Source organism: Coenobita brevimanus, chromosome 5 (genome assembly GCF_032717465.1).
Source record: "Coenobita brevimanus isolate Jiangsu-jjx chromosome 5, ASM3271746v2, whole genome shotgun sequence".
In the NCBI taxonomy this organism is placed as follows: domain Eukaryota; kingdom Metazoa; phylum Arthropoda; class Malacostraca; order Decapoda; family Coenobitidae; genus Coenobita; species Coenobita brevimanus.
In genome coordinates, this window is record NC_136958.1 from 40047083 (window position 1) to 40289582 (window position 242500).

The 242500-nt window shown below is 41.2% G+C and overlaps 10 protein-coding genes and 1 pseudogene across 15 annotated transcripts in view; 6 read left to right on the forward strand and 5 right to left on the reverse strand.

The window, feature by feature from the left end:
- The first annotated feature begins 7648 nt into the window (after positions 1-7648).
- On the forward strand, positions 7649-13109 carry LOC145398912 (uncharacterized). The gene is made up of 2 exons (XM_080271643.1): positions 7649-7831; positions 12492-13109. The coding sequence occupies exons 1-2, from the start codon at positions 7649-7651 to the stop codon at positions 13107-13109; spliced, it is 801 nt and encodes a 266-aa protein (XP_080127769.1).
- Positions 13110-24072: 10963 nt separating this feature from the next.
- LOC145398920 (kielin/chordin-like protein) lies at positions 24073-65372 on the forward strand. The gene is made up of 40 exons (XM_080271656.1): positions 24073-24092; positions 26318-26365; positions 26607-26681; positions 27119-27316; positions 27396-27581; positions 28198-28392; positions 28479-28670; positions 29482-29676; positions 29755-29943; positions 31117-31311; positions 33220-33414; positions 33501-33692; positions 34470-34664; positions 34771-34959; positions 36166-36360; positions 36445-36630; positions 37430-37624; positions 37711-37896; positions 40694-40909; positions 41667-41797; positions 48519-48599; positions 50175-50327; positions 51042-51261; positions 51492-51689; positions 52179-52376; positions 52713-52895; positions 53969-54163; positions 54264-54449; positions 55376-55570; positions 55655-55840; positions 57148-57342; positions 58528-58722; positions 59480-59665; positions 60730-60924; positions 61011-61196; positions 62176-62361; positions 62607-62813; positions 62951-63136; positions 64556-64695; positions 65215-65372. The coding sequence occupies exons 1-40, from the start codon at positions 24073-24075 to the stop codon at positions 65370-65372; spliced, it is 7002 nt and encodes a 2333-aa protein (XP_080127782.1).
- A 6762-nt stretch (positions 65373-72134) lies between these two features.
- LOC145398928 (uncharacterized) lies at positions 72135-90160 on the forward strand. Its single transcript, XM_080271668.1, has 8 exons — positions 72135-72187; positions 77110-77514; positions 78535-79080; positions 81680-82108; positions 85007-85194; positions 89412-89517; positions 89826-89848; positions 90101-90160. The coding sequence occupies exons 2-8, from the start codon at positions 77112-77114 to the stop codon at positions 90158-90160; spliced, it is 1755 nt and encodes a 584-aa protein (XP_080127794.1). The 5' UTR covers positions 72135-72187; positions 77110-77111.
- Positions 90161-96840: 6680 nt separating this feature from the next.
- Positions 96841-119458, reverse strand: LOC145397437 (gamma-tubulin complex component 2-like). 2 transcript variants are annotated; one of them, XM_080270500.1, is made up of 18 exons: positions 119384-119458; positions 117584-117651; positions 117227-117391; positions 115671-115863; positions 114391-114589; positions 113823-113966; positions 110076-110230; positions 109509-109637; positions 108982-109158; positions 108060-108246; positions 107103-107253; positions 106095-106325; positions 105196-105390; positions 104749-104923; positions 104243-104386; positions 103264-103335; positions 98851-99017; positions 96841-97674 (listed from the first exon to the last, which is right to left on the reverse strand). In XM_080270500.1, the coding sequence occupies exons 2-18, from the start codon at positions 117634-117636 to the stop codon at positions 97554-97556; spliced, it is 2658 nt and encodes an 885-aa protein (XP_080126626.1). In that variant the 5' UTR covers positions 117637-117651; positions 119384-119458; the 3' UTR covers positions 96841-97553. The 2 variants fall into 2 exon arrangements, with proteins under 2 accessions (XP_080126626.1, XP_080126633.1); XM_080270507.1 differs by lacking the exon at positions 103264-103335.
- A 1449-nt stretch (positions 119459-120907) lies between these two features.
- On the forward strand, positions 120908-150372 carry vtd (RAD21 cohesin complex component verthandi). Of its 2 annotated transcripts, XM_080271080.1 has the most exons (10): positions 120908-121023; positions 130799-130950; positions 131425-132687; positions 133648-133749; positions 133999-134220; positions 134489-134593; positions 145063-145131; positions 147892-148047; positions 148460-148609; positions 150062-150372. In XM_080271080.1, exons 2-10 carry the CDS (start codon positions 130807-130809, stop codon positions 150185-150187), a joined length of 2337 nt encoding a protein of 778 aa, XP_080127206.1. In that variant the 5' UTR covers positions 120908-121023; positions 130799-130806; the 3' UTR covers positions 150188-150372. The 2 variants fall into 2 exon arrangements, with proteins under 2 accessions (XP_080127206.1, XP_080127213.1); XM_080271087.1 differs by lacking the exon at positions 145063-145131.
- LOC145399466 (5S ribosomal RNA) lies at positions 149256-149372 on the reverse strand (annotated as a pseudogene).
- A 13818-nt stretch (positions 150373-164190) lies between the features above and the next one.
- Positions 164191-167979, reverse strand: LOC145398148 (protein LZIC-like). Its single transcript, XM_080271100.1, has 6 exons — positions 167905-167979; positions 166518-166637; positions 166205-166340; positions 165626-165781; positions 164506-164626; positions 164191-164314 (listed from the first exon to the last, which is right to left on the reverse strand). Exons 2-6 carry the CDS (start codon positions 166616-166618, stop codon positions 164268-164270), a joined length of 561 nt encoding a protein of 186 aa, XP_080127226.1. The 5' UTR covers positions 166619-166637; positions 167905-167979; the 3' UTR covers positions 164191-164267.
- An 11064-nt stretch (positions 167980-179043) lies between these two features.
- Ald1 (fructose-bisphosphate aldolase) lies at positions 179044-195275 on the forward strand. Of its 2 annotated transcripts, none has more exons than XM_080270489.1 (7): positions 179044-179106; positions 183802-184012; positions 187374-187493; positions 188353-188598; positions 189828-190010; positions 193200-193448; positions 194092-195275. In XM_080270489.1, exons 2-7 carry the CDS (start codon positions 183809-183811, stop codon positions 194185-194187), a joined length of 1098 nt encoding a protein of 365 aa, XP_080126615.1. In that variant the 5' UTR covers positions 179044-179106; positions 183802-183808; the 3' UTR covers positions 194188-195275. The 2 variants fall into 2 exon arrangements, with proteins under 2 accessions (XP_080126615.1, XP_080126616.1); XM_080270490.1 differs by lacking the exon at positions 179044-179106 and adding an exon at positions 179462-179597.
- A 6366-nt stretch (positions 195276-201641) lies between these two features.
- LOC145397427 (fructose-bisphosphate aldolase-like) lies at positions 201642-212868 on the reverse strand. The gene is made up of 6 exons (XM_080270493.1): positions 212745-212868; positions 206496-206706; positions 204900-205019; positions 204468-204713; positions 203176-203358; positions 201642-202539 (listed from the first exon to the last, which is right to left on the reverse strand). Exons 2-6 carry the CDS (start codon positions 206697-206699, stop codon positions 202201-202203), a joined length of 1092 nt encoding a protein of 363 aa, XP_080126619.1. The 5' UTR covers positions 206700-206706; positions 212745-212868; the 3' UTR covers positions 201642-202200.
- Positions 212869-220040: 7172 nt separating this feature from the next.
- Positions 220041-227520, forward strand: LOC145398938 (superoxide dismutase [Cu-Zn] 4-like). Its single transcript, XM_080271679.1, has 4 exons — positions 220041-220130; positions 221470-221593; positions 223172-223356; positions 227359-227520. The coding sequence occupies exons 1-4, from the start codon at positions 220041-220043 to the stop codon at positions 227518-227520; spliced, it is 561 nt and encodes a 186-aa protein (XP_080127805.1).
- A 4310-nt stretch (positions 227521-231830) lies between these two features.
- Positions 231831-242500, reverse strand: part of LOC145398159 (superoxide dismutase [Cu-Zn] 5-like) — a 30027-nt gene continuing 19357 nt past the window's right edge. For all 3 annotated transcript variants that reach the window (XM_080271118.1, XM_080271111.1, XM_080271124.1), the window contains exons 4-5: positions 240599-240789; positions 231831-233575 (exon numbers count right to left, since the gene is read on the reverse strand). In XM_080271118.1, coding sequence (XP_080127244.1) covers positions 233399-233575; positions 240599-240789 — 368 coding nt within the window. In that variant the 3' untranslated portion in view covers positions 231831-233398. The remainder of the gene's footprint in view (positions 233576-240598; positions 240790-242500) is intronic.

Below are 242500 nucleotides of genomic sequence, written 5' to 3' on the forward strand. Positions count from 1 at the left end.
CTATCCTAAACTATACTCTTTTCATCCTAACTTGGTCCTGATGTTTGTCCTTCTTTGTGAGGTGGAAGAGGAAGGAAGTGGAAGTGATAAGGCTTTACTTCATAGCCATCATCCACATCGATTTTATTAACATTAAGCTCATGGTATCAACACTGAGGCTCTATGATGCTAAGCTATTTTCCATTCATACTGAGTTCTTACCATACCAAGCTAAATACTATCAACACCGAAATGATATCATACTAAGCTGGTTATCATACATGCTGAGTTTGTCATGCTAAGTTGCCTTTGACGTCGCGTTCATGTCATACTGGCCTATATAGACACAGATTTTGTCACACTAACTTCCTCTGAGGCTGTCACACTAACCTACCCATTACGCGAGTTCAAATCATACTTAACCTGTCACCAAAGATTAATTTCATGCTCCGATAAATAAAAAGTTGCGGATCTTGTTAAAAGCGTTTGGATTCGTGGCTGTCTCGTCTTTATTTCCACACCACCGATAAAAACTAAACATTGCGCTACAGTCTGTTTACCCTCACTTGACAGGAAGCTACTACCACTCCATATCGAATGCTGAAGCGCCATAGGACGTGGGTATGGTAGAAAATTTTTGCTAGTTATGAAGAAATGTTAAATAAATAATGGATGGGTTTAGGATTAGATTAGTCTGCCATCAAATAATAGGAAAATGGCTGAAAGGAGATGCACATATAGGCCGGGTGTGATCAAGCTTGCTATGGTGAAAGCTGTAGTGGTCACGTACAGTCGCGGACAAAAGTAATGACCCACTCCATTACGACAAATAGAATAGTGAGCAGTGACTTCCTAAACCCAATAATGCTTTTTTTCGGAACCAACATCCTTTTCAGTGCATTACGTAAGAGTTCCAGATTTGTTCTGCTAAATAGGGGAAGTTTAGTATTGTTCATAGGGAGGTTAGGGTGTTTATATGGCTGTGTATTTCTTGTCTGTGGGTGGAAATGAGTAACCTTTCCTGAAACATTACCAAATCATCCGACCCCTGACCCACGTCTTGAGTAAATACGCCAGACTGGGTTGGGTTGGGTTGGGCTGTGTTGCGTTGCTTTATATTCTCTTGTGCTGTGTAGTTTTGTGTTGTGTTGCTTTGTATTCTCTTGTGCTATGCTGTGTTGTGTTGTGTTGTTTTGCATTGTGTTACGTTCTGTTATACGAGTATTCTGTTCTGCAGCATTGTATTGTGTTCCCGTTTGTTGTGTTATGTTATGCTGTGTTGCGTTGTTCTGTATTGTGTTGTGTTATGTTGGTTTGTGTTGTGTTGTGTTGTGCTGTGTTATGTAGTGCTGTGTTGCCTTGTGCTACGAACTGGCTCTCTACTTCATTTATGGTAGTGTTTCCTAAGTGTTTTTTTTACATGCAGACTGAATTCATGTGTTTCTTGTGCCCTTATATTCGTCAGGTAAGGAGGCTCCCTAGCACCTTTTCCTTGGCGATTTATTTTTGGATATGACCGGTTAATATCTTTTTATACATTATTTAGGCTGAGTACGGCAATGTTGGAAGGATTTACATATAACGCAGAATAGGACAGTAAGGTGTAATAAGCAAAATAAATCGCTTAGGAAAGTGTTAGGGAGCTTCCTCAACCGAAGAAATACGGACTTTGATCTAAAATTGCCATCTCTCCACCTTGAACACTGAATTGTAGCGATAGATTAACACTAGAACTTGACACTAATCACGAAGAAGTGCTATGGAAAGGACGTAGAGCCGTAGCATTTTCTCTTTCTGCCAGTGAGCTACGTGAAATAAGCTGCATGGAAGACGAAAATCTGGGCCAGGTTAAGGTGAAAGGAGTATAGTTAGTGTGATATTCTTTGGCTTTGCTATTAGGTGACGCTTGAGGGAATATATCAAGTTATCTTTGTGTGTGTGTGTGTGTGTGAGAGAGAGAGAGAGCGAGAGCGTGGGTGTATGGGTGTGTATGTATGTGTAGGTGTGTCTGTCTGTCTGTCTGTCTGTCTTTGCAAATATCCTGTACTGCAGATCCTATTGTTCTTATAATTCTTTGGATCAGGAAATCTTGCATGACGTTACGAAAATTATGTGGTTGCCACTGATGTTGCAGTGTCAAGTATCTCCCCAACATATGTTGCAAAACGCTCCTGAATTAGCAACTACAGTACCTTGCAATGCTGTGTAGTTTGTATTCCTAAGCGATACAGAATACAGTAGCATGTACAAATGTTTAGAATTATCAAAGGACCTAACATAGCACCGTCTGTCTATCTATCTGTCTATAGCCCGACGCCCTAATCCAGCAATGGGTGGCCGCAGACAGAACCCCTCCAAGTCGCTCTGTCGCCCGCCATTTGACGCCCTCCCCCCAGCTCACTCCCCCCTCCCTCATATACCTCTCAACGCCATCCCTCCACCTCATCCTCGGTCTCCCCCTCCCTCTCCCTCCCTCCACGTCACCTACATACACCCTCTTAGTCACCATCTAGCTTCAAATAATTTCATATCCCTTTTAGATCCTGTGGCTTCTGTACAGGAAAAAAAACAAGTGCTTAAGCCCTTATTTTCGTGGGCTGAAGAAGCTCCCTAACGCCTTTTCCTGAGCGATTTAGTTTGTTTGTTACACCTTACTGTCTTCCTCTGTGTTAAATAAATCCTTCTCATATCGCCATATCTTAACGTCCTCTTCAGTGTTACGTAAATCCTTCCATGATCACCTTACTCATCTTCTTGTCTTCTTTCGTGTCACATAAATCCATCCAATATCGCCATACTCTACATAAATAACGTACAAAAGGATATTAACCCGTCATATCCAAAAATAAATCGCCAAGGAAGAGGTGTTACGGGCGAGAATACAGGCCTTGATCGCAGACAGAATAATATACAAAACCAGAAGGTGAAAATTACGTATGTCTAGATTATATCATTTAAATTTAATTGTTCTTATGCATCTCTTTTCTGTCCAACTCTCCAATGCAAGAGTTAACCGCTACTACCAGCCCTTCATTTACGCAACAGGTCAACTCTGAAACTGTCACCCTCCGTCTGTATTTCCTGCTGGCTATGATCTCTAGTCTTTCAAACGCAGCGTGTCCAGGCATCTCGAAATGATCGGATCTTGAATTTGGCTCTCTCTTGTATTTTGTTTTTCTCTAGAAAGGAACAGTTATTGCTGGCTCGTGGCCTTTGGTTCCTTCTTCCAAGCATAAAAAAAAAAAAAAAAAACTGAATAACATGCCAAGTCGCGATTATTATAAAGGACGAAGGTTGCACAAAATTCCCCGTATGCAACATTGCTAAACAACATTATGCAACACACACACACCGTACGCGTCAGCCATTTACCCCACAGTATTCAAAATATTCAGCCACATTCACCGTTGCACCGTAGACCTCCGTAAGCAAAATATCTCTTAAGCCTGAAGGAGAAAAAGATATATATGAAAATTATGTGTAGAGTTTCATAAAAGAAGGTGAAGCAGAGGATATGAGGAGGAGTTGTGAGGCAGCGACATGGCAGCGTGCGAGGCGAGGATGTGTAAGCTAGGGAGAATATCGGTGTTGTCAGCAAGGGAGAATATCGGTGTTGTCAGCAAGGGAGAATATCGGTGTTGTCAGCAAGGGAGAATATCGGTGTTGTCAGCAAGGGAGAATATCGGTGTTGTCAGTCAGGGAGAATATCGGTGTTGTCAGCCAGGGAGAATATCGGTGTAGTGAAAATGGTAAAAGGTTGAGAGGTTATTTATGAGTAAGGAGCTGACAGGCAGTTGCTAAGACCCCCCTTTCATTACGGGCGCCGCCGGAAACCACGGGCCCTTTTCGTGCTCTGGGGGCAGTCAGATGTGTGGAGCCAGGTGTGTGTGGTGTCAGATGTGTGTGTGTGTGGAGTCAGGTGTGTGTGTGGGGTGTGTGTGTGTGTGTGTGTGGAGTTAGATGTGTGTGGGGGGGGATGGAGTCAACTGTGTGTGGGGGGGAAGTCATTTGTGTGGAGCCAGGTGTGTGTGGTGAGCAGTCAGGTGTGTGAAGTCAGGTGTGTGAAGTCAGGTGTGTGTGTGGGGAGGAGTGTGTGTGTGGAGTCAGGTGTCTGGTGGTGGTGGATTTTGTTGGTTTGTGTTGGGGATGGTGTGTGGTGGGGTCAGTGTGTGGTGGGGATATGTGTGGTGGAACTATGGGTGTGGTGGACTCATATGTGTGGTGGACTCATATGTGTGGTGGATTAATATGTGTGGTGGAGTTATTGGTGTGGTGGAGTCAGCTGTGTAGTGTACTTTATACCACACTCCCACTTCCACCCCCAACTCCCACCCCCATCCCACTCAAACCTATAGCATTCCTCCTCCCACACAAACTCCCACTCCTAGTCCAATTCTCACCCCTGTTCCCACTCAGACCTTGAATATTCCTTCTCCCACTGGCAAATATTCTCCCCCTGCTCTCCCCACTCCCACTCAGACCTTGAATATTCCCCCTCCCACTGGCAAATATTCTCCCCTTGCTCTCCCCACTCCCACTCAGACCTTGAATATTCCTCCTCCCACTGGCAAATATTCTCCCCTTGCTCTCCCCACTCCCACTCAGACCTTGAATATTCCCCCTCCCACTGGCAAATATTCTCCCCTTGCTCTCCCCACTCCCACTCAGACCTTGAATATTCCTTCTCCCACTGGCAAATATTCTCCCCTGCTCTCCCCACTCCCACTCCAACCCATAACACTCCCTCAACTGCCAAATATTCTCCCTTAAGCAGACGTAATGAGATGCAGGGAGGAGATATTCTAAACGACCTCTTGGCGCCACCGCTGCTCACGTTACAACCCTTACCCTCAACCTTCACCCTTCTCCAGCCCTTTCTCTCCACCACAATTCCACCACATCTCCACCACACCCGAACCAAACCTCCATCATTCACATCACACCATCGTCATCATGCCTCCCTCAAAATTTACAATCCACACCCTCACGCCTCACCCCTGCCCATCCCTTTCTCTCCACCACACCTCCACACCTCCACCACACCTCAAGCACACCTCACACCGTCTCCATCGTACCCCCTTCACACACTATCTTCATCACATCACCCCATCGTCATCACATCACCTCCAAGTGACACACCTTACCCTCACTCCTGTCCACCTCCCTCTCCACCACATCGCCACCTTCACCACCACATCTCCAACACACCTCACAGAATCTCCAACAAACCTTATTTCTGTCTCTCCCTCTTTCTCTCTCTCACCACCCTCATTTTACAATCCCAACTCTCACCCTTCACCCTCCCTCTCTCTCCACCAAATCTCCAACTCACCTCACACCCCCTCCACCACACTTAATACCATCTCCTTCACACCTCATTCCACCTCCAGCACCTCTCCATCAAAGCTCACTCACTCTCTCCTTCAAAGTTAACTCCAATCCCTCCTCCTCCACCACCACACCCCCTCCAAACCTCACACCACCACCACAACCACACACACTCTCCTCCACATCACCTCCACCACACCTCTCAACTCTCCGTTACATCTCATTCCAGTCCCCTCTTTTTCTCCAACACACTCTCTTTCCACATCTCACGAGCTCTCCTCCACACCACTGCCACATCACCACACCTCACACTTCCTTTTCCTCCACACTTCACATCATTACTTCCACACCATAAACCACCACCACACACCACCTCCACCACACACCACACACTACCTCCACATCACACACCACCTCCACACCACACACCACCTCCACACACACCACCACCACACACCACCACCACACCACCTCCACACCACCTCCACACCACACACCACCTCCACACACACCACCACCACACACCACCACCACACCACCTCCGCACCACACACCACCTCCACACCACCACAACACCACCTCCACACCACACACCACCTTCTCACCACACACCACCTCCACTCGTAACACTACCTCTTTCACGCCTGCTCTTGCCACATCGCCCGCAATTTCCCACATAATGACTAAATGATGAAAAAAAAAAATAAAAATGCAATACTTTGGTGAGCGTGGAAGGAAGCAGTAATCACAACATCTTATTTTAAAACTTCGGGGAAATATATATGTATACGTTGGTTGTACTCTCCATCCGTTGGCACTTTCAAACATTTAAATTCAAACGGATCTTAAATTCTGCTATCTGTTATTTTTGTTTTTTCTTGGAGGGAACCATCTTGCTGGCATCTGGCCTTTGGTTCCTTCTTCCTTGCATAAAGAAAAAGATATGGTAAATTTTTCCTGATTAACGTTGGGGGAGAAATTATACTCCTTTTACTCTAACCTGGCCTAAAATTGCCATCTCTCCATCTTGAATACTGAGTTGTAAAAGTAGAGGTGCACTAGAATATGATGCTAGTCACGAAGAAGTGCCATGGAAACGATTAGAGCCGTAGCATTATCTTATTCTGCCACTCAGCTACCGTACGTGAAATTGGATGCAAAAAGGCGAACACTAGAATTTGGCTCGAGTCACGAAGAAGTGCTAGGGAAAGGATGCAGAGCCGTAGCATTATTTTAATCCGGGCTACGTGAAATAAGCCGAAAAAGGACGAAAATCTGGACCAAGTTAAGATGAAAAGAGTATATCACCGTAAAATCTAACGAGCAAGATAGAATGCTTTTTAACTTTTCATCCTCTCGTCATTCAAATTTCATTCCAGGTATTGCCAAAATATATATATATATGTTTGGCTCTTACTTTTTTTTAATATTTTGTAATGTAGGCTCGTGATGTACTTGTGTAACGTGCTGCTGTAACGAAAACGCTGTACATATTGTGCTACGGGTGTGGGTGGTGGTAGTGTTGTTGGCTGACGTGGTGTCCCATGCCTCAGGTCTCCTTAACTATCTATTTGTCTGTTTATCTATCTATCTAGCTGTCTGTCTGTCTATCTATCTGTTCACTTATCTGTCTTTTATCTGTCTATCTGTCCGTCTTTCTATCTATCTATCTATCTGTCTGCCTATCTGTCTGTTTATCTATCTATCTATCTGTCTGTCTATCTGTTTTTCTGCCTATGTGTCTGTTTATCTATCTATCTAGCTGTCTGTCTATCTATCTATTTGCCTCTCTGTCTGTTTGTCTACCTGTCTGTTTGTTTACCTGTCTGTCTCCGTCTGTCTATCCACTGCAACTCGGGGTGGTGGTGGTATCAGCGTCAGTGTTGTCCATCTGTCTATCTGTCTGTCTACCTATCTATCCATCCATCCATCCACCCACCCACCTATCTGTTTATCCATCCATCCACCCACCTATCTGTTTACCCATCCATCCATTCACCTATCTATCTATCTATCTTTCTACCTATCCATCATTCATCCATCCATCCATCCATCCATCTGTCTATCAGTCTATTTATCTAGCCACCAATCCATTCATCCACCTATCTATCTGTCTATCCATCCATCCATCAATCCATTCATCCATCCATCCATCTGTCTATCAGTCAATTTATCTACCCACTCATCCATCCACCCATCCATCCATCCATCCACCTATCTGTCTGTCTATCCATCCATCCATCCATCAATCCATTCATCCTTCCATCCACCCATCCATCCATCTATCTATCTATCTATCTATCTAAAATATCTATCTCCATTTCAGGTGTGGGTGACAGTGATGGTGTTGGCTGCAGTGATATCCCACAGCGAGACTCAGTTTTCCTTCCCACGCCTTCCCACGCCTCCCAACATCATCTTTGGGGCCTTTAGACCTCTCATACCCCCTTTCCTACGCCCACGCCCACGCCCACGACCCCGCCCACGACCGCCCATCCTTCGCCCGGCATCCCCCCAGCAGCAGGTGTGTGTGTGTGTGTGTGTGTGTGTGTGTGTGTGTGTGGTGAGGGTGTATGATGTTGGTTTGGAGGTAAATGATGTGCTGTCGGTGTATGGTGCTGGGGTATGGTGAATAATATGGTGATTGTATGTATAGTAGGTGTGTGAGTGAGGGCTATGTGATGAAAATGTGTGGTGAAAATATAGTGAATGGTGCAAAAATAATGTGTGGTAATGGTGGTGGTGGTGGTGTGTGGTAGGGTAGGTAGGCTATGTGGTGGTGGTGTAGGAGTATATGGTAGTCTAGGTGTGTGGTGATGCACGTGTGTGGTGATGTTGGTGTGTGGTGGTGTAGTAATGTGGTGGAGTAGGCTGTGTGGTGGTGTAGGAGTGTGTGGTAGTTATGGTGTGTGGTGGTGGTGAAGGTGTGGTGGTGCAAATGTGTGGCGAAGTAGGTTTATGATAGAGTACTCGTGTGATATTGTAGGCTAAGCTATGTGGTGCTGTAGGATGTGTAGTAGTCTAGGTGTGATGGTGGTGTGTGGTGGTGCAGCTGTGTGTTCATCAAGGTGTGTGGTGCTGGACAGGTATGATGATTTACGTGAGTGATGGTGAAAATATAGACTGATATAAATGTAAACACAAATCTAAACACAACTGATTTAAGTAGACAACTGCTCGTGAGTCATAGTAAAAGACCCGTTATATCTTTACTCCATCAAAATTAAAGACTATGGAGCACATCTTTATTTATTCATTATTCATATCAAGTAGTTCAAAAGCTTCAGGCAGGAGTGAATGGAGGAATCATCTTTTTATTTTTTCTGAGCATTCTGAAGATAGTAATAAAATTGGTAACACTGCTAACTTACTAACGCAACTCCTTTCACCATCTTTATTTATTCAATACACCTTTAAGATGACACAGTAATTCACTCTGATAAACATATTTGATTCATAATTGTAATATTTGTAAAAGAGTTCCAGAATAATGCTAATGATTGATTGCCAGTTTTAATTAATGTTTATTGAGCAAGAACAAAGATTAACAATGACTATTGATGGAAACACCATAATTTTAACCTCATTTTTTAAACCATAATACTAAAATGATATTAAATTCAGAGCTGCGGACTTCCTCTCGATGTAGTACGTCCTTATGCTCCTCTTCCTGCATACAAGATGGAACTTGTCTAGAAAAATATAAAGTCATTCTCTTTCCTTCATCTCTTTTCGGTGCAGAGAGAGAATGAGAATTGGAATTTATTGTGTTCTTGATTATTTTACACACACACACACACACACACACACACACACACACACACACACACACACACACACACACACAAGGAACTTAAATCAGACAGTGAGTGACCAGCATTATTCCCCACAGGCATTTGTCGTCTGCTTCCAGAGAAACAGGCCGTTGCCACGATGTCAGTTCTTTAGGCCCGAGGTTGGAATACGCATTAATTTGTGTGTCTGGCTTACAACTAACTCGATGTTGTGTCTTTATCTTGTAGACTAATATAAGTTGCTCTCAAAACACTCCGTAGACTCTCCCGTAGCACCTTCACCTCAGTATATTCTTTGGGTGTCCGTGTTTACATCTGAAGCGAAATTTGTCTCGGTTCGGCCAATAGTTTAATCGAAAAACACGTAATTAAAACATTTTAGCATTTTTTCAGTGACACGGATACTTCTGCCATGTTTTTTTAAGGCTTCAGTAGACAGATGAGCTGGTGAAGGGCATTGTTTACATCGCTGCACCTCTCAAAGCCATTTTCTCTTTGCCATGGATGTGGCCTTGGCACTTCTTCCTACGAGATCTATTCTGTTTAACCTTTTTGCTATTTTGTATATCCCTTTAACTATCTTGCACATCCTTTTTACTATCTTGTATACTATTTACACATAATATCGATGCACAGAACTTGACATTAACAATATTTAGGACGATATTCGTGGTATAAGACGCAGACTAAATTGCTGAAGAAGAAGTGTAGCAAAATCTCCAAACCCAAAGACCTATATTCTTGTCAGTTAAGGATGCTCTCTAACACCTCTTCCTTAGCGATTCAGTTTGGATATGGATGGCTATTATCCTTTTGTATATTGTCTATGCAGAGTCTGGTGATTTTTGAATGATTTATTTAACACAGAATAGGACAGTAAGGTGTAGTAAGCAAAATAAAGCGACTAGGAAAAGTGTTAGGAAGCTTCCATACCTGATAAGAATGCAGGCCTTGGTGAATCAGTCCCATTTTCCTATAGCACTGTCACCTTAACTTGGCCAGGATTTTTGTCCGCTTTGAGCTTACTTCACGTAGTTTAGTGGCAGAATGAGACAATACTATGGCTCTACATCCTTTCCATAGCACATCTCCATGACTAGCACCATATTTTACCGTCAATCTATTGCTCGAACTCAGTTTTTAAGATGGAGAGATGGTAATTTTAGGCCAAGTAAAAACGGTATAGGAACTTAGCGATAACCCAGTCCATTTTCTTTGGTTTACTGGGGATGAAGGCTGCACTTTAGTAAAATTGGGAGACAACCTAACATCGTGTCGGAGGAAAATTACTGTAGGGATGGAGAGTGTAGGAAGGAAAATGACCGTAGGGAAGGAGAATGCAGAAGGGAAAATTATCGTAGGGAAGGAAGGCGTAGAAAGGAAAATATCGTAAGGAAAAAAGTGTACAACCTTTTCATGCATCTAGTTCTTGCGGAAAAAAAAAAAATGAAAAAGAAAAAAGAAAAAAAGAATATACGACACACAATCCATTGTAATTGCGTTTCGAAATCCCACCCTGGTTTTCGTACGATTTTTTCAGCCTCGATCCTACATCATTTATTCATTTCCTACTCCAAACGCCCCAACCGCGCCCACACCAGCAGACACACACAATTCTGCCAGGTAAGTATTCAGTGGAGCGCTGTTTCCGAATCCCCGTCTTTCGCACAGCCAGTCTATGTCACCTGTTGCTGTCTTCGCTAGTGTAGTTCTTCAGTGGCGTGTATATTCCGTTTCTCATAGTTTAGATATCGTAGTCATAGGCTGCAGTATGTCTCAAACAGCTATAAGACTACCAGTGTAATAGGTCTGTGTTTTTCTTTTTCATGTCTACATCTTCTACATGACCTTGAAGACACTTAGCGAAATTAAAGAATGGTTTAAGCAAATCAGGGGATGGAGAGGGTCGCCTTCACGTGGTGGCACAGATATAGCTGGGCGACTCCACTGCCCGATTATACAAACGTCCCTCAGTACCCTCCCTATCCCCCGAAAGACGAATGGTGGACTGCATGAGGAGGGGAACTTCAGCCTGCAGTCCACTGGGTTAACGTTTCAGATTACTGCTACAACTTCTACTACTACTACTACTACTACTACTACTACTAATCTCTACTTCCTTTAGCAGAACCAACGGCCGCCTCCAGTCATCCTGCCTTCCCCCCCGGTGACCAGACCGCCCCCACCCCCTCCCCCTCCCTCACCCCCCCGCCAGCCCGTCAGAGCGCCCCCACCACCACCACCACCCCAACAGAGACCGGTAAAGGTGGGGGAGAGGAGGGGAGGGGATCGGGAAGTTAGGGACGGAGAAATGGGGAAGCGATGGGGTTAGAGACAGAAAAATGGGGAAGTGAAGGAAGTTAAGGACACAAGAAATGGGGAAGTGACGGAAGTTAGGGACAGAAGAAATGGGGAAGAGATGGGAGTTAGGGACAGAAGAAATGGGGAAGTGAAGGAAGTTAGGGACACAAGAAATGGGGAAGGGATGGGAGTTAGAGACACAAGAGATGGGGAAGGGATGGTAGTTAGGAACACAAGACATGGGGAAATGATGGGCGTTAGGAAGAAAAGAAATGGGGAAGGGATGGGAGTTAGGGACAAGAAATGGGGACGTGATGGGAGTCAGGGAGAGATAGAAATGGGGAAGTGATGGGAGTCAGGGAGAGATAGAAATGGGGAAGAGATGGGAGTTAGGGACAGAAGAAATGGGGAAGTGAAGGAAGTTAGGGACAGAAGAAATGGGGAAGAGATGGGAGTTAGGGACACAAGAAATGGGGAAGTGATGGTAGTCAGGGAGAGAAGAAATAGGGAAACGAAGACATTACACTTGTCCAAAAATACAGGTGTTTCAGAAAAGCATTTGGTCCACTGGAGGACGAAATCTTTGAACAAATCACTCACAATGTCTCTATGATAAAATGTCAGATTCCTTTCACTCTCATCATTACGAAAGAGTTGAGGAAGTTGCAATCAAGTCTACAAATTTTCCCCGACAGGCACCATAGAAAGATTTGGAAATAAAAATCTACGGCCCTAACACTCCAGCTTTACCTCAACAACCTGAGCTTCCCTACTCTTGCTGTGTAATTATGAGGGGAGTGGCATTTTATCATTTAGACATTGAGACGTACTGTGCAATTATTAAAGGGATTTATCTTCTAGAGGCAATATACTCTGCAGAAACACCTTTTATGTAAGTTATTAATCCACAGAGCCTCGAGATACTTTTTTTTCCTATTATTTCTTGATTTAATTCACCTTGGGATAGGCTCAGTAAACCTTTCATACCAGAGTCCTTTCCTGAATCAATGTAGTCTCAAGGTAACAGCAATCATCTCAAAATTACGTCAGTCATTTTTCAAGGTTTAATGTCCTACCTTGTGCTTTCAGGCTCCCCAGTTTTCTCAACCTCTACCCCAGCCCCAGCCGCAGAGACCCCCGCCTGACCTCACGGGATTCGGCGCACCTCGACCCGACACTGTCATCGGTCCGTCCCAGCCACCACAGAGACCACAACCACGGCCGCAGAGACCTCAACCACAGCCACAGAGACCTCCACCACAGCCACAGAGACCTCCACCACAGCAGAGACCACAAACGTTCGCCTCGTCGCAGCCCTTCCCAGCACCTTTGCCAGACCCGAGTGACAATAATATAATCGGAATGACGCCTCCACCTCCACCACCTCCTCCACCCAGACCAGCCACTCCCAGGCCTCCTCCACCCAGACCAGCCACTCCCAGGCCTCCTCCACCCAGACCAGCCACTCCCAGGCCTCCTCCACCCAGACCAGCCACTCCCAGGCCTCCTCCACCCACCACGCCAGCCCCCCAGCCCACTTTCCTGGCCACGGCACGCCCAGCCCCGCCCATAACGCCCATCACATCGAATTCCATTGATGATTTGCTGGTTAACCCCGTGCCCTCCGTCAACGCTGGGGTCCTGCCGCTGGCCAACGAACAGCCCGCACAACCACAGCTCTTCCCCCCATTCACTAACTTCACCTAGAGTAACTAACACCTCTAACTTCACCTGGAATAACTAACACCTCTAACTGCACCTGGAATAACTAACAGGCCTAATTTCACGCACAATAACCAACAGACCTTCCCGCCATTCACTAAATTCACCAAGAATAACTAACACTTTTTTCCGTCATTCACTACTTTCACCGATCATAACTAACAGGTCTCCCAGTCATTCACTACCTTCACCATTCATTAACTTCTAAAAAACTCACATCTCGTCCTGCCATTTACTAACTTCATCTGTAAAACCCACAATTCTCTCCGCCAATCACGTAAATCGCCTAGAATCTAACACCTCTCCCTGCCTATATTTTTCTAGTGTTCAAATGTTCAAAATCCACGTCAAATTCAAATCTAATTCTATCTAACATCACCTCCTCATCTTCTATAATCATCTTCTGCTGTTCAAATGTTCAAAATTCACATCTAATTCAAATCTAACTCTAGCTAACATCACCTCCTCATCTTCTATAATATTTTTCTAGTGTTCAGATGTTCAAAATCCACTTCTATTTCAAATCCAACTCTATCTAACACGTCCTTATCTTCTGCAATATTTTTCAAGTGTTCAAATGTTCAAAATCCTCTTCTAATTCAAATCTAATTCTATCTAACACCATCTTCTATAATTCTCAACTCATTCTTAGCAACCCCTGGCTGTTCAATCATCCATATATCAAGTATTGTTAAGCTATAATTGAAGGTGTCATATTCTTTTTATCTATCTATATCCTGTAAGGGGTGGCCACAAACAAATCGCTTCCATGTCATATTCACTGGGGGGTAAATTATGAGCCGTATTCTCAACTTAGTGGGTTCCCTAGCACCTCTTCCTTACCGATTTATTTTGCATGTAACGTCATATTTCTCTGTGTTATATTCCAACATTATATTACTATCCTTGTCTTATTTTTTATATAGACAGACATGCAAAAAAATAAATCGCCCAGAAATACGAGTCACCTTATAATTCTTGTCACTTCCAGATCATTATTTTAAGTTTTAACGGAAACGTCATTTATTTAAGGAGGTAAAAGTAACTATAGCAAACTCTTTCAGTTTTAAAAATGCCTAAAAAAAATGGATCCCTGGAAGTAGTAAAAAAAAAAAAAAGAAGAAGAAGCAGTTGTCTCACATGAAAAAAAGAAAGAAGAAATAAAAAATAAGAAAAGGAAGAAAAAATAAGAAAGAAAAAATAAGAAAAGAAAGAAAGAAAAAATAAGAAAAGAAAGAAGAAAGAAAAAATAAGAAAAGAAAAATAAGAAAAGAAAGAAAAAATAAGAAAAAAAGAAAAGAAAAGAAAAGAAAGAAAAAATAAAATAAAAGAAAAAATAAGAAAAGAAAGAAAAATAAGAAAAGAAAGAAAAAATAAGAAAAGAAAGAAAAAATAAGAAAAAGAAAAGAAAGAAGAAAGAAAAATAACAAAAAGAAAAAATAAGAAAAGAAAGAAGGAAGATGGAGAAAAGAAAGAAGAAAAAAAAAGAAAGAAGGAAAACAGTAGAAAAGAAAGACGAAAGAGAGAAAGGAATGAGAAGAAAGAAAAATAATATAAGGAAGAGGTGCTACGTGCCCTCCTTAACGGGGAAGAATTAAAGCCTTTTCGTGGTGCATTTTGGGTGAGGTGCTTCGTCATTGGTTTACCGCCTGTGGTCTGTCTCTGTGTGTATAGATATCATAGTCACTAGAGGCGGTATACCCACGAGAAATATAGCCTCTTATCAGCCTATAGTTTGAGGTGAAGAGGTAGGGAGGTGAGGGGAGGTGAAGGGAGGGGAGGTGAAGGGAGAGTAACCTGGGAGCGACTGCATATCACAAACCCAGACCCTCCTCCTTTCAATAAAAACTGCTACTTAATGCATTTGTGATAGCCACTTGCCACATTGTGCCTTTATTAGTATTATTACCCAACCGAGGACGACGAGGACAGCGTTCGGGGGGTGGGACGACGACGAGGACAGAGCTCCGGGGGGTGTGGGACGCGAGACAAATGGTCACACGCGTAAACACAGAACCGCGAAATGGAATGCAAAACCACATTATTTCCTTGTAATTTTCGGAGCACGTTTGGCTATTAGATGTAGTTAGCCTGCATCCCAGATTTTTTTTAGTGCAGTTAGCATTGACACAGGAAGGCTAAGAATATTCTACCTTCACTTGCTTCAGATATCTTAAAAAAATGAAAAATAGGGAGTTTACTTTCCACTTATACTTAATTCTGAGATCGAGATGTGGAAAGCAAACCCCAAAAATATTTACGATATATGAAGCTTGTGGTTAAGGTGAAACGCTTCTGACCTTCGTATCTCATTGCTGACTGCGTTCTACTGGATGGGATGCAGGCTAATCATACGTAATAACCCCAGGCGCTTTTGAAATGACCGCCAAAAATCAAAGCCTTCCATTCCACACCTCGATATGAAATTTTAAGCATGCGACCCTAAAAATCAATCCCTTAGACCCTTAAACCAGATGACGTGATGTCTTTTCTGTTTTGATTTAGCAATTTTTAGATATTTTTTAGTATATGAGAAATATTTTTCGAGCTGGGGGTGGTTGGGGAGAGATGGATACTGCCTTCATCAACCTCTTGCATACGAGAGGCCTTTCCTGAGCTGAAAAAAATCGTCTGGAAGTAGCGAGAGAGAGAGAGAGAGAGGCCCAATCCCAGGCTAAGGAAAATCGCTTGAAGGTGGCCAGAAAAAGATACAGAAAAAAGTACAGAATATAATACAAAAATACAAAATAAAAGCTACCAAAATACAGAGAATCCGTCATCGTGGTGAAAGGGTTAAGGGGGACTGCCTTAAATCCCTTCACACTGGACTAAAAAAATAAAATAAAATCGCTTAAGATGGCTCCCTTTCCACGAGAAAAAAAATAAAAAAAAGGGCTATGATAAAAGAAAAAATAGCCATAATAAAGCAAAGAGTAGCCATGTTAAATAGAAAGGAGTTATCTAAGGGTTTTATGCGTATACTGACCGTGAAGGGAAATTCGTGGACCAATATTTCGTGACCTGACAAGACATTAGTTCTAAGGATGAGAGGACGCGCAGGACTGAAGCACTTAAGCCATCTCTCTAGCCATCACCCTCGACAATTTTGGCAGGGAAACGAGAGGATAACCATCTCTATAGCCATCTTCGGTGACAATTTTGGCGGGAAACGAGAGGGCAGCCATCTCTATAGCCATCAACCGCGACAATTTTGGCGAGAAACGGGAGGGAGGACGGGAGGAAGAAGGACACTGTTGCTTTCATTTCCTTTTCAATATTCTCTGTCTGAGTGGAATAAGGATCGATCCCTTATATTTTCAGGAGTAAATGAAGTTCTTAAACCCCCTTATAAATTCAGGTTTTGACATTTTAAAAAGAAGAATACCGTTGAAAATCCCCCCCAGCGAGGATAAAGACTGTCTTTTTCGCCACTGAAACGTACGTCACTCGAGATGGTGCTCCCTGGGCCAAACTCAACACTGGGATTTTTTACACTGATCCTTCTTGCACTCAGGCGAAAAAACAGTCAAATAAAATTCTTGTAGTAGTGTAATAAAGGAATGGGACGATGGAAGGACGAATTCTGCATGTTATATAGATCAATTTTGAATACTGTGATTACGAAGGCAAGAATTATTGAATGTATGTAGACGACGTATTATATTTTATCGATTGTATGCATTATAAAACAGAGTATATAAGATTTAATTCAAATATATTGCCCCTTGTTTTCGTCCATCATTCTGTCAGGGATCGTCGACTACTTAAAACAATGTACAGTCACTCATAAAAGAAAAGACCCCCCTGCCTTAGAAGCAATATAACTCGGGGTATTCAGTATTGGTAACAGTGTATTTGACGTCAGCCATATGGGGGGATGAGGAGGGGTATTTGAGAGGAGGGCGGAGTTAATCTGCACGAAATACTGTTCAATCCACATTTCGAGTCAAACATACTTTATATCTGACTTGTTATGTTGTCCTTCACACAAAATTCACTTTATGCTACAAGATCAAAGAACTTTCAGGTGATAACACAATCCCATACCCGAACATTTATGCATTAATGCCGCACATGATGCAAATGAAACCCCCGGGCTCAAGGGTTAAATGAATGGGCTCGACACACTTAGAATGAACTTTGAATGAACTTCCCCCAAACGCAGCTTCACACCCACACACCTGACGTCATTTACAGTGTTACCAGGACCGATATCATATTGGTTGAAAGGTGTCTTGGCCGGGGGGGTCGTTTCTTTTATGAGTGACTGTACTATCACTTTTTTTTTTTTTTTCAATTTCTCTTTCAATACTGCTTACCCTCATCCTTGATTTTCTGTTTTTGGAGAGGGACGCCTTCACATGGTGGCACAGATATAACCAAGCGGATCAACTGCCGGGTTATACAAAGGTCCCTATCCCCCGAAAGGAAGATGGTGGACTGCAGGAGAAAATTCAGATGAGCCTAGGGTTACTACTACTGCTACTACTACTACTACTACTACTACCACTACTACTACTACTACTACTGCTACTACTGCCACCACCACCACCACTACTACTACTGCTGCTACTGCTACTACTACTACTGCTACTACTACTACTACTGCTGCTACTACTACTGCTACTACTACTACCATTACTACTACCACTACTACTACTACTACTACTACTACCACTACTACCACCACCACCACCACTACTACTACTATTACTACTACTACTACTACTACTGCTACTACTACTACTACCAGATTCCCTTTCGTGTTCCGGCCGCCATGGGGTTGAGAGGGGCGAGGTGCTTCAAGGTCTTTATGATCTATGTAACCATGTATATTGTTGCACTGTGTATGTATCGATGTGTGTATATTTATTGTGCTGTGTACGCGCTGTCATCACTACTCCAAATAAACGAAGAGATGAATATTTGGTGTTTTATTGTGATCATACATACACACACACACAAACATACACACACATACACATACATACATATCACACACACACACACACACACACACACATACACACACACACACACACACACACACACACACACACACACACAAAACCATTCCCTTATCATTTCTTATCTATAGTGGAGAGAGAGAAATATACGTGAGTGGTGTTGAGGCTTTCTATAACGCTTCCTTCATTATTTCAGTAAAATCATGTATGTGTGTGTGTGTGTGTGTGTGTTTGTGTGTGTGCGGAGACGTGTGTGTGGCAGTGACTATATTTTGTGAGATATTTTTACATAAACCATTTTTAAAAACGTATAGTCTCGACACAAACAGGACAAAATAGGGTAAAAGCCTCCTATTTCCTTACTGAAGAGGCGTCCATCGTCTATAAATCAACATAATTAATCAATCTATTTATCTTTCTATAGCCAGACGCCCTAATCCTGTAAGGGGTGGCCACAAACAAATCGCCTTCATGTCGCCTTGTCCCCTGCCATTTCGCACAATGATATTGTATTTAATTTTCCACTGATGATACATGCCCATTCTTCCACATAAACACGACCAGTACTCCACAATACTTCCAATTTCTCATCCACCACTCCCACAGACACTCCTCCCATTCGTACCTCGCCAGCTTGGGAAGGTTTTCATTTTGGCTGTCACTCTCCCTCCGATAAATACCTTCGGCCCAGCAATGATCCTAACATGGACTGATTAAGATACTGAACTGGGCTAAAATACACGATTTGGTTGATATAAGAAAGACCTAAAGTGCAATCGGTTAAAAAAGAGAAAAAAAAGAAAAAACAATACATTATAACTTGATAGACTCTCTCTCTCTCTCTCTCTCTCTCTCTCTCTCTCTCCTGGGCAAATTTTTACAGTATATTTGTACTGTTTCAAACAATACTCCTTTTTCTTTAACTTGGCCTAAAATTTTCATCTTTACTTCTTGCATGCTCACAACCAACAACAGATCAACAGATTAACACTAGAACATGATGCTAGTCACGATGAAGTGCTATGGAATGAAAGTAGGGTCGTAGCGTTATCTTCCTCTGCCACTAAGCTACGTGAAATAAGCGGCTGGACGAAAATCTAGGCCAAGCTGAGGTGAAAAGACTATAGTACAGACGCCTTGGTTGAGCTTAGAGATGTTGTGTATATCAAAGGGTTGCTGAACATAACTCTTGCTTACCTTTCTTTTTCTAAGCAAGATGGGGAAGTTGTTTATCCAGTCCCACAAACAGGAGATGGGGAAGTTGTTTATCCAGTCCCACAAACAGGAGATGGGGAAGCTGTTTATCCGGTCCCACACACAGGAGATGGGAAGCTGTTTGTCCGGTCCCACACACAGGAGATGGGGAGCTGTTTATCCAGTCCCACAAACAAGAGATGGGGATGCTGTTTGTCCAGTCCCACAAACAGATGAGGAAGCTGTTTATCCACTATTTCACAAACAGGAGATGAGGAAGCGTTTTTTTCTGTACCACACACAGAAAACATCCAACACTTCCCTCTCTGCGGCTGCGTGCGCTCCCACTTGAGGCTGGAGGGTGACTGACGTGATTCGGAGCTTCTAGGGTTCGCTTGGGTCCAGCATGAAGCAAAAGACTGTTCTTATGATGCTGAGTAATAATTAGGCGTTTTTTGTAGCACCTCGGAAAGTCAAAAGGGTTTGGGTTTCCACTGTTGGAGTTTACAGAACGCTAAGCAATAGCACAGCCAGACGAACGAGCACTGTGGGCCCTGGAAGAACTGTCGTACATAGCCAGTCTCCAAGGAAATGAGATGACAACTTTTTCACAATGACATTTTATGCTCCTAAGATAAACGTAGGAGCATTACTTACAATTTTCGTTCCATTCCGAAGCAGAAATTAAGGCCAGTAGAAACCATTTACTCTCCTACTCTTTTCAAGTAAGCCCAACCTCGCGGTGGATTTGTAAACTTGTTTCAATGGCTGCAGTTCCTGCGGTAAGACGTATGATAAACTGGAAAATTTTGGGATCCAAGCACATTTCACGTTTTGGAAATGCATCTATATCCCTCAAAAAACACATAACATGAAAATACTTATGACTGACAGAGACGTTACGTAAGAATTTTGTAATCTTGTACTTTCGTTGAAACGAAGCCAAAACCACAGTCAATTCATTGGACGCGTCGGCCATTTTGGAGCTGGAGGTGCGAGCTGGTGCGAGACGGAACATTTAAATTGATTGATTTTCGTAATAAAGTACATTGTTAGAATTCCTTATTATCATATAGTCATTAACATGATTATTTGTTTTGCATTATAATATAAAAAATGAATAGTTATCTTCTGATATTGCGAATTAAACACCATGCTAAACTCCCTAACTGGCTATACTCCGCTACACAACACGCTGATTGGTAGTTTGGGTATGCACCACTGCAGAGGCAAACTCCTCGGTGAGGAGTTTGACTTTCCAACAGCGGAATCTCAAACCCCTTTGACTTTCCGAGGTGCTACAAAAAACGCCTTTTGTCTTTAAATCTTGTCCTTACTTTTTGTACCTTAACTTGGTACATATTTTCATCTTATTGAAGCTTATTTCACTTAATGAAAGAATAAAGACAATGTCATGACTCCACAGAACATACTTTCAATAGCACTTCTTCGTGACGAGCATCATATTCTAGTGTCAGTTGTCTGTCACTACGCAACTCTAAAATCGAAGAGATGGAAATTTTAGGACAAGTTAAAATTAAAAATGCATAATTCTATCAACTTCATCTTCACCATGAATAACTTCCGAATATTTCAGCTTCGTAAACATCTTCAGGTGATTCATTTCTTTCGCTGCTTCATCCGGTTCAATTCAGAATTCAAAAGACTTCAATACTCAAATATTTTCTTGTAGGGAGGGTGTTGTGGGATGCCTTCACGCGGTGGCACAGATATAGATTTGCAACTCCACTCTTGGTTTTATATTTAACAATTTTCTAGAGCATAAGGGTGTATTCTAAATAGCTGTGGAGAATCCGTAACTCCTCTTCTTTAGCGATTTACTCTGCACATTGCACCTCAACATCACTTTGCATTATGCTATAGGTGTAAAATGGATGGATAATAACGCGAAATAAAAGCACAGAAGAGAATGTTAAGGTGTATTATGCAAAATAAATCTCTCAGGAAAAAGTTTTACGAAGCCTCCTGTGCCAATTAGAATACGTCCTGAGTAGCAGTAGTAGTAGTAGTAGTAGCAGCAGCAGCAGCAGCAGTAGTAATAGTAGTAGTAGTAGTAGTAGTAGTAGTAGTAGCAGCAGCAGCAGTAGTAGTAATAGGGATAATAGTAGTAGTAGTAGTCGTAGTGGTAGTACTGTAGTTGCAAACCCAGGCTCATGTGAATGTGAACTCAGTGGACTGCAGGCTGAAATCACTCTTCTCCTGTCGTCCACCATCCTGATTTTGGGGGATAGGGAGGGAGTTGAGGGACGTTTGTATAACCAGGCAAATGAACCACCCTATTAGTGCCACCACGTGAAGGCATCCTCTGAAGCACCAAATCCTGAACAAAATAAACCACACGCCATAGGACTGAAAGGCGTTAAGATCCATGCTAAACACGAACCCAGGACGGCTCTAAAATACTGCCTATTAATTTTCCAGTCACAATTTTCCCCTAGAATACCACACCCAACAATCTGATATTCCATCCAGGTCCCGAATTGAAGGCCAGGACGTACGGGAAACAAACTTTGTCCCACAGTCTGACCGGGCCGAAAATCGACCTCGAGTTTGTCTAGTTGTGGGTTGGATGTGCTAACCATTACACCACTGGCTACCCCAATTTAGCCTTTCAGTCTGGGGGCGCATTTTTAAATAATTCTCTCTCTCTCTCTCTCTCTCTCTCTCTCTCTCTCTCTCTCTCTCTCTCTCTCTCTCTCTCTCTCTCTCTCTCTGTAGCTTAACGATAGGTTTTTCAACATGGAAGAGTATAGCATTACAGGAGAGAGAGAGAGAGAGAGAGAGAGAGAGACCTCCTAAGTTGATAATTTTGTGGCAGCAGCAATAAATTAAATAAATAAACATAAGTATATAAAAGAATAAATAAAGGGATAAATACCCGGGTTCCAAGGGGTTCAAGTGATAATGAAGCGGTAGAGGTGGTTCGAGACGCGGTTCACTGGGGGGTCGAAGCAGGGGGCGAGGTTAAGTGTGGTGGACGGGGGTGCTCTCTCACTGGCCTCTGCACCACCTTACCGTCCACCACGCTACCCTCTGCTCCTTCCACTGTTCTGGGTTGTGTATCTCTGTTTGTTTTTGATTTATATGATTATATATTTTTGCGTTACTGATTTACAGATTATATTATTAGTTATGCAGGACTTTTTCATTTCGATTTTTTTTTTTTTTCCATTTTGCCCATTGGTTAGTTTTAATGTATCTATTTTTTTTTTTTTTTCAAACTTTCTATTTCGAGTTCGTCACTTTGGGGAATGCTGGGATGCTTTTAGTAATTTTCGATATTTAAAGATTACTAAAGTATGTTAGTGTTTTGTGGAAAACTTGTGGACTTAAAATTCATAGGTCTTTCAAAAAAAATATATATATATATATTTGTAGGCGCTTCATCTTTGCAGACTATTTAAACACTTTTGGTATTTCCAGAGTGAATTTTCGGGGCCTTCTGGTACAACATGGCAGTCTTTGGGGCTGTCCTGTTGTGGCTGTGCCTGAACACGCTGGTACAAGGTAGGAATTAAAACTATAGGGTGTCGGAAGATACCCCCTTAATATAACTTTCTCTCCAGTATTTTTGTCTTTGTCTGACATTATTTTGAAGAGTACTTAAGCTGTACATATCTCCCAGTTCTGGAAATCTAATCTAAACTTCAATCCCCGGACTGAATACACAGGTGTTAAAACAAAATCAGAAGGGATAGTCATTCAGAAACAAGTATCCGGTACGAAACCTCAATCCATATTTTTGATGTGATTTTGTACTATTATCCCTGACAGTTCTAGTCTTCCCAAACTCCCCTCTTCCTCTCCCGTCTTCCCCCCCCCCCAAAGCTTCAGGTAACTTAAGATTTCCTAACCCAGTAAATTTGGGGATAGTAAGAGCAAAAACAAAGCTCATGTATTCTCTTTCCGGCTCGTGTACTCCCTCAAGATGAAAGTCTTTCCCCCCAGCAAGTTAGTATCGACTCCCTTTCCCTCGTCTCCCTTTCCCTCCAGGCATCACCACAACGATGACCATTTTACATTTTTGCTGTTATTAGACTTGGCTTCCTTTGGACCTGGTGGGATTAAATTTTCACTTCATAATAAACCACATTATTTATAAATGCTATCTTTATCACAAATTGCCATATGTCTTCAAAGTAGTAACAAGACTCTCTACTGTAAGGTTAGTTATGAAAGTGCTATGGATAGGACGCAGAGCAGTAGTAATCATATTGTCATAGAACTGTGATGCTGCAAAAGACATACCTTGGCCAGGTTAAGGTATTAGAACTGTAACTAAAATGTAACTCCTTCGATCCAGTGACTCGGCTTAGTCAGACCATTTTAACTTTCATTCTGCTTTTGGTTATTTTTAAATTGGATGGGATAAATGACTAACATTTCATCACTACTGTTTGCCTAACTTCACTTAACACAGCAATTTAATCTTCATTGCTCAGGTGTAACAATTTGATGCTAAGCACTCAACAGTGTGAAAGCTGAAAAAAAAAAAAAAAAAAAAACACTAAGCAAAGTTAGGTTGGAGAGTATGGAACCATATAGCAAATGGCGTCACGGTTCAGTTCGGAATAAGAATCTAAAGTTATTCTCCCCTCTCTACCTTCCAAGCCCACACCACCACCGCGCCTCCATCCCTTGAACTCGAATCATTCAACACTCCGGCCCATATACTCGTAAATTGCTATGCCCTGTTCACTGATAACCTGGCGTAAAAGTGCCATCTCTCCTTCCTGTGATATAAGTAACAAAAGTATGGGCTTTTGATGAAAATTTATGCAGAGCCGTAGTACTGTCTGCAGTTTCAGAAAATGGGCTGCAAAAAGTACTTAATATTTCACCTAGTTAAAGGTTATAATTCTCCTGGCGTTTCTGTAATAAATCATTTCTTGATCATGAGAAGGTTTACAGACAAGGAGTCTTACGAAAATTAGGTGGAAATATAGCTGAACTGGACTGTCTCGAAAGCCTCATAATTTGTGCGCGCGCCAAATCTTCGGAATGGTATTAATTCCTTGACTGAGTATAAACTCCTTCAGTACGGTGATTTACTTTTTGCTATTCAAGTATTTATTAAATTTTAAGTTCCATAGGGCTAATGAAGTTCGGGAGAGAAGAAGAAGAAAAAAAAAAGGCCCCTTCAGCTTAGTAAAAGTTTGGAGATAAAATTATTCATCTGAAGGTTAAAATGTCTGCTATTATGACTCGAAGCTGCATCAAGTCTGGCACTGGTTATACTTTGAGGGTTTAAATTTCAATGAGTTTAAATTTCGGTGGTGTATCACCAGATGAGTTTATGCAGCTTTGGGACTCTATTAAATAAACGATTAATGCTGTAAAAAAAAAAAACCACTTCTCGCTCCGAAGCTAAGTCTGACTATATTTAATCATTATGGTTTTACAAATTACTCCCCAGCCGCCACCATCCCACCCACCACCATCCCAGCCACCGCCATCCCACCCACCATCGACAGAGACTGTGATGACGCCCACGAGTGCTGTCTCTACCCCTTCCTCTCCCCCACCTTCAACGATTGCTGTCTTCGGCACGGGTGTTGCCCTCGGAACTGCACTGATGTTATAAAGGATTCGGGTAAACTGAAAGCCGCATTCTCGTTAGCTTTGGCCTTTGAAAATTCTCATCTTTTAATTTGGCCTTCATTTTGCACCTTAATTGGTTTACTGAATGGTTTATAGAGCCATTGATAACCCAGATAGCTTTAGATATCAATTAAGCTGACGAGAATACATGGGCCTTAGTAAGAGACTCAAAATTTATGGTAAAAATATAATGTATGAAGAAGTCGTTCGGTGTTTTAAATCCTTGACTAAAAATTTCTGAATTAGTGAGTGTACAATGTGAAGCTCGACAGCCATACTTCAATTACTTATGCAGTTTCGGTATTTAAAGTAAGAATTAATACAAAATCTAACTTTACAGGTTGCTCTTACAACGGTGTGGAGTGGCCCCATGGCAGTGTGTTGGATATACTACCAGAGTGTTGCGTGAAGCTGATGTGTGGCGTGATGCTGTCCAAAACACCACCGCTAATCACACACACCATCGTTAAAGTACACTCCGAAACACCAGGTCCTCTCCTATTACCTTTAGTGTACTATCCTTACCACACTTCATGCCATCACCACACTTCATCACATTTCATATCGTGCTCACCACCGACATATGTCGAAACAGGTGCCCTTCAATTACCTTAAGTATACTATCCTTCTCACCACATTTCATCAGTCACCACCTCCACAACTCGTTTCATCAAACTATGCTCACCATCCACACACACACCTTACCAGGTACTCCTACAGCCCTAGAGTATATCCACTTTTAACCACGCCTAAGATCACTGTTAATTACACTTGAGAGCCACATACTTCTATCTGCCGTCCACTTTATTTGTAAATAAAATTGACAATCCAACTTCCATGCTGAACTGTAACAAGATATCAATAGAATGTCATGAACTATGGGCAGTATTCTTATGCCAATGACCTAAAGAACAGTCAGAAGTGACTTAAGATGTACGAACTGTGCTAAAGTCTGATTGGCCTGTCATTCTATCTCTTGAATCAATTCTGAACTATGGTTGGTGTTAGATGGGAATATCACTACTTGCTCCACGCTAACTTAGTCCCCGATTTTCCTTTTTGGAGAATTTTTTTAACGTATCTGTGACAGGAACAGAAAATGCTGCAGCTATACATACCTCCCATAGTATTTGTTCGTGACAAGCACTATATATGTGTTAATCTGTTACAACTTGGATTGAACAAATACTTCAATTTTAGATTAAAGTCATAACCTGTTTAATCTTCCCCAGGTGAAGATTGTGATGCTCCCCAAATTGGTTTCTGCGTGGATGATAAAGGAATCGTCCGCAGCGAGGGATCAACGTGGCTCGATAACGTGTGCCGCGAGTGTAGGTGTGAAGGCGCAGTGGTCACGTGCTCATACTTCCATTTCCTTTGCCTAGACGCACCACACCCACACTGCACAAGGCTGCCTGGTGAATGCTGTCCAACGTGGGATTGCAGTAACACGACCAGGTAACAATGTCTCGGGAATGCTGGCTTCCTTATTAGTAAACTTTATTATAAACTAGGCCAGTAACATTACACCCCAATAGCTATAGGCTGTATGACCTTAAATTTATACACAACTACGGTGAACATACTGAGTTGACTGATAAAGCGGTTTAGTGAAGCACTCTAGAACTCTTTAACATCTTGGAATATTCATTTCGTCTAGACATTAAGACTTAAAATATTACTCTCCGCAATTACACAGGGTGTGTGTAGACAAGGAGGGTAACAAACACGACCTGGGTGAGAACTGGCCTGACCCTGCCGACCCCTGCCTGGTGTGGGTGTGCACGAAACACGGACCAATCTCTCTGCCCCGTGTCCGTTGTCTGCCCCTCCCACCTCAGCCACACTGCAGCTGCAAGAAAGTCGTTGTCGATTGTTGTCCAGTCTGGAATTGCTCGTTCGTATGCCTGTAATAGTTTCATGAAATGTACTTGCAAAAGCTTTTCGATGAATTCTATCTAAAGCCGTCACAGTTGTGGTAGTGGTGTTAACGGTTTGGGATGAATTATATGTAAAGCGGTCAAACGGAATTGTGGTGGTAGTGGTGTTAATGAGCCTAACTGAACCCATGCGTAATTGAAAATCCATACCATGATCACTACTGGGTGCTGGTATGTCCTTCGTGGGTTAGGGTTTCGCTCTTTGAAGATAATTCATTTGTCAAAATCTGTTAGTCCTTGGTAGGAGCTTAGGTGGAACTTTATATTCCAGAAAAGGGTGTCTGGATGAAAGTGACCAGCGTCGTGCTGTGGGTGAGGTATGGCCAGACCCTGCAGACCCCTGCTACAAATTTACCTGCACCCTGACCGGCAAAGAAAGGTCCCGCGTCCACTGCCCGCCCCTGCCACCGCCACCACACGCACAGTGCAACATCGAGCAGGATGGCTGCTGCTTCGCCTGGGCCTGCACGTGAGTAATGTATTATTTCGTTAATAAGTCTGTTAAAATTCACTTTGGAATCGGAGTTTGACTACTGTTTTTGCCACAGCGGGTGTGTGGACGATGCTGGTGTTCACCGCGAGGAGGGAGAGACCTGGACGGACGGGTGCACATTCCACATGTGCACCTCTAGTGGCATAATCAGCAACAACGTCACGTGTCTGCCACTCCCGCCAAGGCCGCACGCCAGCTGCACCAAAGCAATCGTAGACTGCTGCCCACAGTGGAAATGCCCGTAAGAAAGTCATTTCTAATAATATTTAGAGAACTACAATATTAGAGAAAATATTGGCTCCGTACACGTACTGTCCTATGCAGACTTAGGTAAGGGTACGCTAGGCCTCGACAAAACTCTTCCAGTTAAACGTATGGCTATCTACCAATCCAGCTGGAAAACGTTCATTCTGGCCTGTATTAATTAAAACTGATTTAGTGTGGGAGCATAGTGGCGATGTTATTCAGTGTCATACAAGAGAATCTTAACGGCCGTCATATAAACACTACAGAAATTACCGTTTTCAGAATCTCTCGTGTAGCACGGCGAAGACACCCTGGGAATATACTAATTTAACAGCAGGTGAAACCACTTATTTTAAGTGGTAACACTCTATTAGACAGTGAAGTTGGCGAGGATTTGCTTCGAGACATTACTTAACTACTATGGCTCTAACGAGAATTAGTAGAGGCAGAAGTCAATTAGACTAAAGAAACTTAGTTAATTGTTCGCTACAATATAAAGCCTCTCCTTTGTTGCAAAGTTTTTGGTTAAAAATTTAAATATTGTAAATTATCCATCGATGACCTTTTGTAAAAACTTAAAGAACATCTCTTTGAAACGGACTTTAACTCAGTGGATGTGTCGACGAGTCTGGTAGACCTCGTGAAGTGGGAGAAGTGTGGCCAGACCCTACCGACCCTTGCCTAGTATCCACCTGCACTGAGACTGGCATAGTGAAGTCCCGCGTCCTCTGCCCGCCCCTGCCCCCGCCACCACACTCTCACTGCAGGGTCGAGGAGAGGGACTGCTGCTACGTCTGGGTCTGCGTGTGAGTATGACATCGGCAAAGAATGATGCTGAATAAACAAAAATATTCAATATTTGTAAGTATTCATAACTACAATTTTTCTCCAGTGGCTGCGTGGACGATTCTGGGGTTCAACGTGAGGTTGGGGAGACCTGGATAGACACAAACCAGTGTGCTGTCTTTACGTGCACCTCCAGTGGCATCATCAGCCGCAACATACCGTGCCCGCCACTCCCGCCCAGGCCCCACGCCAGCTGCTCTAGAGTCACCGTAAAATGCTGCCCAGAGTGGAACTGCTCGTAAGATATTAACTTTTCTATAATTCAAGCTTTACAGTAACATACGCCATGGAAATATACCATGCGATAGTAAGTGCCACGTACCTTCAGTTCAGTATATGTAACTAGAACACCGAGGAAATGGGCTGCCTCTAGAAATCCATAGTGCAAAGTCTCACGCCCGTACGTTAATATAGGTGCTGGCAGTAAATGCAGTCTTGCAGCCTCTTTCTTATGTAGACAAACTCGAAAATTTCTATCGTTGCCCTTTCCCATGCGCATGCCGTTTTTCACTGCATGAAGAATACTCTACAATTTTGCTGCATGTGTCCTTTGTAATAATTACTAGACTTGAGTAATTTTGTCACGTTGGTTTGTATTTTTGTCAAGATCCCGTACAGAGCTTAAACGTTTGTAAAATATTGAGAATTAGTTTTAAGAGGCACTGCTACTCATTTTCATGCTCATTGCAGTGTTTTTTTTGGGGGGGATTATAGAATGTACGCTTAAAAGGGGCCATTTCGTGCCATCCTAGACAAAACTGAGACTTGTTACTTGTAGAACTCCTTTGGAAAACTTAAGGGAATGCTTTGTATGGTCCTTTGGAAAACTTAAGGGAATGCTTTGTATGGAAAGTCAAATATTGTGGTTAAAAAGTCAAACTAGTCCATACTGGCCTTGAAAAATTTTAACAAACCCTTCTCAAAGGTTATTAGCCATTAATGTAGTCTGTGAATACTTAATAGAAACAATACCTGCTGGTATTTAGATCGTAATTCCCTCTGTCTGCAGTAACATTACTTATTCTCAAAATTATAAAATTTTACTACAGTGGGTGTGTGGAAAAGTCTGGTCGGCATCGTGTTTTGGGTGAGGTGTGGCCAGACCCTGCTGACCCCTGCCACAAATTCAACTGCACCCTGACTGGCATTGAAAGGTCACGCGTCCACTGCCCGCCTCTGCCACCCCAGCCACACCCCTTCTGCACCATTGATGAGAGGGATTGCTGTTTCTTCTGGATCTGCTCGTGAGTGATTGTACGGTGGAATATTTTTTTTTTTCCCAGGCTGTAATCCCATCCCGACTTAACATAATTCTTCCTCAGCGGGTGTGTGGACGACGATGGTGTTCACCACAAGGAGAATGAGACCTGGACGGACGGGTGCACAGTCCACACGTGCACCTCGAGTAGTATAATCAGCAGCAGGAACGTGACCTGTCCCCCACTTACCCTGAGGCCGCACGCTGGCTGCACCAAAGTCACCGTAGACTGCTGCCCACAGTGGAAATGCTCGTAAGAATGTCTCTTAAGTGCTGTATGGTGCCAATACCTATCTTGTTTTGATTTGGTTTTCTAATATGTGCAAAGGAAGTATGGAAGCTGCATGAGTACTTTAAGAACACCATTGTGGGTGTGAAGTTACTGAATAAGAATGGAAAGACTGACCAATGAAAATAAGAACTTTAAAGCCAGCAGTGAGTATAGAACAGAAATAGTAAGAAAGAGAAATTGATATCTGGGTAGGAATGCTTAGATGAGATGGTCATAAGGAATGAATGGGTGTAAGGTGGTGAAAAGGACATTGGAGACGTGGCTGACAAATATGAACTGATATGGTAATTGAGAAATTGGATTTATGAACGGAAAACATGAGAAGGTATAATATCCTTTAGTCAACGGTTCAACCTGATGTGGCAGGTAATGTGACGAGTATTTTAGTAAACCCCCCCCCCAAAAAAAAAAAAAAAATTGAAAAGCCGGCGGAGTTGGTTCGAATAGTGCATATAATCAGATGTAAAGCACTGCAGCCGTGCAGCCACAAATAAAATTAGTCCGTCCATACTGCTAAATATTCATGTTTTTTCTGGGACTGTCCCATTGTCCTCTGATGCCTTGATTAGCAAATCGTGCTGCTCATTCTGGGTCTGGATCACTGAAGGATCACAAACTACCCACTGGATCAAATTCTCACAACTTAGGGTAGTTGTAAGACTGGAGCATGGCAGTTTTTGTTCTCGCACAAAGCTAATGGTTACTGGCCTTGCCCCACCCCCCAACACTCCCAGCCACCTGCTAAATCACTGGCGTTAGCGGACCAGCGATAACATGACTGATCTGGGTTCACTTATTATGAATTTAAGTGTGGTAATGTCCTAAAGTATTTTAACCTGTTAGGTCGCGTAGACCTTAGGCGATGCTGCTTTCGTAAAGACATTCATGGGCCCTTAACAATGGTACAACAACTGGAAATTAAACCATTAGCTGTCTCTTCTGAATGACTAGCCTTTACCCACTAGACCACGAGGCGTCAGTATTATATGCCAGAGGAAAAAATGTTTCTCTCAGTGCAGAAGAGACTAAAATGGCAGGATGCATGAAATGTATAACTTGTACTAACCTGGAAAGGTTTATTGATGCACAGGAATAGTGATGTATAGTTTCCTAGTCAAGAGATTTCGTCCGCAGTGGATGTGTGGACTCAACTGGTGGCGTTCGTGAAGTAGGCGATGTGTGGCCTGACCCTGCCGACCCCTGCTTCACCTTCACCTGCACCCCGACCGGCATAGAGAGGTCCCTCAACCCCTGCCCACTCCTGCCCCCGCCTCCACACACCTCCTGCACCATAGAGAAAAGGGGCTGCTGCTTTGTATGGGTCTGCACGTGAGTAATGTCTGACTCATTTATTTGGTTTAAATGTTAAATTTTGCTTTCAAAACCTGAGCTTAACTACATTGTCATCACCATAGCGGGTGTGTGGACGATGCCGGCGTTCACCACAAGGAGGGAGAGACCTGGACGGACGGGTGCACAATAAACATGTGTACTTCGAGTGTCATAGTAAGCCACAATGTGACGTGTCTCCCACTCCCGCCAAGGCCGCACGCCGGCTGCACAGAAGTGACCGTAGACTGCTGCCCACAGTGGAACTGCTCTTAAGAATTTTCATTTTATAACTAGCTGTAGCTGTTCCAAAGTTTTAGGCATAATCTTTGATATTAGTTTCCTACTACCATTAGAAAGTTGGCAGACAATACTCTCCCGGTTTTGTGCCATTCCTATTTCTCGGTTTCTTCCAGACGACAGCATGTAATTCTACTAAGCCTTTGTGAGCTTCCTATTGCTATCGTACAAAAGTAATTTCAATAATAAGTTGACTGAAATGCCGGTAAAATTTTACTCCTGGCTGCACCTATTCTAAGACTTGCTGAAATAGTCTAAATTATCAACAACTGTGAATATGCAATAAGGAAAGATATCTCCTTAAATATGATGCACGTCATAAGAAACAAGACAAAGAAGTTCCGAAAGCTGTGGTTAGACGCGAATAGATTATTAAAACTGAAGAGCATCTACTGCAACAAAAAACATTAGCTCAAGGAAGAGTTTAGTCTGCAACATAACTATGGCGGTAGAAGACTATTGATTGGTTGGTTTAATCCATAGAAATTAAATATTCAATGCAGTATTTTTTAAAAGCTTGGAACTGTATTCCACATAACTGAAACAGTATTAATTCGTGCACAGGAGTTAAGATGCCAATCTAACATAGTGAATGGGAAAATCTATGTATATTTTAAGTAACTTTTACATCTATGTACTGGAAAGTACTATAATCCAATTGCCCAGTCGGCAATGTAGGGGTTTGGAACTAAGCTCTTCTAACCTTAATCAGAGCACGACTGATTATTTAAGAGTGGCATTTAGGAGAGCGATAAACCCCTACAATTCCTGGGACGTAAACCCTCACGGGCTCGATCAGGCTTAGTGCTTTAAAGACCACCAGGCATAAATTGGTTACCATTTGACCTAGTAAATGACATCCTGGGTTACAGGAAACTATTTGGAATGTTTAGTGCAATTTCATGGAAAAGTAACTAGAGTTGCTGTCCCTCCCCACTACCCCTCCCCACTACCCCTCCCCACTACCCCTCCCCACTACCCCTCCCCACTACCCCTCCCCACTACCCCTCCCCACTACCCCTCCCCACTACCCCTCCCCACTACCCCTCCCCACTACCCCTCCCCACTACCCCTCCCCACTACCCCTCCCCACTACCCCTCCCCACTACCCCTCCCCACTACCCCTCCCCACTACCCCTCCCCACTACCCCTCCCCACTACCCCTCCCCACTACCCCTCCCCACTACCACAAATGAATGGTGAAACTTGGCCTTAAAAGCTTACGAATAGTTTAAAACCACGCGACAGCTAATTAATTTTTTATTTTATATCTTTAAAAATAAAAGCTTCATAGCTTTAAGATTTTTCAAATCTGCGTCGGAGGACTAATACTGAACTTTAGTCTACTTGGTATGGAATTTGTAAAACATATTAAGTTTACATAGTAAAACTTTCCTGTGGCAAAAAGTTTATTTGACTCCGTAATTGTCTTTACTTATTACTGTAGTGGATGTGTGGAAGACTTTGGTCGACCTCGTGAGGTGGGAGAGGTGTGGGAAACTGTTTGTTCCCTTATGGAGATTTTTAGCTGTGGAGGCTTAATAACTTTTAAAAATCTAAACGGTAACTTTAAAGATTTTTATTTTTTTTAAACTGACTTCCACGCAGTGGATGTGTGGACGAGTCTGGTAGACCTCGTGAAGTGGGGGAAGTATGGCCAGACCCTACCGACCCTTGCCTAGTATCCACCTGCACTGAGACTGGCATAGTGAAGTCCCGCGTCCTCTGCCCGCCCCTGCCCCCGCCACCACACTCGCACTGCAGGATCGAGGAGAGGGACTGCTGCTACGTCTGGGTCTGCGTGTGAGTATGACATCGGCAAAGAATCATGCTGAATAAACAAAAATATTCAATATTCGTAAGTATTCATAACTACAATTTTTCTCCAGTGGCTGCGTGGACGATTCTGGGGTTCAACGTGAGGTTGGGGAGACCTGGATAGACACAAACCAGTGTGCTGTCTTTACGTGCACCTCCAGTGGCATCATCAGCCGCAACATACCGTGCCCGCCACTCCCGCCCAGGCCCCACGCCAGCTGCTCTAGAGTCACAGTAAAATGCTGCCCAGAGTGGAACTGCTCGTAAGATATTAACTTTTCTATAATTCAAGCTTTACAGTAACCTACGCCATGGAAATATACCATGCGATAGTAAGTGCCCCGTACCTTCAGTTCAGTATATGTAACTAGAACACCGAGGAAATGGGTTGCCTTTAGAAATCCATAGTGCAAAGTCTCGCGCCCGTACGTTAATATAGGTGCTGGCAGTAAATGCAGTCTTGCAGCCTCTTTCTTATGTAGACCAACTAGAAAATTTGTCGTTGCCCTTTCCCATGCGCATGCCGTTTTTCACTGCATGAAGAATACTCTACAATTTTGCATGTGTCCTTTGTAATAATTACTAGACTTAAGTAATTTTGTCACGTTGGTTTGTATTTTTGTCAAGATCCCGTACAGAGCTTAAACGTTTGTAAAATATTGAGAATTGGGTTTGAGGCACTGCTACTCATTTTCATGCTCACTGCAGTGTTTTTTTTTTTTGGGGGGGGGGATTATAGAATGTACGCTTAAAAGGGGCCATTTCGTGCCATCCTAGACAAAACTTTGACTTGTTACTTGTAGAACTCCTTTGGAAAACTTGAGGGAATGCTTTGTATGGAAAGTCAAATATTGTGGTTAAAAAGTCAAACTAGTCCATACTGGCCTTGAAAAATTTTAACAAACCCTTCTCAAAGGTTATTAGCCATTAATGTAGTCTGTGAATACTTAATCAAAACAACACCTGCTGGTATTTAGATCGTAATTCCCTCTGTCTGCAGTAACATTACTTATTCTCAAAATTATAAAATTTTACTACAGTGGGTGTGTGGAAAAGTCTGGTCGGCATCGTGTTTTGGGTGAGGTGTGGCCAGACCCTGCTGACCCCTGCCACAAATTCAACTGCACCCTGACTGGCATTGAAAGGTCACGCGTCCACTGCCCGCCTCTGCCACCCCAGCCACACTCCTTCTGCACCATTGATGAGAAGGATTGCTGTTTCTTCTGGATCTGCTCGTGAGTGATTGTATGGTGGAATATCTTTTTTTTTTTTTTTTTTTTTTTTTTTTTTTTTTCCCCCCAGGCTGTAATCCCATCCCGACTTAACATAATTCTTCCTCAGCGGGTGTGTGGACGACGATGGTGTTCACCACAAGGAGGATGAGACCTGGACGGACGGGTGCACAGTCCACACGTGCACCTCGAGTGGTATAATCAGCAGCAGGAACATGACCTGTCCCCCACTTACCCCGAGGCCGCACGCTGGCTGCACCAAAGTCACCGTAGGCTGCTGCCCACAGTGGAAATGCTCGTAAGAATGTCTCTAAATGCTGTACGGTGGCAGTACCTATCTTGTTTTGATTTAGTTTTCTAATAAGATGTGCAAAGGAAGTATGGAAGCTGCATGAGTACTTCAAGCACACCATTGTGGGTGTGAAGTTATTGAATAAGAATGGAAAGAAGTTACTGAATAAGAATGGAAAAACTGACCAATGAAAATAAGAAATTTAAAGCAAGGAGTGAGTATAGAACGAAATAGTAAGAATGGGGAGAAATTGATATCTGGGTAGGAATGCTTAGATGAGATGGTCATAAGGAATGAATGGGTGTAAGGTGGTGACAAGGACATTGGAGACGTGGCTGACAAAGATGAACTGATATGGTAATTGAGAAATTGGATTTATGAACGGAAAACATATGAAGGTATAATATCCTTTAGTCAACGGTTCAACCTGATATGGCAGGAAATGTGACAAGTATTTTAGTAAATCCCCCCCCCCAAAAAAAAAAAAATGGAATTGTAAAACTGGTAGAGTTGGTTCGAAGAATGCATATCATCAGATGTAAAGCACTGCAGCGGTGCAGCCACAAATAACAATACACCGTCCATACTGCTAAATATTCATGTTGTTTCAGGGACCGTCCCATTGTCCTCTGATGCCTTGATCAGCAAATCTTGCTGCTCATTCTGGGTCTGTATCACTGAAGGGTCACAAACTACCCACTGGATCAAATTCTCACAACTGAGGGCAGTTGTAAGACTGGAGCATGGCAGTTTTTATTCTCGCAAAGCTAATGGTTATTGGCCTTCCCCCACCCCCCCAACACTCCCAGCCACCTGCAAAATCACTGGCGTTAGCGGACCAGCGATGATAACGTGACTGATCTGGGTTCACTTTTCTGATTTTAGGTATGGTAATGTCCTAAAGTATTTTAACCTGTTAGGTCGGCTAGACCTTAGGCGATGCTGCTTTCGTAAAGACATTCATGGGCCCTTAACATTGGTACAACAACAATTGGAAATTAAACCATTAGCTGTCTCTTCTGAATGACGAGCCTTTACCCACTAGACCACGAGGCGTCAGTATTATATGCTAGAGGAAAAAATGTTACTCTCGGTGCAGGGGACTAAAATGGCAGGTTGCATAAAATGTATAACTTGTACTAACCTGGAAAGGTTTATTGATGCACAGGAATAGTGATGCATAGTTTCCTAGTCAAGAGATTTCGTCCGCAGTGGATGTGTGGACTCCACTGGTGGCGTTCGTGAAGTAGGCGATGTGTGGCCTGACCCTGCCGACCCCTGCTTCACCTTCACCTGCACCCCGACCGGCATAGAGAGGTCCCTCAACCCCTGCCCACCCCTGCCCCCGCCTCCACACACCTCCTGCACCATCGAGAAAAGGGGCTGCTGCTTCGTCTGGGTCTGCACGTGAGTAATATCTGACTAGTGTATTTGGTAAACGTAAAAATTTGCTTTCAAAATCAGAGATTAACTACACTATCCTCGCCACAGCGGGTGTGTGGACGATGCCGGTGTTCACCACAAGGAGGGAGAGACCTGGACGGACGGGTGCACAATCCACATGTGCACCTCTAGTGGCATAGTAAGCCACAATGTGACGTGCCTGCCACTTCCGCCAAGGCCGCATGCCGGCTGCACCGAAGCCATCGTAGACTGTTGCCCGCAGTGGAAATGCCCGTAAGAATGCCGCCTCAAGTCTGCTGTACTGTATGGTGTCATTAGTGACTTAATTTGTTTGGGGTGTCTATTTTTCTGTGAAGTAAATATGCAAAGTATGGAAGCTGTATGAAGACGTATCATATGGATGTGAGGCTACCACGTAAGAACAAGAGTAAGATTTTTGTAATGTTCGGAACCAGCAGAGGAAATCTAACAAGCTGAAAGGTCTGCTTTTGGTAGAGTAGAAGTGCTTTAGATGATATAGTCTTATGGGGAGAATGCAAAGAAGGGTGGAGAAAAGGTTGGATGAAAGAGGGTGAAAAGCATGAATGACTGTTGAAATGGTAGGTAATTGAGATGGAGGCTGAGGATGGACGGCTGGATGAACGGTGAACGAAGAAAATTTGAAAATGGTTTAACATAAGCTAATTTAAATCAGTTAGCGGACCAGCGTTGAAAACAGGACTGAATCTGTTAAATTCTCTTACGTAATTTTATCTTTTATTCCCGAGCAATGTTTAGTCCAGACGTTTATGGTGATTGGCCAGTAGCTTATACTTGAATAATATAACGAGTATTCCAGCTTTGAATTTGAAGTGGGTCGCATTTGATGGGAGAGCCTCAATCCGCTATACCACTCAATTTTATTTTGACCCTAATTTCTGGTTTACAGTAAATTTTAGTCCCTTAGTGCAAAGACGATTTATTGGTAGAGAGTACCTCAAATTGCTGTTAAGATGTATGCAACTTTTAATATGGGAGCGTTTATTGATGTAAATAAAATGTAACTCGGGTTATTTGATAATTTTAACACTAGTGGGTGTGTGGACTCCACTGGTGGTGTTCGTGAAGTAGGCGATGTGTGGCTTGACCCTGCTGACCCCTGCTTCACCTTCACCTGCACCCCGTCCGGCATAAAGGGGTCCCGCAACCCTTGCCCACCCCTGCCCCCGCCACCACACTCCTCCTGCACCATCGAGGAGAAGGGCTGCTGCTTCGTCTGGGTCTGCACGTGAGTAATGTCAAAACCTCTGAATCTGGTAACTGGAAATGAAATATACTAAAAGAATCTGGGCTTAAACATAGTCTTTCACACAGCGGGTGTGTGGACGACGTTGGTTCTCACCGCAAGGAGGGCGAAACCTGGACGGACGGGTGCACTATTCACATTTGCACCTCGATTGGCATAATCAGCCACAACGTGACTTGCCCGCCACTGCCCCCGAGGCCGCACGCCAGCTGCACCAAAGTCACTGTAGACTGTTGCCCACAGTGGAACTGTTCGTAAGTGAAACTCTCCTAAGTATCGAACTTGTAAATATCCAGCGAATTTAATTTTATTGCTTTCATGTACAGGTATCTTTGGGAAAGTCTGCAAATAGAGATGTCTGGAGTCTTGACTTAATGTACGCGAGATCTGTGGACTATTGTATTAAATGACAAGACAGCAGTGGTAAATTTAGTCTGTCAAATGTATCATGTCTGCACTTTGGCACATAATGAAGGCTGTGGGGGCTTTATTACTGTAGGATGAGTTAGCTGAAAGCATGAGCTTCTTGTAGGCGATTGTCCAAAGTTCAATTAGACTGGGGCGTGGAAGTATCATTAAGCCAGAGTAAAGTTAAATTAGTTGGAAAATGGCAAATAATCCAACCAAAGTTAGTTAGATTTGAAGTGTAGCAATAAAGTAACCAAAATGCAAGACCGTGCATAAGTCATCCTCTGACTACGTAATATCGGTTGGTGTGTGGACAAGTCTGGTCGGCATAGTGCTGTGGGTGAGGCGTGGCCAGACCCTACCGACCCCTGCCATACATTCACCTGCATTCTGACCGGCATAGAAAGATCCCGCGTCCACTGCCCGCCCCTGCCACCACAACCACACTCCTTCTGCACGAAGGAGAGGGACTGCTGTTACATCTGGGTCTGCACGTGAGTTTTTGGAGCAGCGAGTCAGGACATGCATACGTACATGCATATAACTCTGCTTCAAAGATTCCTAGTATTGATGTTGACCATGGTACAGCTGATGCTTCCTATGGACTAGAAACTGAACAGCCAAAACCATCTTAGTTTCCCAACTGTTGCTGGAAGCTTTTGGGTCTTTTTGGACCGGTCACTAGCAAAAATGACCACAAAGCGACTCTGTGACTGTTCCCTAAGAGGCGAATGACTAGTTGCTAAGCCTGTAGCCATACTGCTAATATGGTAGGCTAATATCTTTAAGGTAAATGGTAGCCTCCCATATACAAAAGATATAAATTTCGTATGTGCCGTCAGATCTTTACGTTCTTACCAGAGGGTGTGTGGACGACGCTGGGGTTCATCACAAGGAGGGCGAGACTTTGATAGTGCACAATCCACACGTGTACTTCGAGTAGAATAGTTAGCCGCAGCGTGAAGTGCCCGACACTCCCACCGAAGCCACACTCCGGCTGCACCAAAGCCATCGTAAACTGCTGCCCACAGTGGAAATGCAGGCGGGTTTTACTCCCTCGAACTTAAACACGTATCTAATAAGGCTTGAGTAAAATGACAATACTTTATTAGATAAGAGTACGCAGTGCCAAGAATGGTAGATAATGAATTGTCCCACTCATTACAAATACGTTCAGATATCCAAACTTAAACGATGAATGCAGTATGTGAAATAACACCATAAAGTGGTTACAGAACTGAGCATACGCATTGCTCACTAGAGGAAAGTGGTTAGTGATTCGGTAATATTTTGACTAAAACGTAGTTACTTGCTGAATTATAGTATAATTATTAGCATCGTGACGTATAGTTGTTTGGCTATTAACCTGGCTTACGTGAGATGAATGAAAGTTGAATGGAAGATGGTGGAGTCAGTCGATGAGAGATTGTTCTCATAGATGTTCGAATCGACTTTGGGGCAAGGAAGTTTGATCTGAAACTCGTTAAAACAAATATGACCCACCTGCCATAAGAATCACTGCAGGGGTCTTGAAAAAATCCCTGCTAAAAATGCCAATACACCATTCCTGTAACAGATTTATTCGATATAGACGGTGGGTTTAAAACGTTGATACGGCGACAAGTGTGTGATGCTTAGAACTACTGGACCTGGGGGGAACGGGAAACTAAGCCTATGCCTCGAGCTGATCTCTGGTATTTTTTTTACTTATTATGCGATCTAATGGATAAAATGATAACCCTAGTGTTCACTCTAGCTATGATAATAGCTTGTATAATTCGTTTAAATTAACACTAGAAATTGCCGCATCGCACTCTTGGTTCTGTGAATAGATGTCAAATTTTCCACGAGTGGGTGGGGGAAACTCTAGTTCGTCCGGTGGGTGAGCGGTGGCCAGACCCTGCATACCCCTGCTACGTATTCTCCTGCACCTCGACCGGCATAGAAAGGTCCCGCATCCACTGCCGGCCCCTGCCACCACAACCACACCTTTTACTGCACCATGAAGGAGGAGAACTTGTGCTACGTCTGGGTCTGCACGGGATTTCTGTACGTCAAACGCTAGGGGAAAAGCTGGTTCGTTGAATGGATTAATAAGTGGAATCTTATTTTTTTTACGTAACTTTCACCGTGGATGTGTGGACGACGCCGGTGTTAATCATGATGTAGGTGACACCTGGACAGACCAGTGTGCCGTCCATACGTGCACCTTGAATGGCATAATCAGCCTCAACGTGACGTGCCCGCCACTTCTGCCGAAGCCGCACGCCAGCTGTTCTCAAATCATCGTAGACTGCTGCCCACAGTGGAGATGCTCGTGAGTACTGACAATACTAGAGTGTAAATTTACAGTAGGATTTTTTTTATTTACTGCAAACAGTTTCTGCCATGTAATCATTTTGGTAAATATATTCTTAGCAAGACGATGCAGCCTCATTAACTTTGCCTAATAGTGTGACATTGGTGATTGAGTAGCATGCTGTCAGATTTTTCAAAACTGAAGGGAAGAGTTGGAGGAATTCCCACTCTCCTGAGTAGGAGCCGTAACCCCCGCAAGAATATAAGATGAAACTCCCAACACGCTTGCTGAATTGTCCTGAGCCTTGGTACCAACCTGACAGCAAATTTGTCTTCCATTGTCAGCATATTTGGTGGTGTCTGCGTGGATAAGAAGGGGAGGGAACATGAAATGGAAGAGGAATGGATATACCCGGAGTTCCCCTGCGTTATCAACCGCTGTACACCGGCCGGCATCGTGAAACTGCCGCCAAATTGCCCCCCACTGACGAGACCACCACAGATAGACTGCACGCTGGTCCTCAAGAACTGCTGCCAGGCCTGGACATGCCCAGAGAAAAGGTAATATTCTTATTTCTTAAAGGATTACCTTACATGTTTAATAGATGCATAGATCCTCCATCCATTAAACAAATCGATATGGAGTTTTTCAGCCCTTGATACTTCATGGACAAGGGCAGAGTTCACGGGGTACCTCTCGCACAAATACGTCCATCGCTGAATGTTAATGTACGAAAAAAATATGCTTTAACGACAAAGTAAAAATAGTCTACGATAGAAGTTCAGGAGTACATAATCTGTCTTTGAATTTGCCTAAGCTATTATGGTACAAAATTGAGCAGTGTTTTAACCAGGTGAAAATGTGTACAACCCCCTAATTGTGAAAATATTGTAAGGAAAGTGCTTGTCGACACTTCCTTGCAGCTGAACACTGCTCTCCAGGGTAACCAGCCTATCCACAAATCCTAACAGCCCCGCCATTGAATTCCCCTGTGAATTGGGAGTTTATGCAGTCTGCCTCATTTTTCACCATTAAGTACTTTGACATTTTAGGGTTCTCGAAACCTTTATTGAATATTTGGAATAGTTATTGGTACTACTATTAGGAAAATTAGCCCCTTAAACTCTACTCCTCGCCGGCGAATGTAATCAAATTCGGACTCATCCAGAGCTGATTAAAATCTAAATGGGACCCCTCCAGGGCTAAATAAAATCTAAATTGAACTGCTCTGGGAGTAGAAAGAATGAAATGGGAAAGTTATGGCGCTGAAGGGGTTAATAATAATTAAAAAACTGTACTATTGTTTTTGTACTGCAGAAAATGCTACGTACCAGAACACTTCGACGGTCAGTGTGACCAATACCTGCAAGTATGTCACGAGGACTATGACTGCCCCATTGACTCCTCCTGCTGCTACATCCCCGGCTGCGGCAAGCGGTGTTACTCAGGTTGGTATTTTACTCCTTATTTTTACTTTCACCTTAAACTGGTCCAGATTTTCATTTTGCGGATTTCCAAGTAGCAGAGAAAGAATCCTATGGCTCTAAGTCAGTCCCATATTATTTCATGACTAGCACCATATTCTAGTATTATCTTGTTCAAATTGCATTCACGATGGAGAAATGGCAAAGTTAGGATAAAAGGGGTGAAATCAGGACCCGTTATGGAATAGATACAGGAGGCTAACTCTTCTTACTAGCATATTATAGTTTGTGTAGGGAACATTAATCTGTACAGAGAACCTAAATGGTTATCAATACTGTACAGTATGAAGTCTGTAGAGGCTTAAAAAATTTCAAGATGTTTGGATGTAGTATTAACAGCAAGCCTTGAGGTGCTACACTCCTAAGCTGATGACTATACGGTGCTAAGTTTGCGTAATAGATTTAAAGTTTTTCTGGTGGAAGTGAGCCAATCCCACAATTTCTAGATGGAAAGTCGTGGCCTTGAAGTACAGAGTCTCATTGGTTGCTTAAAATAGTCCCTCTGATTGACAAAACTTGGCCATAAACAGCTGAAAGGAGTTGGGAGTTAGAAAAAAATGTGTATAAATCACCCTTGGGGCATGTCTACAGCTTCCTGATCCATCGCCATCTATGGACAGACACACCCAGCAGGTCTCTCGGCTGGGAAATAAACATAACTAATTCCTCCTTTTTACGGCGTTACGTTTGGTGTTGCAGATATCATACCACGCACCCAAGCACCAAGTGAACCGTGCGATGGAGGAGACGACGACGAGGTGACAGAGGCCCCGTACAGTATACAGTAGATGGCTAACTCTACCTGACTACACCTTGATATATTAATATCCAGACTTTGAGGTACAACTCCTGCTGAAACTCCAGACAAATGAAAAAGAACTAGACGAAAAGGACAAAGGAGTCCATCTTGAAATATAAATTTTGTAAACTAAACACAGCTGACAGCCTTCATCTCTGATTTCTAGCCCCGTTTTCATAGCTAAAGCAAGATTATTTCTATTAAACTTGAGGGATTTTTTTTTTCCAACTACAGAGTTTGTTCATATACTAAATCCAGAAATTTGATGAGTTTTGTCAGTGTTGGCAGCAAAAATTTTAATGTTTGGGGTAATAATTCTGTAGCCTGCTGTGCCTTGCCCCATCTGGCGTGGCTTTGTCATCCCTTCAGTTCAGTGATGCATTTTGCTGGTCCATCTTTTGCTACCTTTGTGACTGAGAGATGTCTAAGTATGATAATTTTCTTACGTAAATGTTCTAAAGTCTTCCTCGGTGGAAAAATCATGTAATTTTTTCCACACCTCAACACAGCCATTCCATTTCTCACATACCACAGTTCAGTTTGAATATAAAGAAATCCCAGTATGTTTCATCCACTAAGGCTTAAGATATTTAAATAATTGACCTTTATACTTACTCAAATTGCAAGTTTAACATTAAAATACATGACTGAAATCTGCCACGAATGCCTTGCTGCTTTTATTTTTTTTTTTTAGATCACTGATGATTTTTGTACTTCTGTAACAACTGTATATATTGTTAAAGTTTATACTGTACGCAGTTTTATTTTTAAATTTTATACGTATGGTTTGTTATAAAAAATCTATATAGAAAACTTTGTTTACTTAAACCATTTGTCTGCGAAATTTGGGTAAATGCATAGTATACTTTAGTTTGAAAGTCTCTGAAATTATAATATTGATGCTAGAAAATTCAAAACCCTGGTTAATGAAGTGAGTGGATGGACGGCCCCACTTACCACCGTATAATGTAAAATATCAGTACAACGTTTCTAAACTAGTAGTTGTGTTGAACACCTTTATAAAGAACGTGAATAATACATTTCCTTTACAACCAAACTAAGAGGTGAATTAAGAGCTAAGTGTCTAAACTGCCATAAAATTTTGGGACCAAGGAGTAAATTCAGAACTTGCCTCCTTGGAATGTAACAATATAAAGAAATTTACTGAAACAAAAGCTGAGCAATATTTCGATAAACCTAAAAGTAATCTATTGTACATAGAAAAAAAAAAAACTGCAATCTGCATGTACTTTCAGAGATCCCAGTGACAATGAGGATATGTAAACTGCATGTCTGTTAGGAGATAAACTTGACAATGTTAAATAATGGCAACTGGTAGGTGGAAAGAAAGAGGTATAATTCAACCTTCGGTGTAGGTCTGTTAATGGATAAAGGAAGAGGGAATTTTGATCAATGTGGATCCGGATGCAGGAATAAAGATTTCTTTTTGTGTTGAAATGAAGTATGTGCTCAGAGATTATCAGGGCTAAAAAAGGCAGTCTTGGAGGCTGTAAAAGTATTAGTTTGATATGAAAGGAATTGGAATTTGAATAAATTAAAGATAGGAGGTCAGTCCTATCTAGTTTTCTGGTTTCCGCACTTAAGCTACTAGTAATGAACACACCTTGAAATACTTGAACTCTGGACGGGGACAGTACTCTGACTTTATTTAATTCTCGAGGAAGCAAAAAAATAAATAAAATCCTCGAGGTAAGAAATTGAATGTTGAACCAAATCCTCGAGCAAGAAAAAGACAAAAAAAATAAATCGTCCAAATCCTCCAGGCAGCAAAAGAAAAAAAAAATAGGGTACAATATATGAATGAATTACCGATTTGGAGGAGCTGGAGAGGGATGCCTTCACGTGGTGGTGCTGATATAGCTGGCCTGTGGAGCTGCCCCGTTATACAATACCACGCCTGTACTGTACATCCTATCCATACCACTTCTTCGTGACTAGCATCATATTCTAGTGTTAATCTATTGTTATAACTCATTAAAGATAGAGATGGTAATTTTAGACCAAGTTAGAAGGGGGAAAAGGGGTGTATTAGAGATCTGTGCAAGAGTAAGAGACGGTAATTCGTCAATGACCGAAGAAATGCTAAACGTGACGAAGTGTATTGGTAATGGAGAAAATTGCCATAAAAGAAGACATGGAATCGCCAATATTATCGTTCATTCCCTTAAACCAGGCAGAAATTTTCGACCTACGGCATTTTATTTTCCTTACCTCAATGGTAGAACGAGACTAATTTTTTTTTCTGAAGACACAAAATGCAGTTACGAAGGAAAGCACTTGAATTTTAATATCCCAACTCTACACTGAATGCATGTATGTTGTCCAGTGTTATTTGTGGTAGTGGTAGTAGTAGTGGTAGTGGTAGTGGTAGTGGTAGTAGTAGTGGTAGTAGTGGTAGTGGTAGTAGTAGTAGTAGTAGTAGTAGGAGGAGGAGGAGGAGGTGGGAAGGAGCAGGAGAAGTGGATGAAGGAGGAGGAGGAGGAGGAGAAAAAGGAGAAGAAGAAGAAGGAAGTGAAGGAGGAAAAGGACATGTAGTTGTAGTCATAGTCGTAGTAGTAGCAATAGTAGTAGCAGTAGTAGTAGTAGTAGTGGCAGTAGTAGTAGTCGTAGTAGTAGTAGTAGTAGGAGTAACACTTGGCTCACCTGAACGTGAACCCTGTGAACTGCAAGACAAAGCTACTCTTCTCCCGCAGTCCACAATCCTCCCGTCGGGGGATAGGGAGGGGAATGAGGGACCTTTGTATACCCAGGCAGCTCCACCACCCGGTCATGTCGGTGCCACCACGTGAAGGCGTCCCTCTCAAGCATCTGTCCTCCTCTATTTATTGTGTCGACCTATTGCCAGACGCCTTAATCCCATACGAGGTGGCCACAAACAAATCACCTCCACGTCGCCCTGTCCCCTTCCATTTCACTGCTCTGCTCCCAGCTCACACCCCCTTCTCTCTACTCCATCCCTCCATCTCATCCTTGGCCTCCCCCTCCCTCTCTCCCCTTCCATCTCACTCACATACACTCTCCTCGTCAGTCACTCAATCTCCATCTCCTCCACATGGCTTTATTATGAAAGAAAATATTGGAATGCCTATCAGCTGTGCGAGAGCTATTAAGGAAGGCTATCAAGTTTTGCTGAGGTTCAATCTTCTCCTAGAACACGACACGCAACCATCTAATGTACATTCAGGTCCCCAATTGTACTGGTGGGTAAACAGAGACAAGAGAGGGAACAATTTTTATCCAGCAGTCTGACCGGCATGAGATTCGAACCCGAGCTCTTCTAGATGCGAGCCGAGTACGCTATCACTGCATCACCAGGTCCTCCCTAACCCCTTTTCCTAAGCGATTTATTTTGCTTATTACACCTTATTTTCCTTTTCTGTGTTAAATAAATCCTTCCAATATCAACATACTCTTTATTAGTAACGTGCAAAAAGGACATCAACGAGCCACATCTAAAATAAATCGCTAAGGAAGAAGTATTAGGGAGCCTCCTTACCCGACCAGAATACAAGCTCAAGACCCGTATTCTCGTCGATTAAGGAACCTCCCTAACACCTTTTCCTAAGCGATTTATTTTGCGTATTACTCCTTACTGTCCTCTTTTGTGTTACATAAATCCTTCCAATATCGCCATACTCTGCATAAGTAAAGTACAAAACGATACAAGCAAACCATATCCAAAAATGAATCGCTAACGAGGAGGTGCTAGGGAGCATCGTTACACGACAAGAATACAAGCTGAAGACCCGCATTTTCGTCCATTAAGGAATCTCCCTAACAACTTTTCCTAAACGATTTATTTTGCATATTACATCATATTGTCCTCTCCTATGTTCCATAAATCCTTCCAATATCGACATACTCTGCATAAGTAACGTACAAAAGGATATAAGTAACCCATATCCAAAATAAATCGCCAACGAGGAGGTGTTAGGGAGCTTCGTTACCCCACAAGAATACGAATCCAGGTCATACCGTACCTATATTGTTTTCACTCTAACTTGGCCTAAAATTACCATCTCTCTATCTTTAATGCTGAATGATAACAGATTAACATTAGAATAGGGCGCTAGTTACGAAGAAGTGCCATGGAGAGGATGTAGAGCCTTAGTATTATCTTTCCACGTTACTGAGATACGGGGATTAATCTGCGAAGGGACGAAAATCCGGGCCAAGTTAAGATGAAAGGAGTGTAGTCATTTTTCCTACCAACCCACAAAGGACGGATGGACGGGTCGAGAGTGGTATCAGCTGCCTGCACAAGGAATCGAACCCGGGCTCTATCGGATCTGCTTCGTGGTCACAGATGCTTGGAATGAGGGTAAATTAAGTTGTTACGTGTTGTCTTCTAGGGGAAATCTTTGACTCAGCACACATATTCAGTTGTAATGATCTTTAGTACCGTCACTATGTATTAACCTGTGAATCTATTGACGTCCATCTATCTGTCTATTGCTAAATGCCTCGGTCCCGTAAGGGGTGGCCACAAACAAATCGCCTCAATGTCGCCCTGTCCAGCGCCGTCTAATGACGTGTTTTACAGAATAGTCTTGCTACTCTCTCTCTCTCTCTCTCTCTCTCTATCTATCTATCTATCTATCTATCTATATCTATCTATCTATCTGTCTATCCGGGTCCATTCCATAGTTCAAAATTGTTTATTACATATATTAAACATCTGGATTATCCCAGTATTTCTCTAGTCTTGTCCCAAATGATACAATACACTCAAATATTCCTGTCTTAATTTTTTTGTGATTCTTCGACTTAAATCATTTCCACTGGTGACTTATCCTGGTGTTTCATGTAGCTAATATTGAAGAGGAGCCATTAACACTTCATCTAAACCCGACAGTTTTTGAAAATTCTCTTGAAAAATAATACCGTTTGGAGGTAGGGAAAATAAACCAAAATATTAGGTCATTCTCCTTCTTCCCAGCTCAGACAAACATGGCCGCCAGTCGCAGAAGGATGTGTCGTGTTCTAGGGGATGACTGAACCTTAGAAAAAATATTATCTGCCTTGATGACCCTCGTGCAGTCTCTCTCTCACTCTCTCTCTCTCTCTCTCTCTCTCTCTCTCTCTCTCTCTCTCTCTCTCTCTCTCTCTCTCTCTCTCTCTCAATTCATGTGAGTCTACAGTATGTATGTGAAGCATACACGTGTTGTATGTATGTATGTATGTAAGCTATCGTTAATCAGAAGACAACCCATTTTCTTCCGACTCTTGTTAACCACGACAAGTAGAGTAGGAGGCTTCGTAACACCTCCCCCATCGCGATTTATTTTGCACTTTAGACCCTTAACATTCTCTCATATATCATTTCAATATCGATTTCGTTTGCATTAGTAACACAGATGGTGATACCGGGGTGAAATGTTCAGAATCACTCGCTAGAGAAGGAGTGTTTCGAAACCCCCAGAAGGGTGAATGAAGCAGGTGGGTGGTTCGAGAGTGGGGTTCGAAGCAGCATGCGAGGTGATGTGTGGCTGGCGGCCGGGTTGGTTTATTGACAGTCACGCCACCCACACGAACAGGTCTTTTCTCACAGCCTAGGGATTATTATATGTATATGCTATAGTTTTATTTTATTTTATTTTTTTTTTTCATTTATAGTAGTTGGCATGAATTTGTTTTCGGTTTTACATATTCTTGCATATTTGTTGTTGTTGTTTTTTTCATGCGCGTATATTATAGTGAAAATCTGTTAAATTGGGTAAGTGCTTTCACTTTTCAAACTAAGATATCCTATCGATAGTATGTACTGCCCTACACGTCCTAGGGAATTGTTTGAAGTGATTATAAATTCTAACAAATATAATATTCTTTAGTGTTCTTTTGTATCGAAGGCTGTTTTTCTCCCAGGTGTCTTTGCCGGTGGGGTGTTCAAGATGGCCGCCTTGGCAACAGTCTTGGCGGGGCTGTGTCTAATAGCCGTGGTACAAGGTAAAGTGAAAGTGGTGTATCTTTTGGCCTTGAATGGAAAATGTTTAATTGTTATATTTAAAGGAACTGCTAACTGTAAAATAACTTTCTTTTTACAGCTTATTCTCCACCAGTGCGGAGCTGCAATGAAGCGTACGAATGTTGTCTCTACTCCTCCAACTCTACGGCCTTCCAAGATTGTTGTGCGAAGTATAGTTGTTGCCCCAGGAACTGCCATGAATTACTGATAAGTGACGGTAAATATTAAGTACAGTAGTTTATTTTGAACAGAATCTAATCCAAAGCATATTTTTCAAGCATAGAGCAGAAACCAGTTGTCCTAATTGTAGTAAAGTAATTTTCAGACTACTCATTTACACCCATTTCCCTAACCCGAATCTCTTAAAACTAGGAAAGGTTGAGAAGTCTGATCTTGGTCTTGAGGCTGCGGTTACCTTAAATTTAACTAGGAAAATTTAATCTCTTTATGATTTCCTCCCAAACCTTTCGCACCATTTTCTCCAATAGTTTATTTGTGAATCTGTAAAAAAACCACATCGTTGATCATCAAACTTCTTGCAATAATGGTAGTGAAACATGAAAAGTCAAATGTGTAAACATGAATCAAGTTGGATTTCTTTCGCAATGTATAGTCACTAGTTACATAGTACACGGAAGACTAAACAATTGCCTACCCGTTCTTGTTAAACTACCCTGGGCACGATTAAAGCAATGAAAGTATATAAAGGTACCTAGAAGGCCAAGCTGAAAGCACTAATTTCGCCCAGACACTTCTTATTCAAAGGTTGAACACACTCGTTGTAGGTGTTCGGCCTATAGTATTTACTGATGTACAACGTTAATATGGTCGTGGAAAATAGCTAGGGCATAATAAAACCTAACTAGTATTGACTATGCATGAATATACCCTTCAATTGTTTCAAAACTTATCGGGTAAAATTACTACGGTAGCTTGGTCTCTAGGTTGCAGCTGTAAGTGCTTTATATATCTGCTGCCCATAAAATTACTTAAGCACTCTGTATTTTAGTTAAATAAAATCTAAGCACTTTTTATATAAGCTTAATTTAGCTTAGTTCTTTTAGTTCTGGTTGTTGTAATGGATTTTCGAATAATCAAATTGGTGATGTAGCTTGCATGGAGAACTACACCCCATAAGCATAAGCCGAGAATTTTTAATGCCTCATTTTGTCAAATAGTGACAACTTAAAAAATGCATGAACAGACCACGCAGCCGGCACGGGGGTACACGAAAGTCTCAAGTGGCTCTGGCTATATTACTTAATAAACTTTTTAACTTTACTCCGGCCTGATTAAGTACTCTATATTTTAAGGTCCTGATTTTGGGTCCCAGGTTGCTGGAGTTTTAACAAAAGGGGACCACCACACTTGATTTCTCTTAAATTTTACTCCTAAGTATATGGTTACCAAGTAAATGAAATTGTGTAACAGTAATGACCGTAATCATCAGAATCACAGTGGTTAGGGATCTTGACTAGGTTAAATAAGTTTTTTTTTTTTTCCCACAGTATAACCATTACTGGAGATATATATTGAACTGGAAACTGTACTTTCAGGCTGCTGCTACAACGGCGCTCAGTGGCCCCGTGGCAATGTGCTGGAGAGAGCGCCAGAGTGTTGCGTTAATCTGGTGTGTGGCGTGAGGCTGTCAACAACTCCACCCTTCGTCAAACACACCATCGTTAAAGTTAACATACCACAAACTCCAGGTAACCTATTATTCCTAATGTTAAAAATCTATGTACAAAGCAAAGTGTAGGTAAGACATTTTTACTGTAACTTCTGATTTGTGATGTGATGAGTTTGGTCCATTATCGCTAACGTGTAATGCAGACTGCTAACCTGTAAACAGATAGGAAACCGACTATCACTGTACCACTTGCCTCCTAAGAATAAGTTTGTAACTGCTATAGCACCCGATATTATGCAACGCCTAGTTAGCCTGTGAGTTGGCTAAACCTTATAACTGTACTTTTCCTTCTGATGGCCCATTCCATTTCAACGCGCCGTAACTCGTTTTATTTTACAACCTCGAGGAAGGTGTCTTGCACTCCTGGGACTGAGCCGTAATGATTCGAGATTAAAGGGGCCAAACGTCGATAATATAAAGTGAATAAATATTTTTCCGTATTTCTAAAGCAGTCATTGTTAGTTGAAATTGTAAGTCATTTGTTTACTAAACGATACAAACTATCCCCCAATGTTCTTAACATAAACTATGAAAAGTTATAGCTAGCTTCTGACAGCCGACTTACCTTGTACAGAGCAGGTTTTACGTGAAAACTTCAATACATTCTAGCGACTGCATCACAGGGTAGTTCAATTGTGCTTCGTGTAAGTTTCTAAGTGTACTTAGAGTAGGTCGGCAAGCAAAATGTTAATTTAAACTCTAATCTGATTTAATATAAACCCTAATATCGCAGGGTATGAATGCAGAGGTGTTATTGGCCACTGTGTGGACAGTAACGGGATAATCAGAGATGAGGGTTTTGTTTGGCTGGAGAGTTTGTGCCGGCAGTGTCAGTGTTCTGGCGGTGTGGTCACCTGCCACCACCTCGACCTGGACTGCCCGCCCGCCCCACAACCCTACTGCACGCCCCTGCCCGGAGACTGCTGTCCCACATGGAACTGCACCAAACCAACGTCAGTAAATTAGTTAAACTTTTAACGTAACCGGGTGAATTATTAAATGTTTACACAAATTTCTAACTTCAGAAACATTAGTCTGGAAAAACTTGTTTTGTAATATTTTTAAATTTAGTCTAACCTTATTAAAGTCTCTGTTTTTTATTCATTGCTCCCCTAAGTATTTACTAAACTGTCAAACGCTGCTAATGCCTTCAGGTAAGGAGATATAATTTTTCATCCAACAGAACCTGTGTGGACTCTGTTGGTGGGGTACATGAGGTTGGAGAGTCGTGGTGGGACCCACTGGACCCGTGTAAGTACGTGACCTGTACTGAGCACGGGCCAGTTACGGCCATTCAGGACTGTGCAGCGCCCCCGCCACCACACCGGGGATGCCAGCTGGAGCCACAGCCCGGCCAGTGTTGTCCCATCTGGCAGTGTCGGTGAGGCTTTGGGGGCAGTGCTGAGTTTGGGTTCTTTGAATTACTGGTTCGGGGGGTATGATTTTGAGTTTTGGTATGAAGATAGTTGCTTGGCTTTACGCCTGGCATTTCACGTATTCTTCACATCAATGCCTTCCTCTATGGAGGTAAGAGAATGGTGAGAGGGTAGCTTAATGCTGGGAGTGTGGTCACCTGCGGCATAAAGTAATTTGGGTAGACCGGTAGATAAATTATGCAAAATATCTGAAATGTTAAGAAGTTATACGAAGCCTGTCACTTGGAATGGGCAGAGATCTTAAGTACAATGACTTGATCTTCCACAACCAGGCAATTTCCTTAAATTAGTCCTATCTAAAGACATTTGTGTTCCCAACCATATTTCAGAAACTTGAGTGAAGGCTATCGTAGTAAGGATGGAGAAAACGTTCATGTCAATGTTAAGTTTAACGTAATCTATTCTGCTATGTTAAATGTTCTTTGCTCTTACAGGGTGTGTGTGGACGACCAAGATAACAGACACGATTTGGGTGAGACCTGGCCTGACCCTCTGGACCCGTGCCTGGTATGGGAGTGCACGGAAGCTGGACCAATCTCTCGTCCCCGCGTCCGCTGCCCGCCCCCGCCACCCAGGCCACACTACCACTGCAGACCTGTCATTGTCAACTGTTGCTCAAGCTGGGATTGCCCGTGAGTAATTTTTTATTGTCCCGGCTTGTCTTGGCTAAAGTTTAGTGAAAAGTTGCTCTTCCCTTAAAATAAATGTTAAATAGGTTTTAACACTGCCCAGTTTTACCGCATCACGACTCTTCCGTCGTAACCCTAGTTTTCTTGGAGAATATCTGAATGGAATAAAATATAATACAATAACTGCTTACTGGAAATGAAAGCATAATCTTTCAATCGGTGACTTAGGGTTTGCTAATTAAAGTATTAGCATATTAATAAAGGAAACTAGATTGCTGGTGTAATCACTGGTAGTGATTGCGGTTGACCCGAGTTTCGGTCCCTGTACTTTTTGTTCAGGTGTGTGGACGACTCCGGCGCCCTACACAATGTAGGGGAAACCTGGACGGAAGACTGCAAAGTCCACAAGTGCACCCAGAGTGGAATCACAAGCCACAACGTGGCCTGCCCGCAACTTCCGCCAGCACCGCACCCCATCTGTTTCACGGCCACCATAAACTGCTGCCCACAGTGGAATTGCACGTAAGAATCTGATGTTTGTTTTGATATTGCGATTATGCTTTCTCTACCCATTCCGTTAACTTAAGGTGAACTTTTCTCTGTACTGGAGTTAGCCATTAATACTCGGTGCGATTGACTTTGTGTTAGGCGGCTCGTTTCCTCGTAATGGACATGAGAAATCCTTTTCGATTGATCAAATAGGCCACATAACTCTGGAGGAGAGGGGGTGAAGAATGTATTGGTTATAATTACTTTTCAGTACATAAGAAATGACAAGGTGTCTGCTACAAATTTTATATCAAAGATGCTTATTACGAGGCTCCAGTAACGGTCTCGTGGTCTAATTTGGCTTGGCAGCTTCTACGGTCTTAAGGTGTAAGGTAAACTTGTCACTTATCAGCGATTGTTTCAGAATAGTGATTTGCTGGTTAATGTTCTATATAACCGTATCGGTTGTTTCAAATTAACCATGTTTGGAGTTAGTTTTCAGTTCACAAGAATTGGAAGTGGTTAAGATCAGAATTGCTAGGCATAGTAGGAAACTTAGGGTTCTTTACGAAGAGAATTGACTAGTAAAATACTCTATGTACAGAGTAGGCTGGTATGGCCTCCACAAAGGTCCGCTTTCCATGAAACTTCACTGGATAAATCTGTTAGTCGGGCTTCGAACATGCTCACTCGAGCTTAGGTGAAACTTTCAGGGAAGGAGGGGTACTTAAATTTTATTTCTTGTATTGTCTCCCAAGGGATGAGTTAGATTACATAATGTAAGAATAGTGGTTAGCCATAATTGTAATCTTTCTCTGGAGGAATACGGGTTGTATAAATTTATCTGGATCCTGTAGACAGTTTGAACCGCTTGGCTGCGAAGATCTCTACCATGTGCAAAGTACTTTTGTCAGAAACTAAGTTTGAGCTGCAGTTCAGTCTTTCTCTAGGGTTCTTTATACTTTATCTTCCATATCGCGTAGATTGGATCCTGTACATAAGTAAATTCAAAAGCTAGTCTGTTTTTTATAGAGGTTAATGCCATGAGAATTTAGTAATGTAATAATTAAACACTATTTCCATGCGGTGCTAATGTTTTCCTCCAGCGGATGTTTCGGCCCCCTGGACGAGTTTCGTGAAGTAGGTGAGGTGTGGCCAGACCCTACCGACCGCTGCTTCACATTCACCTGCACCCTGACAGGCATAGAAAGGAACCGAGTCCCCTGCCCGTCCCTGCCACCACAACCACATCCCTACTGCAAGGTTGAAGAGGAGGATTGCTGTTACGCCTGGAGATGCGAGTAAGTGCTCTAATATTAGTTTTAAAAGACCAATATTTAGTTATGGAAGTGACTAATATCTAATTTGTACCAAATTATCTTACACTAATTTTCAATCCAGAGGGTGTGTGGACAACGCTGGTGATCACCACAACGTGGGTGAGACCTGGACAGTAGGGTGTACAGTCTACACGTGCACCTCGAGTGGCATAACCAGCAGCAACGTGACGTGCCCGCCACTCCCGCAAAGGCCACACGCCGGCTGCACCAGGATTATCGTTGACTGCTGCCCACAGTGGAAATGCTCGTGAGTATTTTGAGACGCTTTGATTTTTGGATGCCCTGTGAAAGTCTAATATATGTATGGGTGTTTTCTTGAATGGAGCTGCAAGAACGGGAGTAAAGCAGACTGTAAATGGAAGTTGTTACACCAGCACTGCATGTACTTTACATTAAAATTTAGATGTCGGGATTCGGTGATCCAGGTCTGGAAGCTTAGGTGGCTAAATAATTGGCTGATGAAGGGAACCATCTCGGTGCAATAAGAGACTATGCAAAGATGTCTTGGGAAAGATTTAAATCTTGAGGATCTAAGATTTAAAACTGGTAGACTGCGAAAGAAGTAGCTGGCCACTGTTTCTTGACGACGCTGAAACTCTGATGGATATCTACAGCAGATTTTACGAACTGGATCAAAATTAAAACTTTAGTTGAGAGTTAGCAATATAAAACTAGGATTGAAATGGAGTTTCATATGGTAAAGGCAAATAATGCGCGAAAAATACGTATGGAAAATGGATGGATATAGTGAATTGGCTAGATGGATTAAAAATAGGATGTATAGTGGAAAGGGTCTGTTATGAGAATGGTGGCGGTAGGTAGATATGGTAGGTTGTTTTAAGACGGATCTTCCACTTGACGGAGGGAAAAGGACATAATGTAGAGGCTTGCATGTTTAACTTTTCCAGTGGTATAATGAAGTGCGTGCGTAAATGAGATTTTTAAAAAGTTTTGGAATATCTAAATTTAGTGGTTAGACTTCCAACCTTCTAGTAAGTAATTGTAAATACATAGGGATCTCCCTATGCACAATAACTGAGAAAGAATGGGCTTTATTGCGCTAGAAGTGAAAGTATATGGAAGGGGCTTGAATAATGAAAGGGATAATGAGGTGGGGGGGAAGTCTCCAACATCCATCAGTAACATGTTTATCTTTGTCCGTTTTTCCACCAGTGGGTGTGTTGAAAAGTCTGGTCGCCATCGTGCTGTCGGTGAGGTGTGGACGGACCCTACCGACCCCTGCTTCACGTTCACCTGCACCCTGACCGGCATTGAAAGGAACCGCGCCCACTGCCCGCCCCTGCCACCACAACCACACCCCTACTGCAAGGTCGAGGAGAAGAACTGCTGCTACGTCTGGAGATGCGAGTTAGTACTGTTGTCTAGGTTTTTCAAATACCTGACTAATATCTCTGCATAAACCTAATCTAATATACATTAACCTCTATCCAGAGGATGTACGGACGGTGCTGGTGGTCACCACCACGTGGGTGAGACCTGGACGGTCGGGTGTACAGTTTACACGTGCACCTCGAGGGGCATAACCAGCAGCCACGTCACGTGTCCCCCACTCCCGCAAAGGCCACACGCCGGCTGCACCAAAGTTACCGTGGACTGCTGCCCACAGTGGGAATGCTCGTGAGTATTTGGGAAAGGGATACTTTTGTTTGAACCGCCTTTGACAACATATCTAATGACCTCGCAGCACCCGTCAAAGTGACTATACCACAGTTCACTTGACTACCACAAGTAGATTACCCACGCTCGTTCATCTTTACCACACCAGCCTGCCAAAACATTGCAGAGCCATGTGCATACAATAGACCTACATCAGAGACTTTTACACGCCCAGGATGGAAAGTCTTAATCAAAGTTAACGTACATGCAGTTATGTAGTTAGGAAAGTTCTGAAAACTAGATAACCTTTATGGCCATTACCAAATTGTAGCAATGTTTCTGATGTCTCTGATCAGCGATAGCCGATCACGACAGATAGGGAAAAAAAGGATAATGAAAAATTAATGTAGAGGATGACATTGTAGGATACTTAGTTTTCTTGAAAGCACAAAGTAGTTTGTAAGTCCACTGAAATTAAAGGGTGTGATTTCCAATCTCATAACATTTTCCAGAATTAAAGTGAACTGGGTAGTTGTAATTACTAAATTTTATCTTTAATCCAAAATAGGGTTTCAAATTTCAGGAATGTATAATACATCTACGGATATACTTAATGTCGGTAGAACCTTTATCGTATCCAGGGTTCAGTTCTGAATGTCTACCAGGAATATTAATGTTCTTTAAGAACTTTGATGGTGGAAACGGTGTGATAGAAAAGCAAATTATAATAAATGAAGAGGTAAATTTTTACCTCCGAATGGGTTTGGGTAAATTGTACAAAAGTATTTCGTGAATTTGTACATAAATTAGGATAACTGCAGTAGGAATGAAATTTGAGGAATGGTTTTGTAATATGCGTACGGTAATGTCTTGGTGAAAATGTGATGTATTATCTGATACGGTGGAATGAGGTTGGATGATAGGGTTATTGGAAGATAAGGCAGTTGGTCTGAAAGAATATTGGACACGGGAGATAAATGTTATCGAAATTTATATTTCGATACTACAGTTTATAACAAATGTTTAATATCTGGTAGGTGACAAGGCTTAATGGTTTCTGAGCATCACGTGGGACACGAACTGGGGTAGTCAGACCTGAAATATTAATGTTGAGACTTCAATGAAAAGGGACATATTTACGGCAATAACTTAATTTTGTGCCTTTCATAGTCTATTTATAGGGGAAAATGATATGACTCAAACTCAAAGGCTGGAAATGTACTCATGCGTGGGCGGTGTTTCAGTATATATGGAGGGGGGGGGGGCCTTATATACTGTAATAAGACACAAATGTTCAGCTCTTAAATTTGCCTGTGTTTTCCCTCCAGCGGGTGTGTGGACAAATCGGGTCTGCATCGTGCTGTGGGAACGATGTGGCCAGACCCTACAGACCCCTGCTTCACTTTCACCTGCACCCTGACCGGCATAGAAAGGGACCGCGTCCATTGCCCACCCCTGCCACCACAACCACATGCCTACTGCAGAGTAGAGGAGGAGGGCTGCTGCTACGTTTGGAGATGCGAGTTAGTATTTTGGTAAATTCACGAGCTGATGTAAAATGTGTAAATGTCATAAAGCCATGAAACTAACCTTCATAACTCTCCATACAGAGGATGTACGGACGACTCTGGTGATCACCACAACGTGGGCGAGACTTGGACAATAGGGTGTACAGTATACACGTGCACCTCGAGTGGCATAACCAGGAGCAACGTAAAGTGTACGCAACTCCCGCCGAGGCCGCACGCTGGTTGCACCAAAGTCACTGTAGACTGCTGCCCACAATGGAAATGCTCGTGAGTATTGGGTCAAATTTTAAAGGCCCTGCGGTAGTATAATGTATGTATATATGGATGGATTTAGTTTGGACTAAAGTGAAGCCGATTTAAGTGGTGCTAAGGTGTAACATTGTCCCGTACATACAGAACTGAATTTTGATGCAAGAGTAAAGATGTGTAGGTCTGACATTAGTTAAATCGGTGGCTGCTTAAGGGACCAGAACTCTAGCGCATTAGCAGAGCAGGAAGCCCAAGGATGTGAATGGCGTGATGGAAGAGGAAAAGAGATTTTGAGTAAAATCTTCTGAGGAAAGTTCTAGTGACCATAGACTACGATTACCTCTTCTTTCATATTCAAAGGTTTTACGAACGGGTGAGGTTAAAACTTCGCTATCTCCAAACTTTATATTTATTCAACTTGGCAATTTTAATGAAAAATTCCTTCAAATGGTAAGGAAAAAAGGCTTAGTCTGAAAAATGGAAGTATGTGGTGCATTAGGAGCAACATCATATCTCGTGTTCATTGAGATGGATAATAGTGAAGAAAAGACTAAAGAGTATATCTGAGTGTAGATTGATATGGTAGTATGTATTAAAGATGAATTTTCTTACTAAAACATACTGATCGTAGCGGACGGGTATTATTTGTGCCGAGTTTAGATTTCCTACCATCTTATCCACTAGTATGATGGAGCAAGTGGGTGCAGAAAGTGTCTGAAGCAGTGCCTAAAGGAAAATTTATAAAATCTCTTTTACTTATGCTAAAATATATAGTATATGGAAGCCACTGCATATTAACGGAAAGGAATTGGACCTCATAATGACCCTTTAAGCATAGAAAATGGGTAGACAGGGTTTCACTAACAAGGCCATTTTTGGCAATGTAATCAGAACTTTTCAATGTGTACTTTAGCATTTTTTTTTTACCAGTGGATGTATAGACAAGTCTGGTCAACATCGTGCTGTAGACGACGTGTGGCCAGACCCTGCCCACCCCTGCTTCACATTCACCTGCACCCTGACCGGCATAGAAAGGAACCGCGTCCACTGCCCTCCACTGCCACCACAACCACACGCTTACTGCAGGGTCGAAGAGGAGGGCTGTTGCTACGTCTGGAGATGCGAGTTAGTACTGGTGTCTTACTTGTAAATACATGAATAGTTTAAAATATAAACTTTAATCTATATAAACCTCTCTGTACATTCAGTGACTTCACCTCTCTCAGAGGAGAGGAATTGGAAAATGCGAGTACGTTTAAGTACTTGGGTAGTGTGATGAGTAAGGATGGAGGTTTGGAGGGTCAAGTGCTTGAAAGGGTACAGCAGGGAAGAAAGGTTGCTGGTTCTTTGAAAGCAGTGATAAGAAACGGGGAAGTGAGCATGAAAGTGAAAAAGTTACTAAATGACAGTATTGTGATACCAACTCTAACGTACGGAAGTGAAGCTTGGACGTTGTTGGAAGGACAAAAGTCAAGAGTGAGAGCAGTGGAAATGAGTTAAAGAGGAGCCTGTGGAGTCACATGGAGACAGGCTGACTAATGAGGATATAAAGGAGCGTTGTGGTGTTGATGTGGATGTGATAGGAAGCGTTATGAGGAACACACTGAGGTGGTTTGGCCATGTGGAGAGGATGGAGGGTGAAAGACTGACTAAGAGAGTGAATGTGAGTAAGGTGGAGGGAGAAAGAGGGAGGGGGAGGCCGAGGATGAGATGGAGGGATGGGGTGGAGAGGTATGAGAGAGGGGGGTGTGAGTTGGGAGCAGGGCAGTGAAATGGCGGGGGACAGGGCGACTTGGAGGAGATTTGTTTGTGGCCACCCCAAACGGGATTGAGGCGTCTGGCAATAGATAGGTAGATCTATATAAATTAAAAATCGATCCAGGGGATGTGTGGACGATGCTGGTGATCACCACAACGTGGGTGAGACATGGACAGTCGGGTGTACAGTCTACACGTGCACCTCGAGTGGCATAACCAGCACCGGAGTTACGTGCACGTCACCACCGCAAAGGCCACACTCCGGCTGCACCAAAGTTACCGTGGACTGCTGCCCGCAGTGGAAATGCTCGTGAGTATTTGGAAAAGCGCTATTGTTGGTTTGAACCTCCATTCGTCAAATCTAATAACCTTATCTGCACTCGTCCACTTAAATGTTACGCAACCATATTCATTTACATTAATACTACACACTAGCCTACCAAATATCAGAGGCACTGTTTTTCTGTAGATATAAGGGGATTTCTGCTTCTTACCATGACTAAAGATGGTAGCCATATTTCTACTACATTGTCTCGGATCAGTGATGGCCAGTCGTGACACTTGTATTGGAAAAAAGGCTTAAAGCAAATACTGAAAGCTTTCATTTGACAAATGAAAAGGTTTTCTGGAGGGTATATATGCTGTCCAATTCCAGAGTTAAAATTTGTGAAAAACGTGATCGTAATTGAAGTGGGGAAATTTAAATTTGAAACTGGTGGTGGAAACTGTTGTGGTAATTTAAAAGCCTAATTATCTAACAAAGTAAAGAGGTAAAGAAATAAAACCTTAACTAGGCTAGCGCTATCAACCTCATTGAGGGATAGGTTGTAAAAGGACTGCATGAAAGTACTGTGCAGAAATTTTGAGATAATGGAAACAGAATATTGGTAATATGGGGGTGGCCAGTAGGCTAGGAATTTGTCACTAGTGTGCACGAGTACTAGAATCTGAGAAATGTGTATTGAAGATGTTGGTGTAGAAAGACTAAATATGGCTACTGAAAGAGAGCTCGACGAGTCTGAAGATTGGAGACAGTTAATACGTACGAGTGTAGAGCTTTAAACTAGCATCCATCGACGAAACTAAGAGTATTGAGGGATATTAAAGACTGAATGGTGTCCACTTCAAGCAACCAGCAGTGGATATGTAGTGGGATGGTTAGGCTTTAATAATTCTTACTTAGTTACTGCTGCTGCATTACTGGATATCTCTAACAGCATTGTCCCATCCACTATACAGCACTTAGATGGGGAAAGCGGGAGAACGTAACTTTAGGTTGGGAATGCATGTGGTTGATGGTTCAGTGATAGGAATCTACCATTGACGACGGTAAGAAAATACTCTGCTTGTATCTTGGCTTGTTTCTGTCATCAGCGGATGTGTGGACGAGTATGGTCGGCATCGTGCTGTGGGTGAAGAGTGGCCAGACCCTACTGACTCCTGCTTCACGTTCACCTGCTCTCAAACCGGCATAGAAAGGTCCCACGTCCACTGCCCGCCCCTGCCCCCGCAACCACATGCTCACTGTAGGGCGGAGGAGGAGGGCTGCTGCTACGTCTGGAGATGCGAGTTAGTCTTTAATTCGTTAAGTGAGAATTTTGTATAAATATAAGTACTTTAAGTCGTGAAAATTAACACTTTGACCTTTCATTCAGAGGATGTACGGACAACAGTGGTGGTCAGCACAACGTAGGTGAGACTTGGACAGTCGGATGTACAGTCTACACGTGCACCTCGAGTGGCATAATCAGCAGCAACGTGATTTGTCCGCCACTCCCACAAAGGCAGCACGCCGGCTGCACCAAAGTTACCGTTGACTGCTGCCCACAGTGGGAATGCTCGTGAGTAATGACAATCTTTGTTGTAAGGCGTTTTGTAAGTACCTTTTAACACCTTAAAAGCTATTATACCTTAGTTATGCTCGGTTTTCTAATTTTTCAATTGCCTAGTGTAAAAGTACAATAAATTATACTAGTTACATAACTACTGCCTGGCATTTTGTTAATCACTTGCACTCCCATAATAACTTAGCATTCGTTTGTTGAACATTTCAAATCTGTATACATAACCAGACTTAAGTTGAACGAAATTTTTTAAGTTTAAAATTACACAAATTGTCTTGCGAAAAGTACCAGCCTCAAAATTAAAAAATTATAGAAATTTGAATATTTTGCCATGTTCGCAATTGCTAAGCCTTAAGGCAAAGTTATATCCAATGTCAATGCTGTCGGTCTGCAAATGTCCTGCTGGAATTATAAGACTGCAGTCCTTGCAACTTTTAACCTTCCTGTGTCAATACTGAGCCTGAGAATCTGTTAGATGATGCTATATTGGCATGGGATTTTTTTTTTGGGGGGAATGTCTCGTAGGTGTATTGGACAAGAAATATCTGTAGCCTCTGTCCAGTAAACCAAACTACTAAGACAGCTTAATAGTACATGAAAAGTTAAATTTATGCCAGCTATCTGGAAGTCTAATATGCCAGTCATTGGATTGTAGATGAAGCATATTTTGCAGGCACTTTTTTTCTTTTACTAGCGGATGTGTGGATGAGCACGGTCGGCATCGTGCTGTGGGACAGGTGTGGCCAGACCCTGCCGACCCCTGCTTCACATTCACCTGCACCCTGACTGGCATTGAAAGGAACCGCGTACACTGCCCTCCCCTGCCACCGCCACCACACCCCTACTGCAGTGTGGAAGAGAAAGACTGCTGCTACGTCTGGAGATGCACGTAAGTACTCTGCCTCCTGTGATACTGAAAGATAGGTTTTATATTTTAATGCTAAGTCAACTAAGACTTTCGGCACCCTATCAACAGCGGGTGTGTGGACGACGCCGGTGTAAACCACGAACTGGGAGAGACTTGGATAGAAGAATGTTCAACCCACATGTGCACATCCAGTGGCATAGTCAGCTCTAACGTGACGTGTCTGCCACTCCCACCCAGGCCACACTCGGACTGTTACCCAGTCACCGTGGACTGCTGTAAACAATGGCAATGCATGTAAGATTGAGTTCTATGTTCATTAATATTTTTTCAAAGAAAGTTCTCTGAAGTGGGGGGGCAGGGGAGGGGAGGGGAGGAAGGGTTATCTTTCTTAAACTCCTGATTAAATATAGTTAAATACTTTGAACCCTGAACAAATAGTGTGGGGGAAGTGAGAAAAGTCTGGAGGTGTCAGTGACATATAATAACCAAATGAATATAAAGAGTAAAAGTTTTACTTAAATCGCTTTAATTCTCTACAGGAGAAGCAAAGGGTGTACTGACGGGTCTGGGCAGCCTCGTGAAGTGGGCGATGTTTGGCCTGACCCTGCCGACCGCTGCTTCATCTTCACCTGCACTCAGACCGGCATAGAGAGGTCCCGCAACCCCTGCCCGTCCCTGCCCCCAGCACCACACTCCTCCTGCACCGTCGAGGAGAGGGACTGCTGCTACGTCTGGGTCTGCGAGTCGTGAGTCTTTAACTTCAATTTATAGTGGTTTCGTTAAGCAATGTGAATAACCACCATTTGAATAAAAACTTCACGTCACGTGCTAAAGGCCTGATTATGCCCAGTTTCAAGGCTGATTGCTTGATACACCTTTCCAGTGGCTGTGTGGACGGCAACGGGGTTCGTCACAGCGTGGGTGAGACCTGGACGGAGGGATGCACAACCCACATGTGCACCTCTACTGGCATCATTAGCCACAAAGTGGTGTGCCCGACACTGCCACCTAGGCCACACGCAGGTTGCATCCTAGTAGAAGACGGCTGCTGTCAACACTGGAACTGCTCGTAAGTCCATTTGTAACTTTTGCATGTTTAGCATTTTGCTGATGAACTTTAATTTAATCGTTGAAAGATATAAAGCTATAATAGATCGGCTTTGTTTCGGTACATGAACGACTCGTAAGAGGTTGAGAAATGCGGAAACCTGCTTGCACAAAACTTTTGAACATCGAAACTTTATAAAATGGACTGCGCACAAAGTATACAATGACAAAATTAAGCCATGCAGCAGGTTATTAGCCTTAGTCTCAAGACAGTGTAGAATAAATCGTTAACACACCTAATGTCTCGACTCGCTTTAAACTAAACATAAGTATGTTTTCCCTAGATTATACTACATTGACAAGGTTTTGTATACTATATCTGCGTTTCACATCCCTCTGGCGACATTTGTGGTATGGTGCATTACGCCTTCAACTTCGACCTTGTACTGTTCGACTAGCTTAGGAATTTGAGGTAAATGTAATGACTTGTAGATTTCACCGAACTAGAGTTAGTCTTATTAAAATTAACTGAGGACAAACTTAATCCAGCGTAAGAGGGTGTGTGGACGAGCAAGGCATCACTCGCTCCATAGGTGACATCTGGACTGACCCTAGTGACCCCCTACGCGTGCACTTATGTGATGAGAGAGACATTCACACCATCCACACCCAGTGTCCCCTCCCGCCGCCCAGACCAGCCCCTCACTGCACTCTGACACAGCAAACAGAACAGTGCTGCCCGACATGGGATTGTTCAAGGTACTTTTTCTAGTTTCGATTTTGTTGCCATACACTGGATACTAACTTATTTTAGAGGCTACAAATGCCCGATAAGTGCTGCCCCACTTGGGACTGCTTAATGTGTTTTCAGATTGTTCAGGTCTTTGTCCATAGTCCTTTTCTCGCTGGTAAAAAACTTCGTTGCACTCGTGCCGAATTGTTTTTATTTAACTTGCATTTTCTAAAACTGCTAGACTTCTTTTGGTCGGCCTAAATCATACAAGGGCCTATCGACTAAAAATGGGAAAACTGATGAAACGGCGAAATACAACTTCAAGGGAGTGTAAATACGATCCCACATACCAGTTGACTAAACCTCTATGCTGGTAGCTCGTCCACATACCTTAGTGCCGTTTAATTACCTTCATTGAAGTTACTTATTTCTACATTATTTTTCTGCATAAGGTAAATTAGAACTGCTCTTTAATCCACCATACCACAACTGAAAAGCTCATTCCACAGTAGCTTAAGTTTGAAGGCTTTATTTGACTTAGGTTTCCAGAGCAGTATGTCCCAACCTAGACCACCTGAAATAGAGTAAGCTATAAATTTAATTCGTGACCTAATTATACTTAAACTATTCTAGAAAAACTTAACTGACAAAGCATGCACGTAAAAATGTAAACTGCCTAAACTTATCTTTTATATATTTTTTTTTTAGTAGCAGCCAACTGTGCCCTGACATAGCGAGCGACGACCGCCAGTGCCGCTATCCCACCGACGAGTGCCAGAGTGCGGCAGACTGTCCCTCGGGCTCCCAGTGCTGCCTCCACCCCAGCTGTGGCAGACGATGCTACCCAGGTGAACTATAATTTGTTCAACTTTAGGTAACTCATACTTTTACTAAACTGTGGTTGCATGAAATCTTGAGGAACGAGATCACACCTATAGAGCTGAAAGGAGTTAGGGATAGTCTACTTCAGGTTAGAGTAAATACAGTATAAAAATCTGCAACCAACCCATCCCCACCCTGTTAACCAAACGAGGGCCATAACAGCACATTCACTTAAACTTTACTTTTTCTGTATAGAGCATAGGAGAATTGAGGCATGTGTAAGGAACAAGCCTTAATCTCCAATAAGGAATGACTGTCATCGGAGTGAAGAAGTTATGGATCAAAGACTACATCTTACTGACCCAGTTTATAAAAGTGAACCCAGTGGACTGCAGGCTGTTAAAATCCTGCCGTCCACCATGCTCTTTAAGGGGGGGGGGGAGCTGAGGGAAGTTAACCAGGCAGCAGAGCTCCCTCCCCGGTAAGGTGCCACCACGTGAAGGCTTCCCCCTGCCAGTACCATAATTTTACCATAATTATTGCAGGTGAGCGTACAGGAGTATGCCCTGGCTTCCCGCAAGTGATCTGCCCCTTCAAATTTGGCGTAGACGAGTGTAGGGGTGACACAGACTGTCCCCAACCAATGAAATGCTGCAGTGCCCCGTGCGGCATGGTGTGTGCCATGCCTACACCTCTGCCCTGAGATACGGTACTTTTGTGAATTACTGCTGGCGGATGAAGACTTGGGAATTAGCAATATTGTTACTACTGAAATTTAACTTTTATTTTAATTACTGCTGTTGTACTTGATTTTCTCAAAAGCTAAATTGAGAACTTATCAAAGATACTTTCAAGTATCTAGCTCTGTATAACTTCGTAAATCTGGAAATGTGTAACTGAAATTTTATAAAGATCAGGTTTATATAACTTGATTATATGTACGTTTTTCAGGCTTGATCCTGTTACCGACAATTGAAGCTAAACAGCTTGTTAGAACGTTTTGACTGTATATACGTTAGAATTTTTTGAGTGTAAATAATTTAAAATGTAATGGCTTGTACCGCAATAAAATTATACCAAAGATATTTTCCTTTAAATCTACATTCGTACTGATATTGGTTTTCATAGCAAACTACCATCTAGCTACCCAAGGAGCCAGCTGATTAAGTTTGGCTCTTGGTGTGGATGCCTTGGTGTCTAAGAACTTTGTCATGACCTACTGACTGAAGTGCACAGGATTTATATTGACTTTCTTCCACTATAAGTTTAAGCGCTGAATAGAAACTGGTGCCACGGAGACTTAAATTTGACGACAATAGTTACTTTTTTCTGAAGGCATTTCTATAGTTGATTATGCCTGCAATTTGGAAAAATATATTTCATGAAATCTTATGCATGTACAAATGGGTAGTCAGTCTAATGTTCGTAAAGAAGAATGTTTACGGATATCTCTGCAGTAATTTAAACTTGAAAGCTTGCCTAATAACTTTACCGCATGTCGATAAAACATTTGCAGTAAACAGATTCGGTACTGAAATGTCTGATAATTTTAGTTTAGCTGGTTTTTGCAGTGACACTTCATTTTCAATGGTCCTTCTGAAAAACTTTTTTCTACAAATATTAAATTTAGTTTTAAGTGTGCAATTAACAAGAGTCCAAAATGTAATCTTGGATAAAAAGTTTTCTCCAGGCATAATATAACTTACTGCGAAGGTGTTCCCGGATACCATATCAAAAGCACTTCCAGCCATACATATAGTTGTCTAATAATTACCTTAAGGATACTTTGGACGTGAATAAAGTATTTTAAGTCTAATGGTTTCAGTTTTATGGCTATATTTTCCTTTACTAGACATTTTCATTATTTTAATTTGGCATTGGTAACGAGAGGATGAGTATTTACAAAGCAAATCGCCAAGGAATAGTTTAGAAGTCTACATTAGAAGAGTACATTCTGCACCAGCAAAGCGAATGTAACCACAGTGCAGCAGCATGCCTATAGGATTTTTACATACAGCCATAATATTTATACATCCTTATGCCAGCACTGTTTTGCCTTCTATATATCTTTCCACCCCGGCGATAAATGATACGCTGCACTTTCATGATTAAAGGTATCTCGATTCAATCTTTGCAGTTCATTAGACTTTACGTTGCCACAGCCGGCATAGTGTCTCTGAACATAATCATGGAATTAAAGAGCTTGGTGTAACTAGTGGTGAAGGACGCTTTCTAATGGTAGCATGGATACATCTTACCTGATCTCTGCTCTCCGCTCTTATAAAATTCCATCTCACGGTTCCTCTAAAGAGGAATGGTGTGCCGCAGAAGATAAACTCTGCCTGCAGTCCACAGGGTTCACATGAACGTGGGGTTACACTGAGGAAAGCGTTCTCGGTAAAAAAAAAAAAGTATTGCATTTTGTGAAAGCTTTTCTGATGCCATGCCTAATAAAAGCAGTAAACGCGCACTCTGTAGACTAAAACTGTTTCCCTTCCATCATCCTCCTCCTGCGGAAGAGAGGGAGCAGGGGCATTTGTATAGCCAGACAGCTCCTCCGCCCGGCTATATCGGTGCCACAACGATAGGACGTCCCACGCAGTACCAGGCGACAGAGCAGATTTTTTAAGGTTCCTCTGATGGCCAGCTGATGCCCTAATTCTAGTCATATGTATAGTTTTCACATTAACCTGGCCCAATTTTTCGTCATTTTGCATCAGCTCGCTCAGTTATTAAGTGACTTTCCGCAGCACCTCGTGACTAGCATCGTATTCTTGTAACTATTTCATTACAAATTGGCGTCATTTTTAATGGCAGTTTTAGGCCAAGTTAATATGAAAATAATATAGTACGATGGTCAGGTGGGGAGGGCTTCGGAAATAATCTGCGGCTTTTTTGGTGTGTGGGTGTGGGTGTGGGTGTGGGTGTGGGTGTGGGGGTGGGTGGTCAGAGAGAGAGGGAGGGAGAGAGGGTGTGGGTGTGGAGTGAGTGACCGGGATCTTCACGTTGCCATTTTCCTGCAATCTTCAGTCCACCTTTCGGAGGGACGGGAAGGGAGCAGAGACATATTTACACCATCGCGTGAAGGTGTTAGTCTGTCTCCTGCATTTTCTTAAGTGACTTTCAACTTGGTCATTTTCTTAACGCCCTTGCAGTCAAACATGAAAGCAGTTGCTGGTGTCAATAGGTGCTGGTGCCAATTCGTATGGGACACATTTTCCAGATCACAGTGGGCCCTATTTGGGATGGCACAGCAGACTTGGGTAGCATTTCTTCCTTCGTTTTTTTTTTTTTTTTTACTACATCATCTATCTCTTCATTGCGATGTCTTTTGTGTTTCTTACAAGAGGTTATTAAGATACAAAGAAGTTGAGGCGTTATGAAGGCGTGATATGAACGAGAATCCTGTCTAATATTTCTTACCCTCGACGAACCTACGGTTCAAATATCCAGATCTTGTAAACTACACATTTGCTCCAGCTTGGCCTAAATTTGTTCTCTCTCTACCTGGAATGCTGAGCTTTAACATCCTAATAATGGAGTATGATGATAGTCACGAAGAATGTTGCAGAAAGGTCATGGAGTCGTAGTATCACTTGTCACTCCGTGAAATAAGCTATACATAGGATGAAAATCTGCATCAAGATGAAAGAACTGTAGGAAATCCATTGTCAATTAACCCTTTTATGGTCGGAACAACTCTCTTCAGTGTCTGCTAACCCCAGATAATTCTCTTCAGCTAACATTTGAGGCCCTAGCACCTCTTCCTTAGCGATTTATTTTTGGATATGGCTGGTTAATATCCTTTTATGCGTCATTTATGCAGGGTATGACGATATTGGAAGGATTTATTTAACACAGAAGAGGATAGTAAGGTATGGTAAGCTAAATAAATCGTTTAGGAAGACGTGTTAGGGAGCCTCGGGTTTAGGAGCCGGAGAGTTAATTCAGAAATAGAATCATTCAGTACGATGACGTATTTTAATTTTTTTTGTCTCCAGGCTTTTTTTTTTTTTTTTTTTTTTTCACTGGTAACAAACTGGCTGAAAACTGATCGAAAATACCCAGCTAAAATTTCCATGTGCAGACGACAGCAGTAATCTGTAGCCCACCCATCTACTACGGCAGATCAAATCGCTCTGTGGAAGGCGTTTAACCCTTTTCACTGACTGACTTCGGCCGGTATTCTGGTGCCGTTGCGAAGTTGCTGACTAACGCCTCTTCCTTACCGATTTATTTCCGGTTCTCTTCCGTTGGTATATTCTGGTGTTATTCATGCCATCTATGTCGACGTTAAAAAGTAGTATTCCAGTAGTATGGAGAAATCACTGACCCGACCACTTAACTATGGCCATGTTAGTCCACCCTAAGGCGGGGCAGACGCTGTAAGGCCAAGGGAAGTTCAGTCGTGGTGCTTATATCCTTAACTTAAGCCTTTGAGCTGGTGGTGGGTTATTCACCAAATTATTCTGAGTGGTAAGTCAGAGTATGTAAAACTATAGGATTACATTCCAATCAAAAATTTCGGTGCAGCACACTGGGTTGAGATGCTTCAACGTTAGGCAAAGGCGTACGTTATTGGGATAATTTTAAACTGTGGGGCCAGGGGAGGGGGGGACTCCGGGGTTGCTCAAGAACTCTTTTGGCGGATCCAGATTTTGAGGTAGCCAGGACCATCATACCCTAAGTGAACAGACCCTGACCCACCCCTCCCAGTCTCGCTGCGCCATTGGCGTTAGGTCCTGATAAACCACAGAAATACGGCTATAAGAGAGGATGCATGAAAAGTAATTTAGGGATAAAGATCCGGTGTTGAAGGACTTAGCAGATGAGCTTAGCGATCCTCTTGCCATCCTTTACGAACAATCAATTCAGACTACAACAGTGCCCCAGAGCTGGATGAAGGCTACAAAAGTGGAAGCAGAACTGAACCTGGAGATTACCGTCTAGTAAGCCTAACGAGTATCATGAGAAAAATTTTCGGAAGAAATTATCAGAGATAACAAGATAAAGAGCTTGAAAGACAGACACACCTTATGCAGTAACCAACATGGTTTTAGAAGCGGAAGATCTTGTCTAACCAATCTGTCGGGAAGCTTACAAGACTGGACAAAATATTCATGACAAAACAGCTCGTTCAATTTTCGGTAATTCACATCACTCGACCCAGGAAATATGACACAGCAACATTGTAGACCACGTAAATTTGAATCTATTCCACTAAAAATTTGTTTTCGGAAATACATATTTAACGTGAAATTACCAAAGCGTTTGATGCCGTGCCACACTGCAGACATATATATATAAGTTTCGTAGAGTTAGAAAAGGAGGTGAAGTGCTGAGGTGGATTGAAGACTCTCTAACAGACTGCAAGCAGTACGAGTAAGTGGAGTACAGTCAACATCAGAAAAAGTAACCAGTGGAGTTCCCCAAAGGTCAGTACAGGGTCCATTACGCTTCATGGTATACATAAATGACCTTCCAAATAATTTAACCTCCAAGTGCTATATCTTCGCTGGCCACACCAAAATAATCTATCCAATGGCAACAGCAATGCAGAAGAGTTGCAAAATGATATAGACAAGATGACGGAATGGTCTAACACATGGCTTCCGAAATCCAATGCATCTAAATGAACCTAGGGCATAACTATAATATTGATGGCAGACTCATAACGAAAGTCGGCGAAGAAAAAGATCTGCGAATTTATTTCAATGACAACCTAAATTTTGAGAGTCACATTGACAAAAATGTTTCAAAGGCCAACGGTATCCTAAGTCTTATTAGAAGAACCTTCAGAAACTTGACTGAAGAAGAGTTTGCCACAATCTACAGGACATAATCGGCCACATCTTGAGTATGCAGTCATGGTCACTTCAAGGGAGGCAAAACATCAATAAGCTGGAAAGGTACAACAAAGGGCAACCAAGATAGTTCCCAGCCTTAGAGACATGAGTTATGAGCAGCGACTGCGAAGACTGGGCATACCCAAGTTGGAGGGCCGACGGAAACGCGGGGAAATGATAAAGTCTTCAAATCATAGAGGGACAAGAAAATGTAAATCCAACTGAATTCTTCCTAGAGGCCAATACAAGTTTAAGAAGCCACTCTAAGCGAATTTTCAAGAAAATATTCAATAAACGATAAACAGGAAACACACTTACACATAGAGGCGCTCCTTCTGTGAATGATTTCAAGAACATCTTCTTCTTCTTCTTGTGACCTCTGTCGCTTTGTATCGCTTCGTAGGTCCTCCTTCTCTTCTTGCTCCTTATCCTCTTCTCTTTTCTTGATCACACTTCAATTTTCGTTACCTTTTTTATATGTTTATTTACTGTCCTTCTTGCTGTTGCCTTTTCTTCCAACATTGTGTTAGAAATATTTTAGCAAACTTCATTAGTCTCCTTGTTTCTTCCTTATCCCCATATAGTCCCAGTACTGTACAAATCCCCCCATCTTTTTCCTCAAGTCTTCTCTCCCATTCCTCCATTCCTATCACCGCTACTACTGATGCTATTAACTTCTCCCTTTGCTCTTTGTAGTTGTTGCATTCAACAATTAGGTGCTCTATTGTTTCTTTTATCCCCTCACAAAATTTGCAGTTCTTGTCCTGTTCCTCTCTATTTTTACCATTCACTTCCAGAGTACCTGTCCTAGCTTTAACTAACAGTCTACTTCCCCAGTCTCCTACATGCCAGTTAAGCCCTTCTGGTTTTTGCTTTCTTTTATACCATTTCAGAGTCACTTTTCCTGTTAACCCCATTTTCCATCTGTTCAATCCGTTCTCTTCGATCTTTTTCTTAATTTGTTTGCCTTCTATATGACTCCAAACCTCTGCCAGGTTTTCTCTCCTCTTCCATCTGTTAATTCCTCTCCCCCATGATGATCTTGCCCCTCTTTCCTCCAGCACCCTCTTAGCCCATCTTTCCACACTGAGTTTTTCTATTTTGTTTGTGAACCCCAATTTTCCTTTCACAATTCTTTCTTTGAATGTGCTCCAGCCCATGTCTCCCCTTATGGCTTCTACTGCCGTACTTCTTGGGGCCCCCAGGCCCCATCTACCCACTATGTTTTGTACTTTTTCCAATTTCATACAAGTATAATACAAACACTTGGCACAGATGGAAATGGAAGCAGGCAATAAGATCTAGGCAGATCATTCGTGAACCCGTGGATGTTGCTGCTAAGGCTTATTGGTATGTCTTTTCTGTAGTTAAAGGCTGCTTTGAAGTGATTTTATTGTATCATCGTAGGCATCGTAAATATATATATATAAAAAAATCACAGGTAAAGTGTAGCTTACAAAATCAGAAACAAATTTTCATTTTTAGAAATAATTTTGGTGTAAATTTTGTAACTAATAGTTGAAAATTAGCAATAAGGTATTTAAATTTCTTACATACTTTATCCTTAGTAGGTGCTTGGCAGCGGAAGATGTAAACATAGGACTTGACAACTTTTGCTGTTCTTGTTGAAATGCTGCTTGAAATACTACGGAAGTGATTGAGAAGTCTGAAGGTAAGCATAAAACAAACTTGTGTCATTTGTGTATATTAGTAAATGAACAATTGAGTCTTAGAAGGGAAACGAGTTACAAATTTCTCTCCTTTTTTTCACGAGGCTAGGGTACTAGAGAGTTTTAAGCTTTGACAGCGTCGTTGAGAAGGACAGCTGTGTACTGAGTCAGGATAGGTTACGTAGGTTTGGTTGGAGAAAGTGTTTTCGTCATAATTTCCCTCGCACTTCAAACCTTCTCTATTGATTTTCCTCGACTTCCAGCCAGTGCTCTTTATCTTGCAGTTTTACACTGTGTGGAAGGGCAGGAAGTGTTGAAATCAGCGGAGGTAACATAGTTCCTTAATGACCTAATTTAAAAGGTAAAGTAATAATAATAAAAATCTTTGGTCTTCTGACACTAAACAAAATAATTTGGCATCATTTTGATACCGATATTATACCCAGCTAATAGTCACTGAAATTAATATGCACACCACTTAGTGTATGCAGTTCTAAGTAAAATTTCCTCTGTTGGGAGGGTCTTTTTACTTCCTTATACCAGATTAGGTGAAAAGGAAGATTCTTCAACTTATATCTCAGTTTGTTATTGTATGTACTATACATTAAAATTAGGTTGGTAACTTCAGTTTACTTGCATTAAATATCATAAAGTTAGGTTAAGGAGCCCATAAGGTAAATTTGCCATTTCGGACAACACCTCTTTGGAAGATGAAATCCTTACCTAACCAAACCAAAAATTAATTAACCTAACCCAACCCAACCTAGTACTCAAAAAATTAACTAATCTAACCCAGCCTGACCTAGTACTGTTACCATAATCTGAGACAAGGTAAGTAGTAGCTCCTGAAAAAGAGAAATTGGACGTGCTGTCGGAAAGTGCAATAATACCATTTTTACTTTGGGTGAGCATGAGTTTTGTGAAGAAAACAGGTTTTTACTTTTATATTTAATGATTAAATTGCTTTTGACAAATCATCATGTCAAAACTCAGTGGAATCATTTTTATGATTTTTTTTCTTTTCCTCAATAGCTACCTCATTAATGCCCAGTGGTTTTTCTAGTCCACTGAGTGATACACACACACACACACACACACACACACACACCAGAAAAACCTGGGGCTCCTAAATGGGGAAGCTATAACTCCCCCCTCCATAATAATAACCGTCCAGACTGCCACTACAGTAAGCGTAATCTTAGCAGAGGGTGCTGGTTCAGGTGTGTTAACCTCATCAACCTCAAGGAGGCATCTTGCCTGTGTGTTTTTTTCGATGTCTGCTTCTCTCTTATTACTAATTTATGGAGGAAATGCTGTGGGGAAAAGTTGTTGCTATTGAGAGGAACTCATAGAACACACATAAAACAGTGTACCATTTGTTTATTCTAAAGTAACAAATTTTGCACATCTGAACAAGCATGATAATTGATGGAGATAGTTGAAAAATCTCCTACCCCTGTTGTACTAAGTGCATGGTGAAGCATTTCCAGCAGATATTTATAGAAGAAAAATTACTTAGAATTGCATAAACCGCATGGTATGCAAATTACCTTGAGTGTCATTGTAGGTGTAATTCTGAGAACTTACCCTCTGTTGTAAAACATTGGTTATGGAAGATGAGATATTGAGCTTCTGCTGGAAATATCCCAGAAATGCCATTGCCAGCTCTGTCAGATTAATTTATAATACAGTAATACATTTGTAATGTTGATAGTTTTATTCTTATGGATATAATTGAGTATTTCTCTATATTGAAACCCAACTCAAACATAGCATGACCAGTACCAGTATGCTGAGAAACTGTTAATAAAAAAAATATTTGTTTGAAATCTTATGCAGAATTAGTGGCTTCTGGAAGTGATTAGATTACATTTTGATTAATTGGTAATTACAGCAGCATCACTCTGTAATTACCAATTAATCAAAATGTAATCTAATCACTTCCAGAAGCCACTAATTCTGCATAAGATTTCAAACAAATATTTTTTTTATTAACAGTTTCTCAGCATACTGGTACTGGTCATGCTATGTTTGAGTTGGGTTTCAATATGGATGAGTTGGGTTGAATGGATGAGTAAATGGAGAGTGAGTCGTCCTGTCTCGGCTACCTCCCTTTCCTTGGGGGAAGCAGCCTAGGTATATAGATAGATAGATAGGTAATTACAGCATATGGTTTGGCTACTTCATTGATTTTGACTTGGAAAACATATTTTCCTGTGTAATTTGAAGTGGTTTCCCAAAATCTGATCATTCCTTTGAAATGTTCCGTAGATTTTATTTTCATGTTGCCAGAAGTGGGAGTAAATGATAAAAGACCCAAGTTTTTAATATAAAACAGGAGGGAGCAACGGTTAGTAAGGCAAAAGAAGACAGACACCTAGGGATGACCACACAGGATGACCAATCACCAGAAAAGCATATTAGCTGGGTCATTGAAGAGACATACAGACTGATGGACAACATGAGAGTTTGTTTTGTTTTTTGTTTCATTTTTAAAGGCTTCATGTTCATGTTTGCATGCGTTGGCCTTGGTCACCTAATGGCGGCTGTCCATGCTGCTCGATCTTTGGCAGCTTCCCTATTCAGCACCTTATCCTTGAGGTCACGCTCAATGACTTCATCCCAGGTCTTTTTCGGTCTACCCGTCACAGCCCTACCCCTTACGTTAATGCTTCTCACTTTCTACACCCAGTTATCATCCCCCATCCTCTCCACATACTCAAACAGTCTCAATCTACCTCTTCTCATCACAACACCAATATACTCCAGTCCCATCCTACCTCTCAAGTCTTTCATCATAAGCCTAGCCCCCCCCAGGCCCCACACTCAGGGACGCAGTGCACATCCGCCTAATCATTGTCATTTGTGGACATTTGAGCCTGCAAATACCCTCTTCCTTTACTGTTCAGGTCTCACTACCGTATAGCATTACAGTCCTGACATTAATTATATACAGGGTTGGTGATTTTTTTTTTTTTTTTTTTTTTTAACATCAAAAAATCTGATTTTTTTTTATTCAGTTTATTTGATTTTTCTGTTTATGAAATAGCTAAATATTTCAAAAGCAGTATACTGAATACTGTTAGCTTCATCCTGTCTATCCACTGATGGTTCAGGCTAAAAGCCACTGCCCAGAATCCAGATACATACCTGTTCAAGTCGTGTCTCTCCGCTACTGGTTAAGGCTGAGTTGCCAGGGATAATCAAGACAAAGCTGATTATATTACCACACAGAAAAATGTTAAGCTGATATTATTATGGCTTGGGTTTTTTATTTATGGCTCATTATTTCAGATGTACAAATAATCTCAATACAGTACTTAGTTACACAAATGTAAAAATATTTTTTCTGTCATACAATGTAACAGTTTCTAATGGCACCATTCTCCAAAATCTGCCAACCTAATGCCTAAGTATCTGAATAAACGAATGCCAGCAGAGTTATACACAACTTTTATAAACCTTCGGTTTTTATTTTTGTTAACTTTTAGATTTTAAAAAAATCAACATTTTTTTTTTTCTTCTTCTTCAAAAAAATCAGTGATTTAATCACATGATTAAATAAATTTATTTGGTAGGTGGGGGTGCCCACCATCCACTCATTTGATGTAATGTTGCTTTGGGTGTCTGCCTTTTCCTTTCTTCCATCTTCCTCTTCTGTCTTTCTTTCCTTCATTCATTCCTCTTTGTTCTGCCCACAGGTGACTTTACACTCCCTCTTCTGTCTTTCCTTCCTTCATTCCTCTTCCTTCCGCCTATGGGTGACTCTACACTGAGTGACAAGCCAAATGGTTTCCTGTACAGCTGGAAACCATTTACTGTGCTGGGTGGTAACCATATAACCAGATCATGGCACCTGGTGGTTTAGTGGGTAATTAAGTTGCTCCAGTCAGATTGAGCCTGTCTGGTGGTTTAGTGGGTAATTAAGTTGCTCCAGTCAGATTGAGCCTGTCTGGGTTTATATCCAAGGGATGGTTGGTTTTGTTGCTCACGTAATGCCACTCAGGGATGTGTGAGGCTGGTCATTCTCGTCTTAAATGTCAGGACCAACTTGCTTAGCCCCAGGTTCCTACTCTCCTTATGGGGCGACATAGGATTGGATGATGGATGGATTTAATCATTGCCAACTCTGATTATATATAGTAGCTGAGATGTGCAGGGAGATAGTGTCCATGATAAGCCCAAGATTAGAGTATGCCAAAGTGGCATGGTCATCATATTTGACGAAACACATTGATAAACTTGATTGGATACAGAGGATGGTTACAAGGATGATACTAAGCTTGAGAGAGCTGTCTTATGAAGAAAGGTTGGAGAAGTTAGAGTTACATACCCTAAGCAAGAAGAGACGTAGTGGAGCATTGATGATGATGTTGAAATGAGTAATAAGACTGGAAAAGGTGAACAAGAAGATCTTTTTGTGAAATGTGATGGAGGGACAAGAGAACATGGATATGAACTCAGGAAGAGTAGGTGTGTAAATGTTGCAAAAAAGTTTTTTTCCTGAATAGAAATAGTTTATAGTTTGTTGAAGCAGTTTGAAAAGGGAGGTGCTGGAAACAGAGAAAACCCATGCATTAAAAGTAAATGGGATTAAAGTAGATATGGAAACAGAACAGCATGAACTTAGCTGAAATCTAGCTTACACTGTTAGGTTGAATACATGGTGCTGGTCAAGGATACTTCACATACCAAGACCACTACTGTATAACCAGGAGGCTCCAGTTATGCAAATGTCCCTCTGCTTCCCCCTTGTCTCCTGAGGGTAGGATGATGGACTGCAGTCCACCGACCCAAGGACCATAACAACAATACATCACTTAGACCTACTCATACATCCAGTTTTGCTTCCTTCCACACACAAAACCATTCCTTTTATCACAACAGTATTAATCCAGTCTGTGTTTTCTATTCTTTGTTTCAGAAATGGATGTATCTACTGATGTCCGACGCTCGAGCCGGCGAAAAATTCGACCGGTTGAATTCTGGAACTTTGAAAATCCTGATGAAGTTGAATTAGAAGATATTTCTTATAATGTGAGCCATCTCTGCAAATTCTCGGTCTCTGATATTCGCAATACAGACTTGAGGGCCAACAAATCTCACAGGGCGTCAAAGAGCACTATAGTCAATAGAAGTAAGACACCAAGAACAGAGAAGAAACGCAAAGATAAAACAAAGACCCATAATCAAGACAGTGCACTGAAAGTTGGCAAACATAGAGGCAAGGCTGATGGAGATGGTGCTATAAAAAGAAAGAAGGGAGTGGGCCAGCCTCCTAAAGAAAATGATGTCTCCCAGTCATCCAACATTGAAGGAAAAGGAGAAAGTAGGTAGTTCATTTATTCTTTTTTTTTTTTTTTTCTGATTATCAGTTTTTACCCATACCTGTTAGTTAGCATGTCATTGATTTGTTACTGTTGTGTAATACTTTACCCCATCACTACAGTTGGTCTCTCCTAAACTGAGTAATGTCATTTGGCAGAAACCAAAATAGCTAATATTAAACAAATGATTGTACTGAAGGGGCTGAGTTCGTATCAGTGTAATGTATTCTATATTCACGCATGACATTGCATGACTAAGAAAATGCAACTACAGTACCTGTACACTTTACTCATCTATATACACCACTGTAGTAATAATCGTCCATGTAGACTGTTTCGTTCTTTGATTAAGTTACTGTAGTCAGTTATAAAATGGCTGTACCATATTTAGTTTACTGTACTATCCTGAGTGCCTTGTATACTGTCATATGGTATTATGTACCCTCTATCATTTGACACTTGGCAATGTATCCATGCATCTTGAAAAGTCTATCTATCTATCTATTGCCATAATCCTGCAAGGGGTGGCCATTTGATTTTGAATTATTTGTTTTACAGGGTGGGGCACTAACCCTCCACCAACCCACTTGTTGACGCGTAGGGAGCACATATGGTGTGGTTATATGGTAACTACCCAGCGTTGTAAATGGTTTCTTGGCTTACAGGAAACCATTTGGCTTGTCACTCAATGTAAAGCCACCTGTAAAAGAAAGAAAAGCAATAAGAAGTGACAGGAAAGATGGGAGAAATAGGAAGAGAGGAGGGCAGGCACAGAAAAAGAATGATAAAGGCCAAGGAAGAAGTAGGCAGCACTAAGTTTGAATCTTTATTTTGGCACTTTTTTGCTCATTTTTTTCAGAAAAACAGCTTTTGCAATTTGTAGGCTTTCAACCATTGGTTCATTCTTTTTTGCATAAAAAGTGGATATGGATTTAGTTTTATGTTGCATAATTTTCAAGTTAATTTAGTTTTTTTTTTCATCTGACATTTTAATGTGTTAAAGAATTTAATTTTTCTTGCAGATGACCTGAGTAATGTATCAAATGCAGATAAAGCACTATCCAAGAGCTTCAGTAAGAGAGACATGTCTCAAAGTCAGACAAGCATGGAACTGCCAAGCTTTCATAATGTATTTAGCAGCACTGTCATTGGCTCGCATTCCACCTCCACTCTGGTGCCTAGTTCAACGCCTCAAGCACTGTCAGGGACCAGAATAAACAGTGAGATTAGTGGTGTTTTCAAAGTTCCCACCATGCCACCACCTCGGCGACAGAAAAGGACGTTTGTAGCTGAGCCAAGCATGGAGGTCATTGCAGAGGAATCTTGTTCAGAAATTTCCATGTCTGAAGAGACGAACCAGAAAAGCCACACAAGTCAAATCAGTACCACACAAGTTAATCAGACTGGAAGAACTATCCTTGGTTATATCACCAACACTACCATACAGCAGAAGGGCTCTGTTACAAATAGAACACTGTCTTCAGTGAACAAGGCAAATGTATCAGGTTATCAGGATAGGCACAAGGAGAATTCACTGCATCAGTCTGGGATAAACCTGACTGGTAACAGTATGTCATAAGAGATTTTTTTAATGTTTTTTTTATTGTTATTATTTTTATTTACAGCTATACAGATAGTATTTTCTAGTTCTGACTTCACACTTATTATTATACATCTGAAATCTTGATCTTGTAAGCACATCAATGCTGTCTTCAGTATCGTATCAGCCTGTGCCAGTCCTCTGGAGAGTTAATGCCTCTCCCAGTACTGTAAGCTTCACTCCATTCTCTTGTTTTTCAGGTAATCCATCCAGTCCTAAAGTATTTATGGTATCTCATTGTGGATCTCTACCTGCTGTTTCCTCTCTTTCTCTTTGGGTTGCAGTTCTACTAATACTGTACCCCAATTGCTCGACTTCTTCAGTTAACACCTGCCCATTTCCATTTCCACGTTAACCCAATCACACATCTGTTTTGCAGACCTCCGCACCTGGGACAGTATTTGTTGATTGAGGTTTTAGGAATGTTGTGGGGGAGGGGAAGTGATATGTTAGTAAAAAAAAAAAAAAGAAGAAAGAAAGAAAAAGAAAAAAACATGGTTCCAGGTTTAGTGATAGTAAGTACCATATCAAAGGTGCATTATGCTTTTGTAATTTCAATGGTGAAAGAGAAGAAAAATACTAAATTAATGTGTAAGCAAAATTCCCTTGTTGGAGGGACAGAATTCAAGAGCGAGAGCAATGGAAATGAGTTATTTGAGAGGAGCATGTGAGGTCACATGGAGAGAGAGAGACTGACAAATGAGGAAGTGAAGGAGCATTGTGGTGTGGATGTGGATGTGATAGGAAGCATTAGGAGAAACACACTGAGGTGGTTTGGACACGTGGAGAGGATGGAGAGTGAGACTCTGACGAGGAGAGTGAATGTTAGTGAGGTGGAGGGGGGGAGAGGGTGGGGGAGGCCAAGGATGAGATGGAGGGATGGAGTGGAGAGGTAAATGAGAGAGGGGTGTGTGAGCTGGGAGCAGGGCAGTGAAATGGCAGGGGACAGGGCAACATGGAGGTGATTTGTTTGTGGCCACCCATTATGAGATTAAGGCATCTGGCAATAGATAGATAGATAGAAAATTCCTTAGAATATAACAGTTCTATAAGTAAAAAAGAGGAAAGAATATGTGTAGATCTACGCGTATCTCCTATGCATCTGTCTCCCACACTCCTCTTGGGACAACATAGGATTGGATGATGGATGGATAGATGGTTAGGCCTGTGAAGCCCAGCCAAGACTCTGTGGATATGATGGGTGAGTGAGTGTTAGGCATGCTACTGATAGTGTTTCCTCATTCATGCTTTCTCCTTTCATATTTTCAGGGTCCTACATTAACCAGCCCTTGGGTAAGGAGAGTCAAAATGATGAAGTGAATGGAGAGTCTGTATCAGCTGTAGTGAGATAACACTTCTCTGCTTCCATTCACTCCTGATCTCAACAGCAGAGTTAGCTTTAGTTCCCCCCCCCCCAGCATAGATCTTGGCCCATATTCTCATCGGTTAAGGAAGCTTCCTAAAACCATTTCCTAATTGATTTATTTTGTTTGTGACACCTTATTTCCCTATTCTGTTTTACAGAAAATTCCTTTAATATTGACATACTCTGCATAAGTAGCATACAAAAAGATAGCCTATTAAAAAAATTAGTCAGTAAAAAAGAGGAATTTGCAAGCTTTCTAACTGGATGAGAATACCACCCCTTATCACCCATCTCTCCTTGTTCACCCATCCACATGGCTCTTGAAGCCAACCACACCATATATGTGGAAAAGCTTTCACAATCCTTCTTTATTTACCCCGTCATTTACTTTTTCCAAATTAAAAAAGACCATTTATATACTTTTTTTTCACTTGCTTCATGTTCCATGTCTGCCATACAACAACAGTTTAATCCAGATTTTCCCCACCTCTCCACACATTATTTATCACTCACCAGACACTCTGATTTCTTCCATACTTCTGGTCAGTAAGTCTGTCAGTCTGAGGGATATATCGGTACAGCTCATCCGTGTTAATTCTGGTAGAAGTCATGGAGTATACTTCAATTCGTAACTGAACTTCAGGGAGCATGTACTCTAGTTTCTTCATTGAAAACTTACAGTTTTTATATGTTGAATCTGTATGCTATAAAACAGTTCTTAGATACCCAATGTCTTTTGACACTGACTCACTTGCTCGTTACCGTACGTCTCATATTGACTAAATTCTTTGTGGGTGGGTTTACTTACTTAGTTTCTGAAATAAATTCTTGAGTCAGTGTTGAGAGAGGTTGATAAACTTAGTTTTGGTCTTCTTCCAGAGACTTCTAGTACTCCTTTCCTTACTAGCTTCCTATAAAAGCGAGAATTAAGTTTTAAATAAGTTTTTCCGTAATGACCGTCAAAACTCTTACATTTGGTGAGCCTAAGTATCTAGGAAACTGCTATCTCCTCTTGCTATGCATTCTGGAATTACTTCATGTGGTAATGGTAATCCCCAATGTCTTGATAAGCCTAGAGCAGTAAGGGAGTGTTCTTTTGCATCACAGTGCTTTTCTGTGACACCACCCAGATTATTTAATAAGGTACCCATATAAAATGTTATAATTTTGTAATTTACCAGTATATTTTGACCCCATGCAGACACAAGTACTCTCAGGCGATCTGGAAGGATCCGCACTAAACCTTTGGAATTCTGGAATTTTGAGAAGGCAGATGTGACCCATCTTGACAATGGGGAAGTGAACATAACCTACCACAAGCAGAATATCCCAGGTAGACATAAATCCCGCCAATCATCCCCTACTCATGGTCGCCCAGCTCAAACATCAGCTACTCAACAGAAGAACAGAAAGACCGCCACATCTACAAGTCTTGTATCAAAGGGTGCTTTGCCCTCCAGCGACTCATCTCATACCCAAGACCATCCTTGTGGGCTCTCTCATGATGCTGTTCCCATGTCAACCTCATTAGAATCATCCCCAGGGAAGAGGAAACTGTGTACACCTGGCCATAGCTTACTGGACTCCACATTGGCAGATGAAGATGGAGCCAAGCACAGAAAGTTGATGGGTAAGTTGAGGCACTGTACTGACGAATTATTCCCCATTTTCTGTAGGGACCAAGTACAGTATATGTAAATTCTATGGTTTAGATGTATTTAAGATTACTTTACATGTTTGTCTTCACCAATACAGCCACCACACAATTTTCATAGTCAAATTGCAGCAAATATTTAAGTGACAGGATGCAAAAACAAAATGATTTGTGACAAATTCTTATGGAAGTTTGTTTATCATAAAAAATGGTTAGACCCTTTTTACAGGTACATCCCCAGGCAGTGAGTAATCAACATCATCATCCTAACCCAATGTGTTTATATGTTGTGTGAATATGTAGAGCAAGGGTGTAATTTTTGGGGGGGTGATGGAAAGCAAAAGCATCAGGTACAGTTTCTTCCTGGCCTGTGCTGTAGACATTATGAGGCTGTGTGCAACTATAGTACAGTATTCGTTTTCGTTTTCGTTTTTAGAGGCCCCAACATGCTTGCATGTGTCGGCCTTGGTCACCTAATGGCGGCTTTCCACGTTGCACGATCCATTGCAGCCTCCCTGTTCAGTCCCTTAACCCTGATGTCACATTTAATGACCTCGTCCCATGTATTTCTCGGTCTACCCCTCATAACCCCACCCCCAATATTAACACTTCTCGCCTTCCTCACCCAATTATCATCCCCCATCCTTTCCACATGTTCACACCACTTCAATCTACCTCTCCTCATCACAACACCAATACACTCCAGTCCCGTCCTACCTCTCAACTCTTCCATCGTAAACCCAGCCCCTCCAGACCTTGGACGCAAGGACGCACAGCACATCCACCTAATCATTGTCATTTCTGTATGTCTGAGCCGGCGAATATCTTCCTCCTTCACTGCCCAGATCTCACTACCATACAGAACGCAAGAAAGGTTCTGACCCCCCCCCGCTCCCCCTCCTTTTTTTATTTCCAATCTTTTATTACCCAGTCAAGGACATAGGAAAATTTAATGCAAGCAAGATCCAGTATTTGCCTTTGAGCAGTGTTATGTGAACAATAAACCTCAGTCGCCCTTCTTGTATAAATTCCATGGGGCCACATCCAAGTTGTGTCCCCTAACCCACTTGACCATGGGGTGTTTATATGATGTTGATTATATGCTTACCACCTAACAGTAAATGGTTACATGTGCTGCAGTAATGTTGCTAATATTCTAAGTCTGAATTTATGGCTGTGAGAGACGTGAAGGAGTTTTAGTGCCCACATTAATGTTTGACTGTGAGATCGGTTTGGCGTGAAAATGAAGTCATGAATAAGGACAGTGGAATTAGAGATAGTGAGGATTTTGTGTGGAGTGAGGGGAGTGGATAGGATTGTGAATATTGTGATCTGTGAAAGTTGTGGAGTAGGGAGGTATGTGGACACCAGAGCCAAGGAAAGTGTACTGTACTTACATGGCTTGGTCATGTGATGAGAATGGATATAAATTAGGTGGTAAAAAGAGTGTATCTGAGCAAATTTGAAGGTGGGAGGAGGCATGGTAGGCTGAGAAGGAGGTAGATATGGTCAGTGAGTGTATGAGGGAGAGAGATGTGGAAGCTGATGGCGCTCAGGAACTGACAGAGGATCAAGTTGGCTGGATTAATTTTGTGTGAAGGAGTGTATGGCTACAGTTTGGCACCCCTTTTTAACTTGATAGTCATCAGACTGACTCCTGCAGGTTGGTCAGTGTGAAGCTGTGTATAGAGTAAGTGCATACCCATCAGGTGGAGCTAGAGTTCCCAAGCCTTGAATGTTCAGTGAATGGAAATGTGGACCATTCAGTTGGGCAAACTTTTATTAGTATCTCATTCTATCATTTTTTTTCCTGGCCTCTGGAACCTACATCACCCCATTCCGAAGAGGGAAAGGAGGTCTGCATTATGATTATGATGATGATTCTATTAACCTGTTCTTCCCAGGGACATCTTGTTCTTGCTGTCACCAAGTTTTATTTTGCATAGGAGATTTTATTTATTTATTTTCATTTTATTTTCATTTTTTAATTTTAGGTTTAGGTATAGCTTCTAATAACCCCTTCAGTATGAGAGGTCTTTCCCAAAACTGAGTAAAATGCCTTGGAAGTAGCAAACCTAAACATCAAACAGATGTCACTGGATGGATGTCATCTCTCAGATGGCAGTTCATATGACATTAACCAGAATGCATTACAAGTGGGCCAATAACTGTTTATCTGTCTATAGCCAAATGCCAAAATTTTGTAAGGGATGGCCATTTGACTTTGAGTTAATTGTTTTATGGGGAGGGGCACTAACCCTCCACCAACCCACTTGTTGACAATAGGGAACACGTATGAGTTGGTTATATGGTTACCACCCAATGTTGTAAATGGTTTCCTGGCGTACAAGAAACCATTAGGTTTGTCCCTCAATGTAAAGCCACCTGAAAAGGAAAGCAGAGTAACAAAAAGTGACAGAAAAGATGGGAGAAATAGGAAATGAGGAGGGCAGACACAGAAAAAGAATGATAAAGGTGAAGGAATAAGTAGGCAGCACTACATCAAGTGAATAGATGATGGTCACCAATATTCCCAATAACAATGCAAAAATTAAGGATTTCAGTCTGATTGAACCTCACCTAATTTTTATCCCTCATGGGCATGCTATTCGTAGGTCTCCCACTTTAGTACTGTACCTACTCTTTCCTTGTTTTCTGGATCCTGTGTTATTGAATCCTTAGATGGAAAAAAAAGTTCAGGATAATAGGTAATGATATTGTTGTATTACTGTATCTTCCATAAGTCTTATATGAAATATATGAAATAGAGCTTTATCATATGTGTACAGTTCTTATGGTACCATGCTACACTTACGTGTGCTAGTACACCGGTATGTAATTTTTAGCTCTGAGCCATTCTCCCTCTGTTTACAGAAGAGCGAGGGCTGGTTACTCCACAGGCCAAAATTGTGCATTTCGAGGATCTCCAGTTCCATCCTTTTGAAGCAAGAAACTGCAAGTACTATATAGCTATCTGCATGAGAAATGCTGCAACTGACGTTTATGCAGGATTCATCTTCCTCGAACATGGTCATATTGTCTGGACCACGTCTAAAGAGACTGTAAGATCATATTCTTATTTATTGGCGTTGTGTATTCTGTTGACTGTAATTGTTTGGTAATGACTGGTGAACAGGGTGGTTATAGGAGTGGTAGCAAGGGGATGGGTTGATCCGATATTTGTAGTAATGCAGATAAAAGCATGTTCCAAGGACTGTATGGTTGTTGATTTTGTTGCTGTACCCTGGACTGTCTTGCCAAGCAGACCCTTCAACCACAAGCAAGCAGCTGCCCTGGTGCAGCAAACAGCACCTTGCCTGGATTGGAAAAGGGTCCTTCCACTAGCGAGGTGTAGGGAAAATGGAGGAGACATAGTCCCCAAGAGGAGGAGCTGTGTAAAGTAGATGTGTATGAGTATCAGTCTCATCCAGGGCTTTGACTGCTGTACGTGGTAAATGTGCTTGGATTCCCCACCTGGGAGTGTTGTGCAAGGCCACTTACTAGGTCTTGACCCCACATCTCTCCCATGGAAGTACCTCCCAGGACTTTGGTAACCATCCACCTGCTACCTTTTTGCTGGACTAACAGGTGCTACAGTGTGCCTAAGGGTGGCCTGGGATTATGCAGTGCAAGGGCATCCATCTTCCTTGAGCCAGACACATGCTTCAGCCACATACCCCAGGACTGAAAGGTATTTGTATGACATTTAACGATGTGGGAAAAGGAGTAAGATACAGTGAATTTATATAAAATAGATACATATGGTTATGAGGAAGGTCAAAACCTGGTGTTGTGAAAAGGATGGTGGGGCCGATATGCAGTGGTTGAAGAGTGTAAGGGTATGTCACATGAATTATGTCATGCAGATGATGCTGTGTTGCATTTTGACTCCTACTGCTTGGGGATGTCTTACTAGGGCTGGACAAAACCACCCTGTTCATCACTTACCAGATATTTTGATATAGGGTATTCCCAGCCATCTTTTATTATTATTATTTGCATGACAAACCAAATGGTTTCTTGTACCCAGGAAGCCATTTACTATGCTGGTTGGTAACCAGATAACCGGGGGTTTTGGCTGGGTTAAGTGTCCCCCAGATTCCCCTATCTAAAATCACTTAATCATGGCAAATGTTTCAAGGAGCCTTGGAGGGCCCAATACCTGTCCAGGGCCCTAACCAAATGGGCAGATTCTCATGGCGGTGTGGAATGTGAGAGGTGTGAATGAGGAGAGTCAGCAAGTGGTGAATGTGTTCAAGAGTGCAAGATATGCCGTGATGGCATTGTGAGAAATTGATGCTGGGTAGTGTTGCTGATACAAGGGCAGTGAGAGGACGATGTGGAGGTTTGTCAGATCATATGATTGTGGTATTCAAGATCAGGCTGAGAGGAGTGAGGTGTACCAAGAAAGAGAGGAGCAGTCAGTTGAGAAGCTGAGGATCAAAGAAATGGCAGATGAATACAGGGCCAGAGTAGGGGAGGAGCTAGAACCAGTGAATTGGAATGAAATGGATCTGGACAGCCTGTGAAATATATACAGGTATAGGGATTGCTTAGTTAGGAATGCTGAAGCGGTGTGTGGTGTGGCAAGAGTAACAACAAAGAAGAAAGGTATGGCATGGTGAGATGAAGAGGTTAAGAGAGCTGTGGAGGAAAAGAGAAAGAAGTGGCTAGAGTGGATACAGGAGAGGGGTTCAGTTGAAATAAGAACTGAATATATTGAGAGCAAGAAGCATGTTAAGCAACTAGTGAAGAGGAAAAAGGAAGAGGTAAATGATGATATAGGAAGAAAAATGAATGCAAATTACTCTGAAAATAGGAAGTTATTCTGGAAGGAGGTGTGGAAATGTAGAAGTGGCAGTGGAAAGAAATGTGAAAGTGTGAAGGATGAAGTGGTAGATTATTAACCCATGCGGAAGAATAAGGACTAATGGAAAGAATATTTTGAGAGTCTGATGAATGGGAGTGGAGAGAGCAGAGTGACTGTTAATGTGGTTGGTTTTGGAGGTGTACAGAGAAGGAAAGCAGTGCCAGGAAACTTGACCCTCACAGAGGTGAAGAGTGCTGTGAAGCGGCTGAAAATTGGGAAAGTAGCTGAGGTTGATGAGGTGCATGCAGAGATGATTAAGTGTAGTGGGGAGAGTGGAATGAAGTGCTTGTTGAAGGTATGTAAGAAGGCATGGATGAGTGAAACTGTGCCAGTAGTGTGGAAAGAGGCAATGATAGTTCCCCTGTAAAAAAACAAAGGTGAGCGAAGTGAGTCCAAGAATTATCATGGCATAAGTCTAGTAAGTGTTGTAAGGAATATATATATGGGAGAATTATTCCAGAGAAAGTACGAGAGATATCAGAAGTCCTAGAGAGTGACAAACAAGGTGGCTTTAAGAGAGGCAGAAGATGTGTGAATCAAATATTTGCAGTGAGACAGATAGTGGAGAAGGTGTGTGAGAAGGACCATATGGTGTTTATGGCATTTATGGATCTGGAAAAAGCATACAAGAAAGTAGACAGAGAAGGATAATGGAAGGTTTTGTGCATGTACAGTTTAGATGGTAAGCTGCTAGGTGCCTTTGAGAGTTTTTATGATGGTAGTGAGGCATGCATAAAGGTAAATGGGCATTTAAGCGAGTGGTTCAATGATCATTGTAGGTGTGCAACAAGGTTGTATGATGTCCCCATGGTTGTTCAATCTATATATGGATGGGGTGATGAGAGAAGTAAAAACACGAGTAATGGAGAGAGGGATGGCATTGGTAATGAATGGAGAAGGATGGCATATCTAAGTTTGTTGTATGCTGATGATGCAGTGCTACTTGCAAATACTGGACAAAAACTTCAAAGACTAGTGCATAGTTTTGCAGATGTCTGTAAGCATCACACCCTGAGAGTAAATATAGCAAAGAGTAAAGTGATGGTCATTGAGAGAGAAGGTGATTCCCAGTACAGTATGATGTTACAGTGAATGGAGAGAGACTGGAATTGGTGAGAGTTCAAATATCTGGGTAAGTAATAGAAACGAGAGGAAAACATGCAAAAGAAGTGGAAAGTAGAGTGACACAAGGAAAGAAAGTAGCTGGCACTACGAAGGCCTTGATAAGAAATAGAGGCTTGAGTGTTGCAGTTGCACGAGACTTACACGGAGAAGTGTTAGTGCCAACTTTAACATACGGATGTGAGACTATGGTGTGGTATGAAAATGAAAAGTTAGGAGTAAGAAAAGTGGAGATGGGACTGCTGAGGAATGTATGTGGAGTACAGAGTGGATAGGATACGTAATAATGTGATACGTGAAAGATGTGGAGTGAGGAAGTCTGGACAAAAGAATTGAAGAGAATGTACTGAGATGGTATGGTCATGTGGAGAGAATGGATGACAACAGAATGGTGAAAAAAGTATATCTGAGCGAATTTGAAGGAGGGAGGAGGTGAGGTAGGCCAAGTAGATGGAGGGATATGGTGGATGAGTGTGTGAAGAAGAGAGGTATGGAAGTTGGTGAGGCTAAAGGAATGACAAGAGACCGTGCTGGATGGATGAATTTTGTGCAGAGAAGCACATGATCAGGGATTTGGCACCCCTTTTTAACATGATACTTTTCAGATTGGCTGTATCAGATAAGTATATGTGAAGCTACCAAAAGTGTTGAAATTTTTTTTGGCCTGTCTGATGGAGCCAGGATTTCGATGGTGAATGGACGCATGGCCCATTGAATTGGACAAACTTGGGCTGTCTGGACATTGCTACTCCTCACCCTGCCCTAGGGTGGGAATGACGTCCGGATGATGATCATGCATGTTACCTTTTGTGCAGTTATAGTATCCCATGATATTTTTTCATTCATTTTGGTCATCTCTGATTTTGTACACAGCCTTCATCTACACCACTGATAATACTTAGCCCACCTAGACCTTTTGTCATTTCCCCATAGGTTCGGTACTTCATCCTAGTATTCCACCATATTTTATCATCCTTACATATACCTCATCAACACCTGTTGCCCTCCCATTATACAACTTGCTCACTTTAACAGCATGACACTTTTTTCTTCTTTAGCATTTTATTCAGTTTTTCATAATGTAAGGAAAGGAAAAAGTGCAATATTTATTTTGCTGTTATAGATGCAGTCAGGGCATTTATTCAGGCTAAAACCAGAGAAACATTCTTTGAACTGGATCATCTGCTGTTAGCCGGAATGAATTACCCAGCATCAGTAAAAGCGAAAGCATTAATATTCCTCAACGTGTTCATAGGTCAGTTGTTAAATATGTCTGTCTTTTCACAGAACTTGTTAGTGGTTGATGGTGCTGGTAAGATGGAGACAACAGAGGGAGGAGAAAAGGGCGTGTCATACTTAATGAAAGCTGGTGTCAATGTTTCCATACCCAGTGGTGAGTGATGGCTGACAAAGAAGATAATACACGTAATGTTTTTCATGGCAGTACTTAAGCCATTTTAACCTTTTTTCTTTTCATGGATGCATTCAAATTATTTTACTCAGGCTAACAAAAACAGTTTTGTTTATCTGAGTTAAATTTTAGTGATCTGATCGTTGAAAACTGATTCATCTCAGAACTGCTAGAAATTTTCTTAACTGCATAAAATTGCATGGACTTAGCCCGAATGAAATACCAGAGTGCAGGAGGTTTTATTTGACACAATACTCAGTATTAGTTCACTTTATTAACTCATGGTACAGGGTTCACTAAGGTTTTGGTTACAGTAAGTACAGTATTCACAGAAAAGTTTCTTAACGACTTCTCCAAATTTAAGTACAGTATTCTTTCCCCTTCCACAGTCATAGTTTCATAACCTCATCCTCCATATATCCTTATGTATCCTTAAGCATGAACTCCATATTCATCCAGATCACCACCCAGTATCATAATTATATCTTGTAGGGCATACGGAGATACCACCAACAACACTTCCTTGCTGATCACAAGTTTCAAAAGTATGTATTTTGTCATTCAGTGTGGTTACATTGTCACACTTTCAGTGCACCACTTAGGCAACAAGGACCCCACTCCTTGAAGACCCATCATCCCATCTGTTCCTAAAGAGCTTATATATGTCGCTCTTTTCATTAATTATCCTAGTGCATCTCTTGTGCACAGCACACCTCCAGCCTCTTGCCTGTAGTCTCAGCTGCCTCTCCCACTATCTCCCTCCTATTCCCTACATTCAGAGTAGCTAACCATAATCTGAGGGAAGATTCAGGTCTTTCAAGCTTGCCTTTTTCCCTTTTAGATAATGAAATTTCACATTATAATGTGAGCAATGGTAAGGCAGGAACACCACCCCTAGCCAGTCCAGAAAACTGAGGCCCATAACCCACCAGCCTGGCCCAGTGGCAATGGCAGTTGCCTCAGAGCACAGGGACACCCATCCAAACCCACCTTGGTACCAAGACCGTCTCAGCAGTTTTCACTTAGTGAAAGGGCATCTTCCTGGGGCACTGCTCCCCAGTTTGGGCCCCTCTCTGTTGGACAGAAACAGCAGCTTGGGAAACTGCAATGCCCATTACGCTCTGCACAGGATGGGCTTCAGCCTTGGTCCAACTCAAAGTGATTGACATCATCATTCCTGCCTTAGTTGCACAAACAATTGTTTTATGGCTGCATGTCCTTGCCAGTGGTAGGTGGGGGCATTCACCATCCACTCACTCAATGTAGAGCTGCTTCTGGTGTCTGCTCTTGCCTCTCTTCCTTCCTTCTGCTTCTGTCTTTCGTTCCTTCATTCTTTCCTTTTCCTTCTGCCTACGGGTGACTTTACACTCCCTCTTCTGTCATTTTTTCCTTTTTCTTCTGCCTATAGGTGGCTCTACACTGAGTGACAAGCCAAATGGTATCCTGTACACCAGGAAACCATTTTCAATGCTGGGTGGTTACCATATAACCAAATTATGGCACTTAGTGGTGTAGTGGATAATTAAGGTGCTCCAGTTGGATTGGGCCTGTGGAGGTTTATATCCAAGGGATGGTTGGAGTTTGTTGCTCATGTAATGCCACTCAGGAATGAGTGAGGCTGGTCTCTCTTATCTTAAATGTCAGGACCAACTTGACTAGCCCTGGGCTCCTATGCTCATCGTGGGGCGATATAGGATTGGATGATGGATGGATGTCCTTACTGACCCCAGTTTTTTGGGGGGTTTGGTTTTATGGTATTTGGGAAGCTATTTAGCTGGTTACTGTGTAGGGGCATCTGTAGTTAGCACTGAATAGAGTAGGTGAATATTGAGTGTCCCCAGTACTCATGCAACATAATGAATGATTGCCTATAAAAAAAAAAATCATTTGGCAAGTCACAGTGTACAGTCATCAGCAGATACCTCTAAATTGAGTGAGTGGTGAGTGCCTCACCAATGTAGGCAGTATATATAGATATGTAAATGCTGTAGATGTATAAATGATATAAAACACTTTACATCAACCTACCTTTCTCCTGGTTGACTGATGAAGTGTCTTTATGTTCTTCCAGGAAGGAAAATTTGCTTGCAGAAGGATGGTCGGTGCAGGATGCTGAGGCTTTATGCTGTCATTGGGGAGATAGAGACAGAAAGGCGAGTTGACTGCACCTTGGAAAACTGAATGACTCCTTGATTACCTTGAATGTGGCATCAATTTCATGAAAATGATAATGTGTTAATTAGGTTCAGTGTTGCATTTCTTTTGTAGGATTTTTTTTCCTTTGTGAAGCAGAAGCTAATTTATGTGTTTGTGTTTTCAAGTGTGATAATAGCAGTGCACTCATAGCATTTCATTGTACACATATTCCATTGTGTAGCATCAGAATATTTAACCAGATTATTTCTCACAGATTAATCCCCTGCATTTTTTGTCATGTTTGTTGTATATTCTACCAGTGAGTGATATCAGAATTCTGGTTTGGGCATGTGCAGAGGATAGGGGATGACAGTTGGGTATAGAAAAAGTGAGAATTGTGAACGTTGGGGGTAGGGTTACAAGAGGTAGACCAAAAAATACCCGGATTGAGGTCATAGAGTGTGACCTCAGGGATAAGGGACTGAGGAGAGAGGCTGGCAGAGATCTAGCAGCATGGAGAGCTGCCATTAGGTGACCATGGCTGACACATGCAAGTATGTTGGTGCCATCATAAATGAAGCGAAATGACTGGCTTGTTTATGACCTGAAGCAGTATTGCAAGAAAAATTGGTCTTCTTATTAGCTTTCTTTTTTTCAGGCTTTACTCAGATTTAAGAGGAGCCTGTGGAGTCACATGGAGAGACAGGCTGACAAATGAGAATATAAAGGAGCATTGTGGTGTGGATGTGGATGTGATAGGAAATGTTAGGAGGAATACACTGAGGTGGTTTGGCCATGTGGAGAGGATGGAGGGTGAAAGACTGACGAAGAGAGTGTATGTGAGTGAGGTGGAGGGGGGGAGAGGGAGGGGGAGGCCGAGGATGAGATGGAGAGATTGGGTGGAGAGGTATATGAGAGAGGGGGGTGTGAGTTGGGAGCAGGGCAGTGAAATGGCAGGGGGCAGGGCGACGTGGAGGCGATTTGTTTGTGGCCACCCCAAACGGGATTGAAGTGTCTGGCAATAGATAGATACTCAGATTGTGCGATTTAGTTGTTGCAGAGCGAGAAACAGGAGTACAGTAATCTACCGTAGTCCTCCCCCCCCTCCCAAATGCAGGAAGGGTAGCATCAGTACAGATTAGTAATGACAAATCATGAAGAATTACTGTATAGCCTGAATACCCCACAAATATCAGGTTCATTTCTGGAGTAGAGGCGATTGCAGTGGTTTACGATAGGGTTATTAACACCAGTATTTGAGTATATTATTTTTGTTCATAAAAATAGACTAGTTTAGATCATTTGTAATGTATGATTTTTATTCATTGTTCTGGCCCAAGATTCTAATGTACCTGTATGTGTTTAAGGAGCCATACTCTGGCTAACCTTACCCAGTGTGAACGTTGGAAATTGGATTAAAACGATGATGATAGCTAAGGTCCAGGATTCTGTAAAGTACTAAAAAATCAGAGACCCACATTAATTTTCATATACTTACATATGAGCACACTATTCTGTCCTTGTTGTTTTCTCTTGGCTCAGAATTCAGGTAGATGACTCTCTATCCAGGCTTATTTTGGTTTTTGGCTTTGTCAGACATTATTACATTATTTAGTTGAACTCTTGGTCAAGATAATGTTGTTGTTGTTGGAAGGATTTCATCACTGCAGAAGAGTAAAGAAACTTTGTAGCAGTGAAGTATCATGTGACATTTTCTCACCAGTTTAGAGCATTGATGCAAATATTCTCTCTCTCTCTCTAACAGAAACTGATTAAATCTTTCATTCTGAGACATCTCCCAGAAGTTGTCCAAAATTGTCTGTGTAATAGCCACAGTGAAAGAGAGAGAGATCCCAGTGAGAGATCTGTCATAAGCTAAATAAAATCATTTTAAAGATTGAGAAGAGATCATCTTACTGAAGAGGTAAAATACTGGTGAAGGTTATTCATAACTCATATGCCATTTTAATGGAAATGGTATATGGTAATAAAAAATGTAGATATACCTTTGCGTAGTGTCTTGTTTCGCAGTTCTGCTGTTACTCTAGTTACAACATACCAAGTCTTGCTATAGCCTATGTCAGTGTTATGTTCCACTATATCACTAAATTGATGCTGTTTCTAAATATCACATCTACTGTATTTCCATACAACTGGTACTGTAAATTGGAGGAAACTGGCAAATCAGCTTTTATAGGTAGCAATGAAACTTTAAGCAGCAATTTTTCCCTAACTTACTGTGGCAACCATCATCCACTCAGTTGATGTAGAGCCACCTTCTTTCTTCACCTTTATCATTCTTTTCTACTTGTCCCGTCTCTCCTGTCATTCTTACTACTAGTCTTTCCATTTTGTGTCTACACTGAGTGATAATCTAAATGGTTTCCTGTAACACAGGAAACTATTTATATTGCTGGGTAGTAACCATATAACCCAATAACAGGGTGACATGCAGCATACTATGGTGCCAGTTAACTGGATGGAAAGACATAAATGCAGTGTCCATCCAGGAACCAAACCTCTACACTCTTCCCCGTGTCTTGTTATGGCTAGGTGGTGTTTTCTGAAAGAGAACATTGATTTGCTGCCCTTCAGGGGTGATTGCTTGTCTCCAGTTGATGGGTCTACTTAGCCACACATACCAGGGTTGTACAACAACAGCAGCTGTAGATTTAACTGAAAACAAGGCCACAAATAATGAGGCAGTCCTCATTATAAGTTATGATGTATGCCAAAATATGTCTTTCCACATGAGTGGCACTGTCAGTTGGGATGCATTGGGTAGTTCAGCTTTGTATGCAACAATGAAAGTTTGATAGTTTTCTTTAATCAACTGTGAACATAGAAAAAAAAAAAAAAATCATCCAGACCTCCTCTTCCACTCCAGGGTGGGGTGAGATATGGTCCATCAAGCCAGAAACAAAACTTGATCAAATAAAATCATCATCATCCAGACCTCCATTCCCACCCTAGAGTAGGATGAGGAGTAGCAACGTCCAGACAGCCCAAGTTTGCCCAGTTGAATGCGCCATGCTTCCATTAACTCATCATTCAAGCTCCCAGAATACTGGCTTTACCTGATATGCCAAAAAACTTTCACCACACTATGTAGCTTCACATAAATGTATCTTATAGAGTCAATCCAAACTCCATGTTAAAAAAGGGGTGCCAAATTCCTGATCATGCACTTCTTCACACAACATTCATCCAGCCACCTCGATCTCTTGTCAGTCCCCTAGCCTCACCAATTTCCATACCTCTCTTCCTCACACTCATCCACCATATCCCTCCACCTTCTCCATGGCCTACCTCACCTCCTTCCTCCTTCAAATTCATTCAGATATACCATTCTCACCACTCTATTGTTATCCATTCTCTCAACATGACCATACCATCTCAGTACACTCTCTTTGATTCTGGTGTCCACAGACCTCCTCAGTCTGCATCTTTCACGAATCATATTATTTCGTACCCTATCCACTCTCTGTACTCCACATACATTCCTCAGCAGTCCCATCTCCACTGCTATCACTCCTGACTTTTGATTATCATGCCACACCAAAGTCTCATATCCATATCTTAAAAGCTGACACAAACACTCCTTCATGTAAGCCTCGTGCAGCTGCAACACTCAAGCCTCTGTTTTTTTTATCAAGGCCTTCATAGCACCAGCTACAGTCCTTCCTTGTGTCACTCTATTTGCACTTTTGCACATTTTCCTCTTTTTTAATCACTAACCAGGTATACAAATTCTCACCACTTCCAGTCTCTCCATTCACTGTACATCACACTAGGAGTCACCTTCTCTCTCGATTACCATCGCGTTACTCTTTTCTACATTTACTTTCAAGGCACAACGCTCACAGACATCAGCAAAACCCCGCACTAGTCTACCAAGCTCTTGTCCGGTATTTGCATGTAGTACTGCATCATCAGCATAAAACAAATTTGAGATAGTCCATCAATCATCATTCATTACCAACACCATTCCTCTCACCGTTACTCATGTTTTTACATCTCTTATCACCCCATCCATTATATACTGAACAACCACGGGAACATCACACAACCTTCTTGCACGCCTGCATTGATCATGAACTATTCACATAGATGCCCATTTACCCTTACATGTGCCTCACTACCATCATAAAAACTCTTTGACACACCTAGCAGCATACCATCTACACCGTACATATGCAAAAACCTTCTCTGCCTTTGTTGTATGCTTTTTCCATATCCATAAATGCCATAAACACTTAGTCCTTCTCACAAGCCTTCTCCACTATCTGTCTTACTGCAATATTTGATCCACACATCCTTTGCCACTTCTAAAGCCACCCTGTTCATCGCTGACTAGGACTTCTGATATATCTCTTATTTTCTGTGTAATAACTCTTCCATATACCTTCCCTGCAACACTCAATAAACTTATACCACTATAATTCTTACCCTCACTTCACCCACCTTTATTTTTTTACAGGGGTACAATCACAGCCTTTTTCCACTCTGCTGGCACAGTTTCAGTTATCCATGCTTTCTTACGTATCTCCAACGAGCACTTCATTCCACGACACTTAATCATATCTGCATACACCTCATCAACCCCAGCTGCTTTCCCATTTTTCAGCCGTTTCACAGCATTCTTCACCTGTGTGAGTGTCACATTTCCTGGCACTGCATTCCTTCTCTGCACACCCCCAAAACCAATCATGTTTATTGCCGCTCTGCTTGTCTATAAAATGAAATACTAAGTAAAATTTCTCCAATTAAATGAGCCACACTTCCATTCATTCACCACTCAAGCCCCCTAAATCAGGCTCCACCTGATAAGTCAAAATAATATTCCTTACACAGCTTCATACTCCAGTGCCTGACAGTCAATCTGACCACTGTCTAATTAAAATGGGGTGCCAGATTGGGTCAACTGATCTGCTACTGGTACCACGTAAACCAGTACCACCTGCGCCATGGTCAGACTGTCGGTGACTCAACCGGCAACCCCAATGGTTTCGCCCAGTGCAGACAATTGTATTCAGCTTAAGAAAGACCTCTCATTGTGAAGGAGTCAAGGAAGGATGTTTGCAAGGCCTTCAGTACTAGGTCTCACAATGTAAAATATATTGTAGTTTCAGATGTTACTGAAAATCTTTGGAAATTCATATGAAAAAGAAAATTTCAATAATTTATTACCCTTTTATGGGTCCTGAAAGGTATGAGGCATAGGAGGGCACATGGCTATGCCACCATAGTCCACATCATCTTAAGCTGTAGGGGACCACCCTTCATCCTTGGCAGCATTTAGATGACAGATGAACCTCCAGCCACCTCTTGGATACCAACTACTGCAGTTAAGTGCACACTCTTGTCTGACGTGTGTCCTGTTACTGTAACTGTGTTACACAGAAGCAGACATCATTCCAAGAAAAAGTAACATTCAGTCAATAATGGTCAAGCGACAAGGTTGTCATAAGAGGCCGATGTACTGTACTGTGCATGGATGTAGGCTAAGGTTATGTCTATCATTAGTGGACAAAACTATGTACGGATGCTCCCTGCCTTGTTAACTAGAATCAAAAATTGGTTTGTAACTCACTTTATAAGGTGACATTCATTAACAGCAGAGGCACAAAAAAGTATAAATATTTGGAGAACTTTAAAAACTGGTAGGAACTTAAATACAGTACTACTGTGCCAAACGCTTGAAGTAAATCTGATCGCGAGAACATCAGTCACTAAATCTTTAGTACCTGTATGAAAACAGTATTTTGTAATGTCACTGAAAAAAATAATAATAAATGCTTCATAAAGAAAAAATAAAAAGTTTGTAACTTGAAAGTCCATAAGTAAAGGAGCCATTGCAATGTGTATGAATATACAGTAGACTAATGTGTGTGGTCATCAGCGGAGAGAGGACGGCTGGATGTGTCGACGGATGAGGCCTCAGGGGAGCCAACCAGACGCAGGTGTTCATGCTTCCGTGTGTAATACTGGTTAAAGTCAAGTCTGTGGTGAAAAAGGATGAAAAATCCAGGTGAAACCTTCTATTACCAGAGAGTATAATAAAGAAAAAAGAAAAAAAAAAAAGGAGAAACTACAAAGAGATGCTTTCTGCATAACAAGGTTATATAGCAGTTTCCCTGAAACAGTTTGAGTTACGAAGGGCTTTCATGGAGAAGTCAAAAAGCTATTTACATTAAAAACTAAAACACCAATTACTTCTTGGCTTAGAGAACTAGAGAAAAGGAGTATGTGGAAATTAGAGGTCACGCGACGTAAGGTGTCCTCATGTCAAATCATAAATGCCTGAAAACGGGTTCAAAGTTCAGCAATTTTCTCACAACCTTAACTTTTTTCATTTTGATGGCTGAACTTTTTTTTTTTTCCCTTAGAAAGGTTTTTGGGTGTTGATTGTAATTCTTGTAATATTTTGGCCATATCTATGAAATTAATGTTAATAATACTTTTTTTTTTTTTTTATTACTATTATACAGTACTGAACTTTCAACCCATTTTCTGGAAAAACCTGATATGCTTAAGCAAAGAAACAACATTGATTAGAATGAAGATAAGTACCATTAAACAATATGAATGTGCTATGGTTCCCCCAAAAAAGGTCATATGGGTAGACTATAAAACTGAGAATTCCTTTTTGCGTGCTACGAACAGAGCACAACGGTAGGGACTGACGAATGACCCAGCAAAAACTCCCACCAAACACATTGTCACTCGTGGCCAGCCAATCAGTAAGTAAGGCTCGCAGCCTGGCTATGTTTTCACTGGCCACAACAGCACACGCACACACAGCCAAGACATGCTCCTCCACTCCCATACCACCACCACAGCTGAGTGCATGTACAATACTTTTGTTGAAGGACTTTCACCATACTTCCAGTGGTGGAAAGTGTTCTCATCCAAGGCCACATGATAGTATACGGGTGCAAATACCCTAGTGTTAGCCCCGGGCTCCTACGCTCCTCATGGGGCAATGTAGGATTGGATGATAATGATGATGATGAATTATCTAGAGCATGGGTGAACATACCCTAGTGTTATCCAACAAATGTGAATTTTCCAGCCGGTAGTCTGTGAACCTCTTCCATCGTGCAGCTCCTCAAATATTGTAACTAAAATGTCTAAAATCACATCACTACAACACTGAAAAAACAATATCCAACCTACCTATATATAACATTGACTAATGCATCGTTGTAGTTATCACGTCCCATTTCTGAAATGCGTTCCATCAGTGTGTAGATCATGCCAGAGAACTGCAACTCAAACCTGGAGATGGTCTGCTCAAAGCTCTGGCTGACCTCATGGCTGGTGGCAGCAGGGTCTGGGGAGTCCTGCATCAGTGATGGCAATGATAAATTTTATGTTCCACTAACTGACCTTGAGCAGTGTAATGCTACATAGCATGGGTAACTTAAAGCAGACAGTATGATGAAGTATTTGTTCCAACAAAAGTTTAGTATGGCCCCCTCCTTCTATCAACTCCTGAGTATCACTAAAGTGATATATTTTGTGATTTATAAAACACTTTGTCTTTAAACAAATTCTATAAGACTTGGCCAACAAACCAAAAAACAAAACATCTGAAATTTTATACAGCTGACACTCCACCAACCAACTTTTATCTACAATCCTTTGAGCAGAGGGAAAAGGATACTGTCCACATATTCCGTGTACCAAACAAGACATCTAAATGGGTGAAATTTCAGTGCCCGGAGGTACTTCTCATTGTACCACTTAAAGTCATAAGCTTTAGCAGCCTCCCCAGCCATGTCTAGGCACAGAAAAGGTGCACAAATAAAGAGTTGCATACCTGACAGTAAATTAAAAATAAACCTAACAACATCCCTCAGACATACACCCTTACGGACCACCTCTGACTGGGGTGTCTTGACCAACCAGACCATCAAGCATCTAAGAAACTATATGATGGCAACAGGGAAAATGCACCACACCAGTACACAGCATGCAGGCCCATCCTTGATCTTCCTGCAAGCACCAGAGAACTCTCTTATAAAGGCAGAAGTACCCAAGTGGACAGGGGAAGCTATATGCCATCCATCCATTATCTAACCCCCTTGCCCGATCAGGAGCATAGGGCATTATCATATACTGTACTATAAAACTGAACTTCTTATTCAAAAATTCAAGCTTCCAATTATGCTAAATTTAAAGGATTACATGAAATTACTTATTGGTTAACACTGTATGAGAGAGAAGTGGGTGTGTGATAACTATGGTTATTAGCTTGTAATAAAAATTATTACTATATCAGATTAATGATCAGCAAATGTTCCGAAAGTGGCTTATACAGTATTATGCATGCATACCTCATATCAGATAGCTAATGAAGGGAATGCAAGGAATTCAAAACATCATATTAATAGGCTATATAACGGCATGACATAAGAAATAAATAAATAAATACATTAAATAAAACAGCTACTTAGCACCATACATCTGTAACAGTACACATAAAGTAAATGCAGTAGGTTAGTGACCTGTATCATAGAAAATGCACAATCACCAGTCATTTCTGTTCAGATATGAACATGCCTAAGCACTCACATGCAACAACTTCACTTTTTATACACAGATTTTAGCACTATGTCAGCTTTCACAAATATTCAATGCCCAGTAATACACTTGCAGCTGTATTCAAGAACACTAAACATTACCAATAAGTATGTATTTCAAGGCAGTCAGAGAGTCAGTACTTTAGCGATTCAGGCAATAACTATTCATATTATTTCAAATATCATTATGACAGTGAAGAAAGCATGGGAGAAGGACTAAAGGGTATTTATGACATTTATGGATCTGAAAAAAGCATACCACTATATGAACTGGAGTGGAGTATCCAGGACAATGGTATGAATGGACAACTGTTGAATAATATATAGGATTTTCATGACAGAAGACAAGTACATCTTTAAAAAAATAATAATAATAATAATAATATGAGGACAGGGTTAGGCTTGTGAGGCAGAGCTACAACTATTTAGATCATTTCATTGGGGATGCTTTTGACAGTTGTCCCACTTTTATCCATTATCCTTTCTTGTTTTCTGATTCCACCTTTCCCCATCTTCTCGTGGGAAAAAACGGTCAGGATGATGATAACTGCTAGTGATAGTAAATAATGTGTCAGGGTACACTGATGTCTATGTGAATGGTTCAGTATCAGCTTTGGAGTAAGACAGGAGAGTGTGATGGACCTCATGGTTATGCAACTCTGTACTGTACATACTTGTACACAGATAGGGTTGAGAGAGAGATTAGAGCTAAGGCAGCATCCACATCAGAGCTTGTTGACATCCGTGGGAGTTCTGCATCACTGTAACCTATACAAGTGGATGCAGGTGGGTGTCAGCAAGAACTTCTGTGGAATAAAGTGATGCAGAACTCCCACTTGTGCAAGCAAGCATTCAGTGTGGACACAAACTAAGAGAGGTAGAGATAGTGACACAAAGTGATGGGTGAGGTATTTAGAATTTGATGAATGCAGATGATCCTGTGCTGCCTGCCACCTTACAGTGAACATGATCATTGCAGTAATTCAGTTTTGTGAATATCTGCAAGTGATATGGTTTGAAAGTACCAGTAAACAGGAGTAAAATCATGGCTCCTAAAACAGAAGGTAACCCTTATTATGTTGTGCTGGAGACTTTAATTGGTGGAAGTGTTTAGTTAAATATGTAAAGGAAGTGAAGAACTGAGTGGCTCAACAAAGGAAGGTGGCCTGTGCTATGATAGCCAGATATGAAGTAAAGGACTGAGTATACTGTAAAGGCCACAAGAGAATTGCAAGATGGTGTGTGAGTGCCAAAATAAATGTAATGGCAATAGACTCTGGTTCTGGCATGATTGTGAAAGTCAAGAGTGAAAGCAATATAGTACTGTACCAATGTTATCAGAAATATGTGTGGGGTATGTAAAATATATGCAAGATTTGTGAAAGATGTGGAGTAAGGAAGATTTTCAATACAAGGGTAAAAAAGGTATGTACTTCGGAAAGGATGGATATAGATAGGGTATTGTTGTAACTAACGTGACCCCAGAACATAAAACCACTGGGCTGTGAACATAAGTTTCCCTTTACCTACAACAGGGAGGAAGCTGAGGGATATTTGTATAACCAAGCCCACTACCAAACTATAGAGATACTGTACTGTAACTTGAAACTCCCTCCCCATCCCTCAAAAGGAGGACGTCTGCAAAAGGATGCCTGCTGTCCACCAGGCTCATGTTCAGACAAGCCTGGTCCCACGGCAACAACTATATTCAGTCAGCATATGTGATGTGCATTTAGTATATATAAAAAAAAAAAAAAGTGTGGATGATTTTGTATGTGAGGTGGGCCAAGGAATGTAAGAGTGACGTGTGAATCGCTATGTGGTTCATTGCACTGGGTAGACTGCTCCGATTAGTCTTTCCCTTGTACTGCTTCTGTGTTGTTTCTGGATCCTGCCTCACCTTATTACAGTGTTACATGGGAATGTGGGTGTGATGCTGCAGCTGTTGATGATGATGATTAATATGGCATCTGTTTTGCTTTAGTAAAAGAGTTGCATGCAACACAAGATGTTTCTTCACATGAACACCATTAACAATAATCTTTATCACTAATTATATATTACATAACTCAGCCAACATGCATTAATACAGTGTAAGCAGAAATGATGCAGCTGAACTCTTGGTTAATATGATCAGAGTTGATGTAATACAGCCTAATCCACACACTGGCGAAATGCTGAGACAAAGAAGTGTATACTGGTATCCTGGTATACTAGTTTGGTGTATTCTGTTAATCTCTGTAATAAATCCTGATTCAAGATATGAACACAATATGCACTCTATATTATCAAACTCATCCTCTTCTGTCTCTAACACGCTGTACACAGTTCTCGCAGTTAAGATCTAGGAACGTTTTTGTGGTGTTATCTGCATCACTTTAAAAAAAAATGAGTGTTTGGCACTCTCATTCTCTCATCCAACTAAGCTGTCATAGCAATATACTGTATTTTCAAAACTACTCCATAGAGAACATGAAAACAAGGAGCTGTGAAAATGGATATGAAACCTATGAGCAGCATCATATTTGTGTGGGTAAAATAAACATAATAGCCAATAAAAGATGCAATAGTACATTATCTTTCAGTTGGGAAACCAGAAGTGTTCCTGAGACAACAGAGGCAACATCGCTAGACCCACCCACAGCTCTGCTTGTGTACTATACACTGTACAAGAAATTTTGGTATATAATGATGGTGTTACTTCACCTACTTGTGTACTGCACAATGCCGTGTAACTCACTTCATTGTAGAAAGCATTCAAAATGTTATGGGTATATTTTTAAGAGATCATCATGAACTACAGGACAGATTAGTCCCTGCATCTAATAAGCATTCACATGAGTATCACTTAACTTGGCTAAAATACACTGTAAGTAAATGAGAGAATAAAAAACAAAAGTAAAATAACTGAAACACAACACAGACTGGGCACACACACAGGGACAACTACAGGAGGGGTAAGAACAGAGGGGATGGGGAGCTAAGGAGGGAGATTTACCAGTACCTGCCCATCTACCGAGTCTCTCCCTTCCTCTGACACCCACAGCTCTGCCTCCAAGTAGTATTTCCTCATTCTCTGGGGGGAGGGGAACAGGGGGAGAAGAAAAGAGGGAAGGGAATGGAGGAAGAAAAGGGAGAAGGAAACCAAGGGAGAAGAATAGGTGAAATGTAACAGAAATTAAATTAAAGGGGGGAGGAAACATGGGGAGAAGAAAAAGAGGAAGGGAACACAGGGTAAAGAAAAGGTGGGAAAATGAAAGAAGAAAAGGGGAGAGGGAATGGGGAAGAAAACGGAGAAGAAGAGGGAGACAGAGATATGGGAATGGAAAACAGGAAGGGAAAAGGGGCAAGAAATTATACAAGAAAGGAAAAGAGGAAAAAAAGAGGGATTAAAAAAAAGTGGATGGGAGATAAGGAGAGGGAAAAGAGGATGTTGCATGAGTGTAAGGAAGGGAAAGGTGGGACAGAGAGCAAAAGGGTGAAGAGGAAGATGTTGCACAGAAGGAGAGGAAAGGGAGAGGGAGATGTTCCAAGGGTTAAAGGGAAGGATAAAAGGAGGGTTGTGTTTCAAGAGGGAGGGGATGGAAAAGTGGGAGAGGAAAACAGGAAGGTTATAAATAAGAGGTTACAAATGGGAGGTTGGAGTGAACAATGGGAAAATGAGTATCAGTGACAAGAGGGAATGGTAATGCAGGGAAGGAACAGCACGGGAGTTATAGTACAGGGATGAAAGGGTTGGGAACAAGAGGACAACAGGGAATATATCTGTAGTTGGTATACTTGGCTCTTCTAATTTACAACACTCTCCCAAAGCCACTCATGTAATATACTTCCTATATCCATTAACTTCTGCGTAAATATAATACAGAAATGAGCAACAAGAGGCCCAAAACTAAAGGGTGATATAGTAACATGGACAATATATATTCACAAATACCTAAAAAAAAAAGTTATCCACGTCTTAAGCTACCATCTTCACTTACCTCAATGAAATTTGCAAAGGTGACACAGATGGAGGTGAGTTTGCAGATCATACGCAGCAGCTCTGGTGAGGTCAGCATGCAATCCTTCAGGCACCCACTCAGGAAGTCATTGTGGAAAGCCAATACCTCATCCACATTCTCAACCTATGGGATGAAAGTGAGAAGCTGGTAAGACTGAACAGCTGGCAAAGAGCATGAGTGAATTGCTGGTGTGTGTGACAGTGAAAAAATATGCTCAGTACTGAACTTTTCACTCTGAGGGGTCTTTCCTGATCTGAAATTAACTATATGCCATTAACCACAACAATGCTGAAGGGGTTAAGGGAGACTGTTTCTAAACCATTCACTCGGAGGGACCTCTCCATAGCTGAGCAAAGCTGTTAACCGGAATAAACCTGGTACTGAAGTGTGCAAGGGTGAGTCTCCTAGACTGGAATGGATATTCAGTTATTCAACTCTGCAAATGAAAGCATTAATTATCTAACCTACATTCATTAAACACCAACCTTCTGCATTTTGTTGATGAATATTTGCCAGTTGCGCTCAATAACCTCAAACATCATGTAATACTCAATGTTCTGGATGAAGTTGAGCATACGCTGGCGGAGAGCAAAGGCAGCAGTGTAGGTGCGAGAGGCTGACAAGGGGAAGCTCTTAGCCACCTTGTTACTCACCCACACTCTGCACAGAAAATACTGTTACCATGTTTCAAACTAATATAGTAGTAGTAGAAGTAAATGCAATCCCAGGCTCATCTGAACATAAACCCAGTGGACTGAAGGATGAGCTTGTCCACCTCCTGTCCACTGTATCCCGCTGAAGGACAGGCACACATACCTGATAAGTAAGATTTACTTTACTAAAGGTGTTCTGTTCTTAACCAAAACTGGTATGAAGGCAACTGGCTATAAATGTACACAGAGACTGTAAAATGTGATTGCATTCTCACCTACCTACAGAGCAATTTCTCAACATGTTTACAATAAAAGAGGTGCCTGAAGATCATCTGATAGCAAGCAATGGTCTTCTTATCCAGGACAAGAGAGACAGGCCAAGTGACGCGATAGCCGAGTGAGAAACCTTCCAGGCCTGTCAGCTGTAATCGCTCCTCTGAAGGGTAGAACTCTCGCTCCTCTTCCGTTTCAATGCTGTTAGGAGAAAACTAAAATCACTAGGCCTCTTTACCCTGTGTGTCAAATATTCAATCCTCACAGCAATGTCCTGATTGTCAAATATTAAACCTTTTCCATCTAAGACTTCCATTATGAGGAGGACATGCATGGAGACTACAAAAATTAAATATAAAAAAAAAGTCACCACTTCTTTGCCCTGAATAAAATTGTCTGCTGTAAGTACTAATAATTATGAAGTTCTTTATTCTTAGCTAAAAACATTAACTATGATAATCTTTAACATTTCATGCCCTAGGTCACTCTTGGGGCTAGTATAATAATCTTGTGTTAGCCAAAATAGAATGCAATGTTGGTATTTCACAGCCAAATAGGTACGGTATAGTTCTTCTACACTAACATGGCCCAGATTTTCATCCTATTGTAGCCTATTTCACACAGATCAGTGGTGGAAAAAAGACAATACTACAGCTCCACATTCTTTCCACAGCATTTCTTCTTGACCAGCATCATATTCTAGTGTTAATCTATTGTTACATGACAGCACTGAAGATGCAGAGATGGCAATTTTAGGCCAGGTTAAAGCAATATAGTCAAGGAACCATAAAATACTACCCATGGATCAGTGTGCAATATAATCACTCAAGCATCCAGGCAAAATCATCCACAGACTGAGATGAAACTAACAGACAACCCATAACTTATGATTCATGCATTATTACCTGAGAATCCTAAGCATCTGATTCATGAGGGTAATGGGTTGAAGGTCACATTCTATATCATCTTTGTACAGATCAGAATTTGCAGCTGACGTCCTTAAAGCCAGTTCCAAGAGGGACTCGAGGCGGGTGGGAAGGACGTCATCGATGTTCTTGCTCAGCTCCTCCTCACACAGACCCATCAGCTGCACCACAAAGTCCCCTTGGTCCAGCAGGAAATAGTGCTTCACCGATCTGGCCAGCAGGGTTTAAGTTTGTTAGGTTTACTGTCTCATTCTTTTTTTTTTTTTTTTTTTTTTTTAAAGTCAACAGCACTTGCACTTTCTGGAAACAAGGGCTTAACTCCTCAGCTGCGTATAGCAGTTCGGAAAGGCCAATCGGTAGACTGCGCTGCACATTCTAGAAGAGCCACGTGAAATATTGCAGCTTTTCGGTCATTTTTCGCGCCTACTGCATGCTTATGCTTGATGAGTGGATCAGGAATCGTCATTGTGGAGTGTAACCTTTGTCTCACTAAAATGTTATCATGTTTGGTTGGGTATAAGTGGGTCAAAATACATGATGAAAACATGATTTTTTAAACAGGCTTTCCCGCACCATGGACACAGGAAATGTTTAGGACCACCTCAGCCTACGGGTTAATCCACTGCCTAATATATATGACACAATATTCATTAGGCCTAACTGTATTCATGCCATCAGAGTCAAGAGATAAAAATATCATTCACACCTCTATTTTTAGATACAGGAGCATCTCTGGGAGCAGCCAGCCCAACAGTCACACCCTAAGGAATTTCACATGCAAGGTACTTCACTCTAGCAAAGCTCAATATGGTACTTCACTTGTTCCCTTCACACTAGTCAAGCATCACGTGGTGCTTCACTGCAGCTCCCTAAGGATTTTCACAAACAAGGTACTTAGTTTGAGCAAAGTCCTACGTGGTCCTGCATCTACGTAGTACTTCTGTAAAGTCCTTGTTTTTTGTTTATAAAGTGTGGTGTAACACTAACCTCAGTCGGCCCATTAGGTCCTTCTCCTTCATTAACAGCTCCAGCAGCCGTTTTGAAGCAAAGTTGTAAGTAGCCTCAATGACATCAGCGTAGGCACACTGGTGGAGGTCATACATCAGGGCTTCACGTCCTGGCCATGCACAGGTTTCATCTGCCACAGCATCAACACAGTACATCATCATCATCATCATCATCATCATCATTCATCATCATCATCATTCCTGAACTTTTTCTAACTAAAAGAATGGGTAAGGCAAGGTCCAGATAACATGGAAAGGGAAAGCATGAAAGAGAGTTATTAACACTTTTATTCCCACAACAGTTCTTGCAATCCTGGCCCATAATAAGCCCTTGACTACAATTTCAAACTGTCTATTATATTTGCTGCCTCCAAATAATTTTACTAAGTTTAGAGGCGACTTTTTGAACCTGACTGGTTGGATACAGCTTTCTTTGTCCCCTTCACTTTAGAGGTTCCCCTGAGTTTCATAAACATATATTAAACCAATACTGTTACCATAAAAGAAATAGTCACCACATTCCTGAGGTTAGGTACGTTTGGCAGGAATTTTCAAAATGTCATTAATTTTAAAATGTTCAAGAATACTTCACGAATGATTTTTGAGAAAAACTTATGTAACGAAGTCACCTTGAAATTTGATTTACTGAATTAATTATGTATTAACATAACAATTATCAGTAACAAAGTGTGAGTTTTAAATTTCAACTTTTTAAATTGCTAAAAAAAAAATACCTTAAAGAATTATTTTACATAAACACATATTTACCTGCATCAACAGGATTTTAGTGTCTTGTCTGGTGGATTATTTGGGTGCTCCTATTTTCCCCCAACCCACACCTCATTCACTCACTCTGACTACCAATTAACAATATCATAATATGTGCCTCACACAACAAGATACTACTGCACCACATCACCTAATGCAGTGCACTTACCTGACTGGCGAATGACATTGAGATATTTGCCAGTACGAAGAATGACATTAGCATGAAGCTGGAGGAAGGATGGGATGTTATGAGGGGCGAGGGTGTAGCGTTTTTCCCAGTAGTCATCGCCAAGGACTGTTCCATCCTCACTATCACCATTTTGCTCACGCCCACTCTCACGATCCACTACCATGAACTGAGGAATTATTTAAATGCTGTGATTAATACTACCTTTCTGACACTTTCTTTTGTATCCAAGTCCACAACACAGTATGCAGTCAAAGTTTCTAAACTTCCAGTGTTACCTATAATGCTGATCTGCCAGTTTCTCACATTATTTCCTGCCGCAACCCAAGACCTCTAACTACGCAATCACTACCTCCCTCAGCCACACCATCCACTACACTACATGGAAGCACATCCACACACACCAAGGAACATCAAATCAACACCCAGCACATGATATCATACACAAATACTGTCATCTCACCCTCCTTGCCCGCCTCAGACCAGCTTCCAGAAGTATATCCATACTCAAATCACTCACCACTCCATTCAGTCACTCAAAGACAACACACAGCTGCATGCATGGCCTCCTGATGTCCACCCTTCTGAATTCTATCTCCCTTGCGAGGACAGGGTCCACTTGGCCAGGCTGAGATGTGGGTATCATCCAGCCCTCTTGAGTTATCAGAAGAGGTTGGATAACTCCGTCACTGAAGCCTGTCCAGGATGCAACACAGCATCCCATACTATTAAGCACATTATGCAAGACTACATTGCACACAAATGCCTGCACCAACAACACAATATACACTCCTTGAGAACTCCATGGGAAAGCCTAGTCTCGGCCGTGGCCTCCCTCAGGGACTCGGGGCTGTTCAGCCAGACTGCCTAAGGAACAACTACTACTACTACTACTAAGCCTCACCTCCTGATATGGATCTGCGATGATGCCCCGGTATAGCCACTTAGCCAGAATGTCCATGTAGGGGGCAGCAGCAGCCTGGGTAAGGAACAGCATCACATCCTGTAGTTGGCCACACCCGGTCAAGCTCAGAGTGCGGTCATGTAGCAACGACAGGACACCACCACCATGACCTTCAGACTGCAATGTGACAGAGGACATTCATTATTCTGACAAGGATTGAAGATGATGCTGTACTTTATAACTCTTCTGATACTGATAAAAATCTGTGACTTCTTGATGTACTTGTGGCCCCAAACTCATCCAGACATAAACAAGGTGGACAGTAAAAAGATGGCCACTTCAGATGGGCATTCCCAGAGATGTTTTGTTGAAGCCTTTATAGACAAAACAAAATGAAACTTAAGTTGAAGGACTGTCTTGGCTGTGACAGCTTGGTGAATGAGATCAGCAGAGTGTTGTGGTGTTAGGAGGCTGAATTATACTGAGATATACTGGACTGTTTATGGCTGACACATGTGTTTACTAACCTTGGAAATGACCTTGGTGACAGAGGCTAGGAGGTCCATCACTGCCATGGTTTTCTCAACATAAAAGTAGAGTTTGTGTAATGTCAGGGCCCACCGCCGATGTTGCTCCTCTAACTGAGTCACCAACAGCTTTGGGAATAAAATTTTATCACTGTTAATATTTCACCATCAAAAACAGCGACTGTATAAATATTATTAGTTGTAGCAGAGCAAGAAGAGCATCTACTGACAGGATAGAGAAGTACAGTGAGGCAAGAAAAACATGACTGGACTACAAATCAATAGAGTACCAGTAACATTGGAAAAGAAAGACCATAAGTTGTGGTAAGAAGCTGTACATGGGACATATGGTATATAAGAACACCACACAATGTAACTAAAGCATTTAAAAATTTTCTTGTACTTTATATTCTTTTTTGTGCCTTACATTGGTGCAAAATAATGCAAACTGAAAGAACGTACAGTGGGAAGTATCCGTACATTAAAAATAAATTTACTGGAAAGATGACACAGTGCTTGCCTAAGCAACACAAAACCTATCACCTCACAAGTGGACGGCTAACTGACCAAATAATCCTTGATGAGAGAGGTGATGGCTGCAGCAAGGGCATGGTTGACAAGCCCATGATGGTAGTGGCTTCTCGTCTCCACAAATCTTACAATCTGGGAGTAGTGGCCGCACAGAGGCAGGATTCGACTCACTAATGTCCCCAGTGAAGGCTCTGGTTTCAAGAGTAAACATTAAGATACTAAATCAATAAGTATCAATACCGGTACTATATGGTAATGAAAATGCAACATACTGAATATGATGCTGGGTGCAACTGCACATGCATAATTTTAGTCAGGGATAAAGGGATTTAATCCCCAAGCTAGGCAACTATGGCCATATAGCCCTGCTAGATTACAGGAGTGCGCTACCACTTCCGGCACGGCAGCCCTGGGCGAGGTTCGAACTCAAGACCCTATGGTCACGAGCTTGGTGCTCTACCTCTGAGCCACCGTGCCCCCAAGTCAGAGATGAAGTTCATATACTATTCCACTGCATTTCATTCACAGTCAAGGCACATGCATCACTTTCCCCCCTGACACATCATTTCAAAGAGAATAAACTATGAGCAGTGAAACATACGAAGCATCTCTCAGTTCAGGAATATTAGCCGGCTGAGGAGTGATTACCAGAAGAGGTGATATCTTAGGCACACTCTTTTCCCTGACCGTACATGAAAACTACAGAGGAAGTTTGAAGTTGATACAATGGCATAAAACAGCAATTCTTCCTTTCTACAGCTGACTGTCTGGAACAGTGTTGTTTTTAACCCCTTTCAAGTCAGTGATCAACGGTTTATTTTATTTCTGCTACCTCTAAGCAATGGTAAAGTTGGGAATGTGAAGGTGGATGGAATAGTTGGTGAGTGGGGTGTGCCTGCTGAGATAGATGAGAATGGGAGTGCGTTAGTGGACATTTGTGCTGGGAGGGGGTTGGTGATAGCCAATACCCTCTTCAGGCATAAAATGATTCACAGGTATACATGGCGAGTGATGAGAAGGGTGGGTGGTGAACTGAATGAAAGGAAGGCAATGATTGTTTATGTGTGTGTGGATGAAAGGATGCGAAGATGTGTAATGGATGCAAGAGTGTATAGAGGTTGGGGGTGTGGACTTTCTGACCACTACTTGGTGATGGCCAGAATTAAAGTACAAGAAAGTTGAAGGAATAGAAGAAGGGAAAGACGAGAGGAAGGAGTAGTTGCAAGGAGAGTGGAAAGGTTACAGGAGGATGAGAAAAAGGCAGAGTATAAGAGAGAAGTGGAGGAACGATTGGGCAACTATGAATTGGAGCAGATGGGAGACGTGGAAGGTGTGTGTAGAATATTTACAGAAGAAATATGTGCAGCATGTGATGTGGTGTGTGGAAGGAAGAGAAGACGGAGGGGGGTGCAAGGATCAGCGTGGTGGACTGAAGAGTTGAAACAGGCTGTGGCACAAAAGAAGAAAGCATACAATGAATGGATGAGAAATAGGGGCGTGGAAGAGGTTGAGAGGTGGAAGAGAGAGTTATATGTAGAAAGGAAGAGAGAGGTGAAAAGATTAGTAAGAGAGAGTAAGAAGAGAGTGGATGAAGAATTTGGAAGAAATTTGAGTGTAAAGTGGAGGGACTGTAAGAAAATGTTCTGGAGAGAGGTGAAAAGAGTAAGACAGGGTGGAAGTGAAGTTAGCAGGGGAGTGAAAGATAAAAATGGTAGATTACTAGTGGAGAAGGGAGAAAAAGTGAGCAGATGGAGAGAACACTTTAAGGAATTGTTGAACGTAGAGGATGGAAGTAATGAGAGTATAAGTGGCTGGGGAATGGCTGGGAGAAGGAGGGAGGTGAGAAGACAGGGAGAAATCAGTAGGATAGAAGTTGTGGAAGCAATGAAGAAAGTTAAATCGGGGAAAGCCCCAGGAATTGATGGAGTGTGTGGTGAAATGCTGAAGCATGGGGGAGAGATAGTAGTAGAATGGATGTGGAAGATGTGCAGATTGGCCTGGGAGGAAGGTAGAGTCCCGGAGGATTGGAAGTCAGGTATAATTATTCCCTTGTACAAAGGAAAAGGGGAAAAAGAAGTGTGTGGTAACCACAGGGGCATTTGTCTTCTTAGTATAATAGGAAAAGTGTATGGTAGGATACTTATTGACAGAGTTAGAGAAAGAACAGAGAAATTAGTTGGAGAAGAACAGGGAGGCTTTAGGAAGGGAAGAGGTTGTGTAGATCAGATATTCATTCTCAGATCTTTAGTGGAAAAGTTTCTAGAGAAGGGAAAGAAGTTGTATGCGGCATTCATGGATTTGGAGAAAGCATATGACAGGGTGGATAGACAAGGATTGTGGAAAGTGTTAAGAATATATGGAGTAGATGGAAAGTTGTTGAATGCTGTGAAGAGTATGTACGATGGTGCGAAGGCTGCAGTGCGTGTGGATGGTGAACTAAGTGAATTTTTCTCTTTGAAGGTTGGGTTGAAACAGGGATGTCATGTCTCCATGGTTGTTCAATCTGTACATGGATGGGGTAATAAAAGAGGTACAAGGTAGGGTAGTGGATGTTGGAGTGGCCATGGTGAGAGAGGATAGTGTTTGGAAACTCCCTGTACTGTTGTTTACAGATGATACTGTGTTGCTGAGTGAAGACGAAGGAGAGCTGCAAGGCTTGGTGGATGAGTTTGGGAGAGTGTGTAAGAAACGGAATCTAAAGGTGAATGTAGGGAAGAGTAAAGTGATGGTCTTTGAGAGAGGTGAAGTCAGTGAATGTACAGCGAGGTTGGATGGTGAGGAATTGGAAAATGTGAGTACGTTTAAGTACTTGGGTAGTGTGATGAGTAAGGATGGAGGTTTGGAGGGTGAAGTGCTTGAAAGGGTACAGCAGGGAAGAAAGGTTGCTGGTTCTTTGAAAGCAGTGATAAGAAACAGGGAAGTGAGCATGGAAGTGAAAAAGTTACTACTTGACAGTATTGTGATACCAACTCTAACGTACGGAAGTGAAGCTTGGACGTTGTTGGAAGGACACAAGTCAAGAGTGAGAGCAGTGGAAATGAGTTATTTAAGAGGAGCCTGTGGAGTCACATGGAGAGACAGGCTGACGAATGAGGATATAAAGGAGCGTTGTGGTGTTGATGTGGATGTGATAGGAAGCGTTATGAGGAACACACGTAGGTGGTTTGGCCATGTGGAGAGGATGGAGGGTGAAAGACTGATGAAGAGAGTGTATGTGAGTGAGGTGGAGGGGGAGGCCGAGGATGAGATGGAGGGATGGGGTGGAGAGGTATATGAGAGAGGGGGGTGTGAGCTGGGAGCAGGGGAGTGAAATGGCGGGGGACAGGGCGACTTGGAGGCGATTTGTTTGTTGCCACCCCAAACGGGATTGAGGCGTCTGGCAATAGATAGATAGACAGACCTCTAAGCAATTATATTAAGCTTGTTGGGGACTTCTGAACCAACGAAAGGGCTCATATACAACCTTCAATAACCCCTTTAGTATGCTGGCACTCTCCTAAGTTGAATAAATAGTCCAGAAAAAGCAAGAAGAAAACTGAAAAACACATGACTGGAATGAAGCAATTAATGGGAATATGTGTCAAAGTGGTGCTTATGTCTGGAGCTGACCACTTGGTGCAGGTGGGTAAATAATTTAACATGAAGCATTCAGAATACTAGACAATTATATTCACTGGCTTCCTGAATTTAACTCAAACATTTTAGGTAAACTAACTGTGCTATAAGTAATAGCACTGTAGTGATGAAAGATAAATATGTACATATTTGTTTTCATGTTCTTACCAATGGATGGGTCAACAGTGAAGGTAGGAGGGTCATAACTGGTTGTGGGTAATGTGACGGTGATATATGAACCCTCCACACCCACCATCACACTCAGCACATCTTCAATGAGTTGGTGCTCCTGTGATGTTGATGCTATATCACCTGTACAACAATGAAAACAAACACATTACAATTAAAGTTCTGTGCAATACTCCGAGACTTTTGCTACATACAAACCAAGCATAAAGGACAAAACAAATCTATTTAACTCCTGTATGCTGTCTGACAGGTGTGGAGAGGGATGCCTTCACATAGTGGCACTGGTATAACCATTTTACAGACACCCCTCAATTCCTTCCCTATCCCCTGAAAGGAAAATGGTAACTGCAGAAGGGTAACTTCTGCCTGTAGGCAAACAGATTCACATCGAGATAAGCCTAGGCCACAACACAACTACTAATACCAATAATATCTGCATTACTGTCTGAATAATACTGCTCCAAGTTTATATTACCGTACTGCTAATTTTACACATGGCTGTACGGAATTCCTGACTACAGAACTATAAAGCATGATACAAACTTACCCAAGGCAGCAACCTCTTGCCTCTGTTGAGCCTTGACAAAATCCATTGTGAGATATGGCCTGTTCTTGAGCCACTGTGGCATGTCAGGTCCCAGGCACTGGGTTCTTCTCTCTCCAATCCTTTCACCTCGGCCCTCCCCAATCCTCACACTGCTAGGCGCATGACTCAGCTGAGATTCACGCAGTAATCGTTCACGCAGCTATGACAGTAAAAAAAATTCTGTATTCATGTTTCACCAAAACAAAAATGCTATCTATTGAAAACATGACTAATCTGCCCTTAATTCTAGTGCATACTGGATACACCAATGCACAGAACATTAAGAGAATATATGGATGAAATCAAGATTTTTAATAAATACTGTACAATGTCTTGATGCTTCCAAATTGTTTTGTTCAGCTTAGGAGAGCCCCCAAGCAGTAAGGGGGTAAATGAAGGTTAACAAGCTCCTGCTGGAAAAGCCTCTCCAGAGCTAAATAAAACCATCTGGGGGCATCAAGAATATACCAAAACATACAATACTGGAACGAATGAGTTAATGCTCACACTCTGCACCCATTCTCTATATACTGTATATCTCAATATGTTTACTCACATTCATCATTTCCACAGTAGTGATGATGAGGCAGTATAGTAAACTGCTGATATAAAAGAAAACAAGACCAATCCCAGGCAGGAAACAGTTCAAGGATTTTTATTTTATTATTAGAATACAGTACAGTAGTCTTAAGTAATCTTAATCAAGACCCTTTTACACTCATCACCTTGGTATGGTCTTATCACCTTCTACTGGTATCTAATGACCAGTACTGAAGATAGCCTAAATAAAAACAACCCCATTACCACCAACACCAGTCCTGAAAGTGACAATCCTAGTATGTATTCAGCAAGAAAAGTGGTATTATTACTGCCATGGTGACATATGAAGGTGTATTGCTACATCTGATGCACTTAAAATTCAAATACCTAACCCCTCACCTCAGTGAACTTTGAACTTCTGTGCAGTGAGTGTTTCTGTGAAATTTCATCAAACAGACTATCTAAACTATAGTCGACATATTTTCGCCATCAACTGGGTCACTCCCAAGACTTGAATACTGGGTCATGGCTTCCCAAAATTTGATGCCTTAGTTACGGTACAAGAATGAGTCTCTTTGGTTATTGATCAATTCAACCCTCTAATTGAAATACCCTTGGCCATCAACTGAGCTAAAAAGGGTTAGGGACCTTCAGGTTGGAGCAAAAATGTCAATTTCATTATACATGGCCTAACTCCTCACCTCATTGAGCTGATCCCTGGACAGCTTGGTCTGTGTGGCCTGCTGGACATCTGAGAGTATGGCTGGGACTGACGTGAGTGACAGCCCATCCTCACACAACCTGAGCCGAGAGCTGCCCTCCACTGCTCTCCGTGCCTCATCATTTCCCACCAGTCCTCCCAGCACCTCTACCAGGCCATCCAAACCCTGCACACTAAGGACCATTTTGTCAAGTTTCAGAAGCTTTCTAGTACCTTCTATTTAGTGAAATAACTTTGCATATTATACTAAATACTACTGGGCCTTGGGATAGGCTACTGCCCCCAAGATATAGGCCCTGAAGCCTTTGCCCAGAGTCGGACACACATTAAAAAAAAAAAAAAAAAAAAAAAAAAAAAAAAAAATATTCACTTTTATGTTATTCACATCTCTTAAATATCAACACAAATTGTATAACCAATAACCCTCACACTGGATAGTTCAAACATCCTCCTTGCAGAAATAACTGATAAAAAACTTACAGGGAGCTCCTCAAGTGATGAGAATATGATTGTACATCACCATAAATACAGTTAGTACTGTAGCTATACTGTTTTGCTTTTCCTTCAACCAAGTGCATTTTCATTTACTTTTTATTCTTACTGCTAACATAAACTTTCCTTCAACTTTAGAAAGATGTCTAGTACCAAAGGAGATGATGATGGCTGTGTTTAACCCCTCCAGTTCAAAAACTTTCCTATCTATCTATCTATCATCCAATTCTACATTGCCCCATGAGGAGCGTAGAAGCCCGGGGCTAGGCAGTTGGTCCCGACATTTAAGATGAGAGTGACCAGCCTCACTCATCCCTGAGTGGCATTACACGAGCAATCAACCCCAACCACGCCTTGGATATAAACCTTCACCGGCTCAATCCAACTGGAGCGCAATAATTACCCACTAAACCACCAGGCGCCAAAATTTGGTTATATGGTTAACACCCAGCGCAGTAAATGGTTTCCTGGTGTACAGGAAACTGGCTTGTCACTCAGTGTAGAGTCACCCACAGGCAGAAGGAAGAGAACAGAATGAAGGAAAGAAAGACAGAAGAGGGAGTGTAAAGTTGCCCATAGGCAAAAGGACAAGGAAAGAATGAACGAAAGAGGATGGAAGGAAAGAAGGATGGAAGAGAGGAAAGGGCAGACACCCGAGAGCAGCAAAAACTTTCCTAAGGTGAATAAACTAGATACTAAGAACTTGGAAATTTTATCAGTGCACTGGACAGATCAAGTGCCCAGATAATATGTGCCAAACTGTGCTTATCTTCATCCTATGATATCTGCATGGATACTATTACTGTACAGTACTTGCCTAGTTTTACAGTATGAAACTGATAATTCACACACCTAAACTTCTGCCAAACACCAGCCAGTAAAATATTTATGATCAGCCTATATGATCCAGTTAAATGCTTTATCTGATGCACTTATGGAACATATCCATCATCCATGACTATTACCTGATCCACCTCTATGACAGGCTCAGACAAAAGAGGAAATTTAATGACTGCTGACTCTAATCCTGAGATTATGACATACTTGCGGCTCTTGAGCTCATGATACTTGTTGAGAAAGGCATCAGGGTCAGGTGCAGCTTGTGCCACAGCCTTCACTGCCCCTGCAGCCCCAGCACCACCACCCCGGCCTCGCTCCACACTGTCACGCAGCTGCTCAGTATACCTTTCAGCTGTGTCTGGACTCAGCCTACAAATCAAATCAGTGCTACAGTCATTGATTTCCATATGAGTTGCTGCTCCATCTCTACCCTAGCATCTGATGGGGATTACCTCACATAATAGTTTCATCTTGACTAAGCCAAATTTGTTATGACAGCATTTCAAGCGTGTAAAGGAATACCTGACTGCACAGTCTACAGGGAACCTTGCTGTTACTTACCCCAAGAGGGAGAAGAGTTCACTAACATGATGGTGGATCCGGAATTCACTCATGGTCCACGCTTTACCCTGCAATGTAAATAACAGTTAATATCATTTCTTTAACCACTTCACTGCAGCTGGAGCATATATTCAAGCTAACACCAGAAGTCTGTTTAAAAGCAAGAAATCCTAGCTACCGGTATCAGAGGCTTCTAAAAAATAATGATCCCTCATTTGTTTCATTTATAACGGCCCCAACATGCTTGCATGCATAGGCCTGTCACCTTATGGCAGCTCTTCATACTGCTCGATCTCTGGCAGTCTCCCTATTCAGTCCCTTATCCCTGAGGTCACACTCTATGACCTTGTCTCAGGTCTTTTTCAGTTCACCTCTTGTAACCCTACCCCCGATGTTCACGCTTCTCACGAGAAGTGTGAACATCGGGGGTAGGGCCACACCCAATTGTCATCTTCCAACCTCTCCACATGCCCAAAAGATCTCAATCTACCCCTCCTCATCACAACATCAATACACTCTGTCATGAGGTCTATAAAAGCCCATAATGCTAAGAGGCGAAGCAGAGATCCTCTCTTTCGCCCAGTGGTAACATGCACGCGTATCAAGCGCAAGAACCTGAGTTCAAATCCCGGCCTGACCAGTGTGATTAATTTTTGAAGTTTCATATTGTGAGGTGTGATCCACTGCATCCCCAGTAGCGGCCTCCGATGTTACACTACCGTGTGTTTGAAACTGACCAGAGTAATCACAAAGGAGAGAAAGGAGTGATGTAATGGGGTCTATAAAAGCCTGCATTGCTAAGAGGCAAAGTGGGGATCCTCTCTCTGGCTCAGTGGTAATGTGCACACGTATCAAGCGTGTGGGCCAGAGTTCAAATACCGACCAGACCAGTGTGACTGATTTGTCGTTTCCTTTCGGTTATTACAACTCTAGTCCCATCATTCCTTTCAACTCTACCATCATAAATCTAGCTCCCCCAAATCTTGCAGGACAAACAATGATAACGTTAAATGAGCCATCACTGCTACACACGAGAAATTGTCTAGCAGAGTGGAAGAGCAATGTTACGTATAAGCCACCCTGTACATCATGGGGACAAGATCATCACTTCCATACACATCACCACAGCCCAGAGGATCAACAGGGTGACAGAATCTCTTTAGGAACATAAATCTCAGCAATAAAGCCAAAGTTTCCCTTGCATATACATTCTGCAGGTGCAACACTGTACTGTATTTGTCAACAAAGCATACTGTTCATGTCCAGTTGCCTTTCACTGCACCCAGGCCAGGGTAAATCCAGATGTGTCACCCAGGATGTCAGCATCAACTTATTTATTTATTTTTTTTCACATTATTAGTGTTTAAATTACATATATTGTATCTATGGCTATTGTTTAGCTATTTCTCACAAAAAAGATACAACCCATTCATGGTTGATCAACTATACAGTAGGCTTCACACCCATATTCTGAACTTCTCTCTCTTGGTGTAAGAGTTACATAAATTATATCACAATGCCAAATGTTAAGTTGGGCAAGAGCAAAGGGATGCACAACTCATTATTTCTGAAAGTAACAAAGGGCAACACCTTAAAATTATTCTTGGATCTACCCCTGCCTCCTGAAATGTCTAGGCCTAACTTAATTAAAAGATACCGTGTCTAAATTTGCTACATCCCTAAATTCAGGGTTTTATAAACACAAGATCTGACAAATTTTGAAACCACTACCGTACCGCCCTTCTTAGGATATAAAAATACTACACATTTCAGCACAACTGTGAACATTACCGCTATTACCTGGTGATGTATGCATGTGTTTTACCGTCCAAACCATCGATCACATATTAACCCTAAAACTCCCAACTTCATCAAGGCCCGTCTCTGCTAATGTTTTGAATCCCCTGCGCCGTAGCTTCTTGGGTCAGGGTTTTCGCGCGCACGTTTACAAAAAAAAAAAAAAAAAATGGAAACAAATTGATTATCATGATCTGTGCTTTCCTAAATAAAATCGACAAACACAATGTGTTGTACTAATTTTAACTATTTCAACCGCAGTTACGAAAATGTTCGAGAGTAAAAAACTTGTCACCAGACGAATGCTTATAGTTTATCTGAAATGTCTTGTCAACTCGGTTGACTGCAGGTTTAAGCTGTCCTGCAATCCACCATCCTCATTTTAGGGGACAGGTAGAGTGGAGTCTTTTGTATAACCAGGCAGCAGAGCAACCGATTATACCAGGGCCACCCACTGAGCTGTAAAGTAGTGCCACCACGTGAAGGCGTCCCTCTCCAGTGAACACAAAAGTCAGAAAAAAAGAAATGGGATAAAGGAATCACAAGAATAAGAAGTACAGGAATGAACCTGGAAAGAAATGGATGTGATTTTCAATGTGTTGATGAAAGAGGTAATGTACAGTAGTACAAATGGCAGATAGAGAATGCACATGAAAAGAAAAAAGATAAAAAAAAAGTTGGAGGACTGGATATGTGGTACAGAAAGAATGGAGTTATATAAAAACTGAGAAACCGACAAAAAAAAAAAAAATGACGGAGGCTGGCTCTCAAACTGCATGAGTCAGCAGATCGCAAGATACAACAGGGGGAAACGTGAAAGAGAAAATGCATGGAGGTGACTCCTATATATTTACATTTTTTTAATGTACTGTACGCATTTTCATACGTATAGCCTGCTACAACCATCCATTTACAGTATATCATTTGTTGATTCTGCTGCTCATTATGTTCTTTCAGTCCACCAACGCATACATATATAGCTTTCATCACCACACTGCTTATCAGAAATAGAAACGTTGTTAAACCCATACAGATCAGTGGCTCCCATTATTTTCATTTATATATATTGCCACCAGGTGATAGTAAGAAGTTTGGGAAACTCCTCGGGCTAAAGAGGTGAAAAATAGGGAACCATGCATATATTCCTTTAAATTATTAGGAAAGAATGGATGACTTCTTTTCATTTACTATTACCGTGGCCTTGTACATGCTCCCAAACATTCCTGGTACGTTACCATTACCTCCGTATGTTTTAGTACCTCTCACCAAGTAAATTTTAATACAAGAAATTTAAATATAAGAAATTCCCGCGAAAATATATATAAGTATAATGAATCAATATTGAAGTATAAGGGTAGGCTGTGAGAAGAGATGAGAGGTACCGTAAATATATTGCGACTCTTGGGGAAGACCAATAGTGATGCTCTTTTGTTACCCTGAACGGAGTCGTTCCGCGTTCAAACCAAGCGCCAAAAGTGTCCGTGGACGCCATCTTGAAGTTGCCTTGGCCGCGGATGTAAACAATCACAATATTGCGGCTATATTTCTGTGTTGTTCCCGCCAAAAGCTAAATATATGTACCAGGTGGAGCACCACACGGTTCTGAACACCCACTACAGTTATTCGTAGGTGCAAGAAGTAAGGTAAGTGTATCAGTGCGTATTTGTAGGTGTTTTAATGTAGGCAACATTCCTCGAACTGGAGCTCACTTCTGATTGTAATTACAGTCTTGGCCATTTTCATTATTTGGGCTTATTTTGTACTGTATAACATTGTCAGGGGTGGATAGTTGTACATTGGTCAATATATGGATGCACATCATGGCAGAGTTTTTGGCAGCAAAGGTTTAGGGTGGAATAGGCTCTACCTGAGGCCATTTTGTCAAGACCAAATGCTACCTTAGGGTTGGATCCATATCATGCAAAATTTCTTGGAATTCTGTCCTGTGGTTTGGTAAAAGATTTCGGTTTTAATGCAGTGACTTTTGGTGTTATTGCTGACGTTAGAGATGTTCTGGTAGTGGATGTGGTAATGTCATATATAGCAGCGACAGTAAAAATACATTTGGATCAATTTTTATCAATTAAAATGAGAACAGCTACACATTAATTTCATATTGGAGTGAAGTGTTGACAGGAGTGTTTTATTTTTTCTCACTAAGCTAAGCGAATGTATTTTTTTTTTTTTAATAGGGTGATACATTATTTGACAGTGTATTGCTTTGATTTTATGGAGTATAAAGTATATTTTGTAATTGTTGAGCTTTAGTTTACAGTTATTTTTGGTACTTGTTACAAAACCATAATACTGGATTCCTTCTAATAACGAGAATCACCACATTAGGGAACCTTGAGGGTTTAATTAAGTCGGTGTATTTTACTTTTTTTTTTTTTTTTTTTTTTTTTTTCCCACTAGGGAAAGGATTTACCCTTATTTTTATTGATTTTTAGATTAAATTATGCTGCAAATGACCCCTGATCCCTTTATGGGGTCGAAGTCAAATACGAAACAAAAAACTTCGTAAATCAAACAAAATACTTTTTTTTTCCCCCCCCCCAAACCAAAACTAATCTAACAACCTAACCTAACCTAAATTAATTGTGAAAGCCACTTCATTCATTCATTGCCAGATGCCATGTATCCCAGTCGGGGTTGCCAAGGGCTTAGAGTTAATTGTTTTGCAGGGAGGGGCACTAATCCTCCACCAACCCCACGACATGTAGGGAGAATGTTATGCCAACAGCATCTGGTGTTCCCAGGCGGTCACCCATCCAAGTACTAACCAGACCCACTTACTGTAGAGAAATGTCAGTTTGGCTTCGGCAGGCTCAGCACTACTGGAGGTGTGTACCACCACCCTGCCCTGACCATGTGCACTTTACAGGGGATTCAGTCTTGCAGCATTGAGAGTTCTCTTCCCTGATGTTGTTTGATAAACAGATACTGTATCTTGCCGGGTACTGTTTACGATGGCGTGCCTGAATACCAGGGCACTTGACCCACTCCTTAAAGTGGTGCAACCACCATTCAGTTGTATGTATGAGTCTTGACACGAGGACATCTTGAAAATGCGTGCCGCTTTCCGACATGGACAATCCCAGGCAACCTCGGCAAATGTGGGGTCGGGTCAGGTCGGGTAAAATACCGAACTCTCGTTGGTTAGTTTTAAACACCCGCCACTTCGGGTAATCCCCAGTCATCTTTGTTTCTTTTGGGTCAGGTCGGGTCGAGCAATTCCAAGATGACCGTCAGGTTGCAGCACCATCAGAGCTCATAATTTTCCACCCATTGCAAGGTAAAGGTCTCGCGTCACAGTATGGCGAAGTGTTATGCGACAAAATTGAAAACACCTTAAAGACACAATTGCAAAGGAAATATCATGGAGGAAACCCCCCTCCCCCTCCCTTATTTGAGGAGTTTATGTCATAAAATGGGCTGGAATACCCGACGGGCTAAACTGAAATAAACCAAAACAATACTGCAATCGCTAGGTTGTGGTACATGTTTACAGAACCATATCACCACATTACAGACCGCAGATTATCTCGCTTATTTTTTATTTGCAGATGAAACGTCAGCCAATTGAAATAAGGGTAAATTCTTCCCCTCACATGGTTGGCTACCCCTTTACAGTTTAACAGTATGGCTCAGTAGGAATCAGCTTTCCAAGAATAGGAGCTATCCTTGCGACTGGAGAAATGCCAGATATCACCAGTATTTTAATTTTTCGGACAGAAAAAAAATCATGTCAGGCAATGATTGAATGGCCTTTTTCATGCATCTTATATATTGTAAAAATATGTAAATATTCTATTTCTTCTCTATAAAACAGTGCTTTGTCAATGCAGCATGAAAAAATATAGCAATATAAAAAATATTTCACAGCAGTTGCAGCCTGGTTTATGCATGCATAGAAATATATATGTATATCTTTAACCAACAATAATAGTTGATTATAATTCATACTAACACATTAAACTCCCTGAGAGTAAGAATAAAAATTAATTCACTTCAAGAAAGCATGTTGATATTTAGTTGCTGCCTCTGGTACAACAAGTTTTCCAAGCAAACCAAAACAGTTGTGTCTTTCCTCACTCTCACATACTCCATCAGCTGGCTTGCTTCGTACGTCTGGCAGCGCCAGGCTTCGATTCGCCGTTACATTTTAGAGTCTAATAAATATTAAACTATGGATAGACCATATTTTGCCATTTTTTGTACAAGTCAGATTATATACGAATGTCATTATTCTTACGCTTTTTTTGCTTCTTACAGTCCAGCAACAGTCTTATTGGCAGATACTCTCCTAACCTTCTTAGGGAAGAATATATAAATATACGAATTTTTAGGTGATATTATGGGTGAAATGCACAAGTAAGAGTAATTTACATTTTTTTAAAGGTATTTGCTTAACCAATATCGTAAATATCAATCAGAAAAAGAACACTGAAGTTTAACTAAGACCCCCTTAGCCCGTCAAAACGAAAACGAGACGGTTTCTGGCGGTGTCTGGCAGATTTTCCACTTCATGCGAACGCTCCTATTAGGGCAGCTCATACCTGCTGGCATGCCAGCTCCATTTTTTACACACTTCATCACCAGAATAGACAAGAGAGTAGGGGCTGAGTTTTGTGCCATATGCAGGATAGTTACACTGCTAAAAGGACTTCAGATTATGAATCATAGGCTAGTTATTCAATAAAATTGAACAAGCTTTGACCTAGTTGTGAGTGGAGAGACTTTTTAAATGATACAACTGAGTCAGCACTAATGGCATCATCAGACAGAGAACTCGGGGAGGTGGGGGACTAAAAAAAATTACAACCCCCCCCCATTTTTTTTTTTTTTTTTTTTTTTTTTTTTTTTTTTTGGGTGAAAATAAACATAAAAATGCATTTCAAGCCATTTTAGGCATTAACCTACCTAAATGTTAACCTAAGCCAGATTGGTGTCATTTGAGCCAAACCAAGAACAATTTCCATTCTTATCCTTAATCACCAAAGTCCATCTTGACTCTCATATTTCAAAATGAGACAGACCCACTTCCAGACCTTAGATTGGCTGAATCCGGACCATACTGCACCAGCAAAAACAAAAACATACTGCTTATGTCCATAATGCACCACCACCTTTGATGGACAAAACAAACGAGCTGCCAGCATTGTCACATTAAAGACCACACAATATTGCACTTGTTTTTTATTTCCAGATAAAATGTCACAGAAGAAAGTTGACCTTGAACTGTGCGGTGTATTGATTCCTGTTATTATTTCTTTGGAATCTGGTGTTATGGTTTTGTAAACATTATCCTTATTTTTTATATGGATGTCTCTTGTCTGATGCACATACAGTAAAAGTACTAAATACTTTATGATTACACCAACCGATACCTTCGCCATTGCATGGTTGTGTGATTATTACTGAGTGTTCTTAAATGCACTCCTTCCCCTCCATGCACATGTTAGAATGCACACTGAAGTGGATTATAATAACCAGGGGGATTGGAGAAGCAAAGCTCCCACCTTGGTTTCCTGGTGGTATATACCGTATAATTTTCTAATTGCACGTCTGAATTCTGCATTACTGTGTTATTATTATTATTATTTATTATTATTAGATTATCCCTTTAATTTTTATTTTTGTTATTTTTTATGGGTTTTCATGTTTCAAATGCTTTTTATGTTTATATATATATCAGAAATGCCCAGTTTTGCAGTTTTCTTCCCTCCATGGCAGAATAAGGCATTTCTGAGGAAAAAGAGCGTTAAAAAAAATTACGGTATTGAAACTTTAACAAACACAATGGGTACAAGAGAGCTTTACCCCCACCCGTACCCTCCCTAAGACCCTGTTGTGACAACCATGCAGACTGCCACAAAACCTAACCTTGAAAGCCACCCAGACTAGGACAGCCACCTACCTTCTTCATCAAGGAAATGCCCCTCACCTCCCTCCCTCCCTCCCAAATGATGATATAATCTCATAAAACACAGTGAGAAGATTATGGGACCATTATGATCCCAACAAAAAATTCCTGGATTTGTTTGACATGCTGATGCATCCAGTCGGTAAAATTGCTCGTAAAGGTACCATACTGTTGCAGGTTTTCAGGTAGTCTATTTTGTACATGTTAGTTTTCCATATAAAATCCAGCATTATATAAGTATCTGTGGTGTATATAGTACAGGTACTAAAAAAATTTTCCTTGATAACATCACAATGGAAGAGAACAGTTTAACTTTCTCTGTAGCAGTTCTCATGTTATGCCATTTCTTTTATATTATTATTGTTATAGTTATTGTTACTTATACTTTTTTTTCACCATCATCAGAAGACATGAAAGTGTTTACAAGATTTTTTTTTTTTTTTTTTCCATATACAGTATTGAGATACTTTAATGGTGGTTTTCATACTATGCAAAACTGCAATGATCGGAAAAGCTACTGATAAAACAAACCCAGACTGAGAAGATATTACTGTGCTGACTTATAAAGTAGGCAAAGCAGTACCAGGAATCTGCTTACTTAGGCTAAAGCCCTAACTAATCCAATATCTATCTGTCTGTCTGTCTATTGCCATCCGGCTTAATCCCGTAAGGGGTGGCCACAAACAAACCGCCTCCATGTTGCCCTGTCTCCCACCATTTCATTGCTCTGCTCCCAGCTCACATCCCTCTTGTATACCTCTCCACTCCATCCCTCCATCTCATCCTTGGCCTCCTCCTTCAATCTCCCCCCTCCCCCTCACTCACATACACTCTTTTCATCAGTCTCTCAATCTCCATCCTCTCCACATGGCCAGACCACCTCATTGTGTTTCTCCTAACGCTTCCTATCACATCCACGTCCACACCACATATCCTTCATTTCCTCATTTGTCAGTCTCTCTCCATCTTTCCTTTCACTTTTTATTACTCTTCTTTCCTTCTCAGATTGCTTTACATTGAGTGACAAGCCTAATGGTTTCCTGTAAGCCAGGAAATCATTTACAGTGCTGGGTGGTAACCATATAACCAACCCATACATGTCAATGAGTGGGGTGGCAGAAGGTTAGTGCCCCTCCCCATAAAACAACTAACTCAAAGACAAGTGGCCACCCCAAGTGGGATCATAGCATCTGGCTGTAGATACCCTGTAGGTAGATTTTTTATATGCAGTATAGATAGAGATCCAGCATCATCATTCTGACCTCCTTTCCCACCCTATTGTAGGATGAGGAATAGCAACGTCCAGACAGCTAAAGTTTGCCCATTTCAATTTGCCACACATCATTCAAGCCCACAGAATCCTGGCTCCATCTGATAGACCAAAAAATTTAACCACGTTCGGTAGCTTCCCATATACCGGTACTTAAACGATAGAGCCATACAAATGCTGTCACGTTAAAAAGAGGTGCCAAATCGCTGATCATGCGCTTCTCTCAAAATTCATCCAGCCAGTTTGATCTCTTGTCAGTCCCTTAGCCTCACCAACTTCCATACCTCGTTTCCTCACACACTCATCCACCATATCTTTCTACCTTCTTGGCCTACCTCACCTCCTTCCTCCTTCAGATTAATTCAGATATACCCTTTTCATACATATATACAGTACTGTGTATATATATATATATATATATATATATACACTATACATATATATTGTACATATATAATTTTCAAAAAATGGGTGTTATAAGTGTAAGGTGGAAGAGGGCATGGGTATGTAAATTTCCAGGTCAATCTCTGCTCACATTTACTCATAAAATGCACCAAATGAAACCACAGAAAATTCAGTTTTCAGTCGAACTTACATTACAGTAAAACCTCACTATAACGGACTAATTGGGACCCAAGCCATTCTGATAGAAGCGACATCTGGACTTCCCCCTGCTAACCTGGACTTTTTCCAGTATATCATATTAGTCCAGATTGCACCAACGGTTTTTAAACTTTCACTACCGTTGCAGTACTGTATTGAATTATACATTTACAACAAAATGGAGAGGAGAAAGTGTGAGAGAATGGGAGTATGGATGGGGTATATGTGCAGGAGTAGATGAGAATGAGAGGGCAAAGGAAGGAGTGTGTATAGTTGTGAGTAAAAGATGGAAGAAGAGCATAAGACAGTATGGATCAGTTGGGTCAAGGATTGTGTGGGTAAAGTTGAAAGTTGGAATACAAATGTGGGCGATTGTGTGTGTGTATGCGCCAACGCAAGATCGTGCTAGAAGAGTGAGAGAAGAGTTCTGGACAAATGTGGAAGTGTGCATGGAAAAGTTTGGAAGGAATGAGAGAGTGTTTTTGATCGGTGATATGAATGGTAAAGTTGGTAATGTGAAGGTGGATGGAATAGTTGGTGAGTGGGGTGTGCCTGCTGAGATAGATGAGAATGGGAGTGCGTTAGTGGACATCTGTGCTGGGAGGGGGTTGGTAATAGCCAATACCCTCTTCAGGCATAAAATGATCCAAAGGTATACATGGCGAGTGATGAGAAGGGTGGGTGGTGAACTGAATGAAAGGAAGGCAATGATTGATTATGTGTGTGTGGATGAAAGGATGCGAAGATGTATATTGGATGCAAGAGTTTATAGAGGTTGGGGGAGTGGCCTTTCTGACCACTACTTGGTGGTGGCCAGAATTAGGATGCAAGTAAGATGGAGGAATAGAAGGGAAAGACGAGAGGAAGGAGTAGTTGCAAGGAGAGTGGAAAGGTTACAAGAGGATGAGAAAAAGGCAGAGTATAAGAGAGAAGTGGAGGAACGATTGGGCAAATATGAATTGGAGCAGATGGGAGACGTGGAAGGTGTGTGTAAGATATTTACAGAAGAAATATGTGCAGCATGTGATGTGGTGTGTGGAAGGAAGAGAAGACGGAGGGGGGTGCAAGGAACAGCGTGGTGGACTGAAGAGGTGAAACAGGCTGTGGCACAAAAGAAGAAAGCATACAATGAATGGATGAGAAATAGGGGCGTGGAAGAAGTTGAGAGGCAGAAGAGAGAGTTATATGTGGAAAGGAAGAGAGAGGTGAAAAGATTAGTAAGAGAGAGTAAGAAGAGAGTGGATCAGGAATTTGGAAGGAATTTGAGTGTAAAGTGGAGGGACTGTAAGAAAATTTTCTGGAGAGAAGTGAAAAGAGTAAGACAGGGTGGAAGTGAAGTTAGCAGGGGAGTGAAAGATAAACATGGTAGATTACTAGTGGAGAAGGGAGAAAAAGTGAGCAGATGGAGAGAACACTTTAAGGAATTGTGGAACGTAGAGGATGGAAGTAATGCGAGTATAAGTGGCTGGGGAATGGCTGGGAGAAGGAGGGAGGTGAGAAGACAGGTAGAAATCAGTAGGATAGAGGTTGTGGAAGCAATGAAGAAAGTTAAATCGTGGAAAGCCCCAGGAATTGATGGAGTGTGTGGTGAGATGCTGAAGCATGGGGGAGAGATAGTAGTAGAATGGATGTGGAAGATGTGCAGATTGGCCTGGGAGGAAGGTAGAGTCCCGGAGGATTGGAAGTCAGGTATAATTATTCCCTTGTACAAAGGAAAAGGGGAAAAAGAAGTGTGTGGTAATCATAGGGGCATTTGTCTTCTTAGTATAATAGGAAAAGTGTATGGTAGGATACTTACAGACAGAGTTAGAGAAAGAACAGAGAAATTAGTTGGAGAAGAACAGGGAGGCTTTAGGAAGGGGAAGAGGTTGTGTAGATCAGATATTCATTCTTAGATCTTTAGTGGAAAAGTTTCTAGAGAAGGGAAAGAAGTTGTATGCGGCTTTCATGGATTTGGAGAAAGCATATGACAGGGTGGATAGACAAGGATTGTGGAAAGTGTTAAGAATATATGGAGTAGATGGGGAAGTTGTTGAATGCTGTGAAGAGTATGTATGATGGTGCTAAGGCTGCAGTGCGTGTGGATGGTGAACTAAGTGAATTTTTCTCTTTGAAAGTTGGTTTGAAACAGGGATGTGTCATGTCTCCATGGTTGTTCAATCTGTACATGGATGGGGTAATAAAAGAGGTACAAGGTAGGGTAGTGGATGTTGGAGTGGCCCTGGTGAGAGAGGATAGTGTTTGGAAACTCCCTGTACTGTTGTTTGCAGATGATACTGTGTTGTTGAGTGAAGATGAAGGGGAGCTGCAAGGCTTGGTGGATGAGTTTGAGAGAGTGTGTAAGAAACGGAACCTGAAGGTGAATGTAGGGAAGAGTAAAGTGATGGTCTTTGAGAGAGGTGAAGTCAGTGAATGTATAGCGAGGTTGGATGGTGAGGAATTGGAAAATGTGAGTACGTTTAAGTATTTGGGTAGTGTGATGAGTAAGGATGGAGGATTTGAGGGTGAAGTGCTAGAAAGCGTACAACAGGTAAGAAATGTTGATGGTTCCTTGAAAGCAGTGATAAGAAAACAGGGAAGTGAGCATGGAAGTAAAAAAGTTACTACATGACAGTATTGTGATACCAACTCTAACGTACGGAAGTGAAGCTTGGACGTTGTTGGAAGGACACAAGTCAAGAGTGAGAGCAGTGGAAATGAGTTATTTAAGAGGAGCTTGTGGAGTCACGTGGAGAGACAGGCTGACGAATGAGGATATAAAGGAGCGTTGTGGTGTTGATGTGGATGTGATAGGAAGCGTTGTGAGGAACACACTGAGGTGGTTTGGCCATGTGGAGAGGATGGAGGGTGAAAGACTGACGAAGAGAGTGTATGTGAGTGAGGTGGAGGGTGGAAGAGGGAGGGGGAGACCGAGGATGAGATGGAGGGATGGGGTGGAGAGGTATATGAGAGAGGGGGGTGTGAGTTGGGAGCAGGGTAGTGAAATGGCGGGGGACAGGGAGACTTGGAGGCGATTTGTTTGTGGCCACCCCAAACGGGATTGAGGCGTCTGGCAATAGATAGATAGATAGATAGACTTCAGTAATGAGATGGTTTAACATATATATAATAATACTGTACTGTACATTGATAAACATTTCGTTTATTTACCTTATTGTGATGAACATAGCTGAAATGGTCAGGCAGTACAGACCGCTTCTGGCATTATTGAACTTTTTCTGATATACAGCATAAGAATTTAGTCTGGTCAGCTCTTAGATTTTGATAAATGCAAATTCCCATCTATTGCAGCACGTTATATCGAGGTTTTACTATATATGGTATATGATGCAGTTTTCCTTGGAACAGTTTGTAATGTATGTTGCCATTCTTGGATTGATTACAGTGCTGTATTCTTTTTAATGCTGTAAGTCAGTATTCACAAAAACATAACATTTCTGCCCTAGTTTCCATTTTCTGTTTAATGTGTACAGAATGTGTGATGGTTGTCACAGGTAAGGGAATATTTTGTGGCTTCTCAACAAGCAGGTTTATTGTCTTAATTGCTTTTATGAAAAAAAATAGTTTTACTGGAAATGTAGGTAAACTGTGAACTTAATTTTGGTTCAACATATTTCAGGAAGCAGTATGTTCTATGCACACTTCGTGTTGGCCAAAAAGGGCCCCTTGGCCCGAATTTGGCTGGCAGCCCATTGGGACAAGAAACTTACCAAAGCTCATGTTTTTGAGACTAACATAGAAAAGTCAGTTGATGGCATTCTTCAGCCAAAGGTGAGTGGTGTTTGTAAGAAAACTCTAATGGAAACAGAATCATGTTCACTTTCTGAATGCTTGATACTGCATATACTGAACCATTCATTTGTAAAAGTACTTACAGTATAAATAATGTTCATAAATGTAATAAGTGCACTTGTAGACAGGAAATTTTAGTACAGTAAGGTGCTGGAGAGAGATACCTACCTTTGGTGAGACTGATATTGGTTAGCTCCACTGCCTGATTATATAAACATCCCACATGTCACACCTTATACTGTACCTCTAAAGGAGAGTATGGACTACAGGAGAAGGAAACTTGAGCTTATAGTTCTTTGGGTTCTTGTCCAAATGAATCCCGGGATCACAACAATGGCAGCAGCAATAATACAGTGATGTGTACAGGATTATGGTGGCTGGCCATAGGTAGATAGTGTTAGACATTTTGTTAAAGAAGTGCAGATCCTAACACTGATCTTTTAATATGTACAGGTGAAAATGGCCTTGCGCACCTCGGGGCACCTGTTGCTGGGTGTGGTGCGCATATACTCTCGCAAGGCCAAATACCTCTTAGCTGACTGTAATGAGGCTTTTGTCAAAATCAAGATGGCATTTCGACCTGGGATGGTGGACCTGCCAGAGGATATCCGTGAGGCAGCAGTCAGTGCCATCACTCTCCCAGAGGTGTTTCATGATTTTGATTCTGGCATGCCAGAGTTAAATGATGTGGACATTCAGGCTCAGTTCACTCTCAACCAGTCTCGAGCTGAGGAAATCACCATGAGGGAGGACTATGGTCATATATCACTTGTTACTGGAGATGACAGCTTTGGTGACATTGGATTTGAGGAACCACCAGACATCATGAGAGATGCCTCAGCCATGGACCAGACTCTTGACCACTCCAGCCTTATCTTTGGTGATGGGGCACCCCTTGACAAAGAGAAAGAACCTGGAGTTAGCAAGGAGCAGGATTCAAGATTAGCAGCTGCACGCGCAGATGCTTCCACTCTTGATTTGGAAGCTCCAATCAGGGATGATGGCTTTGGTGGCAATTTAGGCCAAGATATTATTGCTGGGGGATTGTTTGAAGGTGGTCTTTTTGATGACACTCCCATTGGTGAAGGTCCCAGTCTAGAGGAACCCAAGGAAGAGAGACATGATGACTCTGATGATGATGCCGCTGCAGATTTAGACAGATTTGGAGGTCCACCTTCTGTTGGGCCCCCAAGCTCCCCTGAGGGATCCCGCCCCTCGTCTCCTAAGCCTGAAGCGCAGGATCCAGCAGAGCAGCCTGATGCACCTCCAGAGGAAGCTCAGGAGGCTCCACCAGCTGCCCAAGGGGATGAAGCAATGGCTGGGCATGATCAGACAACACTTCTGCAAAATGAGGAAGAGAGCTTTGCCCTAGCACCAGTGGATGCCTCAGCCATAAAATCTGGTTGGCCTAGGGCCAAGAGAAAGAGGAAGCTGATTGTAGATGAAGTGAAAAACATTTCTGGGGAGGAAATGAAGGCCCAATTGTCAGATACCACTGATATTGTAACAACCCTTGACCTGGCTCCCCCCACCAAACGGCTCATGCATTGGAAGGAGACAGGTGGGGTGGAAAAATTATTTGCACTTCCTGGTCGCCCCATCTACGCACGCACCCTGGCTCGCATCTACCAACGTCACCTCACCTCAGAGCCTGCTGCTAATGAGGACTTTGGCATGGCTGGAGATAGAGAGCTGGAGAATCTCAGTCTAGAAGTGGTTAGTATAATTTTTATATATCCTTTATTTTTAGGGAAATGTTGATTATTACATCATAGTTGAAATTAGAAGAAGTGTTTTCATGAATATTTACAGTAAACCCTCATAATAAAGCTTGCTATCTTAAAATACTGAAGTATATTGTCATGGGCAGTGGGTGGATTACATTTTCTTAGTATAAGAGTGTGCAGCCATCATTTTTAAATCTTTCTGCCTGTGGAGATATTTTCTACTATGATGAAATTATCTACAGTAAGCAAGAATTAAATACAAAGGATCTTCTCAAACAACAGAGGTTGTCCAAGATTGTTCTATATTTTTCTGCCTGGAGACATCTTTCTGACTTTGGGAAGGAGGGTGGAGGCTGTCTGACATCAGACAGAATTAATTACAAAAAGACACCCTCAAGATGAAGGTGGTGATTAATTTTGTAGTTGGGTAACATTTTCTGGTATGTAAAGCAATATGCATGATTATAATAAGATGTGAAGGAAACAAAAAGTTATGTAAGGTGATTGTGTTGTACTCTAATTTTTTCTATTTAGTTTTGCCTGCAGTTGCCTTCTATACATCTTGAAAGCTGAGTTACAATAGATGAACACCAGAATAGCATGCTGGTGATGAAGAGGTGCTATGGAAAGGATATAGAGCTGTAACATTGTCTTCTTCTCTCATGCTCACTGGGAGTGGGCAAGATGTTGTTCCTGGTGGATAATGATGATGACGATGTCCTAATAGAACATGGCTTAGAAAACTTTTTGAGTTAACTATGATATTGCTATAGAAATCTTTAGGGCTACCTGTGCTATATTTGCATTTGGTGTGAAACTCTGGGTCTCATAAAATTTCCTGTTATGTCGTGCTTTTTCTGCCTTTGAGCTGTTAGAAATAAATCGCAAAGAGATGAAAATCCACGCCAAATTAAAGTGAAAACAAATTACCGTTATGTTCACTTAACAGGTACGTGAAGCAGAAGACGCTGAGGCCACAACGACCATCAAAACCCGAGGGCGACCAAACAAAAGGAAACAACCCGAGCCAGACCCAGACGAAGAGGAAGAGGTATGATACTGAGCCCCATATAGTTCTGGTGACTTTCTTTTTAGTTTTTTGCTGTTGCCCGCTTGTGTTTATTCAAATCAGGAAAGTGCCTTTGTATTGAATTTTTTTTTTTTTTTTTTTTTTTTTTTTTTTTTTTTTTGAGACTTTCTTAGCCATATAGTTCAAAAGTCTATCCTAATTCAATGAAAATGTAAGGACCAGTAGTCCCTAGCTGTGAGAGGTACTTTAAAATTGCTGTTTACTTTCTAGCTGCAAGTGCTCAATGTTACAACAAGACAGACAAGAAGTTCCGATGCCGCCAATGCCAATGCAGAGCTGCAGTCCCCCGTCCAGGCTGCCCAGACTCCAGCCCCTTTGGCTCCTGTGGAGGAACAGCCACAGCCAGAGCCTACACCACAGCCTCAGCCGGAGCCACAAGAACAACAGCAGCAGCAGCCACAGCAGCAACCAGATGTTGTCACTTTGGATGAGGTAAAAATCTTTGTGTTTCAAGTCTTATATTTTAAAGTGCTCTTGATATAGGCCTTTGTAAGGTTTTTGTTAAATTTAAGGAAAGTAATGATGACAAAGGTATGGAAGAGACAGTGTGACTTTAGAATCACAGGACATGTGTATCTGGAAGAGACGGTTTGCCTTTGGAATTGGCTATATAGAGTCATAGGACAAATGTGTAATTGATCATGAAGATCCTATATATCAGAGTAAATCAGTGCCAGTACATTATGGGGTTGTATTGCAGAAAGAGGAAGAAGAAGCTCCAGCTGCTGATAAGGATGCTAGTGCTAACAACCCTCCTCCACAGAGTCCTGGACAACCCCTCCTAGACAATGCCGAACCACACCAGGTAGACACGGTTTTTCTCATTTCCTTGTTGAACTTAGGTGTATGGTTACTTGCCGTGTAGATTAACTTTCCCCATTCAGCTGTCATCCTATATATATTTATTCATTTTTAAGTGAACTGCATTCTTTCTTTTTCTTTTGAGTATCATAGAGAAAGCTATTAATACAGTAATACAATAATTGACGTCACTTACTCGGCTGAAGTGTTGCATGTAGTTCATTACCTTTCCATTGATAATATAAATGAGTTGATATGTTGCTGTCATCTTTTGTTGGGATACAGGACATAACAAACAGGTATGGTAATGCCAATACTGCTGTTACTATGGATCTTGCAGCACAGCATTTATTACGGTCCTCCAGTAATAATACTTGTGTGTGATTAAGTTGAGGAAAACCTCCGCTTCTGCTGTATGGTGTATGAAACAGTGAAATATTTTAGTTTTCTTAAAAGGTACATTTCATTTTTTTATCCATGTCACATTTCACCTTATCCACAACAACTGCAGAATATCCAGAGTCCACATTTTATGGAAGTTTTCACACCATCCATGAAGTTTGACTACAGAAAATTAATGGCTGACTTATAGAAATGTCATGACCTGAACAGCCATTATTAGCCCAGGTCAGGGTGACCATCTTTATTTTAAAATGTACAGAATATAGGTTTCCCTTGTTTAACATGCATAGAAAGAAAGTGGTATCATCTTCTGTGCTGAAAGAAAACCTTTCTGCTTCAAGAATTTTCACAGAAATCCTCACCCTACATTAATAAATACCCATAATATTGGCAGGTCCTATTTATTTATAAAGAATGAAATTTGATTTAAGGATTTCTTATCAGAAGCTGAACAGGAATTAAGCATGATCAGCTGATCACATGAAAACAAACACCTTGAGTCAGTGTCATAATTATTATTATTATTATTATTATTATTTTTTTTTTTTTTTTTTTTTTAAATACAAAAACTGGTTGAAATGTGTGGTAACAAAAGCATTCAAAAAGCTGATTACTAAGAGGGATAGCCCATATGAAAACAAAGCATTACATCACAAACAAAATGGAGAGGAGAAAGTGTGAGAGAATGGGAGTATGGATGGGGTATATGTGCAGGAGTAGGTGAGAATGAGAGGGCAAAGGAAGGAGTTTGTATAGTTGTGAGTAAAAGATGGAAGAGGAGCATAAGACAGTATGGATCAGTTGGATCAAGGATTGTGTGGGTAAAGTTGAAAGTTGGAATACAATTGTGGGCGATTGTGTGTGTGTATGCACCAACGCAAGATCGGGCTAGAGGAGTAAGAGAAGAGTTCTGGACAAATGTAGAAGTGTGCATGGAAAAGTTTGGAAGGAATGAGAGAGTGTTTTTGATTGGTGATATGAATGGTAAAGTTGGGAATGTGAAGGTGGATGGAATAGTTGGTGAGTGGGGTGTGCCTGCTGAGATAGATGAGAATGGCAGTGCGTTAGTGGACATTTGTGCTGGGAGGGGGTTGGTGATAGCCAATACCCTCTTCAGGCATAAAATGATCCACAGGTATACATGGCGAGTGATGAGAAGGGTGGGTGGCGAACTGAATGAAAGGAAGGCAATGATTGATTATGTGTGTGTGGATGAAAGGATGCGAAGATGTATATTGGATGCAAGAGTTTATAGAGGTTGGGGAGTGGACTTTCTGACCACTACTTGGTGGTGGCCAGAATTAAAGTCCAAGTAAGATGGAGGAACAGAAGAAGGGAAAGACGAGAGGAAGGAGTAGTTGCAAGGAGAGTGGAAAGGTTACAAGAGGATGAGAAAAAGGCAGAGTATAAGAGAGAAGTGGAGGAACGATTGGGCAAATATGAATTGGAGCAGATGGGGGACGTGGAAGGTGTGTGTAGAATATTTACAGAAGAAATATGTGCAGCATGTGATGTGGTGTGTGGAAGGAAGAGAAGACGGAGGGGGGTGCAAGGATCAGCGTGGTGGACTGAAGAGGTGAAACAGGCTGTGGCACAAAAGAAGAAAGCATACAATGAATGGATGAGGAATAGGGGCGTGGAAGAGGTTGAGAGGCGGAAGAGAGAGTTATATGTAGAAAGAAAGAGAGAGGTGAAAAGATTAGTAAGAGAGAGTAAGAAGAGAGCGGATGAGGAATTTGGAAGGAATTTGAGTGTAAAGTGGAGGGACTGTAAGAAAATGTTCTGGAGAGAGGTGAAAAGAGTAAGACAGGGTGGAAGTGAAGTTAGCAGGGGAGTGAAAGATAAAAATGGTAGATTACTAGCGGAGAAGGGAGAAAAAGTGAGCAGATGGAGAGAACACTTTAAGGAATTGTTGAACGTGGAGGATGGAAGTAATGAGAGTATAAGTGGCTGGGGAATGGCTGGGAGAAGGAGGGAGGTGAGAAGACAGGAAGAAATCAGTAGGATAGAAGTTGTGGAAGCAATGAAGAAAGTTAAATCAGGGAAAGCCCCAGGAATTGATGGAGTGTGTGGTGAAATGCTGAAGCATGGGGGAGAGATAGTAGTAGAATGGATGTGGAAGATGTGCAGATTGGCCTGGGAGGAAGGTAGAGTCCCGGAGGATTGGAAGTCAGGTATAATTATTCCCTTGTACAAAGGAAAAGGGAAAAGAAGTGTGTGGTAATCATAGGGGCATTTGTCTTCTTAGTATAATAGGAAAAGTGTATGGTAGGATACTTATTGACAGAGTTAGAGAAAGAACAGAGGAATTAGTTGGAAGAACAGGGAGGCTTTAGGAAGGGAAAAGGTTGTGTAGATCAGATATTCATTCTCAGATCTTTAGTGGAAAAGTTTCTAGAGAAGGGAAAGAAGTTGTATGCGGCTTTCATGGATTTGGAGAAAGCATATGACAGGGTGGATAGACTAGGATTGTGGAAAGTGTTAAGAATATATGGAGTAGATGGGAAGTTGTTGAATGCTGTGAAGAGTATGTACGATGGTGCGAAGGCTGCAGTGCGTGTGGATGGTGAACTAAGTGAATTTTTCTCTTTGAAAGTTGGGTTGAAACAGGGATGTGTCATGTCTCCATGGTTGTTCAATCTGTACATGGATGGGGTAATAAAAGAGGTACAAGGTAGGGTAGTGGATGTTGGAGTGGCCCTGGTGAGAGAGGATAGTGTTTGGAAACTCCCTGTACTGTTGTTTGCAGATGATACTGTGTTGTTGAGTGAAGACGAAGGGGAGCTGCAAGGCTTGGTGGATGAGTTTGGGAGAGTGTGTAAGAAACGGAATCTAAAGGTGAATGTAGGGAAGAGTAAAGTGATGGTCTTTGAGAGAGGTGAAGTCAGTGAATGTACAGCGAGGTTGGATGGTGAGGAATTGGAAAATGTGAGTACCGTATTTCGCGGCATATAAGACGCACTTTTTTGTCTCAAAGTTACCTTAAAATATCCCCATGCGTCCTGCACGTTAGACTAAGGCAGGTTAGTTAGGCTTCACTGAGAAGAAACTCTTATAAAGATGATTATCTCAATGCTTAGCAACCACAGGTGTTTTCTACAGTATGCAGACGATTTTATTTTTAAAAATAATATACACTAGTGTGTATATGCAGCAGATTTAAGAAACACCCGAGATCAGAAACACATAAAACTTTCGCGGGTTTGTTTACAGCTCAACTGGCTAACATCGTGAAGATATTTAGCGGTTTAGCAATTTAACAGTTTTGTATCCGCACAATTCCTGCAAGCTAACGTACATGATCACTGGTGAACTGTCTGCTAACCTTCTGAAAGGCAATCATGACCACTTTGCTTGCCATCCATTCACTAACGAGCAAAGCAATCATACTGGAGAGATGCTGGCTAGTGAAACTGCCAAGTCATCAAAACACTTTCGTCACGTATGGAAATACAGTAACCCTAATTAGGTCAGTTACTTTTGTGACATTTTGTGAGTGTATATATACAGCAGATATTAAAACACTCAAGTTCAAAAACACAAAGCATTCACGGTTTGTTTTCAGCTCAACTGGCCAATACCGTCAAGGGGTTTAGCGGTTTAGCAACTTAGCAGTTTAGTGTCTAGCGTACACCCTACTCTAGCAAGCTAACGTGCTCACTGGTGAACTGTCTGCTAACCTTCTGAAAGGCAATCATGACCACTTTGCTTGCCATCCATTCACTGACTAGGAAAGCAATCATGCTGGAGAGATGCTGGCTAGTGAAACTGCCAAGTCATCAAAACAGACTTTCGTCACGTATGGAAATTCAGTAACCCTAATTAGGTCAGTTACTTTTGTGACATTTTGTGAGTGTATATATGCAGCAGATATTAAAACATGCAAGTTCAAGAACACAAAGCATTCACGGGATTGTTTTCAGCTCAACTGGCCAATACCGTCAAGGGGTTTAGCGGTTTAGCAACTTAGCAGTTTAGTGTCTAGCATACACCCTACTCTAGCAAGCTAACAAAGTTACAGCTTCACTTTTTCAGCCAAGTGAAGTACTTTAGCAATGTCTATGCATCTCAGGGCACACCCAATTACAGTATTTTGTTATGAAAATAGGATAAAATTCACTGAGTAGCATAACTGATGCAATATCTGAAATAGCAGTGCCTGACGGGCATTCATATCAGCGTCCGCCATTTCTGCTGTATTCTTAGCAGACGAAGCGATCCGAATGATTAACAACGTTCACTCTCTGCATCTCTGCTGCCTAAGCAAAGCTCTCATGATCGGCAATGGGGATCATTTAGGCCGTAACGTCCAAATTTGTTTGGTTAGGTTAGGTTAGGTTGTAAAATCGTTTGCCATTTTGGACGTTACGGCCGAAACGACCAAAATCCTAAGGTGTAGGTGAGAGTTTGGTGTGGGTGTAGTTAAGGAAGTAGAAGTGGGAAGAGTCAGGCTAGGGAACTGATAATCAGCTTATTATAATCCCTTCAGCCCAGCAGTGTATTTTATAGTGTAGTTTATTCATGCTCGCCATATGATTTTATTCAATTCAGGAAACATGTACTGAGGAGGTTAATGTGGGCTGTATCAAATGCCCCAAGTCTGAATATCGCCTGTGCTCAGTTAAAACGATTGCCAAGTTAAAATCGTATGAAGTGTGGTACAAGCAATTCAATGGATGGTACTGAGGACCATTTACTGTATGAAAGTGACAGTGAAACAGTGATGATGACCGTGGTGATGACTTCCAGTGATGCTTCGGGACTCGGGGGAAGTAGTGATGAATTCTCAGGATTTGAAGACGAGTGAAATTTTCACCATGTCAGTAATATGAAGTGAATATAGGTTTTAGGTGATCATGACAGATGCAACCATGGAAAATTTAGGATCAATGGTGCTGTACACCTTTAGTCTTGCACTGACGATGTTTGGATGAATAAATTGTTTGAGATGTTTCATGTCCTTAAGTGATGATATTTATATTGAATAACCAAATACATTTTGATGTTTTTGGCATATAATAAAGCTACTGGGTACTCCAAAACGGACTGATGTAAATGTTTCAGAGGCGAGCGAATGTTGCATGTGGTGTGTACATGTGTGCGTGTGTGTGTGTACCATAGCGACTAGGAGGCAGCAGTGTTAAGACCAAAAATGGATGTTTTCACAGTACTCAAATGTTTTGAGATGGATGTCTGTTTTTAGCAAATTCTGGTAAGAGAAATATGCATTTTTAATTGTTGATGCTGCAAGGAAAACAGCTGACAGTAAGGGAGTGATACTGGGAGAAGAGGGTTGAGCCAGTTGTCTAGCGCTTGGGATGCAGCAGTGTTGCTAAGAGATAGTTTCACCATTCTCGACATGTTTTGAGATGAATGTCTGTTTTTAGTAAATTGTGATCAGTGAAGAACGTATTTTTAACTGTTGATGCTGCAAGGCAAACATAGCTGACAGTGAAGGAGTGATACTGAGAGAAGAGAGTGAAAACAGCTGTCTATCCTGTTCCCAAGCAGCCTTGCTATATTGAACTTTGGTTGTAAAACATTGTAATTTGTGTATTTACAAGTGCTACCTTTTTATATTATTTGTGGAGGTAATTACAGGTTAGTTAGAGTGCATGATTAATGATGGTAGTCGTCTGATATTGTGCTTGAGTCAAGGCAATGTGAGGAAATTCCGTAACAGGTGTGGAATATGACGGGGTTCTTTTAGGATAAATGAACTGATGTGAACATTCATTGTATTTTATGTTTTCGTCAGTGAATGAAAGAATAGAGTTTATTGACTTCATTTGTGGTTTTAAATTCATAAAATATTAAAAACTGTGTTTATATCAGTTTACTGATACATATTTATCAACAAAGTTGAGATGGCCTCGTGGTGTGAAGTCACGTTTTGTTAAGACGAGGTTTTGTTTTCTCTTTTCCTGTATCATTCTTTGTACATAAAAGAAGAAACTAAAGGATGATGAGCAGTACTGAATAGATTCTGAAAGTTGAGTGTTGTATCTAAGTGATAGTGGCTCATATCAGTCACATTTTGCCAAGAAGGGACATTGTTTTCTTTTCCTGTACCATTCTTTGTATATAAAAAAAGAAACCAAAGGCTGATGATCAGTAATGAATAGATTCTGAAAGGTGAGTGTGTATCTGTGTGGTAATGGCTCTTATCAAGAAACCTTACTGCAATCTTGGTTGGGGCAAACTTTTTTTTCACAGAACTGCCCTGCCAGAATTAGGGTGCGTCTTTCACAATGCTGCGTCTTACATGCCGCGAAATACGGTACGTTTAAGTACTTGGGTAGTGTGATGAGTAAGGATGGAGGTTTGGAGGGTGAAGTGCTTGAAAGGGTACAGCAGGGAAGAAAGGTTGCTGGTTCTTTGAAAGCAGTGATAAGAAACAGGGAAGTGAGCATGGAAGTGAAAAAGTTACTACATGACAGTATTGTGATACCAACTCTAACGTACGGAAGTGAAGCTTGGACGTTGTTGGAAGGACACAAGTCAAGAGTGAGAGCAGTGGAAATGAGTTATTTAAGAGGAGCCTGTGGAGTCACATGGAGAGACAGGCTGACGAATGAGGATATAAAGGAGCGTTGTGGTGTTGATGTGGATGTGATAGGAAGCGTTATGAGGAACATACTGAGGTGGTTTGGCCATGTGGAGAGGATGGAGGGTGAAAGACTGACGAAGAGAGTGTATGTGAGTGAGGTGGAGGGGGAAAGAGGGAGGGGGAGGCCGAGGATGAGATGGAGGGATGGGGTGGAGAGGTATATGAGAGAGGGGGGTGTGAGTTGGGAGCAGGGGAGTGAAATGGCGGGGGACAGGGTGACTTGGAGGCGATTTGTTTGTGGCCACCCCAAACGGGACTGAGGCATCTGGCAATAGATAGATAGATAGATGTATCCTCATCGTGTTCTCATTACATCTCTGAATGATAAGTAATCCCTTTGAGATTCCGATGACGCATTTTCACGTAATTTCAACTCCAACATCAGAGATTCCAATAATGCATTTTTGGATCATTTTAAGGCACAGTACTTTTGTAAAATATTTACCGATGCCATAAATCGCACATACGCTTCATAACAAAGAGACTCGAGGGTGACATCATGGAATGGTTGCTCTATGCGAGGTGGGCACTGCACCGCTGGTCTGACTCATGGCTTTGTCTCTTTATTGCTTTATTCTTGGTGAATATTTTTCTACAGCAAGGTATAAAATTTCTGGTTTTTGCCTAACTTCAGCTTATCATTTTGACTTTTTATGTTCTTTGTTTTCCTTTCTTTGTACTTCCTATGATAAAGTGCAACTATTCAGCTTCAAAATAACACCACAACCAGCATCCCATCATAAAAAGTGTATTTACACTGACCGATCAAAGATAAAGATTGCAAAGCGAATATGCGGCCAAGAATTAAAAAAAAATCTTTTTTCCTTTTCTCTTTATAACGTAAGAAACTGCTTAAACAACCATAATCTATGTATATTATTGTAAAGGTAATTTATTGTAGTTTTGCCTGGTTTAAACCAGATTTATATATTATTTACTTTTATTTATTTTATTTTATTTCTAATATTTTTCTACGGCAAGGTATAAAATTTTTGGTTTTCGTCTAACATCAGCCTGTCATTTTGACTTTTTCTTTGTTTTCCCTTTTTGAACATACTGTGATAAAGCACAACTATTCGGCTTTAAAATGACACCAAAACCAACGTTCTATCGTGAAATGTGTATTTACACAGAGCAGAGAAAAAATCACAGCCTGAAGATATGGGTCAGCGCGAGAGGGGCTAATTCTAGGACAGACATAATCTGCCCAGCCCAGAAACTGGGTAGGATTAACATGACCATGAAGTGATTAAATGAATTGTGGCAGTAAGAATAAAAACAGCTGCCATGAGAAAAGGGTAGACCGCCTCACATGTCTTGTTGCTGAGTAGCATTTTGTTATTAAGCAGTTCTCCAGTTGAGTGTAAGAAGGTCCATCGCTAAGAGAGGCTTTTCCTGATGTGAAATAAAACCTAGTATGACACTGACCCAAGGGACCCTGGCAACTTGCACACCTAATGGAGACCTTCATGCATTTTAGTGATAGAAGTGCCATCTCCAATGATGCTGCATTTAGCCGAGATTTGGTAGATCAGTTTGTTTCCAGTTTACTTTTATAGATGAAGGGGGGGTACCATTGCAAAACTCCTGAGTAATACAGATATTGGCATTATAAGTAATGTTAAATATTGTAATGTATAACTTATTGCCAGGTGAACAAATTCTATTAACCTATACCTTTCTCTTTTACTGTTGCTTAAAGAAGGAAATAGCTTTTTCTCCCTAGTTGGTTTGTCTCATTGTTTATTTCAAGTAATGTTATCCCCTTTTCCCAGTCCCTTCTCCATTCTTATCAAGTATACATATTGGAAGTTGAGGAAGCTAAGAAATTGACAAGGGATTAAACTGGATGGATGAAGTATGTACCATATGGAGAAGCACAGGACATGGGTTGGATAATACATTGTAGCTTGATTGTCAAGAAAATGGCTGTATGTTTTGCTCATGAGTAAATTACAGGTAGCCACCCAAAAAAAATGCAGATGATTGTATTTGTGAGGAGGAGCCAAGGTATTGAGAGCTTGATTGATTGTTTGGTACTGAAATATGCAAGATCACAGTGAGGGAAGAGGTGTTGAAGAATTGCTGTGTGTGAGAGAGGTGTGCAGTTGATATGTTGCAACAATGAAGGTATTGGTGAAGTGTCCTGTTGATTAGACTTGAGATGCAGTAGGTGCAGTAGTTTTAAGGTGAGGAAGGTGGATCATTTATTACATTCCATGGTCCGATATCTTCTTTTTAGTGTTTTGTAAAGAATGAGTTGTTTCTTAGTCACTGGAGGGTACTTAATAGACACAAAAGCATTCAGGGTTAGAAAGGTTAGCCGCCGCTGCTGCCCCCCCCCCCCCCCCCCCTTTATATATATAAATAGATAGATATAGATATGTATATGTTATGAGGAATTTTATATGTTCTGCATGTGTGTTGTCCAAATTAATTTCCAGTGTTGGTGTCTTGACTTACCTTTTTCTTTCTTATACAACAGTTTATTTTATGACAGCCCTCAGTTATGCAGATTGATGTATATAATGTTATCAGTATTAAAATACACATTAGTATTAAGTACAGTAGTTCATGATAACTTCTCTTTACATGAATATAATCTTGGCAGTCAGTCATGAGTAAGAATAAATTATGTTTCTAGTAACTTAAGAATTGATTATCTGGTTTTGGCACTTGGTTTTGCTCCCAGTTCATGGAAAACATTTGCTGTACCATAGTCAGCCTCAAAATGGGGATTCCTTAAGTGCGAGCATGGCATTATGTGATTTGATTGGTTGTTAGTGACAGCACCTGGCACTAAGTTTAAGAAACTAAGTGCCATTTTGTTAACTCAGCATAATTCTGTTCCAGTCTAAAATACTTTCATTTTAAAATGTGTATTTGGAGTAAAATTGGGCCTTATATAGCATGATTATTCAGCATTTGAATTTTTTCTGTATTGCTTTTTAAAATATTTTCTGTGATTAAAGCTCGGATACTTCATTCCATTCCACTTATTCACAAAACTTTTTGGGTTGTTAGTTTGGTTATCAATACCTCTTTAAAGTTTGAAATATAGTAATACAGTACATTCAGTTGTTTAGCAAGACTTGTTGCTTTTGTTGTGTGGCTATAATGCATGGATGTTTTCCGTTTCTTAATTGTGGATCCTACCTTCCCCCCCTCAAATTGGTGATATACAGTAATTGCAGTGGAGTCCTGTTGATGATATAATGCATATTGAATTTAGACATACTGCCTCATGAATACACTTCTATTGATGTATGGAGTATGGATTATGCAAGTCTGAGTTAACAATTTGGAATACACTAAAAGCCCACTGTCTCTCACACCCCTGGTCAACCCACAGCAGCCAAGGGAGGTTGAGGAAGTACAGGTGTGTATCACTTCACAGCTCATGCTTTTATTTTTATTTATTTTATTTTGTTTTTCGCTTTGCCTTTCTTTTGTACAAGCAGACCCCAGCGCACCACACGCCCTATCACAGCCCCATGCACCCAGCCCTGGAGAACAACACTTTCACCGAGGTATTGGAGTGGTGTTATTGTGAATGCAAGTAGGGAGTGGCTTTGGGAGTGTGATAGTCTTGTAAGAGGTGTATCACTTATTATTTAGAACTTTTCTCCAGCCGTCATCTAGTCCTCTACTACCCCATCAGAAACATAGGGTAGAACTTTTATCTGTCTCACTATGTAGCCAGATGTCTCAAATCCTAAAGGTTATTACTTTGTTAAGGTGTAGTTCTGTTCATCAGCCTGAGGTAGATGTGCTCCACTGCATTTTATAGATCAGTTATTTTACTAGATAATTTCCATTATATTTGTGGTGTAATGTCTAGAGCTTTATTTACTGTATTTGTATTTGTAGCTTTTCGTAATGACATACTGTAACTCTTCTAGTGTGATGACAGTTTCAGTCTTTTTGCCTCTAGACAGTTCTCTATAGCTTAGGAGGGACCTCTTCTGGTGAATTGGTTAATAGAGGCAATTGCTAACACATTAGGCAGTCTCTCCCAACCCAAATATAATTGTTTTATGGTAATTAAAGTAAAATTAACCCTTAAACAGTGTCAGTGGGAGAGTACTGGTTTCCTCAGTCACAGGCCCCTATTATGAAAATTTGCTGTCTTCAGTTTTCATTTGCTCACTAAAGGAGAAGGTAATCACAAAAGTAAGAACTCCATAATGAAGTTCAGTAATCCTCAGCATGTAACAAACAAGATGTTGTCATGAGCTTACCTACTATTGCTGTGGCAGTGAGTAAGGGAGATTATTCTTCATGAAAAATCTCATTTGGCAGAATGTGACAGCATAAATACAAACTTATTTTGAGAGAAATAAATGTATCGTGCCTTGTGGTGGCTGGGCAGAAATAAGTCACGCACACTTCATGGTAAATGGAGAAGTGTGTCCTGCCTCATGGTTGTTGCAGCAGACACCCTAGGTTCTGGGTAGTGTAGGGGAGGGTTGTAGTTGATGACGGGGCCACCAGATGTCACTGCCTTATCAGGAAAATGTTTTTTGTCATTTGACAAGGATGCCCAGTTGTCCATCAAGTGACTTGCCCACTGTTGAAGGGTTACAGAATTGTTATTGTAAAAGATGAGTTCATTATCTTCTTTCAGCAGCTTTTTAAGGTTTAGTACTGTACTGCATTATTTTCATTTGCTACTTAGATTACATTGTTAGATTTTCTTTGACTTATGTTTGTGAGAAGTACAGTATTTCATTTTTTTCATATGGTAAGTTTTATGTGCATCATTTACATACTTACTAAAGTTAGTAATTTTTTTAGTTCTCAGTACAGTATTGGTTTACTGTTAGGTACCAGTAGTATGTAACAGGATTGCATCATCATAGCTTCAGTTTTCATTACAGTATTTGATTTTGATTTTCACGTACTTAAATATACATTTGTTGTGCAATCCGGGAAGAGTGAGCCCTTCAGTGTTTCATATAAACCTAAGAAACAAATTAAGTTCAAGGCCTCAGAAGCGTTGTTTGTGTGGTTTTAAAGAAATGGCTGAATATTGTTGCAGTATAACATAGAATAATGTTAGGTTGTCAGCATAAAGTTACTGGTTGCCTTCTGTCATGTTTGGGTGTGATGGGTTACTCATGGTGCAAATTCAAGTCTTACATATAGTCTGGAGGGAATAGCTCTTAAATCAGGTTCTAGGCTTTGTGGGTGCGGGGATCTCAGTGTTTGGTACGAGGTGATGTACCTAGCATGTTGGGTAGTGTAGCTGAAAATATTATGTATTATTGTAGAGTGTAGTACCTTTTAGCATTGAAAATTAGACTTCTGTTGTATCATACCGTACAAGACCTGTGTACACTGCTTATTACAGTTTTCACATTTTTTTGCTCTTATTTGTAATCTTGTACTTAGTCTTACCCATTCAGTTTTACGTGTACTTTTTCCCTCGTAATAAGATTTGGAGAATTATGTTTTCCTTATTTGTTCTACAATAATTTTAATTATTTTGATTCTATAGGTCATATGCATTTGCCACACTTATAAATTACCTCTTATGGGTTAGCATCAAATAACTCTCCTTTTTATACCACCTATTAACAAAATCAAAGTCATAGTTAACATTTTTACTATTATTATTATTATTGTGCCCTCTTTCTGAACCCCTTCAATCCAGTGGTGTGTTTTGATTATTCTTGCTACCTTCAGACAAATTTATTCAACAGAGGAGACACTTCCCAAGCTGAAGAGGTTAGATTTAGTCTTCATTAGCCCCCATCTTGCAAGAAATCCCCCCTGAGTTGGATAAATCTCTGGTAGTAGCAAGAATATAGCAGACATCACCTGATTGGAGAGGTTAACAACAGCGTTTGAGTCCTATTAATCAGTTTTGTGTAAGTGGATGAAATGGTTAGGAGGGTAATAAAGGAAAAAGTTTAGGGTCTTTATTTTTCTGGTGGTTCAAGTTATACTAAGCCCATCTTTACCTTCTGAAGATAGGCTGTGTGTAGTACAAGCTGTTCAGAAAGATAATGAACCTAGCCTGTGTTTCCCCTTCACCTTTTTATCCTCTTGGTCACTACACATCATTCACTGTTCATCATTTTTGTGTAACTTGGCTGTCTCTTTTCCACATTTTAGTCTCTTAATTTATCATATGTATAACTTGACCCTCTCAGCAACAAGAGCAATCAGTATATTCACTTCACTTCTGTATTAATTGGCATTTTTCCCCTTCCTTGGATGGCAGGGGAGAAAGGTCAAGATGATGATGATGATTATTATATGTCCATCTGTTTACCCTATAACAGCAGATCCAACCAGCAGCCGAAACAACAGGTTACGATGGCACTCACCCACCAGCCAACACCCCGGGGGGCATGTCCGACGGTGGGCCGCGCTCCAACTACTCAGAGCGACCAAACACTCCTTCCAATATCTTGAGGCAGGAGGAGGAGGAAGAGGAGGTATGTGGATTGGGTGTTGTGTATATTGGGGTAGAAAAAGTTGTGAAGTTGTAAGATAAAGACTATATAATATAATGGTCTAGAGATTACCAGTACAGTACATACAAACCAGCCAATTATGATGATATTCTGTAATTCTAATATAGCATCAGTGCTTTGTGTCCCCACTTAAACTTCCTTAATTATTATTGTACTGTACTTCTGTTAACAAATTAAGCAGTGTCACTTCCTTGTTGCACACCTACATTTTATGCTGATGGTTTTATTTATTTTCTCCCCTTGTCATCACACATGCATTAGTACCCTCATAGAAAGATTTACAGCATCATGGAACCTCCTGTCTCCATCACAATAAATGCTGAATTTAAAAAGAAAATACACACTGAATGTAGTTACTGCTGATTTTTTGCAGGAGGAACAAGCGGATGATGAAACCTACGAGCAGTTTGAGGAACGAGTGGTTAATAAACGAGCTGGTCAGATGTTTGTCAGCATAAAGAGAAGACTAAGGAATAACAATATTCTCTTCTCAGATCTTGTGCACCAAAATAACAGAAAACAGGTGAGTGTAAGTGTACAGGTGTATGTCTGTCAACCAGTCCTTTTATTGTCCCATCAGAAGCATTGGGATCCTGGGCTAGATTACACTGTGTATATATTTAAGGTGAGAGCACCTGAGTGGCATCATATGAGCAGTGAACTCCACCACCCTTTATATTTAAACCCCCACGGGCCACATCTGGTTGGAGCTCCTTAACCCACTAGACCACCAAGCACATAAAGCATAGTACAGTAAATGGTTTGAAAGGCTTCAGGAAACCACGTGACTTGTCACTAAGTGTAGAGTCATATGAAGGTAGCATAACGCATTGAGAGTTGGGAAGCAATCAGTAGGAAGGATGAGTGGGTACCAGTAAAATGGACTGACCAGTTGGTCATGAAATTAAGAAATGGACATTAAAATAGGCAGTGCTAGCTGGTAAGATGTTACTTTCCGATGATTAGGTATGTAGTCTCTGTGTAAATGGCTTGCTTTATAATATCCCCATTAAGCTTAGGTGCCTTTCCTGAGCTGGATAAAATTGTTTGGCAGCTCCCATCCATTGCCAGACGCCATGTATCCCAAACGGGGTGGACAAGGGCTTAGAGTTAATTGTTTTACAGGGAGGGGCACTAATCCTCCACCAACCCCACTTAACACGTAGGGATGCCAACAGCATCAGGTGTTCCCAGGCGGTCACCCATCCAAGTACTAACCAGACCCATCGTTGCTTAACTTCGCTGATCGGACGGGAAGCGGTGTACTCAACGTGGCAGCTGCTGTCACAAAATAGGGTAGTTACTTGGATTGAAGGGGTTATAGGAGAATTTCTCATCTGGAGCCAGTGGGTCCCTCACTGGAACCAAGTAATGATCAGTCTTGTTTCTCCTATGTAGAATCAGAATTCTTCACTGTGATGATTGATTTTTCATTTGATGCAGGCTACAACCAAGCAGTTTTACCCAGTTTTGGAAGGGCTTGTAGCAGTGAAGGGGATATTGAAGGCTGAATTCCACCCTTCATTTCAAAACACCTCCTAAGCTGAATAGAATCATATGGAAATCGTTTTGTTTCATTTCTTTTGTAAAGGCTCCAAAATGCTTGCATGCCTCAGCCTTGGTCGCCAAATGGCAGCTCGCCTATGGAAATAGGAGAAAAAATAATTAGGCCTGTAGTGCAGGGATTGGTACTCACCAGCAAAGGGACAGTGCATACCAACTTGTTCGCATTTTTGTTCCAAAGATGTTACCTCTCAGATTTATGACTTATCTCTAATTTGCAAGATTTGGAAAGTTATATAATATGTAGTAGAAGACTAGAAAGGCAGTTTTTTCCTGTAGTGTGCCCAGGGGAATACCGAGATTTGAGAAGGCCAGCCAAAGGCCTAGTGTGTGGATAAACTTTATTAGTAGTGCACATAATCACTAGAAGTTACATTTGGTGTTGATTACAGTATTGCTGTTTTTCTTTCAGGTGGCTCAGAAGTTCTATACAATGTTGGTGTTAAAGAAATTGCAAGCTGTTGAACTTCACCAAGAAGGGCCATTTACTGAAATGTTCATCAGTAAAGGAGCCATGTTTGAGAATGCTGCTCTGTAAATCCAAAACCACTTCAGCAAAAAATAAATACACGTATTTTGTGCCTGAAGATTACCAAAGAAGCTCTTATTCTACATCTGTGAGTGAGGTACATATGAAACTGATGCAGCATTAGTGAAGATTTGGTGCAGGAGAAGTTTGCTGGAGCCAAAGTTGAAGCTGTCGGACTCATTTACTTTTCCACATTTCTTCCTCACACTTCTGCTTTTTGTATATGTTTTTTTTTTTCTTTCTTTCTTTCTTTCTTTCTTTTTCTTTTTTACATGGTCAGAACTAAGGCTCTGATATGATTTTATTTAGTTTTATAATTGCTCTGGAAGTGTGGTACTTTAAAACAGCAGAATCCATTTACAATTTACCACAATTTTTTATTTTTGTTTTAAGGGATGGCTATTAATTTCTTGTACAGTGATGTATATTATGTCTGTTTTTGCAGCTACAGTGTGTTGCAAGTTCTTTTATAAACAGAGTCCTCAACACCATTAGTAGTGTTGGTTAGAGAATCAAATATGATGGAGTTGCTTTTCCCCTCAGTGCAGTGATAATAGATTTTTCCAGAGTGACTACTCAGGATGGCAGTTTGCTTGAACAATGCTGGGGATCCCAAGGTTTAAGAACGGAAAGACTAAGTTCTGCTTTTAGATTGAATAATGGGACCATTTGAACTGAGGAATGTTTTTAATTACACCATAATTGCCAAAAATAGGAACTGGAATTATCGTAGACAAGATGTGATATTAAGTCAAGTGCTGGTAACAGATATTGTGACCCTAAACGTAGATGTCCAAATCAAGTAGAGTACCATTAGGAGGAGAATTCATAATCTGAAGGGAAGCTTGTGTTGTACAGTAGTTGGTGGTTAATATGTGAATTTGAGTGTGAATTGAGTTAAGTGCAAGTTAAGGAGCTGTATTCTAAGTGGCCTAGGGAGTTAATTTTCATAACACCTCATATCGTTTTGTTTATGAAGGCTCTGACATGCTTACATGCATCGGCCTTGGCCACCTAATGGCGGCTCTCCACACTGCTCAATCTCTGGCAGCCTCCCTAATCAGTCCCTTATCCCTGAGGTCAGACTGTGACTTCATCACAGGTCTTTTTCGGCCTGCCTCTTGCAACTCTGCCTAAGACTTTCACACTTCTCACTTTCCATACCCAATTCCCATCCTCCATCCTCTCCATATGCCCCTCCTGTACACAACAATACACTCCAGTTCCATCCTTTCAACTCTCCAATCATAAACCTAACTCCCCCAGACCTTACATTCAAAGGTGCACCACACATCCATCTAATCATTGTCATTTCTGTACATTTGAGCCTATGCATATCCTCCTTCTTTACTCCCCAGGCCTCACTACCATACAGTATTACACTTCTAATACATGCTGCATGTAAAGTTCCCTTACCACAGAGGGAGAGCCCTCGATGTCGAAAGATAACAGCACTCTGAACTTCCTCCAACCACTCCTTATCGTAGCCATGGAGCTAGCTCCAGTCCCACCTCTAGCATGTAACATGTCCCCCAAAAAACAAAACTCCTCCACACACTCAAGAGACTCACCAGCAAGATCAGTCCTTCATGCATGACAATCTCTATATGCTTCTCCACACACCAAACAAAATGAGCACTACTTTGTAGTGTGCCTGTAACACCTCCATATCTCTTATGCACCCACAGATCATAAAAACTGCACAAGATGGAATTACTTCCCACACCCTTGTGGCAAACTGCACATTAATCACACTCCTCATGCTTTAACAATGCTGCCATCAGCCCTGCAATATCATCACTTTCACGTTGTCCACATTTACTCTCAAACCCTTGTGCCACATTCCATCTCTACTTCCAAAATCTTTCCTCCGCCTCCCTTTCATTCTCTGCAGTTGTCATCAGCATCCAACATCTCCCATGGGAATCCATTTCTGAAGTCAGGTGAGAGCCTCAAGCGCCATGACAATTAATAAGGGGCTCAAGACTGACCTGATGAATGTCAGCATTCACAGAAAACTCATAACTCAAATCTCCATTCACTCTCACCTGGGTGCTCGATAGCCATGATTACTCTAACCAGCCACTTCTCTTCATTTTGTTTGTTTCATTAATAAAGGCTTCAACCTGTGTGCATGTGTTGGCCTTGGTCATATAATGGTGGCTTTCCATGCTGCTTGATCTCTGGCAGCCTTCCTCTTCAGTCTCTTATCCCTGAGGTCACACTGATGTCATCCCAGGTCTTTTTCAGTCTTTCTCTTGCAACCCTACCCTCTTTATAATTTATCCTGCACTTAACCCCTCTGTTATCTTGTGTACTATTTATGCAAACTGTATCAATATTAAATCATCATCATCATATCCCACCTAAGGATGGTGTGAGGCAGAGTCAAGAGCATGAAAAACCAGGAGAGGGAGACTTTAAAAATCATTTTTTAAAATGAATTGATCACACTTTCATTCACTCATCATTCAAGCCCCCCCAAGTCCCAACTCCACCCCATGGGCATAAGCATCCACACAACAGAATAACTGACGTACAAGAGAGTGTTTAGGTGTAATATGGACATTAATCATTATGGAAGTGCTGCAGAACCTCCTATGCCACCTAGAATACTGCCCAAGGATGCCTGCTGCCCTGAAAGGAACTGGTCCCCAAATGTTGTGTTCACTTTGTAGTTGTGTGTTGATATAATTTCTTAGTCTTTGAACCCAGGATCTGATGTATAGCATATTCTGTGCCCAACTTGTGTTTTCTAAGGATAGTCGAATTTCATTTTCTTTGAATACTAGATTTTACTTTTCATTACAATTGCTCCTTTATGGAATTTTGAGTTACAAGGATGCAGACTTTTTTTTAAGAAACATTTATTTAGGTCTTTTTGTCAGTGGCATGTACAGAATGCTGTATACAGTATTTATTGGCATTGGTACTATCATAAGCAGTTGGCATAGCAGTGGTATTTTAGTTTCTGTCTGTGTTCCGAATGTTCAACAGTAATTTGCACATACAGTATTTGGCCTCATGTAGGAGTGAATTTCAGCTTGGGGGATTTTTCATGTTACCAAACAGTGCTTAGCCACAATTAAGTTTGTAAATTGGGGAGCAACTGTATCTGGGGTTTGGTTTCTTATGAGTGTATTGCTTATATTGTTTTTCTGGTCATACTGTTAGCTGAATGTGGTTCATCTTGAAATTGTAAGAATTTACCAATATACCCATGCAGTAGAATGATGCTGGACTGAGCTGTGGGAAGAAAGTTATTTGGATAATATCAGTACTGTGTTAGGTCAAGGTAATGCATTTAATGGCAAAAGCATTATTTTGTGAGTCCAACTTAAGAATGAATTCTGTCACAATGATGTTAATTTTAAAAATTTTATCAAGCTTTCTTCAGGTTTACCTCAAACCTCATGATTTTGGTCAACTGTGCATGTATTTGTCCCATTGGTGCATATTTCAGATGAAGACTTTTTGTAAAGGTCATTTTCATGCAGTTTCTTTTTATTTTTTTATTTATTTTTACTGATTTTGATTACTTTCACAGTAGATTATTACTGTACTAAGTATTCTTCATCTCCACCAGTTATTGTAAATTGGGTGCTTATGTTTGTCTGTTTAGCTACAAGTTAGCTATCATAATGCACAGTTTTAGCAGTGAACAAAATTTCTTGATGCAGCAGGTTATCAGTGGCTGGTCATTGTTGAACTTCCATAAAGACCAAGTAAAGGCTTATTCATAATACAAGAGCTGTGACTTTCATGTTTTTAAATAAGTTTTGTCAGAATTAGTAACACTATTAAGTGTCTTCCATTTCATGTTATTTCAGCATTTTTGTAGGTATGTGAAATAGTATATGCTTGATAGTCAAAGATATTACATCAGTTGGATGCATAACCTGAATTTATGCATCAGTTTGTTATAAAACCTAAAAAAGAAAAAAAAAAATCACTTCACTTACATTCACATTCCATCACAATGGATTTTGTAGCATTAAGTGTACAAGTAAAATATAATACTTAAGCCAAGTTTGCAAACAAGACTGTCCTACATAATAGGCACAGCTGGTGCTTTGATATTGATATGCAGTAAGATGACCATCCCTGAATCTTGTACACTTCATAAAATTAAAGAATTATTCATCAGTGGAAGTATTTGCATTAAAATCACAAGCACCAAGGCAGAAGATTTTAAGGTAATGTAGTTGAGCCTAGAGTAGATTGTATGCATTCAGACTGTTGGAAGTTGAAGAAAAAATTATATGGGATAAATTCCTTGCAGTCTTGGTCCAGCATAAATTGCATAGAAGTAGACATGCAGTAAAAGTACAAATTTGTCAAAGTTTTGAATAGGGTGTCATGAGCACTAGTATGTAGCAGCCTTTTGGATTATTCTATAATCAGAACAAAAGGCATTTAGTTGCAGTCCGGTTCTGCTTAAACTAAATTACAGTGTACATACATAGTGAGCGGTAGCTCGTGTTATTTTAAGTGGATTTTAATTTAGGTTAGTGTTCTTTATTCCATTGTAATGATTCTCAGTCTTGAGAAAGTGTATAAAGTTTTTTTTTATATATAGTTTTATGTGTATGGAGAGAATGTTATGGATGTCAAAGGAAGTATGGTTGTTATGAATGTGGGAGTGGATATGGTTTAACTGCTGTAATATAATCCTTTGATAGAGCATTGTGATGATGTGATTAAAGGTGATGATTGTATAAAAAGGGTATTTGTTTTGGTAATGTTGTATGATGTGAAGAGATCTACAGATTTTAAATAATATGGTATACACTGTCAAGTTATGTTGGCATAGAAACTGAAGTAAAATATCATACTTTATTTTTGGTGTTAACATATTACATTTAAAATGAAGAAAATCCAGAGTATTTATAGAAATTTTATGAATTAAAATAAAAAAAGGAGATCTTTCAAGAATTATTGTACATTGATTTATCCTGTTTTAACGTCACAACAGGTGCTGGGGAGAGAGAACTTGTGATGGCACCAGTTTTACCATACGTTTAAACATCCTTAACCTCCCTACCTCCCTCATGAATGAGTGTTGGTAAACTCTTGCAATAGTGTTGGACATAAAGATGGTAGTACACACTCATGGTAGTACACAGAATATCTTGGAAGTGAATGCTGCAAAGTTAAGAAGTCACTGCATGATAGTATTGTGATCCCTACCCTGACGTATGGAAGCGAGGCGTGGACCTTGCAAGAGGGGAACAAGTCAAGAGTGAGAGCAGTGGAAATGAGTTACTTGAGAGGAGCATGTGGAGTGACGTGGAGGGACAGGTTGACGAATGAAGAAGTGAAGGAACGTTGTGGGGTAGATGTGGATGTGGTTGAAAAGATTAGGAGAAATACACTGAGGTGGTTTGGACATGTGGAGAGAATGGAGAATGAAAGACTGACTAAGAGGGTGTATGTAGGTGAGGTGGAGGGAGGGAGAGGGAGGGGTAGACCGAGGATGAGGTGGAGGGATGGAGTTGAGAGGTATATGAGGGAGGGGGGGGTGAGTTGGAGGGAGGGGAGTCAAATGGTGGGTGACAGAGTGACTTGGAGGCGTTTTGTCTGCGGCCACCCTTTGCGGGATTAGGGCGTCGGGCTATAGATAGATAGAATGCTGCAAAGGAGGGACTGATCTTTCCTTGATAAGTTCCAAGAGAAAGAAACACCGAGGGTATTGCGAGATGACAAAGGACTGAACTGTACTGTATGTTGTTCAGTATTAATGGATATTCCTGTGAAAGATTTTGACAGGAAAGATGTAGGAACTGAGTTTTTGATGTATTAAAAGTAAAATGATAAATTTCTTTTGCGACAATCAAATTAATAACTAAGTCAAAAACCAGGTGTGTCATAGCATCATCCTATGATTGCTAAGTAACAGCCATGATACATATTGCGAGAAGATGAGTGACCAGTCACTTCTCCAAGTAGTGTTTTGAGCAATAAGCCTCAACCATCTCGGATGTAAGTCATTGTCATCATCATCCGGGCCTCCTTTCCCACCCTAGGGCAGGGTGAGGAGTAGCAAGTCCAGACAGCCCAAGTTTACCCAATTCAATGGGCCACGCTTCCATTCACTCATCATTCAAGCCCCTGGAATCCTGACTATCTTATACACCAAAGAACTTTCATCACATTCTGTAGCTTCAAGTAAACATATCCAATAGAGTCAATCCAAATGCTGTCATGTTTAAAAGGGGTGCCAAATCCTTGATCATGCGCTTGTTCTCAGAACATTCATCCAGCCAGCTCAATCACATCAGTCTCCTAGCACCATCGACTTCCATAACTCTCGTCCTCACACGCATTCACCATATCCCTCCACCTTGGCCCACCTCACCTCCTCCCTCCTTCAGATTCATTCAGCTATACCTTTTTCACCACTATTGTTATCCATTCTCTCCAAACGACTATACCATCTCAGTACACACTCTTCGATTCTGGTGTCCACAGACTTCCCCACTCCCCATCTTTCACAAATCACGTTATCTCATGTCCTATCTACCCTCTGTACTCCACACACATTCCTCAGCAGGCCCATCTCCACCGCTCTCACTCTTGACTAATCATTTTCTGCTACTTTCCTTCCTTGTGTCACTCTACTTTCCACTTCTTTGCACATTTTCCAGGTTGAAATATTCCATTCCTTGCATCATTCCAGTTTCTGTAGGTCTAGCTTTGACCTCTCTCATATCCATATTCATCTGCCCTGTCTATAGGGCAAAGACTGAAGAACCGTGGAGACATCACACCCGTCTCACTCCAACAATAATACTAACCACTCTAACATCCACCTGTCCAAACATCCTTCACAAACAGTGTATTAGAAATCAGTTGTGATAGTTAATAAGTTCTTGGAATTTAAAGTAAATAATGGGGTAGCCAAAACAAAGGTAACAATATGAAAAATAATTACCAATATACTTTTATTGATGCTGGAAATGAAAAAAAAAAAATGCAATAAGAGCTAGAGCTTATAACAATATTAAATCAGAGCATTAATATCACATGATCTCAACTGATCATACACATTTATTATTAACAATTTGTTTTTTGGATTATAGTTCAAAAACAGGAAACAAAGCTCAAACATGTTGTAAGACCAGCTAAGATATATAAATGTTTTCAACATCATATGGCACAGGAAAATCCACCAGCAGGGTTTTCTTCAATTTAACAAAATTTCAACAAGTAAGAGAGTTATGTTAACTATTTTTAAAGTACCGTAACCAAACATGTGGAAGGACCCCTGTTCCAAACCTAAAGAGGTGTTGTTCTGCCACAGGAAGGTGGCTGCTGGTTTGTGGTCAATGGGTCTGCTCTGCTAGACAGACCAGGGTAAAACAACAACTTTACTGGCATTTTCCTTTATTTAAAGGAGTGCAGTTTATTACAGTGTCAGCCAGTCAGAACATTCCCAACCTGTGACAGCCTAAATTTCTCTAATTGACCAACACAATGTCTCAATAGGCTGTTCTTTCTAAGACTGTCTCCACAATGTGTATACTTGTACTGAGAGTTGTGATTTAATTCTGGGTAATACCTAAATGACCCCAACATTTGAGTCTTTAGTTTCTTAGCTATGCTGACAAGTGCAAAGAAAAAGCTGTAACTGTCTATCAAAAACTGGTCCTGCATGAAAAACCTAGTCTGAATCCCTAACATACTTGTCTCTAAAGATTTTCATATATTTATGTGACTGTGATGCTATTACAAGACCACAAACTCTCTGGTTGTAAGACATTTGTACAATATGTTTATTAATGGATAACCTCTCACAGGAAGTCTTACCATTGTATGATAGGCAATCTGAAGGTGGAATGAAACAAACTCCACCAATCACCAACCAATATAATGACATTACTTACCCTATGAGGTCACCATCAAAGGCACCAACATGTCATATGGGAGAATGTTCAAGTAAGTGCACAAAGAAATGTCATGCTGCAATTTGCATGATTGGGGGGAGGGGACAAAAAGACAGACTCTAGGAAATTCTTACAGATGTTTAAGAGTTTACGAACAAATAAGTTGCATTATAGTGTCTTAACGTATCATTTAAAAATCCTCCAACATGCTTGCATGCGTCAGCCTTGGTCACCTAATGATGGTTCTCCATACTGTTTGGTCTTTGGCAGCCTCCCTGTTCAGTCCCTTATGTAATAATAATTTATGAAATCCAAACTCTGCAAAAATAACTAAGTGCTGCAACATTTGGGAAAAAAATACACTCAGATTAGAGTAAGTCTTGCCATAAACATGAATGGTTGCTGTTTCAATACTTCCACCTCCCCCCCCCCCACTGCTTCCATACCCTCCAACTGCTAAGTACAGTACTAATAGCAGTCCCAGTTGACGTTTCATAATCTGGCTACCAAGTTGTGTAAAAGATACCAAGTTTTGGACTGAAAAACGTTGCTTTCACAGCCAGGTTTGGTTCTGACAGGCTTGGTTTGCATATCCACTTTTTGTCAGTACAGTAAAAAGTATCTACAGTATATGGCAGCTCAAGGATATGAAGGAGTACATGGGGGATGTGCATATGGTACAAGAAATGAGGAAAGGGAAAGGATACTCAAGTTTGGGGAGGCAATGAACATGACTGTGTGCAACACATTTTAGGAACTGAAAGAGTAGGTTGATTACATACATGTCAGGGGGAAACAGCAGCCAGACAGACTATTTCCTGGTCAGGAGGGCTGATAGGAAGTTAATGGGGGATGTTAAAGTTATAGGGAACAAGGAGTGTGTGAAGAACACAAGTTATTAATAAGTTACATGGTGCTTAAGAAGCAAATGATGAAAAAGAAGATCTATGCACCTACAAGGAAAATATGTAAACTGAAAAACCAAGCAGTACAGTAAGGGATGCCTTCTAAAGGGAGATGAGGAGAGTTGTGGCTGAACAAGGAGACACTGACAGAAGTGTTAATGAAGAGTACAGATCCCTCAAGAGCAACCTCTTGAGATTACTGATTCAGTATGTGGATGGACAAGAGGCCCACCAAGACATAAAGTAACTTAGTGGTGGGATAAGTGTGTGGAAGCTGCAGTTCAGGAGAAAAGAAGTCTTTTTCCAGGAATGGAAGAAGAGTAGTAAAAAATGAAAATGAAAAACATGATATCATAGGTGAGCAGTGTGTGAAGAATGATGAAGGAAGGATAGTGGTGAACAGTGGGGATATTAAAGATGCATGGAGAGAGCATTACAGCCAGTTGTTGAGTGAGAAGTTTGACTGGGAAAGGGATGATTTGGAGCCTGCAGATCCAGTGTTTGGCCCTTGGCCTTTGATTGACACTGCTACTGTGAGTGGGCCAATTGGCAGGATGCAGGTGGGGAGGGCTGCAGGTGTATCTGGGCTGACTGCTGAAATGTTGAAAGCCTCAGGAGATATAGGAGTAAGGTTGGTCACTGACCTGATAAATACAATTATATATGAGTGTGTTGTCCCAGATGACTGGCTGAGAAGTGTAATTGTAAATGTGTACAAGGGGAAGGGTGATGTCTTGGAAAGAGGAAATTATAGAGGCGTAAAACTTTTAGACCAGATAATGAAGGTAATGGAGAGAGTTTTAGAAGGTATGACTGGAAAGTGTGAATACTGATGAGATACAGCTTGGGTTTATGCCAGGCAGGGGGACCACTGAAACCATATTCGTTGTTCAACAGCTTCAGGGAAAAATATATAGAAAAGAAAAGGGAACTGTACTTTTGTTGATTCGGAAAAGGCCTTTGACAGAGTCCCTAGAGAGGTGGTGAAGTGGGCAATGAGAAAGCTTGGGATCGAGGAGTGGCTGGTTAGGGTGGTTATGGCTATGTACGTGGGTGCTCGCACCCAGGTAAGGGTGAATGGAAATTTGATTGATGAGTTTTCTGTGAATGTTGGTGTGCACCAGGGGTCAGTTTTGAGCCCCTTGTTGTTTATCATGGTACCTGAAGCTCTCTCATATGACTTCTGAAATGGACTCCTGTGGGAGATATTGTATGCTGATGATTTGGTGTTAGTCGCACAGAATGAAAGAGGCAGAGGAAAGATTTAGGAAATGAAGAGATGATATAGGGGACAAGGGCTTAAGTGTAAATGCAGATAAAACAAAAAAGATGGTGTCTAAGGCTGCGGGCGGTACTGTCAAAGCGCAGAGAGAGTGGCCATGTGTAATTTGCCGCAAGGGAATGGGAAGCAATTCCATCTTGTGTAGTGTCTGTGATAAGTGGGTGCATATGTAGTGGTATTAGAGGTAGACTGTGAGATAATGCTGATTTCATGTGTGCGTTGTGTCGGGGAGAGCAGGTGGAGATGGTCAGGCAGGAAAGGACTGAACTTGCCAGTGAGCCTCTTGAGTGTGTGGAAGAGATTTGTTATTTGGGAGACATGTTGTGTGCTGCAGGTGGGACTGGAGCTAGCTCCGTGGCTACAGTGAGGAGTGGTTAGATGAAGTTCAGGGAGCTGCCGTCTCTCCTGACACTGAGAGGCTCTCCCTCTGTGCTAAGGGATCTTTGTGTACAGCATGTACTGGGAGTGTAATGCTGTGTGGCAGTAAGACCTAGGCAGCAAAGGAAGAAGATATTCGCAGGCTCGAACATACAGAAATGACAATGATTAGGTGGATGTGCAGTGCATACCCTGAGTGTGAGGCCTGGGGGGGCTAGGTTTATGATGGAAGAGTTGAGGGGTAGGATGGGAATGGAATGTACTGGTGTTGTGATGTGGGGAGGTAGACTGACATGATTTGGGCATGTGGCAAGGATGGGTGAGAAATGTTAATGTTTGGGGTAGGGCTGCACAAGGCAGACCGAAAGAGACCTGGGACGAAGTAATTGAGTGTGACCTCAGGGATAAGGGACTGAATAGGGAAGCTGCCAGAGATTGAGCAGCATCGACAGCTGCCATTAGGTGACCGAGGCCGACGCATGCAAGCATGTTGGGGCCCTCAAAAATGAAGCAAAACAAAACAACGGCAGTAAAGTAGGAAGCATGAGGCTAGAAAGTTGAATCACCTTGTAAGCACTGAAAAAAATGCCTTGGGAGTCACTAAATTCAGATTTTAATTACAATCTTATTATGCTAGTATGAACTGGAGATCAGCTAGGCTATTACAGTATACTAAATCTCATTTTCTGATTTCCATTTTGCTTTCTAATTAGCTACATCATCATTATCATCATCATCTAACCTAGTGTTGCCCCATGAGGAGCATAGGAGCTTGGGCTAGGCAAGTTGGTCCTGACATTTAAGATGAGAGTGACCAGTGTCACTCATCTTTGCGTGGCATTACATGGACAATAAACCCCAACCATCCCTTGGATGTAAACCTACATCGGCTCAATCCAGCTGGAGCACCTTAATTACCCACTAAACCACCAGGTGCCATAATCTGGTTATATGGTTACCACCCAGCATAGTAAATGGTTTCCTGGTGTATATGAAAGCATTTGGCTTGTCACTCAGTGTAGTCGCCCATAGACAGAAAGATGAGGAAAGAGTGAAGGACATAAAGACAAAAGAGGAAGGAAGGAAAGAAGAAAGGAAGAGAGGAATGGGCTGTCACTTGAGAGCAGCACTACATTGAGTGAGTGGATGGTGAGCGCCCCCACCTACCACTAACTTGTCTTTATATTATGGTCTTTTATATACCATACAGCCCTGCTACTGTGACAGGTTTCCCAAACAAAATACATAAAAACTTGGCTCTTGTGTCTTAAAAGTGCCAGTTTCAATATATATTTTTATCCCTTCAGTTTAGGGGTTTCCTAAGATAAAATCACCAGGCATGAGCCACAATAGAATTAAAAAGTACATCCTTGAATTTACAGGGTTAACAGTGTTTCTAAGAGTAATTCTTTCAAATTGAGGGTCTCTAATCTCTCTAAGATTAATAAAATCATCTGATGTTAGCCAAAATAAAAAAACACAAACATCCCTGAGATGTTTAATCTAGTGTGCTGCTTATTACTTACCAATCCACAATAATAACTGAAATATGCTACTTCACAGCAGGCAGCTACCAGCTACAAAGATGTTATGAGTGTTTCCTGTACTCGTAACCATCCAAGTGAAATGTGAATAACTACCAATACCCTGTACACCTGAATACTGTAAATATTAGTATGATGTTCTGTACTCTAGAGATCAGATACTTCTACACAGTAGGCATAAAGCTTCCCATACAATACTGTACTCATACCCTGCTAAGAGACTAACCCCTGGCTTGCAACAGAAAACTACAATAATAAACCTGTACAACACAAATGCGCCGCTGCAAAAGAACTGTATATTATTAAAAAAAAAAAAAAAAAAAAAAAAAACTGTACTGAAACGAGCTTGTACAGTACTATAATTAATGTGCAGCTAAATGGAGCAAGCAAGCAGGTCAAGGCACAGAAAATGGGCAAATGGGCTGGTTCTGTTAAGGGACTTACCTGGCTTACCCAAATGCTCAACAGCAGCAAAGTGTCACTTGCAAACCCTTTATCATATGGTCAGGTTGCTTGCTTTTGTGCCTAGTGGAGACAATGTTGTATGTTGGACCCAAGTGGATTCATACACTTGCCAAATAAGCGAAGAGAGCAAAATCTTAACAAAACTAAAAGTAGGGTAAACTTACACCTACAATTACTAACTAGTTAACATAACACCATCTACACATGCCTCATCCAGCAACAGCTGCCCTAGATATCACATACTTCCAGCCTCCACACTACCATAATTTCCTCTCACAAGCTGCCATCACACCTGGACTCTTCATTATAACTTTTTCAAGAAAAGATACATACTTATATATCATTTTATATACCACAATCGTTTAAAATCACATAACAACATACTTTACAGCTTTGTAATGCCTCTTTATATAATACTGTTGACACACTTTACAGCTTTGTAATGCCCCTTTATATAATACTGTAAGTGGGGTTTCATCAAATTTTAATCAGGTACCTTACCTCCATGAAGGCCTTGTCTTACAGTGAACCTCATATAGACTGCTAAGGTTGCATCTGTATTTCACACAGTTCTTCCACCCATTACTGATGTCAGCTACCTAAGGTTCTGCTACAAAAAGCTGAGATACAGTATTAAAATATGGATGTGAAGGAGTTCAAATACTGTACCTGTAACTTGAGAAATTTCAATACTGTAGTAAAGATGGCAAGACAGTCCAGTGAAACAGAAAAGGACAAAACAGACAACACAGTAAACAATAATTACAGTAATTTGAGGATAATGATCAGTGACTAATATGCAGAGGCAAATATAACATAAACAGCTATAAAAATATGTGGAAGTGGTTGGGGAATATGGAGAGCACAGAAAATTGAGCCAACTACAAAAACAAATTGGACAAGCGTCATGATAAGTGGGGGAGTTGAAAAGGATGGCCAGATTGGAGCCAAAAGGGGGAGGGAGTGACACAGCTGGTATAACAAGACAATTTTATCACAGCCACTGTAGATGAATTTTCAGGATCTGGGGATGTATTAAAAAAAAAAAAAAAAAAAAAAAAAAAAAAAGTCAACCCATATTTACCACAATCAAATCCACATGGTAGTTAATGAAGTCTTAAAGCATTCTGGTTTGCTGCATTCAAATTATTCATTCTCATTTGGCTGTGGGTAGTTAAATCATTCTGTAGCTATATTATTCAAGCTATTCACACATTTGCTTGTGACGTGTTTGGCAGATATACGAGTTAAATATATGCAGCTAATGATCTTATACTATACACAACTTCAGCTTGAGAAAGTTTATGAATACAGCCCCAGGTGTCTGACTATATGCTTTTCACCTTAACTTGGCCGACATTTTCATCCTTTTGCAGCTTATTTCATGTAGCTTAGTGGCAGAAAAAGACAATACTATGGCTCAACATCCTTCCATTGCACTTTTTTGTGACCAGCATTACCAGTATAATTTAGTGTTAATCTACTGATACTACTAAGTACTCAAGACAGAAAGACAGCAATTTTAGGCCAAGTTAAGTAAAATGCAAAGTACACTGACAGACACAGTGTTCACTAAAAATATGTTTGCATTCAATTTACTCATATTCACACTCAGATGTACAGAAGGGGCTATTGGAGTCCTTGACGGGCCAATTCCAGGACTTTTTGACTTGAACCTGTTATAAATTAAGGAAAAATCTGTCTAAGAATATTACATTCAGATGAGAGTATAATCATTTTCAAACAAATATGAATCATCAACCTGTGGGCAAAGAATAAGACCATAAACATAATAATCCAATTTGAGGGAAATTTAATGACTGAAACTCATCTCTTCTATTATAATTCATTAATTAAACTGTCTCACCTGTATCATCTGTAACTTTGTCAAAATTCTTCATAAGGGATGAAGCGTGGGATTCCAGGAAACTCTGCTCTACTGCTGACATGTTCTCACCCAGCTTTTGTAGAGCACTTAACACTTCCACCTGTAACAGTCACACATTAGTACTGTACTGGATATTCCTCTTATATGCTGTTTCATGTTAACTTCACTGCCATGATGCCTTTTATGGTATACTGTACTCTTCTTTCAACCCAACTATTTTATTCAAATGACATGATACTTTCCATCTGGAGGGGTTTAATATAGCCTTCATTAGCCCTTTCACTATTATATGTCTCCCCTAAGATGAAGATAATTATCCAGCTGTTGGCAAGAACAAATTATAGAAGGCATCATTATACTACAAGGGGTTCAACCGAAAGAAATAATCCTTACTTAGTAATTTTATTGTACTCTATCTTTCATTACTTAGCATCAACATTTATTTTCTTCTGGAATCACACTTGGATTACAATATTAAAGTACTTTCATGTTACAGAGCTCTGACTTAACACACATACTACGACATGTACTATATACATATACAGTGCACACAATGCACTTTGTCACAGGTAACAAGATATAGCTAACATCTTTTTCCCACATTACTGGATACTCAAAACAGGTGCTGTTGTACAAAGTCAGACAGACTGTACATTATAATGCAAGCTCAGTATTGTATTAGCACTGCCATCACAACCCAGACACAGGGAGGGAGGGGGGGAAACCTCTTTCTTCATTCTGGCACAGGGACGGAAAAGCCCCACTTGCTGAAGTTGTACTATGCCTCCTACAGTCCATGGGGGGGAAGATACTGCCTGTAATTACCTTCTCCTCTTACTCATGTCCCACTGAGATTCAGAGCTTCAAATGTACAGTGAATGGACGAAAATGAAACTGCATAATGAAAATCACTGTTTCCCAAACTTGTATTCATTTCCAAAGTCACTAATCAATCTCTCTGATTTTCCTTCCTTGTCCCCTGCCAGCACAATATCATCTACTAATGGTAGTGTAAGTCAGTTCCCAGTCTCCCTCCATTAGTAGAGTACCAAGTTAGCTTCCTGTCTGCTACCCCCATATTGATCTCCCAAATCATTACCTTCTGTTGTGTGTATGCATCCAGTGCCAGCTTCCCTATTTTGTGATCTCGTTCAATCTGAGACAGCTTTTCCCTCAGCTGGTCAGGTTGTTTCTTGGCAAACATTTGGATAACTTCAGGAGTTTTGAAGGCCTGGGATATGGCAGCTTGGATGGCCTGGAAAAAAATAAATAAAAAAATAAAATACAAACAAAATATCTGTACACACCAGTTTTGTTAGAGTATTAAAGTGTACTGGTAGCCACTGTATAAAAGTACAGTAGCTACTGTAAAAAAAAACCCAGTTCTTTGGTAATGTTGAGCTTTCTTTCACAACTAGGTAATATCTCACCTTATGGAATCCAGAGAAAATCCTTGTAATAAGACACCTTTCTTAAGTCTTTTTTGCAACTGAGTTCTCAGTATTTTACAGAAGTGCCAACAACATTTCATCACTACCTCAAAGGTTGACTTGCCAATTTTGAGTCATTTTACAGTACCAGTTATACAGCAAAAGTTGTGTTATATTTTAAAATCATTCTTCACTCAGGCTAAAACAAGGACTGCCTGTATTGTAAAATGTGGATAGGGACAACTGACCAGCTGCATAGCATTGAAGGAGTCCACCAGAGTCATGTCACCACTGGTCATGCGGGACAGAGACGACTGGAACTCATTTAGCTGTTCTATTGTGTCCTTGTAGGCTTCATCATACTCATCGGCATCCAGCTCACCCCTGTTAAGCATAGCAAAGTTAACCTTTTGATGATGACAAGTTTGCCTTTTGATTAGTATGAGTTAACAAAAGCTGACTACATTAAGGTACCATAAACAGATGTGTCCTGATTTAAAAAGAACTCCATAAACAAGTTGTAAGCATATATAAAAGAGAATTCAGCAGGTGTGACTGTACCTGCATTCTTCAAGATCGGCCAGCTGTGCCACTAGACGGTCCAGCTGGTCTTCCATTTGCTGCCTCAGCCGCTGTGTCTCACTCTCACCTCGACTCACCATTATCCCCTCACACCCTCAACTTGCACAGAAAAGTAGTGATGTTAATTTCACTAACATTTTTCATTCATAAAATCAGCTTGTCTATCCAAGTCCCTCATTCTTGAAGATTTTCTCACCAATATCCTTAACAGTTTATGTTGCAGCACACCAATGAGGACAAATAATAGTATCCAAGAAACAAGATGTGGATGTATAAAAAGAACGAACATGTGATATGGGAAAAGGAGAACGACCTAACATGGTACCGTACAAACATGTGCTAGTCCTTGAAAGGCCATACTACCCGTGCCCTCTTTAAATGGCCAAACTCAGACCACAGACTGGGAGGTAACCACACTACCACAGACCCTTCAATGAGCTACACTGCGGCTCCATGGGTGTCCCTTATATGATCAGTATAAGAGTTCCCTCTGGTCAAAATGTTTTTCCTTTTAAAGGGAGGATGACATGAGAAATATGTGCGAACCATTAACCTGCCAAAAAGGTTTCAAAAGTTGATCTTCAATGGATAACAAATGACATGTTGTAAGCACATTTGAACTCGTGATCTTCATGTGGTTGATGCCAGACAATTTTATACAGATGAGGGAGACCCTTTAGCCTATACCTTTGGATGATGAGAGATCATATCATCACCATCATCCTCATCCTCATGAGTTTGTCCACTTAAGGATGAGGTGAGGTAGAATAACAAAAAAATCAAAAGGTGCCCAGTGCAATCACACATTAATCAAGCCCTACAATCATAGCTAGCTATTATAGGTTTAGTTTCACCTAATGGAACTGGGTCACTCCTGCAATATGAATAGTGGACAGTGAATACATGAAATTTTATGATTCTTACGAGGTAGAACTAAAGTTAGGGGCCTTGGTTAGAGCAAACTCACTGTAGCTTAAGTTAATCCCCTCAGCATAATATCTTTTTATTTTGGCTAATATCATATTTCATCCAGCTTTTAAAGCCCTGCCTAAAATGCGGAGGTCAGAAACAATTAACCTCTTCAGCCCAGTAACAAATATGTTCTAGCTAACCCCCACACAATTTCTGCTCTTCTGACTCCTCTAGCACCATACCTCTTAGAAGGCCTTTTCATTTTATTGTCCATATTATCTTGCAATGTGGAATACACGACTATATTCCTAGTCATTACAAACTATATTTCTGATTCACACCTGCCTTGGAAGAACAGGTATCCATTGCTAAGAAAAGTTACATCAACAATATTTTTCTTCATCTTAATCAATGAGAAAATAAAGATCAACAAGACAGATTTTAGGTGACTTACAAATAAATATAATAAACGAAAATTATTCCAGACAGGAGGGACTCCTCCCTTGTGATTCGAGGAAGCAAAAATCAGCTGATCAAATGTCAATAAACTTGTCCGTTTCCTCTGTTACGCTATTTGAAGATTACTTAATATAATTACTGGATATATGCATTGGCCAATCTCAAAGTAATGTATATACATATAAGATAAAAAATTATAATTTACAGATAAATGAAATAGCACAGAGAGATGATTTTGAGGTGAGTTGCCTTCACGTTTCCATTCATCAGATGCTCTCTGTCGGCATTGTCCTTCTCCTTGTTTCCCTACCCCAGGAAAGGCAGGCCTACTGTACACGTACAGTACATAAGTAGAAACTGACGTTATTGCATTTGGAGAGCCCGTTTCCAACCGACATTTTGTGGTTAGTTTATTCAGTAGTATTTAGTGACAGTCTGTGTTTCCTGTTCCACGATAATATTGTCTTAGAAAGCTTCAAAGTTTTCCAGGTACAGTTTGGGCTCGGGTCGCATAGGCCTGTGTTCTCTTTGGTTAATGAGGCTCTTTCTAGTTTATTTCTGCTAATGGCATGTTAATATCCACCTTTTGTGCAGTGCAATGTATGTTGTTAGGCCACCATTATGCAAGTGAACATTTACGTGCCATATGCTAAGTAAACTGGTATGAAAGAGGTACTAAACACAAGAATATGGGGTTTCGAGTGGGCAGGTAGGGAAGGTGCCGCTGTTCCCAGGCCGGCGGCAGCCAAGTTAAGACATATAAATAGTACTAGGTTGTTGGGGTGCACCTCCACGCCCTCACACCCATGACCACAAGGTCATTTTTGTTTCAGCCCTGTATGCTGATTGTCTCCATATATAAGATATATGATGTAGCTTAGTAGCCATGAAATTGTACCCTGTATGGCCCACTTAACAGGCTTCTTAGTATGCGAGGTTTTGCAAGAACTACAGGTATTTGCAGTATATTTAATACATATGTATGTGTATTCATATAATTATATTCATGCAAAAGCAAGTGCATATCGGTATTTGTCATTTTGCGTGTTAGGACCTACGGCATATGCTTTTTAAATATGAGCTTCCAGAACAGGTTTTCTTATTAAACCCTCAGGCTCCAGACCAATTGCACTGTATTGCTAACGAAGGAGTGCTTAAATAATTAACCAACTTACTACTGACAGATGTTTCATTCATTCTGTACACGAGGGCTGCAACAAGTAGAACATCGTATTGAAAGAATTAATGACTTTTCGACTTTAAGGGATTGAATATAGCACTAATTATATTCCGGACATCAAGAGGGAGGTAGCAAGACTAAAATGTTGAAAACATCATCTGGCGCGGATTTTCGTCCTTTTGCAGCTTATTTCCCGCAGCTCGGTGGCAAAATAAAGACATTTCTACCGCTCTACAACCGCCATAGCACTTCTTCGTGACTTGCATCATGTTTTGGTGTTAATCTTTACTTACATCTCGGCATTCAAGATGGAAACTTGAGTTTTAGGCCAAAAGAACCTTCAGATGAACGGGATATATATGTTACTCTTTTAAAGCTAACAGCAGACGATATTGCTCAGCTGAGAGTGTTATTAGGCGAGTGCATATAGTAAACAGAGTGTAGTGTGGGCATGGCGGTGGTGGTGGGGGCATGGGGTATTACTCGGCACTCTCACACCACTACCAGGGGCATTGCAGAGGTGTGGCAGGCAAGGTGTTTGGTACTTATTTACGAGTGTTTTAGTTATTAGCTTGTCTCTAGTCTCGAAAATATGCGTTTGTTTGGTACTTTGCATATCTCTGGTCTTGAAAATTTGCGTTTTGTTATTAGCCTCATCACTGGTCGTTGAAAATATGCGTATGTTGAATAATTAACCTATCACTAACCTGGAGAATTTGCGTGTGTTCAGTAACCCAATTAGCCACATCACTGGTCTTGAAAATGTGTGTTCAGTAATTAGCCAGTCTCTGATCTTGAAATTATGCGTTTTTTGAAGCCCATAATTTGTCTTGAAAATTTTCGTTTGTTCAGTACTAAGAATATCACCGACCTTGAAAAGTTGCATGATTTGTAATTAACTTGTCACTGGTCTTGAAAATTTGCGTGTGTTGAGTAGCCGGTCTCTAGTGTTGAAAATATGCGTTTGTTCAGTAATTTATATCACTGTTCCTGAAAATTTGCGTGTGTTCGGTACGAAGCACTCTGCTCTTGAAAATCGTGTGTTCAGTAATCGGCCTGTCTCTAGTCTTGATAGCTTTCCTGTGCTCAGTAATTAGCCCCTATCTGGTCTTGAAAGTTTGCAAGCGTTCAGTAATTAATCTTATCTGTGGTCCTGAAAATCTGCCTGTGCTCAGTATAGCCTAAGTCAGGATTTTCAAAACGTCTCTCTCAGAATGTTGTGTGCAGTACTTAGGTCGTCAGTCACCATGTTTTGTGTAAGCCCTGTGTGTTTACCATACCCTTTTTTACTCTAACTTGGCCAAAAATTTCAATCTGTCCATCTTGCATACTGAGTTGTTATACCGTGATAGATTAATGCTAAATTATCACCCTAATCTCGAAAAAGTGCTGTGGCAAGTATGTTGAGCCACTGCCTTGTCTTTTTTTTTGCCAGCTACCGGTACGTGAGCAAAGCTGCAGAAACGACAAATCTGGGCCAGGTTAAGGTAAAGGGACTATAATCATGTTGCATACATTTTAACTCATTCTATCTGGTGACGGTGTTTTTCAGTGTTATTGTTAAAGGGGTAGGCTACTATTAAAGGAATGTTATCAATTGGTACTATTAAAAAAAAAAAAAATGGGTACTGTTAAAGGGCACTATTAAAGGGGTGCTGTTAAAGGGTACTATTGAATGAGTACTATTAAAGGGGTACTATTAATGGATACTGTTAAAGGGCACTATTAAAGGGGTACTATTAAAGGGTTGCTATTAATGGGTAGTTAAAGGGTACTATTAAAGGGGTACTATTAAAAGGGTACTGTTAAAGGGGTGTTAGTAAAGGGATACTGTTAAAGGGTACTATTAAATGGGTACTGTGAAAGGGCATTGTTAAAGGGTACTATTAAATGGGCACTGTTAAAGGGGTGCGATTAAAGGGATACCATTAAAGGGTACTATTAAATGGGTACTGTGAAAGGGCACTATTAAAGGGTGCTATTAAATGGGTACTGTTAAATGGCATTATTAAAGGGGTACTATTAAAGGATGCTATTAAATGGGTACTGTTAAAGGACACTATTAAAGGGATACTATTAAAGGGACGCTCTTAAAGGGTACTATTAAAGGGGTACTATGCAGGATAAGTCGCCAAGGAGAAGGCACTAAGGATCATCTCAAGTGTCATGTGGGTGTCACGTGAGCAGGAAATGCCCACATCCGTTTATTTATTTATTTATTATTTATTTATTTAGAGTTCAAAGTTAAAAAGAAGTACATTCGGTGTTTTGTGACGTGATAGTTGTCAGTAACCTACTTTATTTTTTCTAATATACATGAGGAAACAGAGTAAAGTGGAATAATAATAATAATAATAATGAGGGTGGTGGTGGTGGTGGTAGTAGTAGTAGTAGTAGTAGCAGTAGTAGTAGTAAAGTAAGCCTACGCCTATTTTCTGTTGTCATAGGAGGCCTCGTATTGCCTTATCGTTAGCGACTTATTCTCGTATTCTAAGTAGTTTTGGACTCTTCGTAACACCTATTGCATACCGATTTTTTCCACACATTACTTGAATATCGTCTTGTATTTATTGATGGGAAATACGTCGATATATATATATATATATATATATATATATATATATATATATATATATATATATATATATATATATATATATATATAGCGTGAGAGAGAATTAAAATGCCTATCAACTGCACGAGACGATAAGGCAGTCACCCAATTCTGCTGAGTCCCAGTCTACCCTTAGAATACGATTCGAAATAGTCGATGTTATGCCCAGGTCCCTAATTGTACTACTGGGAGAAAAGGGGTCAAGGGAGAGACGAATTTTGTCCCAGGCTCCCTAACACCTCTTCCTTAGTGATTTATGTTTCATATTACCTTAACATTTTCTTGTATTTTATTTATTTTTTAGTATTTTCTAATATTTTATTTACAAAGGGATGTTTTTGAGGGGTAATGTGTATAATAAATCGCTTAAGAAAAAGTGTTAGGCATTTTGTGCTGGAAATAGGCAAGAGAAATCAAAGTGTGCAAGTGACCATCGCCCCCCCCCCAGACCCCCCCCCCCCTCCATTATATAACCCGGTGTTAGTGTTTGGCGCCAGTGCTTCTCGACCATACCGGTATACCGAGAGAGAGAGAGAGAGAGAGAGAGAGAGAGAGATGGTTACCCCATTGCGATTTCATTTTTTTTTTTTTAATTAAGAAGGACATCTGAGAGAGAGAGAGAGAGAGAGAGAGAGAGAGAGGGGGTGATGTATTAGGTGTTGTTAGTGATGGTGTTAGGTGCTAGAATGATGGTGTTGAGTGGTAAGAGGTGGTGTTAGATGTTAGGAATGGTGTTAGCTGATATCAATGGTGTCAGATGTAAGGTGCTGAAATAGGTGTTAAAGTTTGTTAGGACTGAGAGGTGGTGTTAGGTGATAGAGATGGTGATAGGTGGTAGTCATGATGTGTTAAAGTGTTATGTGTTAGAGATGGTGTAAGATGTTAGAATATGTGGCGTTTGGTGTTATATGGTGTTAGATATGGTGTTAAGTGTTTGGATGATGGTGCTGTGTGTTATATTGACGGTGTTAGGTGTTAATGTTATGTAGCGCTTGGTGTTAGATGGTGTTAGAAATGGTGTTAACTATTAGGATGGTGGTGCTAAGGGTTCAGGTGATGGTGTTAAATGTTAGAGAATGTGTTAGCTGTTAAAGTGATGGTGTTAAGTGCTAGAGTGGTGGAGTTAGGTGTTACTGTTGGTGTTAGATGGTAAAAATGATGGTATTTGGCGCTCGATATTGTGTTAGATAATAGTGATTGTGTCGCCGTATGTGTTAGAATGGTGTTAGAGATGGTGTTATGTGTTATAGATGGTGTTAGATGGTAGTGATGATGTTAGACGTTAGAGTGATTGTGTTTAATGCTACAGAGATAGATGGGTGTCAGAGACTTACGTGTTATGGATGGTGTTAGGCTTTCGAGATGGTGTTAAAGGTCGTGTTAGGTGTTAGAAATGAGGTTAGGTCCATGAAAATTGATGTTCGCGTGTTAGAAATGAGGTGTTAGGTTTAAAGTGTAAGAAGTGGTGTTAGGTATATGGAAGATGGTGATAGGGTGTTAACCCATTGGAGCCCGGTGTCCGGAATGTTGGACAGAACTGGGATTTTTCAAGTCTTTATAAAGTAGGGAACCCCCGGGTAGGGACCTATGAGCTTCGCGACTATGAGCCGATAGGCGGAGGGCGGTACGCTTAGTACCCACCCAGCGCCATCCCTCGCCCAGCACCCCTGTGATCCAATGGGTTAAACATGCGAATGTTAAAGAAATCGGTATATGAAAGGTGATAGGGTGTTAGAAATATGGTGTTAGGTACTTCAGAGATGGTGATAGGATGTTAGAAATGTGGTGTTAAGTGCTAGAGAAGTGATAGGGTGTTAGGAATATGGTTTAGGTACTAGAGATGGTGATAGGGCGTTAGAGATTTATTAGGTGCTAAAGATGGTGTTAGATATATGAAAGAAGGTGATAGAATGTTAGAAGTATAGTGTTAGGTGCTACAGAAACCGTGTTAGGTGCTAGAGAAGTGGCTATTGGGTGTTAGACATGCAGTGTTAAGTGCTAAAGAAGTAGGTATATGAAAGAAGGTGATAGGGTGTTAGAAATGCGGTATTATTGGTTCTAGAGATGGTGATCGGGTGTTAGAAATATGGTGTTAGGTGCTAGAGAAATTGTGATAGGGTGTTAGGTTTTTTTAGGTGCTAGAGAGGTGGTGATAGGGAAGGTGCTAGGGTGTTAGAAATGCGGTATTATTGGTTCTAGTGATGGTGATAGGGTGTTAGAAATATGATGTTAGGTGCTACAGAAATGGTGATAGGGTGTTAGAATTTTTAGGTGCTAGAGAGGTGGTGATAGGGTGTTAGAAATATGGTGTTAGGTGCCAGAGAAATGGTGATAGGGTGTTAGAATTTAGTAGGTGCAAGGGAAGTGGTGTTAGGATGTTAGATTTGGTGTTAGGTGCTAGAGGAATGGTGATAGGAGTTAGTAATTAGGCTCCTATCTAAGCAGCTCATCACTTCCTCTGTCGCCATACCCTCATCCTGTTGTTTCTCAGGCTGTCTCTTGTTTATTTCCTGTTTATTTGTTTAGTTTTGTTTATTTATTCATATATTTATCCCATTTTATGTATTAATTTATATTTGTTATTCTTGAGTTTATATGCGTTTAATTATTTATATGTATTTTTGCATATTTTTTTGTTATTTTTATTGGTTATTCATGTAGTTTTATTTATTTATTTATTCAATTATATTCATGTAGTTAATCCATTTACTTGCTTATTCATTTACGGTACATATTCACTGTTTTTATTTATCTGTATTCCCTCGTTACATAATTTTGAGTATTCATTTATTTATTTCCCTAGTTTTAATATTTTATTATTATTATTATTATTATTATTATTATTATTATTGTTGTTGTTGTTGTTGTTGTTTGTTGTCCATCTGTATTGCCGCATTATGTACAAACTGATTTTCCTTATTATATTCTGATAAAATAATGGAAGACTATGAGTATGACTGACGTTAACCCCTTCAGTACGATATAATCTCTCTTTATTCGTGCTAGCTCCAGAGGATATTAAGTTTGCTTAGAAGGGATCTGTGATAGTGAACGGTTTGAAAGTGTCCTGTAACAACCTACTGAGTACGGTTATTTTTATTATTATTATTATTATTATTATTATTATTATTAGCAGTAGTAGTAGTAGTAGTACTGTTATCATTACTACTGTAATGTACCATTACCATTATTATTATTATTATTATTATTATTATTATTATTATTGTCATACGATTATACGTTTTAATCAGCTTGTGGGAGACCGTTCATAAAGTTCTTTTACATTAACTTGGCACAGATTTTCATCCTCTTTCAGCATATTTCTAGTAGCTCAGTGGCAGAAAAAAGACAGTGTGATTGCGTCCTTTTCATAGCACTTCTTCGTGACTAGGACCATATTCAAGTGCTAATCTCTTGTTACTACTTAGAGATTCCAGGCATCGGCCAGGTTAGAATAAAAGGAGTATAGTCATTAATAAAAGGATTGGGGACAGTCTCCGTTAACCTTTTCAGTTCAGTAGTCTATTTTCCTACTTTCGCTGCCCCAAACGTTTCTGTTCTCGTTGTAGGAAACATTTTTTTCCCTCTAAGACGTTGAATAGAATAGTTTTTATTATTATTATTATTATTATTATTATTATTACTATTATTATTTATATAAACTTCTTTTCATTGTGCTCGATATATTATTTTTTGTACAAACTTTTTATGGCGTTGGATATAATATATATATTTTTTATTTAAACAATTCCTTATGGCGTTGGGTGTATATAAATTTTTGACCTAAATGTTTTATGGCGTTGGATATATTAACTTATTTATATATAAACTTTTCATTATGGTGTTGGATGACAGTTTTATATAAGCCTTTTATGACGTTGGATATAATATTTTTTCATGTAATAGTTTTCTTTTTTTCGTTTCTGCCTGATCAACCCACTGATCGTTATGATTTTCTCTCGTACAAAATCACCTGTCCGTCCGAAGCAACGAAGGGACTATGAGGAATCTAGACATATATAAAGCCACCTACTAGTTTCTTTCAGCTGAACAAAATTACTTGGTTTTGACCTGAAGGGGGAAAAAAAATGGGTGTTTATGACAATGAAAGGATTGTTAATATGAGATACCTTTTATTTTATAGCTCTAAGCTTAGCAAAATCCTCTGGTGCCAGCATAAATATAATCTATAGATCTTTCACCCTAACTTGGCCCAGATTTTCGTCCTTTTTGCAGCTTATTTCACGTAGCTCAGTGGTAGATAAAGACAGCAACTCTAATTCCATGACACTTCTTTGTGACTAGCACCATATTCTAGTGTTAATCTCTTGTTAAACTCAGCATTCTAGATGGGAAGGCGACAATTATAGACCAAGGCAAACAATGTATAGCACCGTATGTCCTTATTTGTAGAGTTAATCTGTTGTTCAATTCAGCATTCATGATGGAGAGACGGCAATTTTAGGCCAATGTAGAGTAAAAAGAGTATAAGTGTGTTCAGACCAGGAAATGGGTTTATGAGTAAGGCTATGATGTCTTTTACCTTACTAAAATGCTTGAACGGAATGCCAGTGTTCATAAAGGGAAAGGTTTTTATATTGTAGGTCACTGAACTGCCAGACTAACTGCGCACACACACACACACACACACACATACACAGGGGACAAAAGTTAAATTCCACTTCATTTATTTCACGTTCAGGGCGTGTCCGTAACTTTCCACCCTGACGCATCATGTTAGTGAGAATATTACAGTTTATTGGCGAGAGAAATATACAAATGATGTGGATGTGATAGGAAGCGTTAGGAGAAATACACTGAGGTAGTTTGGCCATGTGGATGGAGGGTGAGAGACTGACGAGGAGAGTGTATGTGAGTGAGGTGGAGGGGGAGAGAGGGAAGGGAAGGCCAAGGATGAGACGGAGGGATGAAGTGGAGAGGTATATGAGAGAAGGGGGTGTGAATCGGGAGCAGGGCAGTGAAATGGCGGGGAACAGGTTGACGGAGGCAATTTGTTTGTGGCCACCCCGTATAAAGGATTAAGGCGTCAGACAATAGATAGATAGATAGACAGTCTCTTAGCTTGGGAAACTTAGCTAGTAAAGACCAGTTAGAGGCAGAAGGGGCGAAATATTAGAAAGTTTATCCTTGACTGTGCTGTAATTGCTTGTTGAGGGAAAATTCTCTCTCTCTCTCTCTCTCTCTCTCTCTCTCTCTCTCTCTCTCTCTCTCTCTCTCTCTCTCTCTCTCTCAAGGAGGAGGTTCAGAGTAGAATTAGTTGTCTAGGTAACTGAAGGTGAATGAAGGTAAGGGTGTGTAATTGAAGGTGAGGGTGTGTAATTGAAGGTGAGGGTGGGTGAATGAAGGTGAAGGTGTGTGAATGAAGGCGAAGGTGTGAATGACGGTGAGTGTGTGTGAATGAAGATGAGGGGGTGAATGAAGGTGAAGGTGTGTGAATGAAGGTGAGGGTGTCAGTGAAGGTGAGAGTGTGTGAATGAAGGTGAGGGTGTATGAATGAAGGTGAGGATGTGTGAAGGAAGGTGAGGGTGGGTGAATGAAGGTGAGGGTTTGAATAAAGGTGAGGGTGGGTGAATGAAGGTGAGGATGTGTGAAGGAAGGTGAGGGGAGGGTGGGTGAATGAAGGTGAGGGTGTGAATGAAGGTGATGGGTGTGTGAATGAAGATGAAGGTGAGTCAATGATGGTGAAGCCAGGCGAATGAAAATGAATGAATGTGATTGTAGGTGAGTGAATGAGGCAGGTCAAATGAAGGTGAGCTGAATGTGAAATGTTCCAGAACTGAGGAGAAAGGAAAGGGATTGTGTATGTGTGTGTGTGTGTGTGTGTGTGTGTTTGCTGTGAAAATAAGCCAGCGTTATAATGTATTAATGGAGACACACACACACACACACACACACACACACACACACACACACACACACACACACACACACACACACGGATATTGTAACTGAAAATTTAACTTAGAAACACACACACACACACACACACACACACACACACACACACACACACACACACACAGATAGTATAAGTAACTGAAATTTTACCTTGGATAAAGAATCACGATAAACAGTTAAACACGCTTCATATATCCCCTTTAGTACAACCTTGCGCTTTTGACTCTTGGCTGCCCCTAGATATTATTATTACTACTACTACTACTACTACCACCACTACTACTACTACTACTACTACTATTACTGCTGTTGCTACTACTACTAATAGTAATAATAAGAATAAGAGTTTTTTATTTTTTTTCAGGGTAGGGCATACCTCCCGTGGTGCATGGGTAAGAAAGGCAGTCTCCATGTGAATCCTTTCAGTACGATGACGATTTTATCCTCTTCATTCCGATTACGTATTTTTTATTCTTTCCATTCCCAGACGATTTACTTCAGGTCAGGAGAGATTTCGAGATGGAAGAATGAAACAGCCTTCATTCACCCCTTCATTACCAGGGCGTGTTCTTCAGCTGAATAAAGTGGTCTGATAGCTAAACAAAATAGTGTGGTTGCAGCGGGAATTAATTACAAAAAAGACAGTCGTAGAGAAAGGGTTAATATAATAAGATGAGAAATATATGGTACTGAGGGGGGATTGTGAACGTTCATTAACTAATTGAACACGATAACACACATTCTAAGCTATTTATTCCTATTTATTCTGCTCTGGTTAAACAGTCCTCTTTAAAATCAAGTTTGGGAGGGACGGAATGACCGTACGTGGGAGAGGACAGAGGGAGGATAGGTGTTTCGTAACCTGTTTTATTAGGACGCGTGGGTCAGAGGGTTAAGATAGGGTAAAAGGGGAAAGAGGTCACTAGATAGGAAAGAAGAGGTTGGGTTAAGAGAGGTGTCATTGTACATAGGTTACCGGGAGAAAAGGGTATTATGCAACCTTTTTTGTAGTTCCCTAGGGTCAGAGAGGGCTAGGATAGGGTGGGGGAGGGTAGACGGGAAAATAGGTCACTAGGATAGGATGGGATGGGTCGGGCTAAGAAAGAGAGGTTACTATACGTAGGAGGCCGACGGAGGGAGGAGCGGAGGGAAGGAGGGAGCAATCAATACGGACGGGTCGTCGTGAAGGACAAGGGAGGGAGAGTGACCATAACACATCTACATTTTCGCTCCCAAATGACATCTACCCCTTCCTTGAACTCTCCTCTAGCGTATTTCCCACAAGGATAACGCCATTGTCACGCTAGAGTCATCTGTCATGGCATAGGTAGGGCACTGGTTTAAAATTCGCGGGGCTGGGTGGGCTTGCGCGGTGGGAAGGGACGAGGGGAGGAAGGGCGTTTGAAGGAGAGTGGGGGCGATATAGAGCCGCGCCAGCCAGTGCCGGCACACAGCGTCGTCAGCCCTCAGACCCGTCGCATCAGGTACTGCTTCCCTCCGCTTCACACCAGCCCCGCCCAGCCCTGCTTTGTCCTACCTTTCACCCAACCCTTTCTTGCTTCCCACCGTGTGGCAGCCAGGTGTAATACGTTCGGGTGTTGGAACTTTAAAAATTAAGATCTGTTTTTAAAAGTGAAATTAATGCAGGTAAAATTCAGTGCCAGGCAGTTGGTGGGTGGATCAGTTGCAGAGGCAGGACGTGAAGCCGATATTCATTTTATACCGTGCCTCTGCTCCTAACACTGCCAGTTTGTGTTTTTATTGTACGGTTTTATAAAAATCTGCAAATCAAGATTGTTTTATCATACAATGACCCCGTGAAGGTCGTGCGGTTATTTACGGATTGTGCGTGCGCATGCCAACCCCCCCATCCCATATCCCCGCCCCTTCCTCTAGCCCTCCAGTCCATCCCACCCGGCCTGTTTCATCACTCTTACCTCACCCGTTATCTGCCTACAACACCCCTCAGATCCAGGTAACTGCAGGTGCTATACTGTGCACTTGATTTCCATTATCTGATACGGGGATTACTCAATGTAACTTCCACCCATAACCGCTGTGCGTCATGAACAATGAATGTTGGGAAAGTTGTGACACTGAAAGACTGTAGCAACATTAGGAAGATTTGTTATGGACGGTAATTTGACATCCGATGTAGAACGGTGAGGCAGGGCGACTGGCTTCATTTTAAACAGCAGGAGACTTGATAATGCTCTGTTGTAGTACTTGTCTGTCTAAAGGTGGCCTGGGGGACGCAGTTGCTTGTATTGATCGCTCAAGGTGAGGCAGCCTGAAGGTGAACTCTGTCTTGTGCTGTAAAAATTATCCAGAGCATTCAAGTTGGCAGTTTAACATGATTATTACAACTGAATTTAAATGTTGAAACATTGTCACAGATGAATTAGGGGCAGTGATGCACATCAGTTTTTTGGGGTTGCGTGCAGTAGGGTTGCGTCATTCATGCCAGACGTTATGGCAACTGCGGAGTTCCTGGTTTTTGTTTTTGTCATTATTCTTGATTCTTCTGTTTTTCCGCATCATAATATGGTCCTGCAATCCGGTACTGATAACGGTTTAGTCCGGGAATGATAGCAGCTGGCATGTTTTACTCTTTAAGTATTCTACCATGAATAACAAGGTCAGTTATTACAGAAATTCTGTTGATCCATATTTCTAACATGGTGAGACAAGGCAACTTGCGACCTACCTCTCGGTTGGGTGACTCGTGAGATGACACACTGCTTTACATGTCGGTCGTAATACCTCTTGCGTAGCGATTATTATGCACATCAAACTTCATTTTCTTCATGTATGGTCATGATGCAAACTGTCTAGATTAGAAAGATATAAATAGCGTACAAGAAAATTGTAGTGTAATAATAAGCAGAATAAATCGCAACTGATGCGGTGCTACGAAGCCTCCTGTCATTAATTCTGTGGCTCCGTCTCCCAACTGCGCGATGTCAGTGGGAAACCTCTTATCTAATCAGAGATAAGGTGTAAAATCCCCGGAAATGGGTAATTTTCCAAGTATATATCACCAAGCTTGCCTTAATATTCCCCAAAGCTGAAATAAAATTATGAACGGAGCATGTAACTTCTGTTTAATTTGAACACTAAGTAGCAATGGCAGAAGGCAAACTATGTTTCGTAATGCAAAGCCGATTATCCATTTTATTTTTGCCACCGGTAGGGTGGTACCTGGAAAACATTGTGATGCTGTTAGCCACTTCAATTTTTTTTTTCTTAATGTAGCCACTTTAAGAGGCGTTTCTTCAACTTATGAGAGAATGTTGAACTCGAGGGTTTTATTATAGCCTTCATTAACCCCTTCACTATCAGACGTCATCCCTAAACTGAATACCGGTGTGGCTGTATATATATATATATATATAATTTTTTTTTTTTTTTTTTTTTTGAATGGAGGACACCAGCAGTCTGATGTATGGATTTTTTCCCTCGTTAAAAAAAAAAAAAAAAATCCGTCTGGTTTTAGTCCCAACATAGCTAAAGCATGGCGGTTTTATGTACCCTATGAACACCACACCGTTTTATTCAGAGTAGGAGAGCCTTCATGCAGTAAAGGGATTAAGACTACCGTTATTACCCCCTCCCCTCACCCAGTTCGGAAGGCTTCATCGAAACCAAATTTACAGGAGCAAAAATACTCTGAAAAATCCAGCCTTAAATAATTTCATCTCTGTCGCCAACCTAGCCGAAGTGGGGTGTTGCTATGTGGTCGATTTGATAATGGAATGTATATTGTACAGTACATGCGCACAAATGTTCACTTGGGCAGACACATTCCTTTGCCCCTGCTATACCTAGTGTGTAGACGTGCAATGGGAAATTGTGTTAATCTTGAGGAAGTTATCGTACCCAGTGAATCAGATAGGTAATGTGTTGCTGTTGCGAATGCATACTATCGTTGAACTCTTCCAATGCATGTCCTGTATTTAAAACTCGTCAGTGGGTGCTCAAAATAGAACAGCAGGCTCTTCAGCGTAGTGTTCTGGTGAAGTTATATTTCCAAACGATGGATTCAGATCAGGAGACTTGTTAAACTGAGAAGTTAGATGTAACCTTCATTAACTCCGTAATTGCAAGATGTTGGAGACTAAGCAGCCCCTTAACTATTACTACAAGCCTCTTTTAAAATAATTGATATTGTCAGGGGATGGCATGAATTAGCCCAATCAAGAAGTCTTCGGGGTGAAGAGGGTAGGGAATGAGGGGAGCAGAGTGGTATAATTTTGTCCCCCCGGGCGTGGTATGGTGGCAGCTACAATGGCAGCGGTCAAGGACACTCAAGGTGATCCCAGACTAGCAGAGGTCGTAAGGGTCGTCTAGCTACGGGTTTGGGAGGTAAGGCGGCGGGAAGTTACAGAGGAGTGTGTCTAGGGGCTGCATTCTCATCAGTTCATATTTTCTATCACTGTTTAGCGATTTTGTGAATTAATCCCTGTTTTCGTTATTGATATTGACACTGCAATATTGCGTACAAGAACACTGCATATTAGCGTACCGGTACAGAAATAAACTGGTAAGGATAAGGTGCAAGTTGATGAGAATACTGGTCTTGGGGGCCGTCACTGTATTGCAGTGAAATATCACGTCCGGTATCGCTGGTTGTACTTTAGAGATGGAAGTTAATTCCCGCAATTTATGTTACGTAAGGTGAAGTGCAATGGAGATCTGCAGAGAGCCTGGCTTGTCTTTCCTTACGTGTTGGTGGTGTGAAATACAGATGAGTTTTGCTGGTGCATGTTATATACTGTGAATGTAGTTTTTTCGTGTAATATACCAGAAATAGTGGACGGGATATTGACAGTAGTGTACGGTAAGTAATGGAATTTTATACATATTTGAACCATAGGATCTGTGCTTCATCTGACTCGGAAGTGTTGTAAACATCCGCCTTGTTCGCTCAAGCGTTTGCTGGGGGCACGGTGGCTCAGTGGTAGAGCATCAAGCCCGTAATCGGTGGATCGCGAGTTCGAACCTCGCCCGGGGCTGCCGTGCCGGGAGTGGTACCGCGCTCCTGTAACCTAGCGGGGCTATATGATCCAATACAGGGTCTAGCTCGAGGGAACGCCATTTCTTCATTCAAGCGTTTGCTAGTGTTCATTTTCAGGGTGAACTCAGCTGAGAATGAGATGTCAGTGAAACATTACAAGATGTAGATGTCTGTTGGTTATATAGATTTGCTTTGTAAACTGGATTCGTGTGTCACCTCGAGATTAGGCCTCGTGCATTGCGGACATGCTTATTTGCAGTGTCATAATTATTTTGTCCTTGTGTTTAGCTTTGAATGTTGATAAATCAGACCAATCCAGAAACTGAAATGTATTAATTAATATTTGCATGTCGTCATAGATTTGTGTTAATTTACTTGAATCTGCCCAAACCCTATCCTACATTTGTTTCGAACTTTAATATTTGGCGCATGTGATCAAAGTGAACACGAGTTTGTGATTTACCTGTAGAACAGAACATAGCCTAGATTTAACACTTCTTAATCTCGATTCAGTTTCAAAGACGTATAACGTTTTTGGCCCTCATTTGGGTACGGGAGGTATAAAGTTAGTTCCATTAAATAATCTGTAATTTTAGTGTTTTCAGATCATTTATAGACTGGTAGAACCATTATTTAAAATATTGTACCAGGAAAATACAGGAGAGAAAATGTCAACCAATTAATTCAGTCAAGTATTTTCTGTTTTATTCTTGCTATTTCCAGATTATTTTAAGTTTTGAACAGACTTATAGAAGTGAATGTGTTACTGAAGGATGTACAGTATTTGACTTCTGCAGTTTAAAAAATCTCCATAGTTGAGCAAAATTGTCATATGATGGCTTGAATATCATAATGAGTAACATGTCATTGGCTTGAAGGAGTTAAAACACTTTGTTCATAGATATTGTATTGTCTGGACGTTGCTACTCTTCACCCTGCCCAAGGGTGGGAAAGGAGGTCTGGATGATGATGATGATGATTCACTTTAACCTTGACAGTTAAATTGCCATATATGTGACCTTTTGTATTCAGTAGTATGTTCCTGTCTTGAAATTGTGGGTGGGAAAAGTGGCGCTCAAACTCAAGGTTAAAGTGGAACACATTCGAGAACACAATGGAGTAGGGAGCCTTTTCTTTATGCCTCTTGTTTTGTCCATGGCAGATCCATCATGACCACCTACTTCAGCTACCCCGATGAGGCCCTGCAGAAGGAGCTCCGCAGGATTGCCAATGCCATCACTGCCCCAGGCAAAGGCATCCTGGCCGCTGACGAGTCCGTGTCTACCATGGGCAAGCGTCTGGCCGACATCGGTGTAGAGAATACTGACGAGAACCGACGCAAGTACCGCCAGCTGCTCTTCACGGCTGACAAGGTACAGTATTTAACTTCACATGTCAAGATCTGTTGTCAAATGTGTGATATTATCTCTCTCTCTCTCTCTCTCTCTCTCTCAGAAGTTTAGCCTGAAATGCCATATATACTCTGTTCCTTACATTGATCTAAATAGTTGCCCCCCCATCTTGACTGCCGAGTTATGACTGTATTAACACTAGAATGTGATGCAAATCATGAAGTACTACAGAAAGTATGTAGAGCCACAGTACAGTTTGTCTTTTTGTGCCACTGAGCTGCATGAAATAAACCCCTAGAGCATGGAAATGTGGGCCAAGTTAGTGATTGAACTGTAGTTTGTGAGCAGTAGCATAGACAGGCTTTCACAAATGGGAAAGGGAAGGCAAGTGGGGGTCAGGCTAAGCCCTATTCTGTGGGGGGAGGGTCAATATGCTTTGCTTCACAGTGTCCCAAGGGTCTGATGGGGCGGGGGGTGCCTGGGTTTCCCTTATAACGACGCCACTGTTCATGAGAGACCACAACATGAATTCTTTATATAGAATGCATTTAGTTCATGGGAGCTGTAGTCCTTATCTTATCCTGGCCCAGATTTTTGTCCTGTCTATCTATCTGTCTATCTACCTATCTATTGCCAGATGCCTCAATCCCGTACAGGGTGGCCACAAACAAATCGCCTCCACGTCACCGTGTCCCCCTCCATTTCACTGCCCTGCTCCCAACTCACACCCCCCTCCCTCATATACCTCTCCACTCCATCCCTCCATCTCATCCTCGACCTCCCCTTCCCTCTGCCCCCCTCCACCTCACTCACACTCTCCTCATCAGTCTCTCACCCTCAATCCTCTCCACATGGCCAAACCACCTCAGTGTGTTCCTCCTAACACTTCCTATCACATCCACATCCACACCACAATGCTTCTTTATATCCTCATTTGTTAGCCTGTCTCTCCATGGGACTCCACAAGCTCCTCTTAAATAGCTCATTTCCACTGCTCTCATTCTTGACTTGTGTCCTTTCAACAACGCCCAAGCTTCACTTCCATACGTTAGAGTTGGTATCACAATACTGGCATGTAGTACCTTTTTCACTTCCATGCTCACTTCTCTATTTCTTATCACTGCTTTCAAGGAACCAGCAACCTTTCTTCCTTGTTGTACCCTTTCAAGCACTTCACCTTCCAAACTTCCATCCTTACTCATCACACTCCCCAAGTACCTAAACGTACTCACATTTTCCATTCCCTCACCATCCAACCTCACTGTACATTCACTGCCTTTACCTATCTCAAAGACCATCACTTTATTCTTCCCTACATTCACCTTTAGATTCCGTTTCTTACACACTCTCCCAAACTCATCCACCAAGCCTTGCAGCTCCTGTTTGTCTTCACTTAACAATGCAGTATCATCTGCAAACAACAGTACAGGGTGTTTCCAAACACTACCCTCTCTCACTAGGGCCACTCCAACATCCACTGCCCTACCTTGTATCTCTTTTATTACCCCATCCATGTACAGACTGAACAACCATGGAGACATGACACATCCCTGTTTCAACCCAACCTTCAAAGAGAAAAATTCACTCAATTCACCTTCCACACGCACTGCAGCCTTAGTACCATCATACATACTCTTCACAGCATTCAGCAACTTCCCATCTACTCCATATATTCTTAATACTTTCCACAATCCTTGTCTGTCCACCCTGTCTTATGCTTTCTCCAAATCCATGAAGGCCGCATACAATTTCTTTCCCTTCTTTAGAAGCTTTTCCACTAAAGATCTAAGAATGAATATCTGATCTATACAACCTCTTCTCATCCTAAAGCCTCCCTGTTCTTCTCCAACTAATTCCTCTGTTATTTCCCTAACGCTGTCAATAAGTATCCTACCATACACTTTTCCTCCTACACTAAGAAGACAAATGCCTCTATAATTACCACACACTTCTTTTTTCCCTTTTCCTTTGTACAAGGGAATAATTATACCTGACTTCCAATCCTCCGGGACTCTACCTTCCTCCCAGGCCAATTTGCACATCTTCCACATCCATTCTACTACTATCTCTCCCCCATGCATCAGCATTTCACCACACACTCCATCAATTCCTGGGGCTTTCCCCAATTTGACTTTCTTCATTGCTTCCACAACTTCTGTCTCACTGATTTCTTCCTATCTACTCAGTGGCATCGTTATAAGGGAAACCAAGGCACCCCCCGCCCCATCAGACCCTTAGGACACTGTGAAGCAAAGCATATTGACCCCCCACACACACACACTAGGGCTTAGCTTGACTCCCACTTGCCTTCCCTTTCCCATTTGTGAAAGCCTGTCAATGCTACTGCTCACAAACTATAGTTCAGTCACTAACTTGGCTTATTTCACATACCTCAGTGGCTTAATGAGACATTACTACAGTTCTATGTCCATTCCATTGCACGTCTGTGTGACAGGCACCATATTCTAGTGTACGGAACAACTCGGTATTCAAGACAAAGATGACAATATAAGGCAGGTTAGAGTAAAAATGGTATAGTTTAGTAATTCAACACTTGACACTAGGGATGTTCCACAAAACTACCATGTTTAGTGAGGATTGTGTTCCAGCAAGATATATACTTTCATTAAAAAAATAAATAAGCACATTCAAGGCTGCAAATAAGTACCAAAATGGATTTTATGTTGTAACTGGATGCATCAGTATATACTATATGTTTAAGTCCATAAGCAAGTTAAGGGTACTGAATGATAATGATACTGTACACTGTCATTTTTGCTATGTGAGTTATCGTTCTTAACCATTCACAACACATCATGACTGCTTGACAGTGAATGATAGCTTGTTAAGTGAAATGTGTTCCTGGGCTGATTACCATAACAGCATATAGTGAAAAATGTATTAAGTGAATTTCTATAGCTCCCTCAGCTTAAGATTTGTTGATTCAAGCCGTAGCAGGTGCCCAGATGTTAGTAAAACAATGAAGATAATATTGTCAAGGATGCAGTAGTGATGATGATGATGATTAAACCAATAAAACAAAGTGTTATGAAACCTGCAGTAAAGATGATGAAGCAGGTAAATAATAAAGGTATTATAGTGAAGCCTGCAATATTGATGTAATGACTAAGCTAATACAGAGGTGTTATTGTGAATGCTGTGGAAGTGATGATAAATAAGTAAGCTAATAAATCACAGGTGTTATTATGAAGGCAGCACTAATGATGATAATGACTAGTAAAACAGAAGAGGTATCTTAAGACTGCAGTTGATGATGATGGCAGCTAAGCGAGCACAGGTACCGTATAACAATGAAGGTGTTGTTATGAAGGCTGCTATGGTGATGATAATGATTCATCTAACGTGTTTCTTCATGTCCTAGTCTGTGTCTGAGTACATCTCCGGTGTGATCCTGTTCCACGAGACTGTGTACCAGAAGTCCGATGACGGTACTTCCTTCATCCAGCTCATCAAGGAGAAGGGAATCATTCCAGGAATCAAGGTTAGTTACATCTCAGTCCTTGTAAACACTCATCTCAGTCATTGTCATCTTAAGAATAAGTTTATGAGGAGTTTGTATTTTAATCCCTCTGATCCGATGATGTAATGTACTGTACAGGAAACTCAGTTATCCAGCATAATTCTTCCAAGCCCTATGCCAGGTAAAGCAAAAAGCCAGATATTGCATAGTACCCCCCATTAGCTCAATATTTGACATCGAGACGGATTGCATTACAGTACTATCTGTCTCAGACCTTTATCCTTAAAACTTTCCCTTGAGTAAAAGATGAAAATTAAGCATAAAATACAATAAAGTAAACAGCTCTATTTGGCTACCATTTACGAGCCAGTTGATACGGCTCAACGCTGGATACTGCATAGAACCACCATTTACATCCGATTTCAGTGCTGGATATTGCATAATTTTGCCAGGATAAAGTAAAATATACAGTACTGAACATAACCACATTGAAGGGATTAATGTGAATAATGTACAGGATAGCATAAACAGTAATATAAAACTGTATCAAATGTGATGTGGAGGTTGTCACCCATAGGCACACAGTATGTTTGAAAGTTTGTCCTATAATGTACAAGATGAGAAGTTAAGCATTTATTCTCATGCACTTAGAAGACCTTCTACAGTAGAACCTATTACATAACAATTTATTATGCATAATACACTATAGTACAATATTTCTGTTGCAGTTTACATCTTTTTATATTGCCATAGATTGCTGAAATAAAGAAATGTATTGACTCACCAGATAAAGAAGTAAACAGGTAAGGGTGGGGTGTAAGGGAGCCTCCTCATTTGATGACAATACAGGCTGTATTGTAACCATAGTTGTGTTGTGCAGGTTGACAAGGGTGTGGTGCCACTGATGGGGTCTGAGGGCGAGAGCACCACCCAAGGCTTGGACGACCTGTCACAGCGCTGTGCTCAGTATAAGAAGGACGGCTGTGACTTTGCCAAGTGGCGCTGTGTCCTCAAGATTGGCAAGAACACCCCCAGCTACCAGGGCATGCTTGAGAACGCTAATGTCTTGGCTCGCTATGCCTCCATCTGCCAAATGAACGGTCTTGTCCCCATTGTTGAGCCTGAGGTGAGGGGATGCACCAATCTTATATCAACATTTATTAATCCCATAAATCACAGATTATACAGTATTGTACTGTCTTTAACTCCTCCACGCAGGCAAAAAAAAAAATTACGAAGTGTAACTCACAGGCCGGCATATTTTGAGGAAAATAAAGTGTCTTGAAAATCATTTTAATGTTATAAATATATTAGGGTATGTTCTAAAAAGGAAAGGAATGAATAGCGTCATCAGCATCACTTGGCACACATTCACTACGATCAGTATGTTCGTCCTCTGAGTATTCAAAGTCAGCGTTAATCAAATTTGCTAACTTCTGATTTATTTCAGTTAATGTATCCAATATCCTTGTTTTTTTTTTTTTTTTTTTTTTTTTTGTTTTTTTTATAGCTGAGACTATAGGCACTGGGCAGCCTGGGATGCATGGCATGGTCAGAGCATCTACCAGTCACAGTGGGTGGTGGAGGGGAGCAGGCATGAGAGTTTGAAGGTTGTGGACCGTCCTTAACAACAGCATGACGATGACTGAGGCCCCTCAAGGCGGGCTGGTCAGTCACAGTGGGCAGGAGCGTGGCTGGGAACATCCCAGTGTTGCCATACAGCCTGTAGTTTCCACGCCATTATACAAAACAAAGTGGGAAACAAAAATGTAATACAGTATTACATGAGCCTCACTGCCTTAAACACTTACGATATTACGTGAGCCGCTGCTGAGGGGTTAAGACCTCTGGTATTGTTACACTATCAATACAGTAGTATCCAAATGATATCAGAGTATATCATGCTCGTGAATCATCTGGATAATGCTTACGGCACAATAACGAAACACATGCTTCACCATAAAGTTACGGTATTATTATTATTATTATTATTATTATTATTATTATTATTATTATTATTATCCCCCCTCCCCTGCCTCTAAAGCCCACAGTCAATTACGAAATTATTTACTTCAAGTTCCAGTGCTACTTATAGAGCTAATAAACTAGTTCCCACCAGTTTACTCTGTTAGTTGTTTGGAAAGTGCTGTGGTATTGTGGAATATATTTCAAAAGTTATTATGAGAACTTCCTGTAATCATTGTAATCATCCTGTCAGTTCATTGCAGCTCAGAGGCCTATCTGACCCATGCTTCGTGAAAAACAGACACTGAGCTGAAAATGAATGGATATCCTTGCCATTTATGTAAGACCTTGATGGAGAGCTGCTGTGGTAATGGTGCTTGTGGTTCCCAGGTGCTTCCCGATGGTGAACATGACCTTGACCGTGCCCAGAAGGTGACTGAGACTGTGCTGGCTTTCGTTTACAAGGCACTTAACGATCACCACGTCTTCCTGGAGGGCACACTGCTCAAGCCCAACATGGTCACTGCTGGACAGTCTTGCCCCAAGAAGTACACCCCTGAGGAAGTTGCAAAGGTGAGTTTTGATGCTGTAACTGTATCTCTTCCTTGAAAAGGCCCTTCCCAGAGAGACATGAGTAGACCTAGCTAGACTGCAATGTTGCCATGACCCTTCCATCCTTCAGTACCAATACAAAATACAGTTCACAAACAGTCCACTAGACCTATGCCTTCACCATAAAGCAACCACTCCCGTCACAACATATTCACCTCCTGTACCTCATTTTCACAGCTCATTCTGTTAACATAACCACAGCAAAAGAGTTTTCAGTTCATTCAGCTGAAGTAGCCAATTTTCCACAGTCTGCTGTAGTAGGTTTATATTCAAATTATTCTGAAACCATAGCAACAGTCTTTCCTTACCATTTTCATCCCAATGTTGATGTAAAGTATACCATACCTATAAAAAAGAAAAAAAAAAAAAGTTGTGAATAATATCTTTTGCACATTCTCAGACTCCAATTATCAGCAAAACAGCTAAATTACTAATAAACCAGCCTGGAAGTTATTATGGTATGGTATATATATATATATATATATATATATATATATATATATATATAATAGCTACTGCTGACAGAAACTACAGTAAAACCTCGATATAACGGACTTCATTAGACTGGAATTTGCTTTTATCAGAATTAAGGAGCTTCCGGACTGAATTCTTATATGTTGGAAAAAGTCCGATAAAGCCACAAACAATCTGACCTGCCTGACCACTTCAGCTATATTCACTACAGTAAGGTAAATAAAAGACATGTTTATCAATGTATGGTACAGCATTATTATATATATTATACGATTTGATTATTGTAGTGGTTGTATAATACAGTACAGTACTGCCTGGTAGTGAAAGCAGTTTAAAAACTGTTGGTGTGATCCGAACTACAGTAATATCTGATATATCGGAAAAAGTCCGGGTTAGCAAGGGGAAGTCTGGATGTCACTTTTATTGGAATTCTGCTTTTTTCGGAATGGCCTGGGCCCCAATCAGTCTGTTACAGTGAGGTTTTACTGTACTGGTAAAATTTCTTCATCTCTGTCATAGGATCCAAAAATAGGAATCTGAAAACCTGAAAATAGGACTGTCAACAGTTCACTGCAAAATGAACAGTGCACTAATTCACCCATTACACAACCCCTCAGAATGCTCAGCTCCACCTTGCCAACAAACCCTCCAAACAAAAGTATGTGTTTCATAATATCAGAAGGATGGAGGCGCTTGTGTCAGCAGCCTAATAATAGAAAGGGCTCATCACCTTATGATTCTGTGGTTTTGCATTTCATAACATCTTAAGCATTCTTGACTTCCACATCAGAGTCTCTGCAGTTACAAACATATCACATGAAATTACTTGGTCCCATCCACACTGTCAGAATTTCCAGTAGACATTCAACGTGCTAGGAACAGTTTTCCGCAGGGTATCAGAGAAGAGACATTCTGCCCCATACCACACTCCATTAACCCCACTCTCACCTAGTTCCCACCCTGATCTCATCTACCCAGGAACTTCATCCTCATGTACTGTATATTTATCAACCATAAGAACACCACACACCAGTACCTGTCTGTCACTCAGATGCATGTCTTTAACCACTTGGTCAAACACCACTCCAGCCCCGCAATTGCCCCACTACCAAGTTCCAACACAATCAGTCTTTACATTGATAAGCAGCCCCAACCCTCCATCCACGTTACACATCCTCCTCCTCATCATCATCTTCATATTTTCCCCATCAAAGATGGACTGAGGTAGAGTCCAGAAAACAAGCAGAGAAAGCACATGCATTATCCATTTTCTTCTCTTTCATCTTGCCTTATGTTTATTCCAGTCTGCCAGTAGTGCAAATATTTCCTTTGTTTGCCACACATGCTGTTTTCATAACAGTACCTCCCACTGGAGATGCTTTCTCTAACCCATCCCACTAGGAGATGCCATCATTAAACTCTCCTGTAATGCAAATAATAACCTCTTCACACCTTTATCTCATCCGCAGTATTATACAAAGAAATACTACTGCTAAACCATTTCACACCAGTATTGTATTAGGTGATGCCACTACCAAACTGTGTAATATGCAATATGTTAAAATATTACTGCATTACTCCCTTGTAGTTTATATCAGAATTGTGCAAAAGAATACTATTACTGGTGATAGGTGGGGGTGCTCACTACCCACTCACTCGATGTAGTACTGCTCTTTGGTGACTGCCCATTCCTCTATTCCTTCCTTCTCTCCATCCTTCCTCTTCTGTCTTTCTTTCCTCTTCCTTTTGTCTGCAGGTGACTACAATGAGTGACTAGCCAGATGGTTTCCTGTACACCAGGAGACCATTTACTACACTGGGTGGTAACCTTATATTCTGTAATCAAATTATGGTGCCTTTTGGTTTAGGGGATAATTAATGCACTCCAATCGGATTGAGCCGGTGCACGTTTACCGTATATCCAAGGGATGGTTGGGGTTTATTGCTCACCTAATGCCACTCAAGGATGAGTAAGGCTGATCACTTTCATCTTAAATGTCAGGACCGATTTGCCTAACTCAGGGCTTAGATGATGTTGATGAATACCATTTGTAGGCCCTCATAATTTTCCCTGCTGAAGGATGATGATGATGCAGAGATATTTCTTCTCTGATGTGCCAAGTGATTTTTCCTAAAAGCCCAATTTTTCCTATAATATGCAGTAGAACCTCATTAATTCAACATGATTGGCACTGTAGCTTTGACAAAATAACAGGTTTCCTGAATTTAAAACAAAAACAAAAAAATGCAAAAAACTCCACTTGTAAGTTTGTATTATTCATTGTTCAGGATATGCCAACATACACACACTTTATTTTGTGTATTATTGTGTGCAGTTCCAGTGTTATTTTACACCAGAATGTGGTGCTTAAATGACAGATAAGTGTATACAGGTACTTTAGTGTAGCCTACAATGCTGCATTTTTGGCTTTGGTACAGCACTTTTGGTAGTGCTGAATTTAAATTTTCTAGCAACTTAATAATTTTTGGCTCTGCCAGTTTTGCTGTCTGACCAAATTGAATCTAGTGTTTAAATTCTAAAAAATCATAAATAGCAGAAGTAGGCAGAATTTCAGTGTATTGGATGCCAAGTTGTCAAGTTTCTACTGTATAGAGAAATCAACCATAGAACTTTGTATGTACCCTAACAAAACCATAATCTTTCCCATTTTGCAGGCAACTGTGGTGGCTTTGTCCCGCACCATGCCAGCTGCTGTCCCAGGTGTCACCTTCCTCTCTGGTGGCCAGTCTGAGGAGGAAGCATCTGTTCATCTGGATGCCATTAACAAGTGCACAGTGGCCAAGAAGCCCTGGGCCCTCACCTTCAGCTATGGCCGAGCTCTCCAGGCCTCCGTGCTCAGGGCGTGGGGCGGTAAGGATGAGAATGTCAAGGGTGGTCAGGACGAGCTCATGAAGAGGGCCAAGGTAGGTCTGGGTTTGACTTTTAGTTTGGTAGCACAGTATGTATTGGGGTAGTTTACCGGTGTTATGTTAGGCAGCTGCTAATTTACAAGTATTGTATCATTGTGAAACAGCATGCAGTCATTAAACACAAGTTTATTTCCATTGCATAGATTTTGTGAGTGTATTTCAGAATGCATAGAAGTACAGTACATGAAGTTATGTGACTGACAGTCCGGTAGTGTTAGTTCAAGAGTGGATGACTATACTGTATATTTATGAAGGTAAACCACGTGTTAAGTGTGGTTGGTGGAGGATTAGTGCCCCTCCCTGTAAAACAATTAACTCTAAGCCCTTGACCACCCCGTTTGGGATACATGGCGTCTGGCAATGAATGAATGAAATGAATTCAGGTTTTGCAAATGTTTTGTAATAAGCTATTTTCTATGCTTTACAAGAACTAGCTATTTAGGTTAAGAAATGAATTGCAGAACTGTATTGTACTATAATACACTATAATTTGGTAAATTTCATTTTATTTTTTATTTTATTTATTTTTTTAAGCATTCATAAACTCAGTGATTTCAGCTTGCAGATAATTGAAAAATATTAGAAAATTATTTGGCATAGGCACTGTAGCCTGAGTTTTGTGGATCTTGCTTTTCAGGCCAACAGTGAAGCTGCCCTTGGCAAGTATCAATGGGGCTCCTGCAAGGGCTTTGCTGGTGACACTGGTCTCTTCATCAAGGACCATGCCTACTAGACACCAGATCACACTCATGACCTGAGATGGTTCACTCCTGTATCACATCAGAACAGTTTTTCACGGCGGGGTATTGATTACTGTGCCACTTCATCTAAATTAACAATGTCATCTAAGTTAACATTAGCCTTACCATATCCTTGGACTTATTTCTAGTTTATGGAAGTTATTACAGTCTAGAAAAACAGGTAAATGGTAATGAAGACTGGTATTCAACTGGGGTATTAATGAATGGGAGCAGGTGAAACCAGCACGGAGGAAACCATATACTAGCTAGTTTTCTCCATTCCATAGTATCTCATAATTTAGATGCATCCAGCGTCAGTTGTCACGTGTGCTATAGCTTCTCCTTTTCCAGCAGATAAAAGGCTCGGAGATCACAACAAATGTGCTGTGACTTGATAAATGACCATACAATCAACCTGTGGAGGATAAGGCTATCATCTATATGGTCTCCGAGTCTTTTACACATAGTTACACAGGTATGGAAAAAAATATAACACCATAGAGTTCATAATTGACCTGTATTTTATGTCCAGTGTAATAAAAGATTGTGTGTGTGGTGTTTGCTGAGGGCAGATAACAGAGGCAGGCAAAAGACAGACTCAACCAGCCGCTTCTGGCTGTTGTTGAAGCAGTGTCTGTGCGGGAGATGAGATTTGTGTATATTTGTACATTGGTCTGGAGCGTGTAAGTTATATTGTTGATCTTCATGTTATGTTTCAGTTAGCCTATCATTCACCAGGAACTTTTTAGTATTTATCGCAGTCTGGGGCAATATAATATATTGACAGCACCTTAAAGTGTTCATACATCCAAGTTACCAAATATTTCTGCTATACAGTGTATTTAGCTAATCAAAATAATATTGCACTTTTAAACCAGTGATGATGCACATATGTTCTAAATTGCAGGCCAATAGCATGTTGCATAATGTGATCCTTGAAACAGCATACTTTATCAATAAATACTGAAAACTTCTTTGTGTGTGGTGTGTGAATTCATTGTCTTTGTTGATGACAGGATGTTATTTAAGATGGGAGTTGGGAATGTATGGGATGATATAAAGTAATAAATGATTTATGTTTCATTGTCTGTCAGTTACTTTTATCAGATATTGCCTCCACTGTCACATGCATCACACTTCCTCCAACCGACACCCCATCCCATTCATGGTTCACCAGGTCGGGGAAGGATTAACTTTGGCTATCATTCCTTCTGAGGAGGTCATCCTGCAGTGGGCCTATAAACAATTAAGATTTCCAGCATGTGCCATAATGTAATATTGTGTATCTGATCCACACATCTCGCATCACCTCATTTATCACTAAATATTTTAATGCCTGTCTAAGCTTTTCCTTCATTATTTGTCCATATAACTACCTACTGCACTTAGACTTTGCAGGAATTTTTGCAGTCACTCATGACATCTTTATTGTTATAAAAGGGCCCAGTCAAACCCTTCAACACTACCAGTACAATTCCTTTCATCCAGACTTTGCCATATTTCCCAAAATAGCTGCTCTGAACACATTATTGAGTGAGGCACCACATAACCTTGTGGAGTTTGCTACTACTATGATCTTAGTATTCATATTATTATTTTTGTTTTCGTTTCAGCTTCATAAGGTACCGTAACATTGATCAATTATCATTGGGCTAAACTCCTAGTTACATTCCTAAACTTGCGCACCTTTTCCCAAAACTTATTTGAATGGAATTTGCCGTGCACCTTGGAATCTGCTTTCATAATTCTTTTTGCTAATGACTGAAGATACTCATGCACCAATGGTAGGGTAACTAAAAAAATTAAGAGTTATTTTACCATGCTTGCACCCAACATTGTTATTCCTTTTATTCATTCGAAACCATTTTTTTGTATCCTGCTCATCAAATTGTTCCATTTCTCTTCCACTTAATTTTCTGCTACATTTCATTCTTCTGGGAGGCAACATATTCTGGCTTACATTACAAGGCAAGTAGGTGGATATGTTAAGACAGTACAAGAAAGTACTGTACCTGTAGGTATTTACATTTTCACCACAGTCGGACTTGTAGCATTGAATGCATATCAAAATCCAATAAACTAAATGGTTTTCCTGAATCACTGTCATCATGTCTGAATATTCAAGTTGTACAGTGTATTGAGACTTTTCTTTGGGCAAAGGGGGCCGGAGGATTGGGGATGATTTGCCTCTGAATAAAACAAGCTGGTAGAAGCGCCTATAAAACTACCTAAGCAATAAATGAAATACTAAGAGTATAAATACATCAAGGAATGATAATGCTGAGAATAATGATAGGGCATAATGGAAGAAATTTGAGTCTTTTCAATGGGCACTAATTCGCGGAGCGGAAGGAACAGCTGGAGATCGACATTATTCGACAAGTTCATCGCCAGAGCGGCCAGATCCGTCAGAATCGCGGAGGGTTTTGTTGGTAGTGGATGTGGTCTGCTTGAAGTCCACCACGTGCACTGAGTTCGGGTATTCGTCCAGTTAACTTTGTTGTAAGTTTTATTTCCAGTTTTATTATGTCGTGTAGATGTTACTAGTTTCATGGTATGCCCAGTGGTAATTTTCAAGAAAGCATGCCAAAGTAGGACATTCCTTCCCGACCTTTTTCACGAAGTGGTAGCAGTTTGTTCTCTTTAAGATGATATGTGCTGATTTATTTGGGTAGTTACGGAAAGAGTACCGTATGTTGCCAAGCGAGTGATTGGTAAAGTTGTGACGGCTGACATTTTGAAATTCAAAAACGCAACGATCGACTCGATTTTTTCTCTGTACCAATGATTGTCATGTAGGAGCGTTCATCCTCGTTACAAAGTTGAATGCACAGTGCTCAGAAATTTTTATCCTTGGAACCTTGGCCATTTACAGGTTGGAGGAATTTGCAATTAAATTTTAATTGTTAATCCCCTTCACTGATGGGGGGGAGGTTGGGTTGGCATTTCCAAAACTGGTTAAGTGTGACGGTAGCAAGATTAACTAAAACCAAAGCTCCCATGACACAGCCGATTAAGTGCAGAAGATTGCTGGCAAGATTATATGGTTGGCCCTAGATCTAACGTAACTAGTTGCAGTCTTTCTCGTTAATTATTCCATAGCGCATGTTTTAGATCATTAACTATTTACTGCAGGCCTGTAGCCAGACTTTTCGAAAGCCGGGGGGGAGGGGGTGTCTTTTCTGCTGCGCGCCGGCTGGTCAAAGGTCTGCTGCGTGCTTGCTATGGGGGTCTGGGTGTATACATAAGTGAAAGAAGCAGCACAAACCTTCTGAACAACGGAGAGTGACTGCACTGGTATTAAAAATAGACCGTGAGAAAATGAACCTTTAGGTAGGTGGGGGGGTCCATCCCAAAGTCCATCCCTCTCGCCCCCACCCACCCCCCGGCCACGGGCCTGTTACTGGTGTAACCTCCCCACCAATTAATATTCGTGTCATAATTTTAGTGCTGTGAATTATTGTTCATTAAGAAGAATTATACCAAGCTTTCATATTGTAATTATTTTGAAGATATAACTTTTTTTTTTTTTTTTTTTCCCGTACTTTGACGTTCTTAGGTGTGAAGAGGACCCAAGTCGAGCTGAAGCACTTGCGTCAGCCTATACTCAGTTTTTTTTTTTTTTTTTTTTTATTGAGGCGAAGATGCACTTGATAGGTTGGTGACGATTGGCTGAATGCAACATGTCCGAATAACATTTACTAATCCAAATTTCCCCATCAGATATATGTTGTCAATTAATAATAAAGAGATTATGAAGTAATGTTGCATTCAGCCAATCATCACCAATCTGTCAAGTGCACCTTCGCCTCGATTTATTTTTTTATTTTTTTTATTTTATTTTTTTTATGTAGGTGCTTGTGGTAGGTGAGGGCGCTCACCATCCACTCACTTGATGCAGTGCTGCTCTCAGGTATCTGCCCTTTCCTCTCCTCCATTCTTTTTCCATCGTCTTTTGTCTGTCCTTCGTTCTTTCCTCGTCCTTCTGCCTACGGGTGACTTTACACTCCCCTTTCTTTCCTTCATTCTTTCCTCTTCGTTCAGCCTGTGGGTGACTCTACACTGAGTGACAACCCAAATGGTTTCCAGTACACCAGGAAACCATTTACTGTGCTGGGTGGTAACCATATAACCAAATTTTGGCGCATGGTGGTTTAGTGGGTAATTACGGCGCTCTAATCGGATTAAGCCGGTGAAGGTTTATATCAAAGGGGTGGTTGGGGATTATTGCTCACTCAGAGATGAGTGACGCTGGTCACTCATCTTAAATGTCAGGACCAACTTGCCAAGCCCCGGGCTCCCACGTTGCTCATGGAGAAACGTGGGATTGGATGATGGGTGGATGGATGGGTTCTTCAATTTGAAACATCGCTACAGTATCGCCTTACCGGTGTAGCTTAATATTGCATCCCCCTCTACACACACACACGCACACGATTAACCGCACAACACCACACCTCACATGGTTGATAAAAATATAGCCATTCTTCTCGGATGTATTAGGCTTCCAACACAAATGACATAATCCACAGAAGCCCACACTGTAACGCACATAATTATACAGTACATATCGCGAAACACCCAGTGCACCACACTTTCACAACACACTTCATGCACCACACTGTTACAACGCACCGTGCCCCACACTTACAACATTACCATGCATCACACTTTCACTACACCATGTACCACGTTATCCCAACACACCATTCACCACCTTGTTACAGCACACCATTCACCACAGTCACAGGACATCATGCGCCACACTGTCAACATACCATGCACCACGCTATCACAACTTACCATGCACCACACTCACAACACACCATGCACAACACTATCACAACACCATGCACCACATTATCACAACACATCATCCACCACACCATCACAACACATCATCCACCACACTATCACAACAAACCATCCACCACATATCACAACACACCTGCACCACATTATCACAACACACCATCCACACTATCACAACACACCATCCACCACACTAACACAACAAACCATGCACCACACTATCACAACACACCATTCACCACACTATCACAACAAACCATCCACCACACTATCACAGCACACCATCCGCCACACTATCACAGCACACCATCCACCACACTATCACAGCACATCATGCACCACACTATCACAACACACCATCCGCCACACTATCACAATACACCATGCACCATATTATTACAACACCATGCACAACACTATCACAACACCATGCACAACACTATCACAACTCACCATGCACAACACTATCACAACTCACCATGCACAACACTATCACAACTCACCATGCACAACACTATCACAACTCACCATGCACCACACTATCACAACTCACCATGCACCACACTATCACAACTCACCATGCACCACACTATCACAACTCACCATGCACCACACTATCACAACTCACCATGCACCACACTATCACAACTCACCATGCACCACACTATCACAACTCACCATGCACCACACTATCACAACTCACCATGCACCACACTATCACAACTCACCATGCACCACACTCACAACTCACCATGCACCACACTATCACAACTCACCATGCACCACACTATCGCAACACACCATGCACCACAGTATCCCAGCACAGACAGTCCTTCAGCAAAAGATGTCAAGTTGCGATTGGTATGTGTCTGAGTTTCCTGCATTGCACTGGGTTTATGTCCAATTGTAACCACAAATCGTCATGAAAACAGAGAGAGAAAGCATTCCATTGGGTGTGTGTCGCAATGAGCATGGGGTTATAACATTAATCATGAAAACTTAGAGTTACTAAGTAGTCGCCATTGTGAGAGCGTCCATGCTGTCTCCTGACAAACTAGCAAGTGAAATGAACTGAGAAACCTACTGTATTTAAAACTTGTACAGGGTTAGGTGTTTTGACCATTTGAGATAATGTTAGCTTCAGTTACGGGTAATTAATTGCTCTGAAATACTGCTCCATCTTTGTACGGTTTTTGAAAGTTACCGTACAGCGTGCCAAGTTACCCCCCTCCCCTTCCCTAAAGCAAATGAACATATGTTAGGCAACCACATTTTTATTTGGTATATGCTGTGGATATGGTGGCCGAATTTTTACCCAGTAATAGGTCTTATATTATTTGCAATTATTATGGTCATGAAACAGTGAGCATTATTCAGTAAGGCTGCAATGGCTAACCAGACTGGCAGTGTAACATTGTAATTTTCATTGCCTACGTACAAGTTTCCGTGTTCCCGTGTTGTTATTATACCGAGGAATGAGATGAGGCCAGTCGGTAGCCTCGAAAGAGGCCTGCCAAGTTCTGCTGAATGTGAAGTTCAGCCCTGCATTGCAGGAGTTAATACTCACGCCTGTCATACTGGGATGACACGTGGTAATGGTGATAAGAAGGGAAGGGGGAGATTGTTACTCACAGCGCTGGTATAGAGTAGCCCATCATTGTAATAACTTTTTATTGCTGTCTCGTATGATTTCCAGAACTGGTAGCCGATGGGGTAAGGTATGGCCTCAGTCGGTCGTTGTAACTCCTTTATTGTCTGTCTATGTATCTATAGCCAGACGCCATAATCCCATAAGGGGCGGCCATTTGTCATCGAGTTCAGTATATTTTACTAATATTTCCATACTATTTTAGCAAGCTTTGATCCCCCTTCCAGCTGAAGGGGTTAGGCCTAACCCCAGCCAGTGAGGCATGTCCAGAGTTGAATAAATTGCCTTGGAATGAACAAGTTTTAAAAGACCATGGGGTTCCAGGAGTTAAATTTCATAGCTTGGCACTAAATGTGCACTAGTAATACGTACCCTTCACTACGATTGTTTAAAAATTTGTCTGTAATAGTAAGGCTTCTTTCAGATGGTTTTCATAAACAGAATCTGAGGTGTTAAGTATTTTTTTATAGCCATATTCTGCCAGCTTAGATCACAAGAGCATGCTCCTTCACCCTTCCAGTCCAAGTCGTCTCCGAAGTTGAATCAGATATATAGTTTGCAAATTGCTAGTGGAAAGCATTGGACTCCGTATTATTGGGGGTTAATTGAGATTGTTTCCAACTTGTTCAGTGACAGGATTCCCCTAAGGAATGAATACCATTTAGCTGCGTCTCTGGGCAGAATGGGTTAATGGAGATCGATATTTAGTAATTGATATTTAATGTTAATGAAATAATTCTGTTGTAGAAATAATTAAGAAACGTCATTCTGCAGGGTTTGACAAAGTTCGTAACAGCCCAAGGGTGTCTGTAAAGATGAAATTATATTGTAGCAGCATGAAAAAATAATACTGTGTCAAGTGTGGACTCTGCTAACACTTACTTGAGGATTCTTATTCATCCACCTTTGTGCCAAATAAAATTATTGTACTGTACTGCATAATGATAACACTAATACTTACTATTATAAGGTGATTGAATACTGTACTTCATTCTTACCATAATTTATTCATGTACACCAGTAAACATTTGTACCGGTAATTAAAGCCTGTGTCAGTTTTGTGCAGTCGAAAATACATATAAAAGTAAACTTATATTTTCCAGCTTAAGTATACAATAATGGACCGGTAATTTTTTCTTAATAATTTGCTTTGTTCACTTTTGTTCAGGTTTCATTTGTTCAGCATTATTTATAATTAGTGGTGCTTTTAGTTTTTCCACTATTGCTCAGCCTCAAGAATCCCACACCTTAAGTCTGACCCTCCATCATCCAGCTACCACCCTGCTGCTCATGTTGGATTTTACACCTGAGTCTGGTTCTGCTTGCTGGCTACTGTATACTGTCTCATTTTAAATGTTTTCATGTGTTTGTTATGATTTTAGAGGGATGAAAAAATGAAGAATGTTCTGTGTTGATTGCTGTGATTTTGAGGGATGGAATAATGTTTGGAGGAAAACACTTGTTTCCGTCTATTGTTCGGTGCTCTATATAGTGTCGAGAATGATGAACATATTGGAATATGTTTCCCATCTTGAGAGAAACCAGACTAGTACTGATGGTTCTTAACAAAGAGACCAGCATCGCCAGCAGCTCCTGTTACACTGCCAGCCACGTACTTCCCCACAGCTGCTGCGCTGTTAGCCTTGGCTCTCTTCAGAAGCTCAGCCTGGCCAGCTTTCACATCTGTACCCTTCCAGGCCTTGAGTGCAGAAGCCTGGAGAGCACGGCCATAGCTGAAGGAGAGTGCCCATGGTTTCCTGCCAGCTGTGCACTTGTTGATGGCATCCAGATGCACTGTGGCTTCCTCCTCAGACTGACCACCAGATAGGAAGCAGATTCCAGGCACAGCAGCGGGGACAGTCCTTGAAAGGGCCACTACAGTTGCCTGAAAGATAAAATTACTGTAATCATACAAACTATCTTTGGAATATTAACCTAACCACATATCTATATACCTAGGCTGCTTCCCCCTAGGAAAGGGAGGTAGCCGAGACAGGACGACACACTCCCAATTTACTCATCCACTCAAACACATACATTCGCATCTTAGCCCCAAAGGGGAGAAGGGACAGATCCTCACCGCACCACACCGCACGAGGGTCAACCACATGTAAAAACTGAAAATGCCAATGTAGCTTCTTGTACTGTATTGCAGTTTTATTCAGCTTACGATTTACCTACTGCTGTATATACCGGTACTGCATGTACAATCCCTAGTCCTTTGCCTCCATCCATGATGAATGGAAGTCATACCAAGAGCTTCACACTTATCAAATACCAGTTACTCTTGGTTCCAAGTTTTTCGAGATTTGATGAGTAACCACATCATTGCACTCTGTTCCTTGCGCAGTCAAGCAAAGCATCAAACTCCTTTTTAACACGACTATTTGTATGTGTGAGTGAGAGAGTGGGTACAACAACTCTCCAGTCATGTATGGGCCCGAGAGTGAGCAGAGACTAAGGCTTGCAAATGTTCACTGGTTACCAGTTCATGGAATATACAGTACAATACAGTACTAACCTCAGCTGCTTGTTGCGGTGTGTATTTGGTGGGGCAAGACTGTCCAGCAAGCACCATATTGGGTTTGAGTAGGGTTCCCTCCAGGAACACATGGTGGTCATTCAGTGCCTTGTAGGTGAAGGCCAGAACTGTCTCAGTCACTTTCTGGGCCCGCAGTAGGTCGTGGCTGCCATCCATCAACACCTGGTGAAATATGTTATCTTGAAATACAAGGAACCAGTGCAAAACTGTTAAATGGGAATGCCATTAGTGCACAAGGGCGAATGTGAAACTATGTTTTGGGTAGACTGCAGTACAGTAAAAGCTCCCTATAATGGACTACTTGGGGGGAAGCCTCATCCAATAAAGCCGAAAATCCGTTATATTTGGTGGTCCCATTGAGGTGGAATTTCAAGCACATGTTTGAAAATAAATGAATACAATAGCATATTGTAATACTGTACTAAAAATGATAACTATACCCATTTTACACTAACTTGGTCCATAATTTTGTCCTTTTGCAGTTTATTTCACATCCTTGTCATTGCACTTCAAAAAACACGTACTATATTGTGATCCATTTAACAGACATCATTCGTTAAAGAAAACAGAAGTCTGGTGCCTTTGTAGTGTCTGCTAAATCTTATATCTGGTTTATCAAAGTACATTGAATGTGGTTTTGTAATGGGGTCTTAAAAAAAAAAAAAAAAAAAAAAAAAAAAAAAAAAAAAAAAATGCTTTGGCAAGAGGCAAAGTGGAGGATCCTGTCTTTGGTTCAGTGGTAACGTGCATGTGTTTGAAGTGTGAGGGCCTGCGATGGAATCTCGGTCAGACCAGTGTTGAATTTGTTAAGTTTTATCTTGGTTATTACTTTGGTTGGCAGCGGCGTGGGATGTAAGGCGAGGATTGGAGAGCAATGATGTTGGTTAGCTGACACCATCCTAGTCCTTACATCCCAGGGATGAGCTGTTCAATGTGATCTGCAGCATCCCCAGTGGTGGCCTCCGATGCTACATTACCATGTGTTCGAAACTGACCAAATTAATCACCTAGGGGGAAAAAGTGTGATGTTGTTGGGTCTTAAAAAAAAAAAAAAAAAAAAAAGGGGGGGGGGGCAAATCGGGGACCCTCTATTTGGTTCAGTGATAATGTGCGTGCGTGTGGAGCGCGAGGGCCTGAAATCAAATCTCGGCCTGACCAGTGATTAATTTGTTAAGTTTCAGCTCAGTTATTACAGTTTTACTGTATTATCTAATTTCTTACCACATAAATAAGATGCTGCATCTGCATGAGCAGTCACTTCTTTTACTAACCTCTGGTTCTACAATTGGCACTAGTCCATTCATTTGACAGATGGAAGCATAACGAGCCAGGACATTAGCATTCTCGAGCATGCCTAGGTAACTGGGGGTGTTTGTTCCAATCTTGAGGACACAGCGCCACTTGGCGAACTGACAGCCATCCTTCTTATACTGAGCGCAACGCTGTGCAAGGTCGTCCAGGCCCTGGGTGGTGCTTTCGCCTTCAGACCCCATCAGTGGCACCACACCCTTGTCAACCTGCCAACAAAAAAGTCATTTTGTTTGCACAGCAGTACAGACCTAAATGGAGTTACTCTGAGGAAAAAATGGCTTCAACAGCAATTAATATGGCTGTGAATAGAATTAGTTTTGCACTGTGGTACCAATTAGCTATATACAGTATGCATGGAAGTAGTAAACCTACATGTAGTTAACACTCTTTACCTTGATGCCAGGGATGATTCCCAACTGTTTGATAAGGTCGACAAATGGACGGCCATCATCAGTCTTCTGGTAAAGAGTTTCATGGAAGAGGATCACGCCAGAGATGCAGTTGCCCAGCTCCTGGGAGTAAAAATCATGAGTTCCCTCCAGCCATTACTGGTCCATCAGGAATATAGCTGCATGGTGCTTGGTTATTCATTCCAGACATTTACACTCAGGGTGAACAATCCCCTATGAGTGACGTTATGAGCAATAAACCCAAACTGTTCCACAAACTTAAATTCTTGTAGGCCACATCTGGTTGGAGTGCCTTGACCCACTAGACAATGACGCTTCCGTATGTAAGAAATGGGTTATGAAACATATCACTGTATCATTAAACCTAATTAAACTTAAACTGCTGATGTTTGTGGGTTATATAAAATGAATACATGAAAAATTGTGAAAATTAAATAAGAAAGGCTTGATAAAACGTTGGTGTGATCCTATAGAAAGAACAGCTATTCATTACGAGGTGCAAAGGGTATGTGTGAGCAAGTCTGAAAATGGAAAGTAATGTGGTAGGCATAGAAGGTGAATAGATGTGATAATTGGCTGTGAGAAGCACAGTATGCAAATGAAGCAAACTGGTAATGGATATTGGATGGATGAAGTACCGTATGTACAGCACTGTGAAGCAGACAAAGGTTTTGGCACTTTTTTTTTTATTCAGTTTAATAGTCATCTGATTAACTATCTGACATTGTTTTGCTTTAGCGAGGTGGAGCCAAAATTCTACAGCATGAAGGGTTGAATGATCGTGTAACTCAAGGCTTCATGGAAGAGTTTGGGAGTGTGTAAGCAATGGAATCTAAAGGTGAATGTAGGGAAGGGTAAAGTTATGGTCTTTGAGAGAAATGAAGTTACCAAATGTACATTGGGGTTGGGGGATGAAAAATGTAAATGCATTTAAGTACAGTACTTGGATACTGGGATAAGTAATGATGGAAGTTTGGTGGATGAAGTGCTTGAAATGGTACAACTGGGAAGGAAGGTTGGAGGTTCTTTGAAAGCAGTGATAAGAGATAGGGAAGTGAGCATGGAAGTAAAAAAAAGTCACTGCATGATAGTACAGTACTATAATGTGACACCAACTCTAACGTATGGAAGCTAAGCCTGGACGTTGTTGGAAGGACACAAGTAAGAGTGAGAGCAGTGGAAATGAGTTATCTGAGAGGAACATACATGGAAAGACAGACTGACAAATGAGGGCATGAAGGAACATAATGGTGTGGATGTGGTAGAAAGCATTCGGAGAAACACACTGAGGTGGTTTGGCTATGTGGAGAGGATGGAGAGCGAGAGACTAACGAGGACAGTGTATGTGAGAGGTGGAGGGACAGAGTGGAGAGGTATGTGAGAGAGGCGTGTCTGACCTGGGGGGACGGCAGTGAAATCGTGGGGTACAGGGTGACATGAGGCGATTTGTTTGTGTTCAACCCTTACGGGATAAGACGTCTGGCAATAGATAGATAGATTATTACATTTATTGATATAGACCAGATTTATTGGCAGCATTGCTAATGTTACAGATGACCCTGTTTGTTGAAGTCTGACCTTGTCTGAGGTAAAGAGCAACTGGCGGTACTTCCTCCTGTTTTCCTCAGTGTTCTCGAGGCCAATGTCAGCCAGGCGCTTGCCCATGGTGCCTGTAGATTCATCAGCAGCCAGGATACCCTTTCCGGGTGCTACAATGGCATTAGCTGTTTTGCGCAGCTCCTGCTGCAGGGCCTCACTGGGGTAGCTGAAGTAGGTGGTCATGCTTGCTCTGTGGGATAAATAAGGTTCAGTAATGGGGATTGGACATAATAATGTTTAGCCCACTTGTTTATTTTCCATACATTAATGTTAAACAGATTCAATCAGCCGAGGGAATTCACACGTGTTACGCATTACACTGAGATTGTTTAACAAATTACAGCTTTCATCCATACCAGATTTCTTTCAGGTATTTCCCACACGTAGCTGCTTAGTACAGCATGTGTGAGCATGCAACCCAGTCGGATGTAAAGTTAAGGGTTGGTTAAAATTGCATTATTCTGCCTGTATCTCAGAAAGTACAGTATCCAAATTTCATCTTGCAGTAATCATGGTACTGTATGTCAGTCCAAGTACTATAAAGTGAGATCTTACCAGCCACAGCGAATGTTACTGGAACTGCCGGGGAAAAAAAAAAGCCATAGTGTTTTTGCCTATAATGGAATTTTAGTGGCCTTGTAATCCCCACACTGGCCTTAAATATTTCTGTCTGCTGCATCCATCGTGACCTTAGTACTGTACTGTACTAATGAATGTGGTGGCATAGTACTAAAATTCCATGAAAATTTTAGCAGAACTGTACATGTATTCATATATTTGCACTCTGGTTAGACTACTGTAGTTGTATTTCATACAATTTAGCATGTTACCGTACTAGAATACTGCATTGTTCTCGCTGTCCACAACACTTCCTTTTCTTGTCACCAGTCATTGGTGGTGAAATTGTTCCTAATCAGTGACTAATTGTTTGGTTCAAGCTTTTATGCAATGAATATTATTTTCTTGGGATAAGTACAATTTATTACTGTATATTACTGGTATTTAACCTATCCTGTCATATAATTGATTCTGTATATTTTCACTGATTGTTGTACAGAACAGTTATGGTATTATGGTATGGAAAATATCAGCTGCTATGAGAGAATGCCCAATTATTATACCCCATTTTGACGTAAATTATGAGATACACCGACATATTTGTCATCTCACAGTCAGGCTCAAAAATAGAGATGATGGGGATTTTTCATCAGACCCTTTAATGTCCTGTGGATATAAAATACCGATATTTTTTGCATCCAGCTCTGGACAATGACCATGCAGCCCATTCCCAGATTTAGTATTCCATAGATTTCAAACATATTAGTTGAGGGCTATTCCCAGCAGCCCTAAAACATCACTATTTATCCACCGTCTTTGTTTTACTTTGATTTTATTTTTATTATTATTATTATTTTTTTTTATAGGAACAAGCCTAACAAGGGTGGTAGTCAGTCACTTTGGTATTTCAGAATAAGGTGCTTAGCTTCCGAATTTCGCAAGGCCGGTTATTAAGGCCCTGATGCTTTCGCATGTAATGTTTTATGGACTTCCTTTCGAAATTTTGAATGTATATGAAGGTATTTTGTTAGGCAAACGCTAGGCCATTTTGATCAGCAGGGGTATTGTAGCAATCAAAACTAAATAATTTTTATTCCCTTCATTACTAAGAGCACAATATATTTTTATTCCAAGAACTCTCCTGACGATATTGTTCTGCAAAGTTCATTCATCCAGGGACTGAGAACGTAATAAATTAGGGATTTTTGCAAAGTTTAGGAAGCTCACATTTCATAAGGTCGAAATTAGGAAAAGCATATTCATAAAAAAAGGAAGGGGGGAGGAATGGGTTAAGGGGTGGATAGTCGGCCATTAAGGAAGGAATGGACAGTGTGCTATGCATTTGACTATAAAAGTTGCCTATTCAAAGGAGAGAGACAGAGCAGGTGGGATATGTAGGCAAGGTGGTACATTAGGTAATAGGAGAGAGAATGCTTAGTGGATGTGGCCATTGTAGATGGCTCGGTACAGATTAACTAAAATTATTTCGGGAAATTCGGTGGGGAAGGGGGAGAAATGGAAGGGGTGGTGCGGAGAGTAGTCTAGTAATCGGTGAGACAAGGTGGCGAAAAAGCGTTGTAGATTGTGTGTGGTGGTGGTTTAATGGGTTGTCCAAAAAAACAACTATTAAGCATGCATCGTTCTCGTATCAGACATCGTGCGACATAGGGTACAAAGCGGGGAGAGGGAAAGTAATCTTGCCTCTGTTGAACTATACCGACCAACGAGACTACCCTTCCCTCAGCCAAGCAACACTCCCCCTTCCCCCCCTCCGTTCTCACTTTCTCCCGCCCCGTGCCTTGTACTGCTGTGTCTCGGAGTACCCGCATTTTACTGTATTATTACTTCACCCAGCCATTGTTCTCGGTTCGCACATACATTCTTGCTCTCTCTTTGTCTTCATGGTGGAACAGCTACACCGCAACTGTAATAATTATGTATTCGAATAACAGAAAACATGTTAAATCCCTGTAGCCTGATGTGTTGCCGTGGGGGCCTACATTTTTGTGGGATAGCGGGGCTGGAGTGGGTGACCTTCAGGTAGCCCCAGTGACAGGTGGTTACCAGCCAGTATGTGACGCACTTTCTTGGCTTTGGCAAGGACATGACCGATCAGTCAAATTTAGCAACTTATGCTGTATAAATGATTCTCGTTTCCATGTGAAATTCTTCGTGTTGTAACAGCCATGTGTTGTTGACTGAGTAGTAGTAAGTTGGATAATTAACGTGTAAGCTGCTGCCAGTCATACATGGTCTACAGAGTTGTATTGTAACGTTGTAGACCATGTATCAATGACTGACAGCAGCTTACGTTAATTGACAATGTATGCTGTACCGGCACCTTACGTTTTGTATCATGGATATGGTTTATATTCTAGAGAAGCAGCTCGAAGTTTGTTATTATCCTGTGTACTGGATATTATTAATTTGGGTGTAGGATTCACTTGTCATAGGTGCATCAGCGTAACGTACTGTAATAATAGCTAATCAGTACCTTCGGTACCTGGTTTGTGAGTTTCGTACACGACAGGTTGTGTAATCAGCTAAGTACCGTAATCTTTTGAGTGATAAGAATTATAGATAATCAGTGCCGTCCCCCTCCATAGTGGATAGTAACCACTGCTGTTTATGTAAAATGTCCGACTGCTTTAATGTGTTCATAGATTTCGTGAGTTCGTAGTCACAGAGAGAGGAGGATTACCGTAGTCAATATGGTAAGTTAATCCGATAGTCCGTTTTGTAGCTGGGGGGGGGGGCAATGCTAATTTACCGTAGTTTTGATGATTGAATAAGGGGTGGGATGCCGATTTACTTTCTTGGCAGCATTTTAAATACTGCGCCTATGACAGGTCTTTACCCCATCTCTGCCACTAATACTCGTAGCACAACTAGAGGTCCACTAGAAGAGCAGACCTTTTCTTTGGAGGAAGGATGGTAACCAGAAATAATTCATATCCGATACTGGCGGTGTACTAACAAGGGGGGGATATCTTGTAATATCGTGAGAGTGGTGCATGTAAAAGTCCAAGTGTTGGTTTGTTGCTACGCATCAGTAGACTATAATCGGACAGGCTGTGAGCATTGCAAGTAAACATGACTCACCACCGACGAGTGCTGTAAATAGTTTTCGACAAGGATGGGCACAAGCCATTAAATTGGGGTCCACACATGTCGTAGGACGAACAAGCTATTTCCAGAAAAGAATTATATCCATTTAAATGTTTTCCTTATAACCCCAAGTGTAATAATCTCTTCTTCCAGTCATATCGATTAATTATAATACCCCCTGCATCTTAACATTGTCGTAATGATAAAGCAGTTGCATGATTTTTGTGCAGCACAGTCTTCTCAAGAGTTCATTAGTAGTAGTAGTAGTAAGTTGTAGAAGTAGTAGTAAGTAGTGATAGCAGTAAGTAGTAGTTATAAAACGTGTTTGGTATATCGATACAGTACCGGTATGTTGGCTTTTACACAGTACAGCTCCATACTGACATGCTAAATTTATACTACTTTTTTAGAACCTGCGTTGGAAATTGCTTAGGAGACTTTGTAATATTGGTTAAAACAGCGCAACAGATTACCCTGCCCCTCCTGGCTCCTGGGTACTACCAAACTGTTCTTTTCAGTTGAGGGTAACGTTTAATGTCAGCGGGTTAGTGTGGGGCTGTGGTTGTCTTAGATCAAGGTCAGCAAGTTCGATTTTGCAAGGGGTGGGGGGGTGAAAAGCAGCAGCAATACATGTGAAGTGAAGACAGGCAACTGTACAAATATGTTAACCACTTTCACCAATAGCTAGGGTCCCAGTGTATAAACTTTCTCCAGCGTTGTGTATGAGATTACTTGTTTAGGCCTATACGTTCAACTTGTTTGGGCCCATGCGTTTAACCTGATTCATACGGCTTCCAAACACTTGTCAGTCGATTAATTTTAGTTGTGTAGTGGAAAATGTGACAACACTGACTTCTGATCAGGAACATTTGTGGGGACTGGTTTATTCTGCTAATTTGTTAAGAACCTTGATAATTATGGACCCAGATCCCAGACGCCCCGCCCACAAGCCACCACCATTGAGGTCTTGTAAGGGCAAAGGGTACATTTCAATTTTAGACCTTCTGCTGACCTATATGCGCAGTAATGGGCGCGTTTTGTCACATGGATTAGGCAGTTCTGCATGATGCAAGAAGAGGATAAGTTCATTATGCTGGTTGACTCATGCAAGGCAGCCCCTGTGAGTGGTCATGATAAAGACAAGGATAAAGATGAAGGCTTTTATCGGTACCTACATGAACTACCCACATGAAGGTTGTTATCGGTACCTGCATGAACTACCCATAATTTGCTGACAAGCCAGCCCGAACTTCTTGTACTGCGGCGAACTCAAATACTGTTCATTTAGCCTTTGGTTCTTTCTTCCTTACACAACAAAAATTTAATGACAACCAAGACACATTTAGCGTAGGATAGCCCTTTCATTACTAGGTGGCTCTTATTTAAATATCGCCTGTCAGAAAAAAAAAAAGTAAATATCTGTGTTAATATGCGTATAAGTTTCTTACACAGTTCTACGAGATGAAAATTGCTTGAATCATGCTTTAACCCTGAGCTGCATCCAGACTAGTGATAGTTTCAAACTTTTTTCAACACTGGGGAAAACTTAGGACGACATGAACACTAATATTTACCCTTTCAGTCCAATGACGTATTCACTTTGTTCTTGCAGTCCCCTGATACCCTCAGTCACGTGAGAGATTGTGTATGGGGTAGATGGTTACAGTAATTAACCCGCTCAGTGCGGGGGAGCTTTGTAAACCGAATTTAACTCGTGTAACAGTAGCGAAAAGATAAAATACGTCATTGCACTAAAGGAGTTTCATGTATACTTCCTTCTGTGGTATCCCTTACTTGATAATGTGTTTAAACCATAAAGCTTTCCAATTTAATACGCGTGAAGGCTGGGGAAAGTTCCGTGGCTTGGTGATGACGTGGACAAGGCCACAGGTGTGCCGAGAGAGAGAGAGAGAGAAATCTAGTGTTTAACCCAACATCTCAGTCATGGTGTCTCAGGGATTTCAGTCTGATAAGCCTTTTGTGATTTCATATAAGTGATGATAAGCAGCTGTACGAGAATTCGATTACATTTTGACATACTAATAAATTCTTAATAGTAACAGTACACCTAATATTCTTGCTATCCTCAGGCTATTATACACGCCTTAGATGAAAGTCGTTGAATTAGAGGGGTTAGATATAGGAATAACCATCATTAGCCCCATAGCTAACTACTTTAGTTCCTTCCCTAGTTGAACATTGACGATAGCTAAGATAAGAAATATCGTCTTGGAGTAGAGGTCTCCCGTAAGGCTTATTAAATAATTTGGCTGAAACAAAATTTTAAAGGTGTCGTTGTACTAAAAGGTATTACATTGGAAGCTATTTGTACACCCTTAACTGTCTTCCTTAAAGCAGGATGGATATTGTATATTGCGGTAGAAGAGACGTCATAATGTTCAAGTTAGCACGTTAGTGAAAGTTTATTATTATAATTTTCGTATAATTCTCACGTAAGTTGAATAAAATCATCCCGTGGAAGCAAGACTGAAGTAAAGCAAGATTTTATCGTACTGTACTGAAGGTATTACACCAAGACAGGTAAAACTTGAGAGAACTGACCAGGTGTGGGGTTGAGCGTGTGGTCCTTACTGGTGTTGGAGGCTGAGTGAGACCGTGTGACCTGGACGTGGCGCCACCATACCAGCCCCCACTCTCAGGCACCCACTAGCACCAAAGACTTCTGTTACCAAGCCAGCACAACGTTCATTGGACCTTTTTAAACCAGCACCACCACCTTGAGTCTAATTGAGGCAGGAATATAAATTATTCCAGCTTCTTGTGGTATGAGTGTAACAAACTGTAGAAACTTGCTTTTATTATTTGGGAGTTTAGTACATCATGCACTGTTCGGAAAATGCGATGAATGCCGGAGCTGTAGCCTAAACATTATGGGAGTGTACGAAGAAATTTGTGTGGAATCAGTCACGTAGTGGATTCTGTGGTGAGACTCCGTTTGTGCTGGAGCAGTAAGGGTCATTTGTCGTTGCTCCGACGTTGTGATTTGGTCGTACGACTTCCTCATACGGGTTGGCGTACCGTGGTAGGGGTGTGTCGTGGGTGTGTACTCAGACCTCGACGCTGATTGGCTGACGGGTTTACCTTCCACCAATCAGGGCGCAGAACATGTTGGCGCCCGATGAAAATACTGCAAGTGTTTCAACTCTGGGGGGTGTTTTATAAAGGAATTTAACTTGCTAACATCATAAAAACCTATAACAGTTTACTAATAACAGAGAGCGTACATTTTCGCTTAGTAACACCCCAGTTGAGTGTGAAGTGTTTGGTAATTGTATAAGGGTGACCTTAAGCTTAGTATAGTTTATGAATACGGTATTAAGACTATACTGATTTGTTATAAGGCAGAGTTTGTAAATCTTGGCGTGACGTTCAGTGGATATTCATAAAATAATTGTAACGTTCTTCGAGATAGCAAACTTGTGTATGCAATAATTTGAAACAGTTTTAACATTACAAGGGGGAAAAAAAAAATGGTAGAGACGTGCGCCAAAGAACAGTAAAAAAGAGCAAACATTGTGCTTCAGGGCTACAGATAATTCTAGCAAGTTGTTGCCAGGGCTGCAGGGCTGATCACGGAACTGGGAGGGATGATTTTGCTTTTATTTATAAGTTCCCGAGGCTAGTGCAGAATATACAGGTACGGCAATTAATCCAGATTTTAAATTTGTATAATAGGAGATACGAGTTTGAATCTCTAACTGAAAATGTTGCACAAATTGTACAGAAGTCAGGCAGGTGATACATGAGGTAACATAACCACCTGGAGGCTTTCTGATCATGTAATGTCACCTATGGAAGTAGACAGGTCATGTACCCTTTACTGAATGCTGATAACCTAACCTTGGAACTGTACGCCGCAAAGGAAGTCAAATGGAAATGGTTGTCAATTAGTTTTTACAATATTAAATGCATGATGAGAGGGGAGGTAGAGCATGAAGTCAAGGGCCCTTTATGCTCTAGAAAATACTCGTATATCCCATATATCCTCCCTCCCCCACACATGAGCAAGTTTACCAGTTAACCTTCAACGTGGTGACGTCGTATTATGCCTGTTATCAGACGATTTAATCTCAGTGGAGAGCCTTTAATGAACAACATAGAGCTCGGTTAACCCCATCTGTATCGTATATTTTGTTTTATTCTTGCTACAGCCAGACTTTTATTAAAGGTAGAGGACACCCTGTGAAAGTTTAAGACCATCCCTTGTAAATATCATTGGCCTTATGGAGCACTAAGATTATACTTACACATTTAGCAATAGAAGGAAATTTTAGTATAAGAAACTGTCAGAAATTGCATACTTTCCAAGATTAATAAGTTTAGTGTAAGAGTTAGCTCCAGAAAATATGAGAGAGAGGAGGGGGGAGGAGGAAGATTCGGAGAGGAGGCTTTGGCGGAGGAAGTATGATAACCATGTACCGTATTGTTTGTATATTCCAGCCAGACGGTTGATATTCAGCCGTATACATACATGACAGTAGTGTTGTTATTATTATTATTATTATTATTATTATTTGTCTGGCTGATTGTCTGTATCTATCAGTTTAAGTAACGATGATGTACGTTTTTGAATCACTGACTTTCTAACAAAGGGAGAGCGATTTTTTGTGTGCGTAAGAACCTGTTATTTTCTTTCAGTTAAGTGTTCTGCTTACCTGGTAGGAATCTTAGCGTGGAAACGATTACTGTACGTTTAACTAAGACAGCCACGTAGATAAGTAAGTGATGGATTGCTTTGATAAGGGGGAAGAGAGGAGCAGTTTACAGAAAGATGTGCATTTTGAGAGTTCATGAATTTGTGTATGAACGCCTAGAACCTTATAGTCCTCAGATAAATTTCGGCGACATAGAGGACAACGCCGTTATAGTACACGTAGCTACCGTATTTAGTCAGATCTACAGGTATGGTTACGCACAGGTCATGGTTAATTAACTTGGACCTACATGTACAACACAAGGTGGATTATGCATCACACAACACGGTATTGTTTTAATGAATGCCTTTTCCAGAACTGGGATAAAATCGGGAGTGGCATCGTAATGGTAATGTAATGTTCAGTAAATTGAGTCATCCGAAGTCTTAACTGGGCACCTATCGTAATGTAATTTTTTTGTTCAGCACATTTTTGTAGCTGTTTAGAAAGCTTATCCATCATGATACTGGAGAGAGAGAGAGAGAGAGAGAGAGAGAGAGAGACTGCTCATATATCCTGCGTGTCATAAAATTTACAAATCAAGGGGGGACGGTAAGGTTCTGAAGGTGGGAGCTACCTAAAATAATAATAAATTACGATAGGTATACTATTTGATGTTTAAAATTATGTGAATGATTCCACCCAGGTAGTTCAGGTCATTCAAAAGAGTCAGTTGTGCATTGATTAACTTTCTTGTCGTTACTGATAACTTATGAGGTGGAGGCAGATACCCGGCGTCTTGGCCAGTGTTGCTTGATAAATTTGAAGTATGTAGAGATAATTTTTGATGCGTCTGTTGTCGCACAAGTTCAAAAACACTAGTCCATGCCTGATCACGTGCACTATCCGGACAGTGACTTGTTGGCAGATAGCCCAGTGAGCACTAAACCCAGGAAGACACCCCCAAAGCATGTTTCTAGGTGGAAACAGCGAAACTTTTGTCAAGAATGCTCTCAGACATGCTATTATTTTTTTATGATTAAAGAAAAGACAGGTTGTGATTTTTTTTTCCAATATTTCATTGTGATATAGCTTGGTAGATTCATGAGACTTGTTTATGATTAAGCACAACTGGAGGGCTGCTGGAGATACAATAAAATGTAGTCTGTTTCGTCCTCACCCTGCCGCCCTTGATATCACAGTTTAGGATTCTTGATATTGACCTCCAGTGTCCTTTGATGTATGACCATTTAATGACATCTGGTAGCAATAATAATCTAAAATAGACGAGAATGTAGACAGCTTCAGATGGTGTACTGAATGTTTGTCCAGGTCGTTGAGGTGTAGCTTTGTGTCCGGGGAGGGAAAGGTGCTGTTAATCCAGACTGAAACGCCACAACACTTTCCCAGCAAAGGTGCGCTGTTGCCAGGTGGTGAACTTGATTCGTAATTAGGGCTGGCTTTCATCTACATTTTGTTCAGCAGCGTATGAGCCCTCCACTCGCGATCTGTGTTCGAGCCCACCGGAAGGCAGACATTTAAGGGAGTGCAGTTATACGGTATGCGCATTAACGTCTTCACACACGTTGGCATCCTGTCGCGCTTCCATTGATAACAAAACCGAGACTCATAAACAGCAATTTCACAAGTAGTTTAGCCTAGAGTAAACTTCTAACCGTAAACACAGAAAGCCTACGTATCTGCGTAAAGTACCGGGTGAGACTTTTTTTTTTTTTTTTTCCAGCTGATCTGTTGTCCTTCAGAACCGTAAAACTCGGAATCAATGTGCATAGTAGAGCAGCCCGCCCATAATATGGTTGTGTGTGAGCCAGTCAGTAAAATGAATAATGAATACATGCGGTAGCTCTATGCATTTACATGTGCCTGTAGATGTATTCTCCTTTTGCTCAACACGGCCTCAGTTGCCCTCCTCCATCCTCTGTGCTGAGTTTTAGCAAATCAACGCAAAAAAAAAAAAAAAAAAAAAAAATGCACTAGTCATGAAGAAGTGCCATGAAAAGAATGTAGAACCGTAAGATTGTCCTATTCTGTGACTGAACCTCATGAAATACTGGTAGACTGAAGAGGGACGGAAATTTGGGTCAGGTTAGTGTGAAACGAGTATAGCATTGTACCGATACTGCTCAGAGAAACCATGAGGTAACCATGGAGTCTTCAGGAACACACAATCGAGTGGCAGAAATCATTTAAAAAGAGAAAGTGTGAATAAGTTAATTGCAGTGGCCGTGAGATGGTGATGCTTGAAAGTAGGACGAGGGGAATTACACTGGCCATGAGACAACGAGAAACTTGTTTTGAGATCAAATTAAGGGCAGAGATAGACGCCAGTAGTTTTGAGTTATTATTATTATTATTATTATATTACTAGCATTATCGTATTTATTAGCCTTTTGAGTCCGGTGACAGTTTGCTGGTTTATTCTTACTGCCTCCAGATACTTTAACTTGAGTTCGGAGAACACTATACTCTTTTTACTCTGACTTGGCCCAGGTTTTCGTCCTTTTGCAGCTCACTTCACATAGCTTATTGACAAAAAGACAATCCCAGTACTTCGGCTCTACGTTCTTTCTGTAGCATATTTGTCTTGACTAACATATTTTTATGTTAATCCTTAGTTAAAACTCGGCATTCAAGATTAAGACGTGTTATAGGCCAAGCTAGAGTGAAAAAGATTATACCATTGTAGTAATAGGGTAAGTGAAGGCTGCATCTAACCAGCCCAGTTCGTAAAGTCTGTCCTGAACTGTAAAATTGACCAAAAGTAGCAAGAATACGAAAATGAAAATAGAGTTGAGTTAATCCATTTGTCTGTCCCAGTTAAGCAGTTTAATCTTGATCTGCAGTACTAGTATTTATCATGTATGGTTGTGTCATTATCTTGCCAGTTCTCATTCAGTAGTGACAGATTTATAACGAAATGGCCTATATGTGTTGCGTGGGGAAATTTGGTGTTCGGGGTAGCTGTAGTCCTTTCACCTTAGCTTGGCCCAGGGTTTCGTCCCTTTGCACCTTTTCACGTACCACGGTAGCGGAATAATACTACAGCTTTGTATTCTTTCCACGGCACCTCTTCATGATTAGTACTGTATTTTAGTGCTAATCTATTGCTGTAACTCGGCAGTCAAGAGGAGACGGTAGTTTTAGGGCAAGTTAGAGTAAAAGGAGTACAGTGTAGTGATTAAAGAATTACATGTTAGGAAATCTGTTCTTTTCGCATGAACTTGACCTAAAATTGCCATCTCTCCATCTTAGATACTGGCTTGCAACAGTAAACTAACACTGGAATATGCTAGTCACGAACAAGTGCTGTGAAAATGAGGTAGATATAGCTTCATTCTGCCACTGAGCTACGTGAAAGAAACAGCAAAAAGACTGAAATTGAAATCTGGGCCAAGCTAAGATGAAATTCTCCTCGTGCATGATCCCTGTGGCTTCTGGGGCGACAAAGGACGGGGGGAAACATGATTAAGAAGCTGTATATAAGGAAGATTTCAGGTAGGCTACACTCTATCAAGAAGGTGTATTTATTTATTGACGAGGTGAATGATAGGGTCGAAAGCTGAAACAGAGAAGTGGGATAGACTCCGAAATTTTGACAGTTATTATTATTATTATTTTGGAATTACAATGATGAACGTATTTGGCCTTGCTGTGTAATTGCTGAACGCATTTTGTAGTATGGGATGCAGGCTAACCATGCGTAAAAACCACAGGCGTTCCTTAAGTGACCAAAAATTATGGGTTTGTATTCCACTTTGGTATATAGATTTTAAGCACACGACCTATAGTTTCACAGTGAACGATGTTGCTGTTTCCGTTTTAATATCGCCTTTTTTTTTTTTTTTTTTTTTTTCCCAGTGGAAGTTGTTATTAAGGTCTTTATGTGTGTGTGTGTGTGTTTGTGTGTGTGTGTGTGCGTGTGCGTGTGCGTGTGTTGATAAGAAAAACAGGTTACCCAGTCAGGAAGAGGTGCTGTAGAATATTTTCAAAACGTGTCATGTATTGTTACACAGTATAAAGACAAATATTTCAGACATTTTCTATCAGCGTTACCTGTGCTTATTGTATTGGTAAATCATTGCTGTGATATGGAGTTTGAAAAATTATGAAAACATGAAATTGTAGAGAAAAGAGATGAAAATATAGAGGAAAATATGGAATTATAGAGAAAATTATCAAAAGATGAAATTATACGGGAAAAAATGTTCAGATTATTTTCTGCCTGGTGCATATAAAACAATGGTAAATGATATCGAGGTGTAATATCCAGAATAAATTGGTAAGGGAGAGTTGCTGCGAAATATCTAAAGCTACCCAAGATAAGGTGCAAGGTTGGGAATGATTACCGCTGTTTTTTATTTATTTTATTAATTTATTTATTTATTCATTTTTTTTTTGGGGGGGAGGTTATGGAAGTGGTTGTACTATTGGAAATGCGCGTGACAATAGTTCCACCTCCTGTAACCTCACCATTGATATATCCCGTTCACTTTACCTTGGCCTAAAATTATAATAGCCGTTTTCATGTTATCTCTTCGTAGTATGGGAGTATTAGAAGTATTTATGTGACACGGAGAAAAGCAAGGTGTAATAAGCAAAATAAATCGCGTAAGAAAAGGTGTGAGGAAGCTTCCTTAACCGACGAGAATACGGGCCAAGGTGTGTACGGGAGGTTGGAGCTGAGAATTTTGAAGACTTGAATGACTGACTGAACCAAAGGACCTGTTGCACCGGACGCCTGATTATGCATTTTTGTTTTCGTTTCCCTATCTCTGGATGTTACCTGTAATCATGGGTGAACCTTATGACCAGCTGTGGTCTTATACTTTTTCTTTTTTTTTTACCGATGACTGTGAACCAGATGACGATGTTTCCATGGAAACGATCACTCGTGTGTGTGTGTGTGTGTGTGTGTGTGTGTGTGTGTGTGTGTGTGTGTGTGTGTGTAGATAGACAGATAGATAGATAGATAGACACAGATAAAAGGGATCTTACCCCTCCCAATTAGTTTTTCTGTAGAAAATACAATAGATATATATAGATATAGATAGATAGATATGTACAGATAAAATGAATCTTACCCCTCTCCCCATTAGCATTTTGTGGAAAACAGAATTATGATAGAGGTTTATTTCTTTTGCAGGTAGTGTGAAAGCAGTCCTTTGACTCGGAGCAACTTACGATGTGCAAATGCATCCTCATCTGTTGTATGCTACTTACCGTTGTATTTGGCCTTACCGCCCTTGCCATATACTGCATCATGGCCAAGGAGGTACCGTATATGAAATACGTGTTGTAAATTACCCTAACTGATCGTTTTAATCTGCATTTTTACGTCATAGAAATTCGTGGTGGTCCGTAGATACCGCTCCTCTAGAAACTCAGGGGGCAGTATTGCGAGGACGGTTCAGTCGGCGGGTGTGGGCGTGGTTGTTGCAGTGGGAATAGGATATGAATGAATAATGGAAGGTAGATACTGATGGTGAGCTGAGTGAGTTCTTTGATCTCAATGTGGGACTGAAACAGGGGTGTGTAATGTCTCCATGGCTGTTTAATATATATATGGATGGGGTCGTAAAGGAGGTACAAGGTAGGGCAGTGGATGTGGGGGTGGCCCTAGTGAATGAGGGTGAGATTTGGAAGCTTCCGGTGTTGCTGTTTGCTGATGATACAGTATTGTTGAGTGAAGATGAATGGGAGTTGCAAGGTTTGGTGAATGAATTTGGGACAGTGTGTTGGAGGAGGAAGCTGAAAGTTAATGTAAACAAAAGTAAAGTTATGGTGTTTGAGAGGAATGAAGTCACAGAGTGTGCAGTGAGGTTGGATGGTGAGGATATGGAGAATGTGAGTGCATTCAAGTACTTGGGTAGTGTGATGAGTAAGGATGGAACTTTGGGGGATGAAGTACGTGAAAGGGTACAGCAGGGAAGGAAGGTTGTTGGCACACTGAAAGCAGTGATGAGAAATAGGGAGGTGAGTATGGAAGTTAAGAAGTCACTGCATGATGGTATTGTGATCCCTACCCTGACGTATGGAAGCGAGGCGTGGACCTTGCAAGAGGGGAACAAGTCAAGAGTGAGAGCAGTGGAAATGAGTTACTTGAGAGGAGCATGTGGAGTGACATGGAGGGACAGGTTGACGAATGAAGAAGTGAAGGAACGTTGTGGGGTAGATGTGGATGTGGTTGAAAAGATTAGGAGAAATACACTGAGGTGGTTTGGACATGTGGAGAGGATGGAGAATGAAAGACTGACTAAGAGGGTGTATGTAGGTGAGGTGGAGGGAGGGAGAGGGAGGGGTAGACCGAGGATGAGGTGGAGGGATGGAGTTGAGAGGTATATGAGGGAGGGGGGGGTGAGTTGGGGAGAGGGGAGTCAAATGGTGGGTGACAGAGTGACTTGGAGGCGTTTTGTCTGCGGCCACCCTTTGCGGGATTAGGGCGTCGGGCTATAGATAGATAGATAGATACTGATGCCACTGAGCCGTCCCCACAACACACGAGAAATCCCCCGGTGGAGCGAAAGTGGAGCGTTATAAATGGGCCACCCTTTTTTTTCTAGTCAGGTGTTGAGATATACTAATTTTCTTCTTTCACTTCTGCACGGCTTCAGACTATTACTGGGAGGTGTGTGCTGAGACCCGTGCTAGGGAAGGCTGTCGCAGGGACCATCCTCTTCACGCAGCACAAAAGTAGTGTTAGCAGTAGTGGTGTGAGCATCAAGGGCACCATCATAGGTACGGAAAAAATGCACTGTTTGTCTAGGACGAACATAATGAAATCTATATACCCTTAGCTTCTCAACTCCCCTTCCCTCCACCGAGTGATTTCTCCTCTGTTGCTGCTCAGTCAGTGTTGTCATTGTCTAACTTGCATTAGTTATTCATTTCCTACTTCCACTGCCCCACCCATGCCCACACCAGCAGGATGAGCCCTCCCCGAAGCACTTAAAATATTTACAGTTGTTCCCTGGCCTGTTAACGGGTAATAATTAACTTAAGGATACGCGTACGAAGAGGAAAATTAGTTGCTCATCCTCATTAAGCATTTTACTGCAGTTTGTACGTAACCTGTGAATTAACGAACATTTAGCTTCACTTTATACCAGCAAAGGGGGATATATTGCTTCACAACCTCTAGATTTTCTCTCCATTTATCATGTAGTCTGTTAATCTAGCCACATACGTGAAATATCGATCGGTTTGTTTTATAGATGGAGGGAATCATTGTACAGTATTACGATGTAGTAATTGAAACCCCATTTTCATAACTCATTTTTCTTATTTATTCGATAATTTCAGGACGCTGACGTCTTACTGTACTCTATTTTTTATACCAGACGATTCTGTAGCATATTTATTTAAAGAACCTTCTAGTAGGGAAATTATTAATAGACATCAACTAAAAATTTTCACTTGTGCTCTTTTTGCCCTAACTTAGCGCAGATTTTCGTCCTTTTGTAGATTATTCGACGAAGTTTAGTGACTGAATGTAATAATACTAAGGCTCTGCGTCCTCTCCATAGCATTTCCTCGTGACTGTCACCGTGTTCTAGTGTGTTAATTTATTGTTACAGCCCAGGTTGCAAAATGGAGAGATGGCAATTTTAGGCCGTTAGAGTAAAAATTGTATAATAAGCTATCCTAAGCTGACTAATGTTGTCAGATATTACAAAAGGGGAGGGGAGATGGATTAAGAGGTTAATCACTGCGTTCCTCTTTCTGTATTTCCTGCTGCCTATGACCTCCAGTCTTTCAAACGCAGTGTGTCCAGGCATCTTGAACGTATCTTGAATTTGGCTCTGTTATCTTCTTTTTTTCTCTCTCTCTCTCTTGGAGGGAACATTCTAACGGACTTATGGGCATTGGTTCCTTCTTCCTAAAAAAAAAAAAAATAAAAAAAAGTCATTTTTATTAATCTTGCTAACTCTAGAGGCTTTTACTCAGCCTAGAAGATACCTAATTGGAGGGGTTAAAAATAGTTTAATTGGTGGAGTTAGATATAGCTTGATTTGTGGAGTTAAAGCTTAATTGGGAGGTAGATATAACTTGATTGGGATGTTAAAGCTTAATTATGGGAATTAAATTGTAATTGGGTAGTTATTAGATATAGTTTAATTGGGGGTGTTAAAGCTTAATTATGGGAGTTAAGGCTTAATTGGGGAGTTAGATATAACTTAATTGGGCAAGTTAAAGTTTAATTGGAGAGAGAGATGTAGGTAATTAGTCATCATTGTCATCGTAATCATCATCAATATTATTATCATCATGTTACTTGAGTTTATTGTATTTTATTTATTTATTTTTTTTTTACAGGACTGAGGGAGGGCATATATAAAGTTTACATTTACACCAGTGACCATGGCTTCGACAACTGCTCCTCTGTTGGCGACCAGTTCAACCCCGACACCACAGTTCACAGCTCTCCATTCAATGTGACACGCCTTATTGAAGACCTTGGCGACATATACAGTGATGTCAACGAGAGGGCCTTTATTCATGTGAGTTCAGAGGCCATATTCTCATCCATTTGGGAGAATTTTGTATACCTCTTTGCAATAAATAGGGTGGTTCGTAAATAGCAGTCCACTAGAAGCTCACCTGGTGGTATCTTGTGTATTGCGGGGACGGCTTGGTTTGCTGGCGTGAGTGTGGGAGTAGGAAATGAATAAATGAACAATAGATATTGCTCTGATCGAGTCATGCTAAGGGATTCCTGTATGCGGCATGTGTTTGGGATGTAATGCTTTACGGTAATGAGACCTGGGCAGGAGTAGACTGTAGCACCAGTCGAGCAGGGCAGTACTCCCGAGGTGGATGCAAAGCTGATGACAGGGAGTGCTGGAGCTCCTGTTTCATCAGCCCTCAGGACTAGTTCCTGACCATCCCCCTTTGCTGAACTTTTTCAGTGTCACAGTTACACAGAGAGTAGGCCAGCATGCTCTCCAGTACAAATTTCTCTATCTATCTTCACCAAACTACATGCACAGTACACACTACACTTCCTATTCAAAATTCACCAAAATGGCGTCAATTCACCCAGCCTCGGAGTCCCCAGGGGGGGGACCATAAATGCCCCCGCCATCTGCCCCTCTCCCGGTGACGACTCGAGGTGCCTGGAACCACTGTCTGACTCTCTTCTTCTTCATTTCTGCAACATTCGCGGCCTTTCATCTAACTTTCGCTCTGTTGAGCACCACCTCTCCTTCTCTAAACCTCACCTTCTTTTTCTAACGGAGACTCAGCTGTCTGAGGCAACTGACAGCAAACCCTTTTCTGTATCCTCCTACTTTCTCTATACTCATTTCAAAGCCAAAGGTGGCTGTTGTGTATACATACGCAACGACTTATCTTGCTCTCGTGTTCCTGAACTTGATTCTTCTGAATTCTCCACTCTCTGGCTTCGGCTTTCCTGTCATTCTCTGACTAAATATATCTGTGCTGTTTACTTATCCCCAATTCTACTGACTATCAAAAATTCTTTGACTATCTTACTTCTACGATGGAACACATTCTGTCCATTTCTCCTTTCTCTGAAATCTCCATTCTTGGAGATTTCAATGTTCACCACCACCTTTGGCTCTCCTCTCCTTTCACGGATCCACCTGGTGAACAAGCCTACATCTTTTCTATCCTTAATGACCTAGAGCAGCTTGTACAGCACCCTACCCGTATCCCTGACCGCCTTGGAGAGAGCTCCAACATACTTGACCTCTTCCTCACAACTAATCCTTCTGCTTACTCTGTTAATCTTTTCTCTCCGTTGGGCTCCTCCGATCACAACCTTATTACCTTAACCTGTCCTATCGCTCCAGTACGGCCTGCGGACCCTCCAGGGAAACGTCATCTCTGGCATTTTGGAGCTGCGGACTGGGAGGCCCTCAGGCAGTACTTCTTTGATTTTCCCTGGAATGATTATTGCTTCCATGGCTGTGAGCCATCTGAGTGTGCCTTGCGCATTACGGAGGTTATTCTCTCGGGCATGGAAGCATACATTCCTTTCTCATATCCTTTGACTAACGCAAGAAAGCCTTGGTTTAATCACGCTTGTTCTAATGCTGTCCGCAACAAGGAGAAGGCCTACAAAAGGTACCGGAGCCAACCCACCCCTGAATCACATAATCTTTACGTTTCTGCCCGGAATCGTGCTAAGTCTGTTCTTCGCTCTGCTAAAAATAATTTCATCCATACTAAATGCTCTCAACTCTCCAACTCGAATTCTTCCCGCTCCTTCTGGCACCTTGCCAAGAATCTTTCTAACAACTTTACCTCATCATCCTTCCCTCCTCTTTTCTACTCTGATGGTTCTGTAGCTATTTCTTCTACTGATAAAGCAGATCTCTTCGCACAGACTTTCTCCTCCAATTCCACCTTAGACGATTCCGGTGCTGTTCCTCCATCACTTCCCCCCTCTGACTTCCTCATGGCTGACATTAAAATTTCTTCAGTTGATGTATTTTCTGCCATTACTGGCCTCAGTACTAACAAGGCATATGGGCCTGATGGGGTCCCTCCTGTTGTTCTCAAAAACTGTGCTGTGCTTACACCCTGCCTAGGCAAACTATTTCGCCTTTGTCTGTCAACTTGTACCTTTCCTTCTTGCTGGAAGTTTGCTCTCATTCAGCCAGTCCCAAAGAAGGGTGACCACTCCCAACCCTCCAACTATCGTCCAATTGCTTTAACGTCCTGTATTTCAAAAGTTTTTGAGTCAATTCTTAATAAAAAAATTTTAAGGCATCTTTCCTATCACAACCTTCTTTCCGATCGTCAGTATGGGTTCCGTCAGGGACGCTCCACTGGCGATCTTCTCACCTACCTTTCAGACTCCTGGTCATCCTCCTTTCGGGACTTTGGCGAAAGCTTTGCCATTGCACTTGACATCTCAAAGGCTTTCGATCGAGTCTGGCATAAATCTTTAATTTCCAAACTGCCCTCCTACGGTTTCTATCCTTCTATCTGTGCCTTCATCGCTAGCTTCCTTTCTAGTCGTTCTATAGCCGCTGTCGTAGACGGCCATCGTTCTTCTCCTAGATCTATCAACAGTGGTGTTCCTCAGGGCTCTGTCCTATCACCAACTCTCTTCCTTTTATTCATCAATGATCTTCTAAGCTGTACATCTAACCCTATCCACTCATACGCTGATGACTCCACCCTTCACCTTTCCATTCGGTTCCCGCAACGCCCATCTCAACAGTTACTTCAAGAAACAAGGGATGAGGCTATGGCACACCTAATGTCTGACTTGGCTCATATCTCTGACTGGGGTAAAAATAATATGGTTGTCTTTAATGCTTCTAAGACTCAGTTCTTACACCTATCAACCCGACAAAATCTTCCACAGGTATACCCACTAATGTTTAATAATATTCAGATTAATCCTGCATCATCCTTGAACATGCTTGGGGTTTCATTTACTCGGGACTTATCTTGGAAAGATCATATTACATCTCTTGTAAAATCTGCTTCCAAGAGATTGGGTGTGCTAAGCCGACTCCGCTCTTTCTTTATCCCTGCACAATTGTTGACTCTATACAGGGGTTTTATCCGCCCCTGTGTGGAGTACAACTCTCATGTGTGGGCAGGCTCCCCACATACAGCTCTTCTCAATAGGGTGGAGTCAAAGGCTTTTCGTCTCATTAACTCTCCTCCTCTTACTGACTCCCTTCAACCTCTGTCTCTTCGCTGCACTGTTGCATCTTTATCTCTTTTCTATCGCTACTTTAATGGTCACTGCTCCTCTGAACTGTCTGCTTGCATTCCTCCACCTCTACGACGGGCGCGTCGCACCCGTCTGGCAGCAAACTCTCATCCCTTTTCTGTCCAACTCTCTAATGCAAGAGTTAACCGTTACTCCCAGTCTTTCATTTATGCAACAGGTCAGCTCTGGAACTGTCTCCCTCTGTCTGTATTTCCTCCTGCCTATGATCTCCAGTCTTTCAAACGCAGTGTGTCCAGGCATCTCAAAATGATCGGATCTTGAATTTGGCTCTCTATTGTATTTTGTTTTTCTCTTGGAGGGAACTGTTACTGCGGGCTCATGGCCTTTGGTTCCTTCTTCCTCGCATTAAAAAAAAAAAAAAAAAAAAAAAAAAAAAAAAACGGACATTTGTAGGCTCAAACATACGGAAATGACAGTGATTAGATGGATGTGTAGTGCATCCTTGAATGCAAGGCCTGGGGGAGCTAGCATTGCGATTGAACGATTGAGAGGAAAGATAGGACTTGAATGGACTGGAGTTGTGATGACGAGGGGTAGATTGAGGTGGTTTTGGCATGTGGAGAGGATGAAGGATGATAGTTGAGTGCGGAAGGTAGAGGTGTGAACGTCGAGCGTAGGGTTGTGAGAGGGCAAACCAAAATAGACCTGGTATGGGGTCATAGAATGTGACTTCAGGGATAAGGAACTGAATAGGAAGGCTGCCATAGATCGAGCACAGTTATTACCAGTGTACTACTGAAAGTCAAATGTTAAGATACACCATATATTTTCCTTTTCGTTGCAGGTATTAGACAGGGTGCTTGACCTGAAGGGGCCCGGAAATATCTTGGGACGCACCCTTGGAGTAGCAGCTAAAGAAGATGACCGAGGCAAAGGTGGGGACGTATTTCGCAGTACTGGTTTTGGCGAATCCATTGTGGCCTGCTGCCTTATCATCGCCGCCTAACTTTTTCCCCCTAGCAAACCCCTTCAGTCTGGTGACTTTTTTATTTATTTATTTTTAACCTTCGGATGGATTTACTTAGCCCAGGAGAATATTTTTGGATAGGCGGAGTTCTTTGCAACTTTTTAATCCTTTCTCTAAGAGGGGCCTGTCCTAAGTTGAGTCAGTTTATCTGGAACCAGCAGGTATACATCAGTTAAGTAAGTCACCGGATTCAAGGGGCTATGGAGTCTTGCTAACATCTTTTTATTACTAGTTTATGTCTTGATACAGAACATTGATTTTTTTTCTTAAACGGTTTGTGTACTGAAGGAAATATATTGCTTAAAAAAACAATAAGGTGTAGTAATCATAACGCCATAAGGAAGTGTTGTTGGAAAGCCATCGAAACTCAAGAGAATATTCTTTGTAATCTCTCATTAATGGCCATTCCACATCATTTATTGCCTTCTGCACTAGTCTTGCCACATCTCACCACCTTGTTATGAAAACGAAGATTGCAAAGATGTAAGCAAGGTCCCCCTTTTTGATAAGCATTTATGGAACGTCTGTAGTTATTAGCATGATCAGCCCTACAGCCGCCCACTTTACATAAAATATCTCTGGTTGTTTGTTTAACCAGTCTGCATCTCACATTACAGAGTTTATTTATTAATGGTACAGAAAGATCATTTGTGTTCTTTCATTATGTTGTGTGCTTCAGAAATTATTGTCGGAGATTGTTTGTCAGTACCTTCGTTCTCTTGTCTCTGATAATACTGCCCATAGACTACCCAGTACTGCACTGTTCACGCAGTCATAACCAATACAACCAGCCAGCACCAACTTTAAACTACTTATTCAGTCACATAACCTACCGTCATAAGTGTACCGTACTCACTATATTGCCTACTTACCCCACTTAGCAAATCTACACCTTGGTCATGACTTCTCCACGCAGATGATGTCTATCGTTCTTGCTACTGTACCCAGATGATATTATTTAGTATAGAAGAGATCTGGTCTATAGCCAGACGATTGTATTTATCAGGATAGGAATATTCTTCAACCAGACAATTTTATGAGTCATAGGAGACAATCTACCACCAGACAATTTTGTGCAGCTTGGGAGAAGTTGTGTTCCAATAAGACGATTTTATTTAGAGTAGAACTTCTAAAACCAGATAACTTTACCCAGTCCAAAGGGAGGCGTGGTATTGAAGGGGTGAACTCCGTGCACGCAACTGTAATGTTTCCAAGTACTGCTCGATAAGACCAGCACTATGTTCACTCATACCACGCAGACCTTTAACATCAGGTTCGCCATTCACCCATTTTAACTTACGATGTACAGTACTAAGTTACCCCCCCCTCCCCCTCCTTTCTTTTTTACAAGAGGTATCCCAATAATTGACTAAAATTGCTTGATGGTAACAAAGATATCGTACTGAAGATAAAAGTATTTCTCACTCACATTCACAGGCGTCCCCTAAATTAAACATTTTAAAAAGTCTGATGGGATAAGGAATGAAATCAGAACATCACGTAAGGGGATAAAGCACTGGAAGATATTCAAGACCGTACACTTGCACCCTGTACCTTGTAGAAAAGTTACCTGAAGTATTTATTTCATTGTGCTATACATGTCCACAGAGAAACAATACACTAGTTGCCTTCTTATCATTACTCCAGCACGACATAGTACAAAGCTTGCAGTCCCTTTATAGTCATCTGCAAGCCCTACTGTGTACATTTATTTTGTGGCTTTAATATTTCGTGTAAGAGAAAGTTGTTTTTTTTTTTTTAGCTTTATATACAGAAGGTTGAATTTTTTCACCGTTTGGAACTTAGGATAATATCTCATAATATCCATTTTTTTTTTTCCGGCTCTCTCAGTCCTTAGGGGCGGGAAAGGAGGTCTGGATGATGGTGAATGGCTTTAATTTACTTGGATGTTCATTCAGAGGAGAAACTGATTTCTAGTACTTTTTTTTATTACAAAGATAATGAAGCTTTTAGGATTACAATTAGAGTATTATTATTATTATTATTATTATTATCATTATCATTTATTTATCCTTTTACTTTTTGGACAACTTCGTTGAATATATTCCTTCCAAGAAGGTGTTATTTTTCCCAGTACTGTACTTAGTCAATAAATTATTGTTTTTTACAGTACATAATTGCACTGGGTGTGTCTTATCATCCTAGAAGGCAGTGCAGTGACCAGTGTGTATATATCTGTCTGTCCATCTGTCTGTACATATATATATGTATATGTATATCAGCTGTACTAGCTTCATTGCGTGAGTGTATCAGTACTCTCTTAGAAGACTGTTTTTCCCACTACCTTGTCAATGTTCCCGGTTCTTGGTCACGAGGAGGACTCGCATGTGCAAGTGAGCGTTTGAGTTGCACAGAGCCTCCTGAGCTAGTTGAAAGAAATAACCCTTCCTCCCTTCTTTTCACTTTAGGTTGTAACTACCATACCTATGCAAATATCACCATGACTACAGTTACAGTACATACAGCAGCTCTAGTTCATGGTGAATGTTAGCTTGATTTATCCAAACACTTGATTGGGCATTTGTTTTGATCATCCTGGTTGTAATTATCCAGGTCTCTTCTGATACCTCTGAACTTCTGATATTTTTTATTTATTGTTTGGATATGAAACAGAGGACTGGGTTCATATCCTATGGAGGCAACAAGAGGATTGCCTGAAGGTGTGTTTGTGTCCATAGTGATGTTTGGGTGAGACTGAAATAATGTGAGTTTGAACAGTAGGGTAACAATGGAAATGGAACTGTTACCTTAAGGAATACGTGTGGATTGCATAGGTTGGGTTACGAAATAATGAGAGAGATGAAAGATGTGAGGCAAGAATTTTGATTGATAAAGAAGAGTGCTTTAAAGGTCTGATCTTTGATGGAGAGGGTATATGTGAGTGATTTTGAAGGTGGGAGGAGATGTGGAAGGCCAAGGTGATATATGGATACTGTAGGCCTAAATAAGTGTGTGAGGAAAAACCAGAGTAAAGAAGTTGAAAAGCTAAGGAATTGATGAGGGATGAAAATGATGACTGAAGCGTCTATGGAAATGGACATTAACTTATTTTTGTAGTAGACTGAATAGCTCAACAGTTGTATGTGTAATGCATTAGAAGAAACAGATGGAGTCATGATTTCAGAGACTGGATGATGAAAATTATAGGGTGGCCTATATTACTGGGTACACTTTGATAGTTCTCCTAGTTTTGTGCCTTTAAGTTGTTGTGAGTCCTATCTCAGTCCATGTCTTGGGTGGAAATTATGGTTGGGATGAGGATCGTATGAACAAGCTCTGGGAGATGATAGTGGTTTTCTCCGTGGTTGTGCTGTTCCATGCCTGTCGTTGGGTTATTGCCCTTGCCTGCCTCACACATGCTTCACTCATTGCTCTTTTCAGGATAGAGGACCTTCCTTTTACTATGATTGCTTCACTTGATGTTAAGTTTGTTACTGATTGGGTGTCCAAGGCTTAGGGACGCTCTTTCCTCTCCACTGGTACTGATCATCTCCAAATTTCGTGCGGGAGATGGGTCTCGTCAGTGCTTGGTGAAAAGTTGGATAATGTGGTGGCCATTTCACTGAGCATGTCGTTTCGTAGTTATACCTTTGTGCTTTTTCTAGTTTGTGGATCTTACGTCTCTACATTGCTGGTGATACATCTATTGGGATGTTATTTGTTTTCTGTACATTGTTGATCATACTGCAAGATTGAAACATTTACACAATCACTTCTTCAGTGTTCTATACCGTTTGGCAGATTTTGTAGCGTTTTATTTCTTTTTCCAAGCCAGGCATTGGGCGAATTAAGTTCAAGTTGCAGCATTTAACATTTTCAGTAAGGACTACTCATGTACTGAGCTGTTATTGTTAAAGCCAAATTTGAATCTACTACCCACACATTGTTGGGAATACAGACTCCTTGGTGTAGCCACTTTCGGATTGCAATAGAATGTTCAACAGACAATCGCTGCCAGGTCCCACATCAACTCACTCGCATGTGCAAATTGAGGTCGCAACACAGGGTTTATGAACCACCAGCATTCACTATCATTAGATTGTTTGGGGGGACACAAGTAAATACTGTACAGAAATAAACATAGAATGTATTTGACACAATGAACGAAAAACGGTATTGATGAATGAAAAAGTGCCCGTACTACAAATTTTGCCGTGCTGTGCTGATTTTAAGTTTTGCCGTCAATGCCCAGGATACAAGACCTCGTGTTCTGGCTTCACAGTTAACAGGTAACAGAATGCTATTTAATGATGAAACAAGTACGAGTATATGAGTAAACACTTTAATAAACAGTAACTTACAGTAATATCACAACCTACAGGATACACACAAAAATTTGCAAAAACTTATCATATTGTCTCATAATACAGTACAGTTGTCCTGTAACATACAAACTGTTCATTCTAATAAAGTCTGGCCAGGTTTGAAATGTATGGCATCATTAGCCCATCCAGATGATCTTATTCGACTTGAAAGTGGTATCTCTTAATGAGGGATATTTGAAGGTTTTACATGGCCCCAAAATGGTATAGTGACAAATAGTATGGTACTTTCTTTGCACTATTGGCATCACTGAACAGAAGGAGATATGCTTAACGTATGGATGTAGGTCTGTACCAAATATGAACATGGAACAATCCTACAAATTATGTGACGAGCCCTACCGAAGATTTCATATTTTTTGGTGCATAGAATACATCTGACATTAATACTTCCACTTATACTCAAAGAATGTTTATACGTACAATATGTTGATACAAAACATGTACTAAAACAATTGTGTGAAACTTGAAACTGTGATGATGTGCATTCACACAGCGATCCTCCTAACTCTAGCCTAATTCACTGACCACTTCGATTTTGTATTAACAGCCCATACCCTCGTCGGTTAAGAAGGCTCCCTAGCACTTCTTCCTTAACAGTTTCTATTTTGCACAATATTTACTCGTATATGCAGACTTGTGATATTAGAATTATTTAAATAAGAGAGGAGGAGAGAAAGATAATATAAGCAAATTAAATCGCTTGGGAAGAGGTGTTAGGGAGCTTCCTTAACTGACGAGAGTATGGGACAAAGAATCGTTAGGTGAGGAGACTTTCTGGCACTTCTTCCATAAAGACTTATTTTGCCTGTTTCACCCTAATGTTTTTGTGTAAGGTAATAATTATATACTGTCGGTGTCCCTGTACTCCATTTCACCAAGTGTGTCACCATCAGCGATGTCCTCAACGCCTGTAGTGTTGATGTAAATCCTCTGCGCTTGGTGAACTTCTTTTTATTATCTTGAGAACCAGTATAAAGGCAGTACAAAAAGGTATATCCAGTACTGAAAACCTTTATCAGTGCCATAGGTGTTGAGGACATCACTGATGGTGCCAGACTTGGTGAAATGGAGTATAGTCAGAACAACATAAATGTGAATAGTAGCCTAAAGATATATATGCAGAAACACTGGCATGGAAGAGGTACAAGGAAGCCTCATGAGCTGACACGACTGTGGACTGAGATCACGAACAGATTTATGAAAACTACCTTTCGTAACTCAACTTTTCACAGGAAGGATAAGGATGTGGGAGAGCTGATTTTTCTCGTCTCTTGTTCATCCCACAAAAAAAATATATATCCGTGTTACTAGAAGATGATCGTAAGTTTGTGAGTCCGCGGGCCGAGATCACAAACGATGTATGATTTCTCGTAACTCAAATTCTCATAGGAAGGATGAGGAGCGGAGAGAGCTGATTCTTCCCGCCCCTCTCGTTCATCCTACAAAAAATATATCCGTGTTACTACAAGGTGATCGTAAGTTTGTGAATCCACGGACTGGGCGCAAAGTTTTTATGCGTCTTCTGGTGCGAGGTAAATAGTACAGCAGGCGACTCTTGCTCCGGCGTGTCCTGTGGTGAGGGAATCAGAGTGCCCGCCTCGCCCAAGGTCGTCCTCATCGGCGTGCACCACAATGGCTCGACCCACGACGGACCGTAGCCCCCACAGGGTCAGCACGTGGTCTTCAATCTGAAATACACCATCATAATCATCATCACCATCATCAGTCATCGTTATCATCATCCTGACCTCTTTTCCTATCATCATCATCGTCCTGACCCCTTTTCCCAGTCATCACCATCCATCGATCATCATCATCATCCTGACCCCTTTTCCTAATCATCATCATCATCCTGACCCCTTTTCCTAATCATCATCATCATCATCCTGACCCCTTTTCCTAATCATCATCATCATCCTGACCCCTTTTCCTAATCATCATCATCATCATCCTGACCCCTTTTCCTAATCATCATCATCATCATCATCATCCTGACCCCTTTTCCTAATCATCATCATCATCATCATCATCCTGACCCCTTTTCCTAATCATCAGCATCGTGACCAATTTTCCCAATCGTCCTTATCATCATCCTGACCTCTTTTCCCACCCAAGGATGGAGTGAAGTTGGGTCTAGAAATCAAACTGAGACTAAATTGACTGGCAACCAAGGAGACTCATTCTTCCTCAAAGGCTTATCAAATTTCATTCAGCCACGACTTTTATTCAAATTGATGTCTAATAACCAAGGAGATTCAGAGTCCATGCAACCATGATGTAGTAGTCAAGTTGTTGCACAGTTCCGTCAGGTAAAAACAAACCTACTATAGTTCACTCACTTTAACTTGGCCCAAATATTCGTCCTCTACAGCTAATTTCACGTAGCTCAGTGACAAAATAATACGGCTCTACATCCATTCCATAGCACTTCTTCATGACTAGCACCATAATCTAGTGTTAATTTATTGCCACACCTCAGCATTCAGGAAGGAAAGATGGTAATTTTAGGCCAGATTGGAGTAAAAGGAGTATAGCTACTTGTAGATGCGTAGTAAGTCTCTCTCTCTCTCTCTCTCTCTCTCTCTCTCTCTCTCTCGTATAATTTGCAGGGCTAAGTATAGGTAGTATGGCCGGGCATATCGACCCTCAAGTGTTCACGTGCGCAAGTGTTCAACCCGCCAGAGCCGTTACGTAGTTTCAATGTTGTTCCTTCTGCCATGGACGATTTTATTCAACTTAGAGAAAAACCAAAACTAAAAAAATATATATTACAAAAATGATCTGGGAGTTAAAAAAAAAAAAAAAAGTTAATGATTCTACCTTTGTAATACAGGTCTTTCACCTTAACTTGGCTCAGATTTTCGTCCTTTCGCTTCCTATTTCACGTAGCTCAGGGACAGAAGAAACGTTACCACTGCTTCACATCATTTCCAAAGCACTTCTTCATGACTAGCATCTTATTCTGATGTTAATCTATTGTTACTAAGAATGGATGACTGTGAGAAGGCAGTTTTAGGCCAAGTTAAAGTGAAAAGAGAGTAGCGTGCGCGTTGGATGTTTAGATGTGTATATAGGTGTAATAATATATAGCGTATTAATAAATTCTGTAGTATTAATGATCACTCCTATATGGTAAATAATATGTGCTGTCTCTTTGTTTTCTAGACTACTACTAGAACTACAACCTTCCCATAGCACTTCTTTGTGACTAGCATCGTAATGTGTGCGTTATTTCTGCTTTCGAGAGTCTACTACTAAAACTGCATCCTTTCCAGAGCACTTCTTTGTGACTGGCATCATAATTGTGTGTGTGTGTGTGTGTGTATGTTTTGGACGGTGCTACTATATATCCTTTCCATAGCACTTCTTTGTGACTAGCATCGTAATGTGTGTGTTGCTACTATATATCCTTTCCATAGCACTTCTTTGTGAATAGCATCGTAATGTGTGTGCTGTCTCTGCTTTCAGGACCTTACTACCAAAACAGTACCCTTTCCATAGCACTTCTTTGTGACTAGCATCATAATGTGTGTTGTCTCTTTCAGGACGCTACTGCTATAACTCTGTATTCATTCCATTGCACTTCTTCGTGACTAGCATTTACTGTCTGCTTTTTAAACCCCACTGCTAAAACTACCCTTTCCATAGCACTTCTTCGTGATTAGCAACATATTCTCAGTGTAAATCTCTTGTTACAGCAATCAAGATAGCCAAGGTAAGGGGGACGGGGTATAGTTAACATCGATCAAGTCTATTCTGTGTTAGGTAAGTGCTAGCTAACTTTCTAACACTTCAAATTTGATCCATTGTTAGGTATGTACTGTAATAATAAGTTAACCGTGATTCTTGTCCTCTTTTTTTTTTTCACATACTCTAACTCTTTCACCTTATTTAACCCAGATTTTCGTCTCTCTCTCTCTCTCTCTCTCTCTCTCTCACTCTATTTCACATAATCCTTTCACTTTAATTTGGCCCAGGTTTTTTTTTTTTTTTTTTAAACAGCGGCTGAATAAAACAAAGCTACGGCATAACAACTTTCCCATAGCACTTCTTCGTGACGCATCATATTCCAGTGTAAATCTATAAATACAGCTCAGCGTTTAAGATGGAGAGATGGCAGTTTTAGGCCAAGTTAGGGTAAACAAAGTATAGCCAACTATTACACTATCTCCTAACTTGATGGCGGCTTTATCCTCCTCATAGCACCTCTTCGTGACTAGCCTCATATTCCGGTGCATATCTATAGTTAAACTCAACGTTCAAGATGGAATGATGGCAATTTTAGACCAAGTTAGAGTAAAATGAGCATCCCTTAACAGTAATATGTTAGTAATGTCAGTAATTCTGCAATAAATTCTCAAGATTGCCATCCCGCCATCTTCAGTGTTCAGATGCGAGGAAGGAAATTAACATAGTACGATGCTAGTCACAAAGAAGTGCTGTGATAGAATGTAGAGTTGTAGCACTGTCTTCCACCAAGCTATGAGAAATAAGCTGCAAAAGGACGACAAATTAATCTTCACCTTAATGTAATCCAACTTTGTGCTATGATCTTTTTACTCTAACTTGACCTAAAATTGACATCTCTCCATCTTGAATGCAGAGTTGTAGCAATAAATTTACATTGCAATATGGTGCTAGTCACGAAGAAGTGCCGTGGATAGGATTCAGAGCCGCACCATTGTCCTTTCCTGCCGCAGAGCTACGTGAAATAAGCTGCAAAAGGACGAATATCCAAATTAATGTGAGCGAACATCAACTTGGACCAGATTTTCATTTTCCAGCGTTTTTCAGACAATACTGCAGCTTTACATCTTTCCCGTAGCATTTCTTCGTGACTAGCACCATATTTTAGTGTTAATCTACTACTACAGCTCTGCATTCAAGGTGGAGGCCAAATTAGAGTAAAAATTAAATTGTAAAATGGCAGCGTCCCACCATCCTTCACCCACAACTCTGCATTCTAGATGGAGAGATGGCAGTTTTAGGCCAAGTTAAAGGAAAAGAAAAGAGAGAGAAAAAAAAGAAAGAAAGATAAAGTCAACATTCCACTATCCTTCACCTTAATTAATCACATGTCATGATAGCGAAGATAAAAGACGAGGAACAGTGACCCCCGGGGAGGCCTTATCAGCATGTGTTATCACGTACACTTACATCCCGCTCAGAGGTAAGGTGGGGTGGGCGGCCGTGTGTATCTGCGTCATTGCCATAAGGAAAAATGAGTTAAATAAATTGTACCACCGTCTTCATTATGACTAGGCGTAAAATTACCTTCTCTACATCTCTCTTTATTTTGACTAGGTGTAAAATTGCCATCTCTCTTACATTGACTTGGCGTAAAATTGCCATCTCTATTTTATCTCTTCATCTCTCTTCACTTTGACGACGTTAAATTGCCTTCTCTGCGCCTCTTCCCTTTGACTTGGCGTAAAATTGTCACCATCCCATCTCGGATACTGAGTTTGAACAAGAGATTAACACTAGAATATACATGCCAGTCACGAAGAAGTGCTATGGGAAGGATGCAAAGCTGTAATATTGTCTCATGCTGCCACGGCGCTGCGAGAAACAAGCTGCAAAATGACGAAAATCCGGGCCAGATTAACGTGAAAAAACTAATACTCTGTTCAGTCTGACTTGGCCTAAACTTGCCATCTCACCATCTTGAATGCTGAGCTGTAACAATAACACTAGAATATGGTGCTAGTCACGAAGAAGTGCTCTGGAAATGACGCAGAGCAGCAGCATCGGCTATTTCCTCTTCGCCAATTTAAAGTGGGCGAACTGTGGGAACCTAAGGACATTTTATACGCAAGTAAACAGAGAAAGCTCCCTAACACCTCTTCCTTACCAATTTATTTTTCGATATGGCTGGTTAATATCTCTGCCTGTTATTTATGGAGAGTTTGGTGAAATAAGAATGATTTAAGCAACACAGAAGAGGAGGGCAAAGTGTAATAAGCCAAATAAATCGATTAGGAAGAGGTGTTAAGGAGCTTCATATTTTAAATTATCCAATCTACTTTTAAACACACGGATACTGTAGTTGCACCATCTCATCTCCCAAACTTTCAAATTATGTCTACGAGTATGCTTCTGTATCGGAAACAACTTTTTTCATATTCAAGCTTTTTTTTTTCTTTTTTTTTCCCCTAACTCTCCATTAATCAAAATGGTGTGGTTAGGAGGATTTTGACTGGTTAAGGGCCGAGAACCTCTTCACTGCGTCTTTGTCACAAGAGTAGATTTAGGTTAGAAAGTAATGGTGATTAATTGAGATAGACAGTTATGACGTGTTTTAATATTTATATATATATTGTCCATTATGAAAAGAGAAAGAAACAAAGTCTAAAGGACCGAAACGTAACCTTTTCCCTGCGTCATTGTCACAAGAGTAGGTTTAGGTCAGGAAGTATTGATGATACGGTAACTTGAGGTCGACAGGTGTGTGACGTTTACTGTTCTAATATCTATCCGTTTTATATACTGTATTATACATAGCGAAAAGAGGAACCAAAGGCTGAATGTCTGGAATTATTGTCCATCCTTCGCTACGTCTATTCACAAGAGTAGATTCGGGTCACAAAGTAGTGATGATACCTTGAGATCGACAGCTGTGTGACGCTTATTCTAATATTATATACATTTATTCAATTTATTTACTTATTTGATTACTTACTGTCTGTTATACGAAGAGAAGGAAACAAAGGCTGAAATTCCGAAGAGTTCATTTTAAAGCGTCATTCTACAGGAGAGGGTTAAGTAGGACAGAACCTCATTAGTCAGCACTCCACTTTTATACTGTCCTTTGTAAAAAAGAAGGAAACAAAGGCTGAGTATCTGGAATTATTGTGCATCCGAAGAGCGCTGATTTTACCAGGTCACGAAATAATGCGTCATTTTACACCAAAAGGTTAAGTAGGTGTGTGGATGAGGGATAGCACACCCTAACACCTCTTCCTGAGCGATTTATTTTGCTTATTGCACCTTGCCGTCGTTTTCTGTGTTACTTTTATCATTCCAGCAACTCCATAATTTGCATAATGTACAAAATGATATCAGCCAGCCGTATCCAAAAATAAATCGGTAAGGAAGAGATCTTACGGAGCTTCTTTAACGAAAATACGAGCCTCAGATAGCTTACTCAGCCGTCTTATAAGTGACCTAAGTAACTTCATATCAACTTAGCGATATATTAAACACATTTTTTTGTGTGTCCGACTCTGGGCATAGGCTTCACAGCCTGCTCCCAAGGCCCAGCAGTCCTCCTACATTCCATACACCTCTACATGCCACCACTTCGGCGCTAACACCCACCGTCCATATTGAATACATGCTAGGGCTGTCTCATACAGGACTGGTGTACTGGTATTAGGGGGGGTATGGGTCCGGTAGGACTGCAGGCCACCTCTCTACTGACTGAGCCACCACTTTGACTCTCTCTCTCTCTAACCTGTCTCTCTCCCCCCAAGCTATAACCTGTCTCTCTCCCCCAAGCTCTAACCTGCGTCTCTCCTCCAAGCTCTAACCTGCGTCTCTCCACCAAGCTCTAACCTGCGTCTCTCCACCAAGCTCTAACCTGCGTCTCTCCACCAAGCTCTAACCTGCGTCTCTCCCACTCCACATTTCCATTAGGTATATATTTTGCGTATCGATATGGCTTGGCTTAACGTACGAGAGAGGGAGAGGAGGAGGTGAAGTGTAAGGAAGTGTTCTGTGGCAGGCCAGAGTCTTACCCCCAGTGTCAAGGAAGTGTAGTGCGTCGTTATGCTTGCTTTACGTGTTATTAGGGTCGTGAGAGGGATTACCGTGTGTGTGTGTGTGTGAGAGAGAGAAAATTTATAGTAGTAATTCTGTGTGTGTGTGTGTGTGTGTGTGTGTGTGTGTGGCTTTGTACAGTTGTGGTCTGGAATATCGCTCTGCATTTTAGACGAACATTTATAAAAGTCGTACAAAATAATCTGAAAAGTGTGTTGTGCTCCAAAGACAGCAACACTGGGTTTCGAAAGGTATCGCTCACTGGGTCGTTTATCGTTCGGTTGTGGATCGATGTCAGTCTCTGCAGTAGTACATTCCTCTGTGTGTATCTAGTTTATGCATGTGTGTGTGTGTGTGTGTGTGTGTATGTGTGTAAGTATATGCATGTGTACCTGTGTCATGTGTGTGTGTGCATTTATGTGGTAAGTGGAAAAGAGGAAACGAAAATCACGGAGCCGTTAAGAAATAAATCACTTGGAGTTAAAAATAAAGTTCACTAAGGGTAAGTTCAGTCCTGAATAACTTATAGATGTGCTCTAAAATATTTGTAAGTAAAATATATTACAAAAACAAAACTTGGTACCCTTACTTATCAGGCATTTTTCTTCCTGTGTAGCAATACGGTAGGAAAACTTGTGTACCTCTCTCTCTCTCTCTCTCTCTCTCTCACACACACACACACACACACACACACACACACACACAAAACCACACCTATCCACACACACACACACACACCACACATCTTCCCACCCACACTCACACCTACACCAACACACACCTACACCCATACACACTCACACCCATTCACCCCTCTACACACCACTCACTTCCCCACACATACCTATACTCATCCCCCCCACACAAGTATACTCACCCCCCCCACACACACACACTACACCCTCCTCCACACACACCAGCGCACTCAAAACTCACGTCCAAACCCTCACCTGGACCACAGCCGTTTGGTCCTGGCCGCTCTCAATGTTGCCCAAATCGCCCACATGTCGCTCCGTGTCGTTGGGTCCAGCATGATTGAAGCCGCCGGGGTTGTAGTGGCCAGCCGCGTCCTTGCACCCATTCGCCGCCCCCATCACACCCCATTCGTGCACGTGGAACCCATGCTTGCCTTCCTTCAGACCTGCAGGGAGAGGAGAAGGGATGAGTTGGGTGATGGAAGAGTTTGTTGTTCGTATAATCATTGTCTTTTCTGATACCTGCATCGTTCACATCGTTATCTTTATCATCATCATTATCTATCACCATCATCATCAGCAACACCACCACTACCATCATCATCATTATCTATAACACCATCGTCATCATCAATACCACCACCACTACTATCATCATTATCTATACCACCATCGTCATCATCAATACTACCATTATCATCATTAGCAATACCACCATCATCATCAGTACCACCACCACTACCATTATCATCATCATCTGTACCACCATCGTCATCAGTACCACCACCACTACCTTCATCACCATCATCATCACATCATTAGTTAGTAATACCACCACCACTACTATCATCATCTTCAATAACAAAACCACCACCACTACCATCATCATCATCATATTAGCAATACCACCACCACTACCATCATCATCATCATGTTAGCAATACCACCACCACCACCATCATCATCATCATGTTAGCAATACCACCACCACCATCATCATCATCATCAACAACCACCTCCATTACCATTTTTTTTTTTTTTAACTAGGGGGGACATTTTTATTTGCAGGGGTCTGACGGTCTTCATGGATCCCTTCAGTACGAGAATGCTATTAAATTTAACCCCTTCACCCCGAGGACGCTGTTAGAATCTTAGCATCTCTGGACAGCATTATTTATTTTATTTTATTTTTTTTTAAATTGGGGAGTTGTAGTGATTGTTAACTTCCTTTTACCATTACCGGGCTCTCCTAACTGCGATAAGTTTGACAGTAACAAGACTGAACTGTAAAAAGTAGTAGGAAAGGTAGCAGTGGTGGTGGTGAAGGAGGTGGTGGTGGTAAGTGGTGATGGTGGTGGTAGCACTGATGGTGTAGTAGTAGTAGTAGTAGTAGTAGTAACCCCAGGCTCAAGTGAAAGTCAGCTTGGTGCACTGCAGGCTGAAGTTACCCTTTTCGTGCTGTCCACCATCCTCCTTTGGGAGGGTAGGGAGAGAGCCGAGGGACGTTTGTATAACCGGGCAGTGGAGCCACCTGGTTATATTATGTGCCACCGCGTGAAGGCATCCCAGGTTGAAAAGGAAAATAGTGATACAGCCTTCATTAAGCATTCCACTGAGTTACATAGATACACAGACCACATGTACTTTTCGGTTCAAGTACTGAGTAGCAGAAATACCTATATAGAAGGAGGAAAGGATAGTACAGGAGAGTGAGAGAGGAAAAAATATGATAAATGATAAAAGCGGGGCAGGAAAGCAACGCAGCAATGATATATAATTTCTAAACGCGAAACACTAACTCAGAGACAAACGACCACTCCATAAGAGATTGTGGCGTCTGGCAATAGATAGATAGGCAGATAGATACACGGTGTTGCAACATACTCGTGCATGCAGGATGTTGATAGCGTTTTGTGGTAGACAGCCTTCGTTAGTCACTTCATTACTCGTGGGCTAATCTGAGCCGGATATAAGCGTGTGGGGGTTACAAAACTCTCTCTCTCTCTCTCGGTAATTTTGGTTAGATTTGAAATTTTCCCGCCCAAACATTGCAATTTCTAAACATAATTAAATGCGAAACATTCTATTGCTAATTTAGTTTTAGACAAGATATTCCCGCCAGAACTTTGAATATTCTGCAAATAACAATACAGTCAA

Bases quoted from the DNA above. Each gene is read 5' to 3' on its own strand.
- LOC145397427 (XM_080270493.1), bottom strand. From the start codon at position 206,699: ATGACCACCTACTTCAGCTACCCCAGTGAGGCCCTGCAGCAGGAGCTG. The intron at 204,714-204,899 runs GTAAAGAGTGTT...TTTTGTTGGCAG, and splicing joins GAATCATCCCTGGCATCAAG to GTTGACAAGGGTGTGGTGCC. The intron at 202,540-203,175 runs GTTAGTACTGTA...TTTATCTTTCAG, and splicing joins CACCGCAACAAGCAGCTGAG to GCAACTGTAGTGGCCCTTTC.
- LOC145398938 (XM_080271679.1), top strand. From the start codon at position 220,041: ATGTGCAAATGCATCCTCATCTGTTGTATGCTACTTACCGTTGTATTT. The intron at 221,594-223,171 runs GTACGGAAAAAA...TTTTTTTTACAG, and splicing joins CATCAAGGGCACCATCATAG to GACTGAGGGAGGGCATATAT. The intron at 223,357-227,358 runs GTGAGTTCAGAG...TTTTCGTTGCAG, and splicing joins ACGAGAGGGCCTTTATTCAT to GTATTAGACAGGGTGCTTGA.
- vtd (XM_080271080.1), top strand. From the start codon at position 130,807: ATGTTCTATGCACACTTCGTGTTGGCCAAAAAGGGCCCCTTGGCCCGA. The intron at 132,688-133,647 runs GTTAGTATAATT...TTCACTTAACAG, and splicing joins AGAATCTCAGTCTAGAAGTG to GTACGTGAAGCAGAAGACGC. The intron at 148,048-148,459 runs GTATGTGGATTG...GATTTTTTGCAG, and splicing joins AGGAGGAGGAGGAAGAGGAG to GAGGAACAAGCGGATGATGA.
- LOC145398148 (XM_080271100.1), bottom strand. From the start codon at position 166,618: ATGGTGAGTCGAGGTGAGAGTGAGACACAGCGGCTGAGGCAGCAAATG. The intron at 166,341-166,517 runs GTACAGTCACAC...TATGCTTAACAG, and splicing joins GCCGATCTTGAAGAATGCAG to GGGTGAGCTGGATGCCGATG. The intron at 164,315-164,505 runs GTGAGACAGTTT...AATTTATAACAG, and splicing joins CAAAGTTACAGATGATACAG to GTTCAAGTCAAAAAGTCCTG.
- LOC145398928 (XM_080271668.1), top strand. From the start codon at position 77,112: ATGGATGTATCTACTGATGTCCGACGCTCGAGCCGGCGAAAAATTCGA. The intron at 77,515-78,534 runs GTAGGTAGTTCA...TTTTTCTTGCAG, and splicing joins CATTGAAGGAAAAGGAGAAA to ATGACCTGAGTAATGTATCA. The intron at 85,195-89,411 runs GTAAGATCATAT...GTCTTTTCACAG, and splicing joins GGACCACGTCTAAAGAGACT to AACTTGTTAGTGGTTGATGG.
- LOC145397437 (XM_080270500.1), bottom strand. From the start codon at position 117,636: ATGAGTGAATTCCGGATCCACCATCATGTTAGTGAACTCTTCTCCCTC. The intron at 104,387-104,748 runs GTTGGTGTTTAA...TTCATCCCATAG, and splicing joins TCATCAACAAAATGCAGAAG to GTTGAGAATGTGGATGAGGT. The intron at 99,018-103,263 runs GTACTGGTAAAT...TCACTGATGCAG, and splicing joins GAGACTCGGTAGATGGGCAG to GACTCCCCAGACCCTGCTGC.
- Ald1 (XM_080270489.1), top strand. From the start codon at position 183,809: ATGACCACCTACTTCAGCTACCCCGATGAGGCCCTGCAGAAGGAGCTC. The intron at 184,013-187,373 runs GTACAGTATTTA...TTCATGTCCTAG, and splicing joins TGCTCTTCACGGCTGACAAG to TCTGTGTCTGAGTACATCTC. The intron at 187,494-188,352 runs GTTAGTTACATC...TGTGTTGTGCAG, and splicing joins GAATCATTCCAGGAATCAAG to GTTGACAAGGGTGTGGTGCC.
- LOC145398920 (XM_080271656.1), top strand. From the start codon at position 24,073: ATGAAAATTTATGCAGAGCC. The intron at 41,798-48,518 runs GTTGGTATTTTA...TTTTTCTCCCAG, and splicing joins CGGCAAGCGGTGTTACTCAG to GTGTCTTTGCCGGTGGGGTG. The intron at 52,896-53,968 runs GTAAGAATCTGA...GTTTTCCTCCAG, and splicing joins TGCCCACAGTGGAATTGCAC to CGGATGTTTCGGCCCCCTGG.
- LOC145398912 (XM_080271643.1), top strand. From the start codon at position 7,649: ATGGTGTTGGCTGCAGTGATATCCCACAGCGAGACTCAGTTTTCCTTC. The intron at 7,832-12,491 runs GTGTGTGTGTGT...TTGTGCTTTCAG, and splicing joins CGGCATCCCCCCAGCAGCAG to GCTCCCCAGTTTTCTCAACC.